This window comes from Pipra filicauda, unplaced genomic scaffold, assembly GCF_003945595.2.
Source record: "Pipra filicauda isolate LSUMZ 115617 unplaced genomic scaffold, ASM394559v2 scaffold96_size2947999_pilon, whole genome shotgun sequence".
NCBI lineage: Eukaryota > Metazoa > Chordata > Aves > Passeriformes > Pipridae > Pipra > Pipra filicauda.
Window position 1 is genome coordinate 626,908 of NW_024105164.1, and position 287,041 is coordinate 913,948.

A 287,041-nucleotide genomic window follows, 5' to 3' on the forward strand; every position below is an offset into this window, starting at 1 on the left:
CCTCTCCGGGCAGGGCTCCCGCGGGAGAGGCGAGGAAGAGGTACAGTGTGGTGAGATTTGCCCCCTTTCCCCCTTTGCTCTCCCTCCCAGCTGCCGTAAAGGCTACAACGGGGGCGAGGGGTGGGAGGGGGAGGATGCGTTTGTTGTCCCCTTTGGGACTCCAGTTTCGGGGCTTTTACCCCGCAGTCCCTTGGCACTGGCACGGCTAAGGGTCTCTGCAGGAATGCACTGCTCTGACCAGACTCACGTGATGAGGTTTTAGCGAAAATATGATCCATTCCCCTGTGTTTGAGGTATTATTTCAGAAAGGCCAAATGGGAATTCGTGGCTGCCTGAGCAGGGAGTGGGAATGATTTACATGGCTGCACCAGCAACACCTCCATTTCCTGAAGTTGGACAAGCAGCAAATGAAAAGCAATCCCAAATTTGAGGGACCTAAACTCTGACTAGAAAAGCCTAATGAAATTCAGCCCTTCAAACATATTTTAGTTCAGAGTTATCTGATGATTTCACTGAAACATTTGTGCTTATATCATCCCAAAGCTCCCTGTTATTATTGTTATCGGGTTATTCAGGTCAGAGATTGGCTTTTCTTGTTGGCCTGTGCTTAGCACAGTGTGTCAGGACTAGAGCTGTTTCACTGTGTTTGTGATCCCAATTTATTAATAATAGCTTGGGAGATGTTAAGCGAGTTGCCAGTATCCTCACACAAGATCAGTAGTAAAGCTGGAAAGGAGAAACAATCATGGGAAGCTGATTCTATCACTGTAATTGCTGGGAAACAAAACAATTGTAAAACATCAATAAAGATTTAATTACATATTGATTGCTGCTAAAATGTTCCCTGGGTGAACAGGTGCTTTAATAAATCGGAATCAATTCCTAAGCTGTTCTAACCAGACTTTTCTAAATGCAAAGATTGACTTAGGGCCTTTCTATTCATCCACAGTTTTATTAACATGATTTTATTGCACAAAAATCAGGATAAAAGCTCAGCAAGGAAAAGGTAACACAGGCAATGTAAAAAGTGCCCAATACTTGTGCAGGCCTTCTGCTGCCTATGTGCCAGTCTTTTTCCCTCCCTGTGCTGCAGAAAGACCTGTGTACAGGGAGTCTTCAGGAACTGTGGTAATGCCACCTTGCTGTCCCCCCCAGGTGGCTGCTCGGTGTCCTGAGATGCAGCGCACACACAGCAGGAGCTGTGCTATCCATCAGCCTGGTGGGGTGTAGGTACTTTAGCTCTCTGCTCAACTCACACCCAGGTGTCCGTAGGAATAGCTGTCTGCAACTACTGGCTCTGTTCCTGATGCCTGGAAAACTAACAAAAATCTATTCCAGAGACGATGCTAATGCATACATCATTTAACCTCTGAAGGTTTCTATTCCAGAGAAATCTAACTTTATATAGTGTTGTTAGTTCTCCCAGCATCCCAGTCCATATGTGGCCTGAATCCCAAAAGGCCAGACACAGGATCTCCAGGCAGTGGCCAGCCGCAGGCAAAGGCTCTGCTTCTTAAGAAGTATGTCATCACTGTGACTTCTAGAGAGAAGACAAAAAGATTGGATAGGTTTGGCTTCACTTGCATTTCTATTTTGCTACAGTTTGGAGTAATTTTTGAATAAAATATATTTAAGTGTTCAAACGGATGTTAGAATACATTGTTCCTGTTGGGAAGTAGATAAAGAAAATAGCAAATATCTTAGTTGGGAAAGTGGAAGATCTCTTTCCTATCTCCTCATGCTTAAGAAAGTGTTTTTAAGGGCAGGAAATAATCTGAGAAAGATGTTCAGTCTTCCTCTTTCCCTACAGTTTCCTTGCCAGTAACAGAGCCAACCCTGGTTGCTGTAGGCTGTTGAGCTGGGGCTGGGGTGGGGCAGGTCAAGAGCCTTGCCTGAGGCACCGGAGCTGACACTGGAGAGTCTTTGAAGAAGCCCAGAAGCACTTCTTCTCTTCCGAGCAGAGGGTGAGTTTGCCAAAACACAGGACAGCACAGTGTGTGGCCTGGGGGAAAGGGAAGGTGGGCTATGCCAGTGTGGATGGCCCCAGTATTTGCTCTGGGGTGGGCTGGAGAAAGGCTCGAGAGGAGAGCATCCTCATTGCTGGGCAGATAGGAGCCTTTCTAAATGGAAACTGCTGATTGTTTTTTTTTCTTAAGTTAATACATTAATGGTAGATTAGTGTTGATTTATTAATGTAACATGCTGCAGTGAGGAAATACTTCCTGCCACAGGCATCCAGATGGGATAATGGAGTCTCCTAGTGTCGTGGCTTATTGCTTGGCTTTCTTGAAGCAGTCCATTCTGCTGGCAAGGTGGCCATCTGATAATAAATTGTACATCTTCCTCGAGGCTATTGTATGGAATCTCCCTTGCAGGGAAGATAACAGCAAACTGTAACATGCTAAGATGGGCCTGTGCCAAAGACCTGACAGGCTTTCCTTCAACTTCTGCATTGAAACCAAATGCCTGAGCTGATTCCAAGGGCCCTTTAGTGGCTGAGATAAATATCTGAAGAACATTTCCATGCCTGGGATACTGCAGCAGCAAGAGATGTTTTGTTTGACACAGTGCAGTGAGCTCTTCTCAGGCCACATGTAAACAAGGTCAACTCCAATTCTCCATCACTCCCATTTTTGCAAACATTACTGGCCTTGTAAGTAGTTGTTCAGTCTTCTGGTGTCATCCATTTGAACCCAAAGAACTCTGCCCTGAGGTTCCAAGAAATTATCTATAGTTTTTGTTTTTTTACTAAAACCCTTATGTTAGGCTGTAGAAAAGAATTCATACTTTAGGGTTTGTATCTGCCTCTCTTTTGAGAAGATGATAGAAACACCCAGCCCTGGGGACCTGGGCTCCTGTATCTTTCTGAGAAAAGTATTATTTGTTCAAGCTGTGTTTGTTTCCCCAGTATTCCTTACTGCTACAAATCCTAATTAACCATGGTGCACCAGCATCATACCTTGGACTGCTCATGTCTGTTGGAGTCTTAGGACTGGCATTTCTGATTGAAAGTTGCATGCCCGACACTTAAGAGCGTCACTGGTATGGGAGTTCAAAGGTCCCGAGGACTTTATCCCACAATACTTTGCATTCTTCTACTTGCAAAGAAATACTTATGGTGATGTTTTTCTATGATATATAAATCATGTGATACATCCAAGCAGTTTTATAGTCCTGGGAAACCTTTTCTGCATTTCTGGCTAGATAAAAGTACTTATTACAAAAGAAACACAGATGTCTGTAGGTTCTGTACATGCAAGAATCTAACATTTGAAGAAATAAATAGCTCTGGGTCCCACAGAGGAACCAGTACTGTTCTCTCCATGGTAATGAAGAACAGGATATGTTGTAGGCACAATATTATTAATAAATAGTGAGCAGCACAATACAAATCTGTAATTCAATTTAGGATTTCAGCTGAAATTGCTCTTTGGAGTTATAGATGGCAGTGAGCTCTGAAATTGAGTTACAGTCCAAACAGGAACTGAGTCATGTGTAGTAATGTTCTAGGGAAACATAGAATCACAGTCGGCAGTGGAAAAAGTATTATTGACAGTACTATCTTCACTGAAAAAAAGGCATTTGGTGAACATAAATGAAATTTAACTGAGCTTGTAAATGGATATCAGGCAGAAAAATACGGGGAAAGATAAAAGTCAACATTTCCATGTATTGATTTTAAAATGGCAACTTTATTTTAAAAACTAATACAAGCTGAAAAACAATTATTAAAAGGTTTCATTAATCTAAAGCTGAAACATGACATTTTGGAGGGGAGAAAGTTTAATATTTCAATTTTCCTGAGAACATTTTTTTTTTCACTTTCTGAAATAGCTCCTAAATTTCTATTTTAGTTTAAGCAAAAGAACCATGGTTTCCTCTTCAGTTCCTTGGCTTAGCCACTGAGCTGAAAGGTTCCTTGTTATTTTAGCCATGATAAAGGCTGATGTTATTCAAAAGGGAGGGAGAGTCATTGCTTTAAATGTCACTAGCAATCTTCTCTAACAGAAGAGATCAGTGTTGTGGTGTCTAATTGCTGAGTTTAAAGAGATCTCAAAAGATCCAGACAGCAAGCAATAGGAGGAGTACAGGAGATAATTTCTAGCCTTGCCAGAACTGGAACACTGGCACAGGTTGCCCAGAGAGGTGGTGGATGCCCCATCCCTGAAAACATTCAATGTCAGGTTGGGTGGGGCTCTGAGCAACCTGATCTAGTTGAGGGTGTCCCTGTTCATTGTAGAGGCATTGGACTAGACGACCTTTAAAGGACCCTTCCAACCCAAACCATTCTATGGTTAATCCAGTTATTCCTCACTGCTTGTCATGCATCTGGGACTGAAAGAAAATCCATGCACAAGGCAGTTTTCTGCTCTGCAGACACGATAGCTCTGGATTTCTAAGCCAGAGCTGTGTTACTATGAGTAATGTGCTAACTGGAAAAGCCAGGTGGAGACAGATCTTTTCTTCATGGGACTGTCTGTAGTGAGGCTAAATTGATTTTGATGAAAGGGTTCAGAATCCGTTATAGAAGCTGTTAAATAAATAGGATTTTCCATTAGTAAGCACAAGGGGGGTTCTTCTGAAGCACCAGGTATTGTCCACAAGTAAATCAGTGATCTATTATGATCTATGTTTTAAGAACCACACTGAATCTACAGTTTCTTCCTCTTTCTCTTTCATCTAGATCATCCTGTAAGAAATCCACAACCACACTGATTACCTCTTTTCCTGCCAACCATTCTGTAAAGGCTGGTCAGACAACCTAGGATACTGAAAACCAGGCTAAATTCAAAGAAGAGCTTGACAAGATAATCTGTCTTTACATACATAATAATTTTTCTAACAGCTGATTCCCAAATAAAATTATACCAGACAAAAACTTAGAACTGTGGCTTTGGTTTTTGGTGGCAGATAGGGTAAGGAGTCTGTTTTTAAACTAGCCAAATACCCACTAGGCATTGCTTCTTTTTTCTGGTTTCCTGGTGAACTTTTCACATGGTTCTAATGATCGGTCATAACTACTTTGTTAAATGTTTCAGTGACAGTAAACAAAACAAAAATAATTGTCTAGAATACATTGTGCCTTAAAGCTCTCTTACTAGTTTAGGAAAATTATGGCTAAAAACTGTGGCATTTGGATGACCTCCCTTTTTCTGTTCTTCCAGCTAATACTAACACTCAATTCTAGTATAAATAAAGGCAAACATTAGTGATAATAAACTTTCAAACTCAGGCACAGATTTGTTTATAGCTAGGTTGGTACTTGAAGGATCCGGTGTAATTTAAAAGCCAATAAATTGAAACAAACTCACTTGTTTTGGAGGCTGTTTATGAACTCTTTTAATTTGGTGTCATATTTATTTGGGCAGAATTAGATTATCCTATTCATTAGATGCTGTGGCCAGTGATGAATGGAACAACATTTCACATCAATGGCATTAATTGAATCCTCACAAGCACAGATAATACCCCTGCCGGAAACAGGAGAAGATGGAAAAGTTCTCCAAAGTAGGTCTGCAAATACTGCAGTGATGAGGGAGCACTACTGGACAGCCAGGATAGTTGGCAGCACTTGAATGCTTTTCATTTTTTGAGAGACTACTTAGAGTATGATCTTCAGGCATACAATTCAGATTGGATCTCCATGGTGCTAGGCATTGCACAAGTGAATGTTAAGGGGAAGCTCCTGCTGTAAGGCTGAGTTTAAATAGAAAATCACACAATGTATGGGAGAGGTGGTAGATGTAGCTAAGGGGGAAATAAGCAGTTTAGGCTGTGCTTTAATGGCACAGATTAGCTGTGATCATAGCTACCTGCTGCCCTTGCAGACCTGATGTACCTCCCTTACCCTGGCACTTAACTGGCTGGGAGATAACTGGTTCTGGGGAATTTATCTCGGTATTTGTAGCCTGAGGCTGCCAATTTGTTTCAAGGGTTTGCCTGAACCAACTGAACAGCTCACTGAAGGCTTCTCTTCCCCCTTCCTGGCTCCCAACCACACACTCTTCACTGTCACTGCTCCCAGGCCTTGTCTGATCACATGCCAGTCCTAATAGCAAAAAACTGCTTTAGTATTTCTTTCCCTAGGAAGAAAATTGCATTCGGCTTAAGCTGAGATCATAGTCAAGGCAAAGGAGAAGCCCCCTTCAGTGGGCAGGGAAGTCTTACTGCAGTAATACCAAACCCACTTCCTTCCTTCCCTGCTGGCTCAGCCCCCCACCCTGATCAGATCACCAGGCTGTGGCTACCACTGGAGCAGAGAAAAAGTATAGATGGAGGGGAGGGGAGGGCTATGCTAGTCATCCAGCTCGCTGCCCTCCTTGAGCACCCATACAGGTGCTTTTAAAAATGAGACTCCAGCTCAGCAGGCTTAGGAAACCTTTTCAGCATGTCTTGTTCAGGATCACCCATCATGTCTGACACAGAATCAAGTAGGAAGGTCAGGTCCCCTGAGCTGCAGGCTTGTGCCATAAGTAAATCTTTTGCCTCAGGGGAAATTTATTTCAGAGGGAAGCATAATCAAAAAGACTGGCAGACATTTCAGCAAAACTGATTTAAAGCTTGGGTTTGTAAAAATACCCAGATGATTTTCTCCTAGCTCATCAATAATACATGCTTGGGTCTGTTGAGGATTTCTCGGAAATGTGTCATTCTTCCAGGGAGCGTGTCCTATTGATAGAGCCATAAGCCACTGCCAATTAATCAGGGCATGATGCAGTGTTCAAAAATGAGCATGAGCTTTTCATGCCAGTTCTCTTTGATTCATGCCTCCGCTATGATTCATGCCAGTCCTCTTTCAGATGAGCAGCTGTTTGTTATGAGCAAATTACTTTACTGTCAGTGAAAGGTGAAAACCAGCCTGAGACATTGATGGGCTTTGGTGCAAAGAGAGTAGGAGCTTCATCAAATTCTGAGTTTCCTGCTTGCTTCCTATGGAAGAAACTTTGCTCTTGCACATCCCAGTGGCACAAAGCAGTGAACAGTGTCAAATGTGTTGAAGCAACAGTGCCCTGAATGTATGGGATCCCCCTAGATCCCCGATGTGACCTATGAAGTCCCTGTATTCCTGACAAATCCTTCCCATCACTGATGTTCTTCCAGTCAGCCAGCAAGGGCAAGGCATCTTCAGCAGCGTGCACCAGGACAGTTCTCCTGGGAAATTCAGGAGCAGTAGTTGGAGGGAATTTTCCTAAAGGTTTGATCACATACTCCAAACCCTCCTGCTGCATAAATGCAGGGCAGCACATGTCAAGAATCCTTAAAAGGGAGGTGCCAGAACTGGCGACTGGGAACGCTGATCACTGAGCTCTCCCATGGCATGTCCTCTGCCAGGGGCAGAAGGGCTGCAAGGCAGTAAGTAGCACTGTCTGCATTTTGCTGAGGCAGAAACAGAGGTGAGTGACTGGTTCAGTGTCAGCAGGGATTAGGATGTGGTTCATCAGAGCCCCAGGTAAATTGCCCACCCGCAGACTCCACCTTCTCTCTCTGCTCATGTCGGGCTATGTTTCTTTTCTGATCTGTGCTCTCAAAATTGACATCCTGGGAAAGTGCTCTCAGCCAAGGTCTCAAAGAGGTTAAATCAGTAATAGCCACAGAGGCACTAGCAGGGACATCTATAAAACTAACCATTTCAGAGCACTAATTTCATCAGCAAGCTAATTGCAAATATTGTATCTAAGAACATTTCCAGCCATCTGCAGGAAGGGAATGTCACAGTGCTTGAAAGACATCATGTACTTATGACTGTGTCTTGCTGATAAATAAATCTGGCACAGGGAGTTTTGGATGTCATTATGATAGTCATGCAGAACAAAATCCCTTGCTGTTACTTGGAGGTATTTACACATCACCTTTATTGTTGTATCTGAATAATTCCTGTTATATTTCACCTCTGTTTTAGAGTACAGAACTGAGCGAATATGAGGGATATTACTACTCCCTACAGCAGGACTTTACTGTGCCTTTTGTCACATAGTAAACTGGTGATGCTGCAAGGAACAAAATCACATCTTCCCAGATCCAAGGCTGGGACTCTGCCAACTGCATCTCCCTCTTTTATTGTGGATCCAGGTACAGTCTCTAAACAACTTTCATCAGACTCAGTCCTAGGGTGACATGAGTGTCAAAGGGACCAAGAAAAGATGTGTCTATGTCCCATTCCCAGAGTAAGAACAGCACCAATGTCAGGAAAGTGGAAGTTTGAGCTATCCTTGTCTGTATTCTGGATAAGTTGAAATTCCCTCCTTTCTAGAGCTGAAGGTTTTGACAGATACCGAGTCCCCTCTGCTAAAAAGTAAATAATTTTTATCAAACATACAGGGCAGGATTCACTATGTGGTACAGCTTGGTTTTGACACTCCCTGAACCAAGCAATGACGTTTGAGCTCTAAAGGAACCTGCCACCCTGTTGGACAGATGACTTGCCTTTCTGTCTACTTGGAACCAGCTCTTGAGGTTTGTTTCTGCCTGGGAACTGAATTTTGATGTTTGGACTGTTCACATAACTCTAAGTTAGCTGTATTTGTAACCAGCCCTTTCCAAGGCCTTGTGTATAATGTAGAAATAAAGTTAGTTGTGCTTACCTTTTTCGTCCTGTGCAAAGGTGACCTGTAAGGACCTGACATGTGAAGCTACCTGATGAGGTGGCAACCTGCAAGCCCTCCCTCCCACTCACCAGTTAAATAGTTGTATGTCTGCATACAGACTTCAGGTTTTGTGACTTGCCAGCCGAGGAGCTTGGAGTTCAACACCACTACAGGTCCTACTTTGCAAGAGCCAGCAGCCTTTCAAAGAGAAGCCAAAATTATTTTTAAAAGTACTTGTTTGTACATCAGTTTAACGAAGGACATTGTCCCACTAATTGTTGTTATAACACTTGTCATGGTCAGTGGAGACACTATATGCTAAAGTCTCAAAAGTTTGTGCTGAGACAGGCATGCTACCAAGCACAACAACATTTCTGTCTTGAAGACAGGGTGAAGTTATTACATCCAGGCTTAAGGCCAAATAATCCCAGGGGTCAAGACTGAACTTGCAACACAGTTCTTAAAATATTTCCCGTTTTCTTCTAGAATAAACCAATTGAAAAAACCACACTTGTGTTTCTTGTTAATTTTAGCATGTGGCCATCAATAAGGCCTTGATGTTGTGTGTGAAGGAAATTGAAACCTTACCCCAGAAATGGCTCACTTTAAAAGGATTTATTAACATCACAGCTAGTCTGGTCTCCAGTATTGGCAGATGATTTGTATGGACAGACTCAACACTGTGACTGAGGACCATGGATTTTGTCAAAGTTCTCTTGGGTTGCTGGGGTCCCATTAACATCGTCTTGAGATCATGGCCTACAGTTGAAGCAGAGAGCCGCACAAAACTTTCTTTTCCCATTGACTTTAATAAGAGGTGTGGATGCTAAGCACCTCTAATAATAAATAAATGTATGTGTAACAAGTGCCTGTCATAGTAAATAGACAGAAGTAGATGCTGAGTCACAGCAATGTGAAAAGACCGAGAAGAATCTGTCACTGCAAGCTCTGGCAGATCACTACCTGGGTCCTGCTTTTCCTATAGACTGTGTTACATGTCTGCCCTATAAATATATGCAGCACAAGATTTATATTTCTAAAGGCCTAAAGGATTTGCATGTGAATACTAGTCCCAGGAGTAGTTTCCCACTTTGCAGTCTTGACCATGCTCTGATAGCTGAGCCTCCTTTTTTTGTTGGTCCCATGTGTTATTGTTTAGGGCAGAGACTGGACAGTTATTCAGTACAAAGTCTGCTTCTACTTCTGCTCTGACACTGCCCAGGCTATGTGATCAGAAGATACTAGGGTTGCCTGGGCACACCAGATGATTTCTTCTAAACTGATGTATTAATTAAGAGTATCTTAGAGTCACATTTGTGAGATTGGTGATACTGGCGACATACATGCTGTGACTAGTTCATAAACTCCATATGTCTGCCGCTCTTCCCAGCAGAGATGATCCACAGAGAGGATCCACAGAGAGGATCCACAGAGATGACGTGGTTTGAAGACAGTTAAAATAAGCAGCACCCAGTCACTCAGTTTGCATGAGCAGAATAGCAGAACCACGAGCACAAAGCTTTGCCACCTGTAAGTGGGTTTAGCACCAGGCCTCCCAAAACCTGAACCCAGCTCACTGGAAAACAAATAGAAAACCTGTTTTATGCTGGCTGAGGTTCCAGTTAAGAGGTAAAGTTTATTCTAGTCTTCTGTGCCTCATCTCAATACAACCACTATAATAATAATAATATTATTTTTTTCACAGCACATGGAAGAACATGGCCCCATTTTCCAGAGGTTTACAAGGCAGGCAAAGAAATTTAACAGAAGGCCTTAACAGGCATTGTCTTTTCTACTGTAATTATGGAAATACTAGCCTTCGTCCATCCTACAAGAGTGTTACTGTTAGGAACAAAGAAACTTTGATCTTTATACTGTGAGACAAAAATATTGTTTGGAGAAAAAATACAGCAGATTCACATGATTATTGGATAGCATTATTCAGGTTAATTACAAATTATGAGGTTCCTTTGAAAATGAAATCCAGATTTAAGGACAAAATTCTCAGTAGTCCTGGAATCACTTAGGAATTGAAAGCTAAGCAGATCACAAGTTTCAGTAGGTGGAAAAAAGACCACTCTTTTGACAGAACAGTAATTTGTAACTCAGGTGCAATTGATGTATTTGTAGAGAAAACAACCTGTTTGTTCATACCTGAGCTCACAATTCAGGGTGCTTCAGTGAAATGAAGAATGAAATAACCTGATAACTAAATGTACTTCAGGATGGTTCAAAATTGCCTAGGCCTGGATAGGGATAGAGCTTTGGCCCAGCTCTGTCCATGATAATGACTTTGCAGAGTTTGCATGTGGGAACCCTGTTTCACCGACTCCAATGGCCCTCTGCTGCTGTACAGCAGCTAAAAATCTGTTTTTAATTTAACCAGATGTTAATTCCCAAAATCTGGGCAACTCCTTGATGCTTGGAAATAGGCTTTTTAAAATAAAACACTCTTCCAGCCTCCCCTGCTGGGGTAGCTCCACTTCATGTGCAACAACTTTTGCCCCAATTTCAAGATTGCTCCAAAGCTTTATTACTGCTTGCAAAAATTGCCTCATGTTTCACAGAAAGTAGCTTTTTAAGCACATTGATTGCAATTGATTGTGGACACCTGGGTATAAAATCACCACCTGAGATATCAGGGCATGGAGAGGTGAGAAAATCATGTAAATTTGCATAATCCAATTTAAGATAATTCATTTAGGGATGCTAGGGAGGGTCTCAGAAGACTTGTTCTTGGTTTTTTGCTATTTATGGAACTGAACATAGGGCTGTCAGGTCAGTTGTTGTGGAAGGTGAATCTGAAAAAAAGCAGGTATAGCTGCTATATATAGAAACTAGTCTAGCCTTTACTACTGAAGCCTAGTGCATTTCCCCATTGAGTAGTTATTGTTGTAGGTCTAACTAGAAGTTCTTAATTGTGTTGGTGATATTCTTTGATTTGGGTTTTTTTGTTGAGGTTTTTTTTGTTGTTTGTTTGGGGCTTTGAGGGGTTTTTTTTAGGTATCCTATTCGGAGACATTTTTTACTTAGAGAATTATTCTTTTGGTGATCTGGAAGGTATATTTCTATTAAAAAATTTTTTTCTGCCTTTACTTGAAGGGAACAGGGAGGGACTGTTGTGCTGCTGTGAACTGCCAGAAGATTTATGCTAGTTCCTTAAAAAGGAGAGTAGCTTATGCTAGTGACATCTTGGGGAAGCTTGCCCACAGGTAGCTTCTGCAAAATTGTTAATTTTTTCCTCTGTCATAGAAGGACATATCAAGGCATGGAGAGGTTAATGACTTGGCAGGCTGGGATAAAGGAAGGAGACTTCAAGCATGGCTGGCATTGAGATTGCCGCAGTCAGTCTGATATCAAAACTACCTGGTGGCAGAACACAAGGTTTTAAGAGCTGGTCCACATCTTACCACCAGGTAAGCTTGTTTACTGGCTAACCAGGCTTTTATTTCTAAATGTAACATGATTAGAAAGTACCTCAATGAAAGCTTTGCAGTTTCAAGTCCAGCCTTAGCTTGTTGTCATGTTAACACTGCCCTTTTACCTCAGCTTCTTTCTCTCTAATTTAATTTGCCTCATGCAGGTACAAATGGAAATTGCATCCTGAATAGTGAAGCTCTTTTAATGATTTTTGGTGTACAGATTGGCTGTATCTCTGATCCTAGCAATCTTACTTTGCGGCTTGTTCTTGTTTCTGTCGGTACTTCCTCAACGTGGGTCTCTGTGTCTTGTGTTAGGTTTTGCGTGGGATGGCTTTTGTATGGTATTGCAATTATGTTGCTCTACACATCCTCAGGTTGCATTTGCACTTCTCACAGCTGCCTTGTGTTATGAGCTCAGCATGAGAGGACAACAGTATGTCATTATCCTGTAGCAGTACCAGCAACCACTGCTTTCTTCAAAGGGCAATATATTATCTTAAAATGGTACCTCGGAAGTATCATAAATGGGCATCTATCTTGTGGAGAGAAGCACCTCAGCACACCCTGTGCACCTGCATTATAAATGCTCCTGAGTTTATGCAAGGATCAGATTCTGCGCCTCAGGGTTATGGTGTATAGCTTAAAAACTCTACATCCACATGATATTGAACTAATATTGAATAGACAGATATTGTAATATCTTTGTAGCCCTCAAGTGCTCAGACATTACAAGGGTAGGACAGTAAGGAAAGGTGTAGGGAGTTGCCATATATACTCCCTGGAATAGTGATTTGTGGTGCACTGTAACAATTTTTCTGTTCAGAGATAACTTCCCTTATGCTGATGACTGCTTACATATGTATTCACTCAGTTATTGCCAGCTGACACTTCTGAGTATGTTACATGTTAATTCCTTGTTTCTGCTCTTTTGTCACTAAGAGGCAAAAAAAGAGATAATTTTAATAACTAAACATATTTGTTTATTCACTTATTACTTACTCAACATCTTCTCTACAGTGTTGTAGAGGACAAACTGAAAAAATGGGGCTGTCCTACTGCACTGTGATAAGAGAGGAACTAAGCCAGACAAATACAATTAGGCAAGCTGGAGCATGAACTGCATCCAAAACACACAGTAGGAATTCCGTCTGGCACAGTAGCGCTCAAAAAACATGTCTTACATTTGCAATAACTACAGAGGGTCGGGATCTCAGCTTTACAGCTCATTGGAGAAAACTGACTTTTCACACTAGTACTTCTACCAGACTGTATTTGGCTTCTTGTGTTGCACTCTCCTTGGTATTTTAAGCTGATAATATTTCCATTGTGTCAATATAGGAATGAGATTTTTTTTCACAACTTAGGCAAAAGTTCAGTGTGGGGTACTTTTCCTCCATTTAGTATGGAGCTTAAATATTTGTTAGACGCTTCCATGAAACACACTTTTTGGTGGAGTTGTGGTAATTTGAAGCAATTGTAAATACTGTAGTGATTCTGCTAAGATCAGTCAAAATACTTCATCCAAATTACATGCTAAGTACCTTCTGCTTTATCATAACATTTTCTGCATTGTCAGTATGGTGCAGAATTTTTCATTATCCTGCTCTGAAGCCCTGTTTAATTCTGTTGCACATTGTTAAGCAGATGTTGCATTTCACCCAAGAGCTAGTTATGTTTCAATTCTGGATAAAGTGGTTCCTGTAAATAAGGTTTGCAAAATACTTTCTATCTGAATAAAACTATGGGCCAGTTTTTATTGCATGCTGTTATTATAATTATAGGATCTTCTGCTTAATCAGGATGTGGTTAATTAGGATAGCCATTTAATTGGGACATCTCCCAAGGAACCAATTTAGCTTAATGTTATTAGTACTATCTAATCAGGGCAGCTTAGGAAAAAAATTGCCTTTAAAAAATGGGACCCCAACAAAAGAAAAGATCACCTGATGTTTTGCTGGTCTAATGCATCCAGTCCATTCCTCAAGAAACTGCAGGAGTGATCTCAAAGTAACACAAGACAAGCATCATCCTTCTGTTGTGAAAGATCAGACATGACCTTCACTCCTGCTTTTGGCTGCCATCTCCTTATACCAGAATACCCTGGCAAATGAGACCCATGAACTTTTTATTGTACCCAACAGGAAAAAAAGATTCTGCCAAATATAAATGTCTAAGTGGAAAATGCCACCACATGTTAATCAAGACGGTATGAGATACCTCAACCAAACAAAATCTACTGTTGTAAGGAAACATAGAGTCATGCAAGTTAGGTCTAAAATTCAATAAGAAGCTCAAAGGCATTACATTTTGTGATTAAAATTTACAACTCCACAATGGCCTGTGAGCTACTGTGATCCCAGATAGGCAATATGAGATGACAGCTGAACTAGGGCTGAATTTTCAATACTAAATACAAGTGAAAAACTTAGACTGAAAGAAAACAAAGTAGTGGACAGACTTCCAGCTGAGGTAAATCAGTCAAATTCCATTGCCAGTGCTGCAGACACAGTTGTTTTCATCTGGTGAAGATTTTAGCTTAAGACAGTGAGAAGAAGCTTGTGTACAATGGCAGCACTGGAACAAGGTTGGTCAGGGAGGTGGTGGAATTTCCATCCATGGACATATTAAAAACTCATCTGAATGTGGTCCTGAGTAACTTGCTTGGGGCTGACCCTGCTTGAGCTCAGGGGTTGGTCAAGACAACCTCAAGAGGTCTCTCCTGACCTCAGCTGCTCTGTGTTTCTGTGGAGGTTCTGATCACAGTCGCCTCAGTACGGGCAAACGACAGACACTGTGGGTTTAGTTAGTCAAAATGTTGACTTTGGTGGTAAAGCTTATTTAAGAAATCCCAGTCCATAACATTCCCCCTCTGCTTTTTTTTCCCATGCTGCAAGGTCACTGTCTCTTTACTTGTGGTGATAAAATTCTTTACAGGAATTTGCAGCATTGACTGGATCAATGATAAGGCAAGGTTAAAAATAATAAGTTAGTTTTTTTAAGAATGTTTATTTTTTTAAGTGTTATTTTTAAAGGCATGTCAGTTCAGCTATGCAGTTCCCAGCTCTGCTGGGATATAGTGTTACAGCACATGGGATGATGAACAAGTGAGTGAGGAGAAAGCTGAGAAGAGACCAGCATGATGCCTGGATCCGTCATATTGTTTAACTGCACATTAACTTATGCTGTCTCTTGTAGAAAGCAGGAATATATGTTTTCTGATCTTAACTAATGGGAAAAAATCAGGCCTTTGTCTTCACCTGACTGTACATCGTGGGTACCTTTCTTATGGAGATAGACAGAACATATAAAACATTTGCTTTCTTTAGGGGCAGTTGAGGAGGTCTAGTGTTAATCAAACAAGAATTAAGATTGCCTGAAAGTTTTATCTAGCAAGTTCTGCACAGGTATGTGTCCCTCAGGGCCAAGATGGCTCATTAGTACTACAGAGCCTGCAAGAAATAAACTCATTCAAACTAAGTTAATTATAAAATCAAGTGACTCCCCAAGAAGGGGAATTATTTTAATTGTTCTAGTTGTGTGAATAAGCCCATGCTTATTCAGGTCACCTTGTACAGCCCTGTCTCCTTTCCAGTGCTCTTATCCTTGAGTGTATTCTGGATTGAAGATGCTATAGCTGCAGTTTTCAGAGATTCAGGTAGAGTTAAGGTGGAAGTGGGTTATTGATTAGTGTGTTAGTGTAGGACTCAGTTCAACACCTGCTCAGGTGCTCCCTGCACGTCTTCAGCATGTCACCTTGGAGCTGAATTTACTATTAGATTTAGATGGAGCTTAGACATCTATATTCCAAAATGGGATCCTCAAAGTTCTTCCTAACCTTAGACCTCTGCTTTGTGTCATTTCCCTGGTCCATCTGATGTCCTGCCGTGACCATTTGGTTTTGTCACCATCGATGAGCTGTTCACCTTCCTGGTCCCTGCTGCTGCCTGCAGAGTGGGTGCTGCCCAGCCCATGCTCCCCCCAAGGCCTGCTCCATTAGGTGTTAATCAGCAGCTGGGCAAGGCCACGCCCTTCCCTTACATTCTCGTTTGACTGCTGAGTAGCTGATATATGGGCAGCGAGTGCAAGAGCCTTCTTCACTTCACAGCTTCTGCAGTAGCAGAGAACTGTATTTGTAGCCCAGACAGATAAGCAAAATCACCTACCTGTGTCGTCAGGGTTCTGAAAAGAGAAAGGTAAGGTGTACACCTTCTTAATTTGTTAGTGTATTCTGTTCCCAAAAATTAGTTATCTGCACACCTGTACTGTCTCATGTGGCAAAGAGCAGGTGCTTTGTGGCCATGTCTGCAGCTGTGAATGTGTGTGTATATCCATATGTGCCCTTGTGGCATGTAGGAAAACACTCAGTGGTGTCCAAGTTGATGTGCTCCTACAGCTGGAAATTAATTAAGCCCACACTTAATTTCTGTGTACCATCATGGCACTGGGAGACCTGGAGATCATTGTAGGAGATGCTGATGGCAGTTATTTACCATTAAAGCATGCTAACAAAGGATGCAGCACAGACATTCTTTCCTAATAGGGCAGTGATTTGTAAACCTCTATTAAAAGAGTTGACAGTGTTTTCCTGAATAGATATTATAAATGCTATTAAAAAAAAATGTTTGATAAAGAATGGATGTTCCTGGAAGCTGGTACCACTTATTGACCCCATACCTCTTATTAATTTGTATGTAGTTATAAAAGGATATATTAAACAGTGTTTGCTCTTAGTATAAAATGGGAGATTGCTCCTGATAAGTGTGCTTAAAATAAGCAGCACCACAGTGGTTATTTTCATTCCCTACCTATAATAACAGACTACGGAGACAAAAATGAATGCAGCCAGTCCAGCTGATAGCTGAATCATAGCAACAGCATCAATTTATTTTTTTCCAAGTCTAAAAAAACTAATAAAGACTTTGCAGAATCTCCTAGATACAGAGGATTATGGTTAATGCCTTAAATCTGTTCCTTATGCTCAACTACTTTCTCTGTATGCACAGATGCCTGCTACTGCCTCTTTCAGGTAAATTCTATTTATAAAAAGTGATACTGAGTTAGGTTGGTTGAAACAAAGGCACATCTCTTTGTATTAAACTAAGGAGAAGCTGTTAGCTGTTCTGTGTTGCAGCAAATAATACTGTTTGCCAGTTACAACAGTGCATTCATGTGTGCTTCACAGTGTTTATCATTACTGGGGTTTTTTGTTCTTTCTAGTGTTGACCTAGGAAGTAGTGCACAGTAGGAAGTTCAAAGCCAAACAACTTCTATTCCTGACATAATTTCACGTAAACAAATTTTTTTCTTTCTTTTACTGCATTCAGCCTGTTTGCAGGATGGGGGACTGCTTTTCATCCTTGATAGCTGTTGCTTGGAAATATTAAAAATAAAAAAGTCCATTTTTTTAATGAATTATTTTTAAAATGCACAGTGTACATTGCATTGCATAGTCTCAGACCCTGAAAAATTATGTGTGTTTGTGTTTAATCTTATATGTATTTTAATCCAGGAATGCTTTGCATATTGTTGTTCTAACCAACTGTGGTTTGTGGAAAATTGATTAGTCAAAATGTTATGAAAGATAAAACCCATGTTGCCCTTACTTAAAGCTTAACCTTTGCAAATCTGGAATGTAATATATTCATTTTGCAGTGCAAAGAATTGAGCATGTGCTGGATCAGGGTTTTGGTTGCAAATGTATTGCCTGTTGCTCTGAATACACTTTCTTTTCTTTCAGCCGTGTGACTCCTTTCTTCCTACACACAAATAGTGAGCTATTCTTTTACTTAGTAGTGTCTGTAAGCAACTTGTCCAGATGCTGAATGCAACTACAATGCCATGAAGCTTTTCCATGCAATGCATGGAAAATATATTAATGTTTCATAGACTATTGCTGAGGCAGAGGAATTATATTAGCAGTTTGTAGGTTTAAGAGGAGACCTTTTGGTCTGTTCATGAAGATGAGCTTGCCTGAGTGCATGCCTGTGTGTGTTGGGTCATGTGCCATGTGTGGCTTCTGTGGTGGATTGTGGAAATGTGGGTTATTATGAAAGGACATTGTGCAATTTGTGACAGTATGGTTGTATTTCTGACGGATTTCAGTACACACTAAATTTTAAATGGAACTAGTGGTGTTGATTTCATTAGCTTTAAAAACCTTTACCACAGTGCCAGCCAGTATCTGCTATTTTTGCAGCCTGGGAGCCTTCTCAAAATGGGTCTGGGGGGGGGGGGGGGGGGGGGGTATGTGTATGTTATGCTCCAGGAACAGTCTGTTTATTTGCCATTAGTTTAAACAAAACTCTCTGCTTAACTGTGTAAATTTCTTTGACTTTAATGTACATGCTGAGGAGACCATAAGTTTTCTATATTTTTCAGCTTTCTGCTGTGAATGCAGTCTGTTTCAGAAAGTGGTTATGTTGGTCTTTAGGACATGAGGAATTTTCTACATTCTATTTTTTAATTTAAATAAATACATGTTACATGTAATTACTTTTAGTCATTAGGTCAGCCTATCAGCTAGTTGACTCGATGCTCATTACCTTATTAAAGGCATGGCATCAGGCAACGGAATCAAATATTATGAATGATGAAGTATTATTTGCCCACTAGATCCCAACAGGGAGACTTCATATTCCCATGGACTGGATAAGAGACACAGTAATTCATGAACTGAAGTTACTGTATTCAAAGGACAGGAAGTTTTATCTGGGATTTAAAGAACAAAACCTAGTCCTAGTGTAAGTTTTGTGGTTTTTGTCTCTAGGAATAATGATCTCATTATTCCACTTGGGGTCCATGCCTTCATATGCCACATCTGTCATCATATCTTTTGACTTACAAAATCTATCTACTGTCAGAGGTTGCATCTTGTGATATTCCACTAAAAGTACTTATTCATATTATGTCATCACTTTCTGTGTACCATGACTAATTTTTTTTTTTTTTTAGATTTATGGCTGGTAATCAGTTTTATAGTTTCTATTGAACAAAGTACTTTCTATCATATGTGATGAATACAACAGCACTATTTAACTGAGCATTTTTTATAAAGGGGTGGTGGGGTCTCATCAATTAAAGTTCTAAAAAGCAAAAAAAAATATATGTCATGGAGTTCAATTTCAACACAGGTTTCCATCATATAATCTCTGTGCTACTACTTGGCTTCATGTAGGCATTTATTGGAAGGACAGCAAAACAATTCTGACTAAGGCCTAATGAGCATTGTGTGGCAGGAAAAGAATGGTACAGAAGTATAAATTTTAGGCTTATTCTACTTATGATTTCCTGAGTTCAAAGAAGTGACTTTATAAAGCAAACTGAGAAAGTGAGGGAAGGTCATAAAAGCTATGTGGATTTTGATGTTCATACAATGTAAACACGAATGTAAACACCAGTGGTGCTAAGTAACAACTATTTCCAGTGAAATCAATACTGCTCTGAAAATCAGGCCAGTGTTTAATCAATAAGAAACTTGAAGAGACAGGCCTGTAAAAAGAAATGCCAGGTGATCTTGTGAGAAGACAAATGGGTCAAAGCAAAAGAAACTCTTAAATGGTTCTTAGGGTGTGACATCTTAGTTCACAACCGTTTCTCATAGACTGTCATGCTTCAGATGTGTGTGTACACTGTGCTTGCAAATAGCAAACCTGCGGTGCAGATGCTGACTGACTGTTGTCACAACATTGTCACCAACCACTGTTGATGTTTATGTCACATTTATGACATACAACACCATTCCAGGCAGGTAGCAGGTACTGCTATTGCATTTTTCCCTTGTGTGTGCAAATATAATAAAAAAAACCTGCTTATAGCACAGCCTGTAGTCATTTCTAGTACCTTGGTTTATTTTCTGTTGGGGCGGGTGACCCAGGTCAGAGAAATTTACCAATTCTTTTAATGCAGTCAAAGCATTTTATGAAGTTCAATCAAATGTCCCACATTGGTTTTCATCCCAGCAGCCTCACTTACATTCTGGCTGGGGTCCTGGTTAGGGTTCAGGACAGTAGGAACCAGTTTTCTGTGCAATCTGAGAAGTCTGTGAAGATGATCTGAGTCCTGCCATCGGAATATTCCAATGTTCTGTGTTGAACTTTTGATATTTGCCTGTCTTTCTTGGTTGGTCTGTCCTTAGGAATAATGTATCCAACTATTAATCCTTCATATATCAATGGCTCTTATCAGATAATGTAACTCATTTTCTCTTGATAAACACCAGATAAACACTAGTTGAGAACTAAATCTAATGTATTCTATACTATGAAGAGTATTCTATCATTTTATGGAAGCAGGCACAGAGAATTGACACAGACGATATTATTTTATTTGTTATTAGACTCCCTATAGGGTGCCACTTATATCACAGCAATAAGTTGTTCTCTTGCTCTGAAAACCTTACTGTCTTATGTCAAAAGAGGCAAGATTGTGAAAAGGTTTTAAAAAAAAGGCAGTGTAAAGTCTTATAATTGTATGCATTCATGATTTGCACAACTCCTGAATATTTCTTTAACTTTACTTTTGTGACTCAGTAGCAGAACTTAAAAGAGTATACCCAAAAACATCACTGTGTACAATGAACACAAAAATGCTTAATCTTTCTTAGATATGATCAGTATCTGTTACTTATAAATGCATAAGATGTACGTAAGCTGTTTCTGTTCTGTTACCCTCTCTTTGCTGTGACCAAAGAAACCTAGCCTCCCTTGGTTGCATAAAGCCTCAAAGTGATTAAAAAAATGGCTCTTTCAACCATATAGGCATGATTGTATCCAGCCTCGTGCATTTGCCTTCAAAGGGAACAGGGAACAGTTGCTACAGCAGCTCCTAAAAACTAGCAGCATAATATCCTCTACTGCATTTGTACACAGCTATGTAAGCCTTGGTGTACACACAGAATGAAGAAGTGATACAGACACCTTTCCTGTTCCATCTGTTTGTGCCAGCAGGATGCCTACTGTGTAAATAAAGATAGGGCTTTCACATGGCATAGATATATAGTCCTTTGGAGCTTGGATATATTTATTTTTCTCAGTTTACTTTAAAGTTTATTTAGTTACCTAGGGAGTTTTAGAGGCTGAAAAATTTGTATCTGAGGATGGTGTGTAAGTAGATGGATAGACTGCAGCTGGTTGGGAGTTCTGAGGATTTGCATTTTTGCAGTTGAAGTATGGGTGCAGTTTGATGGCTTTTAGTGTTTAAATCCTGTAGTTTATCCAGTCAAAAGTCAGTTAGCAATAAACAGTAGTTGACTCCAAACTTGACACTTCCTTAATCACGAGAGGAAGATACATCTGTTTGTGTTTGTCTGAGTTACTGTAAAATTGGATCTACTTGCTTTACATATTTACTTGTGATCGTGGAAACAACTGTCCGTATGAATTACAGTTAAACAGAGCATCAGATCTTCTACCCTTTGCAGTAGGAACTCAGATCTGATGCACAATGGCAATGCCTAACTCTAGAGGCAGGTCTCTGACATACTGTAAGTGCTTTACCAGAAATTGTCACTTGGAACTAGTGACAAAGATGTGTTCAAGTACAAATGCTAAGGGTTTCCATTTAAGACACTGGTGCCTGAAAAGTTGTATACTTAAGACCATATATCAGGTAATCTTCTGTGTTCATGTTTAGCAGAGTATTCTTACAATAGCTTGACACACATCTTAGCTAGTTAAATGCTGGAAACAGGCAGAATTACACAATTACGTAAATTGGTTCTAAATACAAAACAACCACGAAGTTGAAGCAGTATTTAAGCCCTCAAATAATACGGCACAGTTTTGACATAAATCATGCTGATTAGGAGGAGCCACTGTATTTTGTGCTACTCAGCATCACATGGTGGTTTCAGCTACACTAGAAAATTTCAAGATGTGTATGATAAAATGAGAGTCCTCTTGTTCTGCGTTTCTAGTACACTCAATGTCCAGTCTAGAAATCACATTGCATACAAACTAATCAAGAGAAACAACTTCTTGTCATATTGTGGCAAGTAACAAAGAAAAAAAGAAAGCAGAAGTCCATTTGAAAGGCAAAAACGTCTTGTCACATATGATCTCGTATTTGTTGATAGTTCTTGCTACATTATAGCAGAAGGCTTAGCTCTTGTCTTCAGATATTCTGTTCAACATCCATATTCCTGTCAGTTCACAGTATGGGAAGAATTCTTTTCCTCACCCAGCTTTTTACCAATTTGTCTAATCAGATAGCTCCCAACTAAGGAATTTTTAGCTTTTTGCATATCTGTCCGTTGAATATCTTCAACTCAATGCAAACCCATTGACTACAACAAATAACAACTGCTTATCATAGCATAATTCATGTTGGAAATTACCTAAGGTGACCACCTAGGCCAGTCTTCTGCTAAGGTTAGATTAAAATTCAGAATGGAATATGCTTCAATATTTCTTTAGCATTGAACTGGTTGGTCTTCTTTTTGCACTTGCTACCTTTTTTTTTTTTGTAATCTATTCCATGATATGGCCTTCTTGGGTATACCTTGGTTTCTCAGTAGTCACTGAGCAATTTCTCTGGCTCCAGAGGTTAAAATGAGTTTACAGTTTGTAGGTTTCATGACTAAAATTACCACAGATGTGAAAAAAAAATACTCTCATTTTAGTAGAGCAACTGACAGTACTACTTATTTACATGTAGCTTGGCTTCAGCCTGACCTGGATTCCACTTGTGTATTTTCATTGACCTTCTACTGATTGGTTGGAATTTCAGGTCCACCTCTGTTGCTGATGCCAGCAGATGGGACTGATATCTGACATCTGGTGTTATTTTTTCAGAAAACTGAAATCCTCCATGCATATACTTATTTCTTTAGGAGTGTACTCAGTCTGGAAAGACATGGTTTCCACAAACAGGTTTTAGTGCCTGTTCTGACCTTCTGAATGAGATACTTTGCAATTAAAGTACCAAGGAGATGCTGAAGCAGAATGACATGTTGCTACCAAGACCTGCAACAACTCCAGTAATCCAGCCACCTTGTACCATCATAGAATGCAGTTTTAGCATTGCAGACCTTTGTGACTGACAGCAGCTGGAATTGCAAATTCAACCAGACTTATTTCCATGTAGGTCTAGAACTGTTTTCTGTGTGCTTAAAAACAGTTCTCAGTATCATTTTAATGCATTTTAAGAGTTTAATCCATTGAATAACATTTTCATTTGCTGCCATCCCTCCTAAGTGACCGTCTTCTTTACATACGGGGGTCATTGTTCTGTGTTCCTTCTTGCAGAGGCAATGGCTGTTCCCAAGCCATAGAGGTTCGATAGAAACATCCAGTTGTTTTATGTGAACTAGATGTGCTGAAAGATTACTGTTACTTAGTGGGCTGTGAGAGTTGGTAAAGTAAAAAATTTTAGATATTTACACATCTGTGTTCCACTGGTGTGTCACCTGTGCATAAAATTCTGAATAATAATTCTGAAAAATACTGAAAAACTGAGAGAGTCTTCTCTAACACAACTTTTGGCAGCCTGCAGTGCTGGAACTGGAAATCTGTTTTTCTATTGCAGCCATGGCAGAGATGTCAGTTTAGCTGATGAGGCCCATGTCAGCCTATATGCAGCCACAGCTCAGTTACTGATCTTAGAGCAGCTGCATATACATCAGCACAGTCTCTTCAGTGTCCATATCATCTCTATGACATGAAAAACTCATGTACCATAGCAGCAGCTGTTAACATTTATGACCTTCCTTTGCCTATTCTTCCAAAAATCAGGTGGTAATGATATCCTGTTCACCTGCCAGCTACGGCATCACCTGTTACTTTATATACTCACAGGTAATAACTGGTGTGTGGTGTCAGTGAACCGTTCTGAAATATTTTCTCCTAGTCAGATAGAATTATGTCTGCAGTTCAACATCAGTGAGCCCTTGGAAATTTCAGTCTGCATGGTGGATAAAGGCAAATGATCATATTCTTCCATTGATGCAGTTACTGAATTATGCTGGCAGCTCAGAATCAGTGACTTCACTTCTTTTTTGAAGTTGCTATTTAGGAAACCATAGATTACAGGGTTGACACAGGTGGAAGCCATAGCTACCAGGTGGCATAATGAGAAGATCAGGTTGTGGTGGCAAGGTGAAATGATTCTGTAATTCCAGTCTACAATGGTGTTGAAAATATGCAGTGGTAGCCAGCAAACAGCAAAAGCAGCCACCATAGATGCTAACAAAATGTTTATCCTTCTCAGCTGAACTGCTCGGTTGCTATATTCACTCTTCTCAAACATGTCCTTTCTCTTCTGTAGACGTAAGTAGATACGCAGGTAGCAAAGTATAATGAAGAACAGCGGGATGCAATATTGCAAGAGCAGTAGAGTGGTGGTGTAGATAAGTTTGTGTTGCTCAGAAGGCCACGAGTTGATGCATATGGCCTTATCAGTGGAAAAATTCATGAAGTGTGAGAGCTGCTCATACAAGTCATTAGACAAGATGGATGTGGTCAAAAAGGGTAGGGACATGAGACATGCTAAAATCCAAATTACTCCAATTCCTAGATAGGCTTGGGAGGTATTTGGCCTCCAACCAGTTGGGTTTATGATGAGCTGGTGTCTTTCCAGAGCAATAAGGACAAGGGAAAGAATTGACACTGTCACAGTTGTGCACTGAGTAAAAGAGGTCATTTTGCACATGACTTCTCCAAATATCCAGTAGTCCATCATGGTGTAAACAATGGTGAAAGGCAGGCAGACAAGACACATAAACAAGTCTGAAATTATTAAATTGGAAATTAGGATGTTGGTGACATTGGCCTTTTCCTTCTGCCTGGCAATGACGGCAATCAGACAGATGTTTCCCACAATCCCTAGGACAGTCTCCAAGCTGTAAGAGGTGGCCAGGAAGACAGTAAGGTCGGTGATGTTCATGCACTGATTAGAAATGTTCATGGGAAAGCTTCGGTTTGAGTTCCAGTTCTTGCTGTTCAGGAAATGAAAACCATCGTTAGCAGCCCTTGTCTTATTCATCCTGAATTCCAAAATATTTATCACAAAGGATGGTAGTTGAACACAATTTAGGTCTTCTGGAGCCAGCCTAAAATGGGCTTTATCTGTTCTGTCTGGCCGTGGAAGATCTGGGTGTATCTGCAAAGGAAAGGAAAAAATATGTTTTGTTATGCTTCAAGAAATTAGTCAAAAGGGCAAGGAGGGAGACAGGGAGGCAAATGCCAGAGATTCTGTGTATATTCTGCAGCTCCCTCGTATATAGTTTATTAGATCATAAAATGGAGCCCTTTGCTAAACTGTGGTATGAAAGTCTGTGCAACTCTATTGAATTATGACCGTGTTTATTCATTTTGAGGTTGTCCCATGGATTTAAGAACATCTTAACTTCATTATTTAACTCAGTGCAGTATCTTGAACATCACTAATGCAGTAGAGTGGTGATCTAAGAAAACTGGATCAAAACCCACCTGGAGGTAAAAATTGTGTGCACTTCTGGTTTTGCAAGGTTCTGATCCAAAACTGGGCAGTGGGCATTGTGGGGCTTCATTTACCTTCAGCTGAGCTAAACATCAGTGTGAAAAGTAAGTCATATTAGATGCATAAAGCCAACACTAAAATATCTTATGTGAGTTAATCTGTGAAATGCAATTGTGACTGTAGCCAGAGCTTGCGTTTGGGCAAAACAATCACCACGCAAAAATTCAGGCTCATTCTCAGGAGGGATATCATGGGACAATTTTTCAAAAGTCTAAAATAATTCAAAATCATTTCAACATATTTCAGCTTCTACACAGTTGTGATAGGTCATGGGAACTGCAGTCCAAATATCTTCCTTCCCCATTCTGGATGAACCCCAGTGCCCTTAAAGCTGTGATGTCTCCCCTAATGCAGCCATGACAGGGTTTATCAGAAATAAAGTCCATTCTCCTGATTTTGGCTTTAAGAGTGAGTGATTTTTATAATGTCTGTTAATCCCTTCTGAGAAGCTTCTTATTGATTCTCCCTCAGTATCATTTTGCTTTCTTCACCCAAAAAACTTCAAGTGTTTTAATAATACGTGCTGTCTCCTAGATACTGTTCCTGCACGGACAAATAGGTCTGCTTCTTAATCAACACGAGCTGAGATTTTCAATGGGGTGTCAGGGAGCTGAAACCGTGGAATTAATCTGTGCTGCACACTTTTGGAAATCTCAGTCATAGGACTGCTTGGGGTCTCCCAGATGACTCCTGTGAGCCATAGCAAAGGCTACTTTATAAACCCTGGAGTCCAAATCCTGGAGTCCAAATCCTCTATGTCAAGGATTCAAAGAAAAAAATCTGACTCTGCTGGGAGTTCTCATCAGGCCAGAGGCAGTTTCATGCTGTGCAAAGGCTTGTAGTATGAAAAGTAAATAAATACTCAGGGAACAACACTATTTAACCACTACGTGACCCTTTCCTCAGTGATAAAATGTCACTCAAACAAGTTTTAGTGGTTGTGAAAAGCTTCTGAGCTTCAGAAAAAAACAACTGATCAAGGTGTGAATATGTAAATAAAATGGTATAGTGAGCTTATCAGTTTGAGTAGCATTTACTGCTGAACAACTGTGTGCCTAAAGATAACCAGTACTGTACAAAAAAACACCTACTTTCCTCCAATTTTTTCTTTACCTTGTCTTTCTCGTTATGAATTTTACTGTATGTTTCTAGAGATGTTGCCTCTCAGGAACTAAAGAAAGCAATAGTGTGCAGTAAATAAAAAGAAGGTTTGGGATCATCGTTCTGCTTGATCAGCAAAAATAAATGAGTACAGTAAATTCTTTCGTTACTTTGTTAGCATTGATTTTGCTATTTTGCTACTTTGATTTATCTAACTTTATCTATCTGTATTTCTGTCATCTATCTGTATCCATCCAAAACAGTGAAGACAGTCACACAAGCAAAATATAGTAGTCCATTCTTTCTCATAATCTTTCATTTCCTCAGTAGTTTAAATCTTAATTAAAGAGGGCAAAGGAAATTTTCCAAATTGTGGATATAGGTATGACTTCTGTCCACTCACTTTTGTGTTGTTGCCCAATCCATGTGAACAGATTGATTCATTTTCTGGAACAAAAAGAAGAGGCAATGATGGCTGGATTACATGTTCACATATGGGGAGGGTATGGTGGTCTGATTTAGTGTGAAAAGGGATATAGAATGAAAAACCACCAACCAACCCCGTAGTCTTTAATGATTGCTGGCCAGTGACGATGCTGCAAATGAAACGGAGCAAAGGGATCAGCAGCCTGCAATATTATTTGGTACCAGTCAAAAGAGATAAGTCTTGGCATTTGGACAGGACAAATAGATTGTGCTGTAAACAAAACACATAAGCTTTTTACTACAGTCCCAGCATAGTGTCCTTAGCTACAGTATCCTCAACAACAAACACATGGTTCTCTTTTGTTGCTTAAGAAATATTTGCAGAGTTATTACAAACATCTGTGTCCCAAAGAGTAAGCCCTCTCAAGGGTCCCAGACACTTCTGGATGTGCTGAGGTGTCAGTGAGGAGAACTAATAATGCTGAAGCAAAAAAAAAAGTGGTGGAGCCACCTGGAAAACAAAAGCCAGATCCCAAAGGTTTAAGGGGCACATTTCCAAGACGTATGCCACAGACAGCATGGCTGTGCATTTCATACAGATGGCAAATGTGGTGGAGATAAAGAGCATCTCTGAAGGCTCTGCAATGTGTATTGTTGGGTTAGAAGCTCCCTCTCTTTTAACATCTTGAATTCCATAGTGTCCCCACGAAGTGACCGTCAGGCACCTCCTGGGAATTCATTCTTATGGTACTGCCCAGAGGTAAATAAGGAATTATCACCCTTGTAACACAGGTAAGGGGACTGAGAGAGGGATCTGAGATGTGAGTTGTCCAGTGTTTCAGGGGAACCTGTGGTACGCTGTGCCAACCAGATGTCTTGGGAAAAGTCAGTGCCTAGATCACTTAGGTCTGTAATTCTCTTAAATTCTTATTCCAGCAACCATAATATGAAAAACGGTTCTAGAAAAAAATGAAAAATAAATAATGCAGTGACCTTATACTTATGCATCCTATTATGGTATCCTTGGATAGCAGATCCTCAAGAATAGTCACTGCCAAGTGCTGTGTTTGACTTTCAAGGTGTTTGATTGCCATTCAGTTTAGTCTAACCGAGAGCCAGCAATAAGCAATGTGTACATATTCTGTTTAGACATTTGAATCAAATGTTAGCTAATATACCGAATCACCAGTGCAGTGGGAACAAGGGTGTTAATCCCCTCACTATATTGAAGGGTTGTTGATTACCCCACAAAACATAGCAATAATGTTATTGACTAAGAAAAAACAGCTTTTGTCTCTTGAAAGTGAAGCAATACTTGCTTGGCTTGTAGAAGCAAGAAGTATGTCTCCTAAATCAATTCGTTGAGAGATTGAGGGAAAAGGTATTTTTTGTTGTTTGCTCGTTTGTTTTTAAAGAAGAAAGAGGAATCCTTTTCAGAACCCTTAATGAACTTCAAGAAACAAAAAGCTAACATGGTCAAAAGCAAGGAGTTTCTTCTCTAGTTGATGCAGCATGAGATAGTTTCTCTGAAAAGCAAGTGTCTCAAAAATCTACATCAAATCAACAGGCTATAGAAGGAAGTAGAGAAGAAGCTTTCAAATTTAGTGTAATTTAAATTCCAGAAGTACATCTTTTATAGATGTTCATCATTCTACTCTTTGTGTTGGAAGAAAGGAAGAAGAGCAGGCAAGGTTTGAAGGGTTTGTCTTGCTGAACGACACAGCCTTCTGAACTAACAAATGTCACTCAGGTTGTCTCAAAAAAAGAAACCAAACTATCACTAGTCAGCTTGAAAGCCTTGCCTCAGAGCATTATCCTGTATTTCCCAGAAAAATTCCTCAAAGGAAAGGGAATTCTGCAGAGATGGCCAGGGAAGAAAATAAAACCTTCAGTGGATTTGAAGGAGACTGATAGACCATAAGTGGCTTCAAGCAGTTAATGCATGACTGCCCTTTTGAGAGACCTCTGGACTTGAACACATCCTACGAAAACCTCTATAAAAACTGTTTTCCTGGAGGCAGGACAAAGCAGGGGACTGCTATGGATGCTATGATCTACGTGCCCACTGGGAAAGGGTGGGTCATTCTTGCAAAGTGGATCGTGATCATCTATTCCCTGTCATCAAATAACAGTCTCCATAGTTGTGATGGACAGTGGAAATCAATTTCCACATCAGATATAAATCAAAGGGAAAAAAAGGGTTTGCAGTGTTTGGCTTCATTATCTGGTACTTAGAAGCATTTGCTTATCTAACTCAGAATTAAAGTAGTTGCTCAAACAACTGCTGCTTTCAGTCCATAAGAGTTTCTGAGAGAAGCAATTCCTAAAGACATCCTGTGATAGTACTATTTATTTAAAGAGTTACAGCAGTTATCTGGAGTAAAGCAGCTATTGTCTTCCTTTTATAAACTAGAAACAAAGGAGCAGTGGAAAACTTTAGCAGAATGCTGGAATTCATATTGCAGATATTAATTGAGGTGGTGAGGACTGACTGACTGACGGTGGTGTCCTCTTTTGGCTGGCAGCCACATTATCTCAGTAAAATAGATTTGCCCTGTCTAGCCTTACATACTAAAGAAAGGCTAAAAATCATTTGGCTGTTCTTACAGCTTTCCAGGAAGGCAATACAACTAGAAGAGGAAACATGCCACTGAGTATGCACAGACATCCCACAGCAATATTAAATCCATAAGGGATTTGATACAATTAAAATTAATGGTGTACTCTTCACCATTTTTTTAACTCTGTGTTGCAAAATTATTGAGAACAACTGTCTTAGGTCATTGAAAAAGCCATATATGATAAAAATTTCTAAAATATGCATAATTAGGGTATAGAACAACTTGTGTATATTAATCTGTTACAAGTCTATAAAATTGGGAGATGGTATAAATACCCAGGAAAGTAAGTACTTTTTCATCCTCTCATATCTGCATGTTTTCAGATGGAAACCCTTTAGAGGTTATGAAGTTCTGAGTTAACCTTCTCTGATCATGTAGAAAGTAGGGAAGTTTACAAAAGCATCTACTCCAACTTTTTATTTTCTGGTTAAATTTATAACAACCTAACCAAAGATTTGGAGCCAGCTCACAAAGGCAAAATGTGAGTAGCAGGTCAGCAGACTGGAGAATGGCAGTTAGTCCCTGATTTCTTAAGAGGAAAGGCTATTGTAACAAGGTCTCTATCCAAGAGAAAAAAATTATATTTTTGCAGTGGTGATCTTTACCAAAGGAAGCTGGGAGTCCATAATACATTGCAACAGACACCTTAGCAGACAGCCAGTTAGGATATCTGGAGAGTGATGCGATGTGTACTATCAGAAGCTGCATGGGCTGGGTGAGGAATAAGAAATCTCAGGGACTAGGAGATAAGAAGTGTTTTCCAGTGACCAGTGGGAACAAGAAAGGCTTTCTGTCACACCTCAGGGTGGCAGGGGGCACAGCTGAACCCTACAGATCTCCCAAGAACCTGCCATCTCCCTCTTGCACCCTGAAAGGTTGCAAAGCTCTGCTCAGTAGATACAAGGCTTAGGCCTTATAAAGTCAGACTGTATTCATTTATCAAACATAGTCACCTGCTTTTTTAACACTAACAATAATAATAATAAAGAGCTCTGAGGTCTTGACAATCTGAAATAGATAATTTAGAAAATTCTTACCTGTTACCGATGGAGAGAATCACTGCAGTTGATGCACGTTTCTATTTTGGAAGAAAGAAGGAATGTTGAAGCAGTGAAGTAAGATCTTCTGTGCCCTAGCAGTCCAGCAGAGAAGCTCTCCTTGCTGTTTCTGTAGGTAATTTGGATGGCATGTCTCTCCCTCTCCCCCTCTCTCTCCCGCCCTCTTTCCTTCCCTCCCTTCAATTTAGCCAATGAATTCTGCTTTATGGTTATGGTCTGACTTTGAAGTTCTGGCTCCCTCTGCTGTTATATAAATATACAAATTCTAGGGATACTTGGGAGGAATAGCAACTTCAGAAAAGAGCTATGAAGTATCTGAAGCTCAGTGTGTACCCATGCTGCACGTGAGTGGGATCTCAAGTGAAAGCAAAGAGACAACTAATCCTGTTCTCCTTGATGAGGCAAGATTTCTGTAGGGATCAAAGAGAATTTTGCCTCATACTTATGTCAGTTTTCTCAGTTTTTCCATTCCATCACAGACAGATTTTTTTAGAAGAGTGCAGGCTACAAGTCCTTAGATTGTGAAAGGGGAAGAGGCACAGTGTAACTCAGGCAAAGAACTCAGAAATGTGTGACCTCTGAGAGAGTTGGAAACAGAGGAAAAAAGGGATTTGAAAAAGTGCCCATTTCCTTTGATTTTTTTTCTCCCAGGTCTTTCTCATGAAAAACCAAGGCAGAAGTCAGAGTTGCAAATCTTTCTCTTGCATTGAGAAAATACACAAACAGTGTATTTCCAAGGGCTATATCAGAATAACCTAATTTTGGTCCTTACTTAAAGAGGATTTTAAGCTATGGTCAGCTACCTAATTAGTCCAGTGGCTTATGCTATTCTGGAGCCCTTCTCAAGTTGTGATAAGTAGTTGTTGCAAATAGGTGTTTTCATTTGTAGGCGTGTAGTATGTCAACAGAAGTCAAACATTGCAATATCAAAACAAGTGCAAGCACTTAGCAACTAAACTAACCATGAAAACAATTTTTCATTTGTACCATATTCTTTCTTTCATTTTTTCTGATAGCAGCTACTATGGATCTGATCATCTACTTCAAGAGCTTAGCGGACATCTTTTATGATTAGAGAAATAAACAAGCAGAAGTAGAAATAGAGGGTATTTTGGCATTTCTCATGACTTATGATGCTGAGAAGCATAAAACTGGAATCTGCATAATGAATAGTGTAAGCCGGAGAGTTGTCCTCAGTTACTGATTTTTCTTCAGGGGATGCTTGAGCTGCTTCTTGGTTTGAGTGACATATTTTTTCACAGCCTCCTTTTCAGAGGCTTTGTTTACCAACCAGTTTGAACCAGCGCCCCACAGCCCAATATTTCCCCTTTACCCAGACACCTCAGAAGGAGACGAGCTTTCCGGTCTGGTTAGGGAAAGGGACATGAAGCCTGTGCTCTGGCTGAGAAGGCATCAGCCCACGCAGATCTTGAGCCTCTGACCAGCTTCATAGGAAGTAGAGGATTTTTCCTATCTTACTGGAGCCAGAGATGCTGAAAATATTTATCTGGCTGGCCTGTTCACTTCTGTTTCTTCCTTAATTTATTTATCGTATGTTTATTTGTTCTGCTGTTCAAAGCATTAAAGAAAGGGGAGGAAAACCATTAGGAAACAGACAGTCCTTTTCCTGAGAGATATTTTGATTTGTGAAGCTGTTCTTCTGTCCCCCTCAGCTTGTAGCATTCCTTAGCCAGCCTTATCTCCACACCTTCCAGACATTTAAAGATGTATTGTGCCGCTTTTATTCTCTCAATGCAGACATTTGGGCAGAGTCTGCAAACTAGCAAATTAGCATCTGCTCTCTTCTTAAAGTCAGTGGAGAACAACTGTAGCACTGGGTCTTAAAACACTGTTCAGGACTCTGCCACTCAGGGATCAGAAAATGACCTAGCCACCAATATCTTGCTATGGCATCTGGGACTTTCTTCGTGACAGATTTTTAGGGTGAATGAATTGCTGTAGCAAGGTTCTGACCATTTTTGATGAGGTGAATGGGGCTGCAGTAGAGTCCTATTACACACATATTCTTTCCTCATCATATCCAAACCGCAGGGTGAAAATGCTCGCTATTAATAAGCCAGTGTGGGAGCAGCATACCAGAGCTAGCTTGGAGTCAGAACAGCAGCAGCAAGACAAAGACGCAGATGCAAATTTCCTTGAGTGGGTCTTTTAGTCTTGGTTCAGCACCTTGCTAAAATGGTGGTGGTACTCAACCTGCCTGTTTTGAATCTGGCCATGTTTCACTTTCCAATGGGAACTACTGAACGTGTATTTGTAGAGAGTCTCTGTGAGGATTCCAACCCATTAAGACTTGCAAAATGCACAGAAAGTATTTGTATGAGGGTGCATAAGAATGAAAATTCCTCTATATGCAGGACACTTACTGCTGGGAAGCAGTGTGCAAGTACTGTAGTCCCAACTACTGATAGTCAAGTGCTGTCAATGGACCAGTCCCAGTTTGCTGTTGATAGGGAATGGAGTAAAAAACTGTAGCTGGCATGGCATGGGGCTGTCCTACTTCCCACAGAGTGATAAGAAGCTTTGCTCCCATTGTCTGTCCACAGCACGTGCTCCTGTTATGAGGAGGCCCTGGGGAACTGTTCTGCTTTCTCTGCAGTTAGTTACAAAAGACAGTTGGACTCCCAGGAGACAATGTATTTCAAGGGGGTACATGAGGAAATAGTCCTCTCTGTTCTGGCCAAATAACTTCTCCTTGCAAGTGGTTATGGGGACAGCATTATCACAATAGGGCGATTACAGCTGCCCTCTGGATGCTTTGAGGGTCTCCTGAGGTACTCTTGTGTCGGATCTTCAGCCATATCAGCCTTCACTGGTGGAGCCCTGATACTCTTTCTTTCCCCTGAGCGTGAAATCTCAGAGGCCAATTCTCCTACAGTACATTTAGCAAATCTAATTGTATTCCAGCATCTGGAGTCCTGCTCTCTCTGGCACTATTTAACAGTGAGCAAACAGTATCCACAATGAATAGTACTAGGTACTTGATGACAAAAGCATGTGGAGAAAATGTACCATGGAACAGTACACAGTCTGTGTATATGCTAAGCTTATCAGGGCTACATGGCATCCTTGTAGGTATTTTTTGTAAGTTTGGTTTGGCTTTATTTTGTCAAAATCTCTACCTCTTTCTGAAGCAGAATATTTTAATCATTATCATCCATCCTCAATTTGTTCCTAACCTTTATTCCATGGGGTAGTTATGAAAGTGATGTGCCTTCCCAGAAATTTTTCTGAACTGCTTAAATGATGTTCAGGCTTTTGGAAAAGTAGGCCTGTTACTCAGAGCCCCCTAGACAGGCCCTTATAAATACATCTAGCATTTAGGAAGCTGATAGGATAATCCCTTCTATATATATCTATATCTACATCTACCTCCATATATATACACATACATATATATATACACATATATAACTGGGTGAAATCCTCTGATCCACCCTCCAAAACTAGAGAAGTGAGGGCTCCTCCAGTGTCTGTTCCTCACAGACTGATGCAGTGATGTCCACTCCATTATGCCCAAGAAGGCACAGGGGGCATATCATCAAAGAGAGCTGCTACTAGCCAGTTCTAACCAACCCTGAAGCCCAAAGAATTAAGAATCTACAATTGTATTTCTCATTTTACTTGCTTTCTAGAATCACCTTATTGATTGCCATGGATGGGTTTTCCACTAGTAATTGGTAAGCTGTTTTCCTAATTATGTGCAGGTTTTCTACCTGGATGCTCTCAGCATCACACTTGAAAATAGATGATGGTTTTGAAAATGTGATTGTGGTTTTCCACAATAGATATTGAAAGAAATTGTTGTTTCAGTCAGATGAAATATTTAATTGTTATACACTTCAGTAATGTAGAGGCAAGGAAGATGAAGAAAAGAGCTATGATGTCAGTGTTGAATAAACTGAACACACCCAAATTATTTAACTGAGCCTTTTAAGCTGTCCAGTGCTCTTTTTATAATTGCTCTTAATATTGTCTAAATAGGTTTTATAGGATATTTCTCATATTAAGTACATTCATGGACTTTGTACCAGGCACAGTGTAGTGCCTGAAGTCTACAGGCTAAACATGATTTACAGTGTGGGTTTTCTATATAAACAGCTTTCATAGGGTTGTTTGTCAGTGCACTTTGAACCAAACAAGATTATTGCAGGAAATTCTGCCTCAGTATGGAAGGCTACAGAGCTATTTATATGGCATTTCTTTGCAGTAGGTTGGACTCTCAGGTACGGGATTGCCTTTTTTTGTCATCTCCTGGAGAATATGCTCCCTTGTGCATCTGCACTAATGGATTGATGGGCCTACGTAAGGCACCAAGGTGGAGGGAGGCTTTCAAGGGGCTGTTTTCTTTCATCCCATTCTTCTAGTATACATGTCCTTGGGGAGATAATAATTGTAATAACATAATGAATCCATTTGCCTGGCCACAGGATTTATATAATACCTGTTAGTTTAAAAGCTAGATAATTTCCAAATCAGTAATTAGATTTACAAACATTTATACACACCGTGAATACTTCTGTTTTCAACAAGAACAATCAGTGACTACTTAGAAAGAAAAGCAGTGATTTGATGTATGTGAACATTTATTTAACTCTAGATCCCAATAGGAAAAAAGCCACAAAGTTATATGTGGTAAAGCTTGGTTACAAATGTGTTTAAGACAAACCACCTAGTGTCAGAAATGAGATAGATATGGCACAATTAGAGCTGTGAAAGGCATGAGACAAACTCATTGCTCCTGAAACCATGCTGCTTGCTGCTTTCCTCTAAAGGAGAGATCCAGAGCATTCAACTTTCAGGGTAGGTGTGAAAGAGGAGAAATACATCACGTGGTCTTAACCAACTCCATTGTAGACTTTGCAACTTATGTCAGGATTAGTCTTCTTCACCACTCGGATGGAACAGCTTTTCTTGTGGAATAGGCCAACACAGTTCACCCTGTCATAGTGCTTGGGGATTAAAACCCTGTCATTGAGAAAGACAAAGAGAAAATCAGCAGCTGAGACACTGACTGAGAAGGATGCTTACTGAGCTACAGCCATCCTGGAACAAGCTATATCATGGATTGATTTGGCTCATGGATATATATAACAAGTGCCACGGATTACCATAGGAGGAATAGAGACCCCTGATCATGACTCTTAAGAGATGAAGTGATTTCCCAGTGTTTGTTCTTGTTTAGATGCACTTCTCACTGGTCATTCTGTTAGGGATTAGTGTAAATTCCCACACAGAGACAAAATAGGGATTAATTCTGTCTTCCCCAATCAAACAAAAACTTTCTTGATAATGACAAACAATTTAAAGAGTGCTGAATCATGCCAGCATGAATACCTCCCAGCTGAGCCTCTTCTCGGCACAGCCCAACTCCCCCCTCCTACAGCTGAGAAAAGCCAGAATTTTTTCCCACTAAGGGTCCTTGGGTTGTAGCCTTCCTCACAGATCATTTATGATCTCCCTCACCTTAAGAAGAGTTTTTTCAGCCTTCTGGGGAGATAATCAGTTCATATCACTATATTCAGGAAGACACAGCTCTTCTTGAAGCAGGAACGTGTAGGAAAGCAAATTATCACAGCAGGACATGTATGTCCTGTTTTGATAAGGAGGAAGTGTGGACTCTTGGCAGCATGGGAAGGATGTGGAACAGCCTTGGCCTGAATAGATGTTTGCAGGCAGGCCAGTAGTTTGATGCTGAACTACAGAAGCCCACAGGTATGTGTGTTGAGAGGTGTTTAGGTATCTGGAGACAAGCTGATGAATTGAAGGAGCAAGAAAACAGAGGCTAAAGGGAACCATACACCCAGTTAGTTTCTGAATCAAAAGAAGGACTAGGTGATGAGGGAGAGCTGTGTGCTGGAAAGACCCTAACAGCATCTTATTTTGTTTCTTCCCAGAAATGTCTGTGTGATTGACAGATTATTCTGTCAGTCATGATTAGAGCTAACTGGGAAACAGGAAAAGGAGTTTCACTCATGTGAGTATGAAATTTCAGAGCATGCTTTCAGTGAAATTTTTTTGAGTCTAAATATTTCAACAAGTTCCTGAATAAGCAAACAAAAATTTGGGTGAACTTACAAGCTGCAGCAAATCATTGCAGTCATCTTACATCTGCATTGGAAGCAATCTTCATTCTTCCACACCGCACCAAAAACATACAGGTTTCTGTTTGAAAGGCACCCTGCATATACACCCCAGAAAATGATAGTCAGTATATCAGTAGATACAGACCATGGTCTTCTATGTTTGTGGACTAGCAATCAAAGCACTGATTTCCATAGAGTCACACCAGGGAAGAGTCTAACCCAGTGCTTCGCAGAGAAGACACCGTGTCTTTGCTCCTGCAGTGTGCGTGAGTGTGTGACATGGCATGATAAAATGGCAGCAACCACGTATCAGAGGCATATTATTCTGCTATTGCAATTGATCTGAAAAACAGCTTATGGCTATGGTAGGATCTTTCTGCCCCTTCTCATATTCAACCTTACAGATCTAGTCTTTATTTTCTCACTCCTTCTTCCTCCCCAATTCTTATTAGACTTCGACTTACTCTACTAAACTGAATTTAAACACCAGCTGTGTTGTCTTTGCTTTGATTTTAGTGTCAGGTACCCCCTTTATGTTAGTCAATGCTGCTCAAAAGTACCTGTTTTTTGCCACATGGGCAAGTACCTCAGTGATACATCAGCCCAAAGGGTAACTGTCAAACAGGATATAGTCTCCCTCTGTCCAGAGATGCTTCTAGGTGGGTTGATTGTTGAGTATGCAGCTGTTTGGATCATTCCTCAGCAAAGAACCCATTATGCTATTCCAACATTTCTAAGAAAAAAAGGCTTTGAATCTCTGAATTAATGTTTCAGGGGTGTCTAATATATTTGCCATTCTTACCATATTTGCTGGCTGGTCTAAGGTAACAGCGAGTAACACACAGAGCCCTTGAGAAGAGAAGGATCAAGGAAAAAAGCAGCAAGAATTTCTAGAAAAAAAACAAGAATCTTTCTTTAGAATTAAGTTTGGGTTTTTTTCCAAAGTTCTAGCAAACTCGCTGGCATGGAGTTATGAATGAGTCCTACTATTCCAAATAAAGTCAAATTAAAAAATCCTCCCAGTGTGTACACACACACACACACACACACACACAGCTGATAACTTACCATACTTGCATAGGCTGCTCACATTTGGTAATGAGGTGTAGCGTCTGTTTATATACAATGAGAAAACAATGGTCAGTGCAAAGGGAGGTGATGCAAATGTGAGCACCCTGGCTGCAAACAGACACTCTAACCTGTTCCAGGCTTGTTTTGTGCGCTGGCATACATTGGCATCTTGATCTCCATTGTGCTGGTGTAAATTTGAAGAAACTCCAGTAGATAGACTAGTTACTCCACATCAGCACTGGTGTCAGTGGAAGAGTCTGACCACCAGAAGGCTATGCCTCCAGAACTGGCAGGCCATCAAGGACCCGTGGGGCTATTGTTCGATTGACCTGCTATGAGAAGATTGCCCCCAGGTACAGGACAGGTCATTCATAAAGTGCAGTGGTGTGGAAAGTCCACTATTCTCAGACTGATTTATTATATTTTCAGTTATTTTATATGGGACACATTACTTTGTCCATATTTAGCAACCTGCAGGAACTAGCTGTAGTTCTATATCTCTCAGTCGTTGAAGCAAATCCAGGCCTGGGGAGGCAGATCAACACGACCAGACAGCACCTTTTTGGCAGCAAAAGTGAGATGAGCTGTGCATTGTCCCAGTCCAGAAAACATGCTAAGGACTGAGGAAGGCAAAGAAAGAAAAATTTTGTTTTTCTTTCACTATATGCATGCTCTGCCTATAACACAGCTGGAACCTGACACTAATGGGAGTGTTATTTCTGTAACAGTAAAATGAGGACATTTTCTTCAATACATATCTTACCATAAATGTCCAGGTCTTTGTGCCACTAGACTTCTAAAACACATAGTACGTGAAGCTAAATCTCAAAACCAGCCAGGAAAACTAGCACAGATCCCTGTGGCTGCATTAGGGCTGCAGGCATTCAGTGCTTTACTAAATTGGAGCGTAGGCATAACAACTTCTAAAAGTTACCAGAGGATTCCCAGCCTAATGAGTTGCATTAATTCCATTAGCATGGCTCTTTTAGCACACCTGGCTTTAATTAAACACCTTGATTAGTGTGCCTGAACTCGTTAGCTTCCACTGATTGACAAACAGCTAGAGGAAGCAAAGCTGCACTGGAAGTGGTTTGGGGACAAAAGGGGCAATGGCAGAATGAGTGTGGTCTCCTGAAGGATCTGGATTAAAGGGACAGTCGTGGAGGAGGTGGCCACTGTTTGTTATGACAGAAGATCTGGATGATGTAAGTTCCTTTTGTTTATTTGTTTATGTGTACTTAGCAAGAGACTTGAGAACTTCCATTGTACTTTGCTTTTGGCTTTGTAGTATAGATGTCAAGTTTCGTGTTAACCTTATGATTTTGGTAGATCATGCTCTGTGTGTGTAATTTTGCTGCAGGAAACCACTGTGGTGTCTAATGAAGCGCTTTGAGAAAATACTCCTTCTCTGATAACTCTTAAATGAATGAATTTTTCTTTGAAGGGAATGATTTGCTTAAAATTATTTTATTAGCAAAGGCAAAAAGGTGAAAATGTAACATAGCTCTTATACTACTAGGCCTTTAAATAAGTGATGTGAAATTGGTTTCATTTTAATTGAAACCATTTGATTAGGGTCTAGTGTAGCTAGAGGCCAGACCCACTTCTGCTCTGTCCCTGCTTAACTTGACAAATCTTGTGCTGTCTCTTGAGGAGAGGTGTTAGAGTGGATAACATCTCCAATAAAAGTATAGTTGCAAGGAAATGTAATAAGCAATTCTGACTCGAGGGGCATGGTGGATTCTAAATTATTCTCTTACTTAAAATGATTATTTTAATTAGTTAATTATCCTTTCCTCCTTGGAGAGAAATAACTATATTAATAACTTCCACATAATTCTTGCTGTTTCTCAGGGAGACAAATATATTTATATGTATAAAGTATACTGAAGTGAAGTGTGACCAAGCTATTGCTGTCAGAGGTGCCTTTTATCTTTATCTCCTTAAACTCCTATATTAAAGTAGGCTGTGCACATTTTTTCCTAAAAAATAAAAAAAAGGCAGCTGAAAACATCTTGAATTGCAGAGTTGAGGCTAAAGAAACCAAATGCTTATGAAAGCCTGAAACATTGTTTGTATTGTTTATGGAACACGGAGCAGAGCAGAGGCTGAACTTGTCCCTGTTCATCTTCCTGCTGACCTGCTTGGACCTTTCCTCTTGAGACAAACAAGGTTTTCCATGTCAAATGGGTAAAAAAGGAGGAGAGAGGATTCTCTGTTGTGCAGATGAAAATGAAGTTGCCTTCTGGGCCTCAGTGGTAAGCAGGTGTCCTCTGTTAGGGGAAGGTTAAGTTGTTCCAGCCTAGCTGATGGCTAAGAAGGCTGTGTACTTTTGAGACTATAGCAGTTTGTTGCTTTCCCTCTGTACCTTCTCCCTTGGGCTCTTTTGTGCTGGAAGTATCTGAAGTAACTGGGCTTCAGATACTGACTTAGTATCAGTCAGATACACTGACTTAGGTCAAACAACTTCCTTCACTGGCTTGGGGGGAAACAGCAACAATTAATGTATGGGTCTCCTCAGCTTGAATTCCATGAAGCAATGAGAGGAACGTTCAGCACCTCCTTTCCCTGTTTGTCTTGCTCCTTCATCTGTCAGGGCAGTTGCCAAAATAAACTGCTAAAACCATGTAAAAAAAGGATCCTGCTTTTTCTGGGGAGATGCCTGGGTTTGCAGAGCTTCAAGGGGAAACTCCTGTTTTTCCTCTGTTAATAGTCAGAGGTGCTATTGCATTTGTTCCCTGAGTGAAATTCTGAAGTAGTGTTGTTGCTAAGTTTTTCTTTTCCTGTAGTAAGGATAACTCAGGCAAGCCAGTCTATCTCCAAGTTCAAAAAGCACTCTTAAAACTACTCAGTCCTCTCTCTGATGCCTCCTTGGCTATAGACTAAAGGCAGGTCTAAAATGCCACCTACATTCTAAACCTCAGTGGAGCAAAATGAAAATGAACTCAAGTCTGCCAGCTGAATCAGATCTAGGTTTTTGTGTTCTCTGTAGCTCCAACTTTTCCATCCACTCCTTTCCTCACAGGAGCACTGTGACTAAACTATGGTGTAATGTAGTGACTAGTGAATTTATAGAAGAGAAAAAAGAACAAACCGAACCAAAACATCAGCAACAACAGAAGAAGAAAGTTCCAGAGCTGTCATATCTGTACATAAATAAGCTTTACTGTTGTAGCTGGGCCGTAGTTACAACAATCCATTCAATCAAGTTCCTGATACTTCTCACTAGGCTTGCTGGAAAACTGCAGTCCTCTCTGAAATTCTTGGCTGGCATATCACTCTCCATCTCTGATACGGTTTTGGTAGTTCTAACCCTTGAACCCTTTCTTACTGCAGAGAGATGGAGAGTTACCCGTTTAAAACTAATACTTGAAAGAAAGTAAAAGGAGATATTAATGAGAGATGTTGGCTTCTCAACAGTAATTATATCCTAAAAGCACTGTCCTGAGGCCATTCATGTAGGCAAACCAGATGATGAACTTCTCGGTATTATGCTCACAAATGTCTGCCAAGATTCATCATAATATTACAGAGTTGATCTCTTATCTAACCCATTTGTATAATTTCCTGTTAATATTATAGGACAATACTCTCTGTGCTTTGAATGAACTTGCTCAATAGTCTGCCTTGCACAGCCAAATACGGATAGGAACAAACAACTGAGCTGGAAAAGAAGAGACTTTTGTTAAATAATCCAGTCTGTTACTTCAGGAGTCTAAAGAATTTTGAATGAATACTGCACCAAGCCAGACCCCTGCTCACCTCTTCTTGACCATCAGCTTTGGTGTGCAGGACAGTATCCCTTTGTTCAGGAGCAGAACAAGAGCGGGAACTGAAATAGGGAGGAAAAGTGCCTCAGGAAGATACTCTAATGAATGTACTCATTAGAGTTGTACTACAATGAGATTACAACTTAGCTCAGGGTAGCATGCTTGCCACAGAGTCACAAGCCAGTATTTCAGTTGAGTCCAGCTCCCCTGTCTTTCATCCAGTGACTTCTGCATTATACACCTTAGGGAATTAATTTCTTCACAGTATCTGAGCCAGTATAGCCAGCTACTAAACAAAACTACTTTTTCCCCATCTCTGTAGATTCGTCCCATCTTTAGTAGACTAGGGGAGCAAGGGGAGAAGCCTCTGGAACTACAGGGAAGAAAAATACTAGGGTATTTTGAAGGAGGTTATCATCTTGTGGTGGCAAAGGACTGCGGTTTATCAGTGATCCTTAATGGACATCTACTTGAAGGATTGACTGTGCAAAAGCATTGAAGGCCTAGAGAAGTGTAAAGAGCATGGGTCAGTGCTTGAGGTATGCTGAAAGAAATGAAATGTGAAAACAGAATTTTGGGAGTGGGGAGGAATATTAAATTAACCCGATTTTGATGATTGTTTTAAATTGATCATATGACTTACGTGTTCTGCAGTTTCCTTTAAATACCTGTGTAAAGTCAATCAGTTCCAATCAGTTTCAACCCAAAATACACCACAGCTTGACCCAAGGAAACATGCTCACAGTGTTAGATTAGAACAGAAATTTTCAGGCTTTGTAAAGGTGCCAATGCAAACTTTCCTGCAGACCAATAGAGGAGTTAACTAAGAGCAAACACAGCAAGAAAAATTGTCATGAATTGAATTTATCTGAGATTTTAAAATTGGCACAGAGCAGAATGTGAACTGCAAATCTCTAGCTTCTTTGGTATGCATAATGTAAATGAGATATGCACTTTCCTTATTTAAGTTGGATTTTCTTTTTAAGATTGGGGCAAAAATCTTATTGGGCACAGAACATGAATGAGTACAAAACCTTTAAGTTTCAGGTGATAAACAATGTTTAATAGAAATTATATGTGTGTTCTGGTGTTTGGTTTAAAAGACTTTGTAGTCTAAGCACTGGATTTCATTTCTAGGACAAGAACAACTTTCCAGTACTCAAAAAAAAAAAACTTACCCTGAAAATAATTACTGGGATGGGAAGGCCAGCTATGGAAAACTGCCTCTCTTTCTAGCACGGGAGCTATGTGCTACCAGGAGGAAAGGGGGAGATTGAGGGGAAGAGAGCACACAACCTCTTCTGCTCTGCCTGGACTGATTTGCCTCCCAGTGTTCTGCAGAGCCTTCTAAACCTTTAACCTGACAGGATAGTGGAGGAAACTTTCCTGTGAATGTTTTCTTTCCACTGTGTGGAGCTAGTGGTGTTATGATCTGAAGTTTTGAAGGTGAGGGATGTGTTCTTTATAAGGGACTATAGCTGTGTATGTGGAAGTACAGAGATACAAAGGCAAAACATGACTTTGCAGAAGTGAGAAGATCAAAGCAGAGCTTTGTATGCTCTGTCTCTGCTTTTTTGATTTTTTGATGGTTTGTTCATCTTCCCACAGCTAGATTCCTTGCTACAGAAGGGAGCCAAGTCCCTGCTGTGCTTCTGCTGTTCCAAAACTAGATGCAATAGGTAACATCATCTCTTTCTATGTTGAAACTTGGAGCAGACAAGAGGAGAGCAGACTGCTCCCCAGAGGCTGTTTGGATTAGACATGAAATGAACCTTTCCTACCTCTTCATAGGGTAGAACTACATATCATAAGGAGACCTGGCAGATGGTGAGGAAAGGTGCTTGCATGGATTTAAAATGTGATTAAATAGCTCTGGATCAAGTAGGAGTGCTGGTTCAGTCTGGCTTTTCTGGACTTTGGGTGCATGTGTCTAGTCAGCCTTAAAAAGGAAATTAAGTCTTTGATCATGACTTACTTGCGAGTTGGTGTTCTCTGTGGACTTGCCTTACAATTGAACCTGGAAGTCTGTTGTAGATAAATGTCTCTAGAATGGATTGGGTTGGAAGGGACCTTTAAAGGTAATCTAGTCCAACCTTCCTGCCATGGGCAGGGACACCTTTCACTAGTCTGGGTTACTCAAACCCCATCCAACCTGGTTTTGAACACTTTCAGGGATGGGGCATCCACAGCTTCTCTGGACAACCTGTTCCAGTGTCTCACTACCCTCATGTTAAAAGAATCTCTCCTTTGTATCTAATCTGAATGTACTGTCTTTTATTTTAAACCTTTAACCCTTGTTCTATCACTGCTGTTCCTGGTAAAACATCTCTATCCATGCTGCTACCCTTTCTGTGTCACCTTCTTTAGTAAAAACTAGAAAGAGCAACCCTACAGTTATAGTGCAGTAGTTTGTCAAAAAGTATTTTCAAGTCCTCTAGTCCCTGAAGTGTTGGAGACTGTGCTAGGCATGATGTCATTGGAAGATGCCTTCAATAATACATTCTCTTAGCATAAGCTTGCAAAGGGAAGTAAACAGGCTCACAGTGAAGGTGCTTGGGATAGTGTGTCCCCAGCAATGTCACTGAATATCAATAGAATCAGAGAATTGTTAAGGTTGGAAGGGACGTCTGGAGATCATCTCGTCCAACCTCCCCGGCAAGGCGGGTTCACCTAGAGCAGGTTACACAGGAACTTGTCCAGGTGGGTTTTGAATATCTCCAGAGGGGGAGAGTCCATAACCTCTCTGAGCAGCCTGTTCCAGTGCTCTGCCACCATCAGTGTAAAGGCATTCTTCCTCATGTTGAGGTGGAACTTCTCGTGATTTAGCTTAAGGCCATTACTCCTTGTCCTGTCACTGGGCACCACTGAAAAGGGTTGACACCTGCCTTTGAGATATTTGTATGTTAATCCCCTCTCAGTCTTCACTTCCCTAGACTAAACAGGCCCAGGTCTTACAGTCTCTCCTTGTAAGAGAGATGCTTTCCGCTGGATCCTCTCCAGTAGTTCCTTGTCCTTCTTGTACTGAGGACCCCAGAACTGGACACAGTATTCCAGATGTGGCCTCACTAGGGACAAGTAGAGTGGAAGGATCAGCTCCCTTGACCTGCTAGATTATACTGGATAATTACATTGGATAGATTATTTTGTGAACAGTAAATCTGGTGTTTTCCAAGCAGGTGAGAGCGAAAAGCAGAAACAGAAGAGGCAAGCTAGTATTTGAGGTAGGAGAATTGCAATTGTATGTGTGAGTATGTCAGTACAGTTTCAAAATGATTCTAACCCAACTTCATCATCCTTGGCTGGTGCTGAAGGCACTGGAGCTGCTCATCCAGAAGAATGAGTTAGACCAGAACACTGGAATGCTAGAATAAGAAAGGTGATAGCTAGAGGCAAGCAGGAAACTAACAGTCTGGATTAAACCAACTAGAGAGCAGGAATCTGAGGAGATTAGCTCAGTGGGTTAGAGCAGGGTGCTAATAACACCAAGCAGTTAGTTTGATCCCATATGGGCCATTCATTTAAGAGCTGGACTCGATGATTCTTGTGGGTCCCTTCTAACTCAGAATGTTCTGTGATTCTGTGTAAAGGCACTTTATTATTGCAAGAACAAACCTAGTATGGAGAAGAGCTCCTCTTTGTGGGTGGGGATCAAATTGCATCTGTTGCCAGGATGATAATAATACAGAGAAAAATCTTTATGCTGTATAAAAAAGGCTGAGCACTATTACACAAGCTCCAAAACCATCTGTCCACACTCCATTCCACTATAGAAAATAAGAGTGGCCTCAGAAATGCCATTTCCTCTTGGTAGACAAATCATTTTTGCTCTCTTTCATTGGATATTAGGACAGGCTGTGAATCTGAATGTTTTAGCTGCTGTAAACAGCAAGATTGATGTCTGAAAACATGAAACCTGTCTTCACAGAGATGGCCTGGATTTTAAACTTTCTCTCATGGCCTTAATGCTTGGGTAGAGTGCATCTGAAATAAGTCAGGAATTGTAATGCTTCCAGCCTTTGGACAAGTTCCAGACAGTACATAAGAGGATACCTCGTCTGCTTCTACTCTATTTGAGAGTACTCAAACCGCCAAACTTAAGCATGCAGCAAAAAGCTCAGCATAAAAATGGATTTCAGTGGATTTCATTCTGATTCAGAGATCAGATCATGATCCACAGCAGAATGAAAAAGACTGATGCCCTCAGAATAACTGGAGAAAAAGAAATTATCAGACTTTAATGATGCAGAAAAGAATTAACTAAGGAGAGGAGGAGAAAAATCACCTCCTCTTTTGGAAGACTGCATGGAACTTGATCTCTTGTACACAGAAACCATAATTATTAATGTCTCTGCAAATACTGAGAAAACTTATAAGACTGCCTTCAGAAATGTCATCAAAGTACCTTGCTTGGTTACTGTTATATTCTTAGTCTCTGTGTTCTCTAGCTTGTGTTCTTCCTGAATAGAATTATGAACTCTGGATCTTATTTTTTGACTAGTTCTATAAAATAGTTTCTTACCATTAAGGGACATCTGATCAAAACAGAAAATAATCATATGCCTAAATATTTGGTTACAAAGCTTTTTCCACATTGCACTATAATTGACTGTCTGCATAAATATACCATAAGCAGGTCCCAGTAGCTTCCAGATATGGCTAGATGTTAGAAAGAACTAATACATCAGTATCAGGTGAGTTTGGAGGTAAACTACAAAATAAACGAGTATTGTAACAGACAGATTGTCAAACTAGCTCTGGTAAGTACTTGATTGCAATCCCACTGCCTAAAGATAATGAGGGAAGAGGTATCTCTTGTTCTCAAATGATTATTTTGATTGTTATGCTCTAAACATCTAGCATCTTCCCGGGCCTCACAGGAACATTGGTTCAGTTATAATCCAATCTTGCACATGCTCTGGGCAGCCTGTTGACATCTGATGGGGAGCACAAAACCTCAACCAGTGTTGTGCATTTTGTGTAGCCAAGGAAGGAGAAAGTGGAACAGATGCAGCTCGAATCATGCAGGAACCCGCTTACCTTTTTCTCAGTGGATGTAATTGTCACTGCTCTTTGTGTAACCTATGGGCTTTGTGACACCTTTAGTCTATCTGCACAGTGATATTAGCAGCTTCTGAATAAAGTAAAAGTGCAGTATTGTATAAAGTTCGTTACTGCAGGTCCTCTTACAAGAGGGCATGTGGCAGGGAAATAAAAGACAGTGTAGGAAAGACAGGGTTAGGAAAGGAGAAAGGAAAGTAGAAGTGAAATAAAACACTGGAGTGTAATCCCTGTATCGCTCATTGGAGCACATGAGTTAAGGCTGATACAAGCTGAGGTTTGCCTTTCCCCTGCAGACAGCAGGACTCGCCACTACTGACGAGGTATATGCTCATTCCATAACTTGAAAGGAGGAGCTATGGAAGCATTGACACACTCTGTCTGTTACGGAGAAATAGAACATGGAGACATAGGATGCTCGTGGTCACTTTTGGAAAGAGGCAATTGAATAAATGTACCATAAAGATTATGAAGCAGCACCCCAAAGGAGAGCTTATGCTGGCAAGCATATCCCTCTCAGTTACTGTTTGTGGAATTACTGAGCTTCTTCCCCGTCTGAGTCCAGTCCAGATGAGTCACTCCACCAACTACAATGCTGCCCATTGGCCAATTTAAAAACTTTAATTTCCTAGGGGTTAATCTGCATAAAGGACCTTTTCTTTTACTCGGACCTCAGGCTGAGGACTGGCCCTGCTCTGCTGTCAGTGTAATGGATTACTGGGTGCTGGGTTAGATTGGGTAGCTGGTAGATTTGCAGTCAATAAGTTGGTCTCCAGGGAGCCATATAGGATAAAAGTTAATCATGTAAGGCATTTTCATAAAAAACAGATTGTTCAGAAAGATTTTTGAGTAGCTTTTCATTTTTTTTTCCCCATGTTTTTCGGAATGTTAATTCTTTTGGTTTTCGTGCTCAAAGAGGAAAATGTCACATGACTTTCTGATGCTTCGTCTGATTTTATTTTAGCTTTAAGATACAGCTGTGCACAGATTACAGAATATACTCCCTGGCACTGAAGAATGACCAGAGAAGAATAAAGATTAGCAACTACTAAGGATACTGTAAGTGTCAGCTTTTATGTCTGATCTCAAGGGCGGAACAGGTCAGTTCTTCATGGTGAAGCAGAAGGCAGAGAAACCAAGGAATTTTTGGGGGAGTAGATATTCAGTTTTATTTTGTGTTGGGATTTATGAGTAGATTTCACTCAACAACTGCATTTTTAAGTGTTCTTGAATTTGTGAAAGAGAACCCTTAAAACAATAAAAGGAAATATCCCCTCAATCCACCATTCTTCTGTTACGCCACCCATGAATGGACTGGGCACTCTTTTGAGTGATCATCTTTCTCCACTACTTTATAAGAACAGGTCTCCTTGTTGAAAATGCTTTCACACTTTTCTTTATCGTAGTCAACTGGTGTTGCATAGCTGTCATTGAGAAAAGAAAAAAGGTGATGGGAACAAGGAGTAAACAGCTTCCACCTCAGATGGTATCTACACCTTTAATATGAAGAAGCTATACTGAGAAGATGTTTGGGAGCAGAAAAGGGAACTTGCACAAAGCTCCCAGTTCAAATGTTACTTAGTCTGCTGCTTAATCGGGATGAGGGCACAGATGTAGTTTACTGATCTGATTTACACCTAAGGGATGTTTGTTGTGTTTCTTTGCTATTCCCATATCACTGCTTTTCCTCTTCAACCACAATATGGAACAAGAATTATAAGAGTGGTTGGGTGTCCCTGTAGGAAAAATTACAGACAGTCCAATGTATTTTGAGCCGCTTCACAGGGGAAAGTGGGGCAATGTGTGGCTTTGGAAAGCTCTGGACTAGGATTAAGAGGAATTTCTTAAGGAACTACATGTTCTCTCTTGAGTCAGTAACTTGCCTGAAGTTTTTGCTCCAAGAAGAATTAAATTCTCTTTTTATTTTAAATCAAAAACCTTTTGTTAAAAATGACCTATATTTTTCAGAGGAAATTTTTGCATGTTCAGTGATGATGGTGTTACACGAATGCATAAGTTTGTGATATGAAGTGAGTGAGAGAAGGGTCATGGTCATTTCTCAGGAACCCTTGTGTGAAGGGGAGTGGTTTGTCCTGTGTCATGGCAGCAGAGAAAAACCCCCACTGCTGCTCTGCACTCACCTAGAGCAGCAGCTAATACCGTGCCTGAAAGAGGAGCAATCATTGCAGTCGTCTGTCCTCCATTGGGAACCAAATTCATGCAGCTTTCCTTCCGAGTCAAGGCAGCCTGAAAACAGAGTGTGTGAGCAGCCTTCAGTGTCAGACCCTTGCACCAACAACAGTGCTACTTGTACTCAATGGGTGGGACCTTTGCTGGCTTTTTACATGAACTTCCCCATCTGCAAAACATGGAGGTTCCCCAGCAGAGCAGGGTGTGCTTTTGTAATGCAGGGAGAAGAGAATCCTGTGTCCCTCTGTTTCCAGTGGTTCTTGGCAGCATTAGTTAATGCAGCCCATGCTACTTCCCTGGACAAAATTAATTTGTAATTTGGTCCGTGTGATTCTCCCTAAATAGCTTCTCCTTTTTATAATATATTATAAATTCTTCTCTTACCATATCCCGTTTCCCTCCCATTTCCATTGATTTCTTTCCACTGTTTCCACTTATTTCTAAGTGGTGATAAATTGCACAGAAGGGACAAATCAAATCAGGCAGTGATTCTGATGATGTCTGTCAAGTTGAGAGCTGTTGACATCTTACCTACAGTCACACCGTCAGACATCCCTGGCTTGCATTCCATAAGGAAGCAAGAAGCATCAGACAGTGACACGCTAATGGCAAGAACAAGAAGGCACGGCAAGATGGTCTTCTGGACAAGAAAACACAATTCATATGAATACATAAGTAACTATTAAGATGTCTTGATGATAAATACTGCCATTCAAAACAGGGAAATACATTGTGGTTTCAAATCAAAAATCCAATTGTCCTTTGCAGTTTAAACACTTTAACACACAATCAGGAATACTGAACCATTTAGAAGAAGCAGAGGCTGGGCATCATATGGAAGGGGGGGGAAAAAAAAATCTCTTTTCAAGCTGTTAAAATCAAGCATTGCCCGATAACAGGACTGATAGATCCAGATACTGTTTGTGAAAAAAACATGTTCTATTCCTTTCCCCTCCCCATTAATTTTTCTTGTCCCTTTTTATTCCATGGGATTGGTCACTGATTGTTTCTTTCACTAACCTCACTCATAGTTGCAAAACCTTTTTCACTGGAGTCTAAAGAACTACCAAATGTTTCACCTTAATATTGAAGGATTAGGAACAAGTTAAATAACTTTAGCTGAAGTTGAATACTCAAGACTTGGCCCTACTTTAGACAGGAGATTTGACCAAATGAGTTGCAGGTGTCCTCCTGCAACCTAAATAATTCTATATGCTGTGACATTTGTCAGCGTTTTTTTCTGAAAGTTCAACTGAAGTTCCTCAGCTAGTGGCTTATCCTTCAATATTAGTTTGAAATGTTTGGAGGGCTTCCATTGGGGATATAAAGGAAATAAGTGCAAGAATTCTGGGATGTAATTAGTTGTGATTAATATAAAATCTTGGTTATAGAGGAAAAGTAGACCAGGAATAAACAATCACATACACACACATATGTACATGTGTCTGTTTCAGATAGAACTGGTGACTTGTAAAAAGAAGTTGTCTCTGAGAGATGAGAGGAGGAAAACCTAGCATTTTGTCTCTCAGAAGAGATTAAAACTTACAAAATTGCAACAGAGTAGCAAAGGAGTAAAACTGAAGATAACACTTCTGAGCTTAACTAAATATTCAGATGTTATCCAGACTTTTCACAAAAATGAAGGCCAATTCTAGGTTGAGAGACAACAGATCTGCTTTCTGCCAGAAAGAGATTAGCTCCAAAGATTACATGAAGAGTGAAAAGAAGTTATAATAAAGCCTTAGCTGGAGTCCTGTTACATCTCCTGCCATTTACATGCTGATATGTTTTATGCAAGGTTCTTACCTGCCTATGCCTCTCTGTCTTATGCTTGCTCTCATAACACAGAATTTATACATTCTCCAAGTTGCTTAGATCACCAAGTACTGAGATAAATTCAACAGAAACTCCTTTAAAATCTATAGCAACATACCATAGCCTTTTACAGCATAAGATGTAAGGACTCACCATTCTTGCAGAAGTACAGGGCTTCCAGTAAGGAGATGGCCAGTAGGAAGCTCATGTTCTCAGTGAACTTATATAGAGAGGGAATTTGTGATAACAGTCCTTGAGCAAACTGACCATGAAAGTCTAACAACAATGATGTTTCTGTAAAATGACCTCATGGGGAGGACATTATTAACATAAGGCAGTTACATACAGGAAGGTTTGTTCTAACAGGCATTGAAGAAATAGATGTGCCTTTTGTGCCACACCAGATCTGGAAAGCAGTTAGAGGAACTACGTTGAAAGGAATTTCAAGCTTGGAAGGAATATTTAGCACTTGCCCTGAGAAACCCATTAGAGGCATAGTAGTTGTCACTCACAACAAAATTTACATGCATATTTTGAGCCATCTAGGTTTTAAAAAGTGAGTCCTAGATAACCATTTTCTTCCTTGTTTGATAAAGCTGCCCACAATCAGACTATCACTAGTGAATTAGATTTGGCAATGCTGATGTGTGCCCTGCCCTGAAATGGGCACAGCCATATGGTTCATGCTCTTGACTCCTAGTCACTGGTAAACCAACAGAACATATCAGCCCATGAGTGCAGGCACTAGGAATTTCTTGACTGAAATCAACAGAGTCCACATATCCACTTTGGATCTCTCACAAATATATATGAAGCCAATTTAACAGCATCATTGTGGTTTGTTTTACTATCAGTGTTTCAGACCATGTGCATTTTCCAGTTAAAGAGGGGGGAAAAAAGTCAGAGTAGGATAGCAAAGTATTACACCCTGATCCCAGGCCAAAGCTGCCTTGGTTGGTTGCAGTGAAGACAGGGAGAATTCATAGTCTCCCTTCTCATGTTCTGCTCCTATGCTGCCTGATCTAATTGATTTACGTCTTGGGATGCCTGAGGATGTGCCCTAGCTTTGTGTGCCAGCTCTTTCTAACCTTTATGTGCTGAAATAAACTATTTCACCTTGGCTGACAATACTGTGAGAAGTACCACAGAATCCTGTTCAAGGTATTGGCTCCTCCACATCCTCAAAGGTAATCTGGAGCAAATGTTCCAGGACATTTTGAAACAAAAGGACCAGCAAATTGCACTGCCTTTATTCTGTTACTACTACTGAACTATTTAATTTTTTTTTCTTCTCACATTTTGGCCTTTGCATGCAGCATTTTGCTTGACAGGCACCCTGCAGCACCCTGCAGTTTGTGAACAAAAATCACCAGTCACATAGTGATGCTGGTGTACTGGAGTGAAACTTGTGGAATTTGTTACAGCCAAAATACAGTCAACTTGCTGGTTTGGTGTTAAGTGGTAGAGGATGCATTTGTTGCTCAACTCCAAAAAACGCAAAAATCCAGCCACTGTACATATGTTTTCTTTCTCAGCTTTCAGACAAGCAGTGACTGCCCAGCTGTTCCCATTGCAGGACCCCCTGTGTTTTCTATGTGCAAGCTATGCCGTGTATGGAGAGAAGTTCTTTCAAGCAGCTTTCTTTGGAACACAGCAGGGAATGACCTGTCTAAGCCTGGGCACTGTTTAGGGACAATGAAAAAACTCTTTGCATGATCTGTGAATTCAGAGGAAACCTAACAGCGTGCTGTGCTGAAACCACTCATAGCAGCAAACTCTATATAGATAGTCTATTGCATGTATTGATTATTGAGATAATTTGTGACCCATATAATGTTGCATGTTTTCATGTTGTTCATGTACAGGGCTGATGGATGTCTTGTTTGTGTGGGGAACTGGTATCTCTAACAGTTAAAATCTGGTTGGCTTCCCAACCAGATAATTACTTACTAAATCATTCTAAGAATATCAGTGCTCTGCCCACTTTTATGTCCTCTTTCTGCTTAGGCTGATGGACAGAGTGTTCTCTTCCTTCCTAAGGCAGGGAAAACTCCTGGAGACTTTCTTGAAGATTTACCTTGCTCTTTTATTTAGTCATTCTTCAGCTGGAGTTTCTGGTTACATCTCACTAATGACCACAGAGATAATCAGAGTAATGCAAGGTGATCGACCTGTTTTCCTGTATCTTTCAGTGCTAGGCAATCGACAGAGAGAAATACAGCATGATTTCAGAGCAGTAATGTTATTAAAACAGCCCAGTAAACCAGCTATTATCTATGAACAACTGAAAGCTAGAAGAGATACAGTAAAAATGAAAGCAGTCCAAGAACCTTGTTTCTTAACCCAGCATGTCAGTACTACTCTCACATTCATGAGAGGGATCAGTTTTCTTTGGGAGAGAGTAAGTGCAGGACCCCTTATAGCAGTTCGTGTATCCAGTCATTAAAACCAATAGGTTGACTATTACCACTACTGGAAAGGGAAAAACAAGAGGAAGAGTGAGGCATATCAGCTCACAGATCATAAGTAAACACAAGGGTATAAATAAATTCTTTTTGACCTTAAACTGACAATGCTACGTATAATGTAAATTGGTTTTACAGTTGTTAAATAAAGTCTGTCACATTTGTGTATGAGAAAGGACAACTGTGTTAAGGAAAGGCACAGCAAACAACACTAAAATATACAGTGCACTGTTGACACAGAAACATCTTGTAAAGGTGGAGAAAGAAGCTTTATCTTGGTGGGGACATTTTTGTTAACTCTGAGGTTCATATGTCCACAAACTTCAAAGCCTATTATGGCCTCAGATCTCTCAAGGCATAGGAATTAGCAAAGAATCATATTAATTTTATAGCAAGGCAGTGTGAGTGACTTGCCTCAGGTAACAGATGGCATAGCAAATATTTGAGTTGAAGTCTCAGTTCAAGATGGGAGGCTCAAGCTGGAGACAATATCATTTCTCTTCTGATCTTAACAGATCTGTCTCCTTCCATGTGTAGCAAAGTCCCCATCCATAAGTCAAATTTCAGTTTTAATTAAATGCCATTTCAGTGGAATAAGAAACAGTTTTTCATCTCAGTACAAATGCATTTTTAAAGTGCGTGATAATTTCTCAGCTAGCCTGGAAAATTCTGTCAGGTCATGATCCCAGGATGAAGGATCAGTGATAAGCAAGGAACATAGAGACAGACATGTCAGAGTAGTGAGGCAAAGACATCCCTTTCTCAAAGAAGGTGACACTGCCCCATGTCACTGCAGAAAAAGAAACATCAATATGAAGCATTGATGGATGTTTCATCTGGATTTATTGTAGTCAAAAGAGCTCAGCGACACCCATGCAAATAGTACAGAAAGGAGACATTGTATGTGATTAATGCATCTTATATGCTGAATTAGAACAAGTAGATTTCCCACGTCATTGTACTTCTCTGTGATGGCAAAGCATGTGTAGGAAGGGGAGCAATTCCACAGTGCAGAGGTTTGGAGCAGATGTTAGCCCACGTTTTAGCCCACACGTGCAACTCGAGAGCACTCCTTTGAGGGGTCGTCCTTCTGCACCACATCATAGTCACAAGTTTCTTCATTGAAAATGACTTCACAGTTCTCTTTGTCATAAGCAACAGGAGTAGAAAATCTGTCATTGGCAAAGAGAAAGCAAATGTTAGCTTGCCAGCAATAGAAGTTTCAATACTTCATTGATTATGGCTTCAACTATTGCTGAGTGAGACATCTCTGAAACTATGCCTTAGACCAGCTCAGCTCCCTTGAGTGCAACCCAGCTGCAGCTTCCAGGGCCTCAAATGATGCCTTGCTGCACTGCACTGTGGACATGTACCAGGATGGTCAGCACTAGCATGGGGATTTCTAGCACTGCACTCTACAGTCTGACATAAGCATGAGCTTGGCATGTTTCCTCTTTGTTCCATTAAGTTTCCATTATTTCCAATTTGCTTAGAAGGGGGTAGCTGTTTCCTGATAGACCGATTGTCACCTAAACAAAGGCAAAGATCGTTATCAAGCCATTTTTGGCCCTTTGAGAAGGCAGGATGAGAGGAAAGGAGAATGTTGGAGAGAGACTTCAGAGCAGAGCCTTGTCATTCTAGGGTCAGCATTTTCACTGGAGACAAGCACCTCCAGAAAGGGATTAGGATCATCATAAGCCCTTTAGAGGAATTTTGCTGAAGTCATTTGTGAAAATAATTCTTTCCTACCCTCCCTTTCTCAGCTAAGGAAAGATTTAGCTGCAGTGGCAGAGTGGTTCACAAGTTCCTAGAAAATTCAAGGCAAGCACCACCTGGATGTGCCTGGAAGGCTCTGTGTCCACTCCAAGTCATCAGAAAGTGAGCCAAGGTAAACACAGCTAAGGATCCAAATGGTCAAGAGCTCTATGTGGCTTTCACTTGCTCTGTGACATGAGGGACAAAAGGCTCTCTTGTGTCCTTATCGCCAGCAAATGGAAAGCTGTGGTTGTCCTATGGGCAGTGATGGTACCCAGAAGTTCAAACTTACATTGAACAACACCTCATTTCAGTTCGGCTGCAGTCGCATCTGTAGCAATCTTCTGTCCTCTCAATGTGTCCAAGGGGGTACAGTTTTCCATTCAGCATACAGCCTGCATAAGACAGTAGCAAAACAGAGCATGTTCTTTAAGCCTCCACCTAAAGGCTGCAAAGTTTAAAAATTATTTGAAGTTTTCTGAAAATTTTTTTCTTGGCATTATTAAATTAGAAGTAATTTTGTTCTCTGTGTTATTAGCCTAATTATTTGGAGGCTGTGAATTCTTTTCTTCTTTACTCATTAAAGAGGGTTTCCGTCTGACAGATCTGGGATGAAAGTGAGCAACCAAACAGCCAGGTCTGCCACCTGGCACCACATTTTATTCAGATCTACTCTCAACTCCTGCGTCGGCTCCAGGTGCTGCAATAGCAATAGCAACCTACCACCAATAGCAATAATATTGCTGCAGCCACACTCAGTCCAGGGTGAGACTTTGTTTTACCCCTACTTTTGTCACCTCGGTGCTGAAACCTCCTATTTGTGTCTTTCTGAAATCTCCCTCCTCCCTTGTGTTTTGAGCCCTTCCTGGAAGCTCCACACAGAGCCAAGCTACTACAGAGCAATCAAGTGAGAGGATCTTGTCTGCTCTTACCTTTGTCAGCCTTCCCTGGCTTGTAATGTTTACCAAAGCAGTATGCATCACCCAGGGCCACGATGATGCCCATTGCAACAAGGAAAGCCAGAAAGCTTTTCTGTAAAAGAAACACAGAGCCCATGGTATGACTTTAATTCCACGTTGATTATCTCTGTTTTCAAAAGCTGTCACTGAACCTGAACCAAAATTACAAATAACCTTTATATGTACATGAAAGTAGTGGAAAAGGACACTCCAGGTATTTCACTGCATTGCTTACTTTTTCCTGTACTTGGGAACATACAAAATGCTATGACATAGGTTTTTTCAAATAGGTGGCTGGGTAGAGAAGAGAGATACAAATTGGTGTCTTAGGACAATATTTGACACATTGTGCTCAGCTTCACCTGAGCCATCTTGTTAAACCATGCATACACAGGTTTGGACTCTTCACAGGCCATACTTCCTTTTGACTAGTGCTGGCAACAGCTAAACATCTGTAAGAGTTCTTCAGATATGTCCTCTGGGACCTGCTGAACAACCAGCACTTCTTTTGAAAAAGCCTGCATAACTTTGTAATGATGGTTATTCTGACGGAGGGACTGGAGGAATATGAGAGAGCACAGGATTATTTTGATGGCTTGCTCCAGCTGGATAACTTAAGGCAAAAGTTTAGGAATGGCCAAAGACTGAGAAACAATGGAGGAAGTTATATAGATTTTCTTGATAGCACTGGCAGGCTAACATGAAAGGATTTTAACATGAGTAGATCTTTCCAAGTTACTATTCTGAACTTCAGAGGCTGTGGCTGCTTGAAAATGGAGTTTAAAATAGCAGGGAGAAGCTTTGGGTTTAGGCACCTCTGCTTTCTGCCTTGGGTTGCTTGAATCACAAATGCCGAAAGACACTGAAAGGTCCTGAACCTTACGCAGATGGTGAGCCAAGGTAAAACTCCTCTGGCTGCTGTGGAAAAAACTTGGTATTTTAATCCTTGATGTGCTTCTTTCTTATGGGGCTGAATGACATTTCTGATGTAGTTAAAGGGAGGAGGAGGATTTATGGAGTGGTCTGGGAAGGGAATAATATTGAATTTCCACAGTGGTTCTGTGATTGGTAGTTCCTGAAGCTTTAGGCTACAACAGAGGCAGTTGCCATGCTGAGCACCACCCCCAGAACGAGAAAAGAAGAAAAACTTAAACTCTTCAACTGTTCTATTCCATGGTGCCTGGCCACAGGAAAATGTCTAAGCAGCTCCTGTTCCCTGAAGCTGTAGGATGAAACATTGCAGCTGGTCTCTGTTGAGGCTCCCTGTGCATTTGGCATGAATCTGTGGGGCTCTCTGTGTTGTGCAGCTGCCCTGGGCTTTGGGAGGGCAGGGAATTGTGGCTTTCCACACAGGATCTATCTCAACATGCTTGGGATGCTGTTTGCTATACATTAGACATCCAGCTGGAGTTTGGGGATGGCTTTCTTCCACACTGGTTCAGCAGTTTGCAACAGCACATACAGTGCCATGGCATGTCCCTCATGTCTTTGTTGGAAATTCTAAAATGCTTCTTTTGCTGTGCTGTCTTCTGTGAATGTTTTATCCTTTGTTTGTTCCAACGTTTGTCCTTGTCATGCTGTTCCTAGAAATGCCAGTCAGATGAGCTTGGGCATGCTCCTCTCTCTAAAGATCAACGTTCTGGAACTTCCACTGAATCTAGGATATCAGAGATATAGGGGTAAGTCTGTGCTGTTCAGTCATTGTCTGAACTGACTTCATGCTGCAGCCAAAGGATATGTCAGATAAGTAGCAGAAATCTAGCAGTAAAGCTTAAGCAGAGAAAGAAGCAGATGATCATTTCTTCCCTATTTATGAGTCAGCATGTCTCACAGAAAGTACTGCTTCTTCTCTAGAACTTATGCCATTCCTGAGATTCTCATCAAAGGTAGTAATTGATGTCTGTACCTTCAGGGATTACGTGAGCACAAATTAGAGGAAAACTAGGCCAGAAGCTTTGTCTACCTATTTAGCTCGACCTAACTGTTGATTCAGATTCTGCAAACACGTTTGGAGGCTTGAAGAGCTGAAACAGCACACAACTTGAGAGATTAAAAGAAAAGAGCACACAGGATATGCAGACAAAATATACATTTCTTTCATTATAATGCCATTATGTTTTAAACTTTATTTCACATTGATAGGTTTTAAAAGCATGGTCCTAAATGTTTACAAAATTCTGAATGATTTCACAACCATTTCTGAGGACAGGATAACAGTAAATGAAAGACTAATCTGTACAGTTTCCTGCAAAGAATTCAAATACAAAGAACAAAATTTGCAGTAATCTTCCCAAAGGTGTCTTACTTCCTTTGCATCCTACAGTTTTTAAATACAATATGTTCACAGTTGAAATATGTACATAATTTATTCCCTTAAATATTCTTCTTTTGCAGTTTCAAAGCAAATATCTATCTGTATCCCCTTGAAAAATCTAAACCTTAGACTTACCATTGTGGAACCTTGGCTTCCAAAGAGTTCCAAGTCTCCAGAAGAAATCTGAAGGGCTTAATGTGGAATCAGAGAGCTAATAATTTTTGGTGCCCTTATGTTATGCAGTTCAAGTCTAGATGGGGCAAAAAGAGCCTGCTCAACTCAAATGCAGTTATGTTGAAATAGCTGAAGAAATCACTGAAACTTTGCCAGCTGGCAATGAGAAAATATTTGATTCTGTAGAACACTGACCTAAGTAAAATGCTGAGTCTAGAACTCTGCATTTCTTGGAAGCATTATGATTAGAAAAAATGCCTTTCTGATGAAACACAAGTATTGATAGCTAAGCTGTAGGCAGTATTATATGGCTAGGTGACTTTTAGCTGTGGTAGGAGTGCATGCTAAATAGTTTCTGCTATCAGTGGGCTGGAATACGCTGAGAGTAGTGAAATAGGTGTCAGTAGCAACAGGAGCTTTTGCTGGATGTTTGCAAACTCACGCTTAATGCTGCAGTGTGCACTGAAAGATAACCATCCGAACGTACTTGGCCATTACCAGTATTAAAACCACTTAACACTGAGACCTTAATCAAAGCTGGATCACATTACAACATTTCTCTTTCTCCTCAACCAAAATAAGAATTTCCTCTCAAATCAAAAGCCTGCTGTTACTCCCGTGGCGGTATTCAGGCTTTGAGTTGAATAACCATGATAGAGTATATGATCACTTTTATGTGTGCAAAACTTTCACAAGAAATTATAAATTTCAGAGTGCTAATCAAGTACTCTGCTTTTTCTTGCTCCTGCAACATCTTTTCAGAAAGAAATACCAGACTGTGGCCCTACTTATGTTTAAAAAATACTTGTTGCAGATGCTTCCAAGCAATTTGAAAGTCACCCCTGTGGGGCACTTGTCATCTGCTACGGGAAATTTAGCACACGATTTTAAAGCTTAGAAACTTTGAACACAGAAATCCAAGAAAATTTGGCTGTACCACAACTTAAATCATGTAGGGCTCTTTTTTTTTTTTTTTTTTTTTTTTTTTTTTTTTTTTTTTATTTTTTGAGTAAACTAAATACAGTTATATACTTTGGAATGGTGGCAAGAAAAGTTGTCATTCCTTTTTTCCTATGCACTATGTATTGCTGAGTACTTATAACAATTCAACCCAAAGAATTCAGCAAAATAAATCTAAGTGCATCACAATGTAATTCCATTACCTCCCTAAAGGAAATGCTGAAGTTGAAGTCTGTTGAGGTTTGATAATCCTTTAGTTAGAAATCCATAATTAATGAAAAGTTACTAAGCATTCAGGTTTCAGACTATACACCTGCTTTATTTTTTTCTGATATAATCATTATATTGTAAAACTTACATTTAATGATATTCATGTTTTCATTGAAAAAATTCAATAAATATCCTTTCTCATCCTTTGGTTCTGACATACTAGATTATTGTACTTTATCATAAAAGTCTTCCTCTCGTCTTTGTTTACAGTGTGTCAAGTCAGCTTACAACCTTTCTCAGGGGAGCACAGCAGTTTTTGTCTTCAATTCTGTAACACAGATTTCCTTTCATTCTTGCAACCCATTTCTGAACAGCCTCCAACCTCACAGTATCTCATTTCAAATCTAAATATAGAACAAAGTGTAAAAGCTTGTAAGTGTTGTGGAAATGACCTCAGATACTATGAAGGACATTTCCTGTATATATATCCAGGCATCTCATCCTCTGTCCTAAGCACCGTATTGTTTTAGATAGAAAATATTTGCTTTCCATCCTTAAATTCTTCTCAGAGGTGCTGTTGTTAGTACAAATTTTATGCTTTACAGAGTTTTAAAAAAATCCTCCAAAATTTTTAAAAAAATTGTATCTAAAGCATGAATTAAGTAAGAACAGTTTATTTCACTATTAAGACTTAGTCCTTATTTGTCATATTAAGCATTGTTTGGAAACTCTATTAGCAATGATTGTATATTTTCTCCCAGGTCTCATGATATAAGGCTTTCATACAAATGTAGAGAAACTGTAGTTGATGTGCACCAACCTATGTCTTGCACAACTGTAAAAACAGTTCCCTTCCTTTTGCCTACCACGTGCATGGGCTTTGCTAACACCAGGTCACCCTGGGCTTGACAGGAAATTTTATGCCAGTCTTTTTATGGTTTTTTGATAGAGACCTCAAAGCAAGACTGGTTTTGCTTTCAAAGTGCTTGTTAGGCAGAACACCTTATTCTTCTGCCAGTGATTTCTTGACAAAGATGCCGGAGCTCTGCCAGCTGTGCTGTGGATTGTCTGCTGCTCAGCTGACACTCCTGTGTGCCTTTGAACCTCCTACCTCAGGATACACAGATCTTGCTCTAAAAGAATTTAGTCCCTTCTTAAAGTCTTAGATCTGGCTATGTCTTCAGTGAGTTCCTTTTTTTAACACACTTTTTTTCCAAGAGTGATTGCTTCCATAGCACTGCGCTAATTTGCTTGTCACCAGTTGTTATGTAGCATGAGGAGAGACAAAACTGCCTGACAAGCTCTCCCATGAAAAGTGTATTATCCTTGTGATCAGCTCTGCCATTTCTGATAATTTTCAATATTCCTATGAAGCTGATAGCTGGATTATGAAAACAGTGTTGAAGATCTGCCTTTTCTGAATGCAAGACTACTAAAAGGCAGATAACATTTTTAAGGCTTTGTTGGTAGGACAACTGTAAGAATTTCGTACTTAGAACTTTCCTAGTTTCCCAGCTGAATGCTGCTAAACATGTCTGGTCTCTTTTAACTTCTCAGGAAGACTTTCCTCTGAAGTGTTGACACCTGGAAAAATCTCTGAAAAGGTTATCCTGTCCAGCTATTATAGTATTACTTTTTTATTGGTTAGAAGTACCTTTCTAGGACCTTCTAAAGGGCAGGTGATTTTGTGGTGATGGAAGATGATGCCGTTTATTTACCCTCGTGTTGTCCCCAAAATGTTGTTTCATGACCTGCCAGCAACTTGCTGTTTAAGGTAATCTACTGTTACCAGGCCATTCACTGAGTATATTTTCAGAGCTGGAGAAAGAAAAGCCTCATCCATCTGGTTTCACTTCCAGGCTATTTAAAAACCCTCCAGTTAAATTGATGTAAAACCTAGTGAGTGTTCTTATTTTATTTTAAAGGTAAACTTTATGGTGATTTACACCAAGCATTAGGTTTAACGAGCAGTTTAGTAACAGTAGTTTAAGTAAATTCCCTCTCAGCTAAACTGCTACAGAGATTCATTTTAAGTGCAACTAAATGTTTTTGCCCTGGTTTAAAAACTAATTTAAATTCAATACTGTTACGTAACTCTGGAGTATAAGCAAGAGTTTAGAATAATGTCCTTGGAGAGAAACACCATACTGTAATCTGCTAGGCTAGATTTTCACTGTTGTAGTCAGGAAAGGCCATTTCTGTGTATCAGGACTGATGTATAATCTCCAGCAGTAGTCAACCTGCAGCAAGTAAAGAAGAGAAGGCCCTGGAGAGACATTATAGCAGCCTTCCAGTACTTAATGGGGGACTTCAGGAAAGATGGGGAGAGCAGTGATAGGTTGAGGGGTAACGGTTCTAAAATGAAAGAGGGCAGATTTAGGACAGATATTATGAAGAAATTCTTTACTGTGAGGGTGGTGAGATGCTGGAATAGGTTGCCCAGAGAAGTTGTGGATGCCCCATCCCTGGAAGTGTTCAAGGCCATGCTGGATGGGGCTTTGAGCAACCTGGTCTAGTAGAAGGTGTCCCTGCCCATGGCAGAGGTGGGGTGGAACTATATGATCTTTAAGGTCACCTTCAACCCAAACCACTCTGTGATTCAGTGTTCTTACTTTTCCATCAAAAAAGCTTTCCCTTTCAGATCCTGAACAGCCAGAGAGCTGGTGTCCGCATGGTGGATTAATACTTGATGAGAGAATAAGTTTTTTGCTAAGTTCACTCCTGATTCCATAGAATTTATTTATCATGCAGGTAAATAGTTGCACATAAGTCACATAGATAACTAAACCTCCTGTATGTTGGAAGTACAATCTTTAGTTTAAATAGGTTTAAAGCCTTCTGAGGAAAGCTGTAAAACTCCAATTAACTTCTGCAGCCTTCAAAATAGATCTTAGGGCTTGGATGAAGCAAACCACTTGTGTACATCCTTAAGCCCGTTATCTCCAGTGGAGCCACTCCTTGTTCTCAAGAACTCACCTGGTGAAAGGCTTTGCTGGATCTAACTTGGAACATAAGTTCACAGTCATCCTGGCTCTATGTTGCTTTATCAACTATGATACAACAATTGATATGAGAAGTTTAATTTCTTGACTGTTGACAAAAGGGGGAGGGTAGTACTATTTCATTAGTCCTGTGAGTTTCATGTTTCAAAGTTTTGCTGAAGTAGAAAACCATGGAACTGTGATTCAGGAACTTTTTTTTATTTTTTCATTCTGATGCTGACTTGATGCATGGCTTTGGCTGACTTCCTTAAGTGTGTCAGAGATTTCAAGTTTTAGAGCTTATTACCTGACTGTAGAAGAACGCAGAACCTAGAGACGGAACACAAAAGTCAACTTCCCCCATTCTTCACACAGTATGTATTCCTACACCTCACCAAGGGAACTCCAGGGTAGTGGTTGTTCTCCAAACCCATGATTTTACCATCAGAGATGAACTTTTTGGATCAAAGAAGGATCAAATCCACATGAGGGAAACCATGTGTGTCCAAGTCCAAGTTCCTTTAGAGGATTACCAGTTTTGCTGTGGATTTTGTTTTTCCTAGGATTTCTAATTACCTGAACAGAATTTATCAGCCTGGTTATTTTTTTCCTGCTTGCACAGCTTATTGCAGTAAGTCATTTGACTCACTACAACAAGGTCTTTTTAGGTGACATGGGTAATCATAGTGTGCTTATTTCTGACCCTTGGTTTATAATTAATTATTTATAGTAAAGCTGATTTTGAATTCCCTGAAATGAATAAATACACTAATAGGCAAGTGATGTGTTCTGTCAATGCATTAACCACCAAAGAACACCAAGCAGGAAGGGAAGTATGTCGGGGGGCTTCAGGCTCCTGTGCTGGTCCAGTGACAGCAAATATGTACTTATTTCTAGCTATGGACACTCCTTTCTGCACCGTGTGCCAAAGTCTGAGGCATCTTCAAGCCCTGACTTTGCTCGTCAACCCCAAGACCTTTAGCAGCCTGCAGATAACGCAGGTGCTGGGACTACCTCTTGGAGACTGGGGAGTTCTGGTAATTGCAGGGCTTGAACAACACATCTCTCTGTATCTGTACCAAGCCATACAACACAACCCATGCATGAGAACGAGGAGTGGCAGGGAAAATGAAGAACAATGCACAAATTGTGTTGGGGTTCTCTCCCATGTGATGCAGTTTAACTTTTAATTGTATTTTGACTTTCTCTTTTGTTTGCATCCTGTTCTAAAGTTTTAAAAACATATTTACTTTCTGTTAGCTATTGGGAAAGCCGGCTGTGGTATTCTTTAATTTTTTACTTTGTAAATATTTGTGAGTTTAACCAAGTGCTGTGTGGCTGTTTAAGCAGTACGTCTGCCAAAACTTTTATCCACATGGAAAAAAAATTACCCAGGCTAGCTATATGGCATATCATGACTCAGAATATTAAGAAGAGGGAAACATATTTATATATATATATTCTGTGTCACATCGAGACTCTAATTTCTTGTTCAATGTATGCTATAATTTCCTCATGGACAAAAGCTAATGGGAATTTAGTAACCACTTCACAAAAACAGTTTAAAAAATAAGTAAAGGAGAAAAATCAGATCCCCCTAATAATCCTGTATGAATGCAGAGCATTTCCTGTTATGTCATAATCTGTGTGTGTGTGTTCTTTAATACAGTTGCGTACGGCCTAGCATAAAGCTAGCCATGTTGTTTATATAGGGATATTTTCTGGACAAAACAATCGACTCCTTGGTTTGAGAGCAGTCAGGATCCACTCCAAAGCAAAATGTTTGCTTTCAGCTCTGCAGAGGTTCTGAAGAGACAGTTAGCTGGGATCATACATAACAGGTGTGCAATACTGGCCTTCAAATTAATTTCAGTGTTGCATCACCTTGCTTTTAGCCTCCTACAGCCATTCTGTAGCTGCTAAAATTTCTGCGCAGTCCTATGGACATATGGAAAAAATTGTAGGTACCCACTGGGGGTCAAGTCCATGGGAGAAAATAGGTGTCAGCTTGTGCAAGAGCATAGATACTGAACCTCCTGCTTTGCTTTGCAATTGCTTCTTGGTATAATGTTTGCAGATGTTGGACATAAAGAACAATATTTGAGGCTAACTCAACCTATGTTTAAATTGGTGGATTAAGGAGTACTAGTGTGCTCTTTGATCTGGATAATTCCAACTGTTTGTAGTACCCCTCCCACTACTTTTGCCTTGATTTCACAGGAAGGAAGCTTAGTGATCCAAGCCAGGAGAAAATCATCCAGATTGCTATAGCACAGAATCCCTAAGTGTGCCAGGATTGGACTCCACTGTTTGGTCCATCTCTGCTAATTTCATTACTACATTGAGGAGGTAAAATCACAGATTTACATATTTATGTCTGCATCCCCAACTTTGTAGGGAAATCCCAGAGTAAGATGTAATTTGAGGCATATAACTGATGTCAAGTCAGCATGTAGGCAAATTTTCCCACTAGAGCAACAAACTTTCAACAGTATAGTCCCCAGTTTTCAGTGTTGGCTCACCTGAACCAGAGGATTTATGGTCTGGCAGCAGTCTCGGGTAGTAAATTTTTAGGTGGAGCTAACAAGCAGCTTCAGGATAGTCAGCAGCTTTTTGCATCATGGAGCAACATTGCAGAAAAATAGGCTGAAGTAGAATGAGGAAGAGATCTATAAAGGTCTGCCTCCTCTTTCACCGTATCTTCATAACTATAGCATCCCATTATGCTGTTAGCTCTTCAGAAACTGGTGGGCAGAAGAGCGCAGCAACTGCAGTATGTGCTGTGCTTCTCAAAGCTGTCTTTTGTGTATTTTCTTCAAACCCTTTGTGTCCTGTACTCTGGCCCACCTCTGTGATCCACAGGGATCTCCCAGTAACCTTCTTGCCTGACCCTGCACTTTCACTGCAGCCTTTCAGAGTCCTGCCAAAAGACCTCTGGCTCATTTCATACTGCTGCAAATACATGAGGCTGAGTAGTTGCATGGGGCTGGCTGGATTACAAGGTACACCCGTCTGCTGTAACTTCTGTCCTTACAGCCACACAGGAAAGAACTTGTCCCCCAGTCTGATTCCAACAGCACTCTGCCCTGCTATGGAAGTGGAACAGAGATCTCATGGCCAGGTACAAGCAGCAAGTGATGCCACTGGGCTAAGGCATGCCTGTAAGCATGGATATCAGAGAGTTGAGCCCTGTGCAGTCTTACATATTCTGGTTCTTCATCTGCAGGTTAGTCCCTAATGACATACATGATTTTTGATACCTTTACATCACATCATCACTTGTAAAGTTCTGAGGGGAAGAGCCACTGATTTTTCTTGCTGTCATCTTCTCTCTAACCTTTAAAAGGAACCTGTATAAATTCCTTTCTAAAAAGAATTTTAGGACTGAAATGCTTTTTTTGAACCCTTCTTGTAATGTTTAGGATGGGACTAATAGAAAGCAGATTTCGATTGTGCCATTTATAGCCCTCTCTACTCAGAAGCTGGTGTATGTATCACAAATAAACAACTTTCCCTAAGGAAGCATTCAGGTTCCATGTAGCTGTCATGTTGTTTTTTTTAATGGAAACTAATCTGCAAGACCCCTGGGACCTGAAGCTGCCTGATGGTAGGACCGTGCATTTTGCAGCATCAGTACACACAGAGCACGTAGATCTCATGTTTTGTAATGCATGCAGGTCTGTGCCAGGAGAAATTTGCGTTATCAACAAAGGATTTAATTCCCCATTTCATTGAATATCGAAAGTAATTAAAGGATGGGGTGGGATGGGGTGGGATGGGACAGGACAGGGTGGGGTGGGATGGGACAGGACAGGGTGGGATGGGACGGGACGGGACGGGACGGGACGGGATCGCCCCGCCCGCGCCGCCTGGCGCCCCCTGCCGGCCCTCCCGCGCGCGCGGGGCGGGGCGGGGTCACGTGAGCGCGCTCAGCTGACCGCGGGCGGCGGCGCGAGGCCGCGGTGAGCGCGGGTCCGGGCCGGGGGCGCGAGGGCCGCTGAGGGCGGCCCCCGCTCACTGTCCTTCTCCCGCAGATGAACGGGGACGCGGCGGAGCCGGCGCCCGTGTGGGAGCGGCCCTGGTCGCTGGAGGAGATCCGTAAGGGCAGCCAGAGCTGGTCCTTGGCCTCGGACGCCGGGGTGAGCGGTGCGGCCGGCACCGGGCCGGAGCCCGGCACCGGAGGGGTGCGCGGGCCGCGGCCTCCCCGGGACTCGGGGCCGTGTGCGGGGCGGTGCTGCCGCGGGGCTCGGGGGTGGCCCAGCGCGGGAGGGGCGCCGTGGCCGCGGACCCCCGGGGCCCCGGAACGCGGGAGGAGCGGCCCCGGTCAGGGCCCGGCGGCTCTCCCGGTGCTTTAACCCTCCGGTCCGGGCGGGAAAACTAAAGTGAGGAGTTGGCCCCAAAGGAGAAGCGGAACGAAGTGGCTGAGACTTGATCCTGGGTGTGTGTGCGGGTCCTTTAGTCTAAACTGTGTTTGTTTTGATGCTCAGTTGAAGTGTATGGTCAGTTCTGCCAAAAGGAAAAAGAGCTGCATGCTGACTATTGCTTTCCTCTGTTGTCAACAGCTTTTGCATTTTCTACAAGAGTTCTCACAACAAACCATTTCCAGGACTCATGAAATTAAAAAACAAGTGGATGGATTGATTAGCGAAACAAAAGCTACAGACTGTCGCCTTCATAATGTCTTCAACGACTTTCTTATGTTGTCCAACACGCAGTTCATAGAGAATGTGAGTGTGTTCTAGTACAGCATCAAACTTGTACTCCAAACATTGGCATTGTCTCTTAAAAGTGGAGAAAGGATTTAACTTTTTGGCAAGTCTGATGCTAATTTAGGGATAAGGTGACTTTTAATTGCTTTCTGTTAAAGGATGTCCTAATTCTTTTGTGAGTGATGCATTCTCCAATACTGGTAGGTTCCCTTTTGCATGTTCTGAAGTACCTTCCTTGTTTATACATGACCTGGAGATCACGATTTCATTTTTAGTACTATGAATGAGCTGGGATCTCTGAAATGTCTTGGTTTATCTTCACAAGTTCTGTGAATGTAGCATTTGCCTGTACTTGTCTGTCTAAATATGAGAATGTTATACAATGCTGTAAATTTCCTAGTGATATTATTTTGCTCTAAAAGCATCTGGTGTTAAAGGTGTAGGGCTGCAGGCAGTTGTCCCTTATGTTTGGCTGCGATGAACATATTTTCTGGCTAATGTTGCCACTTTACAAATATTGCTATTTTGAAAGGTGAAGCTAGACTTGAAAACCTGTTACAACATTGTATCACTAGAAGCATGTGTCTCATTAAGATATAGATCTTTAATAAAGTATTTCAGATTTGGGAAAGTTTTTTTACTGCTGTGGATTTTATCAGGCATTTTGTTTTGATCAGCACTGTTTTCAGGCCATATGTGTCTCATCTGAAGCCACGGTGTTATTGAAAAGATGGTGGCAGAGGAAAAGATAGAAATCTGGATTTCTGTTGTGGATTTTTTTTTTTTGTGATAGTGGTGTTTTTTTCAGAGCTGCAGTGTCTTTTTTGCCTAACTTGGCTGTTCAGCATAATGATTCTGCTGAGAACAGTTTGTACCAAATGTTTTAAGTCTTGTATGTTTGAAACTGTTTCTTCCCAAATTAAGTGCACAGAAATAGGTCTTCATTTCTGGTTAGTTAGTGAGAGATCTATCTCTTCCCAGGGGATAACTGCACCTGTGTTTGAGATTTGGATTTAAGTTTGCAGCTTCCAGGAAGATCTTTCATTCCCCTTTGTCTCCTTGTAGCTGGTCCTAAAAAAGTTCTAAAGGAGCGAGGGATCATCAGAACAAACTGAAGGTTGAGGGATGTTGTGAACCTTCTCTGTAAGTACAGGAGAAGGGTAAATGCTAAAGAATGAAAGGAAAGTAGACAGTTTGTAAGTTATCTGAATAATTCTGAGGGTGTCTAGAATACCTTTATGTTGGGAGGGTTAAAAGAGTGCATTTTTTTAACATACTCAAGTTAATCTGTGTACAGGGTTAAATGGTCAACTCGTTTTCTACTACTGCAGTGACATTTGCAGACTTGAATTACTTTAGTTGCATTGAGATTGAAGACATCAGGTAACTAAAGTAATTCAATGCATAAAGGAGGCTATGAAGGTGCTTGACATCATCCATGGCTTCTCTTTTTAAACGTGTAATGAATTAATGTGTAGTTAATTACATATTAATAGTGTGTTTCTTGGTGGTACCCGTGGTTTAGCCCCTGCAGCAGTATGTTGTTCTTACATGAATTAATTTTCCTTTACTTTTTAGAGAGTATATGATGAAGAAGTGGAAGAGCCTATTCCCAAAGCTGACGTTGGAGACAAAACAGAGCAGGTAGTTAACCCTGCCTAGAGTGCTGTCAGTATGTTTGCAGCTGTTGTCTACCTTCTCATTTTCAAACTTACTTTGCGTACATTTACAGCTTACAAACCGAACTCTTTCCTTTCTCCTTAAAGTCTCTCTGTTGGATAGTGTGTGTCATTTCAGACATAAAGTTGACAGTAACAGTGTGTGATGATCTGTTACGGACTCTCCAAGCTCAATACTGTGTTCAGCAGACAAGACTTATGCATTGATTTTTCAAGTGGTTATGCATGTTTTTTCAGCAAGAGACTGAGGCCTTGAGCCACCCTACTGGATTCACAGGTAGTGAAATGGGGAAGCAGAATCTGACTGGAATAATTCCCAGGAATAAAACCTTAGAGAGGTTTATATATCTCTTACAATCTAGGTGTATTATACCATAAATGTTCCCTTTATGGGTTGAGAGCACAAATATGACAATAGTGTGCTGGTGTGGATGTTTAGAACATCTCTGTTTCTAGGAGTGATAATGATGCATTAAATCAAGCAAAAGAAACTTCCAAAGGTCTTTCTAATACATATAGTGAGAAAGCTTTCATTGTACTAATTTGAAATTAGCATTTTGCGTGTGTGTTGCAGTAAGATTGAGTCTTGAGTAAAATGCAATGAGAATGTGTTTCTTCTGTTACTAAAGGAAAAGACTCGGGAACAGAAAGAAGCTGATCTGATCCCCAAAATTCAGGAAGCAGTGAATTATGGATTGCAAGTTCTGGACAGTGCATTTGAACAGCTAGACATCAAAGCAGGCAACTCTGACTCAGAAGAAGAAGAAAGTAATGAAAGGGTGGAACTGATACTCGAGCCCAAGGTACAGAGACCTCTTCTTACTGGAAGCATGGGTTTGTGTTTTGCTTTGTTGGATTTGATCTTTGCTGCTGTCAGCAGTATCACTGCATTAGTATAAAATTGATATTCGTTAGCTAAAATGAGGGTTTGATGACTGCATCTGAAGGAGTGCTCTTTGCCAAGCTGTTGTGTAGCCTTGTTTTGATGTTAGGTTAACATTAAGGTATGGCATCCTAAAGGGAGGTAGTTTAACACAGTGAACTTGGAAGAGGAAGCCTCAATTCTGTGTGGGAGTGGGACATAGAAATGTCATGCTTTTTAGGTACAAATCATATCTTCGTGGGTGGTTTTTACTGTCACAGTAATTAAGAATCCTAGGTGCAGGATTTGGGGTAAGACTGATGCCTGTAAGTCTTTGCAACAATATTCTTTTGTTAGATGGCTTGAGGAAAGCAAGTTGGAACTACACAAATAGAAGCGGCCCCTTGCTTTGACAGTGTTAAATGGAATAAACCTCAGCTGTCCCACCCAGTTGCATGTTGACTTGAAGTGTATGTCTGGTGGGACTCTCTTTAAACAGGCTTGTAACTTCCTTGAGTTAAAACAAGGGGTGTGGGTGTAAGACTTCTGTTTTTGTCAGCCATGTAGAGCTGTTCAGAGATGTCAGAAAGACCTGATGTTGTCTCTTTCTAGGATCTCTATATTGACAGGCCTTTACCTTACTTGATTGGCTCTCAGCAGTTTATGGAACAGGATGATGTTGGCCTCGGAGATCTCTCTAGTGAAGGTATGTGCTGGCATGACCTTTTATTTCTGTGCAAGTAATTCCTAATCTGAGACTTTGGTCTCTTTTAATTCATAGTTTTCATTATCCTGTGTAGTGTTCTTGCAGTAGTTTAGTAGTTTAGATGCACACTGTAACTAGGGAAAAAATGTGCATCATGCTGTAACAACCACTTTTCTGGTATACAAAGCAATAACTTCTCAGTTACTTGTGTTCTGTGTATTAGAAATTCAAAGTGTTAAAACTTCATCAGCCTTTGAAGCTCTTTCAAACTGCTCTTTTCCACCTGAAGTTTAGTTTTCTTCGCAAAGTCTTTAAAGTTTCTGTTGATATGTCTGGTGGCTGCATCGTTCTCTCTCTGATCTTAACTTTTTTTGCTTTCATTTATATTAGAAGGATCAGTAGACAGTGATCGTGGAAGTGTAATTGACAGTGAAGAGAAGGATGAAGAGGTAAGTTTGCACCAGCATTCATGAGCCCTTCCTTGCGTGTAAGGCCATCAGCTACCTTGCTTTTTGATGTCAGGTCTCAGGATAATATTGCTCAGTGTTTGTTCCCTGTGTTGGTTGTGATAAATGTACTTCCTGTTACTATTCTTATGCAGTAGTTTCCTCTGCAGCTTTTCAGAGGAGCAAAAAAGGGGTATTGGCTGTAGCTGTTATTAAAGTAGAATACTTCAAACTGAAGTGTTTTATTCCAGTCTGATTTCATTTTGAGAAGCAAATCAGATTCTTATCAAGAATTGCATTTATGGAGAACAAACCTGATGTAAATTACAGTTACAAAGAATGGGATGGAGACTGACAGGGTCAAGTTTAAAGCTTTAAGAAATCCACCTCCAGGCTTTGCCACATAAGTCTGTTGCATTGGAATATCGATTTCTGATATGTTTTGCCTGCCTTGGCTGGGATGTCTCTGCATTGTAACTGTGCTGTGGAAGCACTCCCTTTTTCCTGAGGTGTTTGCTTTTGGTGCCTTTGCTCAATTTAAGTTAAATCCCTTTTGAGTTACTCCAATGCACTGTCAGATGGAGCTGTCTTTGCTAAATTAATGATTTTCTAGTGAGCTCTGTTCATAATGATGGTCAGCAGTGGGGGGAACAATTCCTTGATCAGGTCACAGTGAGCAGATCTGAATGTCCAAACTTAAGCAAGTTCAGAGTTTCTGAGCCCTTTCTCCTAACCAGTGGACCAAGTAGTGTGTGAACCTTGTCTTTGTGTCTCTTGTGTTACAGGAATCTGATGATGAATTTGGAAACCCTAGTGAAGATGACCAAAAGACGGTATGGTTATACACTCTGGTACATACCTGAAAGACTTTACGCTTGTGACACAGTGAGGATGCAAGAAAGAGAAGATGAGATCTCTAGACAATTAACAACTTTGTTAAGCCTCATTTTTATAACTTCTTATGGGAAGGTTGTCCTGGCCACATGTGTCATGTTGTGAAAATGAACCTGGGTTGGGCTTGAAGACATGCTTGCAAGCTGTCATTATATACAGAGAATATGTGGGATGGCATTGCCTGATGTTTGCTTTCCTCAGGAATTACTTAGGAAACATGAGAATTCAGAGAATCTACCCAAGGAAAGCTAGGCTTCAGTGGGATGATTTGGTCTATAATTAAAATTCTAAATTTGTTATGAAGGAAGTAAGGAACAGCACAGTTTGGGTATTGCATGAAATCAAAGATCTGAACAGTATTAAATATTTGAAAAGTATGTCCATTTGGATAATGAATGAAAAGGGAAAAGAAATGTTTAGATCGAAAAAAGTCAAGGTTGACTTTAGTCATTGATTGTAGGAGAAGGAATCATACCCATGTTTACATGTGCCACTGCAAGAGACTTTTATGTGGAAATCCTCAATCTGAAATGGTTTAATGTCAAAAGAGCAACGTTGCAAAAAGCAACCCTTATTTGATGTATGTATTACTAGAACAGTGTTGCAAGAGCACTCAGATATTACATTAAGCTGACGTTTGTAGGGTGACTTTTGTATGCCTGATGTATTTTAAGATGAGCGAGTATCTTTGGGTTAGTGGTTGTTTAGTTCACTTCTTGGCCCTTGCCCAGCTCACAGTTCACTTCATCTTTTTCATCCTCTTATTGACGTGACTAAAACCAAGAGGTGGGCATGTATTGTCTGTTGTTCTGGTATCCACCTTAGTGCAAGGCGATACAATTTTTTACTAGCTGATCACTGTGTTCCTGAGTTAGGACTAAATACTAGGTCTTAAGTGTGTGTGTGGTAGTGGTACACTCCTTGTGAGGAGAGCCTTTGTGTCCTCAGTTGCAGCATTTGGTGACAAAGAACAGGGGTGTACTAGAGAATGTAGCAACTTGCTCGGAGCTAGAGGCACTCCTTCCTTACCGCTCAAAAGCTGCGAAGTACCCCAAACTGGCTGTATGTTTCCCTCATTTCAATAAGTTTGATTTGACTATTTTATCTAAGCAGATGTAGTTTTGTGCTTGTTTTGTATGCCAACTTCAGTAGAACACAACAGGGTATTATTGTTTTTTAGAGAACAGTACAGATGAGTGATGAAGATGATTATGATGGCTGTGATCTCTTTGACTCTGAAAAAGAGGAAGATGAAGATGGAGACTTAGAGGAAAGCACAAAGCCTGTGAGTATTTGTTGCCTCCCTGGATTGAGAGATTTGACTTCCCATGTGAAAAATCTCTCCTTAGATGGATTATAATGGTTGCTCTCAGTTATGTGGGATGGGATCCTGTAGAGAGGGCCTCTAAAAATCCTGAATGGTCTTTTAGTGTTATTCAGGCTTTACCCCCTCTTACACCCTAAGTTGGCATCAAAGCTGTCTTTAAAGAACATTAAGAAATTAATTGTTGCATTTTTGTGAGTTAAATGCTTCTTGTTTCTCCTGCTTACAAAATAAGATGATGTTAAAAATAATGTGATCATCAGGAACTAGAAATCGAGGGTTTTTTCCTCATCTCTTAATTGCATTCTTAACAGAAAGCTATATTGCTTCTTCTGAGGGCTTCAATCAAAGTCTAGACAAGATATTGTACAAGTGAGGCTATAGAATACAGTATTTATAATTGCAATTGCATCAAGTTGGTAACTGGATCTTATATGAGAAATATGCTGTTATTTGTCCCTACTCCTCAGAAAAAGAAGAGGCCAACATCATTTGCAGATGAGCTGGCAGCTCGAATCAAAGGAGAAGTAGCAATCAAACAGGATAAAGAACGTTCATGTAAGTTAACTCTTAAGTTTTCCTAAGTGCTTGTGTGGTAATGGGGGACTCATGAGAGTTGGACTGGAGATTCTGGGTAAGAGCACGTGAAGGTATGCAGATCTGTTATTTGAACATGTATTAGGTAGAAGCCCAATAAGACGAATTGAAGACATTATTTTGTGTTCTAAGAAACTTTTTGGCCATAACTTACAGGGTTGGATTCACTGAGATATAGTGAAAAACACATTGCTTTCAGATCAGACAGGTCACTCTCAAAACACACATAATATTGGAAAGGTTTTCTCTTCAATCTGATTTTCTCTCTGCATGTTTGATCACATGTACTTTCCCCTATTTCAAGGAGGTATGTAGAAGCCACTGGTTACGGTAGTCTTTTTGTGAGCTCTGCAGTGGAAAACCTCTCAAACAGTGATGTTTTCCTGTGATGTGTGCTGGTTTTTTTCTTTGTGGCTTTGAGGATACTTTACTGCTGCTTTTCATGATATTTTAAACTAAATAATGCATTTACTTTTGTGTCACTTTCAAAGGGAGAGACCTCTCAAGTATTGAGTCTGGCAGAAAATCAGCAATTGAAAACAGCTGACTGAAATTGAGTTGCCAAGTGTTTATGAGCCTGCTGTTGAACTGTAATTTTGAGAGTGTGAACAGAAAAGAACAAGTCTTTGTGTGTGTGCTCTTGCACGGTTCAAACAATAGAACTAGGTCTGTGGATATCAGAGTATAAAACCTACAAACTCACCCCGTTCAGTTACAGGGAAATCTTCCGTTCATTGACATAACCTTGTGATGTTATGGATAAAACTCTGACTTTGGTTTTGGTAGCTGAATCAAGGAATAATGAATCTGGAGCCATTTGAAATGTTCAAAGGTTCTGCAATGGTGTGGAACCTGTACCATCTGGAATGCTGTCTTGCTTTCCAACATCTCAGGTGACACTAGTCTGTACGTGGGCAACTGTGTTGAACCCCTAGTGCCTGACAGAATGATTCTATTACAATTTTAGATACTAGTTTTAGAAACTGTGTTTCATAGAATTGCTTCATTGGGCTGATTCATATCAAAACATAGAAGTCAGCTTGATTAGATTATTTTTTTAGGTTCTTTTTACCGTGGATTGATCACAGGCCATAAGTAAAAATGGACTATTTTTTCTTTGAAACTTTCTTCTTAAAGCACTGTCATCTGAGACCAAAACAAGGAAAACCCCAAAAGAGAAGAAGGAAGTTAGAGTTCCATCGGATGGTAGGATATCCTCCTCTCTTGTTTTTGAGTTGTGGGCTGGACTGTAAGACACCACTTAAATAGTGGCCTCTACTCTAGAAGCTGGGTGGGGTATCAGTGAGCATCTGTCAAGGTGAGTGTGTAAACAAATCTAGGTTGTGATGTGCATGTAAACAAGGCTAGAAACAGACTTAGTGGGAGTCCATCCTTAAATGTGGCCTTCTGGAGCAACCACATACAACCCAATCTGTCTTGAGCAGCTTCTCTGTATGTGTTGTATTTATAATAGAGGGCAGGTGGAACCAAAGCAATTTTTATTTTGGTTGTCTCTGATTCCCTTTCCTGACTTTGGTCAGTCCTACCAAAGCTCATGGCTCTTGTACTTTCTAGATGAAGATGATGACATCTTCAAGCCTCCTAAGTTGACTGATGAAGACTTCACACCGTTTGGTTCAAGGGGTGGCCTCTTCAGTGGTGGAACAGGTCTCTTTGATGATGAAGAGGTGAGAATGCTGGAGATGATAAAAATTGAGTGTTGCCCTATTAAAAACAAAAGATCCCCCACGAATTCCCACCTCTGGAAGACAGAGAGGGGAAACTCCATTTTGTTGCTTGGTTATATTCAAGTTTGGTGGGATAGTATAGCTTTCCAGTGGGGAAACAGAACTACATAAGTTAGATACTAATGTTACCCTTGGCACTCTTCTGCAGTGGTGCTGATGAGAGATGCAAGTGTGGTTCTAGCTCTATTAGACAGGTTCTAATTCCAGGAGACCTTAATCAGCCCCTTACTTTTATCTGTGGAGGTAAACCAAATGCCGTCCAGTTGTTTTAAATCAGCAGATTTCTATTAAAATGCCTGTTAGAATACTGAATTTTGTAATTCTCTCTTTCTATCTGATTGTGGGAGAAGTTTGAACGGAAGAGAACATGATGCTCTTCACACTTTATTTTCACATACCGTATGTGGACAGTGATGCTGCTGGGTTTGTCTGTTCCTGTGCTGTTAAAAGTTTCCTACTGCAGTTATGCTGTGTTCTTTCATCTAGTTATTGTATGATTCCTGGGTTACTTGTGATGGCAAGAAAAGTTCACCTTAAGCTTACTCTTATGCTATCTAGAGCTGACTTCATAAAGAAGTGGCACAAAGAGCATTTCTGACCTTATTTTACTACTGTTTGTGCATGTGAAAGGGGATAGAAACCCAGTGTCAGGGTTACTTGAGATTTAAGAATCTTACAGTACAGCTGTGTAAAAGAAATGATTGCCTCTGATTTTGTTATGCAGTTGATACTTGTAACAGTCAAGGTTAGTCCAGAATAGTAGCCGAATTGTTGCCTTTGGGGGTTGTTGTGTTCCTCATTGCAACTAGAACAAAAGTCAGGTGTTCCTCTGACCAAAGGAGGATATAAGACTGAAATTTGGAAGGAGGCCTTCTGTACCTCAAGCTTACAATGCCAATCTACTAGAATACAGCTAAGAAGCACCAAACAGGGGCATTGTCTGTAGGGAAGGAGGAAGTTCTGTGCAGTCTTTTCCACTCAAACACAACCTTTATTGAAAAAATATAATGCCCCCTTTTTTTTTTTTTTTAAAGTGGCAGCCAACAGCTTAAAAAATTTTAAGAAAAATAATCTGATAGTGCAAGCCATCTTTGTGTCAGTGCAAATCCAGATGAAGCTATCATTGGTTATCTCTTGGTTACTTATTACTAAGACTACTCTCCTCATCCTATAGACACAGGCCAGCCAAGAAGATTAGTCTGTGATTGTTGCCTGCCTGCATACAGCTGTTCTTGGTTTTCTGTTATCTGAAAGTTAAACATCTAGGAAGGGTAAAGCTTCACTTCCCTTGTGCCTTGTACTGTACCAGAAGACAGACACAGCAGGCCAACAGGCAAACAGTGACTGACAAATGTGCAGTTGATCACTGACACCTTTGCTGCAGCCCTGTGCTCCCCTACTCCTTGGGAAGCATTGCTGCCTTCTTCCAATGAAGTTTATACAAAGACCATGCATTTTGAAGCTCCGGGTAGGAAAGCTCTAATACCCAACTTCCCATAAGAGGGAGGCTTTCAAGAAATTAAGTGGTCAGTACTCGAAAGATCTGGATATTTCTTGTAAATCTGGGCTTTAATTGTTGGGGACGATCAGTACAGGGCAACTGAAACCTGAGCACAAGGACTTCTGTGGGAGTGTCCTGCAATATATTTCTCTGCACACTTATGGTATCTTAACATCCCCTTAGCAACAATATAAGTCATTCATCTTAACCACATGAAGTCCTGACCTGAATTCTTTCTTCAAAGCTGACTATATAAGTTTCAATAGGAAAGCTCAGAAGGGTGTCATCAGGACCTAAACAGCTATAGATTAATTAGTGTAAGCCCTTGAAGATGTGCAAATAAAAGGTCATTCTTTCTCTTCAGCAAACAGACTGGTAATCACTGTAAATTAATTTTAGAAGACAGCAACTTTTCTGAATGTATGCACTGAAGTTAACACTTGAGTCCCTAAATTTAGGTCTATATTTCCAGACATCCTTTTGGGAAGGGAGTGGTGATTACCTCCTCTATCTTGGCTTAGAAGTGGATATTCAATATGGACAAATCAGCATCTGTTTTTCCCTACAAAAAACAAATTCACCACTTCCCCCCCCTTTGCATTTTCATCTATAATCAGAGTGATCTTTTTGCTGAAGCACCAAAAGGAGAAGAATCAAAAGAGAGAGAGGAGCGAGTCCCAGTAAGTGAAGGTAAGAACCAATTGTTGCCTCCTGTAGTCCTGCTGTGATTTATCACTGCTAGCAGCTAGACTGTTTTGTTCCCAAACTAGAAAGTCTGGCGTAGCAATTGTTGCCAAGTCTCTTCTCCTCCCCAGTCTTAATAGAGAACAGCTGTGTTTTCCTGGAATTTTAAATGTGTTTGTTCACTATGGTCTGTTACACACACCTACTCTCCTGGAAAGGATGTCCTAACTGATGTTGGCAGAGCTTTCTGCATGCACTGCGTTCCTGCTGCTGAAGAGTACTTTGCAGGATCCAGTTGTGGGTTTGAAGGGAGCAAAGATTTCTTATTGCAGATTTATCCACATCTGAGTTTCCCAATAGGTGCACTCTGCACACACATTCTGTTTTGCAGCAGCTTTTACTGAAGCACTGTATTTGATGAATTTTCAGATATGGGTTGGAAGACTAAGCCATTTTGTTTTGAGTGTATTGTATTGAAGTGGATTGAAGTGATTTTGAGTGTGTGAATATGAACTGTTGTAAATAATGCTGTGTGTAAACATGTATTGTGTTTATCAGCTTGAGCGTAGTAGAGCTGTTTTGTGAAGTTTTAATGGAAGAAAAATAGTTAAATTGTTACATGTATCTGCAAAAAACCAGAGGTTCAAGGAGAATGTGCAAAGAGTTCTGAGCTGTTGAGAATTAAAAAAGGCAGCTCAGAAAACTTCTTGGATTCCTGTTTCTGTGGTAGCATTCTGAAGGTTTTGACAGCGTAAAACAAGTGCATCCATTTGTATTGTACTTCCTGTGATTTCAGCATCCACTACAAAGTCCTTAAAGAAACTTCCTGCAGGTGCAGTATCTCTGTTTCCAGGTATGATTTATTCAATAGCCAATTGCTTCATGCACAAAATGCTCTTTTCTTTAAAACCTGCTGTGGAGGTTTTAAAGAAGAAAACTCTCCAAATACAGCAGCACTGCATCGCTTTATCATATGCTTGATGACATATACAGGTGCTTCTGCCATGCTAAGCCTAAACTGCAGCATGCTCTATGGATAATCAGGATTCCGTAGGAGCTCTGAAGGTAGGTGTCATTGATGGCAGGTATTAGCAGCTGTCAGCTTCTAGTGTTGTGCTCTGAACTTTTAAGGATGTGTGTCACTTCATCTGATATTTTATAGCTGAAGTCTGCAGTGCATGCAGTCACAGCTTCCATCTATACTCTGGGAAGGAAGTGCATTTTTATCTTTCATATTTGATCATATTCCCTTGGGTTAGCAGAAGAAGAGTTTAAACATCAAGTTCCTTTATTTTTGTGGCACAGGCTAATAGGACCAGTCTTCTTTCTCTGGTTTTGATTAGGAGCATCTGCATACACAGGGAAGGACCAAATCTATAACTTGGAGCTAAAAATAAAAAAGATTTGTACTAAGATCCCTGTTTCATATCAGAATCCAAGCTGACCAATGAAAAGAAACCTATGTCACCAGTCTTTTGGAATCAACTGACATTGATTTCTTTTGGTGTGTAGGGTCTTCACCTGATTGAATTACCTTAATTTTAAGTTTTGCCCTTTATTAGGAATGGCCTATTTTAAGACTATGGCTTCAGTTAGCTGAGCCCTCAGTTAGCACAGTTTTTTAGAGTAGAAAGTATACAAATATAGCCTTTTTACTCCAGGGTCAAAGATACATGTCAACAATGAGACTTCTGCATTAATTGTAAGACTTGGTGCTGCCAAGTTTAAAACAGCAGATTGAGATGTGGGGGTTTTTTATCCTTTGCTCTTTCTCAGAGGTACTGTTGCATAAGTAATGAATTTTCCATCATTCTAACAGTGTTCTAGTTCATCAGGAATTAACTTATATGCAGCATTTATTCAGTCTTCAGTTGCTCCCTCAGTAAGTTGTAGACAGGCTTAAGTCACCAGAGAAAACCCAAGATTGAGGCTCCTTTGCTACTGTAAATTGCTTGATGAACATGTTTCCAAGTGAGCAGTTTGTTTAGGAACTCAGAAATCTCTAATAATCAAACTTTGTGGCTGTATTTCTGTCAATCCTATGGCACTTTCTAATTGTGTAATACACTTTTTTTTTATAATAAACTGCTGCTGATTAAAATTAATGCAGTCTGCTGACTTTTAACCAAATAGCAGTTATTCTACTTTCTGCTTTCAGTTTAAGTATCTCCCCACCCCCTCTCATTTCCAAGCATTTATGTATAAATAGCAAAAAGACAGGCTACCAGTTTTTGCCAAAACCACCAGAAGTGTTTGCAGATAATCTATCGACATGCACATATCACTGAAGCCAGACATTTCCTCAGCAGATTTAGAAGAAACGGTTGCTCTGGCTAACGCTCGTTAATCACTGCCATATCTGAAGTATGCAGGGACCAAACTGCCTTGTCCTGCAATACTGTGAGTGGATTCACATGACAAGTGCTGCTCCTGGGAAGAACTCAGTCACCTGTCCTTACCTCTCCACGGGCACCTTACCCCTTTTATTGGGCCACAGTGGTGTTATGTACTAGTTAGTAGAGTAGAATTCTGGTTTGGGAAGTCCACAGGGGGCAACAGTGTGGGACTGCTGGGCCTTCTAGCTTCAACACAGAACCTGGCTGCTGTTCCTAGGGAAGATGAGCAGGTTTGAGAAAGAAGTGATTGCAGTGAGAGCGGGGGGCCATCTGTCTGTGACTTGGCTTTATCAGGATGTGTCCAGCTAATGCTTTTTTAATACAGCGTTGTTGCAGGAGCACCTTAAAAGTTGCTGAGATGGAAACTCTGCCTGATGACACTTACTATGGCATAAGTTCAGCTCTTTGGTAGCTCTGGCAATGTGTGGTTATTTTGCTTTTTCTCCCTCCATCTGACCTGCAGGAGGAAGTGATGTGTTTAGTTCCAGTGTAGTTGGGGAAAAAGACAAGAAATCTGCAGCACAGAGCACAGAGAAAACTCCTAAACAGCCTGGGAAAGTTGTTCTATTTGATGATGATGATGATGATGATGATGACTTCTTTGTGGAAGCAACTAAAAAGCGTCCAGATCCAGGTACCTCTAAGCATTTGCAGTGAAGGATTAAACACTGAAGGTCATCAAAATTCAAACTGATTCCTGTCAGTTATAATGAGTTATAAAATTCAAACCTGCATCACTGCTACTACTGCTTGGGTTTTGGGGGGGTTGTGTTTTTTGGTTGTTTTTTTATTTGAGGTTTTTTTTGTTACTGGTATTTCTTTGCCTTGGAGTGATGTGGGACTGGTTTATTTGTACATGCTCTCCCCTGACTTTCCTTTCTAAGGAGGCTCTTTCTACTGCTAGAGCAGTATATCTAGGCTTGAGTCAGGGAATTGGTAGTGTAGACAGCCTGTAGTGTAGACAGCCTGTGCCCAACATTCCCTGTAGAGGCTCTAGGCCTGTGCCAAGCCAAAACCAAAACACTGCCTTTAGAGGTGCCAGCTGACTCAACTGCATGACTGCATCCTCTTGTCACCAGTGCTCTCAGGTTAGTGGTATTTGAGAGCTTGTCTCTTAAAGACTCCTGATGTTGGTCATCTTTAAAACATCTGATGTCTTTTGAGACTCTGCTGTCTTCTCTTGCTCAGTAGGGGCTGTTCTGTATTCATCATTCCCTGTTTGTTTTGTCTCTTAATGTAGTCAAGTCCACAGCTGACCTATTTGATGATGATGAAGAAGGTGACTTATTCAAGGAAAAACCTGCCGTTCCTTCTGTGGTTGCTGGCACAACTAGAGAAACAGAAAGCCATAGGGAGACAGTCATGGAAAAAAAGGTAACGACATATAATTGGATTGCATGGCTAAGGTTTCAGGAAAATGTTACTACTGCAGTTGAAGTAGTCTATGCATGTACAGCACTGTGAAAGTGACATTTGCAAAACTGGACTATGTTCATAGGGTCTTCCATGACTGGAGCGCTTCAGATGTCCTTAAATGCCTTCTGCCTTTTAACCTCTGGGTTTATTTCAGGTTTTTATTTGTGTGGGCAGTGATTGAAAGAATCTTATTAAGGCAGGATTGAAATGTGAGCAAAATGAGCAGCCTCTGTTAATAAAAAGTGTTGATGAAGTTCCTGGCTGAAATGAAATCAGCATGAGTTGAGAACCTTTGGTGTCACAGTTCTGTGCTGCAGAAACTGTGTCTGCACTTACACTGCACTGGTTACTTAACTGGTAACCCATTGCTTGTGTGTATTGTGGGAGAGGAAGGTGGATGTCACAGTTCTGCCTAAGCATATACGAACCTTGGAGTGTTAAAAAAACCCTGTTCTTCAGCAGAAAACTTTTACGTTGTAGAAAGCTCTAAATGTGGTCTTGAGCACATACGTACAGAGTTATGAGAGCCTCCTGTACCCACTCCACTTTCAGAACTGTGCCTCGAGGAAAGTAGTAATGCTCTTTCTTTCTATGGTGGATATTGTACATATTTATTTTATACTTATTTGCTCTTCAATGAGTATTGGAACATAATGAGCTACCGCGACTCTTCTCCCCCCTGGACTGAGACGTGTACAGTGCTGGGGATGTCTAATGCAAATTGTGGTGGTACTTTTTCCATGTTGCCTTATGAGAAGCACCTGAGCACAAGGGCAAAGCCGGTCTCTATTTCTGCTGCAGTGCAAGAGTGCATGGTCCATGAAGCGGGAGTGGTGGTCATCCAATGCTATTGCTCTGATCTCAGAGCACTTGGCTTTCCTGGAGGAGAGGATGAAAACTGATTCAGCAGCACCCCCTCCTGCTCTGTCAGGAAGTGAAGGCTGTTTTATACTCCAAGCTTTATGACAGTAGTGCTTGGGTCTGGGATCATTCTAAGTTTAATGGCAATATAGCTGGTGGCAGGCTGGGACTGTGCTGTGATAATGCAGGAAATGATGGTTGGCACAAACTGCCCTCTTCCTTTATGAAACACAGCTTGTTAAAAGAAACATTTTTGTTTAGCTCATGAAGTCTGGCATGAGTTGCTGCATACATTCTTCTGCTGAGAAGGATGGTGTGGGAAGGGAGGCCTGTGGTAAAACCTGCAAGTCACTTGTGCATAGTTCTGGCTGCGTGTGAGGAACTTGCTTGGCACATGAGTTTTGGACTTCAGCCCATGGGTAACAAGCTTGTGTTCTGTCCCTTCAACTGCTGGGATTTTACCAGCAGCATGCCTCTTAGAAGGGGTTTGTCGTGGTTTAGGAATGGTACTCCCCAGTTTAGTGTTTCCACTGAAACCATGCTGCCACTCCCTGCCTCCCCCTCCCCTGCAGTGGACTGGAGAGGAGAATTGGAGACACAAAAGGTAAAGCTTATGGGTTGAGATAAGAATAATTTACTGGAAACAGCAATGAGATAAGAAAGCAAACAGTAACAGCAGCAATACTAATGACTGAGGGTACAAGAAACCCCCTGACAATAGACAGTACCCAACCACTCCCTCTCCTGCTGCACCAAAGTAGCAGAGCCCTTTTCCTGTTCCTGGAAAATGAGGTGAGGTGGTATAGAATAACCTCCAGGTCCTAGCCATGCCTCCTCCTGGCTACTGCAAAAAATTAACCCTGTCCTGGCCCAACCAGGACAGAGTCATGTGATATGCCTGCCCTTACTGAATCTAAATGGGTGCTGATGCAGTGTTTTTATTTGTCCTAAAGAGTCAACAGTCTTCAGGTGAGGACTTCAAGCCTTTATCTGAAACGCCTCCAAGAAAACAGAGGGGCCTTTTCTCTGATGAGGAGGATTCTGAAGTGAGTATTTCTTTAAGAAATCCCTACAAAAATCCTTGGGATCTGAGTCACCCTGACTTCAATCCACTCATGTCTGGGGACTCTTTATGCATCTTGTAGGATTGGGAAGTCTGACATCCATGCATCTACACCCAGCCATTCTGAAAGCTCCTTCTTGCTCCAGAGAGTGAAATCTCTGGAATTGTTTTCCCTGTCTTCAGGGAGTTAAACTTGTGTAGTACACACAGGCATAAATTGAAAGGCTGAAGAGAGAAAGGAGCAGCAAATCAAGAGCAACAATCATGAAAGAGTGTTTCATATGAAAGATATGTTTCATTTTGTGTCTTTGGCGTTCAGCTAGAAATCAATCTGCAAAGCTGAGGGAAATAAATCCCTGTGCAGCTGCAGGTGATTGGTACATCAGAGTAAGACAATCTTTCCCTGCTTCATAGGCACACTAAACATCTTTTTTTATAAGGAAAAACATGAATGTCCCCTTTTGAGTTCTTGAACTTCTAGCATTGCTTTGCAAATTGACATTTCTTTGGTTTGCACAGGACTTGTTTTCGTCAAGTAAGACTGTAAAGTCCAAAGCTACATCTCTCCCCACCAGCAAATCCATCACAAAAGCTCCACTTTCCTTGTTTGATGATGATGAAGAGGTAAGTACACTTCCTTATACTGCCTGTGTGTGGGAACTCACCTGCACAGCCTGTTGCAGATGCAGCAGGAAATACTCAGAAGTTTACGACACTGGGCATGCAAATGGAGCACTAAATCAGTCTTGCATTGTGTAGCAGTTCTAAGCATGCAGGCCACATTGCAGAGGACAGTGGTAGCAGGGACTCTTGCAAGTTCTTGGTGTCTTTTTAGTGTTTTGAAGTAAGTGCATATTATGCATATTATCCCTGTGATTGATAGGACTAGAGAACACTAAACAGTAGAACAGATCTTCAAGAAGCTGTTTTGTCCTGGCCTGTGGTACATGTTACATGGATGACTTCTTGCTTCTCTTGTGTCATGGCTGTTGAATTCCTTTTTTTCTCACACTTCAATGTGTAAGAATTGTGACCACTAATATGGAAACTGAAATCAGAGAACAGTTTGTGCAAGAAACTTCAAAAAATTGCATTAGTTTCTTATCTCTTTGTAATCCTCTTTTCCTTCCCATACACCCTCCAAAGAGCTTTCAACTCTGGGCCTGCAGCCTTCATGCCTTAACTTAGCCCATAGTACTAACTCGAGGCAAATAGGAAGCCTACTCAGAGCTGTAAGCCTGGGGACTTCAGCAAACTCAGGATAAAAGTTTCTTGCCCAGGACTATTTCCAGTTCACCTTTCTGAAAAGGGGCTGTTCAAAAGCAAGTCAGGATAGTGAGACATTTTGTACTGTGATAAGGTCTCTGGTATCTGCCATGAAGGTTGTGTTTTGGAACTCAAATTCGAGTGGAAAAAAGCATAAATGAGTGTTAGGTGGTGGCATCAACATATGCTTTTGTCCTGATGCCTACAGGATAGTCCGCATGAGTGTCTTCAGGTGGAGAGCCATGGATCTTGCCCAGTAGTAGTTGTTCAGCTTGCCTATTGCCTGGCATCTCCAAACAGGATTCATTCTCTATTTAGTTATATAGATGAGAAACAATGCCCCATTGTGTTAGCTGCTGTGCAACAGAATTGCTGAGTGATGGTTTTTGGCTGCTGGTCATGACTTGTGGTGGAGAATCTGTGGGCCAGAACCAGGATATGTGCTTACAAGCTTCTGCTCTATCAAATGCTGCATGTGTAAAATTCCTTGTTCCAGAATATTGTGTTATACTTGAAATTGTCTTCAAAAACAGTTCACAAAACACCATTTCTGTATCCTACTTATATGAAAAGTGGATGGCAATAGTCTTGCATGCTGATGACTTCCAGTGAGCTTTTCATTTTAGCTTTGGCTTTTGATTTATTTAAAATATTTTATTTTATTTTAAGGATCTCTTTGGTGTGGGACCTGTGAAGAAGCACCAGGAAAAGCCTCCAGAAGAGAAAGCAAAACAGTCAGGGCCCCTCAAGAAGGCCTCCAGCTTATTGTTCAGCAGTGATGAGGAGGTACTGAGGAGTAAGATTTGTTGAAAAGGCTTACTGGGCTTTATGCTGAGCAAAGCATAAAACTTTTGAGATGGGAACCACCGTCCCACTGTGTCCACATGCCATGCTTACCCCAGTCCTGTGAGGTGTTTGCAGCTGAGGAAGCTGTCTGATTCTTGACCCAAGTTATTGCAGGATATAGGTAATAGAAGTCATGTAGAAGAGAAAATCAGTATTCTCAATGTGATTTATAGGAAATTTAATAGCAAATGGAGGGTGTTGCAAACAAATCTGACTTAAAAACATTAGAAGGGAAAAATAACCTTGCTGTTACTGCTTTAATTTCTGTAACGAAGGTTTAGCAGTTCTTCATAGATATGTGTTGAGGTTTTCTTTGTTTTAGGTTCTTGGGGTGGGGTTTTTTTGTACCTGATTTTGTTTGTTGGGTATTTTGTTTGCTTGGGTTTTGATGGTTTTTGTTTGTTTGGCTGTTTTGTTTTGTTTTTTAAAATCTAGGGATGGGAAGATGAAACATAAATAACAAGGCTTCCCAGAGAGCAGTCCTCTTCTAGGGATGAATTAGGTATTGTCCTTCATCTTAAGTGAAAGCCAGAGACACTAACTAAATTAAAAACTTGTCTGGAAAGTCTCTGAATTAGCTCATATGAATAGACTCCAGACTCTTCTTAGCCCTCCCACCTCTCTAAATTACTCTTGCATAGACTTTAATTTTTATTACTTGTCCTGTAATTGCTTTTTTAGTGGATAGTAGTAATATCTTTAGATGCATTTTTATCTTAATGTAGAATAAACCAAGTTCATGCTTTAACATGCCTGTAGTCACTTTCAGAAAGGGGACAAACAGAGATGGGGAACTGGGGAAAAGCACTTGAAGTGCTGGGAATAAAACACACAGAAAAATCTTGTTTAATGTGTAGGCTCGATTAAATGCTAGCTGTGGGAGGGGTTGAGGGAAAAGTACTGTGAAGAAAATAAGAAGTGCAGCATCAAGCACTCTTGTAATGAAGTGTCTTTGGGATGTGCTGTGTTATTTCTTTTTTCTTTTTTTTATTTTCTTAAATTTTGAGTTTGTTACATCAAGTAATGCTAATTATTTAAATGGCTCAGATCAGGTTCTACTGAGTGACCTTACTCTTGTGACTGCAGTTGACACTGACCTCAGTTGTCAAGAGCAGCTGTAATAAAGTGTGTTTTGCTGGACTAATACTGTAAGTGACCAAAAGGTGACCAGGCCCTCTGCAAAGCCGGAGCAATGTCAGGTTGCGGTGGCTAACATGAATGCAGGAAAGTAAACTTGTAGAGAGACAAAAGGACTGGCAAGATGATGAAGTGTTCATTGTAGAGATGGGAAAGTGGCTTCGACCAAGACAAAGAAAAACTTGAGGGTTCCTTCTTTTTAAGGAACACTGGAATGTCTCCAAGCCAGCTAAACTTCCTTCTGAAGATGACGGAAAAGAAGACCCTGCAAAACCAGCTAGTACTGTCAGTCAAGCTAAAGATGTGAAGAAGACAAGCCTTTTTGAGGAAGATGATGAGGAAGATTTATTTGCAATCACTAAAGAGAGGTGACTGTCCTGGGAGGGGAGTGGGGAGGCATTTTTTCAGAACAGCCCAGCAGCCCCCTCAAAACCAGATGGACCCAGGCCTATTGCAAGTGTTGTCCCTTGCTACTGCTGCTGAGGAGGAATTAGAGGTGTGTGAGTAGGAACTGGCAGGGCTGAGCTCCGGACTGTTTTGTATCTGTGGTGGATCATTCTCTTTATCACCACTGAATTGGGGTCTCTATTTCTATGCCTGTAATAAAAAATACTCTTGACCTCTTTTTATCTCCACTTCTGCAGAAAGCTGTGCAGACAAGAGAGAGAGTGATAGAGTTGTCGAGACAATGGGGAAGCTGAGTGCTGTATCCGGGACCACTTGCTGCAAATGATGGTCCTAAGTGATGCTCTTAAACAGATTCAGTGCACGGCCTCTGAAATTTTTGCCCTGAATCTTCCACTTTCTCCTCTCTTTCACTACAGCCAAAGAAAGCCACAGAAGGTATCACTGTTATTTGAAGATGATGCTGTTAATGGAGAATCATTCTTCAGCTCCCAATCAACACTACTTCCTTCAGCTGCTAAGGCTGCAGTGGTAACTCCTCATTTTTTAAAACTAACATGGAACACTTAGTCTTTTTATAGTCTGCCTTCTTCGTTAGGTACTGAATGTAAGTCTAACTCATTTTTAGACAATGGTAGCTCTAGCAATTTGGAATGGGAAGAGGGAAGACTGTACTCCTCCGTGTAAGTTCTTACTACCACTTGCCTAATAGATATTTCAAAATCTTCTTGACTACTAACCCTGAGTTTGTTTGGTTTATGCTAAAAGCCCTTCCTAGGGATGTTTTGAAAACTCTCAACCATAAACTACTGCTAAAAGGAACAAACAGCTTACTGCTGACTCTGAAGCCAGGGCCTCGCCCTTTGTGTTACCCTACCAAGCTGATTCAGACGTGTAAACAGGCTTCTTACTGGCCCTTCCTTGTGTGTGCTCATGTCCATCCTCTGTCTTAGGAGTTTAGCCCATGGTGTACTGCCTGTCTGCTTGTGCTTTGGAATTGAGAGTAGGAGATGCAAAGATTTAATGCAGCTGTATCTGTAGTGGGGGTTCCTGTATGTGTGCTTTCTGGCACTCTTCAGCCAGATTCAAAAATCTGTAATACTGGAAATCAAGTCACAAACCAGAATGTCCCATGGGATGAAAATAGGAGAAGTCAAGCATGTTGCCAGTGTCCTAGACCTCTGCAGAAGGCAAACTGAGACTCTTCTATCCCACAGCAGCATATGCTCTTTATATACCCACCAATTTTGTGTCACCAACGTTCTCTTAATTTTGCAGGAGAAAGTAAAGCCAGCACAAGCACCGTCTACCTTTAATGAAGAAGAAAAGGAGGAAAAGGAAGATCTGGCAGATAAAGCAGCCAAGTCTAACCAGATAGAAGATACATTGTGGGGCTTAGAAGAGCCTGAAGCAGCTCCTGTGCCTAGAGGAACAGATGTTGCAGGGAAGCAAACAAAGGAAAAAGTGAGGGATTTTCTTACATTAATCTGAAATTTGGTAAAGATTAGGTTAAAGAAAACCCATAATCTAACAGTGCTGCTCTGGAACAAATATTTTTCTGGATTCCCTCTTTTATTGCTAAGGACAGAGTAACTGTCTCCATTAGCAAAATCACTTGTCTGTCAAACAGCAAATTGATTAAATGCCATTTAAAAGTTGTTTTCTAACTTAACATCTGTGAGAGGTTTGTTTATTTTTGGGGAAGGGGATGGGCAGAATCTGTTTCATTTTTTTTTCAGAGTAGGTTGGGTAATCTTTACTCACGTGAACAGAGCTTTCTTTTAAAAGAGGATAGCCTAATGTGTAGGCTTTTCTTCAAGCTCAGTAACATTTTTTTCAACATAATGTCTGATGAGTTATGAAGTGGTTAAGTGTTATCCTGGTAGCTGTGGCTTTCAGCATTGTGAATTTCTGCTGGGCAATACTGTTACAGAACAGTATTGATGTGTATTGTTAAGTGTATTACTGCAGAAGTTTCAGCAGAACTGATCGTGGGAATGGTCTTACTTGAGCGATTGCTGGGGAATCAGCAGCTGATGAGTTTCCATAGTAGTTATCATGCTTTGCACTTTCCTGAACACATTCAAGGTTCAAGTAGTGCTGTTCACTCTAAAGAATCCCAGGTGGTATGAACTAGATAACTTGGAGATAATGGCAAAGCTGTTTAACGCATCCTTGTGGTGCATGTGCAGTCTGACATACAGATGAGGAGCAAACCTTATGCATGAGTTGAATACAGTTGCCTGCTTGGTAATGGATTGCAGAACTCTGACCACTGCTGGTATTTAACCAAGAATGCTTAGTGGGTTTTTTGGGCAAACTTGAAATAAATAACAGACTAATGTGTTTTTTTTGTTTTTTTTTTTTGGTGGAGCCTTTTGCAGCAATATCCTCAGAGCCAGCTGGCAATTCAGATCTGTTTGCAACATCCCCACCAGCTCTGGAGAAAGATGTCAAGAGCCAAGCTAAAAAAGTGTTAAGCTTGTTTGAGGAGGAGGAAGAAGAGAGGCTGGATGATGACAATAGCATAAAAAATGCACAGAAAGAAATTGGTGTGGTGAGTATAGGGAAGTTCTTGAACACTAGGAAATAGTATTTCTACCTCTACTACTCCAGGCAAGGGTGTTTTTTTTTCACCCTTCCTTTTCTTCATGCCATGGAAGCTAATGTTTCTCAGTTTCTAGACTTCCAGATTCTTGGGTGAGAAATTATGCCTGCTCTTCCTCATGATCCTGAATCCCTTTGTGAATTTTCCTGTCCCACTAACTCAAAAGCCTTTTGCTGCATGCTAGTATGAAAAGAAATTTTGTACAGATGTTTTGGTGCAGCTACTTGATGTCTGCTATACAGAGCCGACTCTTCAGTTGCTCCTCAAAGTCAGAGGTAATAGGAAGTAGAAGAATGTAGAGTTTTAAGCCTGTGGTTTATCCCTTTACTTTCATTATATTGTTGCAGTTTGCTTGCCGCATATATGCCTGCAGACTTAGCTTCAGTAAGAATTATCTTAATCCTGTGTTTACTTCTGGTTTTCAAGTGTGTGTATTCACTTCTTTAAAAAGCCTCCAGCTGCCCTGTTCTTACTGTCTGGCTTTCCTGATATAGCATATACCATCAAGAGGTGGACTTTGAATTTTTAGTAGCAATATCCTTGAATCCATGGCAATGTTCTTGTTTCTACTTAATGCAATGTAACAAAATTTTCTCTGTAAATTTGAAGTTGTGTCAAAAAGCACATACTGTATACTACAGTGTACCACAAGGTTTTGGCATCTGCTGTTTTGGCATCCATCCTGCTGCCTGGATTTTGTGTCTGATGTCATGCTACTGGACATTGAGTCATGTTCCTGAAGAGATAGATGAGTGGTGAAACACAGACACTGGCCCCTACTGAGACACTGAGTGGGGCCTTTGCGTGAAAGTCAGACCTGGGTGCATACAGTGCACTCTGATCATAGGAGGGCATTGTTTTTGCTGATACTTGTTGCTTTGCCAGGTAGTGGAGGGCTTATAAGGCAATGTGTATAATTTCAACCTTTCCCCTCTCCCTCCCCCCAACAAATTTGAAAATAGAAGTTCTTGCCAAAGGCAGACAGTATGTTCTGTTCTTCATTGTGAGGGTGTGCTTGCTTTCACAGGAGGAGAACAGAGAGTCTAGCAACAATAATAGCTTTATAGGCCTTCAACTTTTTTAAAGACAATTATTTTTTTTTATTCTTCTTTGAAAAGGTAGCTTAAGAAGATAATTAAAGAGATTCTCTTCCTCTCACTTCTATGTCCTGCACCCTTAGCTGAAATTTTAAAGGCATAAAAGTCTTACTGGAATATAAAACTTATTGTACAGTCCTGATAACATACTGAAAACCTTTTTTTTTTTTTTTTCCTTCAAAGGAAGCTTTACTGGTAAATAGTAGCAGCTGGATCTTAAATCAGCAGACCCAGATACATTGTGGCTAATGCCTTATCATTAAATTGAACTATAAATACAAATATTTCCATTGTAAGTTTTGCAGATTTGGTCAAAATAAAAAAAAAACCTGGCAGTTGTAGTTTTATTTTTGTTACCAGGGTCATCGTACAGCCTTAGGTGAATTGTAACATGTCTTATCACTAGGAAAATAACCTCCTTAAAGAGGGACTTTCTCACTGTGGACCTTTCTCCTCTCCTTTCAGGCTTCTGAGAAAACTGCTCGGCCCAAAAGCACTGGGGTCTTTCAAGATGAAGAGCTTCTCTTCAGTCACAAACTTCAGAAGGACAATGATCCTGATGTTGATCTCTTTGCCAGCCCCAAGAAGTCAGTGGTGAGTTCATAGTCCTCCTCTGAACCTCCTGTTTAAAAACAGTCTTCCAAGTGCACAGCCTACTGGTTTTTCTTGTTTGGACACAGCATAGAAGTCACTGATTTCCAGGGAGGGCCAAATGCTAATATCAGTGCAGGCATCATGGGCTGAAGGAGATGTGCTTTGGATCTGTGACTCATCTTTTCTTTATTCTTTGTTTCTTTAGTCTGCAAACCGTGTCCTGAAGCCACCATCCGGAGGAGGCCTTTTTGGGGACGATGATGAGGATGATCTCTTCAGTACTGCTAAAACAAACCTTCCGGTATCTGTTCCTCTACTGTAAATGGCTTATATAAAAGACATTGGAAGGAAGTTATGGAAGGGATTTTCTCCTTATGTATTTCCACAAGAAATTAGGTGACTTCTCAAATCTTTTTGAGATAATAGAAATGGTCATTGTGACCCTGAATACATAGGGAACGAACAGATGCTTTAGGTCTCCCAAAGTTGGGATGAGAGAATTGGATTCTGTTTCTTTTTGTGTACCAGAAGGACTGGTTTAGGTATAAGAGAACACACCTGAGCAGAAATCAGAGTAGTAGAGTTTGTATTGTTTAGTTGTTTAACTTGCTAATATTGCTTCCCTGTACTTCATGCATGACTGATGAGCTTTGCTCTATGAGTTATGTAATTCAAGTTTCTGCAGGTTGGTTTGATCTAAGGTAGTGATGTGGTATTAAAATCCTCGTGATCATTGGATTGTTTTTAGAGGGTGAGCAGCTGCAGTAACGAACTAGACTGCAATACAGGTGGTCTGAGGTCAAAGTCCTACCATGCATTCTAAACTGCTACTCTAAATGTATTTACCTTAATTAAATTGAAACCAACTTTTACTTTAGTCTGTTTTCATGTCTGTAGCTGGAAGTTAGGCTAGGAAACTGGCAATAATTCCTGGAAACAGTTTCTTTGAGGACTGTGGAGTGGACGATCTTAAATAATTAGCTCTTGGAAGCTATATATGGAGCCTGTTTGCTTGAAAACATAAAAACAGCACTGTTCCTTAGCTAGTTTTGTGCTTTTATTTTCCCTGCTGTCTTGTGTATGAGGAAATATGCATGCACTTGAATGTTTATTGGTGCTCTCATTGTTAATCATTAGCATAGACAGCAAAGGTTGAGGTAGGCTAGAGGAACTGAGGGGTGGAAGGCCCTTGCATTGCAGAGCCAAAAGACAATGCCTGCTATGCACTGCAGAATCAAAAGGTTTAGCTAGTTTTCTGTTCAGTTAAAAGCAAGATTTTAAGAAGTTTTGCTTGGGTTGTTCTTTTGGGGGTTTGGGCTTTTTTGGGATCTATACACCATGCTTTTTACCCCATTTGTGTTGACTTGGTGATCTTAATGCTTTCAGAAAATAGCCGAGAAGAAAACTCTTCAGACCAATGTTGGCCCTTCCTTAGAGAGCAGTAACCTTCTAGAAACTACTTTAAGTGCCAAGCAAGATGAGACTCTGAGGGCAGCAACTACCGAGGCAAGTACTTAAATCTTGCATGCCTAGAACAGCATGCAAATAAAAAGGAGATGTATTATCCAGTTTTAAGTAAGTGTCTTGGAAGATGAAAACTAATGCCTGGATTCACTGGTTTCAAAGCAGCAAAGCATGGCCAAACTCGTCTTTGGCTTATCAGCAGGTGCACTGTTTCTATCAAGAAGTTTAAATACTATTGATGCAGTGCCCACACATATATGAAAGTACAAGGCAGTGAAGAGCTACACCTTAGGTCCAGTTGGATTGAAAATGGGTTGTTGTTTCTTCTTCTCTGAAGTACCAGTGTCTGTTGGGGTGAATGTGATTTTTAAAGGTCGTCTTTCTCAGAAAGAAGAGCAGGGCATGCAGCAAAATCTGTGGCTGTTGAGAATCTTATCTTGGAGATTTTATGCTGAGCAAACAAGACTCCTACTGCTGTCCTTAATCTTGCAGAATCAAGGGTCTCTGGGAGACATAGTGTGGATCTGAGTTCTGTCCTGTGCCTCACCAGAACTACTTGTTGGATTTTCATGTGTAGGAGATTTAGCTTTTCATTGTAGAGAGTAGATGTTTTTTTCTCCCCTGGGCTGATAACCACAGAGCAAGTCTGTAGGATTACTAATTAGCCTGTCTTCTCTTACGGTAAAGTGTTCCTTGGAGCATAAAACCAGGCTTGTCTTCCTGTTTTTTGTAGCTACTGACAGCTTGGTGTAGGAATGGTCTCAGCTTGTCTGAGGTTCAGCTGAACACTACATGCTTTTAAGTGGAGAATAATCTTCTCAGACACCAGGATTCCTCTGCATGTTATCAAGACCATCAAACCAGTGTCCTAACCCTTGCAAACCCTCAGTTACTTCAACACGATGGAAGGAGCTATGACTGCCCAGGCATAATGACAGCAATACAGCCTAGCTCACAGAACCATGTAGACTACAAACCTGTGGAGAGCAAGTCCTGGGAAGAGCACCTTAGCTGATTTGATTCATTCCCTGAGTCTTAGAATTGACTGAAGTCTTCAGACCAAACAGCTGCTCTCCTCTTTTAGTCTAGTCTTCTTTCTGGCACTGCTGGCCTGCTTTCTGTAGAGGAACACTCACTTCTCTGAAGCTGTGTGGTACAATTTTGAAGCCCTCTTGGCTTCCATGTGGGCTTCCTTGAAGTCTGTGGCCCAACTGTAGCCAGTCACGAAGAGAAAGGTTAGTTAGATGATAATATGGCAATATGGCTTTAGAGAATTTTTAGAGGACAGAATAAGCAAGGACAGAGGGTAGCTGTCATGGTTTGATTTGACTGGTGGTGGCTGTGAGCTGGAGAAGATGGAAGTTGTTGGGTACTATGGCAAAGTATAATATTGGGTAGAAGGAAGGTGGAATGAAATGTGATAATGAAGATAGGTCCATGGCATGTGGGAAACTGAAAACTGAGTGACTGTAGCTCTAGTGCTAGAATGTGATGATGACAAAGTATCTTCAAAAGAAATTGGTAAGCAATTAGCTGCTTTCTATCGATGTATTAAAATGCAAACTATGGTCTGGTTGATGACAACTTGTCCACTTGTTTAATCCAATGTAATTTTGTGCAGAAATCTACAGGTCCTGTTCCCATTAAAACCAAAGAGCCCTCATCTCGGATTGGAAAGCTACAAGTAATTAACTTTACTGGCATTTTAACTTTCAAAAAAAATAATAATCTTCCTTGCCTCACTGATGGCTTTCCCTAAAAACAAAATCTTATTGCTTCCTTACCTTACTCTTGCAATATTATTTTTTTCAGATGGCGTATTTTTGATTACTTTTTCTGTGTTGCATGTTTAATATTATTTCCCCCTCCTGTTTCAGTCCTGACTCTGAGAAGCACTATTTACTCTGTTTGGGGGGCAGAGGGTGGGTTCCTCTTTGACCTGCTGTTCTTCTCAGCACTGTTAAGTATGTTTAGAGACTCATAAGGATATTTTCAGAGACCCCTAGAGGTAGCTTTGGTTATGTTCCTCTTCTGACTTGAAATGACTAATAACTATCTATATCACACTATCACTCAAAGTCACAACCATTGTGTCCTCAGGCAGAATATTGAGCTGTGTAAGTGTTTGGTCTGACATAATGTGACCATGCTGTTCCTGGAGCTATTATACACAATAATAGTGTTGACCACTCTACAGATTCAGTGAGACAGAGAATGTGGGAGACACAGAAGTTCATAGGTCTGAGAAAAGCCAGGCATTTTGGAAGTAGAACTTGAATGCCCAGATGCTCTAGTTCTTACTGCTTCTCTGGAGCCGTGCTTGCTCTGGAGCAGTAGTAATGTGATCTCTTTTTGTGTGTATGTTTTTGTTTTCTTTGTTTTGTAGGCTAACTTAGCTATTAATCCTGCAGCCTTACTACCTGGTGCAATGCCTAAAGTCTCCAATGTAAAGTCCCCCTTACCAGTGCTGGACACTCCGTTACATGATCCCAACGATGCACAAAACAGCGAAGCCTTGTCTGCGTCAGGAAACAGGGAAGAACCAGGTGTGAGCTTTGATCAGCCTATGCAAGCGGATACCTTGCACAGCGCCAATAAGGTAACCTTGGTACTTAGGGGGAGAGAAGAGGGGATTAAAAATACAGTCTGTCCTCATGCAGGAATTTGGTTTGGTATGCAAGTTCTGCTAACGGTGTGGTTTATTTGAATCTAAATGGAAATGTGAAAGTCTAATCCCCTCTCATTTCCTTGGATCACTGAAGAGAAAGTGAAGGAAAGTGAAGCCTGCTATATCCTTCTCTCTATAAGGGGCTTATTTTGCAAAGGCTTGATTCTGTGTCTTTTTAAAGTATATGTGTATGTAAAGTACAGTGCATTTCCGTATAGGTTGAAGTATCTTAGTATAACATCTTGTCCTACCCCAGGAGGCACCAACCTAAAAAAGCATAAAAAAGGCATCTTGCTAGGCTAACTGTAAAATCTGTTACAGACAACTGCTTTGACAAGCTATCAAGAACACATCACTGCTGTATGTTGACCTTTACTTCCTCTGTGGATAAAAATGTCATGCTGTCCTGAACTGTCACTCTCAATTCTTTTTCAAAGAAAACCTTTGTTTTCATACAAAGCCAAAACAAAAAGAAGTGTTACAGCTTTTGACATGGCAAATCTCTAGCTCCTGACTCACTTGTTTTTTACTCATACTTTTTACTTTATGGACTGCAAAAGGCATATTCTAATTAAAGATTTAATGGTTTTGTAAAAAAAGTAAGTGTGAAACATGTAGCTAAGATTTCATCTGGTTGCTTATGATCGTATAAGTCTCTTGGGTTTCCTAGCAGCAACAGCAATTTGAGTAAGATAACTTAGAATCTTAACTTTGATTCTTTCTTTCTTTTCTTAATGCTGATGAGGTTGTTCATTACTAGATGAGCACAGAGATGACTTGGGAAGATGCAGCAACTGTCACCACAATGGCTGACATGATCCCTTACTGATGAGTTTGAAGCTTGTACACCAGACTAATGCATTACCATAGTTGTTTCCAATAGCAGCATGTCCCACGCAACAGACAAAGCTCTCTATTGTGCTACTTTTAAATAGATGGGCTTGCAAAAGAATAGAGAGCCTGTAGCTGCAAATGATCAACCCTGAATGCTCAATTTAGTGTAGTGATGATGCATGTTTTTTTACAGAAGTAAACTGAGAAGAAGCATCTTGTGGTTCAGGTTACTTTTTTTTGGCATATCATTGCTTCTTCAAGCTTTCAAGTTTGAGTTCAAGCTGTAAATATGCAGCCAAATGCACTTTCTTCCAAAGGCTGGAATGAAGCAACCTACCCAGCATTCTGGCTGTCCTCTTAGAGAACAGTGCATGGAGCAATTAATTAAAGAGAAGAGGAGGTTGTACTGATCCATTTCCTACCCATGTAAATACTCCTGTCCATGTGGGATATGGTAGAGGCTATAATGGAAACTTGCAAGGGGGCTTCCTTAAAAGCAGCAATTAACTGCAATAGGCTATGCAGAAAATGAAATTGCATGGAAAACATAATTAGTCATGGCTTTGACAGACTAACTGTACTGTAGAAGCCCCTGGATTAGCAAGCTGGCAGACTGACTAAGGTATTACCTAAAGCCAAGGGGCTAGAATGGCTTGTTGTGTTGTGACTCTCCACTTGTGAGTGCTGTTGCTTTTGTTCACCAGTTCCACCTGCTGTGGAATGACTACAGGCAGCAAATCCAAAGTCCTGCGTTATTTTTCTGAACTTTACTACAAACTATTCCAATCTTTAATGTGCCATGGGGCTTTTTCCTTATGTATAATCCTGCTCTGCATTTTTTCCTTTCTTGCAGACCAGGATCAGGGTTACAGGAAGACGAAGACCTCCTAGCAGAATGGCCCGCCGGCTGGCTGCCCAAGAGTCTGAAGGGAGTGAGGAGGTGGACAGTACTAAAGAATCACAATTCTCTCTACCAAAACAGACAGTAGTGAACATAAAGGAGCCTCTTGCTACTGAAGCAGAGTCCAAGGAAAATGGCTTTCTCTCTGGCTTGTCACTACTAGCTCACAGCAGTGTTTTGTCTGCTGGGACAAACAAACTCCTTCCTCCAGAATCCACAGAAAATGGGGATGATCTGTTTGAATCGGAAGACGTTTTTGCTAGCAGCTCAACGTCCAGACCAGCTGCACAATCAAAATTAAAAGAGGGAATGCCAGACAGTGTGGCTAACAAACCCATCAAGTGCAGAGAGAAAAAGCCTGATCTGTCTGTTCTGGGTGATGAGGACAGCAGTGATCTCTTCCAGCCTGTACAGCAAAAATCTTCAACAAAAAGCAGCCCTATACCTTTCCTGGAGGAAGAGGAAGACTCTCTCTTCACTTATCAGAAAACTGGAAAAAAGGAGTTGAAATCTGCTGTACACCAAGCAGTTGACCCTGCTGCCCAAGATATCTTTGAGGTAGTGGTCAAAGCTGCCACGTTGGCTTTTTTGATCCTCAGGGCCATATTTAGACCCATCTACTTAGATGTTTAATGGAGGCTGCCGAGTAGGATGGGGTGTGCAGGATAGGTAGTGATAGAAGTAAACTGTCAATCCTGCTCTGCTGCTGGGCAATGGAAACCCTTTATTTGGTTGTTTATTCCTTTACTGGCAGCAGTGGATTAAAAAGTGGAGCAGGCATAATACAGAGCAGGCATGTCACTGAATGTGCTGTGACAACATACCTTTTTCAGAGTAATGAAGTATTTGGTTCTTATCTGTCTATTCAGTGCACAGCAGCTCAAATAACACTTTAAAAAAAGGAATAAAATTGTTGGACTGGGCAGCTGATAACAGGCCTCGGAGTGCAATCCACCACTAAGGCACTTCTGCCAAGTGCCCCAAGGGACTCAAACTTCTCATGTTTGAGAATCACAGAATCAGTTAGATTGTCAAAGGATCATCAAGCCCAACCTTCGACTGACAAGCCCAAGAAGCCCAAGGCTGTCAGTCTTCTAAACATCTCAGGTGCTGTGTACAGATAATTTGACTATTCTCTTGAACTATGTTGTGGGTTGATGAAATCTCTCTGTGTTTTCTCCAAGGATGATATATTTGCTACTGAGGCAATTAAACCAATGAACAAAGTGAAAGAAAAAATGCCAGAGACTAACTTGTTTGATGATAACATCGATATTTTTGCGGATCTTACTGTAAAACCAAAAGAAAAGAAGACCAAGAAAAAGGTGGAACAAAAATCCATATTTGATGATGATATGGGTAAGTGTATGTTTAAGTAAATGTCTTTCTACTAATCTCATAATATTGTCCTGAATTGCACTCATCTAAGATATTTTAGAACCCTCTGCTTTCTTTTAACTTTTCAACTGCTCTGAAATCTCCAGTCGCCTTTGGATTTTAACCTTGGATGAGAACTTCCTAGATTTGTAGAACTAGCATGGCATTTAAATGGTTTAGGAGAGTGTATAAAATTGTTCTGAGAGAAAGGATAGTTTGATTTCTGTAGGGGTTTTCTTACTTGAAGGAATTAAAAAATTACACTTACAGGCAGTAAGAGACTAATTTCATGTTGTTATGGCTCTGAGACACATTCTGTGTTTCAGTTTGTGCAGCTTTTTGTATTGTACTGTCAGATGAGTCACCGATATGAACAGTGAACAAACACTGAACAAATATGAACAAATTATTCCCATCTCACCTTCACTATTGTGTTGACTACCCTGGAGCCTGTAAGCTTTTGTTTACATCCATGGGCCCAGGTCAATTTACAGATACTACACCTGAGAGCGAAAGTTTGCCATGTATCATTTGTTGAAAAAAACAGCAAGTAGTGATGTGAAAGGCTGGCAAGCATATTCCTTTCTTCTCCATCAGTGGGGACTCTGAAAGTAATTTGATCCTCAGCTGTGTTTGTTCTCAGGCTTTCCATGTTTATAGCTGTTCTTTGGGATTGCATATATTTCTCTACTAAGACAAAAAATTCGCTTCTCTAGCTTTGGTTCTTGTCAAGTCTTCATTCTTTGTCATTAATTCGAGTTTAATCTCACTTATTGCTGTTTTACTTGGACTGAAGCTAAGCATTCCAGCCTGATAGAATGACCTGGCTCAATCTGTAAATGTATTACAAAACTTGCCAGAGAATGAACATCTTGAGATTTCAAAACCTTCTCAATTAATATAAAATGTGAGACTTAAAGGTTTGCTAGGAAGATATTGAAATATATATTGCATTATTAAGAAAACCTTAGTTTAATCATTTACATTTTTCATGTAGCCTATGCAAATGAAACAGTACATAGGTGCAGTCTGGGGGGATGGAGGCTGCAGGCTGTTTTCTTTTGTCCTACCACAGCTGTCCAGTCGCTGTTTACTGCATTTGTGTTAGGCTTGTGGTAGCAATATTAGAAAAACCATCTCAGCTCTTTATCCTAGCCTCCTTACTGACCTTATGGCTGATGTCACAAATATCTTAATGTCACCCCTGCTAGCTTGCAAAATGGTGACTGAGCTTTCCTGTGTGTTAACAAATACTGTTTTCCATGGCCAAAACTTTTCTGTTCCTTAAGCCTTGTTATAAAATGGGAGTGATACCTCTACTGCTTATGGCACTCACTTCCCCTCTGCTGTAAAGCTAATCCATGTGATAGCTTCTTGCTCTGGAGTGATGCCAGCAGGGGATTACTCTGTTTTACTGCCTTTCTAAACTGCTCTTATGATGAAATGTGGTCCTGGATTATTCCTGTGTAATCCCTATCATCAGCACAGTAGCAGACACATGCTGAAGTGGAAGTAGCAGCAAGAAGAGACAGGGAAACACATTGTGATAGACCACTTTGTGCTTGGCCTCTGCTCAAGGTTAAAGAAGATTGAAATACTAGTTTTTATACTCTGGACTAATAAATGGCTATTAATCTCTACATAGTGCCCATGTTTTTAATAGAGATTCAAGACCAGTTATGTGCTACTTACACTGGCCTTGCGAATCACTAGTGATCCTCATATCTCAGTCTTGTAATTTTTTGGTTTTATAATCCAACTGCATAATCTGAGTATCCTAAATTTCTTAGTTTACAGTAGGAGATATGCTGGTTTTTTATGCTCAGGAAACCTCACAGCAACACTTTAGCATGTGTATGGCTGCAGCTTCATTTCTTTCCACGAGCACAGTCCTAAACACCAGCAGCACTAGCCACAGCAAGAACTGCAGGACTGTGAGCTCTGCTGCTGACATGAGCTATCCATGTTGGAGGGTTTAGTTTCTACACGTTATCCTCCAGGAGAGAACTCTGTCTTAATGGCAGTGTGATATTTTTCCACTTTGTGTTCCTAGTTATTCACATCAGAAGTGTTTGTATTGAGGAAGGTGGTGGGAGATCTTGATTCAAGACTGTAAGACAGGCTTTTTGAATATTCATCAGGATGATGGTTGTAGCTGTCATTTTAGCAGTGCTCTGTTCTCAAGGGATTTATGTTGTGTTCTTTCTGTAGATTAAAGGCTCATGGTTAGTGGATGTCAACGCTAGTTGCTAGCAACTACCATCTTTTCCTCTTCTGATTTTCTTTGGCAACAACCTCACAGCTCTTGGATCTCTCAGGTTCCTCAGACTCTAATGTTCTAGATAAGAGGGATGTTGTCTGGCACTTGCACAATGGAACTTATTGTGGAGCTTTAATTTATTAGTACTTTTCAAATGCTTATGAGAGCTTGAACATGTTATAAAATATAAGTAGTATATTTTATACTGTCTACTGAAAAGAAAAAAAAATTCTTAATTTGACTTACAGCTAACAGCTCCCACGTATGTCCTTACAAATGCATCCAGAATCGCAAGTAGCAGGAAAGCATTTGTTTGTCACAGAATGTCCTTGGCGCAATCACTGCTGTGTGCTGGAGTCTCTTATGCACAACATTTACTTCTGTTTAGCAGTCACATTCCATTAAAATCCATCTTTTTTTTTCCTCCCTTTAGATGATATCTTCTCTACCAGCCAAGTCAAGATACCAACTCCCAAAACCAGACCTTCCCAAACAGCCTCAGAAGCAAAATCTGAAAGCAAGATCCTGAGCACGTTTGATGACCCGTTGAATGCCTTTGGAGGCCAGTAGCCAAGGGGAATGTGTTGCAGAGAGGTGGCCTTCCTTATGCCCTGTTCAGTACTAATACTCTGGATTCTCTTAATTCAGTAGAGCTGAAATGAGATGGATGTGGATATTTAAATGAGATTACCATTTTAAATGGTTAGTATTCTCCTGTGCTAGTCTAATTCTGCTAAATTATATATTTTTTAAAGAATAGAGTAACCTCATGCTATTATGTTTCCATGGTGCCCAGATGAATATAGCCTGTGCAATACCTGCAATGAAGTAATCTATTATATAAAAGATAGTTTGTTTTATTGAACAGATTTATAGATAAAATAATGCATAAATAGTAAATGGAGTCTGTTAAACCTGCTCTGTCTGCATGTCTTATTTTCCTCTTTACCCCTTGCTTAGAGTGTCTGCATCATGACTTGAAAACAACCAAAACCACTACCATGCCTTGTCTGGGTCAGCTGCCAACCTGCTGAGTTAATATTAGGGTAAGACTGGGTTTGGCTATCAGGTACAGCTTCTCTTATGGAATCAAGCAGTTAACAAATCTCAGTGCAGGACTTGATAGCAGCTAGAGATGAGGTATTTCATATTGGCAGCCAATATGAAAATTGGCTATGGTCTATAAAAATAACAATAGTTAACACTTCCCTGCCAGGAAGCTCATGTTACAAATGAGTACCGAGTGGTCCATGAGAACAACAGAAACCTAACATGGTCTTCTGTTCAAGTTGTAAGCCACTAAATGAGATTTTTCACCTGCATGGATTTGGCAGAGTTTTGCAAATAACACTTTCCACAAAGTCCATCTGTACAGATCAGCTTGGTCACTTGAGAGCTAACAAGCCCATGTACATACTTTATGCAGAGACTCTTTTGCACATTAAGGCTTGCTGTCTCGTTTGCCTTCTCATCCATAACACGTTGTAGGCTGTTTACAGGAGGTTGCTATTCTGTGGAATCCCTTTAACTGTCTGGTGTATTTGGCTTAACCTTGCTTCCTGTATTTTCTAGCTTCCCCTTCTGGAATAGATGCCATTAACCATACCCAGTGGTAGACGCTCTCCTGCATGCGTACAAGGAGAGCAAATGTATAAATGCAGATTGATAAATGTTTCTTTTATTATATCAGTGATTGCCTGTAATTCTGACTAGATGCTCTGCTTTTATGATAATAATGTACTAGTTTATCTCCAACTCTTTAAGACTGTTCTGCTCTGTGTGAATTTAAAGCATGCACTCAGAGGACTTCTTTAAGAGCAATTCCTACTTTCACTGGAGCCCTGGTTCTGAGACATCTGCTTCAATCTCTTGTGTCTCCAGTTGAATTTACTTTATCAGGCACAGTAAGTACTACAGCTGAAGCATCTAGCTCTAATGAGGGTAAAGCAGGAGGAAAGGTTGGAAGGGATAAAGGAGAAACGTGATGTATTGATTTGTGCCATACGTGGGCCTGATAATGATTCATGTTAAGTGGGGGGTAAGTTGGGAGTAGCAGCTTGGAAAAAAATGTGGGAGCTATTTGCAAATGGGTGTCTACAGTGAAAGTGCTTGCACTTTATTTATAGGCATTACACCTGCTGCATATGTCTCATACATGATTTGGATTGCTGCTTTACTCCTTCTGTGCTTAGAAGGGCTTCAAAGACATACTGGAGGAAAAGAGGAAAAAGAGGGTGAATTCTTTTTTTTCTTTTTCTGCATCCTCCTTTCTTCTTGGCCCTTCACATTTATAACTTCTATAGCATTGCAAGGATGGCTGTTCACAAGCCAAGAACCCTGAGGGCCAAAAGCTCTTGAAGTAGGAGAAAAATAAAGCTCGTGCCTTAAAGTGTTTCTTAAACTTAAATGTGAAAGTTCAGCAGAGAAAAGCTCTTGATATAAACTTGCACTATGATGAAGATCAGAACCTTTCTTCCCCTCCAGTCTTTCTAAGCTGGCACAGGGAGAGTCTCTGTGCCTTTCCCTTTGTCTCTTCACATATTAAAATGTGTGGTCTTCAGTTTTAACAACCTGTGGGAGCCTGGTCTAGGCACTTCACTTCTAGGAGGGTTTGGTCTGAGTGGTGACTTTTTTAACCAAGTTTTGGCTAGATGTTGGTTTGGGTGGTTGTGGGTTTTTTGTTTGTTCTCTTATGTTTTGTTTTTCTTTGCAAATTTGATAAACCATGGCTGCATTTTTCTCCAAAGAGCAGAGCCTGGAGGCCCAGCGTTACAATGCCCAGGAGCTGTCACAGCACTCCTGTATGTGCTACATGCTTGTGGAAAGCCACAGTGTTTGTTCTGAGTGTCTTAACTGGGCCTAAAACCTAACAGCTAGTCAGGGTAGGTCTTGCATAATTTTAAAACCTAAATGGAAAGTAAAGTGTTTAATGTAATTAGCACTTCCTAATAGGATAAGCTTGTTTTCTCTAGACTGTGATCATCCGAGGGAAGCTCTGCTTCTGGAGACCGGCCTGCGGGAGCAGAGGCGAGCGCTGACCTTCAGGGAAGGTGCCCGAGAGCTGTTTCTGGCCCCTGCCGCGGCCGGGAACGCTCCTGTCCCGGCTGGGGACACCGGCGCAGCTGCGCGCACTGCGAGTCCTCCCGCCCGTGCGGGCCGGGCCGCGCGCTGCGCTGGGACACACCGGCACTCCCCGGGAGCCTCTCGGGCCGAGCGTAAGGTGTCCATGCTGGCGTTGCCCCTCTAGCGCTCCGGCCGGGGCGAGCCGCCGGTGCCACCGCTCCTCGGCCTTACCCGGCCCCGCTGGACTACTTGTTCCAGGAGACCCCGCGGCCGCCGCCGCTGTCACGGGCCCGCCGGTCGCGCTGTGGGCGTTGCACAGACTCACATGATGCTTTGGGTGGGAAGGAACCCGAAAGCCCGTCCCGTTCCACCCCCCGCCGTGGGCGGGGTTTCCCTGGAGCAGGGTGCCCGGAGCCCGGTCCAGCCCGGCCCGGAACACGCCGGCGACGGGGAAACGCATCCGGGTCCTTCCCCGCGCACGCGCGGCCGCCCCGCGTCTTAACGACCATAACAAGCGGCCCGGCGGCGCCCGCCCCTGAGGCGCCGTGAGCCCCGCCCCTCTGGGGCGCTGATTGGTCGAGCTGCGTGAGAGCGGGCGTCCCATTGGCCCGCGGGAGGGGCCGTCACGGGGGCGGGGCAGCGCGGGGGCTGCCGGGCGGTGGCGCCTCCCTGTCCTGCCCCCCCGGCGGCGGCGGCGGCGGCTCCGGTTGCGCTCCCGGTGCACACGTCCCGCCGGGCCCGGCCGGTCCGGCGACCTGCAGCGGGCGGGGGGCAGGAGCCGTGTCTCCCCCCGAGCGGGCCCGGCGGCGGCAGGTGAGGGGAGACCCCGCTCTCACCCGGCGGGCTCCGGGTCGTGGGGAGCGCGGCTCCCGCGGAGACCCTGCGGCGGGAGCGCCGAGCGCGACGGGGCAGAGGGGCTGTGCTCGACCCGCCCGGGTCCAGTCCCGCAGGCGCGGCGGTGTCCGTGCAGGGCAGGGAGGCCGGGGTCGTAGGCGGCGGGGCCCCGCGCCCTGCCCGGGGTGCGAGGCCGCCCCGAGGCGCGGGGGCGGCGGGAGGGGGCGGCTGCTCGCCCGCCTTTGTTCGCGGCCGCTCCGCTCGGCTGCCCGGGCTCGGCCCGCCGCCCCGGTGCGACGCTGGGCCGGGCTGCCGCCTCCAACTCTGCCTTCCCCGAGCCCAGGCCAGTCCCTGGTTTTGTGCCTTTTTGGAGTTTTTCCTCGATCTCTGACACTGCCGAGGGCTCAGCCCCTCTCGGGAGGTGTTAGGCGTCCAGTTGTCATGTCGTTTGTGGAAACAGAAATAGCAAGGTTGCACCTGGAATGCTGACTGAAACCAGAGTCCTAAAACTACAACATCACTAATATATTTTGTGATTATCTTGCACTACCGATGTAGTAACTTACTGTTTCAGAATAAGAATTTTATTGTTCATCAAGAATAAATTGATATTCTCTTTAACAGTTATGTTCAGATGCTAGAACTGTATTTGTTTGCTTTATAGGTGAAAACTCCTAAAGATGAACAGCAATGCACCACACGTGTCTTCAAAGCTGACTTGGCTAGAAGTGGAATGTAGTTTCCTGACAGATCTTCTTACAAGGAAGTTGTAAATCCTTTCTAATGGCCAACAAGAAAGAGCCTCCTTTTTTCAATAAGGATAGTATGGGACCGTTTCACTACAAGCTTCCTTTCTATGAAACTATGGAGCTCTTCATTGAAACGCTCACAGGAACGTGCTTTGAACTGCGAGTTTCCCCCTTTGAAACAGTTATTTCTGTGAAAGCTAAAATTCAAAGACTGGAAGGTACTATTCTCTCTTATTTCAGTGTAAACTTTATCATTTTAGAGGAAGAGAGGAAGTCTTGTTTTAAAAATTATAATTGCTAAAATCAAACCAGAAAACTTTAATGTCATGTTTAGTAGTATATATATAAGCTAGGTGCTCAGTTTTTGTTTTAGATTTAATTGGAGTTGAGCTGTTTTTCTGTTCTTTCTTTTTCCTATAAGTTCATGGCTTAGGATTCACTGGAATTGCTGTGTTTGCTCTTCTGGTGGGTTGGTTGAGTTGTCGAGGTTATTTTATACACAATTATTAAGGTTAATCTTAAAAAGGTTATGGATTCTCTGACCTAAGTTGGTTGTTAACCAGCAGGGATATAATCTTGAGCCATGCAATATGTCTGTTGTAACTGAGCATACTTTAAACTTGCTGCTATGCTTGTTGCTTATTAGGTTAGTCAGTTTATGGTTTTTTTATGACACTGCAGTCACAAGAGCAGCTGCAGTGCAGGCAAATCCCAAAGGCAGCTTTAAGTTACAGATTTGAATTTTCTTTAGGTGTGTGATCTTTTGCTGTTAGAGGTCTGGCTAGGCAATGCTTTGTCTTAAAGTGATGAAGTTGACACATCTTGCAAAGTGAAAAGCTCCTTTAAGTTATGGAGCCAATCCTGATGCTTATGCAAGAAGAAAAGGTGTAGGTTAGTCCTCTCTTACTCCTTTCCCTCTAGGCTGAGAATGATCCTGCATGAAAAAATATGATTTGAAATATTTAGATATACATATTTTAACTACTTTCAAGCATTGCATTCTCTTTTTCACTTAGGAGGGGTTAAAGATCTATAGCTGCAGAAGCTGAGAGTGTCAGAGTTGCTAACTTTAAGAAAAGGGATCCTGTCTTTCCCTAGTATACCTGTGTTTTTCATCCTTCTGTCTGTGTGAAACCCATTCTCTGAGAGATGTAATATGATGCTTTAGACTTGAATCTAAGATAACTATTCTCATCTTATGGAAGTCTGCTCTAAGGGATGGGGGAAAAAAAGGTAGCTGGCACAAGTCTTAAAACACAGAAGCATCGCAACAACAGGGGGGAGTTTTTGTTACTGAGATCCACATGGCAGAAGCTCCACCATACAGGTAACTGTAGTTTACATCCATCTAGCTCTAGTAGTGCAGCTGTGTGGATATGCTTTTGTTTCCTGTGGACAGGGCCATAATTAATCACAAGTCAGAGAATGTGTTAAGATGCTCCTGGAGGCTAGAGGTGAAACAAGAAAAGGAAAGGGTTTCTCTTCTCTCTGATTGAACGTAGGTGTAGGAGAGATACACAGAATGCTAACTAAGGGTGAATTAAAAGGTAGCAGAGGCAGTAGAGTACAGGAGACGGCAGGTTATCTGGGCAGTGTCTCTGAAGGAGTGAGCTTTAAAGGATACATGAAGAGATCAGAGGGAGATGTGAAGAAGAGGAATTTGTATTTCTTGTAGTCCAAAACATGAGACTGTGAATACATGTACTGAATTATACCTGTAACTTATTATTGTAGGCTGGGTGTGCCTAGCTTATAAAAGTATCATCATTTTCTTACTAGAACAGCTCAGTAATGAAGTTACAATATTACTTATTCAGAATTTTGTTCACATGTTGTAGTTCATAGGATGATAAGGTAATTATGACTTAGGTGCCTGCTGTATAGAATTAATTATTAGTAAGTAAATTTCATTAAACATGGAAGATGAGTTCACTGGTGATTATCATTGAATTGCTAAAAGTCAGCTGAAATACCTTGATACTCCATAACAGAGTTAAAATATTTGTAATGTGCTTATTAATACAATTTATGGGAGACAGAGTGAAAACAAATTGATCAGCTGTGTGTGGAGGGAACAGATACACAATAACAAATTAATTTTATGTTGTATTTGTGGTTGCTATTGCATGTAAAATAATAAACAACTTTTCAGTGATGGAGTTCCTATTATAGTGCACAAATTCGAACAATAAATCACTCAGGTGGAGCAAAAATTTTAAATTTGTTGTGATTTAGCATGGGAAGGAGAAAGTTTGCATCTGTTCCTGTTTCCGCTGCTGGTTTTCACTTTTTGTTATTGTATTGTGTTAACTTTCATGGGGTGTGAATCTCTCTCATTTAAGCTGCAGTTCTGGCTGGAGAATGTTTCCTACGCTGCTGGAAGACTGTCTAGGGTCCCCAGTATGTGTATTGTCTCTGTAGACTCATTTGGGTGCTGAGGATGATAGTGCATAAGCATACAAAAAGACACGTTTGAAAAGACACTCATTTTGAAAAAATGAGCTGAGACTGGAAACCTCCAAGAAAAAAATCTAGAATTTTATCTGAAGTTAACAAATTTGGTCAAATATTGCCAGTACCTCTAATTGTAGGAGGCTAATAATGAAATTAAAACAAGACGAATTGATCTTTGTCAACAACTGGAATCTCAATAGCTGGAATCTCAGTAGACTGTCTGCACTGTAATAAAAAAACATAATATGTATGGCATGTTAGGAATTTTGTATACTTCAGATACTGTTTGTCATTCTTGGTGCCTATTAGCAATCTGATATGGAAGGGCTTTGTTTACACAGCTGTAGTAGACATTGATACCTTACTAAGAAAGAGCTCCATGTCTCCAGCTATCTGTTTTCAGTGGGTTATAGTCAGTGAAGAATATAGGTAAAAACTTACTAATGGGTTCTAATTCGTCTGAAATTTCAGTGCAAGTCTGCTCATAAGTTGAAGATAAAGCATACTGGATGTGTGTTTGGGTCAGATCCAGGAATTTGTCCTCAAATATGTTCCATGCTAAGTAAGCACAAGATTTGTTATAGATGTTGATTTTGAAGCCCCTAGAGTAAATCACTTCTAGTCTCAGATTCACTGACTGAGCCTTTTAAAATGGTTCACTGTGGAAGAAATAGCCCCTTTGTATCTTCTGGTGGCATAAAAGCTGGAATACACACAGCCACAGCACAGCACAGTGCTGCTGGCAGTGCTACCTACTCCATTGGTTTTACTTGGTTATTTGGGTTTGAAGGCAGGATCGTGTGTTGATGGACATGGATAGGATGGTATCCGAGTTTCAAGGTGGCATGAAAGACTGAGCTTTAACATATGAACAGTACTTAAAAAAGCTGGATTTCACTGAAAGTGGAAGTAGTGGGGTTTTTTAAACTGAGATCTCTTTTTGCTTCCTCCGTTGCACAAGTTCTTGTAGCTGTTGGGCTGGACAAAGTTTAGTGTTCTTCATTCAGAAACACCAATTATTACACTGGATTTTATAGACAGAACATTCAGCTAGCGTATTCCTAGTAGTGGTTAATAATTTCATCTGTTAAAGAACCATAGATAATAACTGTAAACATGTTTGCTTGGTAGGATAGGATTGAGTCTCAAGGGAGCGGGTGGGCTTTGGGATTTGCTGATGGTATTATTGTTACTGGCTTGTGGGAATTAATTTGCATTCTTCAGTATGGAGTGTTAAGGCATTCATTTACATAGTTAGCTTTAAAATAAGAAAAAAACAACTTGGTCATGATTTGTTCAGTGAGTACTTGCAACTAAATTTTATGGTCTGTGTATGTGGAAACATCTGCCATTTTAGATGAAAATTTAGGTGTTCTCTTGTTCTTGTATTACTGCAAAGGGGAAAAACACAACCTGCTTTCAGAATACATCTTAATTTTGAATGCTTGTGTTCAGCAGGGAGTGACAGATGCAACAACAGTTTTGTTGGGGTGTGTGTGTGTACTTTCAATTCATCACCTGAGTTGTTATTTTTCTTTGGTCTTTTTACTGTCCCTATTTTGCTGCCTGTGTACAGCAGCTTCATCTTAAACAAAAGGAACTGGAAGAATGTCAAGCAAACTTCATGTGAATGTTGTAATTTCTTTCAATATTCTGTGAATTCACAGTATGTCATAATGATATTTATTACTATTTGCATTAGAGAAAATAGCTGTGCTTCTGCCAGGACTGGAGAAGTGGATTACACGAGTGTAATGAGTTTGTAACAGAGTCAGTCTTGCTTTTCTTCCGTTTACTTCTTTTCCCCTATGTCTTCTATTTGATTTGTCATTTACCTGTTTACTGTGCTGATAGATACTACGAGTTCATGAAGCATTTCTTAAGCTTGTGCCTTTTTTGAGCTGGGAAAAGACTCCTGTGAATGCAAGACTGCCCAGATCAGATGGCTGCCCAGGGCAGAATCTGGAAGGTGTAAAGTAAGGTCACCTTTGTCAGGAAATTTTGTGGACTTGTATTCAGTTACTGGAGATTTGCTCTTGTTAGTCTCTTTGTCAGTCCTTTGGATGAACGTGCTGACTGCCATTTACACTACCATGGTTTCTGTCACGCAGGTCAGAGATGGGGAGTTTGACAGTAGGAAAGCAGTCCTGCTGCTGTAAGTTATGAACCTTTGCACCTCTTACTAGTGTAGCTAGTTTCTTAGGGAGAACAAGACTGTCAGCCCAGCCTCTCCTTAAGCAGAGGCTCCAGCAATTTCAACATTGAATGAAAGATAAGTACACTCTTTGAATTTTGACTGTGAAATGTTTTTAAACGTAGTAACCTTGTACCCACAACATAAAATAAAGTTTGTTCTGAAATCTACAGGGATTTTTTTTTTTCTGGGTCAGACTTGACCACATCACCTGTGGTGAGCCTACTTAGCATGCCAGAAAGAAGAGTACAGGAAGGAAGCTATGCTGATTCAGAGACAGCATAGAGTACCTGCTTCTCTCTTCTTCTCCCCTCATTTCGGTAGGTCAGATTGTCAGTGCATCTGCAGCTGTTTCAATAGATAGTCTGCAAACTCTTCTGTCTTCCTGTATCATCACCTGCCTAGCTCACTTCCATTTGAGCACTGAGATGCAGTTTATTGCTGTACTTACCTCTCAGTACTGATTCAGAGCAGGGCAGTGATACTGTCATGTGCTGCTTAGGGGGAAGGGTAGTGGATGGGTATATCACAGTTCTCATTATTGCTGGCAGTTTTACATGCTGATCCCATGTATAAATGTCTCCTCAAGAAATCCTTACTATAATCCAGAAGAGACAGCTGATGCATGTTTTGCTGCCTGTGAAACTATAAAGCACATACCATTTCCTCCATGTATAAATACAGAATTCTAAGAAAGCAGCATGAAAGGGAATAAGTAATAAAGACGTGTCTGTTTCCAATTACAGCAGAGTATCATCTTTTCATCTGTTCATTTCATCAAAAATACATTGTCATTGTTGAATGAGCAAAAACATGTTTCACTCCAGTATTGCCAGCTGCAAGCCAGCCTTTTTAACAAATACTGTCTCAGTTTATCAAAGTAATTGGAAATTGCTCCTTGGAGGCTGCTGAAACCATAACAAGGGAAGACAGTAATGATTGTTTGTAATCAGAAGAGTGCAAAACAACACAGAAAACTTCACTGTAGACTCGCTGGCTCTTGCCAGCTTGTTTTTTTTCTTACAAGGCAGACTTAAAACATAACCTATAACCAGCTATTAAATAGCTGGGAATGTAGTAGCAATTATGTTAGTCTACTATATGAACATATTCTCCTTATAAATGTCTTGTGGACTTCAGAGGATATAAGATTCTTGTTAAATGCCTTCCAAGTGGAGTAAAGTTGTATTAATCATTCAAAAAAGGGAAGGTCTAGGTATGAGCTGTAGTGAGAAAAGGAAATTCCAATTTCTAAAGCTTAAAGAATAACAATTCCTCCAAAGTACACTCCTCCTTCTGCCCAGGGACATCTCCTTAGCGTGTTTATTCTTCTTGAACTCCTACTTGCCTGTTTATTCTTCTTGAACTTTCACCAGAATCTGGTCTCCTTTTCTTCCTTGCTGATGATGGGTGTTCATAGCTTTGTGCCTTTACCTAGGAAGGAGCTACTTAACTGACCTCTTGCCACAGCTTGCTGAGCATCCTTGCCAGCCTTCGGAAGCTGAGATGTTTCTGGAAACTCGCTGAAGGGCTCTCATCCTTGTGTTTACCTCTTGCTAGATGTATTTTGGGAAGTTCTACTGTGTGGCATTGCCACTTGCATTTCCCTTTAAGTATCTGAACATGCAATGAATAAAAATATAAGGTTATTTTAATGTAACCTTCAGGAAAATACATTTATAGCTTTTGTTTCTTAGTCTGAGGAATAGTGTTTAGACCTTATTGAAAAGGTAGGTCTTGACCTCTATAGATTTTCATTTTAATTAAAATTTGTCAGGAATGCGCAGTGAAATCTTAATTACTTGGGTTTCACTAGACAAATTGAACAACTTTTTCGATGCTGGAGGGATGATTTTTTTTTTTCCCAAAGACAAAAAAAGACAGCTATTCATCTTCCATTAGCCTTAATTATATTTGTTTGATGGTCTGAGATGTCTCACCCTTTCATAATTGTCCTCATTTGTATTCTATCCAAAATTTGGGAAGTGGTAGCATCCTGGTAAAAATGTGTGAAGATCTCAGGTTGTACCAGCTTATGCTTGTTATCTTTAATGTGTATTATATTTGTATCTAAGTGAGTTGACTATGCAGGCAAAAAGCAACAAAAGTTATTTGTCTAGAATATGGATTTTTAGTAAGGAACAAGTATTCAGTATGTGTACTTTCTTTTAACAAAAAATGGCCAAATCGTCCCAGAGCTTGAGTTGAAAATGAATATTACTGAATATTAATAAAATGTTCTGATGGCCTAAAGAGCACCCAGAACAAAAGCGTTTGTATGAAGAAGTTTAATTAACCTCTGTGGTACTAAATTATATGTGTGAATTATCAGGTTCCAAACCAAGCCAGGATAAAAACACATTTGCAGTTGTCACCACTGTAATAGAGCTGCCACCAATTACCTTAATATGACTGTCTGTACTGTGGACAATACAAAATATCAGTCTGTGATTAAATTATTCAGCAGTTCTGTAGGTACAAGTTTTATCCTGTTTTTCCTGTCAGTTGACATAAAGTTCTGAGGTCATCTCAGAAGTTCTCCCTCATCTGATGACTGGAAAAAGAGGAAATATTCAATAAGCCTGAAGCAGTTGAACACTTCTGCAGACCCCTTGTTGATGCAAAACATTGAACTTTGTGTGTGAGCTAAAGCCTTCTGAAAATCTTAACTTTGTTTTTAATAACTGTTTGGAGGTTGGATATCATGACTGAAGGCTGCTCAAGTGCCTGTCCCTGTCCTGCTTCCTCTCTCCCGTCTCCTGTGATGCAGTTTCAATCCACCAGCCCCACACTCTTTAAAGAATTAAAACTCCCCAGAAGCCCTTCTACCAAGCTCCAATTTTTAGTCATTTGTTTGTTTTGTTTAGGTATTCCTGTCTCTCAACAGCACTTAATTTGGAATAATACGGAACTGAAGGATGACTATTGTTTGAATGATTATAAGTAAGTATAGAATAAAATTATATTTCTAATTAATGTTTCTAAATGACTGTTAGCATAAACAACAGAAAATGCCGTAAAAATTTATTTATTGTTATTTGCAGCATTTCAGAAGGCTGCACTCTGAAGTTAGTTCTGGCTATGCGAGGTGGACCTGTTAACACCAGAAGAGGTAGGTGTTAACTAAGTTAAAAATAGTGGTCTTTCAATGTCTTATAACTGTAAACAGCTTCTCTTAGCTAAGCATTTTAGACAATCAGACTTAATTTCAAATTAACTGGAAAAATACTCAACAAAAACGGAGGGATTTTTTTCCCCCCATCTTTTCTTTCTTAGCATACCAAGTACACTTTGTTTACTCTTAGTTTATTTCTATGTATAGAATCATCAAGTCATAAAATCAGCAATTCTTCACTTGAAGAAAAAATGATACTGTAATGTTGTTATACAAATAATTTTTAAAATATGGTTGGTAAGAATCAAGCATTGTTTCAGTCAGATGGTAAACTTGGTTATGTAGATCATCTGTATAGAAATGAAAATGGAGAAATACCCTTGATGACTTTCACTTGGGAAAAAACTCAGCATATCTTGTAGGTTGGGAATTTCTGTTAGAAACCCAGGTGAGCTCTCAAAGTTGATCAAAACAACAATAATAATGTTTTGGTTCTGTTTTGGTTTTTTGTCTTTGTAGTTCCTGTGAAAGACCCTATCAGGGAAATGGCTGAATACATGGATCCTGCTAGAGACAAGACCTGGGAGAAAGGGCCATCCAACAAACAAGTTACCTTCTTAGTATATCGAGAAGGAGATAGGTTGAATTTCTTCCGTGTGGTTGACCGGGGCGATGGCACTTTAACACCATTATCTGAGTCTTTGAGGTAAAGTTGGTTTTAATCTTTATATTATTCTTCAAAAGTGGGTTGCTGTATAATTTTCAGCTTTATTTGTTGACTTTATCAAAAGAATATCTGGAATATGCAAGAATTATTCCCTAAGGTCTATTACATTGCTGTAACTGGGTGGCCTAGCAGCACAGTAGTGCTTTGTGGTCAGTGGTCATGCTGATGGTTCTCTTAATCACTGTGTGCATTAATATAGGGAGATAAAGCTGACCTCATACTTAAGGCAAATCTCAACATTCCAACCCTTTCTGAAAAGCGGCATTTCACAGGAGAGTCATTTTGACCATATAAGATATTAAAACCTTCAGTTAAGCACTTTCTCTTCTATCTTAAGGCATTTGTTTAGTTTTGTAAACATTTCTCTGTTCAGGGCATAATTTTTTTTTCCCTATGGATATGACTTGACCAAATGATTAGTCAGGAAGACAGTAGATTGGCAGTGCAAAATCCTGTGGGTTTTGTTTGTTGGAGTTTCTTTGTTTATTTTGGGGGGGTTTTTTGTTTGGGGGGGGGAGGGGTGGCTTTGTTGTGGGTTTTTTTGGGTGGGGGTGTTGCTCTATTTTTTTTGTGTTTTTTTTTTTTAAATGTACTAAAGTAATTACTGATAGAGCTAGCCTTTGGATTTAATTATGACTCAGGTTAGCTATTGCTGACCTGTTTCAATCACTGTCAGAATCAAAGTGCTGTTATCATCAGAAGAGCAAGTATGGCACTTAACCTACTACATTGTAGTGAGCAGTTTAGTAGTCTTTTTCTAAAGCTATCAAAATTGGTAATATCTATTAAAAATTATTACATTCTGGTTTTATCCTGCAGCTTTTGGGTAGGGTTTTTTTATCCCCTCAAGGACTTAATAGTTGTACAACTGTGAGGAAAGTAGTCCCTATTCTGGAACTAGCTGCGTTTTCTCCAAGGCTAAGGCTTGTGCTGTTTTAAGTGACTATTCTTGTTTCTGTTTGCAAAGTGAAAGCAAGAGCTTTGTGCTGGGTTTATATTCAGTGTGTTTGTATTCAGTCATACTAATCGTATAAACTTCTATAAAAGATCTGTACTTAAAAAGTACTGACTGAATGAAATATCAAGGTTGAATTCCCACATTGTTATATAGAGTAGAAAGACCTAGTGTTTGATATACAATTACTAGAGAGAAGGAAAAGACACAAATATTTTTGATCTGTGATCTTTAGGCCCCTGCACTCTTTCACTAAATAGCCACATATGGTATTGTGTGTAGGTTTGAAGTAGGTTAAACCAAGCGTGATTGGTAAGAACTGACAACTTTGCTGCTGCTTTGGGCTAGATACACTTCTGCAAAGAGCAATCCAGTGCAATTCTTGTTCTCACTGATACCCTGCCTGTTACCACATCGTTCCTGTTTAACCTTTTGACTCCAACGAACATCCAAACCAATCCAAAAAGCTGGGACTGTGGATGCTGTACTGTGAGTTATTGCAAGGAGTTGTCATAAGGAGCTCGAACTTTCATTTTTGAGTAGAATGGGCTCCCTGGTATCCACCTACATGTTCAAACCTTTGTGTGTATGTGTGTTGAAATGGAAAAAGTAGCAAAGGGAGGAGAGAATGGGAGCAAATCAGACCTTTTCATGTGCTCTTTATAGAGGAAGACTGTGAATCACTCTGAATACTAGTGTTTTCCACACTGACAGTTAAATGTGTTTCTGTGTGTGGGTTTACTGATGACTGAGCATTTTGAGGCACTTGTTTATCAGCTTTTCTCACTCTGTGTGTGTGTGTGTGTGTGTGTAGCAGGATTCAGTGACTGAAATTTAGAAATGAGACGTTGGTTTCAGTGTTTTATAGGTCTCCAGATAATTTTATTTTATCTGTGGTTGAGTTAATGGTTAAAACTTGACAAAATGTAAATGCATACAATGATCATTGTCTCTGGATTAAAAGAAGAGTGTTGAAGTTCTAGTGGAGGGTGGGCAGACACTGGTGCCAAAAGGGTTTCAGCAAGCTAATAATTTTTGAGACATGCATTTTAAAAGCAAGAGTTCAGGAATGTTGACACCAATGGACAAAGTAAATTTAAAATTTACTCATTGGAAAATAGGCTGAAAGTATCATGAAGATCAAAATTCCCTGTCCAACTTTTATAATTTTACAATACATTAAAGCAAACAATCCTTGTGTTACTTCCTTTTTTTTTTTTTTTAGTGTTTTTGGCCCCTACTTAGTCAGAAAATTAAAAAGAAAAGGATAACTATTATTTTTGCATTTAAAAAAAGGCAACAAACAAACAAACCAAAAAAACCAAACAAACATGAGACATGCCACTTTACTTCCTATCCTTACCTTGAAGGAAGGGAAGTTCAACAAATTATTTTGAGTTGGTGACTCAAATCTGTGAGAATTAAAATTTTGAAATTATTTTTTTTAGTGTTGGGTTTTTACCAGGAGAGGTATGTAATATGCATGCTGACTGTCCCCATATGGAACCATTCAGGTCTTGGTAAGAATTGACCACCTATTTTGCTGACTCTTGCTTTGAATTTGCTGCCATCTTGCTCTTCATAATGTCTCCCAGCTGTGCTGCCTTTGGAATTTTGCTACATCTTAGGGAAATGGATTTGGAGAGTCAGGGCAAAACATACTGACTCTTGACTAAGGGCAGCAGAATATTTCCAAGAATCAGGTAAGATGCCAGCTCTAATTAGTGATTTATTTTTTTTTTGTACTGACTTTCTTGTGACCTTTAGTTCTTCCTTCATCTTTTTTGAGACTAGAAATTTGAGTTAAATCTACTAAGACATTTGTATGAACACAGGGGAATTGCCTGATTGTCATGATTTCCGGATGCTACTAAGACATTTGTATGAACACAGGGGAATTGCCTGATTGTCATGATTTCCGGATGCTGACAGCCTAATGGAAGAACTAAAACACTCTTTAAAATGTACTACATACAATGTTTAAAATTTATGAATTTGTAATGAATTGGACACTCCTAATGGTTCTTTCATTTCACTGTCAAATGTTGAAATGTTAGTGATAATGCTTTATTGCTTCATAGGAAAAACAAGTTAGATGCTGATTTTAAAGCATTGAGGTTTTGCAGTCTTTTAGAATGCAGAATGGAAGAAGGAAATGTCGTGCTATAAACTTCCGGTGGCTACTGAGTTAAAATATTTTGTCTTGGGATTAGCAGTTCTAATCTATTTATTTTTTTCCAAATGTGAGACTCTTTGGAAACCTAAACTGATCTTTTTCTTTTTTTTTTTTCTTTTTTTTTATATTTTGAAAAGGAGAAATAGAATATCACATCCACACGGGTGACCCCTCCATTTCCATTTATGGTGAGAACACCCCTCAGGATGGATAGAAATTTGGACTTTTCCTTCCATGCCAGTGTCTGGTTAATTGGAAAACTGATCAGCTTGTTGTCTGAGTCACACACTTAACAGCTTTGGCATATCTTCAGGAGACATTTGTGGAACTGGATATCCCCTCTGTGGGGAAAATATATAGTGAGTGTGAACCAACTGTATATGATATAACAACTTCCCAGAAGCGTGGCGATGTTCAGATTTCGGCAACATCACTTTGCTCTTACAAGGGATGCTTATGTGGATAAATGGATTTGAAATGTCTTTGCATACAGTTTTACATAATGCTTTGTCAACAGATCAACTACGGATATGACTTCCTAGTTGTGAGAATACTCTACATTGAAAACATGATTAAATTACTTGATTAGATGGTGAATACAAACTTTCTTTTATTTTCAGCAGTGGTTCAGTTTATAATTTATATGCTGATGATGAAGATGAGACAGAGGCATCACCTTCTGGGCAACAGATTATTGAGAATTCAATTACTATGAATAAAATGAAACTGCTCAAGGCAAAGATGGAGAACATGAATCTGAGTAAAAAGGTGAAATTATGATTTCAATTTTTCTGTCGTAAAATAAAAAAGCTTGGGCTTTCCTTGTGCTGGCTTTTCTAAAAAGCAGATCAGATACTTTGCTGTCTTGGGAAGTGATCAAGGATTTCTCATCAGTTATGTAAATACTCTTGTATAAACATTCTGCGAAGGGTTGGTTTTCCTTGGATCTATCTGTCCTAATTGAAAGAATTCACTACTGGTCCTGGATTTATTTGCATGGGTAGGCTTTTTGGGTGGGTGGGTTTTTGAGGTTTTGTTTGTTTGGGGTTTTTTTCTTCCGGTACTTCAAGTAAGCATTGTTTTGCAGTACTGCTCTGGTAAAAGTCGATGTTTCTCCTAAATGAAACTTCACTAGAAGTACTGTAACTTAAAAAGCCCATAAAGTGAAATTCAAGAGTGAGATTACCTTGAAGATAAAACATCACACTGGTGTTCATGAGTGACTAGGTTACCTAGATTATACTTTCTTTCATTTTTTTGTTGCGTTTGAGGCCTGAAGTTCTTCTGGATAACTTTGATGGCATTCTGGCTTCCCTTTCCTATTTCTCTGACATAAGACCTATTTACTGAAAAGCATTTTCTGATTATAATCTTTTATTTTAATATTCAGATGTTGGGGTGAAGTCTTGATGGCTAGTAACATATGACGGAGTAGAAGGAATGATTTGGTCCTTTCTGACCTTACGCTGTCTGAATTCCTCGGAATATGTTCTCAGTCACGTCTTTGAATGCAATTGGAATTCAAATACTAATTGTTGTTCTATCTGTGGTTTGTTTTTTTTGTTGTTGGTTTGGTTTTTAATAGCCTAAGAAAACTGTCAAGGTGAAACCTCGTCCTCCAATAACTCCTCGACCATCTAGTGGCTCAGTGGCTGCTGCTCGTCACCGTTTTTTACGAGTGCTCCCCCATATCGGACAGTCGTGCCTACCTCCTCCTGGGAATTCGCATCAGTCGGAGTCTTCCCAAAATGCACTTTCAGCATTGGCTACTTTGGCCACTGCTGGCAGAACAATGCCATCCACAGCTAATCACTTCCTTAAGGAAGATGACACTTGGCAGAGCAACTCTTGGTCTCAGCCAGTTGGTAGCATCAGGTTACCACCGAAAATATCTCGCGTCGAACTAGAAAATGCAAAACTACCTATAAATAGTGTTCTGACTCCTGTTTCATCCCTGCCTGTGAATTCAGAAAAAGCATCTGAAAATGTGACCTCAGCAAGTGAGGAGGATGCTCTTTTATTTCCAAATCTAACAAATGGAGAACTGTATGGAACAGAAGAAGAACACCTACCTGAATCCGATGCTTTTGCTTTTTTAACAGAAGGAAGCACCGCTGAACAGTGTAGTGAGATATATGATATGGGAAAAGTGAACTCAGAGCTTGAGCTGCCTGATGGAGACAAAGAGTCTAAGGTTGTAGAGCAGCATAGAAAACCTATTGGCAAAGTGCTGAGCACTGCAGCAATGGAGACTGGTCTTCTCCGTACTCGTGAATTAAGTCCTCAGAAAAATCTGCTTTTGTCACCCCTTCGGTATTCGGCGCAAGCGGCGTGTCACAGTTCTCTGAAACCACAAGCACAACCCAGATGCTTCGAGGCTGGTAACTTGAGATCTGCAGCCTCCCCAAATGTGCTTCAATCGTTGGAAGTACGTAGCATAGCAGACTCCTCTTTTCCTAGGACTGCTAGATTTTGTAGTGTGAAAGTAGAGTCACTTGGAAAAAGACCTGATGTAATTTCTAAAGCAGAGGATAGGGACATTACAGATGTGGCTAGCAAGGCATCCAAAGAATCTGTGAGTTCTGTAAGTAACTTAGGATTTCTGGCTTCGCTGGCCCGAAGCACAAACAGGGAAAGTTTACAGAGTTCCTGTGGTACAGGCAGGTTTCGGACTTCTGGTATTTTACTACCTACAAACCTGCAACATTTTCAGGAAGAAAGCTTTAGGAAAACTGCTCCTCCAAATGAACCTGCTGAATATATTCTAGTGAGTATTAATGCATCCAGAGAAATCGAAGTTTTCCTGTCTTTTCTGATACTGGTATTACAAAACTACTCTGTGTGTATGTATGTGTCTTGTCAGGAAAGGCAGATGGGGGGAGCGGGAGATGTGTTTAAATCCCTGATTTGTCTTTAACTGTTTTCTGAATTTCTGTTGGTATCTTAACTGCCTTATCTAAACAGGTCCTAGAAGTAATTTTTCATAGATTAAAGTGTTTGTTCAGTTCACAACTGAAATTGTTAGTTATTGTAATGGTAGAATAATGAATGTGTGCGTTAGAAGTGTCATCTGACTTCTGCTGCTCACCGATTGTCGTTGATTCCAAAGTGTGCCCTGTGACTGGCACCATATGTGCCAAGCTTCAGCTCTAATGTGCTTTGTTGCTTTGAAGTATGGGGAGGTTTATTATATAGTCGTTTAGGGTAAAGCTTTATATTGCAGAATTTTAACTTAATCTGCAGAAGTTGTCTTGGACTCTTTGTAGGTACATTGATTGATAAAACATTGATATCAAATAAGCCAATACCACACTGTCTCAGTTTTCATTTAATTTCCATCTGCTAGTAATTTCCTTGTGGAAATTTTTTTTTTTTAGTCTGCGCACGGGCTTGGAATGAATGGAAGTATGGCAGCTGTAGGGAAAAGAGTAGGTAAGTAACTTACACAATAATTAAAGATGACTCTTTAATCTTTCCTGGTATATCACATATAGAGAGGACAAAAATAATTTATCTTTGTAAGGCATGTGGCTTTTAGAGTCCTTGTTGTTTTGCACGTCTATAGCATGACTAAACTTTTAATATTTTTAAGCAATTCTTTAAAATACAGATGGCATCCAGATCTTAAGTTGACATAACTGCTTTTTTTTGACATAAACTTTTTTAATACGTCATGAATCCTGCATGTCGTCTGTAGATATAAACATGACTTTTCTGTGCTGAAGTTTCCAAATGTCAGTTCTGTGAATAATTCTGAGTCTACTAAAATTGGAGCCAAATTTATCAGTAGCATTGTCTTTAACACTACAGTCTGAGCAAAAGAAAAGCGGGGAGGAAGCAATAAGGGCATGGATGCTGAAGAACACTGATATAGTGCAGATTTTTCACTATTTTTTGTACTGATCATCATTCTTTCCCTCCTAATCTTGGTAACTATGGAATGCTTAATGCTTGACATCTACTGAAAATGAATGTGTTATGCGTAGATATTAATTTCTTATGTGATTAATTCTCCTGGGAGGAAAGGAGTTGTCTAGATTAAAACTTTTAATTTTAAAACTACTTTTACAGCTCTTCAGACAGCAAGCTAAAGATTTTCAGCACATTTAATTTTTCTTCTTCACATCTTTGACTTGCAGCTTACAGGTTTTCTTTTCTTTCTGTATGACCTTAGGAAGAGGCAGGCATGTATTCCAGGATTTTAAGATCTAGATATAGAGAATGAGCTAGAAAATAGATGTTCAAATAGCAGCTGCAATAGGAAAAATTATGTAGTTGTAGTGTGGGAGAAAAAACTGCTAAAGTAGCGGATTCTGCCTTTGTTTCACAACTGGGGTGCAGCTTTCACTTGTCAGTCAATTAATAAACAGGTCTGTCCTTGACTACTCCTTGGTAACAGAGGTGATACCCTAAGAGCCATGTCTGCATGATGGGAAAGCCTACTAACATCAGCATCGTTTTGGATAGAACTATGAAGAAGACACTCCTCTGGTGTATCTTATGTCAGACAAAAGTGTATTTTACAAAAGATACTAGACATGAGAAAGACCAAGTTGGTGTCATCATATCATGCAGGCTTTTGAGAGAGACATGTCTGTTGTGTAACTGGCTGAGAGACAGAATCAGTTTTCAGTGTAGTTGCTGTCAGGACCGTAAATGTGAGGACAGTGTGTTGTTTTTTATGGTCCACAGGGCCATCTGTCTTCAAACTCTGTCTCTTCCACAAACTGGGCTAACTGAAATAGTGTACTTTTAGATGATGAAGTTGTTAGCGTGGGCAAACACTACCTGGAAGTTTTGATGCTAGGAAGCAGTGGAGTGGGAGAGGATGGTAGTGATGACTGCAATGTGTAGCGACTGCCTGGTGCTGCTGTTGAATGTAGCCTGCTGTATCTCAGCTAAGAAGTGACTTATGTTGGGATTAAAAGTGTCCTGGACAAAAAAATACTTTTGAACTCATGAGATCACTTTTTGGGAACATCCTGACAATAAAATGGTACAAACACTGAAAGAATGTTTGAGAGGGATGCATTGCTCACTTTCACTGTCCCAGCATGTGGGAAATACGCATAAGCAAGTTGTGGACAAAGAGCTTACTCTTACAGAGGGAAGGAAGATGCCTTTTCTTTACATGCTCTCCGGTTAATAAAGCAACGGCCAAGAATTACAGGGCAAAAAGTAAAAGTAAAGTAAATTTTAAAGTATAGAAATTTTACAAATAATTGCAAAGTGCCTAATGTAACCATATAGCTAAATAGAGGCCTGTAGTCTAATACTATAGTTTGTTGCAATTACGAATACCAGCAAGATTTTAAAATGTTGCCGTACTTCTTTGGCAGACTACTACACTGAATATACTAGATGCTACTGGAATGCCCAATTGATTCTTTGTAAAGCCATTGTGTGCAGTGGTTTTCCCAATCACACTACATATGTTCATTTTGCATTTGAGAAGACCATTATGAGACGTGTTTCTTAATTTCTTTTGTAACTTTCTGCTTGTGTGAGCTTTTAACAGGTGTTAAAAATAACAGTTTTAGGTCCCACATTGTGATGCCTCTTCCAAAGGTGTTCATAGGCTTGAGGTGTGTTTTCTCTTTTGACTTTCAGGTTGGTTTTTTTTTTCCCCTCTCTGTTTAGGCTTTGGGGTTCCCACCTGAAGTATTCTAAGAATTGTAAAACAAATTTGGGTTTCAAAAGATAACATTTAACTAGTCTGTGAATAAGTTAAAATAAAATATCTTTGATGTCTTTCTACTTCTGAAAGCAGGTGAAGCAACCCATCTTCCACCTGTGAATGGCTTAATTCAAGCAAAAAAGAAAATTACAAAGCACTGCTTTCTTTGTGGCAAGAAAACTGGATTGGCAACCAGCTATGAGTGCAGGTAGGCTGAGCATATAACCAGCTGTTACTCAAAATTGATAGCTGAGTTAACCAAAAAGTTTTCTTTGCTGCATGGTATTCCTTAAGCATGGAAGATTAAAAGGCAACCTTCAAAAAGGTTGGATTTCTCAGTTCAGCAAAACTGCAGGAATTAAAACTCAGGAATGTTGTACCTGTTCTGCTTTTGAGGTGTATGTTCTTCCAGGAAGATCAAGAAATGGAAGGTATCAGAATGGAAGATGTCAGGAAATAAAAACACGATAACAAAAAAAGAACAATGACATTTTATACTGGTGTGAGTAGAACTTGCTAAAGGTACATGTTCTGCGAAGTTTCTTGACAATAATGATATGATTAACAACTGAGGAAAAACTGGTTTTGTTAGAACTGGTTTTTCAGAAAATCTCAGATGTGATTCTATTGCAACACATTTTCACAGATTGTGAATTTATACAAATTTGTATTCAAGAAATTTTTTATTTTATGTGTGTTCTGTTTCTTGCAAGACTTCAGTCACCTTTGAGCATGTAGAGCATTTCAAAAGCAGAACATCAGAGTGCTGGTTCCCCAAATCATGACTTGCAAACAACACTATGAGACCTGATGCTTGGTGGTGATCATGAGGAACTTAAAAAAAAAAAAACAAACAAAACAAAAACCAAACCCAAAACAAAAAACCCAAACAAAACCTGAACAAAAAACAAACAAATGAAAACCACTAAAAACCCAAACAAACAAACCCCCAAACAAATGAAAACACAAAACCCCCAAACAAGCAAATAAAACCCAAGAAAGCAAACCACCAAAAAAACACCTGCTTTTTCTGTTCATCTTGGTTATCCAGGAATTTTCTCCCACAAGATACTTTTTTCTCAGTATTGTTTCCTATGAGCTAATCAAGGCTGGAGGCTAATCAAATGTGAGGGTTGCATTTAGAGCTAATATTGGTCCGTGCCAGTCAACAGCCAAACGAACGAGACTTCAGCCACTGGAGAATTGTATAGGAGAGTTTAGGGTGAGGAATTGCTTCCCTGCTGACTCTTCAATTTTTGATTTTGTAACAGTTTTGGACATTGCACACTCCCTGCTGAATGAATAGCTGCAAGCTCTTCTAAAAGTAACTAAGCAGCTTGCTTAAGATAAAAAATAAAAGGGAGAAATTGCACATCTCCAAAAATAGTATTTGGTTTGCTTTCTGAAGGAGCAACCATATGACCTTTTACTAAAAAAGGAACATGAACCAAATAGAGAGTACATTCATATGAGAGAAGTGGTGATTATGGGACCAAGAACCAAAGAAAAGCAAATTTACTACCAGACACACAAAACCACTGGAACAATAGCTGAAGAGTTTATTATGAACCCAGATAAACAGATAAATAAATACAGGGTTACAGTCTAATAGTGAGACAGTAAGTTGGATGGGTAATGCTTAATCAATTTCAAGAGAATTATTATTTTGAATGATGTCGTTCTTTTACTGTCAGAAAGCATTTTTATTGAATAATTAGGCTATCAGGACACTAATATCAGTCTCCACTTAAAGCACTTGTCCAGATCAGATACTATATCTTTTCTCCTGTTAGGGGTCTTAGCTGCTGAACTGTAAGTTTGAAGGCAAAAAACGTAATCTTAACTCATCGAAATTGCAGCTGATATTGGATAGATGCACCGTTTTCCAGTCATATAGGAAGTTATGTTCCCTATAGTTAGTCTGTCTGATGTCTTTACAGCTGCATAAGTCTGTATTTATTAATCTTAAATGACTAATCTGAGTTTATGCCAGGCAGAAGTTGTGCCGAACTAAACAACTCTTTTGATGGTGTGAATGATGTGGTGGCTTTGAATTGAAATGCATTACATGGATTTCACCTGACGCCATTATTTTAGTTCCATGGTTTTGTCCTCTGAATTACACCTACTGATGTTGTGTGAGGTCTTTAAAAAAGAAAGAAAGTAAACCAAAGCTCATAATTCTTAATTTATAAGTGTGTTTGATCCTTGCTAGCTGGTTTCAGGAGTACTGATCTTGCTTAGCTTACCAGTTGAAGAGACTGTTGGGTCAAAACTGCAACATTCAGTTAGAAAAATGTTGTTTTGTTTTGTTTACCCCACCAGTTAGTGTTATCAGACAAGAATGTTAAGAATCCAAACAGCTATGTCAAATAACACATGATTAAGCAAAAGCTCTCCCAGCACGTCAGAGCATTAAAAGCTTCTAAAAGCTTCTTGTAACTTCTAATATTTCTTCAGATGTGGAAACAACTTCTGTGCAACGCACCGCTATGCAGAGACCCACACCTGCACCTACGACTATAAGAGTGCAGGGCGAAGGTATTTGCAGGAAACCAATCCCATCGTTAGTGCACCAAAGCTTCCCAAAATCTGACATGGTTGTGCTGCATGTGGCCATTCTGCTGTTGAAGAATTGTATTGAATTGAGAGAAGCACTTGCTTTAAACTGCATAATTTTGCCATGCTCCGTATTTGAAGATTTGCCAAGTAACAAAAGCACATGAGGATGCATCCTGTCGAAGAATAATGTGAACACTACTGCAGTTAAGACTTTTCCTCTTGAGTGAATGAAAGGTTAAAAACTAGTTTCTAAAAATTTACACTATGATTAACTGTTACTGCACGTGTTGTGTTTTATATTTGGAAAAGCTATTTCACTAGACAAGTCTTTAAAGATGCACTTTACTAACTTTACTGTATAACCAGAGTTGAGGGGGTGTTGTAATGAGGGTGTCATGTAATGTCTTCTGTACTCTTGCGTTTTTGTCCATTAAGTTATTTCACTAGAAAGATCCTCCTCCTTCCCCTTTCTTCAAACAGCCTGTTTTGAGCTTTTTAAGGGGATAGTGTGTTCAGCCCCTCTGTTTCATTCTGATTGGAATTCATACATTGTGTGTCCATTCTGAAAATTACATATCATCTTAATCACATTTTCTTAAAATAATACTGTTTATATGACAAGTTTGTTTTTAAATAGAAGGTTCCCTGTTTGTTGCCATTAAATATAAGAAACAACTTATTTTAACTTTTTTTGTAATCCTAGATTTTTTTAAGACTTCACAACTTGGTTTGTTAAGATGTTGAATGCTGTTACTGGAAGAAATTCTAATAAATATTAAATTTTATTTTGGTTTATGTGTTCTAAATGCACAAAATAACTTGTCTCATACAGCATGTTCCTAAATTGAAAGTTGGGCTCTGTTGGGAGCATAAATATATTTAATTTTTTTTTCCACAAGCACTGGCTCATATCTGTTCATGCTGAAGAATTCCCACCAACTTCATTAGGAACAGTGTGACCAACACTGTGTTCTTTTAAATAAACCTGAAGTCTTACTTTCCTGAAGTACTAGCAAAGGCAGAATGGATGTTCAATAAATGGTATATGTTCACCTTTCTCCCCTCCAGCTGATACTGTGTAAGGGCAGTTCAGTAAATGCATTAAACACCTCTAATGATCATGCAGCTACTGCAGAAAGTGATGTTGGAAGAATATACCTACTAGAAAACTTTCCTAATTCATTCCGTTAATGCTTCTGAAATATTTTTATATAAGTTGCATTAAGTGTTCCAGTACAAAGAGATTAATAAAAACCTACAACAAACCACTGAAACAAAAGAAATCCCCCCACATTGTATTTATGTAATTGAATGTCATGGTCCCTGTCTTATCAAAGTCCTCAGATACTTAGTTGGTTGTGGTATTAGAATGGTCTATGCTGCACTCAAACAATAGCAACTTATGAGAATGAAAATCAAAAGTTGGGCCAAAAAAGACACTCGCTGAAAGAGGGAGAAGTAACTTGAAGAATCTCACCCTTGGAGGAAATCCATTTCATGTAGTCTACCTGAAACTTCTTAGACCTGAAGTTTTCATGGAGTGACGAGCTTGGAAAAAATGTTTGCAATCATCCTTCTGGGCAGTGATAAGATAAAAATGTAGTTCTGTGTGTGTGACCTTCAGGCTTATTGTTACTGGAGAAGGTTGCATATGGTATGAAGAACATGTTACTGAGCTGTGCTAGGTACCATGAACATGCCTGTAGTTTTTATTTCCTCTCCAGCATGGGACAGTACTTGATGCTGAAGGAAAAGAATAAGGAGCATGACAAATGTGCTAGTGATTTCCCAACAATTACTTGCATGCAGCTCAGAAACTTTCTGAAGACAGAAGCATTGCTGTTTTTGAAGGTACAGTAGAGATCTGGTAAGAAGTAGAATTAAAAAATATCATCTGTCATCACTTAGTCTGATTTTGCATAAGTATAATTGTCAGGAAACTGTTTTGCAGTGCGTTAGAATGGCCACACTCAAATTTTAGTAACACTACGTAACATGTGTGGCAGGAAGTCTGAGTCACATCTCACTTGACTCTCCCTTTCTGCATATATATAATGAAGTGCTTTTTCAGAAAATGCAATGCAGTAATAATTTAATTTCCCTGTGTGTAGCTTCTCATAATTTTTATTATAGCTCATTCTAATTATACTTAATACAGATGTTTCTTCTGCAGAACTCTCTACTGGTTTTATTCTCATACCAATACCATGTTACAGGCATCCATTTTCAACCAGTAGTACAGTCCTAAGAGCACTTTAATTGTATCCTTCCACCTGATAAGAGTTTCACTAAGAAGGTTGTGTGGTTAAAGAAAAAGTTATATTTGTGAGCCTTTCCAATTTTTCAAGAATCATGTCCCAAATTTTCTGTATATTTCTCTCTCTAAAGACTTTTTTCTCCAGGAGTTTAAACCATGTCATCCAGCCACATGTGGATTTACTCCTTGAGCCAAGTTCTTTCCTGCAACTAATTCTTTGAATAAAAAACCCAGTTGTAACCATTATCTTTTGGGACCACTAGATGCATCTTATTAGAAAGAGTCAAAGACTGTTGTTTCAAAGCCATCAAACCTGTGAAAGGGAATGCACTATTTAATTAAACTTAAGAGTTCAGTGTGTGTCTTGCCTTACTAATATGTGAGTCCCTATAGCTTAGGTTCTGCTTATTCCAGTCATTCCTTCTCCCTGCCACACACACACACAAAACCAGTGGCTGGGAGAGTTTGCATTTTTAACTCTTTTGTTTGTCAATCTTGATCTCCATCGTTTTTATCAGTGAGTCCATGAATAAGCCACTGTGTTCAGGTTTCCTGTCAATGCAATTATGTAATTTTTTGCTTTATGTTCTTTTATAGTGATTATGTGCATATTTCTTAGAAAGTATTTTAGCCCATTCAGACAATAGCAAAAAATGTGCATAACCAGCAATTTAATAGCATTAATTCAATAGCAGACAGCTATTCTCCAGCTGACTGTAAGTCTTCAGTGCAGTATTGGTACTCTGGCTAATTTGAAGCAGTTTCTGCTGGTGGTGTTCAGTGTAAGAGAGATTTTGTTTGTTCTGCAGTATCTTACTTGAACGAGGCTTGCCTGGTAATTAGATCTTTTTCAGAAATTATGATAAGCATCAGTCTGCAAAAGAACTGCATTTAGAAGTGTAATCCCCTCGTTTGTGCATAACACCTCTACACAGGGACTTCGTAGCAGAAAACTTGTGTTGGTGTTTCTCTTAACTTTCTCTTGTGTTGCCTTTGTGGGTGAAGCTGCAGAGAAGCGACACCAGGGGGCAGCGGAGGCATTTAAGAATGGCAAAAAGTTTTCGTTTGGTCCAAGAATGAAATTTACAAAGAAATCCTAAAAGAAGAGTGTGATTATTTGTTCATGACTCTTATTCAGCCAACTCTGAACAGATCTGAGGAGGTCAGAAATAGAGTATGTTCCTTCTGTTTTCCTAATTCCAAAGTTTTTTTTAAAAATATGAATGGAAGAGTACCTCAAAAAGTATGTTTCCATGCTGGGTTTTATGAGGTAATTTGTTGGGTAGTCTTAACATATTGTGGAGTGAACAGCTCTCCTCTCTTCTTTCCCACTAGCCCTCCAAATATGAATTTCAGAGGTGTCTGCTTGCCAAGCTATGCTGGGTGGTAGATTTGTGTGGTAGAAATACTACCTTGTCCACATAATTTCTTACTTTAGAATGACAAATGTTGCTGTCTCTTTCTTATGGATACAGGGTGAGGATATGAAAGGGTAAATTCAATGGGATGTGAGGAGTGTATGCCAGTAACTGCTAAAGTGACCGCTCCTTACTACTTGTCTTTTCTGGCCTTCCAATTCAAGCAGCTTTACAGGCCATCAGCGACATAAATTTATTTCTAAACCACACTTTAAGGATGTTTCAATCCTTTTTAATCCATTCTTCAGAAAGACTGATACTATGTACTGTACATATAGTATGTGTATATATAGCTACGTAAGGATTATGTATTCTAATCATATCCGGTTGGTGAATTACTGCTGAAATTAGGTGTTCTGCCCAGCACCAGAAATTCAAAACAGTACCTAATCACAAAAATAGTATGATTTACATGGTTTGTGATTAAGAGGGTTAATGAGCTGGAAATAAAACCACTGAAGTTTTCTAAAAGGAAAAATCTGGGGTTTCAAAATACCCTGTCATCTTTCTCTGTGTGGCCTTTTTAGCAAATGCATATGTTTAAAAAAAAAAAAGGGGGGGGGGAAACAAAACTCTTTTTTCTCTCCCTTCTATCCCTAAAGTCAATGTGCAGACAGTCATTTTATTTTACTTGAACTGATGTTATTTGAACGGTAGACTTGGATTTATTTTGCCTGAATCTAATTTGTACTTAAGTACAAATTAACTGGAACTGTTGCCCATAATGGGCCCTATTTGGGATATGGTAGTGATTTGCTAAAAACCTACACTGGCTAGTGCAAAGTGGCAACACGGATATATGATGAAATACCTTTGTTTTTAAATGTGGTCTTGAGACTGAGAGTTGAATGACAGGATTTCTTCTTAGCAATCACCTGTCTTGGCAGTGATCATAGGTAGTTCATTTTAGGGAACACATAGGACTCATCAAAATAGATTGGATTAGCTTCAGATTCATCCACTCCACCATCTATCTCTGGAAATAGAAGGTAACAGACACTTCAGAAGGTGCAAGAATTCTCTAACCAAGTATTCAGGAACAGGACACTGGATCTTACCTCCTGTGCTAATGACTAGTCTGAATTGTGAAGAACTTGCTATCTCAGTGTACAGTATGATATTAATTTGGATGTCCAAAAAGATCTAAAACTATTTTTGAATCTTGATTGTTAGTTTTGCTCATTTATAGGTAATGTGAAAAGCATTTTCTTTCACTGTAGTTTTGAATTTCCTACCATTTTTAAATTGAAATTCGTTTGGTCTAGTGTAACGAGAAAGGAAGAACAGTGTCTCCTGAATATTCAGTATGTTCTGTCTTTGTATCGCATCTCCTCTTACTCATCTTTTTTATGGTAGTAATTCACTGTCTTTACAAATCCTTAATTATGCTTGCTGCCCTCCAAATCTCCTCTAATTTTGCATTATACTTTTCAGTCTTATTCACTTCCCTGGTTCTCATTTTCCTGTACTGTATATTTAGCTATAAGGTACTGTTACAATGGAAGCCTCTAAAATTGTGATTAAAATAGCACCTGGTAAAATATGCCCAGGGTTCTTCCAAGGAGGTACTGTAGAAATGCTTACTATTATTACTCTCTCTGTAGTCTGGACAGGATGAAAATAGCATTAGAGTATGAGGAGAAAATGTAGGAAAGCTCTGTAACGGGAACATGTAGCTGAGTTCAGCACAATAGCTGTGCTTATGAGGAAGATGATGCGTGTGGTTTGTTACCCAGAACCAGAATGCCTATTTTTATGCCTTCACCACATCTGCATGTTGGATGCATGCAATCTATTTATTGCAGTGGGTGGAGTCAAAGCTGAAATATTGGCTGCTAAAAGGTAGGCTCAGAAAATGTCATTCCTTCTCTGCATATCTGGGTTTGGGATGAGCAAGTTACTTTCCACACACACCTCAATGGTCTAAGTAACAATGTGGAAGTGAAGAAAACCAGCCAGATCCTTTTTCCAAGTTTTGATCAGTACAAGAGGAAACTGTTTTTCTCTCCTTCTTCAAAGTAGGGGAAGGAAATGGTGAGCTGTAGTCCCAGCTGCAGTACCACCTGACTTCTGGAGAAACATCACTTGCCCCTGAGCTTCACTTTTTTTCTAGTCTTGTTCTTTTCTAGTCTTCTTAGTCAATGCCTTGAATAAGCATTAAATTCACTGAGATACAAAGAAAGGACTGAAGTACTTTTTCCTTTCTTTCATTTGGATACTAGATGACTTGCAGTGCTATAAGCTTTAATCAAGTGTGACACCTTAAAATTGTTGATTGGATTTCTCTAGAGCCAGTTCACCCATACCTAGATAACAAGTTTTATGTAGAGAAATTACCTTAAAAAGTCAGTTTGTGGTATTTGCCAACATTTTCTTTAGTTTTGAGGTTCAGAAAAAAGAAAATACCTATGAATGCTTCTACAGAGGATACGGTTTTGAGGCCTGGGTTAGGCTTTATTACTGCAAGAGCTTATCTGCTCTGGTACAGATTCAAAGCTGTATCCAATCTTGTCAGTCTTCAAAGGCACCCTCACATGACTGTTGCTGAAGAGTTGCTGAAGTCTGCTGGAGTCTGAAATTATATGCCTGTTTGTCACACACCGTGCCAGATTAAGCCTGCTGCATGTAGGGCTGGCTACAGCCATTGTCTGCTGAATCCACAAGGGTCTGACAGCACTGTAACTGGGAGGAAGGTTACAGTTTGGTTTGCAGGCAGGAATGCTCTTTTCACCTATTTCTTTCCAAGTGAGACTTTAATGGCTGATCCCACTCTGTTCTAGAGCTGGGTTTCAAATGATCTCATCCTAGTGATTTTCCAAGCCCAGGTTTTGTAGAATGTATTTGCTGCAGTGTTTATATCCTGCATCTGAGACTGAAGAAAGTTTGGTAAGTTTCAGGTACTTTGGAAAAAACATACGTTAAGATGTCACCAAATTACCTTCTTGGAGCTCTGGTGATGTTTTTATTAAAGCTTTGAAATCTGGTACTTTTCTGATAAAAGCTGATTCTTTCATCAGACTTTGAACAGTGCGTTCTGCTAGGTCAGTGCTTGCAAGTCACCAAAAATTGGATTCACAAAGATAAATTATCTGAGAAAGAAAAATTGTTTATTTTGCAGTGACTGCAGCTCTTTAGATATGTTGCATGTACATATTTGATGAGTAGCCTCACTTCTAGAAATACTTCCTTCTCAACTCAGAAAGTGTCAGTGCTTCAACACTGTTTGGTGCTTGTTCAGTGTTATAACATTTTTTGGGTGCTTGCTGTGCAATTCTCATGTATCATCTGATTTCTTCTGAGTTCTAAGCTGTTGCCATTTACTCCAGCAGAGTACAGTTTTCAGACAGTGAGCATCTTTGTCATCGTGTGTCTGAACATTGCCGGTAGTAACACGGATGATCTGGGCTGGCAAAGAAAGGGAATGGTAGTTGCTTCTTCTTATTCTCAAGAGAATCAGGAAGACCACTTAACTTTCTGTACTAATAATACAAACTTAGCAAATAATTTTTTCTCCTAAAATCGGCAAGACAGATGCAGCTAGTTTTCTTGATGTTCCAAGGGAGAGAATGGCAAAAAGTGCTCCCATCTGTAGAGCACCTGTCCTGTACAGCAGACTTTGAAACAATGCCATGTGAAGCACATTGATAACAGGTTATAAGGAATTCCAGATATTAGAGGTAAGCTGTTTTCTTTCCTTTTCCTTTCAGAACTTGAAATTGTCTTTGTATGAATGAAAAGCAGTCAAGAAGGACGTAAACTTTATTTGTATTTCCTTTCATTTTTCTACTTGAATGTACATCAGTTCCTTTCACCTTCCCTAATACTCCTCTTTTTTTCTTCTCCTACCAGAATCTATTTTATTCACAAGCAGAAAACAGCAGAGCAACAGTGCAGGAAGGAATGAACCCTGGGCTCACCTTCAGTAAAACACAGTGTCATCAGAGAACTTTTGGAGGAATTTCCCTTTATTTTGGCCAGTAGTGTGCATACAAGAGAGTGAAAAGATGGGGAACCACACAGCTCAGGATATGCAGGTTGAAGGAAGTAAAGGAACTGAGCTGACTTGGAGAAAAACTAGCAAAGAAAAAGCCTTAGGAGCACATCCTGGCCGGTCTGCATGCATGTCATGTAGACTAAAAAGATAATTTATAATTATCTGGAAAAAAAATGAATTATGCTTTTCCACATGACTACTGTATGTATTGTCACAACTAGAGATGAAAAAAGGGCACAGTTATACAACAGTTGTTATTCTTTGGGGTTTCTGCCACACACCACTTTCCAGGTCCTTGTGCTAAAAGGAGTAAAAATATTTTTAAAAAGCATAGGCTTAATAACCATATGCTAGATTTGTGCTACTTCTAGGGAGGATTCTACTTCTAGGAGACTAGAGTCTCCTGGGCACAGAGGTACTTTTATTGTTTCTTTTGAAATAAATTCAATCAAATTGAATTTATTGTTGATGGCAAGTATTTAGAAAGGCCATATGTGTGCAGTCACAGTCCAGATCTTGTGTGCAGGGCATTGGGGCAGCTCTTTCTGCAGACCCATCAGTATCTTAGCTAAGTGTGATATGCATTTCTAGGCACATATTCCCAAACTATGGTTTTTCCCTAAGTCTGAGCCAGAGGTATCCAATTAGCAAAGTGGAGATGTTCTGTTCCATTCCCCTAATTTTTTAAAACCTTTTGTCTCCTACTCAGGTTTTGAACAGCAACACTAGCTGGAAGAATTTAAGATTTCCATTTGACTAATGGCTTTTAGCTTAAATTTATTCTTTCTTCCCCATTTTTTAAATTAGCTGCAAATTTGAGGGGGGAACATTTGCAAAAGCTTGATTTTACATTTTTTACTGAGGGCTGTGAGGCATGCAGAGAGGATATTCCACAGTAAAGTTTGCTCTTCAGCGTTGAGGCTTTAGTCCTAGCTCTGCAGTCCTGTGTCCAGGAGGTTATTGCTGAGATTTTAAGTGAAGAACAGCAATGTGTTAAAATACTACACAAGCTTTCAGGGGAAACAGAGACCATGGAATAATAATTGCAAGACACAGGGAAGGCTTAGATCTGCAAAGTGGTTTATTGTGCCTTCATTCATTTCAAGCCTAATCCTTAGTTATTCTAGTTTGCCTGGAAAATCTTCCCTCTGTGTGACTGTTGTTCTGTATAATTTCTACTTCTATTCCAGTTGTGTCTACAGGCCCTTTTCCTAGTCTGGCACACAGCACTGAGTGGTGAGCTGTGCTGTTCCCAAAGTGGGATACAATCATAGCCTGAAAAATAATTAAAAAAAAAACAAAAATCCAAACCAAACACAACAAAATGGATTGAGAGGAAGAAGAGAAAAATGAGCCTCCCTTGAGAAATCCCTGTGGCCCCAAGGTAAGCCAGCAGTACAGCTCATGATGGAAACTGATTCTCTTTACAAACTTATACTGCCTATTAAGAGGACAATGCATATATTAAGAGGACATATGCATGTTTCCATACTTTATCTTATATGGAGATACAATCTAAGTTTGTTAACTTCAGTCTAGATAGGACTAAATTTGAGTTGTAAATACACTCTCCTCTTCCCAGGAAGACACAGTGGTTCACTGCATGAGTGTGTTGAGTCCTACCTCTGCGATGTAATGACAGTATTTCAGCCCAGCTTCTCTGTGCTCTGAAAACCTGTTGTAACATGTAATTTTTCTGTAGGAGGTGGTTGTGCTCTCCATGAAAAGGGGTTACCTTACTCATTTTATGCCTTTAGCACTGTTCTCTATTGGTAAATATAATCTCCCTGGAGTCCTGTAAATTATTGAAGTGAAAAAGTGCAGACTCAGAAGATGAAAATTTCAGCTAGGTTTAGTGAATAAATTTGCATGTTAAGTCAGAAGCTTTCCTTGTTTTCTGTTTTTTCTCTTAACAGTGTCTTCTTTCTTGTCTATGCTGCAGTGACAGAAACTGTTTAGTGAGGCTGCTTGTTTTCCTGTCCTTTTTTGCTTATTTCCAAGTGGGATAAACACCCACCCAAAGGTGGGTCTTCACCTTTGCAATTCTCTATTTAAGGGGAAAACTCCTTTTACAGTGTAATATAAGAAAACTATATGAGAACTTTTCCATAACAAAAATGAAATTAGGAAAAATCAACCAATTACAATTCTGTTGTTCTGATGTAACTACTAAAGATATCTGTACATCGTCTCTAAACACAGGAAAATTCTCCCATTGCTTTTTCCCCCCAGTAAAATTCACCTTGATGGTATAGTTTGCCTGTTCCAGCATATCTCAGGAGATGCCCCTTTGAGAAGAAAGGACTAAAGTATCCTACTTGCATAACTAAAGTGTAAAATAGCAACAGAGAGCATGGCACCCCGATATAGGGGCGGGGCAAACTTTTAGTACTCGAACCTTTCTCGTTACATAATTTTTTCTTGATAAATCGATAGATGAGGGTGCACAACTAATACAAAACACCTTATGAAGGTGTCTATAAGCCATCTTCAGGCTTACAGCGAACATAAATTAAAAAAAAAAAGTTAAATGGCACTGTGTGAGGTTTAGATGTTTTCTTCTAACCTACTAAAGCGCGAGGCGTTTTACCCCGGGAGGTGACAATGGCATCGCTGCCCGTGACGGGGGGAGGCGAGGGCCACAGCACAGCCCAGGACAGCCGGACACCGCTCGCTTGGCTGCTGGTTGTCGCCTCCCGCTCCCCGGTCAGTCACCGCCCCCGCCCGGCGCCCCCGCTCCCGCAGGATCCAGGAGCGTGTTCCCGGCGGGAGGTGCCGGAGCACGGGCGGGGGATGCAGCCCCGCTGTCCGATCCCGCCCGAGGGGAAGGTTCCAGCGGGAGGCGATCCGGTGCTCGGCAGCCGCCTCGCCTGCCCGTGCTGCTCCGGGCCATGGCGGCGGGGGCGGGCCGGGGCGGGGCGGAGCTCTGACGGGCAGCCCGGCCCGGGGAGCCGCGGTAAACAGGAGCCGGGTGAGAGCCGGGAGTGACCGGCCTCGCAGGAGCCTCCCAGCGCCGCGGCCAGCCGCCTCCCGGCCCCGGGCATGGGCAGCAGCAGCCGCCGCAGCCGGAGGAGGAGCCGCCGGCCCGGGCCCTGTGCGGGGCACCAAGGTAGGCTCGGCCGCCGCCCTGGCCGTGGGCAGCCGCCGCTTCCTCCGCGGCGGCCGAGCCGGGTCCGCCGCCCCTCCGGCGCGGGGAGGCCGGGCCCGGCGGGGCGCAGGGCAGGCGGGTGCGGGGCCGCTTGCCCCGGGGCCGCCGCTCGCCCCGGCCCCGCCGAGCCCGGCAGGTGAGGCGGCTCCTGGAGGCGGTGGGTGCCGGCGGCGAGCAACAGGCGGCGCGGCCCGGCCCGGCCCGGCCCGGCTGCCCCCGGGACCCGCCGCCGTGTCGCGGGGTGTCGGCCGGGGCAGCGGGACCCACGCGGGGTCACCGCCAGCCCGAGGGGCGGGGGTGCGGCGGAGCCTCCCGGCATTGACCGGGGCGGAGGCTCCGCTCGGAGAGTTCAGGGCTGTTCCCCTGTCGGAGCCGAGGAAGCGGCACCTAATTCCCTGGTAAGAGGCTTTCCCACCTCCGCCGTCTTTGTCTGCTCAGGCTCAGCGCGTCTGCTGCTGCTGGCACTGGGAGCATTAGCGTCGCTGGGGGGAAAGGGGGAGCGGATCAGCTGTGGGAAAGGGACTGTGCTTGCACCAGGTGTCAGGTTTGGAGGAGGACGTGGGTTCGCGTTCGGTTTGCGACGTGTAACAGAGATACGCCAGTGAGAAAACAGTACACAAGATGTGCTCGTCACAACGTGTTCTTAAGGAATCGTGAAGTTTCACGGCAGACCGAAAAATAGAATTCCTGGAACTAGTTGGCAAGCAGAGTAATGCTCGAGTTATTCCAAACTGTAACACTTTAACTTTTCCTTATTTTAGTATGCTAAAAGTGCAAGCAAGGCGAGAATTACAGTGTGCCAATGTGAGATCAGTCTCAAACCGCAGTGCAAGAGGGCACGCAGCTCGGGCTCTGCTGTTGGAAAACGATTGGTATACTTCTGAACGTAGCAAATTTGTGAAGTAACCCAGCACCATAGGTAGAGCTTGAGTGGAGATGGCAAGAGATCTTGGAAGGAAGATAGGAGTGGAAGAGGAGAGAGCTGTCTGACAGTAACTCTTCAGCTGGAGCAGCAGCAATCTATGAATTTGTGCTTCTGAAATTAGTTTGGAGTAGTATCAGCTGAGGCTGAGATTAATGCAGATTGATCCCTAGTCAAAATTTTTCAGAGAAAAGTTTTCTTTGAAAAGCATTTATTAGAACTAAGGTGTTTTATGTGAAACCTGTGAACACTGGTGAATTTCCACTGATGCAGAGTCTCTGGACCAGGGTTGCTGGACACATCAATGTTTCTGTCTCAAGGGTGTGCCCCAGCACCCAGAATAATACCTGCTAAGGTATTATTGCTTAGCTGTAGCCCAAACCATTTGGTGCCAGACCTCTCTGAGCAACCCTGTAGCTGCTCAGAGAAAGTGAGACATTCCCCAGGATTTGATTCTGCTGTGGTTGCTGAAAATGGTAGGACAGCTGAAATCTAAACAACTGCCCTTTTGCTAGGAACTTTGTGTGACTTAGGTTACAGTCTAATGTGAACTTAAAAAATTACCGATTCACTGAAGATTTGTTGCTATGGTGTTGGGTTGGTTTTGTTTTTGTGGTTTTTTTTAACTTGGCTTTTAGCTAGCCCTAGCCAGCAGTTTTGCTTATAGAGGTAAACTAGTTGAAAAGAAGCTGTTTTCTGTTTTGGGGTGTCACATTGGATGGAAGGCTGGAGCCCTTTTTATGCCTCAGTGTGTGGATGTGTGGGCAGAATTGTGGAGGTGTCCAGATAAGGCAGTTATGATTCCAGTGCCAGAAAATACACCTGTTCCCTGGCTGCTTTTGCGCAGTCTGAAGTGTTGTAAGGCTAGATTAATCCAGCATGCTGGATGAACTTTCTATATTTTCAAGATTAGAGGGTTTTTTTAAACTTTTGTTATTTTAGGTTTAACACTTTGGATGAGCAACTCTCCTGTGTTAAAGGGTGGAAGGACTCAATCTTCCCAGCTGCAGAGGCTGTCACAGGTACTTTGGGCAACATAGCAAAGTGTCTTCTCTGCCAGTCTGATTTCCTTACTGCTCTTCCAAACACTGACATTAGTGGGGAAGGCAGGCCACTGCAGGAGTGTGACAGCTTCCAGTAGCAAGGCTCCTCAAGGAAGGAGTTGTAGATGGTTCTTACAAGCCCTGAATTGATCCTACTGCCTAAGAAAAAAGCAGTCTGCTGCTGTGGGTCTTTTCTGCCTTATACTTCTGTTAGTCCTGGTGTGACTGACTGGTACCTAGCTTCAGAAGTAGTGAATAACAAAATAATAGTGTGCATGGCTATCTGCTAGGAAAAAGGAAAACAGGCATGAAGTGTCTTCTTTTTTTTTTCTAATTTTTTTTTTATTCTGCCCTTCCTCCAAAAATATAAGGAACTCTTGATCCTGTAAAAGTGGCTAGCATTCTGTAAGAGCCTGTAGCAGGACTACAAAAAATGAACAGGCTTTGAAGGAAGGAGCTTGCAGGAACCCTGAGCAACCTTGTGCTTGGATTGTCTGCATGTGGCAGACAAATAGTGAATAGCAAAGCAGTAGAAGGCCATAAGGAATAGAAAACTTCAAGTCTGGGGAAAAACTTCACTTCTAGGCCATAGGTATTAGAGGAGAAATCTTCTTGGGGAACAAGTTATCCAGTTACTGACTGTTCCAGTTCTTTCTTTGGACCATCTAGTGTTAGCTGCTGCAGGAACAGAGTGAACCGTGTAAACCACACATCTAATTTCCACAGTGAGACAGAACTCGTGCAGGGTTTACTGGAACTTCTGTTTTGCTGACTTGTGGATTGACTGCAAAGATCTGGTGGCAGCTTGCTTTAGCATAGCAGAGCTGGCATTAAACTTGCTGGATGGGCTTTGTTCACTGTGGATTTTCACAGCTCCAGGTTGTTGAAATACTCATCACTGAGTTAGGGTCAGTTTTACTAATTCCGTTGTCTGGCTTTTACTGAAAACACCACTTGACAAAAGAAATCCTAATTTCTAAAATTATCTTTCACTGCTTCCCACAATATTTTTGTGGGTCTTTTATGGAGGTATCCACAGTCACGTGAAGCATTGGAAAACCAAATAACTGATTACGTTGTGTTTACTGATTCTGGGGTAGGTAAATGGACAAGAGCCCTTGGAAGCCTGGTCTTTTTGCAATTAAAGGTGTAGCTGTGTTATTCTTAAATTTAACTCCTCACTGGACAGACAGATAGTTCACAAACAGCAAGAGATATCTCAACCATCGGCAGTTTCTAGTGCTTGCAATTTCTTTTCCCCAGGGACCCTGGAAGAAGGCTGGCCTTTATTATGTGCCCAGCTGGTTATCATGTTTGGGCTGGTCTAGATCAAAGGTATATGTAAATGACTGTTAAATTTCTCTGTCTTTACAGTGAGTGCCTCTCTGGAGCTCAGATTGGGTACCTGCAGGCAAGTAGGGGAGCTTGGTAGCAAATCTTGACTTTAATCAGAGACCTGGCAGAATGTCACGGTGGATTGAAGTCGATTGAAAACAGTGTTGGAAATTTTTGAGGAAATACACATATATTACCTGTATGTGTAATAGGTGAAAAATACTAAAAGATCCTAGAAACTGAGGCTGAGATTTTTCCAAAGTTAGATGAAATAAAGACAACTAGTAGATGAGTACTTTATCCCTGGAGACTCATTTAAAGATCCCAGTTGTAAACCTTGCAAAATATATAGCCAAAATTTCCATAGAATATAAATATTGTATATTTTGGGGGTAGGTAAATCCTGTATATTGGTTGGGTATGCTTTGATATCTACCCCTTGAAGTTTTTGTGTGTCTTTCAGAAGATATCAGGACAGAATACATGTCACCAGTCCAATCTGCAGGTGAGGCTGGTTATTAACAACTGCACCAGAGTTTCTCCTTGGGAAAACAGGCTTTGGATTTAAGAATGTCATTCAACAGGTCTCTGAAAACATTGAGGCTGAGTTTGTCTGCCAGTTTGGTCATGGCTTCAGTAAGATCACGTGTTTACACACCATCCAGGATAAGAGGTTCATTACAAGGAGTAAAAATGTTCTCAGCTGTTCTTCCCTGAGCAGGTACCTTGACTTCTGTCATGTCCTGGACACAGAATGAGAAACATTCTCTTTGAATCAAAGGGTCAGTTGGATGATGCAGAGGGGAAGGAAAGAAAGATAGAAGGATCTAGGGTGACAAACCAAAAAAGAAGAAAAAAAGAATAGAGATCAAGGTTACACACAAAGTTGCTAATTTTTAAAAAAGTATACAATTTCTTTGTGCCTCCCTTCCTCTCAAATGTACTTTATTTTTAAAAAGCCTCTTGGTTCCTCTTTAGTGTGTGTACTGAGCCTGCAAGGAAGAGTATCTGTAGGAAAAAAAACCTCAGTGTTTCTTAATAAACAGCTAGGCTTCCCCTGGGTCTGATCTGCTGATTCTAATGACCAGAATAATTTGTCACTCAGACTTACTTGCTGCTAATAACGCTGTGCCATTGTGCAGCTTGAGGAGGGATGTGCCTCCAGTCTTTTTGCCAGAGTTGGGGTTTGAGTTCTGCTTTATTGTTACACAAGACTTTGCATGGGGACAGCAGTGAGGGTCCACACATTGCCATGACTCCTAGCACCAAAGGTTACTGCCTTCTAGACATGGTATTTGGGTGATTTTGCCTGTAGAGGATCATTTGAGTAGCTTTAACTGAAAAGAAAGCAACAGACTGGCTGTGTACAACCTGCCCTAGAGCACCGGTTAAATACTGAGGAAGTATTCCGTCAAACCTTGCTACCATAAGCGCTGCTCTTGGCAGCGAGGCTGAACCTGGCCTTTCCTGGGAGAGGGAAGGTGGTGTCTTGGGGGTTATTAGTGGAAGCCCCTCCCCTCCCAATTACTGCAGGATTTACAAAAAGGGTGCCTTTGTTTAATGGCATTCGTAATGGTCTCTGAAAGCATTTCTTTGTGGAAGAGCCTCCTTCAAAACCATCGGGAACTGTAGCAAGAAAAAGTCTTCTCTGCCTATTTATATTTGCTTTCACTGTCACTGGCTCCTCGTGTCATCCAGGACAGGGGATTAATCTCTCTGATCCCTCTATTTCTAGTTGTAAAAGCACAGTGTGCTATTGAGGGTGATTCACTACTGGGCCAATCCTTGTTATAATCTCTTGTAACTACGAAGGCATCAGTCAGAAGAGGAAGGCTCATGGAAAGATGTGGCATGCATCTGTGTATGTTTGGGGTTTTTTCTGTTTATGGGAAGATGGGATTGGAGTACAAGAAGTGATGCAATACAGGGCTCTGCCGTTGTTTCATAACACGGACCATATTACAGCAAGAAATTCTTGCAAATGCCTCTGCTTGCCTTATCTGAGTGTAGTTTTGTCTCCTTCTTGCATGTTTCCCATGGCCTCCTTCAGCAAACCACTCTTAAGGGACTTGCACTTATTAGTATGATGAATTCTGCTACAATAGAAAGTGAAAGCTGGCAGTGACTTTTCAGTTCATCATAAGCCTGGTGAAGTCTGACATACCAGAGGAATGTGAAGGGCATTAGGTAATAGTTTACCATAGGTAATGACAGAGAGGAAAACACACATAGGAGCAGTCTGGCTCTTTCTAAAGTTAACGGTAGGCTTTGGTTTTTCCTTCCTTTCTCGTAAATGAAATGAGTTCTCCTTGTAGTTCTGCATCCAAAATCTTGTCCTTTTCAATGTGATTATCGTTATGACTTTTAGAGTATTTTTCATCTTGAGCTTGCCTGCCAAATCTGAGCTGGAAGTGCCAGGACTAGGAAGGACAGTTGTTGTCAGTGTTTTTTCTCTAGCACAATCTGTGACCATTCATTTGCATTGAAGCTGCTTCTGTAAATTGTGTGTATATGTGCATGAATATAATACGTAAAAAGCAGGTAGACTGAAGATTTGCAGAGGAGCTGCTACTCTTTGACATTGCAAGTGATTTCTAGATGAAAGGGGTTTTTTATACCAAACAGTATAAATGCATACTTAACTAAATGCTGTGTTGTGTCAAAGAGAAGAAAAAAAAATCTGCCTAGCTTCAAAAAGAAGAGGAAGTTCACTCGCAGCTAAAGGCTTTTTTGAGAGAGACAGGAAATCTGAGTCTTTTTCCTGCTTCTGGCCTCAATTTTCTGGCTTAAACTACTTCACCTATGCATACCTTAGTTTCCTGCGACTCAGTTGTCACCTGTATCAAGATTCCTGTAAGGTTCTTGGATTTTTTTAAAAAAATTTTAGCCTTCTCTCTAAGGGGAAGTGGACTTATGCAATCACACTGCCAGTAACTTCTGAATCTGTTGGCTAAATGTCACGTATTTGCCGGAACTTTTAATGTTGCAGGAAAAAGGGAATATAAATTGCAATGTCACAACTGAGAGCTGCAGCCTTACCCTGTGCCAAAGCCCGTGGAGATAGCACTTTTTTAGACACAAGATAGGTCACGTGGGTGAAACCTGCAACCACAGGATACCAAACTGTAAAATATCAGACTGTGCTAATCCTTCTGCTATGGAATGGCCTTCTTCCACTGCAAGGCCTTCTGAAAGCCTAGGAGAAAAGTTTAAGTACTGCTACTAAATTAGACCTGGCATGATGCAGCAGACTCTTCACAAAATTAATGTTTGATAACTTAAGGGGGTGGAGGGAGGAGAGATATCATTGTAAAATTACAGGATTCTTGTCAGGCTAGCTTGATCTTGGGAATTAGTCAAAAACAGCAGCAGGTTTGATTAAAATATTGAAAGGGAGTTTTAACTTTGCTCTTGGCATAATAAAGCAGAAGCCAATAAAATGAGATCAGATTTTAGCCTTCTAAATGCATTAGTGTTCTTATGCAGTGTTTTGCTACTGTAGCCTTGAAATATGTTTGTTGCTTTTGGGCATGAAAACTGTATATTGCCTTTTAGCAGTTCCTTTGTGTGAGGCATATATGTTGTTTCTGTGATTCTCGTGACAGAGATGTTCTGCTATTTTGTACTCTTAATCTTAGGGTAAGACCTGACAGGGGAGGATAGATAACTTCTGGCTGAGACCGCTAGAGTTAAGTCTTTCTGATGTTGTAGAAATATTCACCAACTTCCTTTCATCACAAAATTCCGAGGCTTGAAAGGTCTCCATGTTGTTCTGTACGAGCTGCTACATGCTTTGGCAGGTGTGTGAAAAAGAGTCCTGCTGTAGCACACCTGTGGAACTCTGCAGCTCCCAAGGCCTTTTAGAGACGAGATTCTTTTTATGTGCCATCCTAGAAGTGTAAGAAAACTGCACTGTGGTGTTTTCCAGGCAAATCAGTGAGAACCCACAACTCTCTTGTGTTTTCCAAACCACACAAAGTTCAAAGTTATTCCTCTTTGACCCTACCTGATCCATCTGATCACTTAAATTATACGTGTGACTTTGTTTCTAGTGAGACAACGTGCAAGTGATATATTAAAACTGCAACTTCAAAGCAGCAGGAGGTGGCCCTGCCAGAGCTCTGTACCTCCTGCCAGGATTGCCTAAGTGCTTCTTGCATTTTATCCCTACTCCATAAGGCTTCATTTGAGATGCTTGTAGTGAAGTGTGGAAGAGTCTCCTCTATATATGTACATGCCAGTTACAGCAGGGTAGGTCTGACATATGCTTTACAGTCTTTTGGTAGTGTTTGTCTTTCCAGGATCTCCTGTGGTCGGTATTTGGTGTTTTGGGGACCCTGAGGCACTTGTATCTGCAGGAGGCCTACGCTTTTATTCGCTAGTGGTGTTGATATCAACTTCTGCAACCACAAGGCAAGGATCCCAGCTCAGTTGCTGTTGAACACATGTGATTCAAGATAAGACTTCTCACTCACTTTCCTTTGTTAGTGATACCCTGGCAAGCATAGCATTGCGTGGTCCAGCTGCCTGAGAGCAAAGAAGCTCTGACTCAGGATCAGTTCCTTATATAGAAAGGGAATTAGATACATCATGCATTTTATTCTTGGCCGTGATCTTCCATTGTGTCTGTTAGACATTTGTTACGGTTGTTTGCTTTCTCTGTTTACTTGAGCTCTACTTGTCATCTGGGACACGTGTTCAGTCTGTCTCATCCATCTTTGATCACCTCCTGGGAAGTTTTTTAGTTGGCATGTTCACACTGAGCAGTACTACAGGTGCTTTGCACAGACTTGGTAGGGCTGTGATGCCCTGCAGGCATCCTGCTGGTTGGCTGTTTGTCAGCTGCCTTTTCAAGTCCTCCTTAGCTGCCGTATTAAGACTCTCTGGTCTCTGGGTTTGGCTTAGCCTGTCTTTACTGTCCATGCCTTGTGCAGGGCTTGTGGGAGGAAGCCGCAGGGATGGTTCTGCTTCAGGGTGGATGCTCTGCTCAAGGAAGGTATGTTTACCAGTTGCATCTTGATGCTCTGGTATTCTCTCCCTTTCCACATGACACCACAAAACATGTATTTATCCCTTGTCACACAGTTTGCATTGCTTCTGAGAATAAGGGAGGAGAACTCGAGAGAGCTGATGATCTGACCTCTGACTGACCGCCTTTGAGCTGTATCCTATGCGGCTCATGGACAGGTCTCTGTAGTTGATGTAATCTAACTAATGCATGTGAGAGACATCTGAGCCAGGAATAGGGAATTTAATAAGATGATGAAACTGTTGGGTTTCAAGTCTGAAAGTAATTCATGTCAGCAGGAGATGGGAGTGGAAAGCAGCTTGATTGTACACAGTGTATCCTACCAAGGCCAGTGACATGGACATGCTACAGCACAGGCCTGGTTTTCTGAAATGCTGTTTATCCTGTCTCCAGCATCCTCTCTGAGTCAAGGAGACCTGGCCAGTTTCTGAGCCAAGCCTTTTTTCTGTGGGCCTGTTTTTCTTCCTTTATTGTAATGTGCCAAAAAACCCAAGAAAATCACTAGCAGGCTAAGTCATACTTTAACCCGGTGAGCAACAAAACAGCACGTTACGCTGTCTTTGGACCTTCTACAACGCCTTCTATAAAAGGTGCCACTCCAACATGACAGCTGTCAGAGGATGGGTTACTTGAGCTTGTAAATGCCTTCACCACTGGTGTCTGAAGGCACTGTGCCTTTCCATATGTCTTCATCTCCTATTTCTGTTCTTTCTAGGCTTTGAGCAGGAAACTTGAAAATGTTAAGTCCCTTCTTGGGTGTATGATAGCTGCTTCCTCTTTGCTCTTTTCTCTGCAAAGATGATTGATAGATGATGGCTTTTGAAGAGATACTAAATATTGGAAATTGGTGTCTAAAATGTAATCTTAGAAGAAGCAGCGACTAATTTAAAACTGGCTGTAGCTCTGGCTCAATCAGACAATTGCTAAAAATAATCTACTTTGTAATACCACTGGTGATCTCTAATCAGAGAAGTATTCTAATTAATAACCTGCAGTTAGGACTGAACTGATATCTCTGTTTTGCCAGTGAGGAAAGTCTGGACAGAATCAGTGTTTGGGTAGGGAATTTCAGGGGGAGACCAGGTGGTGGTACTGACTTTGCACTGGATTCATGCTGAGTCTTAACCCCAGCTAAATGCTGTAGGGTGCAGTTTTGCCAGCAATGTCTTCTTTTTCAGGCAGAGAAGATGCCCTCCTTGGTGGGTATCTGCTTCCTGGACATTTTTTTTTTCTTTAAAAAAACACCCCCACCCCCAAAGACTCAATCTAAGAGCACAGAAACGAACATTTATATGTCTGTTACATTGTTGTTTCCTGTTTGAAGCTATTAGGTGGCATTGGTTGAGCATTGCAGGACAGCTGCCTGGCTTTGCTGCAGAAGCAGCACAGCAAAGAAGAGGGAGCTTTTTCAGCTGAGGTATTTAATGTTTCTGAAGATAGGGATCTGAATACTTTTTAGCCTTTTGTTGGTTTTGTTTCTTAAGTTAGATGATTTCTGTCCTCTGTAATGAGGCAGAGAGAGATCAGGTGGCCTTGCTGAGATGGGAAACTTCTGTTAACTCTGTGAAAAATGTAGCTGATGTGAGATTGTACCAGATTATTTCTTTGAAAGATGATGGTAATGTTGCCAGCTAATACCACTCACTGAATATTATGTGTCCCTGTAAAACAAGAAGTGTAACTTGTCCAAGCCCAAGGCTTTATGCCCTATTCAGAAAGAGCACAGCTAACGGAGAAGGACCGTGTCAGGCACAAGGTCACTTGTGATGCAGAGGGGACCGTACCTGTTCCTAAGCACAGTGCTGCACACATTGGGAATGATTGGGTCCTACAAGATGAAACCAGCAGTGTTTTGGTTACTTTTGGATTCCTGTGACTTCAAAACCAGAAGTCGTCTTTAGTCTTTAGATACATTATGACCATCTTGATGCTGCTGTACAGTCCATGTGTGGGAGCCTGTGCCAAAGATGGGACTGTCTGGAATTGAACCAGCCAACTGTTTTAAGTGAGCAGAATACTGAGGAGATTTCTATCTTGACTTTCTAACATCTGTCGCATTTGGAATAGGGGGTAGTTTTCTTTTTTTCAATTAAGAAAAAACCTCTCGCATTTGCCATCTCTCCATTAGCCTAATTCAGTAGACGTTCAAATTATTTGTCTGTAGTAATTTTTCTTCTACTCTTTGGAAGAACAAATGTCCCTGAATATTATTGTAATTGTAACTACTTAGAGAAGGAGACTATGTAGTCAGTAGGTATGGGTCCTGGAAAATATGGAGGAGAGTAGGCTAAAGTTTTATAGGTTTCTTTCTCTGCAGCTCAGGATGCAATTGATGTAAAATTCTGATGGAGCCTCAACAGTTTTGGTGCTTGCCTCTTTCTACAACAGTACATTTTTCTCCAGGACTGATGAAATTTTAGTTTGATAAATAATCAAGTTTTTCTTCTGCTTTCAGTTTCAGCAGACACCTGATAAAAACTACTATTTCTTCCAGGTTTTTTCTTCGTGAATGTTTCAGGTTTTACAGTAGTGCTTGTGTGCACCGGAGTTGCATAGGCTTTGTTTAGCACACTTGGCTCATCTCACTGGCTTCTGTCTAAACTAATTTAAAGCAAAGAGCATCTGTTTGTGGAAAAGACAAAAAAGCCACTTCTAGATGTGATTGGGTTAAAAAATGTGACATGTCAATTGGTGTCAGTGATGTGACCATGATCCTGAATTCTATTTCCGTGTTTGGAGAACTTCATATAACAACTTCTTTTACTTGCCCTGTAGATAAGCAACAGCATCCCAGAATCCATTCCATTGTATTGCTCCAGCTATCACCAGCTTCCTTTGAAACCAGCTTTTGTGTCACAGCATGTTGCTGTCTAGTGTCCTGGGCCACCCCTCACCCTTACTAGACACTTGAAGATCGCTTTGAAGCATCTGCTGGAGGAAAAGCTGGTAGTCATTTAAGAGTAGGGCAACAGGGCACTGCAAGTCAGCCTCTTCTCCAGCAGCAAGAAACAGACCTGTGCAATTCTCAATATTTCTCATTAGTAAGTACATTTTTTCTGTATCTGGATACTTCTCTCTGTCTTAGTAGCCTTCTGTAGCTGGCTGTGTTTTACTGGCACTGAGCAGCTCATGGGTGACAGCTAGACTTCAGAAATACTGCTGTAGTTCTGGTGATAGAAAGCTGTCCTGGGTGTGATTAAATAGATTCTATATAGGTCTTGCAAGTGCATAGGAATCAATTGGTGGAGTTTTGTGCTGTTTCTCTAAATTTCTTATCAAATCTCTAAACTTCTAAATACTTTTAGAAATGAAGGGACTAATACTGGATGGACAGAAAGGCTCAACACTTGATTGCTGAATTGAGAACAAGGACAATGGGTGAGGATGCAACTGCTGGACACTGGTTTTTTGTCCATGTAAGAAGGCAGTGATTTGAAGGAATCCACAATCATGTATTCATCTCGTGATTGCATCCAGTGGCTATTTTAGGTACAGTGGGGATGACTGGCCCTTTATAGACTGTGGTAAGGAATGCCTTGTCTGTGGGTTTCAGTAATGCCAGTCTCTTCTTTTTGGGTGGCACAGAGCACTGTTGTGGGGGAAAGATGGGCAGAACCAACATACACGTGCCAGCACGCTTGTGTGAAATAACACCCTAATGAAGGGAAACTGTGCTGATGCTTTTCCACTGCCGGTGCATGTCAGTGTCAGCACTGGTGTGGGGAGTGGGGGTGAGGGAATCAGTGCTGTTGTTCAGCCTTCTGAAATCAGTTGCCTGGCCTTTAAACTACAGCAGGGACACTTACAGTAAGACAGGCACATGCAGCCTTTTTAACCACCCAGCATATGCCACGATAAGGTTGCAGCTGGAAGCAGCTCTCTTATTCTGGCACTGGAGCAGAATCAGTTCTGTTCACAGTCCTGGACTCTGTCTATAGGTTTTATACAGGTTTACTACTTAATGATAATACTGTGACACAGAGGTTCTTAAACTCTTCATAGCATAATTTTCATGTTGAAGTTGATGATAAATACCATGTTTGTCTGACTAGCAACTGTCTCAAATCAAGATCTGGCAATTTTTGGTGACGATGCAGGTGTGAATCTGAAGGAGTGACTCAGATGTGTACTGCTGTTATTGCTTATATTACTGTAGCACTTCAGTCTGTGCTCTTGGTTGTGCCAGGTACTGTGCTTTGCCATGGTAAGGAACAATACCACCCCCACAGAAACTGTCTGTCAAGCAACCCAGAGGTGGGAAGTGGAAGTACTGTTATCCTTCCATTGCACAGAAGTGACTAAACTGAAGAACTCAAATGATTTGCCTTCCTGAACCACAGCCAGTGAGCACAACTCTGTATTGGTGATACTTGAAATAAAGTTAAAGATGGGCAGTGATGTCAATGGGGCTGCGGACTCCCCCAGGATTTAATTCTGCCTGGAGAACAAGTACTCGTGCAGCTCACAGTACTGGTACTTCCCACATTGCCCTCTGGACAGGGGATTCTTGTTGGATGTTAGCAAATGTATAGAGAAGGTATCAACATGGAAAAAGATGGAAACATAAAGCAGACATACTATGCCTGAGTATACTTCCCAATAAAAAGTTCTCACCAAAGCCTGTTATACTTTAATGAGTCATAGTATTTCCCTGTATTTAAAATGTATTTCAAAGTTTTAAATTTGGGTGATAGCAAATGACTTCTGGTAGTGAGTTTTGCATCATAAATTCGGGTTGCCTTAAAATGTGGGAAATTATAGTTGAAAAGAAACTCACTGGTGCATTGCTCTTTTTACTCTACATTTGAACTTTTGAAGACACTGGTTTTAAGCTCTCCAGTTGCATCATGCAAGTCCTAAAGAATGTGGTTTGTAGCTATTTCCTCGGAGTTTAAAGGTTTTTCATAAAGATCCAGAAAAGAAACCTAGATTTTTACTAAGACTTCCACAGCTAAGACATGTTGTAACTTAAACCTGTAAATAAAGCTATCTCTGACATTTAACTTGTAAATCATGCAAAAGAAATACATTCTTATGTGCTCTGCTTTGGAAATTTCTTATTCACCCAAAGACAGAGGAGGAATGATTTCATATTTCTTCAAAACACAGAACCATTTAGTCAATAGTATATTCTTTTTACTCTGCCTTAAGAGGAATGTTTTGCCTGGTAGCAGTTCAACAATAGAGAAGAATGTTGCTTAGGCACCTGTTGTTCGTAAATGGCTTTTAAAACTGTTAGCCTCTAATGTAATGGAAAATAAGTGATAAAGCACAGAATTTTCCTAAAAATGCATGATTGTTATCTCTGTACAATACAGAATGTGAGCAATGTCCTCACTGAACAATGGTGAGATTGTTCTGTTTCATCACTATCTTGCATTGTAAATATTTACAGTGTTTGAGAAACCCAGGCTTTCATTGTCTTCAATGTAAATTTATGCATTTTTAATAGCCCTTATTAATTTTGAAGATAAAAATACAGAGCCATTTTTCATTGGATTTCAGAACTGATTTAGAGTTTTGTGAGCCCTGAAAGGATTATAACGGAGAATGGGAAGTGATCATAAATTATCCATAGGTGTTACATTATATCATGTGGACTTGTATACTAGACTAGAAATTTGCCTGCAAATATATGTTGGTGAAATTTCTCTTCCTGGTCTATACATGTATTAATATGTCTCTCTTTCCATTTGATTATAATCTTCACTTAACATTTTCTTCTAAAAAACATCAATTGTCATATGGAGCACTTTGCCAAATTGTGATGATCATGTGCGCATTTTTCCAGTAGATTTGCTGTTATTCTGGAGGTCTGGGGTTTTACCTTTTCCTTGACGTCACTTGCTGTCTTTCCCTGGCATGTCATAGTTTTGTGGGGTTTGACTTTTGCCCATGACTAGGGGTGAGGGGAGTGTTTTTTGTATCCAGTAGTGTACTATGGACCCTTTTTTGTTGATTGTACAGTGATCTGCAATTGCAGTCGACCAGCTGCAACAATCTTAGCGGGCCGTTCCCAAACCTGTGTTCACAATAATATGACCTTGTTTCTTTTCCGTTAGTTTAAGAGTTTGGGGTTGTATGAAACTTCACCACTACTCTCTCAAACTGTTTCTCTGGGTTAGTAAGGAAAAGATGTGCTCACCATTGCATCACTGGTGATGGAATCCATGTAGGTTACTGCTGTGCATTGCTTTTGGACAGCCAATGAAGGAGGAAAGACATCTCTTCTCAGAAACTGTAGCAATAGGCATGATACTGTGGTCTGTTCTCTGACACTGAGTATTATGAAGAAGCAAGTCATCATCCATGTCTTTAAGAAAAGTTTGGAATTGTGTGATTAAGACAACCTAATTTTTGCTTTGCGGGATGGCTTTGGTGTCAAATTGGAGGGAAGAATGCCTCTTCTGGAGAGGGGCATTAATTTCTCGGGAAGCCAGTCTCTACTCATTGTGGGAGCTGATAGGATCATGACTAAGAGTGATAAGGCAAGTCCCAAACATGCTGTGATAGTACATCCTGCTTGCAGCAAAGCTGTAAAGACTCGCAGCTTGCACTGTGATTCACACACCTGCTCAGTTTGGAAGCACGTTGGGACAGGAAGATGTGTTTAATGTGAAGGGGTGAGGTGAAATGGTGTTTATCAACTCAAAAGAACAAATGGCACCCCCTTATGCAAATGGGTTTGGGAATTCAGTGGAGCAGGAAGAGCAACTTGCTGGCTGAGAAAACACCAACCCTGGCTGTTGACTTCTCCCAGGCCTCCACCATTAGGGCTTCCCAATGCAGAGGATGAAACTCCTGCTTTATCTCTCTTTCTTTTTGCTTATTATAGAGACTGTTCCAGGGATTAATGCTAATGTTATTGTGAACTGTTCATCAACAAATATACAAGGGGAGTTACTTAAAAATGTGTTTTACCCAGCAGACCACTGATATAGTTAAAGAATTTTTGCCTCTGTAGCAGGAGCTTACTGCCCAGGTGTGTGTGAAACATCTGGTGCTTTGTTCTTTCCACAGGACATTAGAAATGATCATTGATGCTTTTGATGCAGGTAAGTTGCTATTAATAGCAGAAGCAGACAGAAGTAATTTCTTTGTTTCTCAGGGGACTGTAAATACTGTATTATTGTGTTGTTGAAACAGAGAGAAGTGACATTTATTTTCCTGAATGCTAAGCTAGTTCATAATTGCATTTATCAGCTCATTTGATTTGAAGGGGTCAGTTTTTAAGGAACCTGTTTTTTAGAGATGCAGATCCTCCTTAGCTTCCATTGAAATCAAGGAAAAGGGATGCTAAGAGCTCTAGGACCATTATTTATTGATAATGTAGTTTAACAGCTTGCTTGTCTAGTTGTATTATATTTGTAGAAGTAATCATATTCTCATTTTGAGAGGAGTCAGCTAGAGCTGGCAGATACTTCTGTTTTTCTATGTGTTGTGCATAGTCTACACCTGTATATTCCTGTATATTGAGAAGCTTTCAAATGGAACACAGGTAATTTGCAGAAGAATCTCTTGTCCGCTTTCTTAGCCTTTCTTTTGATTTCAGCTACTCAATAACATGATTTAAAAAAAAAATTAGAAGAAAAATGTTTTTAAGGCTTGAAGCTGATTATTTTTAGGACACTAGCAGGTGGAGGAAAGGAGGAACTGAGATAATAAAGGGAGAAGTTACAGCTGAGCTAGTAAACAGTGCAAGATATATGGGCAGATGCATAGCTGTAAATAGCAATAATCCAGAATTATATCTGCCTGGTCTGAATAAAAGGTTTCTTTTCAGGGTTAGTACAACATTAGAAGTGAAATGTGAAAGGTACTGCAGAGAAGGAAGTGTTAGTTCCTCTCCCTTAGGCTTTCTTAATTACATTTGTTTGTCAAGTTAACAAATGCATGTGAAGTGCATGAGGCTTGATAACATCTCTTAAATAATGCTGTTAACAAAGTACTGATTAAGCCACAGTAAACCAAAATGAAACGCAGATGCAGGATCCTCTTTTTGAAAATGCACATCTGTCATCTCTAGAAGAGGATTATGTAAGCTACATTAGTAGGGGAAGAGTCCGAACAAGCTCAAAATGAAGTAATAAAAGCTTCAAACTGGAGCCAACACAAGCTAATAGGATTGGAAATATTTGCAAATATGGAAAATGTAGTGTACAGAAAGTAGACATAAGCTATATCCATCTGAAATGTCAGAGTAGCTAGGGAAAGTTAAGATGCACATAGGAATTTTCCAAAGTCAGTGAACTGTTACCTTCAGAACAACAGCAATAAAAACCCAAAACCAAAGGATTTTCTTTTTAATGAGGCTTTGAGATTTCACATCAAGACCTCCAACAGAAAAACAGATTCCAAATCTGCATTAATAATTATTTCAAGTCTTACTAGGAAAAAGTAAGCCATCTGATGAAGATGTTACACCATCTAGCAGCAGTCAGAGGTTTCTTCAGAGGGTTTCCATTCTTGTTTGGATCTGTTTTTGTGCTGTACAGAGGGGAAGTTTCAGAAGGCTGGATTGCACGGCAGTGATCCACAAAGACTCGGAACAGCACTTTTCATCCTGCATCTGGAAGGTCCCCTGAAGTCTTCAGGCTGATCTAGTCCATTGCAGGATTGTCACAGCCATGAATGGTACTTCAGTGTCTGGATTATCTGGACATCAGCGATCTGTTGTTTTATTTTTGATCTGCCCACCCTGCAACAGATTATCAGACCAATGACCTACGTGATGCAGCTCACTGTCGTTACCGGGGACTAGGGTAGTTGAAGAAAAATGGAAGAAACTTTGGGGCAGACCAGAACAACTGATAGGTGGAACTCCTTCCAATTCCCTTCTGTTAGCGACTACCATCTTCCTTCTGCCACAGTTTCCAGGGCACATCTTTCATGTGCATTAAGACAGATTCTTTTATAATCCAGAATATCTGTTGTACTTTAAATAGGAAAACAACTGACCTATTTGACTGCTATATTTTTTACCCTTCTGTGAGTAATACAAAGCATATGTACACACCTTCATGCATCCTTAGTATGCATTTCTTTTGGTAAGGCCTGTGTACGTCAGCAGCCAAGCTCCAGAGCTTCTGCTGAAGTTCTCCAGCATATGCCATGTAGCAAGGGAGTATGGTGGACTTTCTAAAGTGTAAATGACCTAATCTGCTGTTCATCCTGTATGCTTTTAGATTCTGGTAGATATGAAGCCGTAGACAGAAGATCATGATTTGTGCTTATTTGCGTCAGTCTAGCTGGGAATCTTTGGCAAAGAGCAGTTTAGCCTTCATTTTTGAATGTGTAATGGGCAGAGAAACTGCAGTAGGTGGCAGATGAGGGAGGACCTCCACCTGGGTTCTCCCAGGGACACTTCTCAGTGTAACAATCCAACAATTTACGGACCGTTCAGTTCACCTGATGTCTGATTTGTGTTCTTCTTGTCACTTAGGAAACAGATCCTGATGGGGTGGATGATGGAAATGGGATTTCAAGTGGTTTCCCACCTACTTCTCTTACAGTGAGGTTACCTTTTGTTGTTAGTTGTCCCTTCTCATGGTTGAGGAATACATCTGGTACAGGTAGCTCCCTTTACAAGCTGCAGATTGAGCTCTGGGTGGGATCTTGACAAGAGGCCACAAACTGCCAACCTTTTGGATAACAAAGGCTACAAAGATGGGTGGCACCAACCAGGTGAATGGACACTTGGAGAGCGTCCCCTCCACAGCAGGGGTGGAGGACTCAGGAGGAAGAGTGACACTTGCATGTGGGTAGACTGTGAGGGTGTAAAAGCCCAGGGGGTCCTTTATTAAGGGTCCTCCTTGGAAGCATCGTGGGCTGTTTCTGTGTTACTGCACTATGAATAAATTACTTTGTGGAACAAGACATCTGAAATTCTGCCATGGGAAACCTAAGGTCGAGCCAGTAAGGAAACCTGGTCTGACTGTGTGAGTGGGGAGTCAAGTGCAGCTCCTGTCAGGTCATTGGAGCTGCTAGCTATGAAGGGGCTTCAGTCCCAGCAGTCCCAGAAAGTCTCTGGCATTGGGAGTGTGACTGCCAGAGAGTCTAGTGAATGGTCAGATTGGGAAGTTTCCTTAACATCATGTACTTAATGCTGATAACCCAGAAGAATCTAATTTTCTGCTTATGTTGCTGTCAGATATACTGCTCAGGGGAAGGCCACAGCCACCAGGCCCCAGTCATGTGCATGCTTTTCCTTCCTTTTGTGCTGCTCAACTGCCTTCAGAGACTGTCTCATTTCCTCTGAATCCGACTGTTCTTGCTGCAGCTTCGTGGTTCTGGCAATGTAATGACGACCCAGCTGATGTGGTTCCAGGTGGCATTTTTAGTTACTGTTTGTCTGCCCTGCAGAAAGCAAAACTGGACTACCTGGGTGGGTGAAATCTTAGCTTCACTAGGCTAAGATCTCCTCTGGGCTCTGTGGCCAGGATTTTGACCTTTTTTGTCTTTCGGAGTCGTATTCGTTTGCGAAGGCTCTCTGCAATGGCACTATGGCTGGAATCCATTCTTGGCTGGAACCAGTGTGGCTATAGATAGGGGGAACAGTTGAGCTTCAAGCTGTCCTCTCTCTTGGCATTCCTGTGTGCCGCAGCCAGTTTTGCGGGAAGTCTCTCTGGACAAGAGCAGTCGTTTAAATTGTGGCTTATTGGCTGTTGGCAGCATGAGTAAAGAAATCTCTACAGAGTCCAGCTATGAAAAAAGGCTTAACCTTTATTATAATTTGCTGAATTCCCAAATTCCTAAGAGAGGTTTTCTTTAAGTATTTTACCCCACTGAATGATATGTTAACAACCATGGGGACAGGAGGAGAATAAGATCCCTTTGCAGGCAGATGACTGCCCTGCCTATGGGACCTAGTAGGTGTATGTACCCTCTTTATCCCTTCCCTGGCACCCTATGATTGCTTCAGCTTTCCAGGCAAAAAGAATCCGAAAAGTCTTTCCTTTGTGAATAGAACATCATCTACAGCAGTGGTCATGGGACTTGCCTTACATATGTAGTTTATGAACCAAATAAAACACAATGAAGGAGAAAGCTGAGCCCTTTGCCACCTCCTGGGGGCAAGTGTACTCTGCTGTTGGATGCAGGTGCTGTAGTAATGAGAAAGTCTCGTTACTACAGTAGGAGTAGGAGCAGTCCCCTTGCCTTAGCATTTCTTCATTTTTGGCAGGCTCCCAGTTTGATGTGATTGAAATTTGGATCCCAATTGGCAGCTGCCCACCTCCTCACCTCTGAATCAGGTAGCATGTGGAATTAATTTAGCTGTGGAATATGTCCTGTGGAGCTTGTCGCAACTTGCTTTGTATTGAGTGGCATTGCTTTCCTGGCATCCTTGTCTGTTCGTACTCGGTGCTGCAGATGGTCTGTTCATTCACGTAACTTTATCCTTTAATTAGTGCTGTGGAGTTAACGTGCTTTAGGTTGATACAGTGCGTGCATTATTAGGGACCTTGCAGATTGGGGATGCTACAGTGGGGCATCTGGGTTTACTTTACAGCTTTCTCTAAGCCACCTTTGAACAAAGGCAGGCTTTATTAGAACATCTACCGGGCTTCTTTACCGGAGGAGAACTGTTTCACATCATCTTTGAATATCCAGTTGGATTATATCTGCTGCTTGAGCTCTTTCAAAGAATTCTAACACATGCTGTCCTCGAAGTACCTGCAGAAAAACTGGTTTTACTTGTTTGCCATCATCAGAGGGGGTAAACTGTGTTTTCTAATAATTTTCCTTGTTCTCTTTACAGTCATGGCAACATGTCCTTGCCTGCAAGGCCAGAACCCTTTTTGAGGGGGGACACAGAGCTCAGTTATTACTGGCAGTAGCACAGAACATATTAGCTGGCATATTTTCATTGAAGCTTAACATTCTCTGGATTTCATTTCCCTATGTTTTCTTGGGAAAATACCTTCCCTTCCTGCCTTGTTTATTGTGGTTTGATATTCCCATCTCAGCCCACGTTTATATCCTCTCTGGTTTGGCTGCTTTAGAGGATGTAACTAAGCAGGTGTGTGGAGGACCTGAGGAGGTTCTGTGTTTTCTTTTTATGCTGAGATTCAATAATGCTGGTAACTCCCATGTTTCCCTTTGTCCTCCAGTAAGGAAGTGTCCTTGTTGTTGCTTGCTTATGCATACTGATGTATTTTATTTTTAAAATAAGTGATGCCTGAAAGTTATGGAGGCATTACCTTCAGAGCTTTCACGCATGCTTTATGAGGTACTGTCTTGGCCTCTATAGAAGTAATATAAATCCTGACCACGAGTCAGTAAAGTGTTTGAATTTGGCTGAGCATCATCCAGCAAATGCAGTGTGTGATTGGGATGCAGCAGGCATTGCACGCATTGCTGGTTTTGCTCATGACTTGCTCTGTGACCTGTGATAACTCATTCCCCCATAGTGCAAAGAGGATAGTGAACTATCATTCTCTGTATAAAATGCTTGGAATATGTAATTTTTTTTCTGTTGTTTCATCAAAAGCAGTCAAAATATTTGATCCTGTTTTCATTTTACACAGCTCCTATGGAGTCTAATGGAAATAGAACCAGACCAGTGTCTTTTGCAGAATCAAAAACCTAGAAAGCTTGGCCTCTCTTTAAAACTTCCAATTAAATATTCAATAAAAAATGTGGGCAACATAAATTTAGGGTATGCACTAAGTGCTAAGCTACACTACTTCCAAATTGTTAAGCAACATAATATATAGGGCATCTATCTCGTCTCTGTTTTCTGCTTTCACAGATTCAAAACTAACCAACCAAAAAGTTGATATGTTATGGAAAACAGAAAAACAGTGCATCATTTAGTTGCCCTGTTTAATATGGTCCCTGCTGTGTTAATTCCCCTGTAATCCTTTCTTTAAACACAGTTGTGTCTCATTTGCGGCAAGTTATGTTCCAAATAAACACTCCATGATCCTACGTGTTTTAAAAAGCTTCTTACTTAAGGTAACTTCACTAATCTAATAAAAGGTACGGTTAATTATGCCTGCCTTTCAGATTAGCGTTGCCAATTTTGGCTAATTTATGTCTATCACTATCTTTCCTATGTGTGATGCTTCCCTGTTGTATTAGTAAGAGAAAGATGAAGTGTGTGTAGTTCAGTGAATTCACAATCCCTAGTGAGGGATTTTGTTTATATTAATCTCTAATAGTCTTTAAGAAAGGAACAGCTCACGTGACATGTCTTTCTATTGCCAGCTGGTACATAAATGACAAGAGCTAAATGCAGGATATTTCCTGTTTTTAGCCAAAACTACAGCATTCAGTGTGATTCAGGACGATACTTGAGGCAGTTTGATCCAGTATGATGGGACTGGCAGTTTAGGAAACTACCTTCACGACCTTTGCTCTTTGCATCTTCAGGTATCCGGCTCCCACTGCTTAGCTGGGAGAGCTGCTCTTCCTCCTTCTCCCTGTCCAAGCAGACTCAAGCATGATCCCTGCCCTCTAACTCTGCTCTCAGAACACTTTCAGAACTGATTGATAATTTATTTATTCGTTTTGCATAAATTGTGCTCTGACCTGTCTAGTTAAAGTTCTTGAAAACTTCTGTGTCTTTCCACACTCAGTGCACCAAACTCTCTCCTGTTTAGAATGCGGAGAGAAAATAAGAGATGCGTCTTGATCCAGTGAATTACTTAGCTTTGGTTTAGAAATAATTGCATTTCAAGCTACTTTAACATCATCTAATATTTTTATTTTTTAGTTGCAAGGCCTGACAATGGCACGGAATGAGCACTGCCTTCAAGCCTCCTTCCTGTAAATATTAGGACCAAACGAGGCGGTGTGATGAACATGCCACTGCATCAAATCTCTGTCATTCCAGCTCAGGATGTTACCTCTTCCAGAGTCTCCAGGAGCAAGACCAAAGAAAAGGAGGAACAGGTACTGCCAGATATGCTTGATTTTCCACAGGAAGTTATCTAAGTATAAAACAATAGGGTTTATCAAATCAGACCTGATTCTGTTCTAAAGCCCCAACTTCTTGCACGACTCCTGTTTTTAGTGAGGATGAATGCTACCAAATTATCTCTTTATTCTCATGTGTGCTATTTTAAAAGCAGCTGGCTGCAAAGTCCTAGAGGTTGTTGTTGAGTAACTTGTGTAAAATGCAAACTACAACCTTCTACTTTGCATAAAAATGTAAGGCAGATAGGAATTTGGATGATGGCTCTAGTACCATTGTCATGGAACGTGTTACAAGAGTATTTAAAGAAAAATTGTGTGGGGTTTGAACACCTATATGAAGCCTGTCTTGCTTTGCTCTTGGTAGCATGTAGTAGGTGTGTTGTGTTTCATAGTGACTGCAGTATCACAAGGAAGGATATATACACCCATGCGTGTACGTAGTGTGCTGTTTTATGGAATGTGATCTGTATTCTTAATTTGGTAGCATGTGTGTGAATGGAATCCTTTTGAGGTCTTGTGGTGCTAATGAGGACTGGAATGCAAAAATATCTGAAGTATATATCTGATTATAAGTCCAATAGAATCCAATTAATATGCTACTTAACAGTTTTTATAGCATGCTGTGTCTAGTCTTCACATGTCAACCTTTTTTATCCCTGAACTGTGTCTCTGCTCAGGCCAAAGACCTCAACGTGCATTGCGCTTTAGTGTGCAACTGTACTGCACTGAATCTTATATTATCTGTCGGTTCCACAGAAACCTCTTTGTGGTTTTTTAGCTTTGCCCTGACATAAAATTAGATCAAGAAGACATTCGCTTTATGGTAGAACTTCAGGGCTTGCTTTGTGGACTGCTCAGCAGTGGTTAATTCTGAGGAGATCTAGAGTGATGCTGATTAGAGATAGGGCATAGCTTACATGTAAGGGACTAAAAAGACACTATCATGTTACAGAAAGGAATTTACTAAGACTCACTTTGAGTAGGGTAAAACAGTTGTTTCTGATGTGTTGATATCGTTTTCCCTAACTACCTGTCTCACCTGTCAGCTCTCCAGATTGCACCTACCAAAGTCACCAGTGAGTTAGTAGAAATAAATTGTCCCATTGGGGGATATTTTTTGAATCTTCTCTTTAGTAACATCTTAAAAGGATTCTAGCCTTTCAGATTCCTAAACCAGTAATTAATAAGGCTGGCACACTGCTGCTTTTGGTTGCCAGGCCTAGGCAGGAAGTTATCTTCACAGAGGAGGTGCTCTAAATCCGTGAAGCACCTTGTCTCAGGAGTCTGCTGGAATCTCTCATTTCCCACCTGTTACACACAGTCACCGTCTGGGCAGCTCTCTAGATAAGAGGGATTTTCTGTTTCTTCTCTTTGGTACCCTCCTATATAGAAACAATATGCACTGAGAGGGTGAAAAAGCTCCTTTGCCAAATGCAGGTCAGTGCTACAAATTTACTACCCTGCCCTGGGTAATGGAGATTTGGAGGCAGATCAAAACAACTTGTGGTATGTCTAACCATGCAGTGAACCTAGAAGTGGGAATTCCAACTCTCCTTCTAACCACGTTTTTCATTTCCAACAGAGCAACTTCAGTGTTAACAAATCTCCCCTGTGTTTCCTTCATGATAACTAGTTCAAATGCTGATTATTGTTCCCCTTGCCAGGTTGCTGTTATATTTTCATGCCTTTGCATGTTAGAAACAGAGCAGAATACTTGTTTAAATATGTGCAGTGTTGAAGGGGAAGTGGGACCATACAAGCAGTAGATTAGGCTAACCCGGAAACATTTCATGTTTCCCAAGTCTTATCCTTCCTGTCTCCATCAGCATATTCATTCATCCCCAAGTGTCCTGCATTCTGGCAAAACTACAGCTGGAACAACTGAAGCTCTGGGTGAACTGGCTGCTGTTCTTGATGCACAGCTGTACTGACACTGTGGCTGCTCCTGTGCACATGAGCCACAGCCCGGCTCTTGTACGCTCTTCCCCGCTCTTGTAAACTGCATTGCTTCTGGTATTAACCTTTAATTCTGGATCTAACAAATGAGCTGGACAGCAGTCAAGTTATTAATGTGCTGACTTTGACCAATCCGGTAAAATTTTCATTTTCCATCAGTTAGGACGTTCAAGGCTGCTTTATAGTCAGAGTCCCTGTCAACTCTTGGGTGCAGTCAAGACCCAAATAGTAAATTCCTTACCTTTTCTGTGCAGGAACAATAAGCAACTCAAACAAATGTGTACACTGGAGTCTTAAAATGTTTTGAGTTGTACAAAGCCACTTGCCAATCTGAACAAAATCAAACAAACCACAAACCACAATCAAAACCAATAGTGCTACTTCAAAGATAAATATGTAGGTTTGCTGTGTAATACCAAACTTCTTAGACCAAGTGCATTGCCAGGTGTGCATTTTGTAGGTTGAGCAGACTCATGTACATTTCTCCCCTTTATTAACAAGCTCTGGCAAAAGCCAAGGTGAATAGAGTGTCATCTAGCAGATGAGATTTTGTATGGCTTTCATTCTTGCTATTTCAAACTAGACCTTTGACTTGTCTGTGCCTACATCCTGCATTGTAATAAGTCCTTCGGAGGAAAGGCTCAAGAACACAGCAGCAGAAACTGAAGGACCAATGTGCCTAGAGAGAGAACTTCCACCAGTCTCTGAAAAATCAGTGTTTTTCCTATTCCCCAGAACATGCTTTATGTTCTGTTCTGTTCTGTTTTGTGATTATGATTATCCACATTTGTAGTAGAGGTGCAGAGGGAAAATTCTCAGTCTGAACAGTACATGTCTCTTACTATTTCTTCTCTTCCATGTTTCTGGTCAAGATGTAACTTATGTATTTCAGATTAAGGCTTGGTTTTATTAAGCATTTCCTTGTTACAAGAGCAAGTTTTCTGGACTAGTGATATGTGACTAACAGTGAAGAAACAGCAAGAAATCCTTACCACCTTTACCATTATAATCCAATTTCTCAAATTGGGTGACCTGTAGTGTCTAGGCATGCCTCATGGCAGATTAACATGTACATTCAATATCTGTGGAAGTCTGTGGCAAAAATCCTATTGAATTTGAAGAAGTGTTGAGAGGAAGAGCTGCTGCCTACCATTTCTGGTCCAGGTCCTCAGTGATATGTATACATAACAGAGCCTGGTAGATTCTGATTCAGGTTAGTGTAATCTTCAATATTTAGAATAGTTGAAATCTGAGGTTAACAGCAGTATTTCATAAAACTTTGTCCATTTCCCCAGTAAAAATGAGGAAGGTCGTAAAGGGATTATTACTGCTGCATTTAACTCAGATGAACTGATAGCTTTAAGGGCTATTAATAAGCATCATTAGCTTCTTACTTATCCTTCACTAGGAATAGCTTCATACTTACCTGATTTAAGGGAGAGTCACTGTATTATTTTTGAGGAACTACAGCCCCTGCTTGCTCCTCTTTAGTGGGCAGTATGCTGGCTGCAGTGTTTCCTAATGTATGCAAAAGCTAACAGCTCTCAGGATTTAGACAGGAAATGAGGAACCGATGCTGGCATGTGGTTGAGGTGTTCTGGGTTTGTTTTGTTATAGCATTGTCTTTTTCAGGGCTTTGTGCCTTTCTCACTGAGGTGGACTGATGTCTACCACACCTCGTTAGTAATTATTGATTAATTACTTCAGTGAGTGAAACTTCCTGAGCAATAGCTTTTCACTGCTCTTCTAAAAACGTGTGTCAACTGTAACCTCTTGTGCTGTGATCTCTGCAGATCTCCTAAGTGGATCAGGGATGGGTGGGATCAGCGTGTAAATGAGAGATCATGAGATGTTGGTCCAAGTCATTTTGGTGCACAGTACTCTTTCTTCTCAATGGCCTGAAACTGGGAATCAATACTGACTTGTCATCAAAGATCACACAGCATTTATCACAGAATGCTCTAGTTAGATTTAAACTTGCCAATTCCACTTGGTCAACTGAAACTCACTTCTGCTCACTCCTCTTGTCTACTAAGTGTTGTGTAGTATTGCTGGCTGCTGTGGGCTCAGCAGAGATGCTGTGATCATCTCTGACATCTCCAGGTACTTCTCAAAGCTGTCATCTTGAAGATACTGACTACCTAATTTTTCTGAATGAAATTATGCTGAGAGAAGTACATGGTGATGCATCTTCATAAATTTCTTCTGCCTTCTTAACGATCTCTTGCATCCTGTAACAGGAAAGGCACTGTGGCCTATTGATTCAAATAAGCCACATCTTACTGGAAAAGCAGGAGTTACTTGAAGGAAAAAAAAAACAATAGATGCATTTGCAAGAGTTTATAGTCACTGATCAGTACCTCAAGGTAAAGGCACATGTTTTATGTTGTTGAATTCAGAGTGACAGTTAGAGAGCTATTATGGTTTTTTTTAAGGTACGGAAGCACTCTATGATCTTTTCCATTCACTTTTTGGACTTTGAGCTCTGAATGAGATCTCTGAGTAGCTGAACTCAGTCCAAATACTCAGGCATTTGTAAGGCTCTGTGTGTGTGTGTTTGGTTTTGCTTGCCCATTGAACCAAATAATTCATTAAGCAGCCAGGCTACAAATCCTTTGAGAATTTTACCCCTTATTATTTTTATACTGCGATTTGTGTGTTTATGAGTAACTATGTCATATATTAACACTGGGCCTGGCATTTTTCCTTTATTAAATTTGCTTTGTATAGAAACTGGCTAACTATGGAAGAATTTTTGTCTGAGTATCCCTTAACTCTCCTGTGAGAACCAGAATGTGTCTCTTGCTGTACTGCTTACAGACCTAGGCTCAAAGTGGGAATTGCAAAGTCCATTCCTAACAATGGCTTGGCTTTTACTTGATGTTTTTCAATGGATCATAAAGTGTTCCTCAGAAAAAGTTGTCATACTTTCCACTTCCTGAAACACAGCAATCAGGCAATGTTTTGACAGAGCGGACAACCTGTGACAGAAGCACCCCTGAAGAGCTGCAGTGAAAGTCCTTCCATTTCTGCAGTCTAGGAGCAGGTAGGAAGGTTTCCTATGCGTAGTCCTTTGAGAATATGCCAGATGACTGAGATGGTTTTAACAGCATCCTTCCACATGGAATCCCTGTGCTGGGAGTGTGGTATTTCCGTGACTGATTTCTATGCTAAAACAGACATTTTAGTACATGTCTGTGTTGGAGCAGGTGCCTGAGCACACTCTGATTACCTTTAGCACACAAACAGTCCAGTGAGGAGCACTAAGTAAATAGGAAAATTGCTTGAAAAAACTGCTTCACACCAAAGGCCTATCTTTCTCCATGGGAACGTTTGTATTCACCACCCTGCTTGTGATCTCTCCTTTTTGTTATCAGGAGAGTTGTTCTTGTGCTCTTCAAGACAGTTCAATTGCTTGCATCAAACCCTTCCTGGGCACAGCACTTTGCAGTTGCTGTCAGGTGTCTCTGCGAATATCCTCTCTCGGGGCATTGCCTATTTCTTTACTCCTGTAAACATCTTGGCATCTGACACTGGTGTGAGTGCCTGAGGTGGTCCTTCTGCCCTTGCCTGCCTGCCTTTCTCCCCATGGGCAGTTGCCTCTGTTCTGTCCTTTGCCAGTTTAAGGGCTTCTTCTCTCCCACATGTTCCTGGCAAGAGCACCGCTAACCTCCTCTTCGATGTGGTACCTGGAAAACTCAAGAAGCACGTGGAGTGCAGCCAGGCCCAAATAAACCAGTGGTCTGTAGTTTGGGATTTGTGTTTCTCTTCCTGCCCTGCTAGATGGTGTTGGGCAAATCCCTTGGATTCCTCTACTATCCTTCCTCCTGTCTGTGAAGGAGGGCTAGCACTGCTAATAAGCCTTGTAGAGGACTTCAGGGGTTTGGATAAAAGCTGATCAGCAGGAAGTGTTTGTCACTAGATGTCTGCTTTGCCAGTCTGCAGACAATTCTGCAGACAATTCTGCTGAGCTGGCCCAAAGATCTGCTGCAGAACATGGTGGGCATGGGATATGTGGAGAGTAGACTGGTCTTTCTCCTGAAGGTGGGCATTGCTTAATCTCAGTTGTGGTAAACATGCAAAATGTTGTGACTTTCCTGAATCTGTTCTGCTCTTACTGTGCTTGAGTGCAGGATGAGGAGCTGGTCCTCTCGAGCCCCGTTCTTGGAAGCTAGCACATGCTGCTTCCCAGCAAACCCTGGTGAAGGGGGAAGAGAGGAGGCAGGAAACGGGAGGGAGGGGACGGGATGGGAGGGAGCTGCTCCCACTTGAACAGTCCGAACAAAAAAGTCAGATCACGCCATTTGATTCTACATTGTGTTTGTTTTGGAGTGCGTACAGCATGTGTGTGTGAGGAAAGGAGCAGATGGCTTCTGAGTGGAGAGGAATTACAAAAGGCAAACTGTGGGAAGTGGTATCTGAAAGGGTTTTGAGGGAAAAGAGGAGAAAACTCTTTCTTTTAAAAATTCAGTAAACAGTAGAAAAACTAACAGCAGTTGATACAGCAGCAGAGTTTTAGGTAGTGATCCTTCAGAGAAGAAACTTTGGAAGTTTCAGGTTTTGCTGTTTGTTTATAATCACTCATTTATATACAGTCTCTGTTTTGACTTTGCTTATTGCATATGAACTCCTTGCTTTGATGTCTTAAGACCAGAAACAACTTAAAGTTAATTATTACTACCTGTAGCTGTTGGATTAACCTGAATTTTAAACCACCTCTCTCATATTAACACAATCTCTGTCTGGCTCTCATTAGCAGATCACTTGAACAAGCTGAGAGTCATTCTTTGAAAAATATGATTTTCTAAAAGAAGTACTGATGCTGTTTAATTATGTGATAGCCAAGTATGTTTTGGTGGTGGTGTTTTGCAGGTCTGTTAATGTTTCTCATATATGTTAACATGCAACAACTTTTCATAAAGGGAGCCCTGGATCTGAGCTCATGACTTTAGAGTTTATATTTTTTCTTCCCTGGCAAAAGCATGCTTGTTTGTTTGCCTTCTAATGAGAAGTGTGTGTCAGTCATGATGCCACAGTGAACTGTATGTGGGTATTAATACCTGTGTTGGTGCAGAGTGCCGCTGAAATCATCACAGCTCCACAAAGACATCAGTCAATACTGTATCATACTTTGCAGTGATTTTCATCATCCAGTGACTATACTGTTTCTTTAAAGTGATGCTGTCAGGTTCCTGCAAACTGATTTTTAAAGTTCTGTGTTTATTGAATGTAATTTCTGTAAGTAAAACGCCCCAGAAGTACAGGGGTTTTTCCTCCTGTAGGATGTTTTGCCTCTTGCGTTGATGCATAATGAATGACTTCATTGATTTGCTCTTTCAGACAGATGTGTTTCTTTACCTGTTGAAATAAAGAGTGTTGGGATTTGAGTTGTTTTCTAGGGTGGGTGTTCTGTTTTTTGTTTTTTTGAGAGAAGAACAATGACTAACAGTTCTGCCAGGGATGCATGCTGTGGTGTGATACCCTTAAAGTAGTTGAACTTCAGTGGGTTTAAAACTTTATCTAACTTTAAGTTGCTGATTATCTCTTAAACCCTGCATCTCAGTGGTTTAAAGGTAAAACTTTTATGAAGTTATATATAGGCTTAGATCTGCACTTTGAACTTAGGTAATTCTACTCGGCCTTTATGCCATTTATGAAGAATTCTTGATGGGGGTAGGGGCAAGTTATTCTTTTGAAATTGCTCCTCCCTGCTTTGCTGAAATCTAAGGTCTTAAGAGTACAGCCTTCTGAGTCAGTAATTCTCACAGCTAGAAAAAAAATCCACCTTTGGGATTCATTTAGCTTCTCTTGGTCCCAGAAGTGATGATCTCTCATATGCTATTAAACATGTTTCTGTTTGGCAGTGGACATAGCTCCGGTTTTAGGGAATTTCTTATGGAAAGTTTTTTGTGACAGCTACAAGTCGAAGCACACTTTTATTACTGAGCAAGCCCAAATGTGTATTCCATGAGGTCAGTGGCTGAAACTCAGAATTTCATTTTTTAGGAGTTAAGAACTGAATTTTGACATCTTCAAATACAAAGGGAAGAGCGGAATCACCTATGTTTGGAGGTTTAAGTTAATTTACAGCCCAATTCTCTCTTCCTGTAAGTGCTACTTGTTGATGAAAATGAGTAAAAGTGACCCTTTTATGATTTTTTTTTAATTTGCTTGAATGTGGACTGCATCTGATTCCTTGTGGACCTTAACTACAGGTGGCAGTTTGTATCAGGGAGACTTCACCCCTGTGCTAAGTGAATGCTGCATGTTTCCACTGTGTTCCTTAAGGGTGAAGCATCTGTGGTGTTCCTGGAGGCAAGAATCTGGGACCATGTCACTGCTTTGCACACACATTATGCATCTGTCAGCATAGCTGAAAGGGGGTGTATTTAGCACAGATATTCATATGCTCAGATTCTATGTGTGGAAACAATTTTTGGTTTATTTTTAACATAATGTTTTCAGTAATAAGCTTGCGTCTTGTGCTTAGGTTTTTCAGACATCTTAAAGTAATAAAATGGAACGTACATCTAAATTTTTATGTAACCTACTGAGGTCTATATCAGAGCTGGATTTGGAGTCACAGATTTCCATTGTGCCTTACTGCCTTGAAGGATAATTGTCTTTCCTACTCTTAATTACTTACACCTTGGAAAATCACTACTGTAGGTTTCACAGACATAGAAGTATTTATGGCTCTTTTTATCTAAAAAGTCGAATTTTTTTCACCACTTTAACTACTTCACGCTTCAGTTCCTTTGTGTACACAGTTGTATCAGTTGTTCTCTTTAACTAGTACGTGTAACGGGCTCGAGATTCACAGACAAACCTACAGAGAGCCCTGGGTGACATTGGTAAGAGCAGATGAGGTGGAAGAAGTCCTTGAGGTGCCATCTTAGTTCAGGTGCACTTTTAAATGTATAGTCTCACGGTTACAGTGGTGAACTGGAAGATGTTTTGGGCTCAGCTGTGAATGATGCACATCTGTGGCAGTGCTTCAAGAGAGAGGTGACCTCAACCAGCAAGGACAGTCTAGCAGCCATTTCAGCAACAGATGTAGGAGGCTTGAGGGTACAGGGAAGTGAGAACCTGGAATAATTAAAAGCAACACCCCAGCACACCTGAAGTCACAGTTGCTGAGGGTGTTGATTAGTTGGCTGTAATTCTCTAAGTGTGATTAAAGCAGACCTGATTCATGAGGCTGGTGAAGAAATGAGGGCGGAAAGGAGCAGGATGTGTGTGGTAGAAGCATCTACACTGATAGTCAGGCATGGATTTTATTCCTTGAACTGATGTTAGTAATGGAAATCTTTTGCAACAAAGTAGATCATCATTCTTCTGCTAGTGGAGTTTTGTATTAGCCATTTAATTAATTGATTAGTTTCTAGAGAGCAGTGAAAAGTGGACATTAAAAGGTTGCCCGTGTTATATTGCACATATGTGCAGAAGGCAGGTTATTCTTTGAATCAGGATTTCCTTCTTTACTTTGTCATGAGGAAGACAATAAATGAGTTAGAAGAATGGCATCCCATGCTGTCTGTTCTTATTTTCATGCTGTTTCAGGATAGCTTTTCAGGCAGTACCAGGATTCATCCCAGAGGTGGCTATCAAGTTTGAGTTATTGTGAAGCATCTCGTATGCTGTATTTGTGCTTTCCTGTGTGTGACATGTTAACCTCTCTTTCTTGTAACGGAAAGTTGTAGTTCCATAGTTCAATACTGTCCTTCCAGAGTAGATAAAAGCAGGCATGTCTGTAAGTCCTCTGCAGCCCTCCAGGGATACACGTCACACTAGAGCAGTTGTGTCCTGTCACCTCTGCAGTGTATGTTACTGTGCAGCCCATTAAAGGCACAAGTATACAATTCTTTTTTTTTTCTTCTTATCTTTTCTTTTCCTATACTATATTTAAATCCCACTACAATATGTGGATCAGAATTGTGGATTGGCATCAAATTCTTAAAAGAAGAATGAGATTATTCTTTTCCTAGGATTTAGAGAGAGGAGCCTAAAAAAGATGGTTTGAAGTTGTAGAGGCTGCTTTTGGCTAATACCAACTAATCAATTGACTTATTTTTCCTGTAAAGTGGTCAAGGAACAGCCTTGTAATGCATATCAGCAGCTTTTCCTGAATGGAAAGTTGCAGAATAGGAAACGTTTGTCAGCTCTGACTAGATGCACGAACCCCACGTCAATTGTAAAGTTTTTCCTGGCTGTCATCTGCCTGCCTATTTCTAGTAACTCTTCCCAAGCAGTAAATGCAAGAAGAGGTGATTTCTAGATTGTTCAGGTTGAAACGATGTGCCTTTGCCTCAGCAAGTGTTGTACCTTTTTGCTTCAGTTCTTATGCATAACAACAGTGAAAACATTTGATTGATCCCAGGGAATAGGAAAGAGTTGTTAGAGCTTTTTTTTGCCCTGCAGTCCTCTTTAAATATGTTTACTGCTATTCAGATGGCTGAAGGCACATCATTTGAGTAAAAATAATGCTTTTTATTGTTTGTATGCAATGAAATGAAACATTTGCTAATTTTTGCATCCTAATTTCTCTGAGCTGGTTAATGTAACAACAATTAAGCAGCTTCATTCCGCATGAAATACTGGAGTGTGACTTCCTCTTTGGCTTCTGACAAGCATCAGGTGCTCCAGAGACACTGGAGTTACTGAAAAATCCACAGGCAGAAATGTGGAAGTGACCTTTAAATAGGATGTTGCTGTTTTCAGACACCAAGGTTGGGATATTTGGGAAAAGGGAAGCACAGCTACTGCTTACCTGTAAACTTTAAACCATAACTATTTTAAGCAGTAAAAAGGGAAGCTCTAGGGTACTTAAGGGAAACATTAGCAAATTAGGGCCACTGGGTACTGCCAGTGTTAATTTGTGCTTAAGATCATATGAGATACCCTCTCCCCTTACAGCTGGGAATAGAACTGAACTGGTTCTTTTCTGTCATCAGTGAGAAAACCTTCACTACTGGACTTACAATTGCTTCAAATTGCCAAGCAAAAAAATCGGTATCACTGTACAATGATGAAGTTCGTGCAGAAACAGGACAGGCATGTTGGAATACAGATTGAAGTTTTAGAAAAAGCAGCTATTTGGTATGTTTTTAATATGCAAAGCAGAACGTATCTATCTATCTATCTATCTAAAAGTACTTCTAGACACTGGTAATAAGGGGCCAATTGTCTTGATTCCTAACTGAAGTCAGCAGTTAAAAAAGTAGCACCTCCCACCCCCAAAACCCTTTCCTATCAGTCTGGTTGAAAATGGCTTGTTTAATTTTAGTGACTCCTTTGAAGTTTGTGATGCTGAAGGCCAGCAGGGATTGCCACATCTGACTTGTAATGACCTGTGTTACGTTGTATGTGCATTGAACCCGTAACTCATGGTATTTGGAAAAGACACTTCAGCTTCCAGCCTTGACTTGAAGGTGAAGAGTAAAGCTTCTGTTTTACTTGATAGTTTGTCTCCATGCCAGCCACCATCACAGTGCATGGAAAACCACATGCAACTTTGTTTTTTGGTTTTTTGAATTTAGATTTTTTTTTTCCTGGCTTGAGCTGATAGTTGCTGGTGACCCTTGATTAATTGAAACAGGTTCTTAAATTGTGCTTTTGGACCTATCAGTGTGTTACAAACAAGCAAGGTCATTCACTTTTTAAATAAACTTACAGATAAAATTCTGGAATCTTTCCCAGTAGGGTGTTTCCTTCAGCCTTGAAAATGCAGGAGGATGGAACAAGGGATGGAAAAGACATCCTTTTCAGGCCTCTCTCATCCTATTTGAATTGAAAGGTTGGGACACTGGAGGTACAAATGTCTTAATTACAAAGCAAGCTGTGCTTCTCTTACTGGCAGGGTCTGGGTGGGTTTCCAGCTGTTGTCCTTCCTCAGTTCTCCAGGAGTACCTTGGCAGTTCAGAGAGAAAACTGAAAACTGTTTGCTGTAATGTAGCATTGATCCTGTCCTCAATCCCCATTCAGGTTCTCACCTCCAATTGTCACTTCACTGCCGTGAAAGTTCTAAATCTAATCCTTTACTGTACTCCTGCTTTAAGCTGAAACCTGTGTAACTTGCAGTTACAGCCCGTGTCACTTTGGTGAAAATAAAACACAGCTTTAGGACTGTGATTTTTTTTTTTTTCCCCAAGTCAATTTCGGATGCTCAGTATCTGTGAAGTGTCTGTGAGCCTGGTCAGCCTACTAAGCTCTGTGTCACCTCTAAATGTAACTGTCAGAGGCTTTCCTATGTGTTTTAAATTAATTTCCAGATTATTACTGAAAATATTGACTAATGCCTGGCTTAGCACTGATCTTGTGAAACGAGCAGTAACATCTTCTTTTATTCGACATTGACAAGGCCAACATCAGATCTGTCAGGAGTCAGATCTTCACTGTGGAACATGTTTTATATTGCTATCATTTGTTCCATTTTTAGATAGAAATATTTGGGAAAAGAAATAAAAGGAAACACTCCACTATATCAGACATGGTAAAGGTGGGAGTTTTAGTGAGCTAGAACAGACTACCAGGGAAATGTTAACAGGAGACAATAGACTGGCAAAAATACCCCACCCAAAAAAGGGGGTGAGCATGATTGCAGCAAGACACCATTTTTTCCAGTCAAATCCAGAGCACAGCTGCTGTGAGGGATGTTTCTTTTGCAAGAGTTAGTAGGGAGAATTTCAGGAGTGGGTAGAACACCCTGGTATGAGGGCTCACATTTACAGTGTTTGTTCTGTGTGTTTTGGAGCCTGAATAAATAATGCCATTCTGAAAGATGCTTTTTAAAAATGATTACTAGAACGAACTGACTGAAGTACAGCAGCTTGCAGTTTCTGTGGGAAACTCAGCCTTTTCCATGAATGCAGCTAGGGAGAGAGAGACAACCTGTGTGGCTGAGCTGTGTTGTCCCCTCAGAGCTTCAGTTCCAGTTGTATTGTGTTCACTACATGCTGTTTCATTCTGTTCTTTTTTCTCCCTTATCATCTATAAACCTCTGTTTCTTTTTGAATGTAGATAAAACAGAGAGCACTGCTGTTGTTCCTAGATTTATGAGCATTTTGAACTCCCCCCAGTTCACCCAATCTCATGCTGAGTACTACTGGTGGCAGCTACCTGTCTCCTGAAAGCGTTCCTAGTTTTAGCCTCTGCTCAGCCCTGCTGCTCTGTCTCGAAACTGCCACAGTGCCCCCAGGAGAGACTGGGGACAGGTACAGATTGTGCTAGACATCATCTCCAGATCCAAATATTTGCTTTCAGGACTTCTGATATCTGGGTCTAAATGTTTTAGCAGCTTGGTTAGTTTCAGTCAGACCTTTGCAACAGAGGCCCACCTGTAAAGCATCTTGCAGAGCCCAGCAATTCCTTAAAAGCTTCTCTTTGACCTTTCTCTACTGCTGGTGCTACAACTACTCATTTAAGGGAACTGCCTTAACAGTGCTGTCCCCCAGCACCTCATTCAGTAAAACCCAGGTGTCTTTTCTCTGGTGCCTTCTGACATGTACTCCCATGGTTTATCCTCTTCAAGAAAATGTCCTCTGTGGTCTCACTGCTCACACATCCGCCACTGGCAACTCGGTGGCAGGCTCTGGTGCTCCCATGCCATCTGTTCACAGGAACAATATGGGGGTACCCAACTGGAACACAAGAAGTCGATTGTTAAAGGTCTTCTTTAACACTGACTTCTCTCTGGCTACCTGTAGTAAACCTAACTGAGGCACACCCAAGGCTCTGGACTGCGGAGTGAAGGAAGGCAGATGAGATCAACCCATTTTTATAGCCCTGCTGTTTTTCAGTGCAACCATTAGGACAGAAATAACTAAATTTGAGGTTCTGGTTTATAACCAGAATTTTGGGTGTGTTTAATGCACCCCCCTGACTCTATGCCATTGCATCCCTTCTGGTGAATTCTTCTTGCACAGTATTTAGGTGGGTTTTAGCTGCTGTAAGTTTTGAATCTGATGTGTTGCTTTTTGGTTTTTTTGGGGGTTGGGGTTTTTTTCTTTATTTGGTTGGTAGTTTGGGTTTGTTTTTTTTTTGGATAGACTTCTGAGGAAGCTCTTATAGTTCCTCTTTATAACAAAGTTCTGTTTTTTGTTTTTTTTCTCTTAGATTTCTCAAATGTTTGTGAAAGTGTCTTAACTAGTTTCTGCCTGTGCAATTTTCTTTGGGGAAAACTAGTATGCAATCCGCTATTCTGAACTCAGCTCTACTTTCTGAGGCCAGAAAGCAAAACAAAGAGCCAAAAATGTAGAAGTGAGGGGAAATAAAAACATTACAAAGCTCCATATGCCCCTTAGTTGCATGGCCATTTCGTTTCTTGTTCAGTCACCCAATTTTCAACAGTCTGAATTGGTTTCTGTGGATTTGGGTTGTTGATGGGTTTTGTTTTTTTCTGCAATCATTCTTTTAATGATTTTTGGAAAAATTCTTCAGGCCGTATTGTTATACCCCACTCTTGTTTTATAGGTGCATTAGTGACTTGGGTAAGCACCTTTTTATTGCATTGCATCATTGTGGATTGACTGTTCCACGACAAGTATTTGAATTAGACACAGGCATCAACTATGTGAACTCCTACCCACAGGTGCTGCTTTTTGCCTGTTCTCTAAAGCATGGGTTGTGTGGTGTTTGTTAACACTTGGTACAGAATTTGGATACTGGTGCTAATTTCATTAAAAATAGATATAAAATCTTCACTTCTCTTTTCTACTGTGAAATTCACTTAGGCTCAGAGAAACATCTGCTGGATCAAAGTCTGTTAGCTCATTCAGTGTGTTCCTGATTGCTGAAACTCCCTCCAGCCTTGTTTGTTTGGAAAAAGTCTATTGTGTCATTGGATCTGCACAGCCTGCAGTGTTTCACAAGCCAGAGAAGAACAGTTCAGCGCTTGCACAAACCTGATTATGTGAATTCACAGACAGGAAACACTGCTTGGTATTTAACATCTCCTTATACCATCTTTCCCCATTACACTTTTGCTATTCAAATTGGTTCTTCTTTCGCTCAACCTTCCTGTCTATCAGCTGTTCCCAGGCCATACCAACTGAGATGGTCGCAAACAAGTTGCTTGGACATGCAGAAACTTCAAAGAGAATAACAATCTAAATATGTAAAGTAAATTGTCCCTGGCTTGTGACCATCCCGTGACCAGGGAAGGACCTTTAAGTGCTCATCCCACTGAGAGTGTGTCTGTCACTTGAGATGCGCTGCAGAGAAATGAGCCACGTTGCTGTTGTTATTTTACTGAACAGGGGTTAACTAATCTTTTTGTACTGCAGGTTTTAGTTCAGAATAGTTGGGGTTTTGTTCACCCAGACATCAAAGAAGTTCTGAGTGGCAGCTCAGAAATTTGCGTAAGGTCTGAAAGGAGGATTTATAGGAAACGAGCAGATGGTCTACTAGAGAATTTCCCCAGGAGGTTGCAGTTATTTAGAAATGGGAGAAACTAAATAGACTGTACAAAATTTGACTGTAAAATTAACTGGCCAGCCAGTAGCTAAATACTTAACCAAAATGATTCAGCTTGGCCCCTAGCAGAAGCATGTAATGAAATGATGTGTCTATGAATTGACTCCACACACACTATTTCAGTTTTCACCTAGTAAGTGGACTTGAATGAAAGATGGTTTTACTAAGCGCCATTCCTGCCATGTTGAACCCTCTCCTGCATCTCTTCCTTTTGCAGTGGCGACAGGGTTTTTCAGGCATGCAGGAGAATGCTACGAAATGCTGCTCATTTTAAATGAAATATAAAACTATTCAACTGAATGTCTTTAATTTTTAAACTGCTCCTTTTAGCTTCACAAACATAAGACGTAATAGATTGGTTAAATTGCAGTATTTTATTAAATACTCAAATATTCAATATTTGAGGGGAAAAAACACCCAAGCAGGAAATTGCTTTATTTTGGGGAAGCAAGACTGAAGAGTATGTTAACTCTGAAGTAGTCAAATGTCACATATCTCTTTAAAACATCTGTGAACTCAAGTCACTTCAGAGTTGTTTGCCTTGTGGCTTTAGACTTTTCATATCCACATTTCCAATGTGGGGTGTTTTTCTGATGCTATGATACACAGAAATTGGAGGATCTATATATGAGTAGGTGTTTTTAAGTGGACAAGCAGTTTTTTATTACAAATCCCATTATTTCAAATGAATGGATGGATTCAAAAATCAATTGAGCTCATTATTCTTTAAAAAGTTAGGAAAACACTAATTTTTTTTTAGTTAAATCCCTGTGAAGCACCCATTTTAGATGGCAGATAGGCTTTAATTCTCTCTTATTATGTTTTAAGTTGAATATGCAATGGAGAGAATGGTCTGAGAAACGGTCTGAAATAATAAAATGTGTTTAATTATTGTCATGCCCATCTGTTTGTTTTCTGGTTTGCTTCTCCCAGAAACTTACTCATAACACCTGGTGTCACGGGGGTAGTACCCTGGGCCACATGCACACATAGTTCTGCTGAGAGTTCATTGGCCTAACACTGATGCAGAGTGTAATTAAACTGGATTTCTCTTCCAGTTTGCAGTGTTTGCATAATTCTTTGTAATGGTAGTAATACACCCATTGAATTTAGAAACCAACCTTCATAACCTTTAACTCAACCTCCTGAAGTACTAAGAGGAAGGGGGTAAATATCCAAAGGGCTATGTGAAATTTTTAACTGAGCTTAGATAACATACTTCCCTGTATAAAAAACCTTAGAAATGTTTGTCTGTGGCATATTATTTCCCTCCCCTCCAGCAATTCATCTCCATTAGCCTCAGAGTTAGAGTCTCTGGAAAGAAAAAAAATCTCAGAATTCAGCACTATCTTCCAGATATAAAGGAAACCATCTGAGGAGTCCATGGCAGCCCAGGTTGAGCTAAGGCAGAAATTTTGTTTGCAAAGTGCTTGTTTGCAGTAGCCCAGTATGGATGAAAACCCTGCACCACTCTGAGGGTGCACAAGAGCTGGAAGGGTGACATGAGAGGGAGGAGTATTCTGTTGTTTAACTGAAGCTCATCTGGTACGAAAACACTAATATGAATTTTGAACCCTGCCATTAAGAGAGCTAATCTTGCCACTTATTATTTACTGTTTCCTGGGGTTTCTGAAGTAAGGTCAGTTGTATAGAAATGAACATACCCTGTTTCAAAACTGTTAGGTGTTGCACTCCAATTTCAGATGTTTAATCTGCTCCTGTTTGTTCCTACTGCAAAATCTGAGTACGCCCTACAGTATGCATCCTCTAACAAGGTTCAGTTGTTTTGGCTTCCTTTGCAGAAACAGAAGCTCTCCCTGTAAAGTAGTTCTCCTGCATCTGTCATGTTCAGCCTGATTGCTTACCTTGGAGTTCGTGGTGTACAAGGCTGAATTTATGCAGAGCCCCTGCCTTCTCACTGTGGGCAGCCCTGCTAATTTTCTGGAAGCTTCTTGGTTCCCATTTTTAAAATCAGGATGGAGGTGCCTGAAGGAAGACATTAAGGCCCAATTTTTTAAATGTTAAGGACCTTCACCTCCTTGAGGTTTATTCACAGGATATTGATAAGTGAAGTATTTCTGTAGGCTTTGTTATGGGTCTGATAATGCTTGTGTGAATTTGATTTTGCATTGGAGTTTTTCTTTTTTAAAAGGAGTATTCGGTGGGTGAGGGAGAAACACTGAGTTATTCAGAGTACACAGGATATGGTACCAGCTGTGTTGGATGAGACCAGAAGTCTGTGTAGCTCAGGTTATTGTCCTTGACCTTGAGTGAGAGAGAGAATATGAGAAACACAGTAAGTACAGAGTTATTCTTGCCACCAGATTCATACCATGTAACTTTGTGGTAAAGCTGAATTTTGACTGGGGTGCAGTTATATGAAAATCTCAGTTTAAAAGTGGATGTGACAAGGAACTGATGAGGGTGAAAAGATGGAGTTGGTCTGGAAAAAGGGTGCAGTTGATGTGAAAGAAAATCCTGTTCTCTGCTTTGTGTTGTGTGTATCACATTCCCAAGGTCAAAGGGTATCACAGGGAAAGCATGACAATAAATGCAACTGTCTGGATAATTTTAACTAATTATCCTAATTTATCCTAAGGTTAGCTTTGATCCTTGCAGGAGGAACACCCTTTAGCAAACGTGAAGGAGAAGTCCTTCCAAAGTAGCAACCAGTCATAACTGAGCATTAGATACATGCTAATACAGTATGTTTAATATCTCTTTCTCTTTGATCTCTCTGTTATCTTCACCTTTTATCTCTCATCTTCTGTATGAATCAGAGATAGAAAGCAGGAACTGTCTCTTGAGTTTTTATGTGACCTGAGAAATGTGATCTCAGAGATGTCTAGAGACTTATGTCAAACTGAAGAGTCACAGTTCAGGATTTAGGAAGCTGCATGATCTCTCACACTGTAAATCATAGAATCATTTAGGTTGGAAAAGACCTTAGTATCATTGGGTCTAACCATTCACCTAACCCTGCCTAGTCTACCACTGAACCGTAAGCACCAAACTGCATCTTTTAAATACCTCCAGGGATGGTAACTCAATCACTTCCCTGGGCAGCCTGTTCCAACCTTGACAACCCTTTTGGTGAAGAAATTTTTCCTAATAGCCAATCTAAACCTTTTCCAGTGCAATTTGAGGCCATTTCCTCTGATCCTAACTCTTGTTGCTCGGGAGATGAGACCGACAAGCCACATTTCCTTTACAGGAAACTAATGGCTTTTGAGAACCTTGTCAGTTGTGCTTGGATGGCAGTGTCAGTTGGATTGCAGCAGGTAACTGATACAGAGATGCCAAATAACTTGATGTATATCTAACAACAAAATCAAAGCAAAACAATTCTGAGAAATAGACCTGAATCAGTGAGTGACATGTATTGACATTTACCTATTGCAGTAATTGCACCTGAAAATAAATTACTTGCAAATTAGTCCCGCGTTCATTCACTCTTTGGAAGAATACTTGAAAGTAAGTGATTTTTATAGTTAGCTTGAAAAGTTGTACTGACATAGCAGAATGTATTGCTTAAGAGAAGCAGCATGTGAATTTATCCCCTGTAATGATCCACCCACTAAGTTCTCCTGAACAATATTTTTCTCTGTAAACAGTCCACTGAACTTGCCAGCTGCAGTAAGCATTTTTTTCCACCTTCTTTATGCTGTATTATTTTCTGGTCTGTCACATTCTTTCTTTGTCTTCAGTGTTCATCTTTATACAGCTTCTCTTGCATCACAGCCCTTAAGAATAAGAACAATTAATTGTTAAGCAACTGAATTTACTAGTGTTGTGTAGTCCCAGAGATATGGTTCTCTGCTTATCAAGCTTTCTTTGACTTCTAGCTGCATACATTTTTATTTAAAAAAAAAAAAAAAGGAGAGAGAAAGAAAAAGAAAATCACTAGCTCTATTGGTTTGACTAATAAGGAAAGAAAATGGATCTGGGAGTGTCATCCTCCTTGTTCTTTGGACATTTGGAGAATTTTTATGCTTCATAGCACAAAAATTGCTAGGGGTTGCTTTCAGGAAGCGGGGAGAGGTGGACATCAGCTGCCGCAAGGAATGGAGCGTGTTCATAGGAACTCTCATGCATTATTCATCACAAGCTCTTTTCACTGGAATCAGCTGGAGGAAGTAGTTAGTCTAGTTTGAGCTACACTAGTATTTATATTTAGGGGACTTAAACAAGCCCAGGCAAGTACTGCACCAACTCTTTCTCTTCATCTGCAGCAAATGTAGGACAGGCAGCAGCTCTGCTCACATACAGCTCTGTCTCTTTAGTCTGGATAACAGGAGTCATGCAACCAAGGAAAGCCACACTGAGGAAACACACATGCATTCATGCTGGAAAATGAAGCTTCAGGTAAGAGAATGTCTTGTCAGCAGAGGGATGCTGTTGAGCCCTGCAAAATAAATATGTGTCAGGGCAGCCTGTCAAGAGAGGATGCTATAGAGGCTCCTCATTAGAGGAAGATCCCTTTTACTGTGTTACTTTGCTCAGTTCTAATCGTGAAGGTGCCTTTTTTTTTTTTTTTTTTTAGCATGTTTCCTTCATTCATGCTGACATTCTTCTAAAGCAGGGAGACAACTTGCTGGTTTTTGGAGATTTTTTGACTTGTTTTTATTTTAGCTGGCTTTTTAATTGTATTGGTGTTAGCACTTTTATTTTGGGGGGAGGTAACCATAAGAGATTCTGTTAAAACACAGATGGGTGTGATAAGTCTTAAGCTCCAATTGTGTCTTTTCGGAGTGCCTGCATTTGAATGGCTGCAATATTTCCTCCTTTTTTTTTAATTTGCTGAATAAAGATGCTTGCAAACTGGGGCTTCTGTTCTCAAAAGCATGTCTGTATTTTCTAATGTTAGCAGTTGCTCTAAAAGAAATCTATATTCTGTTTCTGCAAGTTTTGTGTGTTTAGATCATCAGGGCTCCAGCAATACTATTAATTCAGTTTTAGACAAAGAAGGGGATTTTGCAAAACCTTATGGAACAGTAACAAAGGATCTTTGTTCTGTTCTGTGAGCAATATTTGCTGTGTAATGTGTGGGTTTGTGCGTGTGCGAGAGGGAGGTACGCAAAAACGTGATCTCATTTGGCAAGAATGTTCAAATGTTATTTGCTTTGTGTGTCTGAAGTGTGTGTTTGTCTGTGTGTGTGTGTGTGTGTGTGTGTGTGTGTGTGCGCGCCACTTTTGGCTGCGGATGTGGGTGCATGTGCGTGTCCTGCCTGCCCCGGTGGGGTCTTGTTGCGGTTTGGAGCAGACGGCGTTTGGTTATTTATTTATTTGGGCTGCTAAAACCCCCGAAGTGCAAAAAACAAGAGTCCCTGCTAGACAACCAGGACAGAACAGTGCTTTGCTGTGCAGACAAGTTGTTTTCTTTTTCAAAAGGATAGCTTGAAGTACAGTCCAGGGTTTAGTAAATAAGCATTGCTGGGGGAAGCAGAAATTGTCAGCTTTATGTGAAATCCTCCAGGAGGATATTAATGCTCTTATGATTTTCGTGGAGCTTAAATGTATGATGCCTGCCAATATGTTGTCTTCCAAGATGACTTGATCACCCAAATAGAATTTGCAATGTACACACGAATATGATATTTAATGATGTTTCTTTTTTGCCTTTTGTTAACAGTTGTGAGTGATAAGATTTTGTTCCACACATTATCAGTCTGTGGTTTTGGAGGGAGGGCACAGGAATACTTTTGGTAGTCCTAAATAACTTGAAATGTTGACTTTAAAACTTTAAAAGCCCCTTTTGACTTTACGTATTAAAGTTCTTGAAATTTGTATGCCGTGCGTTGAGAATTGATCTTCTGTTTGAATTTTGCAGATGCTTCAATATTTACCATGAGATAGAGAGCTGACAATATAATATTCTCTTAGAACTGAATGTATGACCTTTCAATGCATAAGATCCTTTTTTCATGGAAACTCACTAGCAGGATTCTTTATCTGATTTTACTAGACTTGAGAGGTCCTGTGCATTCAGTTACTTGATTGAAGTCAGTGGAATTAAGAGACATATTTGGGATTATGTGATTTAAACTTTAAGGTTTTCTTTTTTAAACATTAAAATGTATTTTACTGCTGTACTACTCAGTTACACATGGAATCCAGAGTTGTGTTATCTAGTCATCAGGGTATAGGGAAGGAAGAGTTATTTCTCTCACTTGCATGTTTAATGTACTGAATAGATGTGTTGATAGTTTGAAATGAAGTTTTCTAAAAGCATCTCCATGTTTTTCTTTTTCAACTATCTACATTCAGATTTTGTCTGTACTCAGCCCCCCCACCCACTCAGCTGATTTTATTAGTTTTTTTAATTAGTCAAATACGATTTAATAGTATCACTGTAGCAGAAAACAGCAGTTACAGCCTTATTTGCATAAAGAGGATTCAAACATGTTCACCCCTAACTTAAACCAGTTTGGGCCCAGATAAGAGTGTCATATTTGATGTGTCATATGAAAGTGCTCGGATTTATGCCCAGGCTTTAGAAATTCCTCAAAATCCTCAAGCAGCTGAAGCTTGAGGGACCTGGATGGACTATGACACTGTTGATCATAAAATCTCTCCTCTTGGAGAGAGGAGATTTATTCTGATTTTTACAATTTTTTGAAATTCAGACATTGTTATGATGATGATGAACTTTCACATCTGGGAAATGTTCTGGATCAAAATATCTACAAAAGTTGCCAAAGATTTGCTCCATCAGCTAAGAATGAGAAAAATATTTGGACTGAACAGAACACCTCAGGCATTACTTACTGATCCAGGAAGGTGAGAGCTTATGCTGAACATAAAAAAACCAGCTAACGAATAAGGAAGAAAAGGGCAGAAATCCAATTTTTTGTTATTTTTCTGTAGATCGCTGTGAAGAGCTGGAATCAAACCAGAAAAGGAAACATACTCTGTGTTCAGATTGTGGTGGGGAGCAGGACTGGGACTCCTTACCAGTTTTATCTCCTATTTCAGTGGCCCTTTGTAATGGAATATAAAGGTTTCCAATGGCAGAGTCAGAAATACAATTAAAATATTGCCTATTTAGTAGCAACAAGAAATGTCACAAACTGAAGAGTATGCTTATATTAATATTAAAGAAGTGATTGGAAGAGGAGTTATTAACTAGTTCTGTGATATAAAGGCAGCATATTGCAACAACATTTAAGTAGTTGCATCTGTGATATCTGTGGGGAAAGTAGTAAAAAACAGGGAAGACTAAGCATAGTGGCCTCTTTGTAGGACCTGTCAAGCAGTGGAGAAACTTTGGGGCTTTTTGTTTCTCAGTTAACAAGGAATTCTAAAGGTGGGTCCATGGTGAGAACAGATGTAGGTTTGCATTTGTGGATTTTTGTGGTTTTTTGCTTTTTTTTAAATAGCTGAGGAATAAATTTTGATTGAAAATCAATTTTTCAGTAGTGCAGAACAAACATATTTTCGCCCTGTGACCTTCTACCACTGGGCTACTTCCCAGGAAGTAAAACTGTGGGCAGTGTTCTGGTGCCATGGTGGGGCTGCAATCAAATTGCTTGTGATGACAAATGATGTACAATTGATTTGGAGCATATATTGCTGTGCATTCATGATATCAGTTTTGTAGCCTGCCCTTAGGCCAGCTAGCCTTTTCTCAGTGTCAGCCAGCTTCCTTATGGTTTTGCCACTGTTTCTTTCCCTTGGGGCTGGTGACCCTCTGCCTCCCTCCTTTGCCAGCAGAAGGGAAGGACAGTGACTTGCCTTCCTCCCATGGATGTGGCTGGGAGGAGAAACAATAGTGGGGCTGCAGGAGGGAGGATCGTCTGCACCTCCTTGAGGAAGGGCAGCATTCCAGGCTGGAGACCTCTGCACCTGAGTCTGTTGGAGGAGGGCAAAGGGGTGCCATCATCTCCTTGTGCTTCAGCCTCAACACTGTGATGAATTTGACTACATCGTCATGAGCATGTTTTGGCCTCTGGTGACAAGTGAGGAGGGGGAAGAGAGGCTGTTTCCCCCAACCACACCTCCCCATACCTCGGTGTCTCATTGTCCAAAAGGCACAGGATGCCCTGGCATCTGAGCAGAAACAACTGAAATGGTGTTGGTCATTGTTTCCTCCCTCCTGGGAATGACTGCATGATAGGCAGAAATACAAAGCTTCCAGTAGGGACGTGACCCTGTGTAAGATTTGGTGGAGACAGAGGGATATTAGGCACCCATGTGCATCTCCATGATTTGACTGCAGCTCAAGTGAGTCAGGACAAGGCCAGTCCAAAAGCTGCGTGAGCACATTAGTGCAGAGATGTGTCAATGTGCGCACTGCTTCTCTCTGAGCAACTCTTGGGCAAAGGGCTCAGGGCTGTTCTGTCCTTGACTATACAGCTCAGGTCTGGTCTGGTTTATTTGTGCATTCATATTGAAGTAACAGCAAATGAACAGATTGGAGGTAAAGTATCATTTTGATGTTTTGCAAGGTTTTGTGTACAATAAATGATAGGTATTGCAGGTGTGCTTTGGAGCTCACTATTTGTGTATTTGCCTTTCAGCAATGTTTAGAGAACAATCTTGAAGTGAGATGATTGCAGACACACACAACATCCGAGCTTAAAGCTAACAGAGGGACATTTCAACACAGTTTGTAAATGTTGGCATACAGATGTTTGTGACCTTGGGCTGAGATACAAAATCAAGAATACGGATACGCCAATTAGGCCTCTCCTGAGTCAGACCACCTGTATGTATGTTGGACTCTGCACAGAGCTTTAGCCATTGTCTTTCCTGTGCTTCTGGAGGAGTTTGTGTAAGGGTAGTGAAGGCTGGCAGCTTAAAAGCATTGAGAAAATGGAGGTCAGGAAAGAACCGACAGCAACAATTGCAGCCTGGGATTTGGGGAATTCGTTTTTGTTTTGTCATCTTTATAATGTCATCCTAGGGTACTTTTGTGTGACTGCATCTCTGCACTAGAGGTATTTGTGGCACTAATGACATCTTTTTTTTTTATTCTCCCTTCCTGTCATGTATTGTTTTTCTGATTTACATATTTTTTTATTATGGTCTAAATTCAATTTTTGGAGCAAATCATCTCCTCTAAAGGAGTAGGAAACAATGGTTTCTTGAACCTTTCAGCACTAAATGCATATCTCATGAATGCTGATTATTCCAGAGAACTGACGCAAAGACCCAAAAAGCCCCTCATGCTCATGCTAACAGGAATGCTGAAGTTGTCAATGAAGTCAAGAGCATAGATGGAATTGAGAACATAAGAACTGCTGTGCCAGGATGGACCAAAGCACTTTGTGGCAGTGTGCAACAGGAGATGCTTAGGGACTAGTGAAAAAACAGGCATGTAATTATGTAATAAGTCAAAAGTAGCACATTATCAACCACATAGTGGTGCCTCCCCAAAAAGCTTTCCCAGTCTTCACTGATTTATAGCTCAAGGACTCTTCTGTGTTTGTATTTAATAGTTCTCAATAGATTCCTTTTCCACTAATCTCTCCAATAGTTTTCTCTGAATCCAGACAAAACTTTGAGCATCCCAAACCACCTGAAGCAGAGAATCCCACCATGACTCTGGACTGTTCAAAAAATAGTGTCTTTTTTGTTCTGAAATGCTTGTTTCATTGAATGTTTCGTGTTTCTTTTACTGGAGAGGTGGGATGTTGTTTCCTAAGTTACTTTTTTTGTGACCATTGTGATTTTGTGATCTCTTCCCAAGTTAAAGAGCCTCAGCCTCTTTAGTCACTTCTTGTATGGAAACCACTCATTCATTCAGTCACCCCATTACCCTTTCTTGTATCTTTTTCAGTCTTACTAACTCTTGTTTGATTTCTATGTGATGAGAACTGCACATAGTATTTCAAATAGCATTTCTGGGTTTGTAGAAGATAGTGGTTTGCTGGTTTGTTTTCTGTCCTTTCTTTAATAATTGCAAACACTTGTTATTCCACTATCAGGCACTGAGTTGATGTTTCTGTAAAATTGTAATCTGAAGACTGTACGCTTAAGTACCTGGACCCCAGCTTTGAATATGTAAAATTGAGACTGTTGCCTGCATATGTCATCTGCTATTTTACCTTTTTTTTTTTTTTTTTTTTTTTTTTTTTTTTTTTTTTTTTTTTTTTTTTTTTTTTTTTTTTTTTTTTTTACTATTTTACTGCTGATACAAGTAGGTAGTTCTGCACCTTGCCTTGGCTAATAACAGGAAGCTGTACAGGAAGTAGACTCTGTTACCTTGTTATTAACCTTGCTTTTCGGGCTGTTTTGTATTAACTCTCTCCCTGTGACACCCCAATGGTGTCAGACTTCCTTCTGCTGTGAAAACTGGTTTTATTTAAATACTTAAACAAAAATGAAACACCCCAAACCTTCCTCTCCTAGTCATGAATCAGATAGCCTTTCCTTCTCTTAATGTATGGTAGCTTGGGAAACAGAACCAGTCACCCTACAGAAAGAATCTGACAAAATCCCATCCAAAAATATCTTAAAGTCTGTGCTCTTTTTGATGCTTTCAAGTGAAGAGGAGAAAAAAATCCCGAACTCTTTAATTTGCGAAATAGCTTTCCTTTACAAAAGCTGCAATATAAAGATTTATTCACTAGTCTGTTAATGAATGATTCGTTAAACTTGCCCAGTATAGAGGCTGGCATTCCAGCTATGTAGTTTCCTTAATATTTCCTGGCACCTTTGCTAGAAACTGCTTTTTCATTACTCACCTTCCAGCCCCCTGTTACTAAAGCAGCTCTAAGCAAGAGGTGATGCTCCATGTGATTAACTGAACTATATTCCATCAATTCTTATCTTTGTGACCAGACTACTTTCAGAATGTAATAGAATTTAGGATTTCAAAACCAGATACTATTGATTTTAGAAATATCTTCTTGACCAGACATCCATGTGAAGATAGATATAACAATGTTAGTATTCACTTAAGGCTAAAATTATATGTCTGACAGTTATTTTAGAATTAGTTCACTTGTCTTCAAAAAGGAGAATAGAAAATCTCCCTAATATGATTGTGGTAAATTTTTGGTGTGCTGGTGCAAATAGATAAACTTTTGTAGTAAGAGTGATTTGATATCTTTTGTATTTGTTAGTAAAGCTTTGCATGCCACGTGGACTCCTTCACTCTGAGCCATGTCAAAGGACTACAAAGGCTTTGGAGGGGCAGGAGTCCTGTCATCTGCAATAGCAATGAGTCAGCCTCAATGGGGAAACCCTGCCCCTGCACAACCACGTTAGAAGAGCATTTGGAGAAGGGCAGGAACAGGCAACTATCGATAGACGATTCAGTCAAACCTATAAAGCAGAGTTAAACTGTGCTAAGTTACTATTGCATTGACTTTTGCAATCTTTTCTATCTGCATCTTTTAACATTCATAAATCTGTAAAGAACAGAGAGAATTTCACATTATGCTGTTCTTCCCACCTCCTCTGCTTTTTGATGTCTTTTTGTGACTTGATCTCCTTTCCTTTCATGTCTCTTCTTGATGTGTTTTCGACATTGGGATTTAATTTTTGTTAAACGTCACTTCATCTGGGTATGTTGTTTTTGCTTACAGATTCTTTTCACTTGTTGCTAAAGCTATGTGTTTCTTAGGGTTGCATTTCCTAAAAATACTCTTTTGTAATGTGTCTTGGAATCCATGTTTCTTTGTTAGTAATGCTTCTTTCCCATGTAATGCTACAGGCTTGGGGAGGAGTGCCTTGAGAGCTGTTTGGCAGAAAGGGACTTGGGGGTGCTGGTTGACAGCTGGCTCAATATGAGCCAGCAGTGGGCCCATGTGGCCAAGAAGGCCAGTGACTTCTTGGCCTGTATCAAGACTAGTGTGGCCAGCAGGACTAGGGAAGTGATCATCCCCCTGTACTCAGCCCTGGGGAGGCCGCACCTCGAGTGTTGCATTCAGTTCTGGGCCCTCACTTTGAAAAGGACATTGAGCTGCTGGAGCATGTCCAGCAAAGAGCAACAAGGCTCCTGAAAGGACTAGAAAACATGTCTTGTGATGAATGGCTGAGGGAGCTGGGTTTGTTTAGTCTCAAGAAGAGGAAGCTCAGCGAGGACGTCATCACTCTGCAACTACCTGAAAGGAGGTTGTAGTGAGGTGGGGACTGGTCTCTTGTACCGTGCCTGAAGTGAAAGGATTAGAGAAAATGGCCTAAAGCTGAGACAGGGGAGATTCCAATCAGATATTAGAAAATTTTTTCACTGTTAGGGTGGTCAGGCACTGGAATAGGTTGCCAAGGGAGGAAGTGGAGTCACCATCCCTGGAGGTGTTCAAGAGGAGTCTGGATCTGGCGCTGAGTGGTGTGATTTAGTGGTTTAGGAGTTACAGCGGAAGTGCTGGGTGGATGTTTGAACTGGATGATTTTCCAACCTGGATGATTCTATAATTCTAAGATGTGTCTGTCATGTGTGGGTGAGAGACAAAGGCAATGATTAGGGGCTTTCCTGGTGCTACTCTGTTATCTTGACTTCAAGCTCACCAAGTAACTAGCGCTGCTAAAGTATTTGCTTGGTGGCTGTTAACAAGGTGTGCGGGAACCTTCTGCAGCTTAAACCAAGACGATCAAGAACACTCAAGCAATCAGTGCCTCTGCCAGTCATCTCAGAAACTAGGCTTTAACGAGTCAGGCTGACTGAAGAAAAGTAGGTCTCTGAAGACCTATGTTGTAAAGTTCCTGTGTCTTTCTTAGGAGCAAAACCTGTGAGGTTCATGTTACCTTTTACACTCACTTTGTGAGAAGTGATTTACACTCACTTTGTGAGAAGTGATTTAGCTTCTCACAAGAGTAGTTCCACAATGGGCTTGAAGGAAGGAACAGTTGTCTCTGCCGATATCACTTCACAGGCTTTGTAAAGTCTAATTGGGAGCTACCCTTCTTGAAGTGAATTAAAATACCCTTGCCCTGAACTTTGTCTCATGCTTGGCAGGAATTTTTCATTTGTTTGAGTGCTTTCTTTATGAGACTGTGAGGGCATCAGAAGAGCTCAACTCAAGCCTTTCATCTTATGACTGGACAAAGTATATCCACCGCTGATGTTTCTTCCAAGTTCTCCTATTTTAAGGTTATCTGCAGACACCAGAAGGATACTGTAAAGGTGTCCAGAAGTGCCTAAAGACATAGGATGTGCTCCAAAGAGCTTATTGGCTTGGGGAAGGTGAGGTAATGTAGAAGAGCATTGCAAGAAGGTGATTTTCCCATTTCTTCAGTTAAGCAGTTCAGGGCTGAATGACTAGGTAGATTATTTCCCCCCCCCCCCCTTCCTCTTGTCTCATTCCTTGTTTATCTATTTTGCCTTCTGGCAAAGGACACAATGACTTCAAACTATTGACTTGGTGATAACCTCAGACAGCCTTGCCTCTGTGAATGGCAACCTTAAATTTCAGTCACAGTAAAGAGAAAACCTAAAAAACCCCCAAAACCAAACAAAAAACCCCAACAACAACAAAACAAAACAAACAAACAAACAAAAACCCCCAACAACAACAAAACAAAACCCTGCAGAACAAAACAAAAAACGCAAAACAAAACAAGCAAACAGAAAAAACTCCTCACACCAAAATCATTGTCCCTACCCTCCAGCTAAAAAAAGCCCAAAAAACATGCTCTTCATTCTTTCTGAGATGAAACACTTTCAAAAGCAAAATGTAAACAGCAGTACTGAAATAGTGAGATGAGTATGTTAAAAGAAATGGTAATTTTGTGATCTCTGGATTGAGCGTGGAAGCAAAATACCCATGTATCTGTCCTGCACATAACTGAGAGGTTCTGAAGATAGAAGTTCCTTGTTTTTTTAATCTTATTCATTTAAAGTAATGCTTGAAACATGTATTTTTAAGATTTGCTTCCTCTCTTTTGCAGTTACCAGGCAGTGTTGCTGACTTATTTTTATCATGTGTATTTTGGTGTACTCAGCCTCTGTGACTGAGGATGTGTGCACTTGTTTTATGAATTTTAAGCTATTTTCATGATTTTGAAACTTGAACCATGGGGGTTTTTGTGTATTAGAGATAGATGAAATTGAATTGTAGTTGTTTAAAAGATGGTGAACAGTTTGGGTTCTGAATATTAGAGCCAGTAATGCTTCAGTGGCAATTAATTTGGTGACTTGAATTGGCACATTTCTAGACTGTCCTTATACAAGGTCCTAGCAATGGTGGAGATGCATGAACCTTTTTTTTTTTTTTTTGGTTGTTGTTGAAAGGGAATCTGAATTCTTCCAGAGACTGGTTTCTGCACCTTCTGATGGGCTGCTGAATTACTGTCAGTATGGCTGTTTGTGTTTCTCTTATCTGGGGATCTTTTTTTCTTTTTTTCTAATTTAATGTCAAGTTCCCAGCTTAGCCTAGTGTAACAGGAAACAATCTCAAAACCAGTCAATTTATGCTCCCTTATGTTGACCGTGATGGTTGGTTGGTCTCTATATTGAGACATTTTGTGGTTACTACAACACACTGTTATTTCTTTCTCTTGATATTAAAGTTAATAGTTGAACAGTTTTTACCATTCCATCTGGTTTCTGTTAACAGCTAATTTTGTTGTTGTTACTTGTCATCAGTTTCTCTCTTGCTGTTTAATGGAGAATTAGTGTTTTATGACTCGTTGGGGTGCTTATTTTATCTCAATTGACAGTCAGTGGTTAACATTAGGACTTTGAAATGTAACAACACTCTTCCCCAAGGAAGTATTTGTCTGTCTCAGAGGGGTCAGATTAGTTTAAAGAACCAGATGTAATACCTTAGGCTATTTGAGGCACCAGCTCTGCTTTCAAATCCAGGCTGGGCCATCCTGGTTAGAGTAATAATCCCTGTGTTTTCTGTCTGCATTATTCAGGAACTATGCTTCTGCTATTTTTTTTTTTTTTTTTTAATACTTTCTTCTCCCATAATTGTGGGCCTGCACCCCTCTGGTCTTCATGAGAGTACTGACTGTGCATTGTTCTTCCTAAAAATATCCCTTGTTTCAAGTCGAGTTAGTCTCCTGACTTCTGTTCCCATTTCCCAGGTTACAAGCGAGGATCAGAGTAGGAGTTGACTTAAGTGATCATCTGTGCTGTAGTCTGTTATAGTTATTACAGTCAGACAGAAGCTCTTAAATTAAGAAATGGTGAGCTTGGCTGCAGTCAGCATGAAATGGATTTGTGTATGGGAGAGCTTGGGAGCTGCTGGTTTCTGAGGGGCAATGGTTTATAACTGTCTCTGTTGTTTTTCATCAACCTTAAAGTTAATGAACTTCGGTGATAAGCTGTTGTGACTATGCTTCATCATTGCCACATCAGCATTTCAACCGAATGGCATGCCCCCACTTGACCAGCTGTTTCAGGCTGCCTGTGTATTTAACTGAAGGCATTTTCACACTGAAAAGATATTTTCTCACTTTTTTTCTTAATGGCTGCAAGGGTAGGAGAGCTAAAACCCTGAGCTGTACTTCGAAGGCTCACAATTTACCACAATACCTGTACTCAAATGGCAAATACACTGTAGACAGGCAAAAGAAAAAATAAAAAGGATCTGTCCATAAAGCTTATTTTGATTGGTAAACTAGCACTGGCTGTGCAAGGCAGGGAGTTTTCTGTGGGTGTGGGTTGCTTTTGCACCATGGTTTTTCACAACATACCTGTGACATTTAAACAAATTACAACCCTATCCAAGCTACTGAGTTAAATGTAAAAGGAAGTTGAAGAATGGTGCCAGGACCAGGCCAATTTCTAAGTAAAGTCTCCTTTATCCACACAGTGTGGTTTAAAAATAAGAGGACATCACTTCTCCTAATAAACTGTAAGCACTGGTGTTATGGATGAGAAATGTAGCTCAGTAGATGCAGAATAAACCATTTCTATAAACCCTTCTTTTTCTTCTCTATTTCCCTCAGCTATACTAGAGCAAAGCCCTTTTAGAGATAAGATTGAGACTATCTCCAGGTTACCTAGTGTACAGTGTCACTAGCTGTCCAGTGGGGAGAGGAACATAGAGCAATGTATGTGATAATTCAAGAAAGGTAACCTTTTTAAAAAACAAACAAAAAAAAGACCAAATTCATATAACGCCATTGAAAAGCTGGGTAAATGCTGGTGTAATCTGACCCAAAGCAGATTTTTGGCTCTTATTTTAGTCTTTTGATCAAGAAACTGTGTATTCTACAAATTCTCTATAATATTGTGGCAGATGACAACTGGAAGACACTTACTAGTGGGAGCTGAGGTTTGTCTGTGAAAGGATTTCTGAGATGCAACAGTTGTAGGATGGATGTTTAAAGTATCATTTCTGCAGCTCATTATCTTGTAATTGGGTAAGGTACATCAGAGTCAAGGACATTCCTTGGGTAGATACAGTTGGAAAGTGGAATCCTGCATTCTCCTTTGCCATTAGTTTTCCCCTAGCCCATGAAGAAGCATGTGGATCAGGCTCTTCAGTCTACTTTTTCTTGACACTTCAAACCATTAATGGTTTCTGCAAATTGTCTCTCATCAGAAGACCAACATTTCTCGTCCCAAATTCAACAAAGAAATGTAAGAGTTGTCCTGCCATTAAAAAAAAAACAAAGCAAAACAATTTTTTTTTCCAGGAGTAGAGGAGGATTATTTGTTTTTCTCTTCCTCAGTTGTATTGCAGATTATATTGCTTACTACTTGATCTATCCTCCTTTCCCCTTTTTGCTCTTCTGCTTTTTATTTAAGAGTTTTCACTTCTGTTGTGCTATGCCATGTAGCAGCTGCATTTGATTTGTAGAAGCACAAGTAGAAGCCTTGTCACATGTCTGACTCCAGGAAAGATGTTAACATGCTTTTCACTGAAAGGAAAAGAAGGGTGTACACAGATATATTTGAAATGAAGACAGGACATCTGCAATAACAAGAAGTGTAAATTTAACAAGGAGGAAACATGAGCTCCTGATCAGCAGTGGGAAGACAATCTGAGTATGCTCATTGTAATGCGAGTGTTTTTGCAAGTTGTCTTCTTCTTTACCATTTATAGATGTGAACCAGTTTTACCTGTCAGTGCTTTTCAGAGGTGATCTCTGACTTTCTGTCCCATTCTTTTCAATTGAGGTTTGGAAAGGTTTAGTGTCTAAGGCCATAAAGGTCTGACTACAGAAAGTGCACTTTGTAGTTCTCCAGCCCTTGCTCAGTGGTCATCTAATGAAATAACTACCTTGTCATTAAAACTGAGGTGACACTTGCAGGATTTCTCTATTGAGAGTTTCTTTGTCTTAGTTTACTGTAGCCTTTGATTTGGCCCTGTCTGGTGCAGAGTCTTGCTATTAAATGAAAGCAAAACATAGTTTTTAAGGGTTTATATATATATATGTATTTTAATACATTTGACATAAATAGGACCGGCAGCTTTTTACTCCAGTAAAAATTCCAGTGTTTACACCAGTATCCATCCCTCCTACTGTCTGTTTTTAGGTTGCTCTAGTCATCTTTAAATTTTCTTGAATTGGGTTATAAGATTTCTGAATCAATTCCAGCCTTTTGCCACATGTTGTAATGCTTAGCATACACAGTCTGGCTCCTGAATTCTCTTCTTTCTTGAAAGCATCCATTGAATTTGGCACAGTTTTCTGATTTCTGAGTTACATCCAGACAGGATGTTCCAGTCAAGCTAGGCCCTTCAGCATTTGTAATTCTTGTATAGTGAGTTTAACTCAATACCTTTCAGGAAATAAACCCACCATTTCTGTAAGTATTTGTTAGAAGGGTATATTGAGCTGGAAGCCAAAAGTAATGCTCCATCTTTGAGGAGTGTTAGCTAGCAGAGAAATAAAATCCTTTTGGATTGAAAAATTATTGCAATCCTTTTTTCTAAAGCTTACAGGAGTTCCCCTTTGTATCCAGGATTATATCTTATGAAGATGGCTATATTTCTATCCAATCTAACTTCTTCATATGAAAGTCACCCTCCTTTGTGTAGCATCCCAAATTCCATTTCTTGTGTTGAATTAAAAAGTATTTTCAAATTGTTGCCTTGATGGGGAAAGATACAAAGAAAGACAATATAGATACCAGCAGAAAGGCAGGAGAAAAGGGCTGGTTCATGTGGGAAGAGCAGCATCTAAGAAGAATCAAGGGTGGCAAAAGGTAGAAGGAGACAGAAAAATGCAGGTGTGATATGAGCTAAGATGGTGCTGGGGACAGTGGCAGTGACTGAAGATGTAATTAATGTCGTCACTGGCTCATTTCCTGTTCTGCTCACTGTATCTCTCTGCTGCTGAAGGATACGAAGCACTGTTTATGTGTGGGCTTTGCTGGCTTTCACCCTGTCTCTCTGGGAAGCAGCTCCTATCTTTTAATCCCCATAAGCCTCTAGTCTTGCACCAAAACATGCCCCTCCTGAAATGTAATCCTCTTACTTCAGTTACACTGCTATGCTCCAGTTATGCCCATGTGCTTGGGAGCACAGGCAGCAGAGTTTCTGAGTGTGCCGAAGGTTGGAAAAATTTAAATATTCAAGTACCTAGATAAGGAGTCCCTACACAACTGTTGTCCAGAGTACTGTTTCTTAATCTTGTATCCCCAAATCCCAACACCTCCCAAAATCCCAAATCCTAACTTCTTGGAAAAGCCTGTGGATTCCTTATGCTGTGGTGTCTCACTTGTAACAAAAAAAAAAAAAAAAAACAAACCCCAAAAAACCCCAAAAACAACCAAACAAAAAATGAGGCATCTTTGAACATTAATCAGTTGTTTCTGTTGCTCTCTGTTTGCTTGCCTACATGCACGGGAATGAGGACATTGTGGAGTGTGTTGTGAATGCTAATGGACCACCATGCTTAGAGAACTAAAGGTCATTATACAGCCAAGAAAGTGCAAGGACAGTTTGGGATCACGTTTACAGTGGTGGTGACAAATAGAACAGTTTCAGGCATGGAGTGAATTAGATTGTTCTCCTGACTTGGAGGAAGCAGTTCCTAAGGAGTGGGTAGTGCTTTGCCAGGCAGTGGGCTCCATCAGGCAGCTCTTAAACCAGATATCAGTCTGATAGTCTATGTGAAAATCAATGCCCTGACAAGATCCAGGTTGTAGATTTACGTTCTGCAATGAAGAAGAACGGAAGGGAGAGCTCTCAGTCACGTTCTCCTGGCTTTGACATGGCTTTGCTGTACATGAAACTCATTCTGTGCAAGCACTGTTCAGCTGCGTATCTGTAACAGGACACAGCTGCTGGCTGTGGCACAAAACAACACTGCATACAAGAGTAGTACAAGCAGGGGTGAATTTCACTCAGGGAAGCTTAATTTCCACATGCCTCAGGTCTCTCCTCTGCCAAGTGACAGCCACATTTGCCTACTTTAGAACACTGATGTCAAACTCCGAGTGTGTATTTTGCAAACTGGCCTCATCGTGTCTCTTTTACAGGTATCATCTTGTTCAGCTCTTATTTTGAGCTGCTCCTAGTGCTGTTCAGCACTGAACAACTTCAGTACTTCAGTATTTCCCTTTGGAAAGGGAATACTGTTTTGGAGGAAAGGTGCTACACAAGAAGCACACGCATTGTGCACCAAAGTTTCAATCCTGTAGTACGGCCTAATTTTCAGTGACAATTTGGGTGTTACCTAAACGCATGTTTGTATTAAGAGAGCTTCTCCCAATTTTACGTCCTTCTTTTGATGTCATCCATTCTGTCCTTTTGGGTACGAGCAGCAGATGGTGTTAAGGAACCTCTCGAGAAAGGTGTTAGGTTTTTCTCAGTGTGTGCATAGAGAATTGGCCACTTGTCTCTTTGAACTCTTGCTTTTGTTATTTACCTCTCTGCTTGTGCTACTTTGCTCTTAGCTGCAGAATAAGACTGCCTATTTCACTACTTTGAAGTTCTAGAGCTTTATGTGACTGGAAGAGGTTTGTCCAGCTGCTTTTCAGTAGAAATTAGATGTTTTCTTTGCTTCCACACATTGAACAACAGTTTTCAAGGGAAGCCTGCAGGGATTATGTCTGAGGATACACAGACTTGATATTAAATCTCCCGATCTCCCTATTTTGAGGATTATTAAAAATTGACCTGTAAGATTAATAGGAAGCTGCCATAGCTACAGGGTGAACTGTATCTTAATCAGTTACAAGTGCTTACCCTTTCCAAGCACCAGTTCTTCATGCATTTTTATCTGGGTCGATTCCCATTGTTCATGATGCTTGTTTTGTTGCAGGAATCCCTGCTCACCAACCTCAGGTCTTGCCTGACCTAAGAAATTACTTAATCCCATCAATGAATTTCCTTCTGGATGCCTGTGGAAACACAGTGACATTTGTGACTTCCTCAAAGCAAAGTACTTATGTATGGAATAGTGACAGGGAATTAAAGGGTTAAAATGCAAAAGACATGTAAACTATATCTAAACCTTAGATTTTCCTGGCAAATTTGCATCTATCTCTCTCATCTTTGATAAATGTCTGTATTGAAACCCAAAAATATGAATCTCTGAATGTGGACCATGATGTTCTGGTTTGAGTCTTCATGCTTTTAAGTCTTTGTTTCAGAGCACAGTCGAGTTGTTCATGCAGGTTGCATCCTTATCCCATGGTACTGTTTGACCAGTCCCACTGCCTGCACTGCAAGATGCAGCTCAGCAGCATCTAATCCTTCCCCCTGTACTCCCGCCTTTCCCCAGAGTGCTTATCGTGCCAAATCATCTGTTTCATCTTTTAGAGAATGCTTTGCACATTATCTGGGTTTTTTGTTGGTTTTTTTTTTTTTTTTTTCTGAATACCTTCTGAAGAGCCCCTTTAGAACTAAAATCTCGGGCAGAATTTTGACATTTTGTAATGTTCAGATAAGCAATATTGCTTGCCTGGGGTTTGGCTTTTAAGGAAAATGGATTTCCAAAGCAGTAGTTACTTTTCTTCAATCTCTAGGAAAGAACTTTGGTGGTCATTTCAAACGGGAAGTATGGTACTTACGTTTAGGGATAATTTTGTCTTTTGTATTTTCAAAACTAAGAGGAATCAGAAATAGATTTGGAGGCGGGAGTGTGTGGACTGGGAAGTTTCAGTTCTGGATCCAGAACCATGTTGTAAAGGGATCAGCAAGCATATGGTCAGTCTGATGCTCCAGGTGTAAATGCTTGCAAACTGAGGATCCTACCCCCTAAGTGAATCTTCTCTACTGGGTTCTAGAGCTGGTAGTGAAACCCTTCTTTTATTTCTTCAGTTTTTCACTCAATTACAGGTATATACCTTAAGAGAAAACAATCTCCCTAGAGGTCTGACTGTATATATTTTCAGGAGGTATGCAGAAATGCCTTTAATTATTTAGTGGTTCTTTGTGGTGTTTTAAAAGTTACTTAAAACCCACACAATTATGTATTTTAATAATATCTATTATCTTCTGAAACAGCTGCAGGTTTTACAGATATCCAGTCTGATTTCTGCAGATAATGAGAGTGCAGAGCAGTGAGCATAGAAAAGATTGAAACCGAGCTTTTAAAATCTATCTTTGGTGGGGGTCAATTTAAAGGCAATTTGACAGAAGTCAAATTGTATAAGCTAATATACTTTTCCTGAAAACTTTGATGCAATTTCCTATGACAAAAAAAACACCCTCACTCAAAGCTTTAGGGAATGAAGGGCAGGAGATTTACTGTGAATATGAGACTTATTTATAACCCTTTCCCCTTGGGAAATAAACTTTACAAAATGCTATGTCAGCGCGAATGCAGGAATGCAGCACTGTCCCTAGTAGGTCAGCCAGCACACTTCACAGCTGCACTTCATTTTCATAGGAATAAAAGAGTGAGGCAGAGGAACCCAGAGAAGTGAATTGCTTAATACTACTTGCATAATATCAGTACTTTTGAGCAGATGCATGTGTGTTTCCATAAAATAATTCAGAGACCAAGCAGGATTTTACTGGAACTGGAGCATGAGAGTTGCAGAAAGAGAATGAGTAAATGTCTTCAGTTAAGTGGAAAAGCTTCTATTCCAATAGGCTAATGGCCCAGAGATTTTATTTTAGCAGAAAATGCAGGCGTTCCTGGGACTGCGGTGGTAAATTTAGTTCTTACGCAGCTGCTGGCATTCAGCTCATTCAGACACACAAAAACCTTGACCCTCCTCATTAGACAGTGTGCATGCTGAAGTTTCCCATCTAGGTGAAGAGCAGAAGGTGAAGCCTTCTGGAAGGCTTCTTCTCTTCACCTGGTAGGTTTTGTTAAGTCTCCCATCTGATTGCCTCAGACAATCTTCTGCTGTCTTTTAGGTTTTTGGGTTTTCAGTGATGGGAAATGAGTCTGCCTGCACGGAGCATCCCCTTTACAGCGACTGGTGTCCTGACCAGGACTGGTAGTTAGGGGTGCTCTGAGCACCATATTCTCTATTTACACTACCTGCTCAAAAAAATATTTATTTTTAGTTTTTTCTTTTACTGTATGTTGGCCTTCAGGTTGACTGCCCTGCTGTGCTGGGTCATCCCTGCTTAATTTGGTTTTGGGCCCCTTTGCTTTAAAAAGGACATTGAAGTGCTGGAGGGTGTCCAGAGAAGGGCAGCGAAGCTGGTGAAAGGTCTGGAGCACGAGTCCTAGGCAGAGGGGCTGAGGGAGCTGGGGGTGTTTAGCCTGGAGAAGAGGAGCCTCACGGGTGACATCATCACTCTCTACAACTACCTGAAAGGAGGTTGTAGCTGGGTAGGGATCAGTCTCTTCTCACAGGCAACCAGCAATAGGACAAGAGGACATATTCTTAAGCTGCGCCACAGGAAGTTTGGTTGGACATTAGAAAGACATTTTTCACAGAAAGGACAATTGAGTATTGGAATGAACTGTCCAGGGAGGTGGTGGAGTCACCGTCCCAGGAGGTCTGCAAGGAAAGACTGGACCTGGCACTTAGTGCAGTGGTCTAGTTGACATGGTGGTGTTCGGTCACAGGTTGGACTCGATCTTAGAGGTCTTTTCCAACCTAATTGCTTCTGTGATTCCTGAGACCACAGGCTTTTCTTCTTGGTTTTGGTGGGACCACTATGTTCTCATGGAGTGCTGTTTTTTTTGCTTCCTCCAGGAAATAATTCATCTAATTGTATGTGTCTTAGCCTGCAATAGCTGGTTTGAGTCACCTGCTTCCTGGTATTCTGAAGGTGTGGGGGACAACTGTGAAGTCTTGATATTTAGCTGTGTGTCTTTGTTTTCATCTTATTTACTTTCTGTTTTAATAATTCGTTGCTTCAGGTGCATTCATATAAAGACCATTTTATGGCTTGTCTTATTGTTGATCACCCCATCTGTCTGCTTCTGAACTCTTTGCATTTCTGCAGGCATGGATTTAGGTGGTGGTAACTGCCTTGCAGATAGATGCTGAATTCTTATCCTACTCCTGTATCAGGGACCAATTAATGAGTGATATACAGGAAAGACTAATGGAGGACATTAAAATTCTGCTTCTGTCCTTCACTTTACCTGCATTTTCATTTTTCTTCCCATGATATCTGTGATGTAGGGTGCTTTGCTTTACTTTCTCTATTCCTGGTGTGTGGTTGGAAGGTAACCAGAACCAGCAGGATTTTCTCCTATGAGTAACAGATTCTAAACATCCTCTGAGAGAGGGCCAGAGTATCTGCTTATGACTGAAAAATGTGGTATTTCTCAGCATACCCTTTGTGTGCTCGTTTCTGAAACTTGTTTGTCTGTGGTTCTTGGGAACCTGCACCCGAAGTTCCTTTACCATTACTGAATACGTTGACATTTCAAGTGCAGCACCCCAAATGTGGAAATGAAGTTAATGACTACAGGGTTTTAGACTAAAGAAAGAAGTACATTTAGAATGTGTTAAATCCCGTGTGTTTAAGAGAAGAGGCTTTTGCAGCTTCTAGCACTGTGCAAATCATGGAATTTCTTGGTCAGTGAGAATTGGCCATCTTGAATCACTATTGTTAACACAGAACTGTGAGCAAATGGCAAACTGTGAGCATGACAGACAGATGTGTGAAAACAGGAGACATGATACTTTGGCTTCTTGGGCTCTGCATTTTGCAGGAAGCCCTGAAATATGCAATTGCAAAAACTGTCCTGGTTGGGCCACGCTGCAGGAGGGGGTGGTTAGCAATGGCATAGGAGGCTGGGGATGTAGCCAGGTGTTTCAAATCACTGCCTTACCAGGTTCTTGCCATGCACTGGTACTGTAATAGTGTAATGACTCTAAATGTTCACATCACCAAACAGTGCAGAACAGGGATAGCACCAGTGGGTGCCCATGAATGATGTTGTGCCCAGCAGCGGTCTTCTGCCTCGTCCCATGTAGCCCTCTCTGGACTCAGACTAGTTGGCTGAATCCCATAGCATCAAGTGAGGCCCCATGTGAGACCAGCTGTGCTTTTCAGACGAAATGGTATAAAATGTTCTTGGGTCACTGGCTAGAGTAGCCTGCTACATCTAAAGAGTTTTTTGCCTTTGTTTCTGGTATTAGGGTTTGAGTTTTGGGAAAAGAGAGCATAGTTGGCTGTGTATGTGCTTTCTGTAGTTTTAGGGGTGGGGGTTGTGTGTGTGGGGGCAGGGTTTAATTTAAAAAACGTAAAGAATGTAAATGTTGGCATTGACACAGGCATATTCTTTAAATAATTTGGGCGACAGTCAGTCGACACCTGAATTTCCTAGATAATTAGTCAGGAACTCTGAACAGTCATTTAATATAATTTTTTATTAACACATTTAAGCTTTAAAAGATTCTCATTCTGCAGTTTAAATTCACTACCTTTTAAAAGAACAGTACCTTTTCTTTTAGCTGTGAATCATCTTTTTTCCAAGAGCAGTGTTTTCTTTAAGGATAGCTGAATGTGTTGTTTTTCATAGACACTGTTCTTTGTGAGTTCCCTGACCTTACCAACAAATGCTGTTAGAAATGTAACATGCTTACACCTCTCTGGAACACCACAGGTTAGATTCTCACAAGGATCTCCAGCCAGTATTTGGCTCAGTAACTTTAATGGCATCTGTAGGCCCCAGTTCATCATTTACCTAAATTTCTGTGATCCCTTAACACTGAGTTTGGAATGCTGCAGGGCAGAATATTTTGCAAACTGTACTGATAAAAATGTGAAGATAAAATTTCAGGCAAAAGCAAGCTGCTCTGTACTAACTAGGTATTGCTAAAGAGGTCTGATATCTAAAAATGCTCTTTCGAGAGTTCTTTTGTCATGTGCTTTTGGCCATATCATATTAAATATTTACAAAAATATCCTGAACACTTTCCTAGCATCATCTGGGAGATGAGTTCTCAATTTTCTATAGGGAACATTGTTTGCCCTTATGGTCCATGCAGTCAGAAATAGGTTAATAAGCCTTCATATCTTAAAATGTAAAAGGAGAAAAAGAAGTCAAATCCTTGAGCAAAATAGAAGCTACTTGAAGCATCAAGGTGGCTTTGGGAAATACCCAGTTTTCTAGTATTGTTCTGAATCTGGTTTTAGATTCGGGAGAGCTTTGTAACTCGGCTAGGAGATGAGTTGGTAATTCACTCTTTTAGTAGTATAATTTGATAGTATGAGTTGAAAATGAGAGCGGCTTTGTGGGCCACCTTGGATGAGCAGAGACAGTGATCCAGGCACGTGTCGTGTCCGAGTTGCACACGACGTGCAAACCACAGAGCAGCCACCACCCTGCCCCAGGAACAGGTACTGGAACATGACCTGCTCCTGCAGCAAGTGACTGCACCTGCAAAGTCCTGCAGACACTGAGAAAGGCCAGCTCTTCACAGAAGTCCTCTAGGCTACAGACTTCCTGTGTCTGCTGACAGCTGGAGAAATTCCATATTGCCAGTTGCCTAGAGGCTTTTTAATCTGTGAATGTTTAAAATAGTCAATCGCTTTGGCATATTGATATGTTTAGTGTGCCATGAGAATTCCAGCAGTTGCATTAAATGCAATTACTTCACAAAGGATAGAATGTTATTCCTTTTAATGTGTTTATAATTGCAGTCTTCCTCAGCATTTGTCTCTCTATTTCTGCTCTTAAATACACAAAATTGTTTGAAGTGGCATTTTCACTGTAAGCTTAATGCCTACTGCTTCCATTATCAAGAAAGGTGTATATTTTTGGATCATGTCTTTTGTAGTTCATATAATTTGTTCCCTGAGGGAAGGATTAATTTTTATGTGTTGCATCACATGAAGATGTGCATCCATTTTAGGCAGGTTGTCTGGCAACAGCAAGATAAGAACATCCGTAAAACATGTTGAGTGCCAAACTTTGCAGTCTACTTTCTTTGTTAGAAACTGGGCACATCGCATGTGAATGTAGGAAGTGTGCAAATGAATATAATTTTAGTGAAGTGTACCAGACTTGGTACATAAATAAAAATTTGCTCTTTAAGGTGAGGCAGCCTTAGGTCATCAAGAGGAAAGCTTTTATATCATCTTCTAGCTCATAAAGTTAAAGAAGGAAGATGGAGATCAGATGTCCATTTCAAAATGGCAGGTGGGGATGCAGATTGTCCATGATCAGATGCACTTTGTGCAGTCTTTGGAAGTAAAGCAAAGTAGTGCAAAAAACCAGCAAAATGGTATGTTGAATAAAGTGTGGAGAACAAAGCCATGGAGAAAAGGGCCTTCTTGAAGAGAATGCACTCCTTACCTTATGCAGTGTATGGCTGGATTCAAGAAAGGATCCAAGCATTGTATCTCATGTAGTCTTAGGACTAAACAGGCAAGGCTGAGCACAGAGCAATGCACAATGAGTACAGACCTATACACAGGTGGACCAAATCTGGAACATGTAGTACCTGTCAAGTTTGTGCAGTATCGGACACGTCCATGTGAGTTTTAAGAGCTGTTCACAGGGCAGATGAGATGTTCTACATTGTGTTTCTGACCACACTGTGGTGCAACTTCGGCAAGAGAATCTTATTTAACTTCAGCATTCTGCTGTGTTGTTTGCCTTCGCCTTTGAATTTCCTCTCAGTTATATTTCTTGTTTGTGATCTGTTAGCCTCCTTGACTTGCCTTCCCAAGTCCCCAAGGGCCTGGCCTGTTCTTTGAATTCCTAAGTTCTTGAGCCTTGCCATTGAAGCCATTTGGTCTTGTTGTCTTTTCCTTTTGTTGATCAGTCTTTTCTGTCAAAGCCATATGATCTCATTATTTTATGTCTGTTGCTGATGTTTTCAGGCACAGCTGTAAGTTCAGCACCTGGAATAAAGCTTGTTAATTCTCCTGTTTTACTGTCAGCCTTATTTTTGCCTTCAGGGTTTTTTTATGAGTTTGTCTCCCACTATGTGTGAAGTAGCTTGATGTGACCGTGAATAAACAAGTTAGAGAGCTGTCTGAGAAATCCACAGTGAACTTCCTGTACATTTTCCACTGTGATAGATCTGAAATCTTATATTGGCTTTCTGCACTTATTCATGGATTGCTGGTCCCAGAGAATCAAGAGGAATTATCCAAAAATAGAAGATAGTAGACTAGATGAAAGGGGCATGGTTTGGGTTCCTATTTCAGTATTTATACTGTGTCTTCAGAAAGGCAAAAAAAGAAATAGTGGTGTGATTTCCATCACTCTGCTTGGTTTCAAGTGTCCAGGAATAAATACTGCACAAGAGCAGAGATGCAAAGCACAGATGACATTAATGCCATTAATTAATTTGATTAGATAGCATTATTCTTCCTTTCATTGCTCTTCTAGCTGCATGCAAAAATCATTGATGAACCTTGATGATATTTATTGCTCTTCCACAATGACCTGGTGACTGCCAATGAAATAAAGGCCATATTCAGTTGATACGATGCAAAATACTGATTCCTACCAAAGTAATTAAATGTCGAGTTCTGTCAGTTACAAGATCTAGTGCTGACAAAGCTTTTGTAATTCAACAGTGCATTGGTTTTGACAAATGAAAGAAATAATTACAAAGCATTCTCCCATTTCTTTCCTCTCATTCTGTCCACTTCAGTCAATTAAGTGCACTTGTCAATATTTTCAGCAATGACTCCTCTCCCCAAACTAAAAGTGTACATTCTTTTTAATATCTACTGTTCAGGTATAGGGTTGCAGTGCAAGATTTGCAGGAATTCTGGGAAGAAGTTGTTAGGAAGTGTGACACAGTGATGAAACCTGAAACAACACCTGGGTGTGTACGACTGTGTTTGTAGAACAACAATGCATTTGTGCTCAGGTCATAGGACTAGATGGAAGAACTAAGTTTCACTTCTGACTTGCTGCTTTGCCATGCAAGGATTGTTCAGCTACTCAGTTCTTCAGCACCTCATCATTTCAAGCAATGACATTCTGTGTCCCATTCTGTAATTTTCATCAGATCTAAGAGTGAGAATTGCTGTATGAATGGAAGCATTTATTACTATTCATTCTCTCCTACAAAGTTTTTTATTAAGGAAAGCAGTTGTTTATCTAGAAGACTGTTGAAGTAGTGCCCATGACATTCACTGATAAGTGATTTTGCTGGATACCGATCTTGTGCATAATCTGTCATTGTAAAATGCAATTGTAATGCACAAAATGAGATTAAAATGCCTTGCAGGGTCCACCTAGAAAACCACAAGTTGGCAGTGCTCTAGCCAGTCAGACCTGGCTTGTTTAACTGTGTCTCCTATTGGGCTGAGACATTGGTACTTGCCTTGTAGGGATCTGTGTCTGGGGCACTGCAGTAACACCATCCTCAAAACAAGGTCTCTGCTCTTTGTTACTGAGATTTTAGTTGGAGAATGCCTATCATTAGATGAGGCTCTTAACCCATGCTATCACGTAATATAGCATAATATAGAAGTTGTATTGCAAAATGCCCTATCAGGTCACTGGTGTATTAAATAACTAAGACTTCAGGAAGCAAGCATATGCTGGGTTCGCACATAGCCATTGGTGTCTTGATTGCAGAGGAGGACCCTCCTCTGATGCCCTCTGCCCTCCTTTCCCAGAGGAAAAAGAGTAAAAACCATCTTGCTAACGCATTGGCTTCTGGCTTGCAGTTTGTTCCTCAGGTCTATGAGGATGTCAGGGATGTAGCAAGAAGGCGGCTGCACAAGCTATGAAACTGCTTCCACTGTCGTCCTTTATTTCCCTGCCTTAATGACTGGAAACCAAAGTGCTGGAAACACAAAACCAAATTATTTTACTGATACATTTTTTACCTTCCATCCTGACAAGGACATCTAAGTTGTGTTTCTTTAGGGTGCCCCCTTGCTGAGGCTGCATTAAGTCTACAGCTAAGTTTGGAGAAAGGTCAGCAGGTTACATTGGTATTGTAAGTGCACAAGAGCAGCTGTGGCTGCTCTGGCTCAGGTGGTAGGAACTGGTGTGCTGGCACTCACAAGGCTTCTGGGTTTGGCTGTGTGAGTTATGTAGCTGATGTTATTAGTGGAAAGTGAGTATGTTATGGTAGGGAAGCAAGGGTAAAATAACTTGAAGTGCTGAATATATGGAAGACTGAGGTAAAAGGAAGGACAGAAGGGGAGTTATCAGCTTCTAGATCTCTGAACTGAAAAGGGAGAGGTGTCATGAAAGAGTAACCAAGGAATGGTGGCAGAAAGGAAAATGAGCCAGCAAGATGAAGAAGGCAAGGTGAAGAGCCCTGCAGGAAAGCAGAGGTGAGCTGAAACAACTGCTGAAGGAAGGAAGCAGCTCTGTCACTCACAGTCCAGGCAAATTCAAGGGGAAGATAGAAAAAGAAAGGAAAGTTGGGAGGGGGATTCTGGCAATCACAAGCAAGTGCATTAAGAGTGCATGTTGGAGTATCATGTCACTGTAGGAATGGGTAGCAATTTTTCTGGATTTCAGTCATTTCCCTAGAGCCGGGTTCTGATGGGGACCTCATAGCAGTACCTGGCAGTGAATGGCTTGGGAGAAGTGACAAGTTGCACTGGTAATTTTTTCCTATCGATGTGGTTTTTTTATTGTTTTGTGTTTGGGGTTTTTTAATGCCTGCGAGGTGGTTCTGGTTGAGTAGGATGATTTTGAAAGGCAGGATTCCCATTATGCCATACAGAAAGACTGAACTGCCCAAGTAGAGTGACACTTGCTTTAATTGGTCATAATTATATGGTCCATGCTGGCAGATGTTGCATTTATCTTGACCTTTCATTCAAGTGCAGAGATTAATGCTTTTGCAAGAGGGAAGGAGAGCTTGTTTGGAGCTGTAATTACCAGACCAGAATATGTCTTACTGTGCAGTGGGAACATACTAGAAATAGAAGATTTTTATTCGTTGGACAGTGACAGTACCATAATAGAAGCTTAGCCTTGCCACTCCCATGTCAGTGTTAGTTTGTGAGTAATTGCTAAAAGATCCCAGGATGAATGTACTGGTGTAAGATATAGTGTGAAAAGTGAGCTTTTGTTTGTTTGCCTCTAAAATAATTTTTACCTGTTTAACATTTCTGTTCCTCACTTAGTAGTTGTGCCTGCTATTAAAATCTACGTGTTCCAGGAGCTCCTTCCATGGCTTTACAGCTCTTTTCTATCTTAATGACTGGAAAACATATGATATATTAATGTATCGCAACGTGGGGAACACCAGCAAGTTCTGACTCTATTTAATGGCTTCCACAGTGCTTTGTCCTGAAGGGTAGATGTTTATTATTTTATTTCTAGAAGAGAATTAAACAGCACAACTATACTTCATCAACTGTATTACTTAGAGGTGTTTCTGTTGCTGTTTAATGATTTTTAAAAAATAAAAATAAATGGTTTTGGTCCTTTGTAGAAGCTGGCAAGAAAGCACAACACGTTCCTTCAGCAGGAGGGCTACTTGAGTGGTCACAATGAACTGGAAATTGCTGTTGCACAGCAAACTCAGTTGTTTATCTCAGTTTTTCAGCCCAACACAATTTAAAGTCTGTGTGTATGTAAACTATGAGACATTTCAAAAACTATGCCTGATTAGATGACAGACTAAGGCAGGGTCAGTTGGTGTCCAAAGGCTGATGCAGTTTTATCTGGGTGATGGGGCTGCTTGGTAGTTGACAGGTCAACCAGACTGAAAAATGTGCATATTATTTGCAAGTCTGTGTTGAATCTGGTAGTGGCTATTGGAGCAGTTGTCGCTCCTCAAAAATACAACTGAGTTGGTGCTTTTCCTCCCATGTCGGGATAAGTAGCCCTTACTGAGTACAGGTTTTGGCCAGCCCGGGCTAAGACCGTAGTGAATTTCCTGTTGGTGTTATGTGGATGTACCAGCTTTGTGTGGTAAAGAAACAGAGATGTTAAAAAGCACTTAGGTGCCTAGGAGTCCATTAGGGATATCACAGATACTTAATATATGTGTGCAGGCACTATGTAGCCCCTAAGGGAATATTTTTCAACACTGCTTTTTTGTTTTAAAATGATCACTCTTTCAATAGAAAAAACAACTGTTTGCAGTCATCTACTGACTGAAACCTCTGATAGGTGTGCTTCCGACAGTAGATGAATAAAGATAGTATGCACACCTGTCTCTTAGAGACTCCTGGCGTCTGTCACATAAAATCAGTTCTGGGCACAGAGGTAGAAAGACCAGTTTTTGTGGCAACGGCTAAAAGTCTGTTGGTTTTGCATCATCTACCATGTTGTGCAGATACAGGTCTTGTCCTCCTACTTGTTCGTGCTTATTGAATTTTAGTACATCCTTTTCAACACAGGTGCCTGTGTAAGTTCAGTCACAGTCCCTTGCAGGCATCTTCTTCAGCTAGAGAGCAAGTATTTGGGAGCCATTGAGTTAATGTGAAGAAACCTCCGCTCAGTTTAATTTTGTCCTTAGGAAATTCACCCAGAAGTCTTTGACACCTAGGGTTGGATTTGAGACTGTCACCGATGTGCAGCTGTATATGTTGCTTCAGGGAGACTTCTTGCCCATGAATCCTGCTCTTTGCTATAATTTTCTTTTGTCCCACGTAGCCATGCTCTGTTTACCTCCCACACATCCCTAGAAGGCCGCCAAGCACAGCCTGCTTCCCCCACACCTCGCACAAATGCAGTGACAAGTATTTGTGTTTGCCAGCTTGTGTAAGTCTCTTTTCATCATAGCTTGAGAACATGTTCCTGCCCCCTTTTTTCTTTCTCCTGTCTTCTGTAGCTTGAATGAACTTTTTTTTTCTGTTTCTATAGTTACACTGTCTGATGAAATCAGCCAAGTCTTTCCCTTATGATTGGAGGCAATTCTTAGCTGTACGGGTTCTGGGAGTAGTCCCGTCTAACATTAATCTTCATATAAGCATTATGTCCATGTTTTTGGGAGTCTTTATGTGTTTGTTTCTGTTCCAGGAATACTGTTATCTATGTAATAGAAATTCATAGTCATCTTGAAAAGGAAACTCAGCCTTGCAGTGTACAAATCTGGCATTCAAATTTGGGCCAAAACTATTCCAGACCTTAAACTGATCCTTGCGGTTTTTATTTTGGCCAGATCCGGCATGTGGTGTTCCCTGGTCACTTTCCCCCTATTCTTTTGAAACATTGTTTTACTGTCTTCTGGACACTTGGACATACAGAGGATTTCAGAACACTGTATTTGCTTACTCATGTTTCTAAGGAAGGAAATGCAACTCTTATCTGTCAACTGATGCAGTGCCCAGGGCTGTGTTGAGAGGCAACTGGTGCTGTAAGGAAGGGGCACCCTACTTTTGTAAGCATATGCTGGTGTTTTATGCCTTGCCTTCTCTTTTCTTGTCACAAAGTTTTTAATTTGCTCTGTGGATGTGCTGTAGGAAGAAGTGATGTCCAGTTACACTGAATTGATGGTATCCTTAAAAGATGAAATACCTTGGTGAAGTCTACAGTTTATTTTCATAGGAGATAAGGTTGTCATGCGTATCAGTCAGGGTCTGCACGCTGAAAAGTGAGTAACAGATACAGTCAGCACTGATTTTAGTTTTTAGAATTGCAGCTTCTGTGTTTCCATCTTATATGATATTTCCAGTTTAATTCTGAGTTCCGTAGTAGATAGGAAGTTCCTCAATAATTCTGTTTTGTCTCCTGCAGTGACATGCATATGTTTATTCACAATTGTTTCCAGTCAACACTGTGATACTCTTGTTTTTCTTTAAGCAAGAGCTTTCAGTTTAAGTGGTTGGATGTTTACCTTTAAATGTAGATGAAGCAGGTCTTCTTGATACTGAGAAGTATCCTTTCCAAAATAGATGCCATCTGAGTAAAGAGCTTTACAGTATTCACAAAGAGAAGAAATAATTCTTTTACTATTTCTCATGTTTGTATTTGTCTTGCCTGTGTGATTTTCTGCAAAGTAATATCTTGTTAGCAAACAAAGCAATTTAGTGATTATCATAAGTCAGGCTGATGTCAATAGAAGGAACATCCTTAAAAACCACAGCTGTAAGACTTTTTTCATGAAGTTTGGTTTCTAATGCCAGCTTTAAAATATTTTCATAACTGTGACTTGTTACTGCAATGATCCTGTTCTTCTTTCAGAATGAGAAGGCTTTGGGGCATTCCGTGAGCCGCTCTAGTAACATCTCAAAGGTATGTTCCTCGATATAACTCAGTCTTTGCTAAACTTGGGAATACTGGGATTTCTTTCATTTCAAACTGGGGTGATGTATGTGACAATGTGACCAGTAGAAAATGCTTTTTATGCCTGTCTGTCATTGATAGTCACTCCTGGAACATTAGAACTCTGGTGTTTTGCAGACTATCTTTACAGGTCAAATGAAATGGAAGCTACAGTAGGTTTTCTCTTTCACACTGTCAGCCTCCTTAGCTTGGTAGGAGCAAGATAAATGACAGATGCCTGAGATCTTATCTTGGAGGGAAAATGGCTCCAAAAACATCGCTCAAGTATGTTGTTTTATGAGATAAAGTTGCATAAGGTATGTATAGCTGTGCATCCCATAATATGAATAGGATATGTGATTAAACATTATTTCATTGTTACTTCCACACTGAATTATTTTCAGCACCATGACATTGTTATCAGGGCATGACTATGTAAGTATTTTAAAATGTTTGCTTTTATAGACCTTGATCATATAAAAGAGGATGCTCCCCCCTTTCTAGTCACACTCCACTATTGCCAATGGACACATCAAACCCACAATTGTTTTATTATGCCATTAGGAAAAAAGTATCTTCTGTCCAAGATAATTATTGCAAGATGTACCCTACTCCTACTTCTGCACTGCAGATAAGGCTTCTAATTATCTGTAAGCCTGACAACTTATTGCTTAAACAAGTACAATTGCTTAAAGCCTTCACGCAAACAAGGCTGTGCTGGTTGACCAGTATTTTTCATGGTGTGCATAAGCTTCAACTCTTCATTGCCACAGTTTATGTCACTGATGGTAGTGGCTTTTAATGAAAGAATGAGTCATCATGGCTGTGACAAGCTCAAGTGCCTTTTTTCTATTCTGGGTGCTTCTGGATCTAGTGAGCTATTCACAACTATCTCCAGCAGAGGAAACAGTGTCTGCATTTATTTACGGTTTATATGGGGACAAACAACTTTAACTTTTGAGCCGAAAGACAGAATTACTGGATGTCCTAAATAATAAGCAGGGCAGCTGTCCAGTGCGCAAGGTATTGACCAAGCTGAATGTGTTGTTATTATGGATTGATGCGGGATTGTGTTTTTCATTTGGCATTAGAAAATGTCCATTCACATAAAGGGTTCTGCAGTAAATACTGTGTGACTATAACTTCTCATCTGAGCTTTTCTAAAATGGGACTATGCCTGTTCCTTCTTACCCTGGCTCTTATCTTCTTAGGGATCCTTAATTGGATTGTCAGGTTTTATTCAGCAGAGGTAGTAGTTTTACCATTAAGTGTTGTCGTACTTTTCCCAGTGTGTCTGAAATCAGCACAAGCCATTTGGCACCAGCAGTTTGGTATCCATACAAATCTGCCCAGTTCATTCTTAATTCATCAAAGACTGGTAGTGTGGCAGTGCAGTGGAAAGGACCTTGCACTCTGGTAAAGCTCTCCCTGGGAGTGCTGGCAAGTGAGACATCAGTATTTACATTCATCTTGAAGCACTGAAACATTCAACATGATTGCTATGTGTTGCAAAAGCTGAAGTTCTCAAGGGGATCAAAAGTCAGCTTTGCCAGTGTAATGGGGGAGAGTTTTTGATTGTAAAATGAGCTTCCCAGAGGTGTTGGTGTTCTTACTGCTCCTCTGTCACCTCTGTGTCTGATCCATTCAGTGCACCTGCTCCACTCTGGAGAGGAGTTTGAACAAGGGCAGAGGGTAGAAGTCCCGCTCTCTGATTTGCCTTCTACGTCTGAACACTGCCTTCTGCATCCAGACAGTTCAGTGCTAAGCTGCAACAATTATTTTGTGGTCTACAGGTGGTTTGGCTGTTGCAAGCAATTTATATTACAAATCAGGCGAGAGTATAGTAGTGGAATGCTGCATAGAAGGTTAAGTACATGGAAAATTTTTCTTCAGTTCTGAGGTTTAATAGGAAAGTGCTTTTTTTTTATTGTTTATAATAGCAACCTGGCCAATAAGGCAGACTGAATACATGTAAAGGAATAAGTATGGAAATGCTTGGCTACCTGTATAGCCCTTTCTGAAATCCCCAGAACTTGTTGATACTATACCATTTTAAGAGGAGCTTTTTAACCACAATTGAGTTAAATCATTTACATGCTGCAATTCCAGATACGTTGATGTGCGTGTGTGCGTACAGAAATAATCGTGCTTCCTGTGAATGACTGTTTCAGCCATTGTTTTGCCACCCAAATCTAACTTACAGCACAGCAACCTAGCAAATCTGCTACAAATGCTTGGCACTGACACTTGATTCAAAGCTTTTCTGGTGCTGATATGTCATTACAAACCTGCTGTGATTATTACTGTGTATCTTTCCACTGCTCTCACTTGCACAGTGTAATTTGAGTGGAAAAGATTGAGTCAGAACTCAGCCTTTAGCCAAGAAAGGATGCTGTGTTGCTTGATGTGACCAAGGAAAGCAATGCCCTAGGGCTAAACGTGATCAAGGAGTGAGGCAGACAGATGGTGCCACTGAAAATGAAATCAGCTGGTAGAGGTAGCAGGACCTCTCTGAATATAGACCCCCAGTGTCGGGGCCAGGTGGAGCTGTCCCTCAGGAGAAAGGGGCAAAAAGGCAGTTCTCCAAGAGGCAGATGCTAGGAGAGGCAGAAGAGATGCTAGTACATGTGGCCAGGCCAAGAAAAAGTGATCACCTGGATACTTGGCTAGGGATGGAGGCCAGAAACAGCAGAAAAAGGAGCAGGGAATAAGATGTAGGAGGATCTTCATATGGTGCCATTAGGTTTTGTGCAGTATGTTGCACACTGGGGGATGTGGCATTCCTCCAGGCCCTTCTTTGCTTTTTTTGGTACATATATTTCAAACACTCCTTTTAAATCTGCTCCACATGAAATGTTTGAATTTCTGGGATCTTTTATGTGTGTTTTGAAATAAAAAAAAATGTTGTTGAAGGAAGCTTGAATTTATTTAGTCAGGGGACTTAAACACAGCCGGATTCCCCACTAGCCCTGTTCAAGCACAGTGATGCTGATTGAAATGGCCCCAATTGACAAAGGGGAATACAGCCCAGATCCACATCTCTGCTGTTTCCCTAAGCCAGCATTTTTGCCAAGAAGCCACTGATTGCTGCAAAGTGCCTTCATCATACAAGCCACACAGAGAAATAATTAAACTTTATAGAAGCTTTGTCCTCTAAATGTAGAAGAAATTGACGCTAAAACACAGCTAGTCACTGGGAGCAGCTAAAAAAGGGATTTTCACAGTGGTGGTAATTCATGCCCTCTGCTTATAGAGAAAGGAATCGTGCTTACAAGGAGATGAAATGAGGTCACTAAAAAAGCTGGTCTGTAAAGAGTTACCCTCAAATTAGCGGTATTGTTTAGTGTCAAAGTGTCTGATATATCCTGGAATTGATAACATGATGTATGGAAATATCTTCAGGTCATCTGTGTGCTGTTCCTGTCATCTGGTTGCTCTGGAGGGCTGATTTTACTGTAATGGGGAAGCACTTTGTAGGCTTATTTTCATGGCCCTTTAAGGGGTAAACTTTGAAAATGCTAATACTCGGATCACAGCAAAGGAATCAAAAGTGCAGTCCTTAAAAAATGTAAATGCTTTGTCTTTTCTGAAGGCCTGTGTAGTTTTATCTTTTGAGCAGAAGCACACTGTAAAGTATTAGATTATTCTTAGACTGAATAGCAGCGAGTGCAGACACAAAGTGGTAGCCTAAGCTTGCTATGAAATTTAAAATCCATTTAGGCTGTTCATCAGCTTGGAACAGATTTAGAAAAGCATATGAATACACACGTCCACTGTTGCCTGAAGCTTTGATGGATTCAGTGAGCATTTGTCTGTAGAAAACCAGTCTAGGGTTTTCAGTCAGAGCTTCACTATCCTGTAGTCTATCAGATGACCAAGGCTTACTGAAAAGAACTGCTGCTCAGAGGTGTTCTGTTCAGGTATGTGAGCCTGGGGGTAGGGAAAGAGAAGTTACTTTAAAAAATTTTTTTTTAAATCCTTCCACTGAACTATTGGGGAAAGGAAGACAGGAAAAATTGTTTACTGTGGAGATGAAGGTATATTCTTTTCCCCAAGCATAAGAGCAAGTAATGTTATGCTGGGGCACAGTGCAGTCATGTTCATAAGGAGTGTGATAGCTTCCCTGTGCTGTGATAAATCCCCTCTCCTGGGGCTGGATTCTTACTTCATATATGTATAAAGGCCCTCCATGAAGGAGGAACCCACAGGACTTTCCTTTCCCCTTTTGTTCCCTCAGTCCATTCAAAGTATTTTGAGGAAGATTTTAAAGACAAAGGTTATATATATTTTTTATTTCTTCTTCTCCCTGCATAACCTGTGCAGTTGTTACTGGTTTTAGTCAACATTAATCCTGAGCTATAGCCAGGTTGTATTACACTTGTGGAGATTTTGAAGGGATAGATAGCCTTTTTTCTCTAGTTTCTTTAGCCCGGAATCTCTAGAGAAAGTTCCTGCCAGAATCCTCCTTCAGATTTCTTTAGGAACAACAAAGGAAAGCTGACTTCAGCTTTCCTCCTAGCTGCTAGACATAATTTTAATTACAGTCATATATGAAGTTCAGTCATATATTGGAAGTTCTCCCAATAGCTGACTCCTGGTTCCTATCAACTTGTTGCCAAAATGGTAGAGTTGATCATCCTGAAATTTCCAGATGCCTCTTTACAGTATCTCTCCCCCTGGCTCCCTCCCTCCCCCTGATTTTTTAACTACTTTCCATTCTAATAATTCATCTTATCCCACTTAAAGACATTTGATTTTAATATGCACTGGGAGTCAAAATGGCATGAATGTGGTAGGGAGCACTTACTGGAGAAGATCAGAAGTTGCTGATGTTGATGCTTGATCCCTGCCATGTTGGTATTTAGTAAAAGCTTTCAAAACCAGCCTGTCAGCAGGGCTGTCTGCCTGTCACAACATCCACTCTGTCCATAGGTGGCCTGTTCTGCCTCTCAAGTGTCAGGTTAATACAGCTGGCTTTGCTGTGGATGAGACAGGGTTGGAGCTGCCTTTGCCAAAGGGAGGGGAGGTGAATGGGGGCAGTGGTAGCATAGACAGAGTCAGATTCCCTGGGTCTCTTCATAGATGATCTTGGTTCCTCTAAGTGTAAACTAAGAGAGGAGCAGAGCCTGGGGCTTTTGCTGCCTCTGGAGATGTTGCATGCAAGATAAGTGCCATCCATGTCCAGCAGCAGCTTTGCTTTCTTACTACGTGTTTGAGTAGGGTCTACATGATAAACAGAAAATAACTCTGTCAGGAGAGTGTAGAATAAAGGCAAGCCCATAATCAAAACGCCAGATTGAAATTTGGGTTGCAGAATGTTTGGCTCCTTACTCTATTGCTAAATTTATATCTGCCTGAAGCTCCTTGTGCTGCAGTTCCTCCTGAGTAAAAGACTTAAATTGTGCTTCTTTTTTCCAACTCTTTATCTGTGTGCTCTGTTATTAAACGTGCATAGTTCTTACGATGGTAGTTCCAGATCCTTAGCTGAGACTTCTAGATGTTTTTGTAGCAGAAATAGTAGGGTCACAGTATTGTTCCTATTCATGTGGCACCTAGAAATGACAAATTGCAGGTGTGGGGGGAAGCCTTTCTTTGCTTCCTTTAGAATTCCAGTCACTTGAGGAATTCTACTAGAGTTGTTTCTAATTTTTTACCTTTTTACCTTTTTAGAATGTGACAGGCCCTGTTCTTTAAAATGAGATATAACTGCTAGTACTGAAGTGCAGCCCAGAGTGGGACAACAGCAACAGTGCCACCTCAGATAAGCAGGTTATCTTGAAATATTCCCAAGCTGTTGGCATGTTCACTATGGCTCACTGCACAGATTACTTTATTTTCTTAGGCGGGGGGGGGGGGGGGTTGATTTTTGGTGTGCAGTCTGTAATCACAAGTAGGTAATCTTGGCTGAGTTCTCTCACCAACAGATAACACTGTTCATGAAACGGGGGCAGAGTGAGAACAACCAGCTATGGCAGCACACACATTATACGTGTATGTATTGTATATATGCACGCACACACATGTACATGTATATAAAAAAATGTATATGTTCCTGCTGGCAACCTTCCAGAGAGCTATAGGCTTCCAGGAATTGTTACCTTCAGAATTGCTGTGATTGTTCAAACAGCAGTGCAGAAGACCATGCTGTGACCTCACTGAATTGCATTAGATGGGAATGTCAATATACACAATTAACTAACTATTGACCTTTAGTCCTGAGCTATTTTAGGCAACCAGTTGGTCTGTGTGGAGTAACTCACTAGTACATAGGTCGTTGTTGGAGGTGATATTCCACCATGTGAAGAATGTGGAAGTCCACAGAGATTCAGCAAGCAATTATGGGGTTAGAAGGGTCAAATTCAGGCTCTCAAGGCTTAAGCTACCTGACACATATGAGCATGGCAGAAACCTCCTATGAGAAGGAGTGCTTTAAAACCTATTGCTGCTGTCATCATCACCACAGGTAGCCGGTTCGGACAAAGGTGCTGCTACTTGGGCGGATGCTGCTGGGACAGTAAGGGTGGTGTGTGTGCCAGAAACTACAGAGTGGAGAGGGCTTTGATTGCTTGTTTTCCCAGCCTCTTCAGAGCTGAGCCCTATGTGGGAGCAACATCAGAGCTCCAGGCTAGCTGGATCCACCTCACTGTTTCATTTGTCCATCACTGCCTCCTCTTTGCCCATGCTTTGTCTTTTCTGTGGCACCTGCGTCTGAGTTAGTAAACCCAGGTGAGCTGAGTGGACTGGCCAACATCAGCTGCATGTAGCCCTGCTTCTAGAACTGGCAGAACTTCTACTTAGGCTTTTGGCAGCAGCTTGCATTTTACTATGCTCTTGTCAGGGAGTTGTTCCTCACCGTTACTTGCTCTCACTGACTGATGTTCCTCTGGCAGCTGTAGCTAAGGAAGTGACTGGCATTAAAGCAATAATTAGTTTTACCTCACCTCGCTATCCTACTCTGAGTTACAGTGCAGCTGTGTAAATAGTTTTATGAGCAAAAAGCATGGGATGAAAGGAGGACAGACTGACTGGAGGCTCGTTGAACCATGGCTTTAGCTGGCGGCCACAGCTTGCATTAGCTTACACCAAGGGTGGGGCATAACTTCCTCCAATGTTTTGTTGTTCCTCTTTGTGGTGCCTATCCAAGTGTGTTAATTTCTGTTCATATTTTGGTTGCATTTTCATTTTGTATGAAAATTGAGAAAAAGACCTTTTGTTCTGAAGCAGAAAGGTAGAGGGGAAAGGAAATGTACCTAAGATGGGGGGGGGGTTTGCAAGCCATCCTGAACAGTGCTGGCATCTAGAAACAGAATAATAAGTTTGAAATGCAAATGAAATTCCACAATTTCTTGTTTGTCCCAGCCTTTTGATTTCCCAAGTGGTGAGACTTTGACACTGGTCTTGGTACCAGACAGTTGGATGACAAAACCAGTAAACATCATTTTGGAAGGGAAATTTCGGATCTATGAATCTAATCATCTGCCTTAAACTGTTACATCATATATTCTGCTGTCTTTTTTTGGAAAATGAGTTGAGAGACTGGATTCATTCTAAGCAGGTTACCATCTGTGATTTGATCATAACATAAAACCTGAGACTGATTTATTAACTGATTTGTGACTTCATTTCCAACAATATATGGCTCTGTTTCCATGGTAGAATGCAACATGCTGTTTTACTGGTATAATGTTTTGTTTTTAGAAGATTGCTAAATACGTGTTATTTAAGTTTTGTTAATTTTCATTTGCATAATGAAACAGATTATAGTGTCACATCTTTCACTACATTGTCAGACTTTCAATTGAACAAAAGTAATTACTGCACAAACACTTTTTAAAAGATGGGGTTTGAAGTCAGAGATGTACCTGCTTTTAGGAGAGGTTAAGCATCAAATGGAGACCAAATTTCCAAGTAATACCTGAATTCACTTCACTGTATGATCAGGATCCTGATCATACAGTGCATGTATGTGTAAGTAGTGTAAAATGTAAAGAATCATAGTTTCCAAGATGAAGCCAATAATTGATATTTGTCTTTAATTTGTTTTGTCACAGTCATAACATAGTTCAATTGGCTTTCTGGCCCAAGGTTATTCTCTTTGGTTTTATTCTATACATGAACCTAGCTGGGTAAGATGGGAAATAAGTTACAGCATCTTACTAAGGGTCAAGAGGTGTGTGTTTGAGGCTTGGTTGAGTCTTGCCTTCAATTCCTGCAGACCCAACTGTAAATGGATATCTGTTTTTTCAGTCTCGGTGCACCTGAGGCATCCCAATGTGAGGGCAGGTACATTGCTGTCTGTAGTACTGTTGGCTAGAGAAATAAAACCCCAGCAGATGAGTTCTGTGACATGGAAGATCATGGTTGTATCTGTATTTATAAACTAGCATGTGTATCCTTGTATCTTCTCTCGTAAAGAAAGAACAGTATAATGTGTGATGAGGAACCTTGCTTTTGCTGCAAGGGTGTAAAAGCCTGCAGCAGCCTTGTTTAAATATACAATAAGGGCTTTTAATAAATTAAGTGTAAAATTGAAGAGTTCTGAGACAGATATAGTGTGTGTGTGTTTCACTATGACCAGAGCTCATTGATGGCTGAGCTAATCTGGTGTCTGAAGCTGAAGCACAGGGCTGGGCCCAGCGTGCTTCTGTGGCAACACAGCTTTTGCCACCTGAGGTCTCCCGTGGTCTGGCTTAGTGCACTTGCTTGACCCAGGTCTCTGCTGTCTGTGCTGGTTTCTCTGAAGCCCAGCATAGTGATGACACTTCTGTTGTTCTCCTGATTGCATTTTTCCTTCCTGGGTTTCAGGCTTTGCTTTGCTGATCAAAAGAACTGTAAATCTTTGTTTGAATTTGAAATGCAAGCAATGTTTTGCAGTGGTGGGTGAGCAGCACAGCCTGTCTAGCAGCTGTGAAACATGGGAGAAACAGGTTTAAAGATTCTCTATTACAAAGTTATTAACCCAGGTCTCCTCCTCACCAAAACCTCTTGGAAGAGTTGAGAAGTTTGTTGAAGTGACTCACAGAACACAGTGGCAGAAAAGGTCTTTAATAATAGCCCATGGAGTCCCAGCTCTGAGACAATGCTTATTCTTATCATATTGATTTTAGAGGCTTGTCTATTAAGTGTTAAATATGCCAAGACCTTAACCTTAGTTTTTTGAGTTAGTTCAGCGAATTCTGAATTCTTCAGTTACTCTATTCTCACTGTGCTCATGTTTATCTCTTATAAACATGACTGCTGCCACACCTCCAGGTAGATGGAAGACCCTGTTCTAGTAAGATCAGGATGAAAGGCCTCACAAAGTACAAAAAGTACTTCAGGGAATGGTCTGGGTTGGCAGATGGTGCTTGTGTGCATATGCTAGTATGGAATATAAGTCCCCAAGTAGTGTTTGAGATACTGAACTACTGACAATTCTGTCTTGTGAGGAAAACCCCAAGCCTGTAATCTCTTGTCATCATTATAAGAGGAAGGATTAGCTATTACATGGTAGCTAAATTCCAACTAGTCTATACACACACTTTCATCTAATTATTCTAATTACTATAGCATTGCTCATTTCCTGAGCTATTGTCCTGTGCAACGTTTGACAGCTGGCAGGTTCCACTCCAGAGATGTCTGCGTTTGACTTTGGGGTAAAACATTTCTGTTATGATCCTACTTCTCCAAGGATGAAGCTCTTTGACCTCTCCTTCTCACATTCAACAATGAAGCTACTTTCTTGAATATCTGATGTAGAGGATATCTGACTCCATATGCTGTGTTTCACCCTGAAGGTGATTGCTGTGCATACTGACTTGTGACTTGGGGTTTTTTTGTTTGTTTGTTTTAATTTCACTGCAGGCTGGAAGTCCAACGTCTATCTCTGCCCCTCATAGCTTCTCTCGGACTTCTGTTACACCATCCAACCAGGACATCTGCAGGTAAAGTGTGTCATTTGCGTGGCTACAGTGAGGCTCATGAAAGGTTCAAATTAAGGAAAAACAAAACTGAAAAAGCACGTTTACAGGGAAGTAAGCAATGTGGGGTTCCCACACGAAGCATCCCATTTGTTTGACTTGACTGCTGTCTAACACTGCTTCGTTGAATCTTACTGACTGTTTGGCCCTGCTATGTTTACCATTGCCACACTAGCCGTAATTCTCATTTCTTCACTTTTAATTATATGTGTTCTCTTTTGTAATTGTTTTTTACTTTCTGTGCTTTTATTCCACTGTTCTGCATGCAGTTCCAGTGCAGTGTTTTCTGAGTGTTGTCATCACAGTCCAGTGCAGTCTGCTGTTGTCTTGAAAAATCCGCACTGCCAGAGCCCTCTGACACAAGGGGTCACTGTGACAGTAATCTGTCAGGACAAGTTACATGCAGCAAAGAGAAACTCCCGTGGGCAGGATCGGGGCCAGGCACTCAGATCTGCTAAGAATGTAAAGCCCACTCGCACTCTGAAATTCTCCAAGTCCCTCAATGATGTGGACCAGAAGGCACAGAGCACCAGCGAGTGCTTTGACTATGTGGAGCGAACACGGTCAGAAGGCAAATTGACCCCAACTCAAGAGCAGTGTTTAAGGATTAACAAATTTCATCTTAAAGAGAGGAAACCACTGAATCTCAGGCCTCTTTCTTTTAGCAATTCTAAGCACTCCTATATCCCTTCCCTTTCCAACTACTCGAGTGCATCGGGAGGAACAGAGAACCACAGCGCTGTACATATCCCCTTGCTGGAGGACAAAGTGGACCATGACACCTCAAGGAGCAAAAAACTGTTGCGTTACCTTTTTTCCTTCTCCCACACGTCCAGCATCAGCAGCCTGCATAAATTTCATGAACTGGAGAGCTATTCCAGTCACTTCCAAGCAGAGAAATCCTCCAGCATGCTGGTGGAAAGCACGGACTTCTGCTCAGACGATATGGGAGACGATGACGTCTTTGAAGACAGCACCTCAGTGAAACTGAAAACAAAAGAGCAGCGGGCTCCACTCTGTTCAGTTGAGAAGGACAGTGACCTTGACTGCCCTTCCCCCCTCTCAGAAAAGTTCCCCCCTCTCTCCCCTGTGTCCACATCGGGGGATACCTGCAGGTTGGTTTACCAGAGAACCACCTACCTTTGAACCCTCCCATGTGCGGTGGTGACCGTTCTGCTTTCCCCTGCCTTTGTGCTGTTTCTGTCTCTTCATCCTGTCACCTTGCTATAATATGTGTGATTTTAAGCATGCAGCCTTCTATCTGCTGTCTTGCACTCCTCTGATGCACTTAACAAGACTACTAAGCAAAATAATTTCTTTTGGAGTCAAATAAATTCTCTTACAATTTGTTTCAGGTTTGGGGTTCTGAGATGGTATTCTTCTCTTATCAGTTCCCAAGCTGGGAATATTATGAGAGACTCAACTATGCATAATAAAGGCCAAACTGAACATGTCTTAGGTTTTAATGAGCAATGTGTTTTCCTGACAGCACTGCTGGGTTAGTCAGAGGGTGGGAGTTGGAAGGAAAAGACTGCTTGAAAATTGCTTCTGAGATCAGGTCAATATAGCTTAAATTTTTTTCCCTTCAGTTTCTATCCCACAATACTTTTTTATTTGTAAAGGGCTTTCTGTGAATGCCTTGGTCAAAAGGGGCATCTGAGTGCTGGCTGTTAGTGGTAGGCCTGTGTGATGTCCACAATGTGAGGTCCAAAAAAAGGATGGATGTCCTTGTTCCAACCGCAGAGGATTAACCATGTGCACAGGTGCTGGGAACAGCAAGATCAGGACTGTCTTCATAGTGACTTGTCTACAGGTCTGCCCCATATCACCTCCAAAATGTGGCTGAGGAGCAGGAGTCATCAAGTACAGGAGCAAATATCCAATCCCTCTACCTGACATTTTACTGTCCTAGTCTTTTTCCTCCCTGACAGCACTTTCTAAAGCTGACTTTGTTAGTACTTGCCAATATTATCTGATTTTCTCCCTCATTACCACCAAAATCTAGTTCCATACTGGCTTGTCATCAACAAGATGCTGTTGTAATCCACTCACTGCTTCATTTCTGCTTGCCAACTATCAGCAAGGTTGCAAGAGGCAAGATGCTACACATCAGTAAGAGATTTCAGTAATGAGACAGGGATGGCAGTATGCCAGGATGTACTTCACATATGCTTAGTAACTTGTATTCAGTCCCTGAGCTCCCCACCATTCCCCTTTCAATTCATGACCTCTTCCATGTAGTTAGAAGGACTTCACAATGCTTGATGTAACCCAAGGGTTGTGTATAAATTGAATCTGGAAATCAAATGTCAGCAGCTGGTAGTAACACTATATTAGGATGTCCTTGCTGTTTCTGCAGTTAGGCTGTGAGGAAAAGGAGGAATTTGCAAAGCTGATGTTTCTTTAGCAGCTCTTGCAAAGTTAGAATTGGAGAAGCAAAACCATTAGTCCATTTAGAGTAGGTGTGTTTTGAGGTTCAGATTCAGTGCTGCAGTTCAGCAGTGTTAATCCGTCTCTTAGCAAATTTGCACTGGAATTATCACTTGTGCAAAATCCGGGCTAAATTAACTGTTCGTGATACTGGGGTGGGCTGTTGCACTATTGGTTTGGGTATTTTGCTTTATCTTCTGTTTTGGACCATAATACATGCATAGCTGTACCTCTCTGTGCATATTTTGTCTTGAGAAGTGCTATCTGATCTGTTTAAATGCTATTTTCAGTTAAGTGCTATTGGTCTGGATGAAATGCTGTCATTTCTTGTTTTTTCTTTTTGATGCTGCATTTCTGTCAGGCTCTGTGTGTCTGCCTCATCTGTTAGAAAGCAGCTGTCTAGTTAGCCGTGTCTGTGCTCAATTATTTTGTGCCTGTGTATGCGCTTGCGCAGCAATGGAGTTCTTTAGTTTTAGCTCCTTTATGGAACACATTCCTCTGATATATATGTCTCAGGATCCTCAGTGAACAACCATATGTGATCACAGATATTACATGCCCCTTCCACATCCTTTCTGCTTTCTCTTCTCCTTAATAAGCAGCTTTGCTTCTGATTTAGGATATGTCACTGTGAAGGAGATGATGAGAGCCCTTTGATTACCCCCTGTCACTGTACGGGAAGTCTTCATTTTGTGCACCAAGCCTGCCTGCAGCAATGGATCAAGAGCTCAGATACACGATGCTGTGAACTGTGCAAGTACGAGTTCATCATGGAGACAAAACTGAAGCCTTTGCGAAAGGTAGGCACAAGACCGAGGATATGTTTTATTAAACACAGATCCACTCTGGAAGGAGACTGTCCTTGCCTATGAGCCTGCAGTACTCCCTACATGTTAATTAGTTTTTGTGGCTCTTTAGTAAGACTGGTCAGCTGTATTGGTACAAAAGGATTTAAATTAACTCTCAGCCTGGCAAACTCAACATCAGTGGAATCCAGCTCTGATAGTTAGCTATTATAGCCCAGCATCTCTCTGTCTGTAAATGTGCGTACATACACACACATATGTATGCATGCAGCAACCTGGTTTTTTTCTTTACAGTCAGATTTTAGAGCACAAAAGTATTTACAGTTATCCACAATTTTTTTTAATATGGAGTTTACCTGCTTTAGTTTGCAGCTCCAAGATGCACATGACTTTATGTTCTCTTGAAGATATGAGTATTTCACATTAAACTTATTTTAAATCACACTTTCTGAGTGTAATTTAGTTAAAATTTGTAGGGTTTTTTTTCTTTTTAAAGGATCAAACTTATTTAGTGAAAATATTAATTGTAAGTAGAAGAGGGTTCCCTGGTGAATGTGTTGTCATTTTTACCTTTTCTTAGGCTGTGAATAACCACGTTTTAGTACTTCAGATTGCTAGAACCTGTATTTTTGTTTTATAGAAAAGTACCTTTCATAAATCTGGTGACTTAAAGTAGAAGTACTTAAATGTCCTTTTATTATTAAGCTGGTTTTGTGCTTGTATCCTTTTATGGTTCTCCCACATCCTCTGAGCTTTCAATTTCAGCTGTCCTTACCATCAGGATTCTGAGATGGAAGTCACTGCTATTCTTAGCACAGAGAAATCTTGCCGTATCTACCAAAGTGGAAGAGGTTAATAACAATAACCTCAGCCTGGAACTAGAATAAATGAGAAACATTAAATTCAGTTATGATGGGCCTAAATCATATAGAGTGGAAATTCTGGACTGCAGCCGTCTAAAAACTGTTATGAAAACTTGTCCAATTCCTAAAAGTGACTCCTAACAGAAAATAGAGCAGATTTCAAACACCTTTTATTTTTTAGAGAGATGTACAGTCTGCAAAGCTTAGCGTGTCTGGCCAGTAGGATGTCCTCTGCTTATGACTGTGGTGTGGATCATTGTCTTCTAAGAACCACACTTTTTTCCTTGGTAGCCCACTGGCACAGAGTATAGAACTTCCTGCTGAGGTTCTATTGAGCTGCAGTACTGGCCATCATAGGCTCTGTTGTCCGTGCAGGCAATGCTTTGCACAGTCCAACCCTAGGACACTAAAGAAATTATTCTAGAGAATCCAAAATAAGAGGAGTTGCTATAGTTCTCAGTTGACTGCTGTTTTTTCTGTGCTCACTCTGCCTGAAGTGGATGGGAAACATTTACTGAATATTTGTGCCCTGTGAGAAAAAAAATGTGGGACACTTTCAGAAATGAGTCACTCAACATCATTAGTTATATCTGAACAGGTCATCTGTGGGAAACAGACAAGATGCCAGAAGGTAGGGACAGAGCCATAAACAGGAGTTCACCTCTCAAATACATCTAAAGAGCCCTTTTAGAGGTTCAGCTGCAGCAAGAAGATAAGGTGCCTCTGTAGCTTCAGCTCAGCCTTTATGGTGTCCTTTCAGTCAGGAGCAAACAATCTGGAACTGGTGATTATGAATGGGATGGGACAAATAATGGGGCTTGTGCTTGTCTGTAGAGTAGAAATGGAATTAAACTTCCTTGGTATCTTAAAGTTATTTTGCAGCATTGGGCTGTTTAAACACTAAGTTACTAAGGGAAGAGAATGAGAAACAAAATGTGTCATATCTCAAATGAAGATGAGGGGAGACAAAAGAGAGATGCACCATTTTAAAATTTCAAAGACATTAAATCTAAATTTTCTGCTGATTTTTTTTGTTTTAACAACACTTCAAAAATCCAGAACTGCTGACTATTTTAAGTAGAAAATGCCACATGCTGTGTCATCGGAATAATGCAGCAGTGACCTACAGATGTGAGTTTCCTCTCTGGACTAGTGTGCGGTTTGCAGAATACCTTCTCTTTTGCTTTGCAGTCATTTCTCTTGAAGAGGTGAGGCAGTGCAAGTAGTTTTGGTGGCTCTAAAGCCAGCAGTTCACAGGAGGTATTGTCCAGCAGAGGAGCTCAAGCTGTGGAACAGAAAAGAGAACTATAAATTATTCAAAACACAGGTCCTCAGGACTCTGTAAAAGCATTTGCAAATAGATTTAACATGGTTACTTTTTGGCAAAATAATTTAATTAATGTATACTTTCTATCAAAAGTCAACACCTTCATTTAGATGCAAAAGCAATTTTCTGTTTAAAATACAACATGAAAAGGGAATGTTTGTCCAATCTCTTTCTAAGAAGATTAAAAGAATATAGGTTTCTAGTATGACATGAATCTAGCATGTCACTGCTGGAAGTATTCAACTCCTGTGCCACGATGAGGTTTGGATGCCCGCACAACTGGAAATGTGTCTCAGACTGGCCAAAGAGATTGTTTGTTGGCAACACAGAGAGGATCACAAAGTCTCTGTCTCATCGTTCAACCGTTCTTGTATTTGTGGCAGTGGAAACAATAATTCAGCATAATGGGTGATTTCAGTCATACCATTCAGGTCGTCCTCACCCTCTTCCACATTATTCCTACTTTTCAAAGTCCTCTTTTTTTTTGCAAATTATTTTTGGAGACGTCAAATGAGCATCTCTGTGCACGAGAAGTTTATGTGCCCCAGCATATATTTTGTGAAAGTGTGAGAAAAGCCCATCATAACAATCTGTTCCAAGCAGATATGCGGAGGGATGTGTATCCCACATACAAAAACTTTCATCATATACATAGGGGAAATTGAAAAAAAAAATATTTAAAAACACAGCTTTTGGGTGTCTTGGGTCTATGTCTTGAATATTAGAAGCATCTGTAATAGTTGTCAATTTTCTTTCCATCTTTCCTAAATGACACTGACCTGATTTTGTGGTTTTGTTCTGGGCTATATAAGCATTATTGATAGAGGCAGGTCTGGGGATTTAAATTCCTGAGTCGTCTCACTTCTAAAGCTGTCATCCCAGTTCTACTGTATATTCCTAGGGCATATGTATTTAAGTGCACTTGAAACACTGAAAATAAACTACGAGAGCGTCACTGCTGTTAAGTGATGTTAAATATACGTGAAGATTGAATGAAACCCCCTGAGGCAGGAGGTGAGAGCTAAACAGCCTTGAGTGGAGAACAGAGGAAGGAGCAGCATTGCTTGTGCTGTGCAAGGCCTCACATGAGGGTCCCCGTGTGCTGCAGCTGCCCCTTGTGGGTCAGCACAGAGTGATAACATTGTGCTGAGGCTCCAGATGGGAGCTGAGTGCTGCAGGTCCCCTCCAACACCAGGATGGCTCCCGTCACAGCAGGCTAAGCTGCCAGCCGTCACACCAGAGCTGGGGCCAGAGCAATAATGCCATCTGATTTTTAAAATCCTTGTTAGGAGGAAACTGGTCTCCTGCCTGGTTTTCATTCTTATCAATGTTCTCTTTTCTAACTCTCTAGTAACTACAATAAACACCTAATTTCTTGCTCTGGTTCTGGGTTTCTTGCCAGTGGGAGAAGCTGCAGATGACAGCCAGCGAGAGGAGGAAGATCATGTGCTCTGTAACATTCCATATCATTGCCATCACCTGCGTCGTGTGGTCTCTCTACGTCCTGATAGACAGGACCGCTGAAGAGATTAAACAGGGACAAACTACTGGTATGTTACTTCCTTATCTTCCCACTTACTCTTTTGGAATAATTATTTATCCTGAATGCAGAGAAGATGCAGAACATAAGTGTGCCAGTAATGTTTATACTTGTCAGCTTTACCCTGAGGTTGGGTTAGTTTAAAAGCACAGTTCTAAAGTGATTTGATTAAATCAGTGTAAATTAATCTGTGGATGCTTTTTAAATCCATTTCAGATAATTTAGTTTGCACTTGTGAAATGCACAGATATGACAGCTAATCCAGTGTAACCAGATACAAAGTTGCCCTGCCTCAGTAAATTTAGGCTTAAATTGGAACACTTACTGTGCAGATAAGGACGTAAGCATTTGTTTACTGCTATGGCTACCTTTAAACTGGGCAAAACCAGAACAGTTTTAAAAAAGAGAAGAAGTAAGAGGAATCTAAATCCAAATCTTTGAGGTAAATCAACAGGGTTTTCTTTCTATTCAATCATCTGTGAGGTGGGTTAGCACAGGTTTCCAATGAAAGCCATGTTAGACTGGAGAAATTTTTATGAGTGATAAAAACTTCTTCTGAAGCAGAAGAAATTCAGGTTAATTCTTAAGACTCCAGTTCACTCAACTGAGAGGAGGTGCACTGCAGTTCCTGTAGTGGCTACCACCCCATTGCATGGATGTCTTAACTTCTTGTATAGCAGGTTTTCATGTCAGCAGTAAACTTACCAAACTGAAATGTGTTTACCTGGGTATGCTGGGGTGCAGATTTGAAGCTGCCACAGAACTGTTTCTCAAGGCAACTGAGCTGTGCCTGAGGGTTAATACAGAAGGAACAGGTTACCTACCAAGGCTGGGAGCTGTTAGAAGGCAAGCTGTCCTTGCTTACAGAGCACTGCATGCCAACTGGACGTGGAGGTGGAAAATATTTTGCTGGTGATTGAACAGGGTCATTTGAGGAGGTAGCCGAGCATTAATAAACCTGCAGATCCATGGAGCTGTTACAGAGCAGAACCACTTGAAATTAAAAAGTTTTCCTCTCATTTCTCATTTGGGCTATAGTTTAATTGTTCATTACTTCAGTCAGGAAGCTACTTTGAATGAAACCTCTTAGTATCCGTTCCATCCAACCCCATCTCTTTCATGTAAAGTGAAAATTATTGGCCTTTCATTGCAAGGTTTCCATATGGTAATGAAAAGGATAATATGCTTTCAAAGATTTATCATCTCCAGGTTATTTTAGCTAGTAAATATATTAGATGAACATGAATAGGAGGAATAGCGTGAATATTTAGAATGTTATAGTGCCTTCTTTCCTCCCTTCATTTGGATTCTAAATCTGGGGAGTGCTGTACTGAGCAGCGTATGTGAATTTATGTCCACACAGGGCCAAGCATATACTGTCACTGCCTACAGATGGCATCAGATCACCAACAAATCAGAGGCTCAGGTATTCATCCATGGGTGGGATTTCATCAGTAATAAGGCTGAAGTGCCCTTCATATTTTGGGACTAAAATATTTTCATTCTTCCCACACTACCATGCATTTCCAAAACAACACTGGCCTGTATCTTGCTTAAAACTTTAAAGAGTTGGAAGGACATGATTTTACTCTCTGACAAACCTGACAGTGGGTGATTCAACATGGTTTCATATCCATCTTGTGATGGTGCTTATCTTTAAAGAGGAAAGAGACTGGATGAATACAGGACCTATGTAAGCAAAATATAAAATTAATAAATAGTCTTTCATTTAAAAGTAGTTGATAGAAATATCTAAAAGATCAAGATAGATAAATTTAGGAAAAGCAATGGTGGTAGTTTTTATGACAGAGTAAGCTTGGAATGCTTCAGCATCTCCGACACTTTCAGTTTTGCATCAGAAGAGATGCCGTAGATCAGATACAAGTTACTGGGTCTGATGCAGATAAAATTGCCTGGTCTGCATAACAAACATGTCAAGCTATATGGTTACAATCATTCCCTTATGTCTCCATATACCATGTGATCACAGAGTGGGACAGACTTGTTGGTCACTGAGTTGAGTCTCCTGCTATAAAGAGGAAACCATGCCATAGAATCCCTTTCACAATTTGATCCAGTTTTTGTTTAAAAACAGGTGTAAAAGGACCTAAATGTATTCCTGGTGGTTGCCTTGACTCTGTGATTGTGTTGCACAATTGCTGACACAGAAAAGGAATTGTTTTGTTTTTCGCTGGTGGGGGAGAATAAATGTGATATGTGAAGTAGAAGTCTGTGTGTGTTTGACTTGAAGGGGAATAAAAAAAAAGCCCAAACAAGAAAAATGGCAACACAAGAATAGTTTGTATGACCCAAAGTCTGACAGTTTCATTACAGGACATTTTTGAGACATCCAGTGTAGTCCAACTAATATTGACTAGGTCCTGTTTTTAATTCTTTGTTTTTATTTTCTTTCTTCCAGGGATTCTAGAGTGGCCATTTTGGACTAAACTGGTAGTTGTGGCCATTGGTTTCACTGGAGGACTTCTGTTCATGTATGTACAATGCAAAGTGTACGTACAGCTGTGGAAGAGACTTAAAGCTTATAACCGAGTAATATATGTACAAAACTGCCCAGAAACTAGCAAAAAGAATATTTTTGAAAAACCTGCACTAATGGAGCCAAACTTTGAAAGTAAAGAAATGTTTGGGGTTCACCATTCAGACACAAACTCTTCACATTACACAGAGCCAGAAGACTGTGCTGCAGAAATTCTTCATGTCTGATTGCTGGGTAGGAGGGGTGTTTCTGTATGTCCTTGAAGATTTGAATATCATTGTTTACTGCAAACTGCTCTACCTTTTTAAAATCAGCTAATAGCTGAGGGCTGGCGGATGAATTTTTTTACATTTTTTTTTGTTGGAATTTTTTAAAATCCCTTAGGCATATCTGTCAATGTCATCTTGGTTGCATACCTCTCAACATTTTGTGTCTTGTACTGGCTGATCAGAGAGTCACAGGATATTGGGTAGAATGAGCCTTGGGTTTGGTATCAAGCAAGCCGCTAGTGAGCTGTCATAAACTTCATGGAGTCTGTTACTTTAAAGATGACTTATTCTGGAGTATGTGTAGAGTGGGTTTGGTTGGTTGGTTTGTCTGTTCTTTATGCATGATGAAGGAGGTTGTCCCAGACACTGAGGGAAATGAGAGCGCTAGAGTCTAATCTACCACTAACACTGCCACTAACATTTTGTCGTAGGCAGCAGGTGTAAAATTTTGCTTTACATATTGTGATGAGACTTACAAAGCATATAGCACTTTTAAAAATCTTTATTTTGTAATATGTATGTCAAATGAGAATGAAACTTGAAAGAATGTGTCATTTTTGAAACATTTCTTTGTTCTTTACCCCATCTATTTTTCTGGAACATAAACCTCTTGCCTTATAAAAAAAAATTTAAAAAATTCCAGCCTGTGATTTTCAACACATGCCCACATTATCTTACTAAACATAACACTAAAAAACATTGCCTGTTTGGGTTTCCTTTGAGGAGCAATTTTCTTCAAAGGATATTGCACTTGTGACTTGTGTATGGGGAATAGTAGATGTGTACAGTGTTCATTTTCAATACATAATGGTTTCAGTGCTCTGTTTTCAGGATTGGATTTGCTTTTTTTTTCCCCCAACAGGTCAGACCATAAACACACCTGCACATATATACCTGGTTGACTTTCATTCCAAACCATTAGCAAAGGCTTTGTTGCTATATTGATAAACATGTGAGCTGTTATGGAAAAAAAGGAAGCTTTGTCAATACAGCTGAAACTGGTTTTGCTTCTTTAGTGTTGTGTCACGTGTGAACTACCCAAGAATGTGATGTTGTCAGAAGAGATGCTGAGATTAAAGTTTAGGAAGTAAATATCATATTAAGTGGATGAGTTTAAAAGTACCTGCCTGGTTTTAGTCCTGATGTGATGCACTATGTGATCAGAGAATAGTTTTGTCTGTGCTTTTGAATTTGAGGCTGGCTTTTTAATCAGTCAGCTTTCATGCAAGGAGAGGAACAGCTTTAAAATCTGTTTGCCTGGCTTTAGACAGAGGTACCCAAAGCCTGGGGTATCTGCTGTTGATTCATTTGTCCAGTCTGCTTCACTGCACCACTGTTCAACTCCAAGGCCTCATTTAACCAAAGTCTCAGTGTGATTGGAGCAGAAGCAAAGCCCCACGAAAAGTCAGCACACAGAGTCTCTGCATTTGAAAGCTGACCTTCCCGGCCTGAGCGCTATCTGAATCTCTGTAAAGTCAATGATAATAATCTGGTTGGTTTTAGTAGGAGTTGCCTGGACTTCTCAGGTAAAAGTTTTTGTTTACTTGTTGAGATACTGAACTAAATTCCGAGCTTGTTCAAGTTTCACTTAGTATTTTTCAAGTGCAACTTTGAGTACATTCTTTTCATAGTAAAAGTAGTTATTTTAAGACTTCTCAAACAATAATAGTTAAGATACCAGTGATTTTTTTTTTTGCTTAAAATCTAATATTACTTCATTTCTGAATCAATATTTTAATGGAATGCAGAAGGGACTATGGTAAGAGAACACATACCATTGATTTCTAAGAGCTGTTAGAGGGAAAGTATTGTGTGTGCACATGTGCCTCTGTCACTTCAGGCTTGAAGCTTACTGTCTGTGATCTTGAACAACACAGTACCTTGTTCTTGAGATGTGTTAAAACATCCAGACCTCTGGGCAATCTTAGTAAAGCTGCACTGGCGTGGGTCTGTGTACTGTACTAGGTGTCAGGATGTCCTGTGCTTAAGTGATACAGGCAGACAAACCCTGCATACCCTGGTAATATCGGGGCAGCAGTCTTCATGACATGTAAAGTTTGTTGCCTGTGCCTGCCATAATTTAAAGTGCAATTACTCAGGCCCTTTCCTGAACTCTGCTGTGGGTGATCCTCTTCTGTTATGGGAACCCAGATAATACACTGTCTTGTTCTGTTTTCTGTTTCGTTCTGTGAAAGATTCACTAAATAAACTCAGGTGGGTTAAATATCAGGTCTTGCACACCTTCGTCAAGTTCTTCTGAAATGCCCAAGTGCACAAGGCTTACCCGTCTGTGAGACACTCGCGTTACAGCTGCAAGATGCACGGAATCAGCTGTCAACCAGTGCTCAGCGCATCTCGTCCGATCTGTGACCAGTAGGTGAAATGAAGATGGACAAGTTCTGGTATGAAACCTGGTTGTTCTCCAACTCACATCCGAGAGGCACTGGTGTGAGAGTGATGTTCTGACAAGTGCTGATATCAGACTGTAACTCGCTGGTCCTGTTGCTGTCACTGTCATAGATGATTTTTGGTGAAATGTTGTGAAATCTCATTTGGTGTTTTGGAAACTCCATGTGGAACATGCCAGGTAGTGTTCAGTGTATTCAGGGTACTGAAGATTTTTGCTGTGCCCCTGAGTATCTTAACTTCGAATGAAAAATCATCTCCAGCAAGATCATCTAGGGAAAAATATTTGCGAATGAAAGTGTTTTAGCCAGTGTTGCTGCTAAACATTCCCTCTCCCAGCAGGTCTTTTCTGAGTGAAAATTAAGGCCTAATATTTAAACTCTTTATATTGCTTAGGAATGCTCATACCAGGAAAGGCTGCAGAAGAGATCCATCTCTCAGGGGGGTTCGTTTATGCTGTTCATATTTCTTATGCTGATTCTTGCTTGGTGTTAATGGTGGGCTTCTGAAGCTGCAGTTCTCTGCTTCTGCATGGTGCCATCGAATGTTTGAGAAGGCTGAATGGTGCTTTTTTCTTCTTTCTCCTCAAGAAGATACTGTTGACTTTTTTTCAGCTTCCAGCTGTGAGGCACTGATGCTAGCTCAGGTGAGCGCTGTCCTTCCTGCCCAGGTGTCAGTAAGGGGAACAACCAACCCCTGTCAGATCAGGCTTTCCAGTACTTCCTTCTGGTAGCTTTTGAAATGACTGAAATAGAAGTCTGGTCCTTGCACCTTGGCCAAAGTTCATGTGGGTTACCTTGGGTCTTTTCTGAGCCCAGAATTTAAGTAGAAGGGAAAATAGGCTTAATACCATCTACCACAATCCCTTCCCTAGATTGCCAGAGCCTTTGGTGATATGTCCAGTGCCCTAGACATCTGACCAGACTCCCATTCTATTGGTGTAACTCCTATCCAAAAAAGCACCATCTGGGCCGAGTAAATTTCCCACTGTGTCACATTTGATCCATCTGCCAGGTTATGAACATGCATTATGTTAGAAATATAGATGTGTGCTGCAGAAAGTTGATCCCATTTAAGAGATCATGAGATGTTATAATCCTATGAATTCTCAGGACTTTCTTCAACTGTAAACCTGTATTTAGAGAGCGGTTGTTTAAAATGTTCCCATATTCTGAAAAGATGGCCAGACCTGGGGATGACTTCCTCTGGTTAAATATCATTGAGATTGGCTTTGCTTCAGCAGGAGGCATTCAGTGAAGGTTGAACGAGCCTGCAAGGGGTTAGAGAAATACTGAGTGTCTGTGCTGTACCTGGGAGATCCTAAGAAACAATAGTAATTCTCTGTCCAAGCCCACCTCTGCCAACCCCCTGTACTGATCAGAACAGTACCACTTGGGGTGCTGTAAGGAGGGGGCTGCTTGGTGTGCCACTCATCAGAAACCTCTGAAGTGGTCCATGGATGTGGCCATGCACAGGAGCTGGTTGCTTCTGCCCTGTGGGAGGCAGGGTAAATATCTATTGCGAAGTGGGACCCAGGTCCAGATTTCTTCTGAAGCTGAAGTATGTTAAGATACAGATTTCTGGTGTAGTCGGCTGTGGAGATTGTGGCCAGTAATGAAAAGGAGGTCGGTGACCCTGGGTTGGGTCTCTCTCAAATATGGGTGAAACTGGGCAAATAAAAAAGCAAGGATATTACTGGTTGGATTTCCATAGCATTATATTAGATATGCAAAGAAAACTTCTAAGCAGGACCTTTTATTTTGTGATTATTTTTTAGTTTTGAGATATTGCAGTGTCTGTATGTTCCAATGAAGTACTGAAAGCACTTGTCTTGTATAGAAGATAACTGTTTTAAAATTGCAGCTGATCTTGTATTTAGGTAAAACATTTGTAGATAGGTAATTGTATAATGTTGAACAACTTTACACTGGCATGTGTTGTATAGTTTATACAAGACACTTCACACTTCTGCAGAATTTTTTAGTTAGTAAATTTCTAGTAACTTAAATGTATAGTTTTGTACCCTTTCATGTATGTTTGTTTTCTCAGTATTGCCACTTGCAGAGTTATTTTTAGTTTCTTAAACTGTAATTGGTTATTGGTGTGTGATACACAGGGTTATTGACTGCAGCAATAAAGTGTTTCTATAAAAACCAGAACAAAACCAAACCATTATAGTATCCATTTTGTTTGAAAAAGCATATAGAGAAAAATTGAGTTCTGCAGTAGTAGATAATCAAAGTGAGTTCTTTCACTGGAGTAAACATGGAACTTGGTGACTCTTCAGAGTAGCAGACCAACACAGACTAACATGCCATGAAAACTTGATGTTAAATGATTCATAATGATAAAGGCGTAGTAACCATAAGAATAATTGGGCAACTCCTTCAATGCAGGTGCTTTGGCCTCAAATGCAGGAATCATGGGGAGATTTTTCTGGCTTCTACCAAGAAGGAGGTGAGGAGAGAAGATTGCTGTGGGCCTTAAAATCTAGACCTTCTGGAATCAACACTGAGTGATGCTACAAATGCTTCATGTCTGAAAAGAAGAAGAAAAATAGTTTTGTATACAGAACAGGAAATCCTCAGCAGTTTCTCTGGAATACATTTCTACCCCCAGTAGGTCGAGGAAACTGCTGTCTGCACTGCTGTGAGAGAGCTCATAACAAAGGCATACATGCCAAAGATCAAAGAAGATCTGGAGCATTGTGTCTGTAACAGACACAAGGGGGCTCAAAGAGAAGTTTTTCATTTCTGTTTCTTTTTAACTAATAATTAGTTTTTCATTTTCTTTTAGGTAACAAAGGAAATCTTAGATCTGCAACCCTAGAGAGGTGTCTCCCATGCAAAACAAAAGTCTCTGTCCTATATTCCCTTGGTAAAGGAAGTCTGGCTCTAGTAAATGAAGCTACTTATATAAAGTTTGGAACCCAACAAGACCTCTATACAAAAATACCTTTCTGGAGAGATGGCAGGATAATTTCCAGGGCCTACTGTTTGACTGGCAGTCTCTGAGATTAAAAGCTGATAAATGGTTTAAGGAACAGAGCCTGTAAAACCGTCTGGCTACTGGTTAAAAAATGTTCCTTATCTTGGGTTCAGGCATCTCAAGTTAATTATAAAATAACTTATTTCCTCTTGCAAACCTTATTTCATCTGAAAGAGCATTGCTGTCACTGTGTGAAGTGTGTCCCTCTGAGGCAGAGCAGAGCATTGACTCAGCAGCACATGGCACGGCTGCAGCTCCAAGAACGGGATTTTTCAGCTGGTGCCCAGGAATGAACTGTCTGGTGAGTAGTAACTGGTATCTGGCTGGCATGACTGGCCTCTCAGAGCAGGACAGAAGGAGGCAGTTGGGAATCAGGAGGGCGGCAGTTGGGAATCAGGAGGGCGGCAGCTGGGAAGATCCATGAGTGCCCTGTGGAGGCTATGGAGGTGTCAAAAGATGCAACTGCAGCTGCTGACTCTGAAAACCAAGCCCTCTCTCAAGAGCCATGCTTGTGCCTGCAGTGTTGCTCAACCTCCTGCACTGCTGCAGGGACTGTTCATCCTCCTCCAGTTCCACTTCCACAGCCACCCTATCAAGCCCTCTCCTGTCACCCACCCCTCCATTTCAGATTTCACTGTCCCCAGCCTGTTTACCCATATCATGGTGTGCTTGTCCTTTTCCTTTCAGTCTACTCATCCAACCCAAATTTCCTTCCTCTTCCCCCTTCCTCAGTCTTTCAACTTGCCTCTGGACAAGAGGGTTGTGCTAGGATGAAGCAATCGTGGAATGACCATGGGAGCACCCAAAAGTGACACTGTCCAAATTAAGGGTGAATGTCCACCTGTGATCCCGTTTTTCCTGTAAATCCTCTAGGCTCTGGTCTCTGATGTATGGGATGCTCTCTGACATGTTGGCGTTGTGTTGTGTTTCCACAATACAGACAGAAGAGGATGTTTTTTCACAGTCTTGAGATGGATGTATGATGTGAGAAAATCAGGCAAGAATATCTCATTATAGAAAAAGATCTTGGCTAAATGGAGAGAGGAGGCAGGGGAGGTGTTTTTTAAAACAAACAAACAAACCCAAAACAAAACAAAACCCCAGAAATCATAAGAGCCCTGGACAAAGGAAATGGGGAGCAACTTCAGTGCATTACACAATACTCTTTTAAAGTGTTTTCTAGGAAAAAGTGTCAGAGGAACTGAAATCTGAAAATAGAGAGTAGACCTTGCTTGAAAGTGAGGGAGATAAATGAAGTTGTCTCAAAGGCTTTAACATCAGAGGAGGGTTTGAAATAACTGAATAAAACACCAGAAGGCTGCACAGAGCAGAGGAGGTGGAGATCACCACTCAGGGTGTGCTCATTAAATCCTGAAGTTTCACAGAATCAGGCTTGCAATTCCTAACATTTTAAGACTTCACTAAAATTAACCTCCCAGTCATTTTTGCTGGGAGTGCCTTGCTGTGCTGGTTTGTTCTGATACTGTTTTAAAGGCCACCTGCAAACAAGCAGCCAAGCACCTTAGGAGAATTCATCACTATTAGAGCTGTAGGGTCTGATGCTGGGACAGCAGCTTCCTTTGTCACAGGAAACAGTTATCCTTGTGGTTGGGAGAGAATAGGAAATGTGTCAGGCTGATGACTTGATCCCAGCTGAGAGAGCACAGCTGTCTTGGAGAGTGTATGTAGTACTTCATATCTGCTTTACCCCTAAGCATCCCAAAATGACTCACCAAGTACCATTGTTCCCTTCCTGTGGATAAACCCAGATCTCCAAAGCCTGGCTTGCCAGTTATCTTGCTCTCATGTTTACCTTCTTGCTTTTCAAAGTGCTGTGTTAAAAGAGAAATGATTGTGATAATGGGGTTAGCTAAACCAGTGTTTCTCATGCCAGCAAGATGATGGTTTATTTTAAGGACCATATTACATTCTTGGTCACATGTAAGCAGTTGATACACACCAGAGAAATCAGATGTAAATTAAACCAAACTATTCCATTGAGCAAATTAAGCTGTGGTAGAAGTTAGAGGTATTATTTCAGGGATGAATTTGGACCTGCCTGATGTTGCCTCTGTCAGGACTCTCCCTTTGCTGCTGGGGTTTAGGCCTTCTGCAGCAGTCTTCAGTCTCCCACTGCTATTCTAGTTTTGCAGTTGTTCAAATGTGTGCAAATGATACCAAAAGAGTAGGCACTAATGCAGCTGTATTCCTTGTGCTTGCCTTGTTTGTGGCTTACATGTCCCATTCCTCTGCTCTCCCCTCCTCCCTAGCAGCCTCCCAGCAATGATTTGGGGAGGGGAAGCCTGAAAGCACGCTGCTTTCTCTCTATTTCCCTCCTCCCCTTAAGTGCCAGAGTAGCACTGCTACACCTCTGGAGGCAGTGAGAGGATCTGCACATTTACGGGGAAGTGATGAGGTCAGGCAATCCCGGATCCTATGGTCCTCAGGGCTGAGGAAGATGTCCTAACATCACGTTAAATGCGATGAAGGATCCCAGGAACACCACCTCAGAAAGAGGGGATAGAGAGACTCTCAGCGCCTTGTGATCTGGATAGTCCCTTGAACAAGAGGTATAAAGATACTGTAGTAAGTGTTTATATAACCATGTGAAACCCTGTGAGAGATTCAGCTGATGTCAGAATTGCCGCTGCCTGGATGGCAGAGCAAGGACGCTCTAAGTACATTTCTGGACACTGAGATGGGACAGAGGCAATTCTATGAACATTGAGGGGTTTTTGTCCCCGTTCTGGTGGAGCAATATGCAATTAGCACCCATGTGTTCTCATCTATTACCCCATGCCCCTTAGATTATTTATGTAGATTGGAAATTTCTGTAGGCTCTGCTGCTCCCCTCTGTCATTTGTTAATTACTATGTTGTATCATTCCTCCCTGCTTCCATATTAGCATATTTCAGGAGGGCCATCTGCCCACCCAAAATGCCTGCAGCCTCAGGAGGGCTGTAAGATATGTGACATCTTCACAAAACAACTTTGCTTTTCACTGGCATTGCACAAAAATAAAAAAGCAGCTGGCTATTGCTGTGAGTTTCCAGTCTGAGGGATGCTCAGGTGAAGGGGAGCTGTGAGTAACAAGCAGCAAAATCCATGGCAGAGTAAGTGTTGCCCCTGGCAGAGAGCTGTCCTAGCCATCCCCCCAACACTCGACCAGATCAGGAATAGCAGCTACTCATGTTTTCAGAGCCCGGTTTCCTTACTCCCTGTATGTGAGCGCACAGATCCCACCGCTGCCTAGTGAAACCATCTTCACGAGAGGAGCGAGGTGGGTGAGATGCATGGGGGCTGGAGTGCACAGTGTGATGTAGGAACGGTTCCTGCCTCCCCAGGAAAGGGACCTGGGGAGGAGTAAGCCGGGGTTGGGTGCCGGTCCCGGGCTGATGACGGGCGGGGCTGTCGGGTCGTGCGAGCGGGTGCCCGGGGCCGGCGCTGCCGCTGTGCAGCCGCACACACGGGCACTGCCCGGTCCGCCGCAGGGACCGAGGGCCATGACAGAGCGATTGCTCTGACGCCTTCGCCTCTGCTCACGCTGGCAGAGCAGGTGCTACCGCCCCCCAACAACAGCAGCCCCAGCTTAAAACAGTAAAAATGTATCTATTTTTATTCTACTCTCGCACTGGCAAAGGCGGTAACTTTGCACTCTACCTCTAAGATCATCCCCGTCCCCATGGCAGAGCCGCGCAGCCACGCCCGCGTTCCCTGTTTCTGGATGTTTTCCTCCCGCGCTGCGGGACCGGAGTGTCCTGGCACGGCACTCACAGACCCTGTGCAGGCTCCGGCGCGACGGGGTTTTGAGCTGGATGAGGGTAAGAGGGAACTGCAGCTACCGGGTCACTCCCGCGCTGGCCCGAAGCCCCCAGAGGTGACAGTGGTGACCGAGCCCCTGGCCCGTGCCCAGGCTCGTGTCCTCAGTGTCCGGAGCGGGGTGTGGGCTGGAACCTTGGCTAGGAAGACCCCTGGGTTCTGTGCCCTCACCAAGAGGCTCCACAGTATGCTTTAAAATGCACCAACTGGAAGAACAGCCAGAAGTGGTGAGGATGGTCAGAGGCCTGAAGTGGGTTGGTAGTGTCAAAAAGGAATCTGGAAACCCGGGGTCAGGATCCGCCTTGGCTCAGCAGTTCAAGCGCCCCCTCTCCGTCCCTTGGAGATGTGACATGTGCAGGGTGCGGCACGATCTTCTCCCTGCATCTCAGCCACTGTGCCAAGAGGGATCCGGGGTGATGTTGGGAGAGTAGGGGAAGCCCTGCAATGCAAGTCTGTGTCTGATCCCGTAGATTAATCTTTAGGACACGTGCCTCAAATCCAGCTATGGGATCCAACTACCATTTCCAAGAGTGGTTTCCTTGTTGGACATCAAGCAGCCATCAGATATAACAAGGAAGAGAACAGTGCCGGAGTCTCACAGAGTGTGGGTATCCTCAGTGGTGAAGTAATGTACTCGCTGGATAAAATGGTTGGGTTTGGTTTTTGCATATCCTGCCATTTCGTCTGACAGGATTTTCATGAAGCATTAGAAAATGTACCAAAAGTAAATGTCAATGCACTTTTGAAGGTGGACCTCGTGGTAAAAGCAAGAGGTAAAAGCAAGACTAAAAAGAGACATAGCTGTGAAAAGGCTGGCGAGAGGTAACAAATGAATTCCTACAAATTTCATATACAGGACTGAGTTCATCTAGTATTTTTTAATGAGTTTGTAAGAGGAGTTATAACACTATAGGGAGACTCCCAGTCATATCTTTGTACAGAAGAGACCCAAACTGCATGAAAACAGAACTCATGACTCAGGGAAATGGAACTTCGGTTCAAATGCTGCAACAGAGCTGAAATGAAATGTGGAAACCCACCTATCAAGGTTTGAACACCACTTTGCTCCATATTTGCAGTGAAAATGAAGGTGCCCAGAAGGTAGCCTTGTGTCTGACAAATCTGTTTCTGAAGCATTTGGCATGCTAAAAGGGTTTCAGACATATCTTTCAATGAAGGCTGTGAACCTAAATTTAGGAATTTTAGGGCTAACAGAACTTGTGCAAAAATGAAACTGATGTGAGAGTTTTTTGAAATCTTATGTAAAGGAAAGATGAAAACGAGGAAGCTCTTAATGAGTTTATGGTGCACTTGTATGTGGTAACATTGTCCATGGAAAGGATTGCAGTTCAGCAGCAAGGATCCCTTGCTTAAATCTCAGGAGAAGCCAGATATCTGGGCTGGGATTCTGCAGCTACCTCAGGTGTACCATGTGACAGTTGGCAATTTTGCACTTCTAGGTGTTCTTTAAAAAGTAGCAGTAGACTAGAAATTAATGCTGAGTAGTTTTGACTTTTTTCTATGTCTATATGTAAATGCATGTCCTGAATGTGGGAGAGCCTTGAAATCTAAGTCACAATATAGCAAATGGTTGAGTTTCTACTTGACCAGAAAAGATGTAGGAGACCTTCTCTGACCTGTCTGGGTGAGCATAGCCAGTATCATTGTGCTTCTGTGAAAGAAGAACAGGATCCTTTCAAGAGCAGCACAGGCTGTCCCCACTGCTGTGTAGCCACTACATGTAAGTAACTTACAACATAAGTAAGACAGGCCACAACACATCTTGGGTAGCTGCAGTTTTAGAAGCTGAAGCAAAGAATCCATAAGCATATTTTGCAGTGTTGCTTAGCAGTCCAAGACACAGCAGCCATGCTCGTGAGGCACAAAGCACTTTGCAGCTGGATTTGCCAGAAACACAAGTGGGCACAGGCAGCAATAACTTCCAACTGTTGTTATTGCTTGTTTCCTCTGTATTTGAAGGTTGGTGGCTCATAATACCCACATAGTCTCCCCTCTGGGCAGAGGGCCTCATACTGAAAGTGCTAACAAAGTATGATTTGACTAGTTACTCTCATACACTAATTAATCCAGCACAGCACCTCAGGTCTAAAAGTACCACGAGTAAGGCACTTCTGAGGTGGTTTTAATTTAGGTTGTTCTGCATATCTACCACTAGAAATTCACAAGAGCCCAGAGACCAGGTAGGCAAAGTGCCTGACAGCAAGGAAATGAGGAGCTTGGTTTGATCACAGAGCAATGGTGGAAGGTCACTGCAATCTGCAAAAGCCTCAGCCTGGCTCCTCTTAGCACGGTATCATGCAGCTGCTGCTGGCAGCAGCATGAAGGAAGATTATCAATGAGGTAACAGGGGTGACAGCATGTGATATTTGTTTACTTGATGAAAATACAAGACAACAGTATTAGTAGTCTTGGAGTCAAAGTGCCAAGTGTGCAGTGTCACTGCTATGGGTTTATTTCTCTGGGGTAAGTTGGAGTTTGGAAGGAGCAGAGAGAGCTCTTCTGTTCCTAATGACAGCATCTTAATTATAGCAGGTGCTTGTTGTATTCAGGGTGGGACTGTGAAATTGTGGGATTTTTAGAGGGCTGTGTGGAAATGGAGAGTGTATGTTGTGTATGGTTGCGTATGTACAGTTTTGATGTGTAGATATGCTGGCAGTGGGTGTTCATACAGTAGTGCAAAGACAACAGGGTGTCTGAGAAGCTTAGAGGAATACAGAAAATAAAGCATTGGAACATATGGATGTCTAGCCCTAAGGAAAGGGTTAGTTGTACACAGATTTGCAGATTTAGTGTATATAATGAGGGTGCAGTATGGTGTGAGTCACCATCCCATCAAAAAAAAATGTGGATATGGCACTTACAGACATGGTTTAATGGTGAACTTGGTTGGACTTGGTGATTTTAAAGGTCATTTCCAACCTTAAAGATTCTATGACAGAGTGAATAACTTTGGATGATGAAGAGAGTGGGAAGTATACAATGTGCTTGTGGGGGTAGATCCGTGCAGTGTGTTGGGTCAGTGTAGTATGCGTGTAAGAAGCACGTAGAAGAGCAGGTATGCCTGCAAACTGGAGTGGTTCAGAGGTGAGGTTACAGAGTGCAGAGCAGTTTGAGATGAAATGCTGTACATGTAGAGGTGGTGAGGCACACTGAGCTGTGCGAAGGTGAGCTGTGCAGGACTGCACACAGCTGTGCCTGGCAGGAGCAGGACTGCTGTGCTGAGCACTGTGCTGCAGAGCTATGGACGCTGTGTTGGATTGTGCGATTGTGGAAGGTTTTTAAAAGTACAGCTTGGAGAGCTGTGTGAAGCCTGTTGGCACGGAGCTGGTGCACAGTGGGAGGACAAGTGCACTGAGAGGGCTGAGTGCAGGGTGAGGGGCAGGGCTGGAGTGCACGATACGGGGCAGCTGTACCAGCACTGGGGCACAGTGCAGGGTGCGGGGCAGCTATGCCGGGGCAGGGGCACAGTGCAGCACAGGCTGCCCGGGAGTGCCGGGGCAGGGGCACAGTGCAGCACAGGCTGCCCGGGAGTGCCGGGGCGGACTGCCGGCAGGGCTCTACAGGGATGGGGAGGGGTGCCGGGAGGGCTGAGCAGAGATGGGGAGGTGTACCAGGAGGGCTATGCAGGGACGGGGAGGTGTGATGGGGTGCCGGGGGTGCCGAGAGGGCTGAGCAGGACGGGGAGGTGTGCCGGGCGCTGGGGAAGGGGCGGGCAGCCCGAGCCGCGCCGTGCGGTGGCGGAGGAGGCGGCGGCGCTGGGCAGGGTCGGGGCTGAGGCAGGAGCGCGGCTCAGCAGCGCCGGTCGGGTCGGTGGGGCCCTGCAGAGCCGAGCCGAGCCGGGGGGACCATGCCGTCCTACACGGTCACGGTGGCCACGGGCAGCCAGTGGTTCGCGGGCACGGACGACTACGTGTACCTGACCCTGCAGGGCACGTCGGGCTGCAGCGAGAGGCACCTCCTGGACAAGCCCTTCTACAACGACTTCGAGCGCGGCGCGGTGAGTCCCTTCCCCGGGGGCTGCCCCGCGGACGAGACAACGCGTTTGTCCCCCCGAGGTGCCTCGGGCCGGACCCGAGCAGGGCTGGGCTTTCTTTAAACTCTTGTCCCCGCGTGCCGGTGCTCTGAAGTGGGACACCGGGACTGAGATGCCGCCCGTCATCCGCATCCCTGCCCTAGGTGGTAGCCCTGGCTGTGGTCATTCAGTCGTAGGGAAAGATACGGCCCTTTGGTCCTTGCTTACAATGGGCTTTCAGATCTCCTCGTACTTTCTTTACAAATACTTAAAAAAATGTGGGTGCTTCCTCTTGATAGGTGTTTAGAATCCATATTTACTAGTAGTCAGAACCCTACTACCTCCAAGAAATTAAAGAGGTAAGAACTTCCAGTGCGAGTTACAATGCCTGCCAAGGGAAATGTGTAGGGCAACTCAGTGAAAGTTGAAAACCAGCTTGAATGTGTAAATGTGAGAATGAAATTGTGACTGGGCTATCAGCTTTGCTCTTCTTCCTAACCTAGATTTCTGATATGTGTTGTGCCCTGTCCTCTCTGTGGTCTTATCACAGTATTAGGACTATCCATATGTAATTGCTTATGCTGTAAGCACTGGTTTAGAATGGCATTTATTTGCCTATTGTCCACTGTGGAAATAACAGACTCAAGCCTTTTTTCCCCCTCCCAAAATGTGTATTTCATTTGGAAACCTAATTCACAGTTTCCAGAAGATCTGGTGACATTTAAGCAACTTTGAAAGTTTTAAAGAAGTATTCATAAGTCACTTTGGAAGTGAGACCTACCTCTGCATGTGCAAGTGAGTCTTAGCTGTCGTGGTGCTGCTTTGCTTTAGGTATGTTTTTTTCAACCATGGAGTTCACAGCCTAAGTACCTGGTCTCTTCTATGTTAGACATTGCAGATGTGGTTACCAGAAGTCAGCATTTTGAGTAGGTGTTGATGGCATGTGTAGCTATGGTCCCTAGATATTTACCAACTGCTGCTATTAAAGTTAATTTTCTTTCATGATAAACAGTCATTAGTTTAGACCCTTGTTACCTGAATCTCCCATATGAACATCCAGTCGTTCTTTCTCTCTTATCTGGTGAATAGTCATATACTTTAAGCAAAGCTGAACAACATTAGCAAGAGAGGTTGAAGGAGACCTCAGACTGTCCTGCTAACATAGGGTTAGTGTGCTCTCCCAAGAGGGCTGAGCCCTGCCTGGCTGAGGAGACAACCACCAGGGTTTCAGTTTGCTCTTATTCCTGGGCTACAAAAGAGGGTTTCACTGTCTTTGAGACATGGCTGTGATGAAGAGCCTGGTAGTACTCTGAGCATCTGTCTGGACTAGGAAATGACATGGTGTGAGCATTCAGTATATGTCCACCAGCAGTTCTTCAGCTGCAGTGGGACCAGGTCCAGTAGGAGCAGAGGTACATCCTGCTGGGTGAGGGAGCAATGAACAGAGGTTTGGGGGTCTTAGTAGCAGCAAATATGCAGTCGTTTTTTTCAACACATATTTTTGGTGGACAATGAGAGTAACTCTGTGTTCCATAAAGTGTCTGGCTCATGGAACACTTGCAGTACGATGTGCTAAGTTTTGAGTTTGAAGATGTTTTCTTGGGGAGTGCAATGTGTTTCTCCAGGCACCTGTTCAGGTTACATTGTGCACAGAACACTCTGAGTCTTACTAATATGTTGTGCAAGAAAAAAAGGAAAGAAAAGAAAAATACCAATACGGAACCAAAAAGAAAACAAAAAAAAAACCAAACCAAAAACAACAAAACCAACCAACCAACCAAACAAACCCACCCCCCAAACCCCCCCCAAAAATCACACAAAAAACCCCCAAACCCAAAAAAACCAAAAACAACAAAAAAACCAAACAAACAAAAACCTGAAGCAGGCCAGAAGACTTTGAGGTTTGTTGGTTTGCAAAATGTAGCCACTGTTTTCACAGTTCCGCCTTTAGAGCTTCTTTCAACAACATCTCTATAATTTTCTCTTCTGCCAAGAGATTCACTTGTTAATACATTTGCAAAGCCAAATGCACTTTTTAACAGATGACTTGAATTGTGCCATATTATTTTGTAAGGCTTTGTCTGCTTTCCAAGTTTTTTTCTAAATGTGGGGCCAGGCTCTGTAGTTCCATTGTCCTGGTAATGTCTTCATTTGAATTATTGCAAATTGTGTATATTACTAGATATGATGAGGGTGGGCTTGGGTCAGTTCTGAGTAGGAGATTTGCATGCCAAATGTTGATTGAGGGAAAAGTATGTGGAAAAACCTGAAGGGATTTGCACAAGATTAGCTCAGTTGTAGTTTTTGTCTGACTTACTTCAAGTACTGGATGCAGTTGAAAGTCATGGCTGCTTTTCTTTACTGTGTCTTTTGAGTAAATTTCTTTGGTGATGAGTAATTTCAAAGCAAGTGTTATGGTGTTACTCAGGTCTCTCCTTTCTTCCTGTTCCCCTTCATCTGCTTTTTGCTTTTGTTTTAAGAAATACACTCACAAGTATTTCCAGAAGAGAAATACAGTTCCTTCCACTTAAAAGTTTTTGCTTATAGAAAGAGGGGATGTCTGTGCCGTCCTTTTTCCAATATAATGGTAGTCAGTAGGAATTTCATCTCAAAAGGAGAATTTAGGTTTTGTATGAGATTAAATTGCTTGAACAGGATGCTACAGGAGGTTAGACAGTCCAATAGTCTTCATAACCTTAATTAATTCTGTTCTCTCACTCTGAATTCAAACTGTATAAAAACTCGTAGCATCTCTGGCTCACTGTGCAGTCATCTTGGTGTTTTAACAAGAGACCTCGTACAACAAATGCAACAAATGTCATAGAAACCTTGAGCAACCAACTGTCAGTTCTTACCTGGACTTTGTATGCTGTCTCTAACCTGACACACCTTTGCTGCATTAGCAAAATTGTCATCTCAGGTGAGCCTGTGGCATTGCTGGCTTGGAGGAGCAGAAGCTGTGTGAGATACCAGGAGGGAGCCCTGCCTTTCAGAAGTGCCGTTAAAATTGGAATTGTGTTGGTCATAAAAAGACTAAAACCCTTCAGGAGCATTTAGGTTAATTGCATGCCCTTTTTACATTACATCAACAGTAACTATTTCGAGGCCCTTGTAATATTGGCAAGTAGATTGTTATCAGAGGAATGAGTTTCTTCTGAAGATTAGCTGTCAGTGGGACGTTTCCATCAACTCTTTGGATTTGATTCCCATTGCTCTTTAATTTAAATCTTACGTGTACGTACATATAAGTATGACATTATAAGAAATCTAGAAATATATATCTGTAAATGTGGATTTTAAAAAATGAAATCTTTAGCTGAACCTTTAAAGGAGATGAATTTAAAATAATGAAAGATATCTTGGGCAAGAAGGAGTTAATGAGAAAATAAGACTAACTTCAGGCTTTCTGTGCCATGCTAATCACCTGGCAGCAATGGGGTTTTGTATGGATTTGAGCTAAAAATACTGCACTATATTTTCTCTAACCAGACACTGGTTTTGATCACCTTATTCTTCCTCTTTATACAATTAGCCCTAGAATTGGAAATGAGTGAGAAGACGGAGCATAAAAATCTCAAGTAGCTGAATAAAAAGCAAATCTCATTCAGATGCAGTTTATCACTTGCTTCTGTATGTTATTGCATTAGCCTTTAGATGTTTGAATTCCCTTTAAAACGATGAACACAAATGGGTAATAATTCACATGTGTTTGTGGATTTGTTTGGACTGTGTCTCTGCAAGGCTTCCAGCTTCTGACTGCCAAATGCAACAAGAGCATGATAAAATGGAAGGAGAAAATTCATTTTTTGTTGTAATTGCAGAAAGAGGTGCGCAAGCAGGAAGTGACTGACGTTGAGATAACATGGTATGACAGCCTGTGACGAGGGACTCTTCTGCAAAGTGCCATCTGGTCCTGGAAAGATGTACAGAATTGCAGAAGTACTGACTAAGTGCGAAACCTGAGCCTGGTAAAGAGTTTATTGACAGTTTTTATTGAGAAGACCAGGAGTTGCAGGGAAATGAATATGGAATAGAAATGGTTCAAGTGCTGCCTGTTTCTGGAAAGAAGATTGAAGAATGGGAATCAGTCTGAGCATGCTCTCTGTGTTTTTCAGCCATCATCCAGAATTTTTTGTGCCAGTTCACAAGTGTGAAGCTGAGAATATTGGGTGTGGGCTGAAAGGCAAAGATGAGAGGTGTGGTGTTTCAAAGTGGCATTGTGAGAGGAAGGAATCTCCATTTACTTAGCCAGGAGTACAGGGGTATTTCCTGCAGTCACTGACAGTGATAGTTCTGTGTTAAGGCACAATGAATGTGATTTCTGAGAAAAGCCACTCAACATTTTTCAGTCTCCACCACTGGTTCAGAATCATGAATCATCAAGGGAATTAATTTATCTTTGTACATTATCTTTTTAGCTGTTCCAGCATGGGATGGCAGGGTTGAAGAGCCTGCAGCATAAACTTTTTAAAAAAATATTTAAAAATACTCTATTTATTTGCTTTAAAGAAAGAACTGTAGCTTTTCTGCTATGGAGATGCAAGGAAAAGTGATAAGCATTATTATAATGTGTTGCTTGGGATCTCTACTCTCTGATTTTCATCTCTCAGCTCACATCCTGGCAGACAGATGCTGTCATCCCAAGCTTGCCAAGGACTGCTGTACTGTTTGTGAGGCAGTTTGTTACCGCCTGATGTGTCTGGGTGTGCTATTGACATAAACTGCAAAATTTTATTTAAGACACGATGGGCTTCCTTTTTAAAAGAAAGAGTTCAATGTCTTTTGCTTTAATATGGTGGGGAGAATATAGCTCAGACCACAAGGAAAGAAGTCTCTAATTGTAACCACATGAAGCTTAGGAGGGTCACTTGAGCAAGGTAGTCTTTGACTGCTGCTCCCATGATTGCTGTACCCAATTCAGCTTTGTTAAGATGAGCACTTGGCTGCTCCCATATATCCTGAGCTGTTCAGACTTCTGGAGAGTGCGAATCGATTCCCGTTCCCCTGAATTGCCTAGCACCACATGGTGTCTTACCAGTCATATTTGAAACAATTACTTATTTATTCCTGTGCTGGTAATGCCCAGTAGTTCAGATGACACCAGAACTATCATTCGTAAGAGATATGTTCCTGTGTAACCTGCTCTAGGTGACCCTGCCTTGGCAGGAGGGTTGGACTAGATGATCTCTGGAGATCTCTTCCAACCCTAACAATTCTGTAGTCTCTGTATTCACTGTCCTAAATATGTCAGGCAATTTAGCAAGGCCCTTAGGTCAGCATTCATAACAGCTGTTGTGCTGGGCGGGAGTGCTCAGTGTGGGGAAGAAGTGCAGCATCATATCCTGACCATGTAGCTTCCACTTCTTCTGTAGCCCTGCTGGAGCCATCATCAAGAAAGGGAGAGTGTGGTATGCACTCACTTCCTCAGCCTGACGAGCTTCAGAGCTGCAGCCCCCAAACCTCAGCAAAGCTTGGTGTAGGGGCAGCACTGGGACTGGTCTGCTTCTCTCCTGGATCACTGAAAGACAACTAACTCAAGATTTCATGGACCTGTCCCTGATCAGGAGCAGGCATGGGAGAAGTCCTTTGAAGAAGCAGGTGTGGGTGGTCCCCATAGTTTTCAGTACCAGCTAAGACTGTGACCAGACCCTTAGCATGGAAAAGGGCTAAACAGACTAGCTACTGTGCAGCTCTGGGCTGAGGTCCCGCTGTGTTGCAGGAGTCAGGCCTCTCCAGAATGAGCTACACCACATTTCCACACGCTGGCTTGTTTTATGTGAAAGATGAAGCGCATCCAGAGCTAGATGGGGTTCTTGTGACCCTTGTTTTCAGTTAGCTACTTAAATTCCCTTGTACTTCTGAGCCATACAAACATAAAACATATCATTGTTCAAATCTTAGCTGTACAAAACCAAAATGTACCATTGTCCTCATTTTAAATATGGAGAACTGAAGAAGGATAGGAAGCAAAAGACAAAGGGGATCTAGGTGATCTGGATACTGTTCTTAGTCTGAAGTACATATAACTAACATACAAAAGTCTTTAGATTCCTTGTCCTATGTTTTAATCCCATTATCATCTTTCCACTCCAATTGCATGAGTAGATGTGCTCTAGCAGTACCTCTTTCAGCTGTTGCCAAGAGAGAACAGTGGATGGTTTCATGGCCTGCATATTTTTCCCAGACTTGCAAACATTTCAAGGAGTAATACCATTTTTCGGTTGCATACAAAAATGTTTCTCTGTTTCTGGAATGTTTTGCCTGTTCTTGTTTGTTCTTTTATTCATCTTTCTGTTGCATTGCAGTCTAATAATAGTGTCGCAGCGTATGACTCGGAGACAGCAAACTCGATGCTGAATCAGTTTATTAATGCACAGAGTACAGATTATATACCACATGTGTGTTTTAATCATTATCAAAAGATAGATTTATAGTTTTGTTTCTCTACATAGTCTAAATACTTAAAGTCTAACTGGTATACTTAAAGTCCAACTGGTGATCCTTATCTCTTGTTTGTGTCCACTCTTCCACATCATTCCTGTTCTTGAGTACGTACAGCATTCCAGCTGCTAGATCAAAGGATGGTCAAGACATCTTGCAATCAGTAGTTTCAGCTATGTTTGATTATGTACGAGTTGAGTGATAACCACATAGTAGGTCTTCCTTTTTTCACCCACCAGAACCTGGAAGGACCAGGTGTGCCTGTGTAATGCTGGTGATGCTTCCTGCTTGTGCAGTAGATCACTGACTGTATTCTGCTCTGCAGGTTGACTCCTATGATGTGACTGTGGAAGAAGACCTTGGAGAAATTCAACTAATAAAAATTGAGAAACGAAAGTACTGGTACCAGGATGACTGGTACCTTAAGTATGTCACTGTTAAAACACCAGTGGGTGACTATTTGGAGTTCCCATGTTACCGTTGGATTACAGATGAAAAGGAGGTTGTCCTTCGAGATGGAAGAGGTGAGAACCATAAGAAACCAGGTTTCCTGCAGAACATCTGGAATTCTTCTCTCTCTCCTTCCCCTTTTTCCATGTACCTCCTGATCGTCTCTCTCATATGGAGAGGCACTTCCAGTCCCCTGCTGCATCCTAGAGAATGGACGTTCCCTACTGATTAGGAATACTTCCTGAGCAGCTTGTTGGTGTAGGCACTGGCAGTTGGGTTGGATATTTCGGGAAGCACATACAAGGAAGAATCCTTATGCTAGCTTGTTACACTGGTCTTGAATTTGAGGACTGATCCTAATGCCAAATTTTTGTCTGCTCCACATACCTATTGCTGAAGCCCTTTTGATCTAATTAGAATTAGTGTTCTGTGGTTGTTTCATGCTAAGGTCCCAAGAGGCCCATGATTAATTGCCTGTGAATTGTCTTGTTTACATAAGAGTGAAATAAAATCCCAAAGTAGACTGGTCAGCAGATGCAAGGACTGACTTGAAACAGCAGCTTATTTTTCACTCCTCTTTGCATGCTGTCAAGTCCAGGACAAGGCAGAGTGATGGATATGACTGCTGCAAGTACTGGTGACCAACTGAGGAAAGCATTTTAACTGTCTCTGACTACCTACTTGCTGTGGTCAGGGTTGGGGCAGATATTTATGTTTGCTTGTTCCCCTCTGTGCTACCTGGGGTAGGTTGGCTGATGTGGTGGTCTGCAACGTGAGTGCTTGAAAACAGCTGAAACAAGTTATGAGGTAGTAGAAAATAAATGTTTATCTTGCCCTTAAGTTTTTGGCTACTCCTGGCTGAGGAATTTTGTATTTGAAGCCTTTTGTCCTATAATTACAACTATGTATCTGTTTATTTTTGGTCTCCAGAAGGACTTCCAATTTTTCATAATTTGGTTTATAACAACTGTAACACTTCCATGGAAGACAGCTTTGCTTGGCTTTCAGAGTATGGTGAGGTTAAGGACAAGAGCAAGTGAAACCTTCTTGGTAACTTAAACACTATCAGCTGGAAACCATTAGCCATATATGTTATCAGCTGTGTTATCTCTGATATTTCCAGCCCCAAACCACTATTGTCATGAAACTCCTGCTGGTTTTATCTGCCCTCTCATTTGTGTATGCAAAGTGAGTCTCATAGCTTGCCCTTTCTCTGATCACTAAGGAAGTCTCTGTGTTATTCAGTGGTATGTTGAATTCATGGTCAGAAGAGCAAAATATCTGGAAATAAAGCCTCTTTGTTTTTTCTTTCTGTTCTCATGACAGGAAGATAGGATTATTGCCCCACGCTGATGGGGAGAGCACAGCTGTCTCTCAGGAGGGAGGCTCAGTGATGTTTCCTGGAGAGGTCTTTTAGCAGAGAAGATGAGCTGGAACAATATTGTGGTTTCTCTTATTGATGAAAATTCCCTTAGATACTGAACTGTAAAATTAATTCCCATGACCCTCTTCAGACCATTTAACACTAGATACATACAGCGAGTGTCTACACTAGGAATCCAGGTTTTATATACAGTTGAGACAGATGTTCCTAGCTTGACCTAATTACCCCTTGGAGGCACCAACTTAGGAGCTTATCTCCTTCCACAGATTCTATTAAGGACCTGTGTCTCTACTCAAAGTACTAAATTGGATCATGAAAGCACTTTCCACAGAAACTTTGTAAAGGTATAGATCAAAAGTTTGAAGGTTTGAAAACTCTGCTGTCCTTCTCAACCCCTGGGCAGTGGTGGTGGGGGAACCTCATAACCCTGTCTCTTTTCCCTGTTTCACAGCAAAGCTCCCCCGAGATGACAAGACTCAGATTCTGAAGCAGCACAGACGCAAAGAGCTTGAGTCCCGTCAGAAAATGTACCGGTGAGTTTCCTGCTGCTCCCCAGAAGGTCCAGGGTCTGTTCTCATCAGCTCAGAGTTTGGGAGAGTATGTTCAGATTATCATATGGCTCTAATTACTCAACTCCTGGATAAGAGAAAGCATAAGTTACCATGTTGGCCATATCTGGTTTTTACTTAGGTGGAATTCACTCTAAGTGATGATCATCCTAGTGCAAGGGACATTACAAGATACTTGAATCTCAGATAAGGCTGTCTGGAAGGCTTAAGTGGAAATTCAGTGATACAGCCTAATTGTGGGCCCTCTGGCACACAGTTGTGCTTTCAAGGAAGATTTGGAAGCATATTTCATTTGCCTGTTATGAGCGGTACTCCAGTTTTGGAACATGATGTGAACATGTCAGCTCTGACTGGAGCTTTTTGGCTGCTGCAGCAAGCTACTTATAGTTGTTTCCTGCATTAGGGTGCAGTGGAAAATCTGTCCCTGTTTGAGTGGACTGGAATGTGCTAACAGAACACAGTTGTGATACCCACCCTAATACTGTAATAGGTATTTTTTCCTAATCATTGTCACAATGAGAAAATGCTGTCTTTTATAAACTAGTAACTCCAGAAGGCATTAGACGTTTCCTTGTGCAAAAAACGTACTCTGTTAAAATAACAAAAGTTTCTTGCACTTGCATCTCCTTATCATGAGAATAAGGATCAGGGTAGAGGGTCCATTCAGAATTGATGGATTGAGGCTTGCTCCATGTGTTGTTGATATCATTTGAATAAGAAAGGCTCTTACTTACAAATTGCAGGAAATAGAGCAGAGAAAAATATGTTTCGAAAAGAGGTGTGACACAAAATTTTATTTATGTATGCAAGAAGGAAGGCAAAATCATTTGTAATTTCAGGGAAATAGCTATTTACAATTCAGATGCATAACTGATAACACACAATGCAGTCTGTGTGTGGCAGGCAATTTGGAAATACCACTGAAACACTATTCTTTACAGTTCACTTTCTGTTGTTTTGAAATAAAAATGGAGCAGAGAATGTGTGCCATGATCATTAGGAGGTTGAGGAATTGAATCAAGGATATCTGAGTCTCCTGGAGAGTGCCTTTTGAAGGAATCTAAATACTTGTCTGAGTATTTTAGCTGCCGGATCTCAGTTCTGCAAAAATGCAGCCCCAAGAATGAGTGTGCATTGGACACCTGTCTGTCTCTCTGTCCCCTCCCCTCCCAATGCATTTGAAGCTAATGCCAGTTTCAATCAAAGGTGACAAGTGTTTAGAAATACCGCAGATATAAGTTACTTCAAGCTTTGTGAAGGTAGATGGCCAAGCAGTGCTTGAGGATTCTGAGGGTACTGGTAGGTATTGATGTGATGTAAGTCACTATTTTTGGCCTGAGTATGCCAAAAATTTCCTTTATAGGGACGAGTCACAGAAGCAGAGTAGGTAAAGGAAAGACACAGCTCTCATGCTGGTAAGGTTAAATGGTTGATCAAACCTCTTCTGTTTTCTCAGCTGGAAGGAGTGGCATCCTGGCTTTCCCCTGAGCATCGATGCCCATTCTCACAGTGAACTGCCTCGTGACATCCAGTTTGACAATGAAAAGGGAATTGACTTCATTCTGAACTACACTAAAGCGTAAGTGTTTGTGGGACTTCAGGAGTTTTTCAGAATCTCTTTTGGGGCAGGATAAGGATCTGATCACATTTTAGGTTTCATTGAATCTCAAAATTGGATTCCTTTCTCCCAGCTGGATCACTGGTCAATCAAAGTAGGAAAGAATTGAATGGATTTTTTATTTTATTTTATTTTTTAATTATCAATATTTAAGCTTTTCACAGTGGGCCTCTGGATTCTTGTTCGACATGGTTTTGGCTGTAGGTGGATGGAGGAAGCATTGGTGAAAAGCAGAAGGACTATAGGCCCCTCGGACCTTGGGCTTTTGACTTAGTTCTCAGCTTTTCCCCCTGGAGATACTTCTCTGTCATCTGACTGTTGGTGATAATCAAACCTTCCAGTCACATACCCAAAGAAGATGCTATCAATGCACCCTTGACATCCTGCTGAGCAGTTTGTCAGTTCATCTGAGTGTTTTCTGCTTGGGACAACAAAGTCTCTGTCCACCAGCTTGCACATGTCATGTAATTGAGCAAAACATTGGATGGCCATTGGTTGAGCCTGAGTAATCAATCCTGCAGAGCTCTGGAATATTACAGGGTCAATGAGGCAAATAGGACCTCTCTGACCTGTAAGTTTCCTTCTGTGCTGTCTCAAATGCCCAGGTCACATCACAGTGTCTCAGATATTAGGTGGTAGGATAGTCTGACATGAGACAAGACTGGTGTTTACGTGTCAGAGCATTCTGGGTGTTACATTTATGCAGTTGAATTCCACTACCAACAGAGTCAAATCTCATGGCTCGTTGCAAGAAAACCTACATGCTTGTTTTCTAATTTGGAATATTGGAAGCCTTAAAGAACAAATGTTTTTTTCTGTCTGTTTTAGCTCTGCTGTAGATTTCTTCCTCCCTCCTCTCTTCACCACACTAGGATCTGTTTTTCACAATAGAATGATGCTTTGTAACCTCAACAGTTTTTGGGGTTTTTTTAGCAGAATGAATGTCCAGCAGGTGTGAACAGGGTGATGGGTGTGTTTCTGCAGCACATATGGCTAGGTGAACCTCGATCTTTCAGAGCTAATTGGAATAAGGCAAATGAATAGCTTTGAAGAGTTGGGGTCTCTAGCTTTCTGTCTCCTGCCAACTAGGATGTTAGGAAAATGACAGAACAGGCCAGAGAGTGTGTGCTTTTGTACCTTTTTAATGCAATACCAGAGAAGACCCCATGCATATTTGTGAAGTGCTCTGAGATTCAATCAGGCGGAACAACAGTACAGCCTGTTCATCATGAAACAGACACAGGGGTGAGGCCATCCTGAAAAAGGGAAAATTCCATCGTAGTTATTGGGTCGTGCTTCTGTAAATAAACCTGTGGCAAAACCAAGAAGAGTTTCTAAGCAAGAGGTGAAAGGTGTGAAAATAGGCAAAACCCCATGTAAGATCATTGAGATCTTTTTTTGCCCTGGCAATGGCATGTTATTCCAGACTTCTCCAGGTCCTGTGTTTTCCAAGAGCAGTTGATTCTAGCATAGTGTTAGCCAGTGCACAACACCTGTTTCCCAGCTCATATAGAAGATCTGAGTATACAGGAGCAACAGCATCTGAATGCCAGAGATGAGAGGTTTGCCATTAGGACACATAACCAATTTGGAGGCTACATTCCCCTTCCAGCAATCCTATCTTGCCAGGCTGTGGCATGTTGACAGAGATCCTGAGTTGCAGCCAAGTGAAACTTGGAAGCAATTCAGCAGAGTGCAGGGACATCTATCTTTGTCATTTGTCATGAAGAAGGAACCTGAAACTGTATTGCAGATAGCCAGCCATTCTGGATAACTGGTATGACACAAAAGAGATTTTTTCCAAGGAATAGCAATGCTTTTTGTCTGGCACATTTGTTGAAAAATCTAGACCTATGATTTTGGTTGAGTGATCTGTGAAAATCTTCAAAGAATGAGTTTGATAGCCCTTATCTAGCTACCCTGATATACACTGGGAGCTTGGAGCAACTATCTACAGGAATGGAGTAGAGATACATGGGGGAAAGCACGGGTCCTTCATTCAGTTTGAGTGCAGTAGGAGGGAAGACAGGGAGGTGTGTTTGGAAATCCAAAGGAAGGTGTAGAGTTGCAAGGTGTAGCAGTGGGCAAGTAGCACATTTAAGGAAAAATGTGACAGCTATGAGAGTTATGTGAGACATAGGGAGTAGTGGAAGAGGGGAGGGGAATGCCCTTTTACTTGGACTGCAAAAATGAACTTAGAAGGGGGGAGATATGTCTCAGATATTCTTTATGCTGTTGCAAGGTTGGATCTCTAGGTGCTATTGGCAGTGGATAACTCTGTAAGTTTACAGGATTAATTGTGTGTAGGTGGAGATAATTCTGAAGGTGTCCAGTGCTGACATGACCTATAATATCTAGCAAATGGAAACTCTCAGGCTCGATTCTGTGCCAGAAATACAGACTCGTGTTGCTATTTTGGACCAGTGTTGCATTTGGGCAGATTAAGTTCTGCAAGAAACTCTGCCATTTTTAACTTGCTCTGTTTTCTAGTATGTGCCATATCCAAGAAATACTTGATTTCTTGGGGAAAGCAAGTTTTATTTTCTAAGTTCTTCAGAAGTTTGTTCCAAGATAGGAAATGTGAAAAGCTTTCTCCTTTTGGAAGAAATCTTTGAAACACCTGAGAACGAATGTGTGCCTGGCATTCAGCAGGTCAAACCACAGCAGATTTGTGACTAGATCCCAGGTGCTGTGCCTACTGCTTGGTTTGATCAGTACCCTCAGTTAAGACGAACAGGAGAGGAACAGTACATATCAGTTCATATGTCAAGTGTTTTCTAATCCTAGACCGGTTCTGAAGGAGGGCAGAGGCTCTACAGGACCTTTAGTGGAAACTCTAAAATAAGACAGTCTCAAATAACTCTTCTCGAGCTACCCAGTTTTGTTTTTTAAAATAATTTAAAATTCTGGTGATGGTCATACTTCCTCTGGAAGGTCATCTGTGAATCAGATACCTAGTCCCTATCCAGAAAGTCCTGCCCAACAGATACAAGAGACCTCTGGAGAAGTCATGTCCTGTTCTAGCCTAGACAGTTGTGTGAGTTTTCCTTCCTAGCATGCCTCCAGACACCTCTTAACCTTGACTGCCATCTGCAGCAGCAGAAACAGCCCATTCTACACGTACCCCATCTGGGCTTAGTGCAGAAGCAGCTCCTTTGTGGGGGTTATGGTCATGCTGGTCTAGAGCCCTCCTCCAGATTACCACTTGCTGTTTCTCCAGACTTTTGGTCCTCTTGAGCCAGTTCTAATCCAAGCCTTTTTATAAGTTTAGTGATGATAAATCCACCCTTCTGGGATTCTTCCTCCCTCAAATTCTGTTTGGGAGAATTTCCTGCAACACTGACCTTTCTTTACTCTGTCATCTGCCCTGCGTATCTTTGTGCGCTGTGTGTGCATTTGAAGTGTTAGTGGGAAACCAACTTTCTTTTTCAAATTCATTATTTGCTTTTTGGTCAAAGTAAAGGATTTCTATTTACTTACAACAGTTTAGCATTTATGTAATAATTTAGGACTTGTCATCTCATATAAAGGGGACTTGCTCAGCTGTGGTGTAGACAAAATGTTTTGCTGAATTTGCACTTTAAATGAGATATATCTGGTTCCCAGCCTGCTGTGTTCATGTGATATCTGCAACCAAGTGATTTGGTTTCTGAGGTTTAAGGGCCAAGTTTAACCAGCAGCTCAAGTAAATAGAAAGCTTTCAAAAGCTCGTCTCACACTGTACGGATCCAGTCTGGCCTTGATCACATAGAGACTTACAGTAGCTGTTTAGGAATAGTGGCTGACTGATCCTGGGCTGTGTTTGTTCTGAATTCACTTGTTTTGCACATCACTCAGTCTCTTTGTGTTACCATATCCCTTTCTGAATTGGTGTTAATAATCAGCAGTCTCAGCTGATGCTAACTACTGACAACATGTGAAGCACTGGTTTTTCTGACTATAGTTTTTATATGACATAGGTCCTAAAGCACTGCTGTTGTAGGCTGCCAAGAACAACTCTGGAACAGAGTTCTGTAAGTGCAATAGCAAGAGCTGGGCCCTTGATATGCCTTTCAGGCTTGTGTGTAAAGGTACAGTCTGCAAATTTAATTCTGTAGGGTGACGAATCCCATATTCCATTGCTAAAAATTTATTGTGTTTAGATATATAAAAGGGTGGAAAAGAATGGGGAAGGGTATTGGGGACACTGAAGATCATTTTTTTCAGATATGTTTTATTTTGGTGTATATTTAGGATGGAGAATCTTTATATCAACCGGTTCATGCACATGTTCCAGTCCTCCTGGAGTGATTTTGCAGATTTTGAGAGGATCTTTGTCAGAATCAGCAACACAATCTCTGGTGGGTTTATCAGCCTTTGCTCATGTTTGCCTCATAGAATGATTAATTAGTTGTCTTGTACATATGTGATCAGGATGGAAGTGGCTGACCTGCTCTCTGCTCTCCAGTAAGTAAACTGTAATCTCAGACTGCAGATCATGCCATCAACCCTCCAGACTGAAAAACAAAGATATGATCTCACAAGGAACTAAAATTACTAGTAATTGCTCAACGACCTTTTCTGTCCTGAGCTATACTGGAGGTCAGTCCAGTTGGGCATCATAGTCCCTTTTGGGTTTTAGAAATGTATTTCCAAGTATATACAAGTCCCATAGGATATATTTTATTAAGTATTTTGCATCTAAACCTAGAGATAGCTTAGTGGGGGTGCTTTTCAGATCATATTAGCTGTTAAGGCATCTTTGAAAGTTTGATTGTGCATGCCCCACTTCAGCCATCTAAATACATGGAAAATCTCCAAAAAGGCAAGTCTGGTACTGTTCTCTGCTAAGGGCAAGTGTGAAGGTGACCCCTCTTGCCTCTGACAGGCAAGATCAAAGTCTGTTGCCTAATATCCCAGCCATGTGCTCAGTTGCATTGCTGCTAAAAGTCCCGGCTTCTCGACCCTGTTCCAACACAGGGATGCTGCTACTGCCTTGGTTCTGCTCTCATATGACCTGTAGCTCCCTTCAGTTCGTTCTTGTGGGCCATCTGTGTCAGTGACATGGGGCAGCTCAAGTGCTTTCCAGGGGTATATTTTTCCCCACAGGGATTATTTTGACAAAACTCAGATATGAAGGCCCATGCTGTTAGGCCAGCGGATCTGGGGATGGGTTGCAAAATGCTGAGAATGATGTGGGAACTGTAACTCATTCACCTGGTCCTGCTGAGCCAGAGTGAGTCATCAGACCACACTCTGAGGAACTGTGGTTCTTACTGGAAATTAGTGTGAGCTCGAGCTGAAAAAGCTTGTGGCATTTATCCAAAATGTCTCTTGTCAAAAATATGTCAGAATTAGCTATGCATATTTCATTAAATATCCTGCTTGTGCTTGCCATTTCATACTCACATCTTCCTACTAGAAGACAAAAATACCTGTCTCAGAGTGTGAGTTTCACTTTTGGTTTCAGGGGTGTTCAGTTTTTTCAGTGTCTTTCCTACTGCTAAAAACTCCATTGATGTAGTATTAACAGATAAAAGACAAACTACTGCTTTTCTTTAGCCCTTTTCAATACGAAAATCTTGGCAGTTACTTGAAAACCCAGTAAAAAGAATTACAGGCAGTCACGGGTTTTGAAGTTCATGGTGACATTTCTGTAGAGCAGGGCTGGGGAGCTTTGGATTTGTGAGCCAGGCCCAACCTTCTGCTCTCACCCATGGTTACTTTATTGGATTGTGTTACTGGATATAATAAATGCACAGCTACTATAAATTGGTTAGTGTGTGACTCCTCAAACGTGCGTGAATAGGCTGCTCATACTCTGCAAAGGAAAATCTTTTCCCTCCTGCTCTGAAGTTTTACCTTTCTTCAGGCTACCTAAGGATCAGTTCATGCAAATAAGAGTAATTATGTGGTCAAGGGTATAAAACCAAGCACACGAGGTGGCAAAGCTATTAAAAACTAATTACAGCAATTTGTTACATTTAATAAGATTGCTTCCTGAAATACTTTTAACACAAGAATTAGATGTGATCTGCAATTAATTTCATTGATAACATTTCCATACCCACGAGGAAAGCTCCAATTCTGTGACATTTAAACATTACGTGTCAGTCTCAGTTATGTTAATGCAATTCTGAATTTGCCATTTTTGCAAGCCTTGGCAGAAACAGGGATAATGGAGAAGGTGGTTCAAGGCATTTTTCAGTCATGCAGTTTCTGTCTAAGGTGATGAATTATTTTTTGCTTGGTGTAAACTTCAGATGCAGCTTCAGACTCATTATGCAATTGATAGAGATAATGTAAATGTCACTTCATGTAAACTTAATGTTTTCATGCTTTGTTAGAGAGCATTCTGGGTTTTGAGACTTTTTTGTTTTAATTATCACTGAATTCCTTTGGGCCTATATTTTTCATCTTTTTACCCTCTTTAGAAAAATAAACTGCTTTCAGAAAAAGTTCTGCCTTGTCTGAAAATAGACAATAGTGGAAAACTTTACTAGCTTAATTTTTCCCCTGAAGACACCAATGGCATTTTTCACATAATCATGTTTTTTCTGACTCTGAACTTGTAAACTGATGGCTATCAGTCATCACTGAAGTGGTGACATGACATTATGAAACAGAACACTGCGACTATGGAAAACATCCATTTGTACTACATATGTAATAGTGAAGAGATGAAATACCCCAGACTAGAATTTTACTGATACGTTAATCTGAGTTTATATTAGCAATTGAAAAATAAATAGAGGGAAAAAATTTAAACAAGCAAAATAACGAATGAGGAGTTTTACTAAGTGAAAGCCAAATCCAAACCCATCCCCAGGTATCCCTCACCCAGCTCCAGCTAAGAGAACTGCTCTAGCCACTGCTGTTCTTTCCCTACACACCTTGTTGTGTATTGCCCTTCTCCTGCCTGTGCCATCTGGTTTTGGACTTATCCCTCTGTACTACATGCCTTGTGAATTTGAAGAGTGAGATTTAAAAATATAATGGAAGACCTGAGAAGGTCATTTGCAGATGAAGAGAGTATTTTTCATAGAATTGGAATATTTTGCTCTTCATTGGTTCTGTACATGGAGAAACAAATTATTATCAATTTATTTTTTCTTAAAGTGAGAAGCAAAGATTAAATTTTCCATTTAACTTAAGTGATTTTTCTTAAAATTCTGCATCACCTTTTGAATCCTTTTCTGCTGCTTTCTGTAGTCAAAGTTGGAGTGCAGTATAACAAAAAAGTGAGGGGGAAAGGAGGAATCCTCCAGTAGGATATTGATGCAGTGCAAATATTGATGCTCCAGGTTTGTTTTTCCTTTAGAATATGTGATGCAGCACTGGAAGGAAGATTTTATGTTTGGCTACCAGTTCCTGAATGGATGTAATCCTGTGCTGATACAGAGATGCACAGAGATACCCAAGAAGCTGCCTGTGACTATGGATATGGTAGAATGCAGTCTGGAGAGGAACCTGACGCTGGAAGAGGAAGTGAAGGTACAGTTCTGGATCAGGCTGGACTGCACCCGTTCCTTCTCGTATTCTCTAACCTCCAAACTCTGTTCTAACTGCTTCAGCCACATCTCTCTTCAGGCTTTCTGGTTGGTCATGGCAAAGCCATTTGTCTCTGCAGACTGACAGCACTTCTGTTGACTATTTTCTCCTGCTATCCTGGAGCTGCAGGCCATGCCTTTCTGCAGGTCCAGTGGAAGAGCTGTAACTAGGAAGTGAAGGGTCCTTTTTCAGTGGTTTCCTCTAAAAGGTTAGGGATTGACTGAATGCCTCAGGGGGGAAAAGTGTCTCTTCCTTTCCTGGTAGGGTCTTACCCCTGTTGTCACCTGCTGAGTTGAACTAACATGCTGAAGAAGGGTTGACAAGGGTGGTGCCTCGCTTTTGTTTGTACAATGAGCACAGGATTCTCTTCAACTGGCAGCATGAAACTTGTTTACATCTGAGTGTCACTGCATGAGTGCCAAACACATAGATGCTCTTTGCTGAAAGACTCACTGTCAGACTCTGCAGACACAAGTCAGTCAGTTTGTGAGATGGTACTTGTTGTCTCAATGGCATCATCCCTGAGCCACTATGAGCAAGGGCAAGGCCAGGCCAGTGGTAGCTTGTAACCACCAGGCAGAAGTCAGTCTCTGGCCAAGACTTCTCAACTTCTCATTTCTTTGTTCCAAGCCTTGCTGCTCGCACACCATTAAACCACATCATGCTTCCTTTTTTTTTTTTCCCCCACAGCAAGGAAACATTTTCATTGTGGACTATGAGCTCCTTGATGGTGTGGATGCCAATAAAACAGACCCATGCACAATACAGTACTTGGCTGCACCCATCTGTCTGCTGTATAAGAATCTGGAGAATAAAATTGTGCCTATTGCAATCCAGGTGGGCCTACTGTCAGTGTCTCTCAAGGGACACATTGCTTGTTGTCTCATTTTAAACATGGAGTACTTTGGATTTTATGTTCTTTGTATCTTTCAGCTTGGTCAAAAGCCTGGGCCAGACAATCCCATATTCCTTCCTTCAGATGCCACATACGATTGGCTGCTGGCTAAAATTTGGGTCCGCTCATCTGATTTCCACGTCCATCAGACAGTGACCCACCTCTTACGGACACACTTAGTCTCAGAGGTGTTCAGCATAGCTATGTTCCGGCAGCTGCCTGCTGTACATCCCCTCTTCAAGGTTGGTTCTTGCATGAAGGGATGTATGTGGGCTAGGGTGGTTATCACATCAGGTTGACAAACCAAAAGGAAGTTCTGGTGATAGTTCTGCTGAAATAGTTTAACTGGCTGCCCTACAAGGCGAGATACAGCTAAACTACCAAGACCTCCAGGACTTCAACCTTTACATCTGGTTGCTGTTGAATTCAATCTGAGAATTTCCTTCTTTCATTGTTTGTCCCATTTCACAGCTCTTGGTGCCACATATGCGGTTCACAATAGCCATCAATACCAAAGCCCGAGAACAGCTTATCTGTGAATGTGGCCTTTTTGACAAGGTAGGTAATCCTCTTTGTGAATCTTCATTGTTCATGTTTGTTCACGGTTCTTTGTTGTTCTTTGTGGTTATATATGTACATATCCTTTGTTAATCACATATTGCCTTATTTCTTGACCTTGCTATTAAAGGGCAAACATAACTAATATCACCTGAGAAACGGGCACACAGAACTGATGCCTTGTTATCCTAAAGATATTCTCTTTTACCTCTAAGTAGCCAAATCAGAACTGGCCAATGTCAGTCAGTATCTCACTTATTGCTGATGTGACTTTGGGTTATAAGTATAAGAGTGCAGGATATCATATTGCGCACATAAATTTCTGTACACGTATGCACACAGTTAAGTCCCAAATTTCTTTTAAGTACTCTGTGAGAATAAAAATTGCAAATTGAAATCTTCATCACTGAAAGACACATAGGTAAGACATTTTGAAGCCCACAAATAGTGGGTGTAGATTCCAGTCTGTCTTCTTGAGTTGCCATAAACAGCAGATCTGCTAGGATTAAATCTCAGCTTCATGTGAGCCAGTGAAACATAGCAGTATGTTATACCTTTATCAACGATTTGAATGAGGGGTTGAGTGCATCCTCAGTAAGTTGACAGATGACACCAAGTGGGAGAAATAGAATGCTGGATCTAGGAACCACAGTAAGTCAGCACAGAGCAGTCTCTGTAACAACATGCTAGGAATAAATGTTAAGTTTGAGGAGGTTTCAGAAGCCCTTTCAAAGAGGGAGCTTCTGTTTCAGGACAACTCTGTCTTCCTTACACCACTTGCACCAGGCCAAAAATAGCTTCCTTGCCTCGGAGCTTTTCACCCAAGCGAAATAGAGAGGTTAAATCCAGCCACCTTCTGTGTCATCTGTACTCCACTGCAGACTGTGGAGACCTCCTATCCCTTTAAACAGAAGCATCATGTCCGCACCTCATGCATGTGGGAAGAGTGCGTGGCTAAAACCTGCCAGCAAGGGTCCTGGAGTTCCAGAGTTTCTTGATTCCAATGTAGATGAACAACCAGCTGGAGGACAGTAAGTGTAAGGTGACTACTGCTGCTTTTCACATCATATGCTAGAAAAACAACATTTGGGAACTTCTGTGCGGTGATTATCTAAAGAGTTTTGAAGTGCTGTCTGTTGTAGACATGCTGTGTTTTCCAAATGTAAATATACTGAAACCCTGACCAGTCCTCATCAGTAGTCACCCAGCAGGATTGATCTCCAGGCATAAATTCCAGGGTGGCTAATGGTAGCCTTCATCCCTAAACATTTTCTCCTAAACTACTCTGTAGCAGCAGTGCATAGTTTAGCTAAAGCCGTCATCTGACACACTCATGGCTGCCTTCCTTCACACGTGCACTGATTCTGGAGCATAGGGCTAGCAGAAAGTGCCATGCTTTGATGGTGCTGTACTCCAGTAAAAGCAGCTGCTGTACCTATGGTGAAAATGTGGTTAATAACAGTGATTCATGGGAGAGATATGAAATCTCTGCAATGAAAATGCACAGTTCCAGTAGAACTCTGCAGTTTGGTACTTTGTGTGGAGATGTGGTTTTCTGCTTGAAAAACAGATTCATCAGCGCTCTGAGTACTGTCTCCTGCAAATTTGGAAAGCCAGTCTTGGCACAAAGTGAACACCGTTCCCATCTTGCCATTCTTCCTGCAGGCAAATGCTACGGGTGGAGGAGGACATGTACAAATGGTACAGAAAGCAATGAAAGATCTGACTTACCGTTCCCTCTGCTTCCCAGAGGAGATCAAAGCTAAAGGGATGGACAGCAAAGAGGATATCCCCTACTACTACTACCGGGATGATGGCATTAAAGTCTGGGAGGCTATAAAGAGGTAAAAGACCATAGTTCAAGAAATGGCTCATAAAGTCACTGTCACAGAGACACAGATCTCTTTTTTTTCTGCTCACTTTTTCTCTTCACTTCTTCTCTTGTGAACAATACATGGGCTGTTTAGTAATGTAGTGCCTTTTCCATCCAGCATATCTAATTGGAGGAGAAAGATACAGCCAAGCACACACTCTTGAAAGACTGTTAATTCCTGCTTTTTTCAGTTTTCTTGTATTCTGTATTTCAGAGCACCCTTTATAAGTACTCTTCTGTAGGATTTCAAGAATTTACTGAGTTGGAATTTAGCCTGCAAAGGGAATTTAATAACAATTTTTTTAGCTACGCACAAATGAAAAGAAGACCCAGCTCTCTGAGCCAGCCACATGAGTTCATCAAGGTTTTTGTGGAGTGAAAATGTAAGACTGACTTCTGTGAAAGTTGTCTTTTGAAACTCAGTAAATTAGGTATTAACTGATTAGAGCAAAACCTTTCTTAAAAAATGCTTTAAAATTGCAAGGCCTTAGTTTAATCAGGGAGGGCAGCAATTCTGAGTCAGGAGAGGTACTGCAAGGCTGATCAACCACACAAATGTGGTTCCTTTTCAGGTCTGAAACACTGCCTCAGAATGGAATGATTCATAAGGGTTTTATTCTGCTGCAATGTTTAGTTTAACAAACAATGTATTTTTGCATAGCATAAGTTGCTTACTAAATATGCAGCTGTTCCTGGTTGCATGACTTTTGAAAAGCGTGTTCATTAAAAATTAGATCTTTCGTGTACAGAAAATAGAGCGTTTATGATGCAAGCATAATGTTCGAAGTTTTGGGTATATCTTTGTCTCCTGTGTTTTCTCTGTGTTTTGACAAGGGGTTATCTTGCAAAATTTCCTGCAATTGTTAGTGCCCATTTGAGAGAAAAGGAAGTTATAACTTTGCTGTGGTTGTTTTCTTTATGTAGTCCGGTTTTTTTGTCCTTCTCTTTCCTGTATTTTCTTTGCATATCAAGATATGACTTTCAAATACCGGGTAGTACTTAGTCAATTCAGTTTAGTTTGACTGTTTGTGGGTGTTAACCTCACTGGAGGATTGTGTTACACTGCCTCAAACTTGGCTGAGAGATTCTTCATAGGTGAATAATTTGGTTTGTAAATGGTGTAGGCAGTACCCTTTAGAGTGTGCGAGACCCTGACCCATGGTCAGGATTCCTGACATGGTTGTGTATGTGTCTAGTCACCATGACTCTCCCACACTACGGGGTTATCAGTCTTCACTTTTGATGAAATCATTTCTATTCCCAGCAGTACTTCACATGTGGTAGATGGCGTAGACTTAAGAAAGCTGATAAGGTTGTCCCTATAGAAACAAGGAGTCTCACAAGGCAAATTTGTAAACCCCTTCTCTAATACTCAGCTTCCTCTTTCTGATCTAACTGCAGATAGACGTATCAACCCAAGATACTGCAGCCCAAAAGGCTTCACCTACACTTCATATACTAACCTATATTTCTATGCAATGGGGTCTAAAACACTACCATTTTGTAAGAGGAGGATTACATTACATATCACCTGGCACCTGTGCCAAATGCACAGAGACAGAACTCATGCAGTTTTCTCTCTGCATTTAGCAGAATTTTTCTTTTCCTTTGGCTTCCTCTAAAAGCTAAAATTGCTTAAACTCTTGGTGTTAATGCAGTTGTCTGCCTCAATGACAACTCTTGACTTTGTTGGTTGATAGGAACCACATTGACAGATTAATAAAAGTCTCCAAATTGCAATAAATTTATAAAATGTATAGATTTTTATCTTATTAAGGGATAAATCTCTATTGAATAACAGTTTTTAATTGCATCAGTCAGCATCTGCAGACAAATGTTTCACCCTATGGGTTGTTGTCAAAATATTTAGCAAGAGATTATAGGTACCTGCAGAGCTAACAGAATATCTCAGCACATAGCCCAGTTAATCAGTCCTTCAGTCATGAACTGTAAATCTTCAGGAAATCAGGCTTACCTATTTTTAATGCTTTCAGAACTCTTTCTGTTATCACAGTGTTTTAAGAACCTTTCTTTCAGAGGTGAGTTAGCCTGGGGAGCTTTTGTAGAAAGAGGGACCTTGAAAAGAGGAACTGAACAGGGAGGCGATGTCTGCTGTAAACAAGTGGGTGTAGGAAATAGCTCTAGATCTTTTCTCCCCAGGAGAAATTTCCTGAGCCACCTCCACTTTGGAGTGTGCCAGTTGTGTTTCATGAAAAGGATGTCCAGTAGGAGGGGTGCAACTATTTGAATGATATTCAGGAGCAACCTTGAAGTGTCCCACATGAAGGGGATCATGCTGGTATCACAGTTTGGGAACCCCACTTACCAGTGTGAGAGCCATGAGAATATGCAAGAGGGAGTCTGTATTAAGTGAAGAATGTAGATGTGATGATAGAGGTCTGGGCAGGAGCAAAGGCTGATATAAGAGAATAAGGTGCACAGGATTGTTCAGGAGATGCAGTGTGGTCCAACATCTTGTTGGGGGAGGAAGTGATGCTGCAGTCCCAAATGAATCAAAGTTCCCTCTGTGCATTCCCGCTGCTTGTAGGAAGAAGGTAGGAGAATGCTGAGACCTTCTCTTGCCCTTATCCCTTTCCACACGCAGCATTTCCAAGGGCAGTAGACGACCTTGAGGAACAGCAGACTTGCTTTCTCCTTTTGATTTCATTTTGTTCGTTTGTTCCTGCCCACAGTTTTGCAGAGGATGTGATCCACATCTACTATGAGAGCGACGAGGTGGTGTGTGAGGATGTGGAGCTCCAGGCTTTCGTCAAAGACATTTACGTCTATGGGATGAGGGGTGTGAAAGCCTCAGGTAAGGTGTGATGTCCTGCACCATCTCTGTCTGCACTGCTGCCACTCCAGAGCAGGGGGACTTGGCTGGGTCTGTAAAGAATGGGAGGAGGATAAATGGGGGAAGCTATGGCACTTGGGGCTCCCCCTCTAGTCTCTGTTTCTTCCCTGTGAGGGCTGCTGTGACTGGGAGAATACCAAACTCCTTTAAAGATGAGCACAGTGTGCTTAGGATAGCAGAACACAGGAGGGGATGGTGCATCCTCTCCACTTGGGGCTTAGTGGCTGACCAGAGATACCGTGTGCCTCTTCCCTCTCTCATGTTGAGTTCACATCTGCATCAGGTTGGTGGTGGAGGTGTGAAGCAGCTGAGCAGGGGCAACTTGCTCCAGGGTACTGACAGAGCTGTAGGTTTACTGGGACCTGTGGTCACACTGGAATGGGACAGGAAGTACAGCACCATGTTATTTAGGGAGGATAAGAGAGATACAGGCCTGGGGTTGCTTTGGTTGCAAAATATTGCCCTAGTCCCTGACTATTGCATTCTTTCTTTATATAGCTCCATTTGATTATTCTCCTTCAAAGACAGCTTAATGCAAGTATTTCTGTTCCTCATTCTGTTGTTTCTCTTTCAGAAGTTCTCATTTCCTCACTTCCCATTTCAGCGAATAAGCTCTCCCTGCTCTCTTTCTCACAGTACACTTGATTGCTGAGCCTCAGACCTTTATAAATACAAGCACATGGTCACTTCCTCCTTGACATGAGCCTTCCCTGCTTGCACTGCAGACTGAGGAAAAATGGAGCATCTGAGGCCCCTGCCCTGTGGACTGTCTGGGTGCTTTGCTGCAGGGTAGGTAGGACAGGGCCACAGTGTTTTTTAAAGGTGTAATTACACTTTGTCTTTCCCTTACGGAATACCGCATAATTTGCAAATGGTGATACCTCACAAACCTGTATCAGGTAAGGCAGGATCACCCTGTTTTTATAACCACACAGCCAAGGCACGGAGAGGTTGAGTAGCTTCTGTTAGACCACACAGCAAGACTCATAGAATGCCCTGCTCCTCAGTGACTGCTTCATAGCCCTCTTACTCCTTTCTTTTGATTACTGCTGGATAAAAGGTTTACTTCATAGCTGGGTTACTTAAACTTTTCTTCTCTCTCATTTAGGGTTTCCTAAGATGATCAGGACACGAGAGACACTAGCAGAATATCTCACAGTGATAATATTCACTGCATCGGCTCAACACGCAGCTGTGAACTTTGGTCAGGTAGGAATTTGTGGGAAGACTGTTCTTCCTTCTGGACTGGGAGGTACATCTACCAGGGCAAGGTCTGAGAAGTATTTTTTAGTAGATGTACAGAATTACACTGTTGTTTCTGGTCAAAATAACTGCAGAGCCATCTGCAAATCCCCATGAAGTCTACAGGAACTGCAGTAATTTGGAAGCTGAGAAAGGCCTTCCGAGTCCTACATATGTACCAAAGCTCAGATTTAGGGGTTCTAACTTGTATATTTTAGTTTTACTGATTTTATTATGGGGAGCAATTTTTTTCAAGCATTTGGTAAGACCTCTTTCAGGAATGCTGAAGGGTTCAGGTGTCCAGCCTAGCTACCATGTTTTTCACACATCACCTGAACTGCCTGGATTTGAGATGTGATGGTAGTGTGAGGCCCATTCTGCAATGAAATGCAGTGAGTTATGCTAAGTGGCTTTACTCTGCCTTTGCTGTGAGCACAGGCACAGGTAATTACTGTGGGTTGCTGCTGTAAGTTGTGCTAATTTCACAGAATCACAGAATATGGTGAGTTGGAAGGGACCAACAAGAATCAAGTCCAACCCTTAGCCCTGCACAGGACCATCCGCAAGAGTCACACCATGTGTCCAAATGCTTCCTGAACTCTGTCAGGCTTGGTGCTGTGACCACTTCCCTGGGGAGCCTGTGCCAGTGCTCAGCCACCCTTTGGGTGAAGAGCCTTTTTCCAATATCCAACCTAAACCTCCCCTGACACAACTTCAGGCCATTCCGTAGGGTCCTGTCACTGGTCACCATAGAGAAGAAATCACTGTCTGCTCCTCCTTTTCCCCTCTCAAGGAAGTTGTAACTGCAGTGAGGTCTCCCCTCAGTCTCCTCTTCTCCAGCCTGAACAAACCAAGTGACCTCAGCCACTCCTCATATGGCTTCCCCTCAAGGCCCTTCACCATCTTCATTGCCCTCCTTTGGACACTCCCTAATGGCTTAATGTCTTTCTTATATTACAGTGCCCAACACTGCACACAATATTCAAGGTGAGGCCGCCCCAGTGCAGAGCAGAGCAGGACAATCCCCTCCCTCGACCAGCTGGTGATGCTTTGCCTGATGCCCCCCAGGACAGGGTTGGCCCTCCTGGCTGCCAGGGCACTGCTGACTAATATTCAAATTGCCGCCAACCAGGATCCCCAGATCCCTTTCCATGGCACTGCTTTCCAGCATCTCATTCCCCGTCCGTATGAACATCCAGGTTTGCCTCAGCCCAGGTGCAGAATCCGGCACTTCTCTCTGTTGAACTTCATATGGTTGGTGATTGCCCAGTCCTCTAATTTGTCTCTCTGCAGGGCCTCCCTGCCTTCAAGGGAGTCAACAGCTTCTCCATGTTTTGTATCACCTTCAAACTTGCTTGGTATCCGTTCCAGTCCTGTGTCCAAGTCATTTATGAAGATGTTGAAGAGCACAGGGCCCAAGATGGAGCCCTGTGGAACCCCACTAGTAACAGGTCACCAGTCTGATGTTACCCATTCACTATTAACCTTTGTGTTCGACCTGTGAGCCAATTGCTCACCCACCACATGATGTGTTTATCCAGCTGTGGGCTGGACATTTTGTCCAGAAGGGTACTGTGACAGACAGTATTGCAAGTTTTAAGCTGAAGTGCATCATCTCAGATTGCAGCAAAACTCAGGGTCATATCTGAAGCAAAAGGAGACATCACCAGCTCACAACAGTGAAGCAGGCCAGAAGTGATTCTGAGTTCCCAGTCTGCCACTCACCATGGCCATATCTGCATGCCATATTCCATATTACTTGATGAAACAACATCCTTTGTCTCTCTTACTGCCTGACCACAGTACTGTGGGCATGTTCTTGGAGGAAATTTTGCAGAAAAGAGAAACTGGAGAAAAGGGGATTTTAATTTTTTTTTTTTTTTCAGATGTCACCTCAGGTTATCAGAAAAGGTCTTTGTTTAATAAAATAGCTAAGGCCTTAGCCTGGCTGGTGAATCTGGGCTGTGTGGCACATGCCTGTGGTTAGCAGAATAACTACTCCCATTTAGGTGACTCTCTTGTGAATTCCTGAGCAAAAACAGAAGGGACTTCCTTGTCACCTCCAGTCCTTCTCTAGAGCATCTCCCTGTCTTAATATCCTCTCTTTCCGAAAGGCTCATAATACAGAAGCAAACTCCCCGTTGTCAAACTCCTGATTTTCTTCACTGTGTTCCTAAATACCAGCCACTGTAGCTTTTCACTGTGCTCTCTTGCTCTGTTGTGCAGTATGACTGGTGTTCCTGGATTCCCAATGCCCCACCAACAATGCGCTGCCCTCCTCCAACAGAAAAGGGGACTGTCACCATCGAGCAAATTGTGGAGAGTCTGCCAGACAGGGGACGTTCCTGTTGGCATCTTGGAGCTGTTTGGGCCTTAAGCCAATTCCAGGACAAAGAAGTAAGTCAACCTCCCTTCTCTGGGTGGTGGAGATGTAGGTGAGACCATGAGGGCCATGGCAAGACTGCACAGACTCACAAGATTGTATTGCTGCTCTGTGCTTGACTTGACTACGTTTACTTTTCTGTAGAGATGTGTCAGTGGTGTGGGTTTGTCCTTATTCTGCCAGATGCAAACCAGCTCTGAGCAAGAAGTCATACTTTTACTGAGACTCTGTTTCAGCTCAAATGAAAGTTTCTAAGCTTGTCCATGGCATTGCTGAATAAGGATGCTGGTGTGGGAGGAAGAGGGCTGCAGAGTCATAAGGGTTTTTTCCATTCCTTGCCCCAGCAGTGCTGGGGAAGAAGGTACAGCAGTTCTCTGTCCCCATGTCCTGTCCCTTTTAAAAATCTGCTCCAGTGCCACGTGCACTACAGTGGTGGCTCGTGCCTGGCTGGTGAGGAGCAAAAACAAAACAAGCCTGTGGAAGGCTTTGCAAGCATGGTGTGTAACCATTTCCTTCATGTAAAATGAGGTTGTCGGTACTTGGTTGTTTCACCCAAGGGCTCTGTCTCGGGGATATGTTTTGAAATCCTTAAATGGATGATGATGGACAGAGGGCACTTTAAGTTTCTCTCTAAAAAAAAGCAGTACTAGCAGAGAAGCTGGTACTATGAGTAGTATCATGGGAAATAGTCACCTAAGTGTGCATATTGTCAGAGCACCCTTCGAGTCCAAGCTGACTAAAGCAACTGTCACTGAAACTCTGAAGGACAGTTTTAAGTCAACAGAAACTTGCACTGTCACTGAATGAAGTAGTTATCTTCCTTTTTCATCTCTGGCTGTTAATTCCACTCTCATGCTGTCCTTTTCTCTAGCAGCATAAATGTTTTCATGGCTATGCAGAGATCTGGCTTAGGAAACTCATCTGACTGACCACTGGCCTGAAAAGTGCCTGTTTTTCAGCAGATGAGCTCTGTACAGGTGGAGGAGGTGCCACATAGACACCTGAACAAGCGTTACAAAAAGATGCAAGGATGTAAAGAAGCAGCTAGCAATGGAGGGGAGGTAGCAGAGCATCTTTCATTGGCAGTTTCGATGTAGACTAGCTTAAATATTGCTAGTACTATTTTAATAGTAGCGTTTGTGAGGTGAGACTCTGGGTGCTGTTCTGCTGGATGACATAATGTTGAAACAGAATTGCCTTTGCTTACTTAAAACATGATTTCTTGGTGTTTTTCAATTAGCTGTTTCTGGGCATGTACCCAGATGAACACTTCGTGGAGAAGCCAGTGAAAGAGGCTATGGCAAAATTCCGCAAGAATTTGGATGAGATTGTCAACACCATCACCGAACGCAACAAGAACAAAAAGCTTCCTTACTACTACCTTTCCCCAGATCGCATTCCCAACAGTGTTGCTGTTTGAAGAGATAGCCAGGAGAGTTTGGAGGCATGTAAAGCTAATGATGCTTTTCTGTTACATATGCTTCTTCAATTAACTTTCAGAAATGGATAAGAAACCCACCCCCTCCATCAGAGCTGACCTAAGTCTATCTGAACTTTCAGAACACATGTGGTTATGACCAACCTTGCAGATGAAGTCTAGTCAACAACCCTCTAGGTCAAATTTGTTAGAAGTTTATTTTTGCAGGATTTTAAAATTAATCTTAGAATCAATATACATGTTTCTGTTATCTTGCCCTCTCCTTGACAAAACAATGCAATCACAGATTCACATCTTTAAAATCCTTCCTGTTTTAAATAGGTGACACCGATGACATAGAAAAATGTAATCTTTAATGTATATGCATTGTTTTTAATCTGATTAAAACAAATGTTAAATATTTTCACAACAATTGTGAACATCCTAATAAGGATAAAGGTAAAAGAAGGACATTTTCTTAACATAGCTGATGGGATTTTATCACTTTCTTACCAAGTTCATGTGAAACAGCATCTCATAAGAGACGAAAATTTTGTACCTACATAAACTTAAGTATTTTCTGCATAAAACTAGAAAGGTTTGTTTTAGCCTGTCCAGCAGAGTTTGATGTCCCTCACACGTATGGACAAATGTTTTACTTAGCACAACAACAGCAAGTACAGACCTAGCAGTGCCTATGCTCAGTTTCTGTTTCGTTGCTTGAGGCTGCTGGGTTTTGTGGACAGTTTGTTCTGTTTTGTGGGGAATGAGGAGGCTACTTCATATAATGGAAGAATTTCTGGAGAAGGCTTAATCGACAGCTTCTAAGAGGAATCTTAGATTTGGCCGGTTAAGCAAAACTAACATGTTCCATCTGAGTTTTATCTGTTTTGTTTAGAGGTAAATAGGTTCAAATACTTGGGCTTTGGCTAAAGTTGAGAAAGTCACTGAGATAATGAAAGCAAAATTGAGGTTTGAGAAATTTAAGAGTTGTGCTTTTGGTGATAACACTTTGGGTTTATTTTTCTGAGAATTTGTTCCTTGTACTAAGTGCACCAGCCTGCAACGTATTTTCTCAAGAGATAAGAAAGCTTCTTCTAATAAAACAAAACTGAACATCTAGCTTTTATTTCCTAATTCAGTATCTAATGCTGTATGTCTCAAAAACCTTGTAGGAATAAACACAATGTGCTGTGTAGAGAAATGCAGCTTCTGCTCTTTGAGAAATATAGTTATTTCTATCATTCGTGTGTGATTTGGAAAAGGGTACTACTAAAATATACAAACTTTCATATGAAACAGGTGTGGAAACTGATTTTAGACCCTTTACAGCAGACTGATTCCCTTTTTCTCCCCCCAACTAAAGACTTTGAGAAAGATGTGGAAGGTAAGACCATTTCCAGTTACTGAGGAAGTACATTTATGATTTGTTCATCATCTTCTTACTGCCGCCCATGGGAAGGGATGAGTGCAGGAGTGGAGTCACGCAATCGTGCAGCGACACTGGAATAAGACCAAGGGATCACAGACAACAACCTGTGAGCCCATCTCTCCATTAAAAAAAAGTGGGGGGTGGGAAAGAAAAGTGCAGCTTGAATGCAAGAACTTGAAAGCAAAATTGCAACAAGCTGATGCAATATATCCAACAAGCTCTAACTCTTGTCCTTCCCCTGTGTACAGAGAATGTCCTCTTGCTTTCATGTGATAATGATTTGCATAGTCAAGTACCTGTCTAGAAAACAAAATATGAGAAGACTTTGATGGATGTTCTCTTGGATCTGTGCCCTCTGCTGTAGCCTGTGGACCTAGGACAGCTGGTGAGAGATTTGGGTAATTGACTGTGCGGCTTTGAAGACTGGTGGTCGCAATCTGATTAAGCAGCAGGAGAGGCTGTGGAAAGAGGTAAAGAGGTTAAAAGTAATACTGGCACCAGAAAGGAAGCAGATACTTGCAAGTAATAAAGCGTTTACTGTTTCAGGGGGCCTGGGTACACATGTTGCTGTCCCAGTCCTGCCTCCTTTTCAGTTCTCTTTCCACCAGGAAGTCATCTTGCTGTGCATGGGCCATGGGTTCCTCCCCTACATCTTTAGCCATGACTTGCACAGAGGTATTTCCTAAGCCATGGTGCTAAGGTAGAGTGTCTACTTGCAGGATGGCTCCTAGGTGGGAATGAAAGTATCAGCTGTCTCTGAAGTGTGTCATGCACTGAGCTTTGCAATAGGAACTGCAGCTTGGTGTGCATCAGCCCAACAATAGCATGTGTCCTGGCTGGGTGGCTGTTGCTACTGGCCAGTCTAAGGGAATTTAGCCTGACTCTTCAACTTGAGCTTCCTTGCTGTCTTTTCCAATTGCAGTGATTCACAACTGGCTGGAAGATTGAACTAGGAGATATCTGGTTTAGGAAATTCTGGCAGTAACTCAGGCGGCTCTGTCATCTCAGCTCTTCCTCTTGGCATTTGGTCACTGGAGAGGACACTCGACTATAAAATGCCAGTGCTAGTGAGAAATGAACTGGTAAGCATTGTCCTAGGGGACTGCCACAAGTAGAGGAGAAAGCCTAATGTTTTCTCCCAAAGCAGATTCAAAAAAATCTCTCCTTAAGATAAAAGGAAGCCATGAGATGGAGAGAGGGACCATCAGTGAGGGGACAGGGCAGGCATTTCCCTGCTGAAGTCTCTGACTCTTTGGGTTCATCAATGACAGTGAGGATTTAGGCCTCCACAGCCAGCCTAGTTCTCATCAGTGGCCTCCTATGCTTTCCTCTTTTTGCAGGGTGACTTTGCCTCTATAGACTTCTTTTGGCGTATTCCCTTTCCCAACCCCCAAACATCCCTTGCAATAATATGATTCTCACTGCCCCCGGAAAAAAAGCTCACATACTTCTTGTTCATCCCATAGGAAGTAAGCTACCCTTTTCTTTTCTGGTCAATCCCCATTTTACAGGTGGGGAAATGGAACAAGAGCAATGAAGTCCACCAGATCAGCTCTGAATTGAGGTGCTTCCTTTAGAAAGAACACGAGAAAGTTGTTTACTGGGAGCGTGTTAATTTTGGCTGCCTAGAGAACAGACACAGTTTTCAGGCTTGGCCTTTCAGGGTTACTTACTCTGCTGCATGTTGAGCAGAACATAAAATAGACCCAGAAGATGAGTTTCTTACTAGCAAGTTTCAATCAGCAAGTGGCTTTTCCTGCCACAGTAGTAGAGACATAGTATCTAGGAAGAAATTGTGCACACTGAGATAGTCGCACAAGTGCATAGGTTGCTTCATTTATACTATAAACAGGCATAAATATTGCATAATGAGACGTGGCTGGTACATTTAGAGGTTAACTGAGTCATGAGTTTTTATCACCAGAAGACATGGCTATGATTGCTTAGACTGATGTCAGCATACCACAGGCCTTAGGATTTCCCTCTTCAAACTCAATACAGGGGTACTTGATACAGGAATCTTCTGTGAACATATCCACTCACGGTTTACCAAAACACACGATTCACCCTGGTGTTTGAGTCACTTGTCTCGCTGGTGAATCCCTCATGCTGTGAAAAATATGCACTGCTTCTAGTTCCGCATGCATCCAGCCTTTGCATCTCGCAATAGACAGCTTCTTGCAGTAGCTTTGTGTGATTGAAGATCCTTCTCTGACCAGTTCCCTACTACATTCTTCCCCTTTCTTTTGTAAACTGAATAGATTATTTTCCTGCATTCTTTTGCTGTAAGACTTTCTTTAAAACACTTATCTGTTACCACTGTGTGGGCAGCATGTGGGCAGTTGCTATCAATGATGTTTCAATGGCTATTTCAGTCAATATTTCATAGGCTGCATTTCCTCCTTCTTGCAACAGTGTATATGCAGTTTGTCCCTAGATTTATGTCACAAACCCACAGCAAATTATCTGTGTTAGTGCACAAATTTCCTGTTTGTGTGTATGGAAGTGGTTGGCAATACCTTCAGTGAGTGAGAGAAATACTAAGTGAACTGTTGGTACTCCGGTAGGTCTCTATCAGGCTTCAAATTCAACTTCTCTGGGGAGCACACTGTATATCTGGCAGCCTTTTAACTTTAGATTGGCAGTGTTTAAAATCCTGTACTTAGTGGTTAGGCTCAATTTGTAATTATGTAGCTGAGTTGTCATAGAATAGTTTGGGTTGGAAGGGACCTTAAAGATCATCTGGTTCTAACCCCCATGCCATGGGGGGTTCTAGCGTCCAATGCTAGAAGTATTTAACCTATATTTAACTTTATCAGGGTTCACTCTAAAGTAATTCAGGCTTTTGTCTGCCTGCATATACCAATATACAGCAGAAGTTTCTAGGGAGCCGGGCCAGCCAGTTCAGCAGAAATGCACAGGTACAGCAGGGGAATGCTCTACACTCAGTGCAATTACTGCAGTCTGCATTGGCAGTGGGAACTAGACTCACAACATCCTTTTATACAGCACACTGAAGAACCATTTCTTTCCTAACTTGGTGCTTGTCCATAGAGCTCTTCATTCACTCTTCAGTACCTTCTCTGAGCACCTTCCTCATATGCATGAAGTGATTAATGTTATGTGCAAACTAACAGCTGCCACACATAGATCCTCCTTTTCAACTTGCTGCCTCTTCAGTATCCATTTCAGGAGAAATCCTCATGGACGAGTGGTACGTTGGTCTTCCAGAAGACCTGGCAGCAGTCTCTGAGTCCTTTTGTCTCTGCTGGAAGCACATCAACATAAGAGCCACTGTCTCCAGGGGACCTGAAGCATATGGATGACTCTCATCTTTTAAAAGGCTGTAGATACTTTATCTATAATACAGTGTTCTTTGATTGCAGCTTGTGGCTCTTAGACAAATGTTTTGTTTCATTTCATCAATAAGCTGAGTCATACCATTTTGTTTCAAAGATACTGCAGGCATGACAGCAAAGGGAGCTCTATTCCTGCCCTTGGGGCTCAGGCCATATCAAATACACTCTCCAGCCTTTGTTTTCTCTTCTGTTTCTAGGGTTAGATCTGGACAAGCTACATGACATAATGAGCCAGTTTTCTCTCATCTGTGAGGAAGATATTATAGGGGTCAAAGCTTGGTAACTTTTCAGATCTACTAACTCCGTAAATACCTTTTTTGCATATTCCAGAGCGTGATGTCTATGGCACTGGCTGCTGCCACTCACATATCTACTTATGTTTAGTAGCTATCAATGTTAAACAGTAATCAATAATCAGCATTAATCACTATCCTAACAATTGTAGGACAATCTGTCTGAAGGGCATGTTTGTTGAAAACCAGACCTGCATGCAGGCAAAGCCAGCCTGATACGCCGATAATCAGGTCTCACAAAGTGTTTGGGTAAAACTTTGAATAGCCTGGCTTTGCCTGGTACCTGCCTGGTCACCGCTGAGCTTCAGATGGTAGGAAAGCTATGTTTGGGCAGGCCTAAAACAAGCAGATCTGGTTTCTCTGGCCTTGTGGAAACAGCAGGTCAGAAGCAGTGTCTTGTGTTTGTGGGAGGTATGTAGGTGTTGCCTTATTTTCACTTGGCCACTGTATTTGGCCCAGTGTAAAAGTACCTATATAACAGACTTGATAGCGGATTACATAAAATCAGGTAGGTTTTTGGCATGAAGAAAAATTGGTTTTCACATTTTAACCTAAAAGCAATGGATTTACACCGCTGGAATCCTACTGGGTTGCTTCAGTGTATTCAAGCTGTTTCGGCAACAGCATTTCACAAACCTTTTCTGTTTGAGGAATGAAAGGCCGTCTGGAAGCTTTCTCCTTCCCAGGATCTGCACTGCTGAAACATTATTTTTTCTGGCATCATTTGATCTTAAAGGCTAATGAGTGCTACATGATTTAAAGGTTGGGGTACTTGTACTTCTGTCTGTGTAGATGGAAGCAAGAAGAAATAATAAATAAGATTGGCCAAAATTTAGTTCTTCTCCCTTTTGTTTTATAGGGCTAACTTGACAGCGAAGATACAAACTAGTTTTCTCAAAGCATGCATGGGAAATGTTTCTGGAAAGAAAACTTTCATAACAGTACTTGTGTCTCAAAAGGAAATCAAGAGATGTAATAACAGGAGGATGCAGGAGGCTTTGCAAAATGCGTGTACTGGAAGCAAGAGAGTGGGGCTGCATTTGGGTAACTCACAGAAAGGTCAGGGGCTTTGCTGAATTAATGGATCATATTGGGATCTTATTCAGATGTACATATTGATCAAAACATCTAATGGTAAAATGTCTTTCCATAGGTTTTTTCAGAGTTATACAGATGGAGATCCAGAAATATAAGTTTGGGGATAAGTTAGCAGCTCACCCACAGTCTGGATGAGTTCTGGATGAAGGTTGTTCTTGGCTCTGTTTATGTGAAAAATCTCCCAGAAAAGGTGTTATCAATCATGAAAAGGGAATCTATGCTTCAGCAGCTGATACAGTGTGTGCAAAACTGCCAAGGGAGACTCAGTGGGACTGACCACAGGTGATGGGTCAGTAAGAATTTAAGACTTTATAAACACTGAAATCTTGTGAAATCAATCCCTGAAAGATCTCAGAAATTATGAGAATTACAGTATCATAGAATATCCTGAGCTGAAAGGGACCAACAAGGCTCATTGAGTCCAAGTCCTGACCCTGCACGGGACAACCCCAAGAATCACACCATGTGCCTGAAATGTTGCCCAAATGCTTCTTGAACAGTATATAAATACAGGAACAACAAGAACATATAAAAACAAAAATAAAGGTGTTACAAACAGGTTTTTGTCTGAAGGCTTCAGCTGCTTTCAGAAACATGCAGTGCAACCTCACTGCATGGACTAAGCTTCCCCATTCAAATTTCCTTCACCTTTGGCAGAACTTGCTGTACTGGAAATGGGAGCATCACAGAGGGGAAGAATGAAGCTTGTTCTTTTGGTGGGATATTGCTCTGAACAAGTTACTTTCCTGGGAAGACTTGCAAGAATCATCTATGACCCCACCCTGGTGGAGTGGAGAGTTAAACTCACTTTGTTTAAAAATATGAAAATAATATATAGATAAATAGGTGTAACTTTTTGTACAGCTATGCCCAAATGTCAACATACAGGTGGTATATATGTATGAATAGAAACAGGCTTCCTTGTATTTTTGTCTTGCTGTTTCTTTAGGCAACTTCAAGAAAAGTGATTCACCCAATGTATATTTAGAGAAGCAAAAACATGTAGTGCTTCACTTTCATTGTTAACACTTTATCTCTTCTAAAACTTTGTCTGCTTTATCAATAGAAATACTTAAACACTGCAGTCAAAACCATGTCAAGAGCCAGTAACTAAAGAGAGAAAAATTCAAATAAGAAGTAGGACTGGTGATAGATTTATCATCACCAGCAATTTTTGAGCTGTGTGACTGAATTTTGAACAATTATGCTAGGAGTCTGACAAGCAAAAATTCTTTGTGCTGTAGAGATGATCAAGTCAAACTGCATTATCTTATAACTGCATAATCTATAAATGCATATTTTAACAGGAGAAGCCAGTTTAAGTCGATTCAGAGGAATAAGGAAAAATCCTTGAACAACGGGAAAAGAAATATAATCAGAGAAGTTATGTATCTGCAGCTTTTCTCTGATACTTCTTTATGGTTTTGATTATTCCTTTTGTTATCATTTGACCTGCCAAAGTTCATCTCTGTCTAGGTCTTTCAAGATGAACATTTTCACTATGAATAAATTCTGTGAGCCAGAAAAGAAAACCAGAGAGAAAATACCTGACACAACTATGACGTGAATTCTGATATGAGTTGCATGCCTTTGATACTGTGGGTCTTCCATGGTTGCCACCATTATTCTCTTGCATTCGTGAAACCCAGCTTGTTTCAGGTGGAAGGTGGTTTAGTTTGGAAGCAGTTTTGTGATTATGTTTAGCCAGTCCACTGTGCTCTGGAAGATCATCAGGAGGGCTGAGAAAATGAAACTCTCTCCTCATAGCAAAATTGTGAGATCAGAGTTTTCTAGAGTGTCTTATGATAGATTTAGGAAATGAGAGTCATAGTGGCCATGACCTCTCAAATTCCAGGTGTGGGTCATTGTGGAGGATGGGAAGGAGTGGTGAAAGCCTTGGAGGGGAAATCACAGGGCAGGCACATCTCTGGGGAGGTACCACAGTGTGTGGCAGGGAAACGTACTTGTGATGGGACTTCTTCCAGCTGGGGCAGGGCACCTGAAGTAAAGAGGGAAAGGTGTTGAGGGTGCTCAGAGCACAAGCTTTGAGGGTGGGAATGGCCATGGCATCGGCAAGGATCACACAGGGAGGAGCTGGGGTAAGTAAGGAGTTGGGGTAAGTAACATGAGAGATAAGTGGAACTGAAGCAGAGTCCAAAGCTGAGCAGCCAGAGAAGTGAAGCAGGCTGGCAGAGATGCAAAGAAGAGTCCTGGAGAACTGCTGGAGCCTCCAAGGGACGTTGCAGGGTGAAAGGAACTGCCCTGGCCAGGGTTACTCTGGGCTCTGAAGAAGTCAGATGTTCTTGTCACTGGTGCCCTCTGCTGCTGCTAGATCATGTTGTTAATTTTTTAGAAATATTTCTTGTCCTTTGCCAACATTGTAAATCTTTACTGCCTGGTAAAGGGAGGGCTCTCACATCTCACTACTTTTAAGAGAGCATGTGTAAGCGTGGAGATAGTGCTTAGTGCTTAGAAGTAAGACTCTATCAAAGAGGAAAATCCTAAGGTCTCACTTCTTTACATCTTAGCAAGTCATGCAATTGTCCCTACTGATCCCTGCTGGTCTTATTTCCTTTGGAATCAGCAGTGAGCTCAGATTCAGATTTTCCAGGAGCTTATGTTTTCACCTGGACATGTCTGACATTCCCCTGGTACACTGATTTTTCCAGTTTTAATCACACAGACATGGCTTTATGTGACTAACTGCTTCTGACTTTGTCTCTCACTCAGTGGTTATCAGTACAAAAACACTGAGTCATTTTGTATAGACACCATTCCCATGCCTTGGGTAGGTACAACATTTTTTTCCCTGATGAAGAGTCAACAAGTTTCATTATCTGAGATCATAAAATATGTTGATGACATTTGCTGAAGTTGTCCCCAGCACTTCCTCCAAGGTATGACCACACAGAAGACTCTCTTCTTTTCTCAGCCACAGCAGAAACACCAGAGCAGTAATTTCTGGAGTGAGTGGAGGAGTACAAAGAGACCCTCACGAGCGATGATAAAAGCAGTCCCACAGCAGCAGTGATGTGTCCATGATGTACAGGAATCAGTGTGGGGCCTTTGGGGCTGTCCCAAGCTCTGTGACTACTGGAGTGCTCTCAGGCAGATCATGTCACCAACCAGTCAGTCTGTAAGCTCTGTGTCTATCTGAACCTTCAACACTTTTGCAATTGAAAGCTTCTGCTACTCACTTTGTGTGTCTTCTGATAGCAACAAGTGTGCAAGCATTAGTATGTGTAGTGGCAGAAACAGGAGGCTCCAGGAAGCATGACGTATAAATTTACTAATTTTAGAAAGTCTGTGTTTGTGCAGACCCCTTGCGAAAACAACAGTCAGAGCAAAGCAGGGAGAGAAGGATCAATTATTTTATCTCTGAAAGCAGAGGAGAACTCAGAAAAATTATATTTACTGTCTAATTCCACAGCAGAATGGTTTTCGGCTTGTTATCAATGGGCTTTTTCTATACTTATTTGACTTTTATAATCATATCAGAACTGTATCACAGCTTTTCCTTTCTCAGGAGCCTGCCAGGCCAAGATTGAAAATCAGTTATCCTACTGTGGAGGGGTCTATTTGAAGATGATGAAGGTATTACTGGATAATTTTGCATTTATACATTCCCATCCAAGTGTTTCTTCTGAACTGAATTCCTGCATATTTGTAGCAGTGTTTTGGAGTGAAGAGTCCCTTCTCATACAGAGATTTTCTTTGTTGTATTAGCTGGTGCCTGGGTTTGTCATTTCTTGAGCTGGAATCCCAGAATATGTACAAGAGGATACTTCTAGGCAGATAGAGGAATGAGACTGTTAACTTTGCAGCCTTCTTGCTGCTAAGTCCTTCCCTGAGTAGGGAAATCACCACGTAGCCGTAACTGTTTGCATGAAGTGCTCTGTGGTTGTGGCTGTTGGCTACTCTGCCTGTTGTGCATTTCAAGAGGCTGAACAGCAGTGGAGAGAGGAGGATTCCTTCAGCCATTTTTACAATATGGTTTTAGAGTTAGACCCTGATCTTCCACCAGCTGTGGGCAACGTGTTGGACCCTGGCATTACCCCCAGGTCCAGCTGTTAGAAGGAAGTGATCTTGGTTTCTCCAAATGAGACAAACCAGTTGCTTTCAAGGAGACTGGATGGTATATAATACTGGCATTAACTGACTTTAAAAAAACAAAGATGGAAAAACCCAGATGTTGCACCTTTGCAAATCCTCGATTCGTGGCTGATGAAAAAACCAGCACAGGCAATACCAGCCAGGAGAGGGCACTGGGACCTCAAAACACTCAGAGGACCCTGAACAGTTTCCACAGTCACTGGTGGGACTGAATAGCAATAGCACACGCCCTCTCCTGCATCCTCCCATTCTGATCAGAAATTATTGGTTTGAGTTTTTATGGTTTGGGTTGGGTTGGGTTGCTTGGTTGGGAGTTTCTTTTGCCATAGGGAACCTACCAGCCTTTCTGTGGTCTGCTTAATAATGACACTATTTCCAGACAGTGTTCCACACTATTTCTCTTCTGGCAAGGAGAACACATCAGTGGTGGGCAGGAACCCAGCCACCTCCTATAAACGACCTCCACAAGGACTTTGTACTTCAAGGACTTTACTTCTGTTCACTTTTAAATGGCATTTTTAATGTTAATATATGAGTACATGACCTTTGAGAACTAGGCAATTTTCTTTGCTGAAACATAATTGTGATAACAAACGGTTTGGTTTGGTTTGTGTTTTGGGGGATCGTGCGTGTGGGTATTGTTTGGGTTTTGTTTTTTCTTTCAAAACATTGTTGGTGGACTTGGATGAAAACTAGACTACAGAACCAGAATTTGCTTCCTGCTGAAGAGTTAAAATTCTGTCCCCCCACTACATCATCTCTGCCATTCAGTGAATTAAGCACATCCTAAATTGTATAGCAACATACAGCTGGAAATGTGTGCAGAAGTGTAAAACGAGCCAGCTCCAAAGCCTGGGTCAGATCAAGGCTCCATCTATGCTAAAGACTGTCTGGTAGTGGCTGGGAGTGCATAATTATGTGAGTGTAGGGCATGCACTTCTGGCTGCTTGCAACATACTCTGTATTGACAGTCAAAGAGTCAGGAGGGTGGAGTTTGAGGGAGAAGACAAGGCTTTCCTTACCCCTTTAGTCACAGGACAGGAAGAAGACTGAGTGAGGGACTGTAGCAAGAATTTCAGTTGTGTAACTCTTGATGGGATTAATTGGTTAGTTCATGAGATTAGGGGTGTAATTCTTAGGTTGAACACAAGACAGAGCTGATTTGCATTAGATGGCAGCACCGAAAACTGACCTGAGGGATAAATTGATGTCTCACGTTTGCTTAGGTTGAACAGAAGACAGAGCTGATTTGCATTAGATGGCAGCACCAAAAACTGACCTGAGGGATAAATTGATGTCTCACGTTTGCTTTAGGAGCAGCCTGTAACACAGAAAGTAAAATGTCTGGATCTCAGGTGTTACATCACCTGTGTAGGCATCCAGCTTCTATGGGCACAAAGCAATCCTTCTCTCTGTCAAGGAGTATATGACTTTCAGCACAAGATTTAAATGAACATCACACAAATTTGTCCAAATTTCTGTAGCCTATCTAAAGGTTACATATATCCCCATGTTGCAGGCTCAGGTATGTCAGATATGGTCCATATGAGCCTCCTCTACTGATGCAATCACATTGCACGTGACCATTTAGGTTGTACAACACGTCAAAACTGGGACAAATAACGTGTCTGACCAGAGGCCTGGAAACAAAGAGGCTCCACAGAGCATCTGAGAAAGCAGCACATTTGCAGCACCTCACCTTCTCCAGCACAAAACTTGGTGAGCAGTGATCTGAAGGAGTCATTTTGTTTATCATGACAATGTGAACCCTGGTACCTCTCCTTGGACCTGGGATAAGCCAGCCAGCAGTAAAAAAGTAGTGGAAGAATGTCCCAGACCACCCATAGCTCATCTCTCCCTGTTTTAAGGATTCCTCCCAAATGGCCTGGTCATGGAAGTTAGAGATCTCTGTAATCCAGCTCTCAAAACAATAGTTATGGTGACTTGTGTCTCTGGATAGGGAGGGGAAAGAGAAGTCCTTCTGCCATAGTTATCTTTGCTCTTGCTCTCTCCACTCAGGGAGCAGAGGGTCTCTTGCTCAGGCTGGGAGCATCAGGTCGGTCTGTGACTACACAGTGACACAGGACTTTTTCATATGGAGCAAACAAATCTCTAGGTCCATAAGAAGTGCTCTGCAGAGCTCCAGAAATGTTCTGTCATGATGGAGATGACCTTGCTACACCTGTAAGACCCTGGCTGTGCAGCTCCATCTCAGTATTTCTTCTCTTAAAAGAGGGACACTTGTAGCATTTGTCTTTGTGCAGTGCCACCTCTCACTGGGGCTTCTTCTTATTTAGGGTTTTGGTTTGGGAAATAAAAATATGCTTGGAGTATGAAGAATAAGGAAAGCAAATATTTGCAGCATGACTGATTGGTGTGATGTTGATGGACTGCAAGGAAGACCTTCCCCTGTGTAACTAGAGGTAGAACAGGGGTCTACTGACATTACTCCAAGTTCTCCCATATCAATGCCAGTCAAGATTGGAAGAAAATCCTTAGGAAGGGCTCCTTAAGGTTTTTTTCTCCCATAGACTATTGTCTGTAGGCGTCTGACTTGATGTATGTTTCTTCAGAGCTTACTCCCAGCAGTAATATTCTGCTGCCATATTAAAATGGAGAAAAATTTACTTAACCCAGCACAGACATAAGGAATTTATCATATTATCACACTGATAGAACGAGGCTATATATAGATGACTCCAGGAGATTAAAATTTCCTTATATATGAGTAAAAAATCAAATGAAAAAACAATGGTAGAGGCAAGTAGTTTAGAATCCTTTTAAAATTTGTATACCAATGCACTGGGCACCTACCAGTATCTCTCCCTCTAACTCCCTCCTCTGCAGCCCATAGTCCCCTGCAGGATCTCAGAAGTGGAGTCACTCCCCCCCTCTGAGAAACCTGCTGTTCATGGGTTGTGCCCTCATCCTGCATCTATTCTGCCATGTATTTTATTTTAACTGTGTCTACCTGCTACCCCCAGATAGTTCTTGCTTACTGACCAGGTTTTTGTGCTGAAGCTTCTTGCTGGCAGCACTCTGAGACCTCTGCATCTGAGCAGTCTCTTATGGGGAATGATGGTGGATCCATGCTGCTTGGAGCCGGTTTTCTGGGATCACATTTTACCTAGAGCCTTCTCTCTTCTTGGCCTCCAAATACATAGTCTGAGACACTCAAAGTTCAAGATCTGCTCGTGGGGGTTGGCTGTGATTTTCTGCCTCAATGGCTTATTTTCCTCCAGGAGGCTGACTGCAGTCTGGAAACAATATTCAGATGGACCAATGGAAAGCAAACCAAATTGCTCTGTCTCCAGGAATGGCACAAACCACTCTTAAGGATGAATCCAGTAATGAGTCTAGGGCTTGGTGAAACTTGATTTGCACTTAGGAAAAACCCTATACTATGTAAAAAGAGGGTGGCAAAGTTCCTTTTTTTTTCTTTCTCAATTTTTCCTTCATGAAGGCTGAAAAATTTTTAGGCAGGCCTTGGCCCTTACATGATCTATAAGTACTCTCTATAAGGTACAACTGGATCAAATAATAAACAATAATCCTTTTTTAATAGCTCTTAGTCTAAAGAGCCAATGAACCTTACACGAAAGGTGCAGTGAAAGAGGTTGTGGAATACTGAAAGAGGTCATGGAAGTTCAGTCTTCCTTTTCAGCACAACCTAGTTACAAAGTCTGATGTTGGAAACCTTTCAACTGATGCCTGGAGTAACTGAGTTCATTAAGAAATATTTAACCAATCCATTTGCACTGATAAATCAAATATCCTTCTTGCCAAGTCCTTGTGAAATATCAGATCAGCTGTGCAATGGCTGTTTTGCTTCTAGCAGCTGTGCCTTCTGAGCTGTTGAATTCTAGCAGAATGTATTGTACAGTACCACATGTGGATCACTCTTCATCTTTTGCCTTAGCACTGTTGGGAGACTCACTGCAATTAGTAACTTCATTTGAAAGTCACAGAGAAAAAAGGCAGAGGTACATACCCAGTTATTTAATTTTTTATTGACAATTTTTTCATTGAAATATCATATATTTCATACCTCTTTAGTGGGGAAAATAAATCATAGTTGATGTTCTCCTCTTTCAGTGTTCCAAATTACAAAGGACAGAGGGCATCTTTCATGCTTGTGAGTTCAGGCAAGTTCTTGTTCCTTGTGGGATGCAGGACATGACTGATGCGACAGTTCACTATTCACTGCCAGAGCATTTCATGGCTGATTTCCATCATGACAAATAGAAAAGACATCCTAGAGACTCTCCCTTGGCCCTGCAAATTCTCCTTTTCCCTCAGCCACCATGTAGCTGATGTAAACCCTCACACAGGGAATGACCTGGGGTCTTTGGCCATGGCAAGCACTGGTCCTCTCTGTCTCACCTGTCTCTCTCCTAGGACCCTGCAGCCCCACTACATACACTACCTACTCAGTTTGGCACTGACTTCTACAGGGAAAGGTCCTTTCCAGGCAGTGCCCTCCACCCTGTCCTGGGCTCTCTGCATTTCTCTTTGACTTGTAGTAAATGTTTCTCTCACTTTCTTCCATCTTCTGACACAGCTCTTCTTTCTCAAGTTTCTCTGCATTTCTTTGCTTACCATTTAGAGTAGGGAAACATGAATTACACTTTTACTGCACTTGCTGTAATTTGGCATGTTTAGGAGAAAGCCTGACTGACAGATACCATTACCTGTAAACTTGAAGTTAAAATGTTGCTAGTTTCTAGAATTTTCTTCATTCAAAACCAACTTCCCAAACAGTAGGAAATTATGTAAATCCATCAGTGGAAACTGGTCTGGAAGATGAGAAGATTAGCCAGTGGTGTGTTCTCTGTGTTCTACCTGGGGAGTATTTCAGTAGGGGGCTTCTCACATGATACTGAGGAACTTGCTGTAGCCTGACTATCTACACAATCAACAGGGAGATGGTGTCACCAAAGTGAAGATTCCTCTTCCACCATCATCCTCCTGCTAGAAGGGTCCAGCACTGGCAGTGTCACTGTGGTGTGATCACTTCTTAGGACTGTACTGTTTCTTGGATTTCCTCCTTTAACTTCTCAAGCCACTCTGCCACCTCCCTCTGTCTCTGGCAGGACTGAAAGGCACATTGAAGGGTCTACATTATATTACTTGGCTTCAGCATCAGTTGCTATTTTTTTTTGTATTTTAAATGCATGATTTATCATCTGTTTTCCTTATCACTGTAGTTACTGGATATCATGAAGGTTTTGTTACTTGATGATTACTGAATTCTTCTTGAATTTTAAATTGTCATTTGGTGAATTTTCATGCTATCATTTTTATTGTGATATACACTATTTTCAGAATATAAAGACCACCAGCAAGTTCCATGTTTCCGTGACCTTTTGTGATTATGATAAGTAACTTTTTAAAGTTTCAGAATGCCTCTAGTTAAGACCCTAGCCCAAGTTTGAGCAGGTCTGTGTTCAGGTCCTGTTTGTGCTGCAGATTCCCTGCTCACCCTCATCAATGGGCCCTCTGCCCTTTGATGACGGTGTTACAGATGGGGCCAGCTGATAATGTTGCCCCTTTGCTGCTTTATCTCCGAGGGCATGGACCTGCTGGATGACCTGCTGTACACCATGGTGGTTCTGCAGCTGGCTCAGGAGGAGCTCCACTGCTCGTGCAGACAGCTGAGAGCAGCAGCCTCAGGAACTCTGCTGACCTCAGACACCCTCTTTGAAACTCACAGCCTTCACTTCTGTGCCTCTCTTTACCATGTATAGCACCTCACTTTTCCCATTTCCTAACTCTTTTTTTTATTGGAAGTGCCTGTTCTTTCTTAGTGCTGACCATAGGTTAGAACTAAGCACCTTGGCTTTACTGAATGATGATGGGGTATAGGAACAATATAGTGATTAACTGTTGGTGGAGTCATAGTACAGGTCAAGGGAAGGCTGTTATCAGCTTCATTTCCTTGCCCTTCTGATGACTAAAAAGCAGTTTGCCAGGTATTGCGAATGACTGATGAACTTCACTGATTTCATCCTTTTTCAGCTGAGTTATATTTTGGGTCTAGTGAGTTCATACACAAATTATTAACCAAGTTTCTTGATCTACCTAGTCAAATGTAATTTCTGTGATCTGAAAACTACCAATGTGCTTTGCATCTTATCTCTAGTACTACGTGTAGCATTTTACAAATATGGGTGTTACACAAATTTTGAATGCTGAAGTTATCGCTGAACTTTAATATCTGCTGGTCACGGCAGATCCTTTGTCAAATTGCTGCCAGAAATAAGGCAGAGGTTGATATTTTTATTTTCTACGTGGCACTAAGGAAAGTCCTATCTAAAAGTGGTAAGTTTAGTAGCTGTTGCTATTCACAGCAGAACAAAGATGATTTCCATAGGCTACTCTGCCAACCTGCAGTCCCGGTTTTGGATGGGTGGAGTTAATCTTCTTCATAATGGCTGGTATGGGGCCATGTTTTGGATTTGTGCTGGAAACAGTGTTGATAATTCAGGCATGTTTTAATGATTGTTGAGCAGTGCTTGCAGAGCCTCAAGACCTTTTCTACTTCTCCTACCACCCTGCCAGCAAATAAGCTGGGGTTGCACAAGAACACAAGGAGACTCAGCTGGGATGGCTGATCCCAACTGATCAGAGCGATATTTCATACCATAGAGCAACATGCTGAGCATATAAACTAGGGGGAAATATGCTGGGGGCCACTGCTCAGTGGTGGCTGGGCATCAGTTGGTTAGTAGTGAGTTTTTAATTTCCATCCCTTGTCTTTCTTGAGTTTTATTTTGATTTTTTTAATTTCCTTTTCATCATCATCATCATGATTGTTACTGCTGTTGGATGGCCTGAGGTTTTGTCAGGGGAGGTTTAGGCTGGATATTAAAACAAGGTTCTTCACCCAGAGGGTGGTTGGGCACTGCAACAGGCTCCCCAGGGCAGTGGTCACAGTACCAAACCTGACAGAGTTCAAGAAGTGCTTGGATGATACTCTCAGGCACATGGTGTGACTCTTGGGGATGGTCCTGTGCAGGGCCAGGGGTTGGATTCAATGGTCCTGTGTAGGGCCAGGAGTTGGACTTAATGGTCCTTGTGGATCCCTTCCAACTCGGTATAGTCTGTGATTCTGTGAAGACCAGAGGCCCCAGCATTTGCTTTCCTACTCTACTGGGAAGAAAGCAGAGTCTTTTCAGGTGCTTCTTGTGACTGTGAACTCTATGAGACTGGGTCTTTCATACCCAGATAATCCTTTCACACTAAAATAGCCTTTCACTCTTAAATAATTCCTATCTTTCTGTCATCAGAGGTGACCTAAGGCCTTTGGCAGTTAAATCTCTTTCCAGTTAAACTCCTGG

The 287,041-nt window shown here is 41.2% G+C and overlaps 7 protein-coding genes and 1 long non-coding RNA gene across 21 annotated transcripts; 5 read left to right on the plus strand and 3 right to left on the minus strand.

The window, feature by feature from the left end:
• Window positions 1-20,227: 20,227 nt before the first annotated feature.
• LOC113987733 (neuropeptide Y receptor type 4-2-like) lies at window positions 20,228-30,773 on the minus strand. The gene is made up of 2 exons (XM_027720766.2): window positions 30,687-30,773; window positions 20,228-25,102 (listed from the first exon to the last, which is right to left on the minus strand). The coding sequence occupies exon 2, from the start codon at window positions 24,983-24,985 to the stop codon at window positions 23,852-23,854; it is 1,134 nt and encodes a 377-aa protein (XP_027576567.1). The 5' UTR covers window positions 24,986-25,102; window positions 30,687-30,773; the 3' UTR covers window positions 20,228-23,851.
• Window positions 30,774-48,004: 17,231 nt separating this feature from the next.
• On the minus strand, window positions 48,005-50,923 carry LOC113986641 (beta-microseminoprotein). Its single transcript, XM_039391470.1, has 5 exons — window positions 50,869-50,923; window positions 49,921-49,979; window positions 49,432-49,540; window positions 48,852-48,957; window positions 48,005-48,134 (listed from the first exon to the last, which is right to left on the minus strand). Exons 1-5 carry the CDS (start codon window positions 50,921-50,923, stop codon window positions 48,005-48,007), a joined length of 459 nt encoding a protein of 152 aa, XP_039247404.1.
• A 3,081-nt stretch (window positions 50,924-54,004) lies between these two features.
• On the minus strand, window positions 54,005-65,254 carry LOC113987670 (beta-microseminoprotein-like). 2 transcript variants are annotated; one of them, XM_039377894.1, is made up of 4 exons: window positions 65,056-65,254; window positions 55,868-55,967; window positions 55,228-55,330; window positions 54,005-54,352 (listed from the first exon to the last, which is right to left on the minus strand). In XM_039377894.1, the coding sequence occupies exons 2-4, from the start codon at window positions 55,938-55,940 to the stop codon at window positions 54,223-54,225; spliced, it is 306 nt and encodes a 101-aa protein (XP_039233828.1). In that variant the 5' UTR covers window positions 55,941-55,967; window positions 65,056-65,254; the 3' UTR covers window positions 54,005-54,222. The 2 variants fall into 2 exon arrangements, with proteins under 2 accessions (XP_039233828.1, XP_027576462.1); XM_027720661.2 differs by lacking the exon at window positions 65,056-65,254 and adding an exon at window positions 58,344-58,448.
• A 1,263-nt stretch (window positions 65,255-66,517) lies between these two features.
• Window positions 66,518-101,794, plus strand: LOC113986646 (WASH complex subunit 2A-like). 5 transcript variants are annotated; one of them, XM_027718513.2, is made up of 30 exons: window positions 66,568-66,672; window positions 67,096-67,260; window positions 68,821-68,886; window positions 69,551-69,724; window positions 70,396-70,489; window positions 70,880-70,938; window positions 71,721-71,768; window positions 73,010-73,114; window positions 73,624-73,711; window positions 74,888-74,956; window positions 75,326-75,438; window positions 77,617-77,689; window positions 78,480-78,536; window positions 80,543-80,713; window positions 81,320-81,453; window positions 83,310-83,402; window positions 83,939-84,043; window positions 85,355-85,471; window positions 86,873-87,036; window positions 87,493-87,604; window positions 88,352-88,537; window positions 89,448-89,630; window positions 91,244-91,372; window positions 91,578-91,673; window positions 92,759-92,878; window positions 94,458-94,520; window positions 95,223-95,435; window positions 97,192-97,797; window positions 98,424-98,598; window positions 101,310-101,794. In XM_027718513.2, the coding sequence occupies exons 1-30, from the start codon at window positions 66,568-66,570 to the stop codon at window positions 101,444-101,446; spliced, it is 4,020 nt and encodes a 1,339-aa protein (XP_027574314.1). In that variant the 3' UTR covers window positions 101,447-101,794. The 5 variants fall into 5 exon arrangements, with proteins under 5 accessions (XP_027574343.1, XP_027574314.1, XP_039233824.1 ...); XM_027718542.2 differs by lacking the exon at window positions 94,458-94,520 and having other exon boundaries at window positions 66,518-66,672; window positions 89,442-89,630; XM_039377890.1 differs by lacking the exon at window positions 94,458-94,520.
• Window positions 101,795-102,058: 264 nt separating this feature from the next.
• LOC120322486 lies at window positions 102,059-103,283 on the plus strand. The gene is made up of 2 exons (XR_005562238.1): window positions 102,059-102,780; window positions 103,003-103,283. It is a non-coding gene; the product is annotated as an uncharacterized LOC120322486 (long non-coding RNA).
• Window positions 103,284-104,612: 1,329 nt separating this feature from the next.
• ZFAND4 (zinc finger AN1-type containing 4) lies at window positions 104,613-126,167 on the plus strand. 5 transcript variants are annotated; one of them, XM_027718580.2, is made up of 10 exons: window positions 104,613-104,752; window positions 105,438-105,740; window positions 113,038-113,113; window positions 113,215-113,282; window positions 113,805-113,991; window positions 117,764-117,911; window positions 118,729-119,910; window positions 120,521-120,575; window positions 122,914-123,028; window positions 125,281-126,167. In XM_027718580.2, the coding sequence occupies exons 2-10, from the start codon at window positions 105,557-105,559 to the stop codon at window positions 125,414-125,416; spliced, it is 2,151 nt and encodes a 716-aa protein (XP_027574381.1). In that variant the 5' UTR covers window positions 104,613-104,752; window positions 105,438-105,556; the 3' UTR covers window positions 125,417-126,167. The 5 variants fall into 5 exon arrangements, with proteins under 5 accessions (XP_027574381.1, XP_027574364.1, XP_027574373.1 ...); XM_027718563.2 differs by having other exon boundaries at window positions 104,614-104,752; window positions 122,911-123,028; XM_027718572.2 differs by having other exon boundaries at window positions 104,614-104,752; window positions 117,767-117,911; window positions 122,911-123,028.
• Window positions 126,168-136,013: 9,846 nt separating this feature from the next.
• On the plus strand, window positions 136,014-231,516 carry MARCHF8 (membrane associated ring-CH-type finger 8). Of its 5 annotated transcripts, none has more exons than XM_027718610.2 (8): window positions 136,081-136,160; window positions 158,246-158,424; window positions 207,175-207,225; window positions 217,099-217,178; window positions 217,484-218,329; window positions 220,264-220,444; window positions 224,043-224,190; window positions 226,600-231,516. In XM_027718610.2, exons 2-8 carry the CDS (start codon window positions 158,329-158,331, stop codon window positions 226,902-226,904), a joined length of 1,707 nt encoding a protein of 568 aa, XP_027574411.1. In that variant the 5' UTR covers window positions 136,081-136,160; window positions 158,246-158,328; the 3' UTR covers window positions 226,905-231,516. The 5 variants fall into 5 exon arrangements, with proteins under 5 accessions (XP_027574449.1, XP_027574411.1, XP_027574420.1 ...); XM_027718619.2 differs by lacking the exon at window positions 136,081-136,160 and adding an exon at window positions 136,488-136,597; XM_039377898.1 differs by lacking the exon at window positions 136,081-136,160 and adding an exon at window positions 155,762-155,780.
• An 8,456-nt stretch (window positions 231,517-239,972) lies between these two features.
• ALOX5 (arachidonate 5-lipoxygenase) lies at window positions 239,973-270,650 on the plus strand. The gene is made up of 14 exons (XM_027720671.2): window positions 239,973-240,177; window positions 246,959-247,157; window positions 248,919-249,000; window positions 250,493-250,615; window positions 254,888-254,994; window positions 257,955-258,127; window positions 258,875-259,021; window positions 259,118-259,321; window positions 259,551-259,637; window positions 261,303-261,481; window positions 264,204-264,325; window positions 265,473-265,573; window positions 267,833-268,003; window positions 269,230-270,650. Exons 1-14 carry the CDS (start codon window positions 240,028-240,030, stop codon window positions 269,407-269,409), a joined length of 2,025 nt encoding a protein of 674 aa, XP_027576472.1. The 5' UTR covers window positions 239,973-240,027; the 3' UTR covers window positions 269,410-270,650.
• The last annotated feature ends 16,391 nt before the right edge of the window (window positions 270,651-287,041 follow it).

Excerpts from the sequence above, each read along its gene's own strand:
- LOC113987733 (XM_027720766.2), bottom strand. The coding sequence starts at position 24,985 with ATGAATAAGACAAGGGCTGCTAACGATGGTTTTCATTTCCTGAACAGC.
- LOC113986641 (XM_039391470.1), bottom strand. The coding sequence starts at position 50,923 with ATGAGCTTCCTACTGGCCATCTCCTTACTGGAAGCCCTGTACTTCTGC. Across the intron at positions 48,958-49,431 it reads GTCTGACGGTGTGACTGTAG|GCTGCCTTGACTCGGAAGGA; the intron begins GTAAGATGTCAA and ends CTCTGTTTTCAG. Across the intron at positions 48,135-48,851 it reads GGTATTAGCTGCTGCTCTAG|CTATGCAACACCAGTTGACT; the intron begins GTGAGTGCAGAG and ends TCTCAATGACAG.
- LOC113987670 (XM_027720661.2), bottom strand. Across the intron at positions 55,331-55,867 it reads GCCAGGGAAGGCTGACAAAG|GCTGTATGCTGAATGGAAAA; the intron begins GTAAGAGCAGAC and ends TGTCTTATGCAG. Across the intron at positions 54,353-55,227 it reads GAAATGAGGTGTTGTTCAAT|ATTTTCTACTCCTGTTGCTT; the intron begins GTAAGTTTGAAC and ends TGCCAATGACAG.
- LOC113986646 (XM_027718513.2), top strand. The coding sequence starts at position 66,568 with ATGAACGGGGACGCGGCGGAGCCGGCGCCCGTGTGGGAGCGGCCCTGG. Across the intron at positions 73,115-73,623 it reads TAGAGGAAAGCACAAAGCCT|AAAAAGAAGAGGCCAACATC; the intron begins GTGAGTATTTGT and ends CCTACTCCTCAG. Across the intron at positions 91,674-92,758 it reads CTGCTAAAACAAACCTTCCG|AAAATAGCCGAGAAGAAAAC; the intron begins GTATCTGTTCCT and ends TAATGCTTTCAG.
- ZFAND4 (XM_027718563.2), top strand. The coding sequence starts at position 105,557 with ATGGCCAACAAGAAAGAGCCTCCTTTTTTCAATAAGGATAGTATGGGA. Across the intron at positions 105,741-113,037 it reads TAAAATTCAAAGACTGGAAG|GTATTCCTGTCTCTCAACAG; the intron begins GTACTATTCTCT and ends TGTTTTGTTTAG. Across the intron at positions 117,912-118,728 it reads ACATGAATCTGAGTAAAAAG|CCTAAGAAAACTGTCAAGGT; the intron begins GTGAAATTATGA and ends GGTTTTTAATAG.
- MARCHF8 (XM_027718610.2), top strand. The coding sequence starts at position 158,329 with ATGAACATGCCACTGCATCAAATCTCTGTCATTCCAGCTCAGGATGTT. Across the intron at positions 217,179-217,483 it reads TCCAACCAGGACATCTGCAG|TTCCAGTGCAGTGTTTTCTG; the intron begins GTAAAGTGTGTC and ends TTCTGCATGCAG. Across the intron at positions 220,445-224,042 it reads AACTGAAGCCTTTGCGAAAG|TGGGAGAAGCTGCAGATGAC; the intron begins GTAGGCACAAGA and ends GTTTCTTGCCAG.
- ALOX5 (XM_027720671.2), top strand. The coding sequence starts at position 240,028 with ATGCCGTCCTACACGGTCACGGTGGCCACGGGCAGCCAGTGGTTCGCG. Across the intron at positions 259,322-259,550 it reads CTGTACATCCCCTCTTCAAG|CTCTTGGTGCCACATATGCG; the intron begins GTTGGTTCTTGC and ends CCCATTTCACAG. Across the intron at positions 265,574-267,832 it reads CAGCTGTGAACTTTGGTCAG|TATGACTGGTGTTCCTGGAT; the intron begins GTAGGAATTTGT and ends TCTGTTGTGCAG.